Below are 288,358 nucleotides of genomic sequence, written 5' to 3'. Positions count from 1 at the left end.
CCAGAGCTGTGAAAGTGGAAGGTCGGGGTGGGGGCATGGTGGCGCGTGCTGCTGCCAGATCCGTGAGAGCGGAGCGGAAGAAGGGGGGTGGTGGCATGCAGCCAGAGCTGTGAAAGCACGGAAAGAGGAGGAAAGCAGGCACTGCACGTGTGCGAGAGATAAACAGCCAAATTGCGGAAAAACGTGCAATGCAGCCTGGGATGGTGGTCTCAAATATGGGGCAATCGTATAAAATAAGGGATGGTTGGTCACGCTGATTACTGAGCACATAGGTTCATAATTTCTGATTCTCTCTTCCCTACGCTTATATATATATCAATGCCCGCTAAAAAGATCATTTCCGTCATTCTCTTCTTCCAGAAATACAGTGGTTAAAATTCTCATACTGATTTACAGGCATAAGCAGACAATTATTTAGGCATTCCAGGTGTGGGCATGTTTAATCCTTTTGGTGCAAATTTGTGAACCACTGAAGCAAAATATTTGTTTTATACTTAAACTGATTACTTTTCATAATTTGTGCAGTGTTATGACCACAGATGTTAATTGCTGTACAAACCAAATCCCAGAGGGAAACTTGGCTTAAGGGACATACCCTTTTTTTAAATTCTGAAAATGAGAAAAAAATGTGCTGTTCTCAACACAAGAAGTCCAGTAACACTTATGGGATTTTAAAACTTAGAAGTAAAAGTTTTATTATCAAGAATAAAAGAAAACATAATCACACAAGATTACAGCTGCACAGTTAAAATTAGTCTTATAAAACACTCCCCCAAAAGACTCCCTACTTGGTCAGAAAGTAAACACCTTCCAGGCAACACTACCTAATAGATGTTTAACTATAAAAACCCAGTAATATTACCCAAAGCAAACTGCTATAACTTTAATAGAGGCATACCACATGGCCTCTTAAGCTCTCTCCCACTCTTCTGTGGAAATGCAAGACTTCAGAATAAAACTGCTTTTTGCAGACCAAGACTTTTCTGGCTTGACTGGATGGCTGATTCAAACTACACCTTCTCCCAGCCTGGAGCTGTTTCCATGAGATCTTCCTCACATAGCCAATAGGCCACACCCACAGTTAACAGCTCAACTGCTACTAGCCAAAAGCTACTCCTAAGCTTTCCACAGTAACTCTAAAATAACTTTTTTGCCCTTTCATCTCAAGTCCCATTGTTTTCACACCTCTTTGAAACTTAAATCCTTTCAAATATACAATTTTTGATATTTCTATTTTGTCTCTGCTTCTGAGTCAACAAAATGTAATATACAATCTTCTGCTTACCTGTGGAACACCTGCAGGATGCAAACACGGTTCCTGTCACCTCTGACTTCCCTTTGATATTCAAATGAACTCTCAACTTGTTCAAAAATGCAAATGTCAAATCCAACCTATTCACTTATACCTCAACCCTAATGCCTCTATCTTTCATGTTTTAAACCTCCCAGACAACACGTCTTCTAGTAACCTTCCCCAGCTGAATTAAATCATTTACACACACACACACACACACACACACACACAGAGACACACAGCCTTCTTTACAGAATAACACAATATTCCCCAAAAATATTTTTTAAAATAAATTCCATTCTCACAGCTTGCAACACATTGAGCCTGAAAGCCCCCGAGCTCTCTGGGTACATGCGAAATGAATTCAAGCATTAAAGGCTTGATGAACATAGAAAACCAGACAGAGACCTCAAAATACCGGATCTCTGCTCCAAACATGGCCTCTGATGTCTGAGGAACATGCCCAAGGGGAAAGGCTTCTTGAGATTTCCTTGATCCCTGCGTTCCTTCTGCCACAAAGTTTTAATTTGTCTCCTGAGAAAGAGGGCTGGCCAGGGGAGGAGAGGATGGAGATCAGAGGGAATTGTTAGTGGTCCCTCTCTATGTGAGCACCTGACACCACATGTTGAATTTTACCAGGTCAGGTATCTTCCCACCCCCCTGACCCTTCCTTTTGTCATTCCAAGGAATGGGTTGAAGGTGAAGTCAGAAAAGCCTGTGGCTAAGGCAGGAAGCCAACTGAAGGACTTAAGAAGGTAATTAAGAATAATTTTGCACATTTATTTTGTATTCATTCACGGGATGTGGGCTTCGCTGGCTGGGCCAGCATTTATTGCCCATCCCTGGTTGCCCTTGAGAAGGTCGTGATGAGCTACCTTCTTGAACCTCTGCAGTCCATGTGGTGTAGGTACACCCATGGTGCAATTAGGGAGGAAGTTCCAGGAATTTGACCCAGCAACAGTGAAGGAACAGTGATATATTTCCAAGTCAGGTTGATGAGTGACTAGGAGAGAAACTTCCAGGTGGTGGTGTTCCCGTGTATCTTCAGCCCTTGTCCTTCTAGATGGTAGTGGCCGTGGGTTTGGAAGGTGCAGTTTAAGGAGCCTTAGTGAATTCCACGGTGTACACTGCTGCTACTGTGCATCGGTGGTGGAGGGAGTGAATGTTTGAGTATGTGGTGCCAATCAAACGGGTTGCTTTGTCCTGGATGGTGTCAAGTTTCTTGAGCGTTGTGGGAGTTGCACTCATCCAGGAAAGTCGGAAGTATTTCATCACACTCCTGACTTGTGCCTTGTAGATGGTGGACAGGCTTTGCGGAGTCAGGAGGTGAGTTACTCATTGCACGATTCCTAGTCTTTGACCTGCTCTTGTAGCCACAGGGCTGAGTTTGCCGTTGTTGTTTTTGGTGCCTAGGTCAATGTTGGGTGGTCAGGCCAGTTTCATTCCTTTTTTGAAACTTTGTAGCTGTTTGATACAACTGGGTTTCAGAGGGCATTTAAGAGTCAACCACATTACTGTGGATCTGGAATCACATGTAGGTTAGTTAAGGATATCAGATTTCCTTCCCTCAAGAGCATTAATGAACCAGATGGGTTTTTACACAATCAACAATGGTTTCATGGTCATCGTTAGGCTTTTAATTCTTTATGTTTATTGAATTCAAATTCCGTGGCAGGATTTAAACCAAGGGCCAGGAATTCCCAGTCGTCGGGCGGGCTCGGCAGGGGAGAACGGGAGGAGCCGTGAAATGTACCGCCGCCGACATTTGGGCCTTGAACGCTGCAGCGCTCAGCACTGCCAGGGGTGGGGGGGGCCAGAGGAGCGCGAGCATGGAAGGGCGTGCATGCGCACGGGTGTGCGCAGTAAGAGGTTCCTGTGGCAAAGAGCTGCCTCAGGGAGCTGAAGATTTTTAAAATAAAAAATAAAGAAATTAAAAACGTGTGACTCTGTTAGAGATGAGTTTGAAAAGTTTTAAATTTCTTTTTTAAACACTGGTCGAAACCTCATCCTGTCAGTGGATGAGGCTTCACCAAAAATGTAAAGGCCGCTTGGACCTATCGCCCGCCAGCTGAATGGTTGGACAGGCAGAAATATTTCAATTAATTAGCTCATTAAGGGCCTTAATCGGCCACTTCATTTTTGGTGGGCGCGCTGCCCACTCCTACGTGTGCCCGCCAACCAAAATATTGCATGAGTGCATGATGATGTCAGGACGCTCGCCCGATATCATCGCGCGTCATTTTATGCTCGTTAAGGTTGGGTACACGCCCGCCCAGTGAGTGCAATACTCTGCCCCAGGTCCCCAGAGCATTACCCTGGGTCTTTGGAATACTAGCCCAGCGACAATACCACTACACCATCACTTCCCCATGGATTATAGCACACACGCCTATGAATCACAAGGTTCTAGGTTAAATCCCATTCCAGGATTTGCGCACAATAAAGCACGGCTGACCCTCCAGTGCAGTACCAAGAGAGCACTGCACTGTCAAAGGTGCTGTCTTTTGGGTGAGACATTAACCCAAGCCCCAGCTTCCTGCCCAGATGGATATAAAAGATCCCATGGCACTATTTTGAAGCAGGGCAAGGGAGTTATCCCCGGTGTCCTGGCCAATATTGATCCATCAATCAACATAAAAAAAACAGATTTACTGGTTATTATCACGTTGCTGTTCATGGGACTTTGCTGAGTGTAAATTAGCTGCTGCATTTCTTAACTTACAACACTGACTACGCTTCAAAAAGTACGTCATTGGCTGTAAAGCACTTTGAGACATTTGGTGGTCATGAAAAGTGTCAAATAAATGCAAGTCTTTCTTATACCCTCTTTCCAGACAGGGGAGAAATCCCTCACTGAGTCTGCAACCCAGTAGATTGGAGAAGGCCAATGCAAAGTGGGAAGAATTTCCTCATTGAACTAGGAAGTTTTTAATCAGTTACACCAGGAAGCTCCAGCCTTGGCCAGGCTGCTGGTCAAAGCACTCCTTCTGTCAAATAGTGTTATCACTGCTTAACAGATGATTGTTAAATACTTGGAAGGCACTTCTCCTGACAACAATTCACTCACCTACTTCTGTGCTTCTCTGCTTCCAGCCTTCAGAGCAGCATGTAGCAGTGTATGCAGCTCCACCTTCAACTCTGCTGTGGGTCAAGGGCAGGGGGCTCATCATTGCTGACTGTTCCAGCAGCATCAACACCAGCAGCAGTGCCTTCTTCTCAGCCGCATGTCCCTTCCATAAGGCAGGTGGGATGGATGCCACCATCCAGCTGGAAAGGCGTGAGTTTCCCAACACAGGGTCTACAGGCAGGGGATCAGTTCCCTCCACATGTCTGAGCACCGGTGCCTCAGGAGACTCTGAGTCTCATGGCAGATCACTGCTGACATCTGCACTCTCATGGTGAAAGACCTCCTTCCTGATGAACAAGGTGGACAAGCATTGCCCATGCCCAACAAGGCGTCTGTCACTGGAGGCCCACTCCCACCTGTTCCCATGCTGCACCTCTGCCTCTTGCCACGATGTGTGCTTTCTCCTCCTGCAAGGTGTGGTTGCTGATAATAATGTGTGCAGAAGAGGGGATGACACCATTTGTGGAGGGTCACTGTGAGTCATGGGTGGGAAAGGGTAATAGGATATGGGCGACTGTGAGTGTTGACTGCTGAGGTGGGGATGTGAGGAGTCTGGAAAGCAAAGGATGAGTGGAGTTTCAAGATGTGTTGACCAGGGGACTGCTGTGCAGTGGAATACTAGGAAAGTCAGAGGCTTGCCACTTGTAAGTGTTACAGCACTTACCTTAATGCCTTCTTGAGGTCCTGAACCTTCTATGTGCATTGTCTCCAGGCACACTGCTGCTGCTCACTTCCTCGGCCACTTCCACCCATGACGACATGACTTAAGAGGCTGTCCTCCTCCTCCTCTTGTCCTTAGGAGAGTGCAGCTCAGTGCAGACCCTCAGCTCCACCTCCAGATAAGAGTGAGAAGTCTGGGAAGCAGCCTTCCCTGGTTTCCTTTCCATTCCAGTGGATACTGAAAAATGTTGTTGAGCTTTTCTGAAAAATCTTGTAGCCATTTAAACAGAAATCCCTCCCCTGACAAAATGGCCACATCAGCTGCCTGTCCTCTCCAAATGGTTGGGGAGCCTGGAGGCAGATTTTTAAATGGCTCGCTGCAATAAAAAACAAACGGGAGACCCGCTAATCCAGGGATAAGGTTTTGGACCCAAAAATGGTCCCAGCATTGTGCCAGGGGCTAAATCTGTAAGATGCTGCCCCACATTTCCTATTGCTGTCCTTTCATAAGAATCTAAGATGCCCTCATACATGTGTGGGTTCCTGGCAAAGAAGTGACATCCTGACCCAGCCCTGATTCTGCATACTCTGGCCGGCCAAGACTGGAGGTCTGGGGTGCATGAGGGTTGTTTCTCAGGCCATGCCAGACAGCTGACGCAATAGATCAGCTGGTAGCACCTGTTAAAATGGAGAAAGGGGTTTTAGAGTTCTACATGTCAGTAATTGCTGTTAGAGGAGATGGCAACATATATAGTGTAAGATTGTTGAGTTAATAAACCTGTAAACATAGTACAGCATGAACAGGCTGGGGTGGGGGAAGTACACTGCAGACACTGTAAATCTGAAATAAAAACCTGAAAACAGCAGGCCAGGCAGCATCTCCCCACAGATGCTACTTGACATGCTGAGCATCTTCAGCATTTTCTGTTTCTGTTACAAATATGGGTCTTCCTTACACACCTTCTTGAGTTTAGTGTTGTTAGTCACTCCTGGAAGTAGTCTGAGGGTCTTACTTCTATGGACATTGACTCACACTGCCCTACTTTGTGAGAGATATGGACCTACAATAATGAGACTTTTTTGCTGAGGACACAAAAGTAGGAGGTTTGGCAAACAATGAGGAGTGTGTTAAAAGGCTTTAGGAGGACAAATTTGGTTAACAGAGAAGTCCACAGAAGCCAATTGAATGCTTGCTGGAGAGGGATGGAAGAAAGCAATCGGTGGGGCAAGGTCATTTTTCTTTTCATTCAATTTTTAGACTTTTTTTGTTCAAGACTAATCTACATCATCAACGATCTCACAATCCCAGCAAAACTTTAAAAGAGTACATATCTCAGAATTGGCAATGCTGTCAAAAGCACAGCTCTTGATGTAGAGTGTGGGGTGCTGAATTCACATTTAAATAAAAATCGTTTTGATCTGAAAGGAATTTAGCAACACTTTTTTTTTGCAGAATTTTACTAATGCCAAACATGCACAATACTACAAGTGATTTAACATCAGCTCTCAGAGAAATTAGCTGAAATTAAATTAAGATATCTATCAGATTAAAAATAATGATCTTCTGACTAAATACAACTGCAGGCTGGTTTGTCTGGGAAGTCCATGCATTGCAGGTGGCGAATAACTCTGTATATGAAAGAAAAAGTGGAAAAAAAACCTGTTAGAAAATTCACTTGGATGTGATTCCAGGATCAGATATTTACTGATGAGATGTGGCATTTGCAGGGACACAGGTTGGGAAAATTTGGGCCTGCAAACCTTGATCTTCCATCCATTAAACAACTGGAAAACTCGGACTGCAGGGTCACACCAGCACTTTGCCAAATAGCACTGCTTCAAGTGTCACTGGAGTGTCTGATCTGGGAATCTGCTCAATGGTGCCTTCCTCTCCATTCTAGTGACTACATTGTGGAAATAACTACAATGAGCATGGCGAAATAGAATTTCTTAATCTTATAATGTAGTTTTTCATTTTGTAGAAAAACGTTAAAAAGTGGATGTGTTACTAAAATTCAAACTAGTTGTGTTCCAGGTAGGCCTGGATTATCCTACATTGGTGTTGGTTACACCAGAAAGGCTATTGTTAGATTTAAGACAGATTCCAATGGAAGGTCCAGCCAGAAGGATAAGTCAGTGCTCACCCTTCACAGGAGCAAACATCCCTCATCACATTTACCCACTCTGTTTCCATGCTCCATCAATAGCTTTTTCCAATATCATCTTGAATGTTTGTATAGTTTCTGTCTCAAACCCTACTTCTGCAAGTTAATTCCACAGCCTTGCAGCTTTGTCCTTTCTTCTGCTTTAAAACCCTTCCAGTAGAATATAAGCCAGGGAGGTAGTGATAAACTGTACGATTCTCTGATCAGGCCACACCTCGAATATTGAGTCCAGTTCTGGCACAAAGAAACAAGAGAGGCAATTGCACATTGGAGGCAGTGAAGACAGAGCCTCGGGACTGATCCTCAGATTCAGGGTTCGGAGTTATGAGCAAGACTGGATATACTTGGGCATTTGAACCTGGAAAGGAAGCAATCTAATGGAGGGATATAAGATTGCTAAGGCTATAGAAAAGATGAACACTGAATATTACTTTAATAAGGCGGAGGGCTCAGTGCCACTGGCAAAATGCCAGTGGTGACGGGAAGAGGCCCTTAAATGGCCATGTAAGTGGCTCAATTGGCCTCTGCGTGCTAAAGTCCACCCTCAACCCCTCAACCTGACCCTGGCAAAGGCCGTAATGGTGGCAAAGCGATAGGCACTCCACTTTCTGCCTTCCCTTGCCATTCTACGGTCCCCACCCCACCCCTCTCAGTCCATGCCAAGAAGGCTGGTAAAATCCAGGCCAGTGTGTGAGGTACCTCACCACTCAAACAATCTACCCTCAGATAAACGTATTTACCTTTGCTCTGGAGGTTGCCGACTAAAAGGGAATTGTTTAGCATAAGAGGGAATGCAGCAGCTACTGAAGCTTCAGTTAATTCCCTATTCATTCTAATGTTTGATTAAAGTGAACACCGAGATAAAGGGAATGTTTTGTCATCATTTAAAATACATTTACTATATTATCTCAGATTCTTTGTTGAGAAATCATCAAATCCATCAAAACTCAAGGATACATTGTTCTTCCATTTCTGCTAAACAGAGAACTGTCACTACATCAAATGTTAGCTGGCACCAATGACAGACACAGCTCCAGTTCTCAAACATGGGTTGCTATTTTATGTACAGATCAATTTCTTTCATTTTGGGCAGCAGTGGCAGCATTAAGTACTCCCAGATGAGATATAATCCCACTGGTTTAAAACAAAAACTGTCCCTCTGTCCTCAATAAACTTACTGTCTCCCACTGTAATTGTTTTCTGAATTCCACATGGACATTTGTGAATGAGAGAATTAGTTAGTACTGAATTGAGGGAAGTTTTGTGCTAATGCTCACAAGGATCAGGCTAAAGCCAGGAAATTGATTCCACGTAAAACCATTGGAGCCAACTCAGAAAGGAGCCTTCCATTCCATGAGTTTGGTTATATCTATGACTTGACCATTCTTTCCTGGCCTCATCCTCCACACTTCAGGTTGACATGCATGATGGAGTGGTGAGTGACCAGATGAACAAGTTAAAACCAAAGATGACTCCAGAATCTCTGACACTGATGCCAGTGTAACTCAAACCAGTATTAGTCAAATTAGGAGGACATTCTCCTCCCGATGTTATAACATGCCTTTATGGGATAGCAGCATGACCTCACTAAAAGGGAAGTGTGTCATGCTATCCAGTTTTAGTTTCACTTTTGCCTGTGAGCAGAATACAGCACAGCTCTGATGTCTTCAAGCTTTACACCCATGTATATCTGTTCTCATGAGCCTAGTCTTCATAAGTGAGCCCACGGTGTGTTTGCTTAATCCCTTACAAGTGATTGCTGTCTTTTTATCATTATAACTACACAACATGCCCGGACCTTCAAGGAAGGCATCAGGGTTCACCAGGCAGCCTACAGTTTTCTGCAAATAGACTCTGATAGGCTGAATAGTAAATAGCATTCAAAGTACTCAAGTTTAGCATCATTGCAATGCCAAAATCACATCACATTAATGCTAAACTTAGGATTTAATTTAGGGTCAAAGACCTTCACAGACCCCAAAGTAAAGTGTAGTGAAATTCCCTCCACCAGGAAGACTGACTCTGTTTAATTCTAATGTCAGGTTAGATTCTGAAACAGATTCAGGCTCCAGTTGCACTACGGCGATTGGCAGTAGTAGCCTGGATGAGGAATTCATAGAATGCTTTCGAGATAGTTTCTTAGAGCACCATGTTCTGGAACCAACCAGAGGGAAGATTATACTAGACTTAGTATTGTGTAATGTGACAGGATTATTTAATGACCTCAGGGTAAAGTGACCACAATATGATTGAATTTTACATCCAGTTTGAAAGGAAGAAGAGTGGGTCTAAGATTAGTTTTTTAAACTTAAATAAGGGCAACTATGTGGGCGTGAAAGCTGAGCTAGCTGAAGTGAACTGTGATACTAGGCTAGAGGATAGATCAAGAGAGAAGCAATGGCAAACATTTAGGGGATATTTCAGAACATTCAGAGTAAGTATATCCTTACTATAAAGAAAAATTTTAAGAGGAGGACCCCATATCCGTGGTTAGCTAAAGATTTTAAGAAAAGCATCAAAAGTAGGGAAAACGCATATAACTGCACAAAGATGAATGGCAGGACAGATGATTGGTCAGATTATTAAGAATAGCAGGGAATGACTAAAAGGTTAATCAGGAGAAATAAATTAGAGTATGAGAGGAAGCTAGCTAGAAATGTAAAATGGATAGCAAGAGATTCTATAGATATTTAAAAAGGGCACCATGGCACAGGAGGCCATTCAAGAGGGGGGAGCAAAAAGACAAGCGGTAGTTGTAGGGGATTCTATAATTAAGGGAATTGATAGCTTCCTTTGTAAGCAGGATCGAGAGTCCCGCATGGTATGTTGCCTGCCCGGTGCCAGGGTGAGAGACATCTCTGACCAGCTTGAAAGGATATTGGAGAGGGAGGGGGAGAATCCAGTTGTCGTGGTCCACGTCGGGACAAATAACATAGGTAAGACTAGGAAAGAGGACCTGTTTGGGGATTATCAGGAACTAGGAACTAAATTAAAGAACAGGTCCTCAAGGGTTATAATCTCCGGATTATTACCCAAACCACGTGCAAATTGGTATAGGGACACGAGAGTAAGGGAAGTAAACACATGGCTAAAGGAGTGGTGCAGGAAAGAGGGGTTCCATTTCGTGGGGCACTAGCATCAGTATTGGAACAGGAGGGATCTGTACCGTTGGGACGGTCTCCACCTGAACCGATCTGGGACCAATGTTCTAGCGAAAAGGGTAAATAGGGTGGTCAACAGGAGTTTAACTAGAAAGTGGGTGGGGGAGGGAAGGGTAGAACTCCAAGAAGTATGAGTAATGGGAAACAAAGCAGCAGGTTAGCATGTGGGGGGGGGTGGATTCAACTTCATGGAAAATTATGAAAAAACTGAAAAAAAGAGAGCCCAGGAGAGGCTATTAAAGTCCCCAGAACACAAAATAGGACAGTGTGTTTGGAAAGGGCTAGGAATCTAACTTCAAGCACATCAGGTAAAGGGACGACAATGAGAAAGGGGACGGGAAATACAAGACTGAAGGTGTATCTGAATGCACGCAGTATACGAAATAAGGTAAATGAGCTTGTGGCACAGATTGAAATTGGCAGGTATGATGTGGTGGGCATCACGGAGACATGGCTGCAAGGGGATCAGGACTGGGAGCTAAATATCCAAGGATATATATCCTATTGAAAAGATAGGCAGGTTGGCAGAGGGGGTGGGGTTGCTTTGTTAGTAAGAAATGAAATTAAATTGATAGCAAGAAATGATGTAGGGTCAGATGATGTAGAATCTGTGTGGGTAGAGTTGAGGAACCGCAAAGGGTAAAAAAACCATAATGGGAGTTATGTACAGGCCTCCGAACAGTAGTCAGGATGTGGGGCACAAGATACACCAGGAGATAGAAAAGGCGTCTAAGAAAGGCAAGGTTACAGTGATCATGGGGGATTTCAATATGCAGGTAGACTGGGAAAATCAGGTTGGTAGTGGATCCCAAGAAAAGGAATTTGTAGAATGTCTACGAGATGGCTTTTTGGAGCAGCTTGTGGTGGAGCCCACTAGGGAACAGGCAATTCTAGATTTCGTGATGTGTAATGAGGCAGATATGATAAGGGAGCTTAAGGTGAAGGAACCCTTAGGAGGAAGTGACCATAATATGATAGAATTTACCCTGCAATTTGAGAGGAAAAAGCTGGAATCAGATGTAGCGGTATTACAGTTGAATAAAGGCAACTACAGAGGCATGAGGGAGGAGCGGGCCAGAATTGCCTGGGAGAGGAGCCTAGCAGGAAAGACAGTGGAACAGCAATGGCAGGAGTTTCTGGGAGTAATTTGGGAGACACAGCAAAAATTCATCCCTAGGAAGAAGAAGCATACTAAAGGAAGGACGAGGCAACCATGGCTGACAAGGGAAGTCAGGGACAGCATAAAAGCTAAAGAGAAAACATACAATGCGGCGAAGAGCAGTGGGAAAGCAGGGGATTGGGAAGCCTACAAAGACCAACAGAGGACAACTAAAAAAGAAATAAGGAGGGAGAAGATTAAATATGAGGGTAAACTAGCCAGTAATATAAAAGAAGATTGCAAGAGTTTTTTTTAGATATATAAAGGGTAAGAGAGAGGCAAAAGTGGACATTGGGCCGCTGGAAAATGACGCTGGAGAAGTAGTAGTGGGGAACAAAGAAATGGCGGAGGAACTGAATAGTTACTTTGCTTCAGTCTTCACGGTGGTAAGACACGATTAACATCCCTCAGAGAGTCGGGGGGCAGAGGTGAATATGGTGGCCATTACCAAGGAGAAGGTGCTAGGAAAACTGAAAGGTCTGAAGGTGGACAAATCACCTGGACCAGATGGATTACACCTCAGAGTTCTGAAGGAGATAGCTGAAGAAATAGTGGAGGCGTTAGTGGTGATCTTTCAGGAATCACTGGAGTCAGGGAGGGTCCCAGAGGACTGGAAAATCACTAATGTAACCCCCCTGTTTAAGAAGGGAGTGAGGCAAAAGATGGGAAATTACAGGCCGATTAGCCTGACCACAGTCGTTGGTAAGATTTTAGAGTCCATTATTAAGGATGAGATTTCAGAATACTTGGAAGTGCATGATAAAATAGGGCAAAGTCAGCATGGTTTCATCAAGGGGAGGTCATGCCTGACAAATCTGTTAGAATTCTTTGAGGAGGTAACGAGTAGGTTAGACAAAGGAGAGCCAATGGATGTTATCTACTTGGACTTCCAGAAGGCCTTTGACAAGGTGCCGCACAGGAGGGTGCTCAGTAAGATAAGAGCCCATGGTGTTAGAGGCAAGGTACTAGCATGGATAGAAGATTGGCTGTCTGGCAGGAGGCAAAGAGTGGGGATAAGGGGGTCCTTCTCAGGATGGCGGCCGGTGGCTAGTGGAGTTCCGCAGTAGTCAGTGTTGGGACCACAACTTTTCACTTTATACATTAATGATCTAGATGAAGGAACTGAGGGCATCCTGGCTAAGTTTGCAGATGATATAAAGATAGGTGGAGGGACAGGTAGTATTGAGGAGGCAGGGAGGCTGCAGAAGGATTTGGACAGGTTAGGAGAATGGGCAAAGAAGTGGCAGATGGAATATAACGTGGGGAAGTGTGAGGTCATGCACTTTGGTAGGAAGAATAGAGGCATAGACTATTTTCTAAATGGGGAGAGAATTCAGAAATCTGGAGTGCAAAGGGACTTGGGAGTCTGAGTCCAGGATTCTCTTAAGGTTAACTTGCAGGTTGAGTCGGTAGTTAGGAAGGCAAGTGCAATGTTGGCATTTATTTCGAGAGGACTAGAATATAAAAGCAGGGATGTGCTGCTGAGGCTTTATAAGGCTCTGGTCAGACCACATTTAGAATACTGTGAGCAATTTTGGGCCCCGTATCTCAGGAAGGATGTTCTGGCCCTGGAGAGGGTCCAGAGGAGGTTCACGAGAACGATCCCAGGAATGAAAGGCTTAACATATGAAGAACGTTTGAGGACTCTAGGTCTATACTTGATGGAGTTTAGAAGGATGAGGGGGGATCTGATTGAAACTTACAGAATACTGAAAGGCCTGGATAGAGTGGATGTGGGGAAGATGTTTCCATTAGTAGGAGAGACTAGGACCCAAGGGCACAGCCTCAGAGTAAAGGGAAGACCTTTTAGAACAGAGATGAGGAGAAACTTCTTTAGCCAGAGAGTGGTGAATCTATGGAATTCATTGCCACAGAAGGCTGTGGAGGCCAGGTCATTGAGTGTATTCAAGACCGAGATAGATAGGTTCTTGATTGGTAAGGGGGAATCAAAGGTTACGGGGAGAAGGTGGGAGAATGGGGTTGAGAAAATTATCCGCCATTCAATCATGGCGGAGCAGACTTGATGGGCCGAATGGCCTAATTTCCGCTCCATGTCTTATGCCTCTTCCTAGTTGCTGGAGTGCAGACACAGTGGGAGGCCTGTGTGATGCCAGAAAAATTGCCCTGTGCTCTGAAAATGCCTGTCAATTGATGCTTAAATACCTTAATTCTCTTCCCGCTGTTCCCGCCCGAGGAGAAAGCGGGAGAATGGGGTTGAAAAACTTATCAGCCATGACTGAATGGCGGAGCAGGCTCGATGGGCTGAATGGCCTAATTTCTGCTCCTATGTCTTATGGTCTAAAGTAAGTGTTGGTCCTCTAGAGAGTGACAGTGGGGAGTTAATAGCAGATAATAAAGAAATGGCAGAAGAAATTAACAAATATTTTGATTCTATGTTCACTATAGAGGATACAAAAAACATTCCAGTAATAGTTGTAAATCAGGAGGTGAAAGGGAGAGAGGAACTTGGTGAACTTACAATTATTAGGGAAGTGGTACAGAGCAAACTGATGGAGCTGCGGGCTGGCAAGTCTCTGGGTTCTGACGGATTTCATCCTAGGGTTTTAAAAGAGGTGGCTAATGATGTAGTAGATGCGCTGGTGTTAATTTTCCAAAATTTGCTAGATTCTGGAAAGGTTCCATCAGACCGGAAAGTAGCAAGTATGGCCCGTCTATTCAAGAAGGGAGGGAGGCAGAAAACAAGAAACTATAGGCCAGTTAGCTTGGCCTCTGTTGTGGAGACGTTGTTAGAATCGATCATTAAGGGAGTTATGGCTGGGCACTTAGAGAAACTCAAGGTAATCGGGAAGTGTCAGCATGGTTTTGTGAAAGAGAAATCATGTTTAACCAATTTATTGGAGTTCTTTGAAGGAATAACTTGTGCTGTGGATAAAGAGGAGCCTGTAGACATACTGTGTTGGATTTCCAGAAGGCATTTGATAAGGTGCCACATCAAAGGTTTTTGCAGAAAATAAAAGCTCAGGGTGTAGGGGTAACATATTAGCATGAATAGAATATTGGATAACTGGCAGAAAACAGAGAGTATGCATAAACGGGTCTTTTTCGGATTGGCAGGATGTGATGAGTGGAGTCCCACAGGGGTCTGTACTGGGGCCTCAGCTTTTTACAATTTACATCAATGACTTAGATGAGGGGAGCGAAGACGTGGTAACTAAATTTGCAGATGACACAAAGATAGGCAGGAAAGTATGTTGTGAAGAGGGCATGAGGAGTTTGCAGGTGGATATAGATAGGTTAAGTGAGTGGGCAAAGATCAGGGAAATGGAGTTTAATGTGGGAAAATGTGAAGTTGTTCACTTTGGCAGGGAGAACAAAAGTGCAGAGTATTGCTTAAATGGAGAACTACTGCAGAATTCTAAGGAACAAAGGGATCTAGGTGTTCTAGTGCATGAGTCACAAAAATTAGTAAGTAATGAAGAAAGCTAATGGAATGCTGTCCTTAATTACGAGGGGAATTGAACATAAAAGTAAGGGTTTATGCTTCAGTTATACAGGGCATTGGTGAGACCACATCTTGAATATGGTGTGCAGTTTTGGTCCCTTTATTTAAGGAAGGATGTAAATGCGTTGGAGGCAGTTCAGAAGAGGTTTAATAGATTGATACCTGGACTGAGCGGGTGTCTTATGAAGAAAGGTTGGACAGAATGGGCTTGTTTCCACCAGAGTTTAGAAGAGTGAGGGATGATTTGATTGCAGTATACAAGATCCTGAATGGTCTTAACAAGGTGGACGTGGAAAGGATGTTTCCTCTTGTGGGTGAATCCAGAACTGGGGGGCACTGTTTTAAAATTAGGGGCCGTCCATTTAGGAGAGAGATGAGGTGAATTTTTTTCTCTCAGAGGGTTATGCAGCTTTGGAACTCTCTGCCTCAGAAGGCGGTGGAGGTGGGGTCATTGAATATTTTTAAAGCAGAAGTGGATAGATTCTTGTTCAGCAAGGGAATCAAACGCTATCGGGGGTAAATGGGAATGTGGAATTTGAAACACAAGCAGATCATGCATTATATGATTGAATGGTGGAGCAGGCTCGAGGAACCAAATAGCCTACACCCTATTTCTTACGCTCTTATGTTCTTATAAAAGACTGCAACTCTCCATAAGTTTTGCAAATGTAGCTGGTGCAGTGAGAGTCCAAAGGGGTTAAATTAATATGTGAATGCCCCCATGCACAGAACTTTCCTTGATTTGCTACCATCAACAATAACTGCTTGTGCAAAGGTTCCTGCATTTGAACCTAAAATAGCAATTGAATATAATTCCTATCTATAAATCAAAACAAAGTATATCAGCAGAACAAATAAGAAAATCCCTGCATGTTGACCAGTTATTGGCATTGAGAAAACTTGATCACAAGTCTCTGCCTGATCGCTAGTGAAATCTCACTTAATGTGAACTTCCAGGTAAAAATATCAAGCATAGAAATTAGCGTCTGTCACTATCTAATACCACCATGAAAAGCCCGATAATAATCCACTAATGAACTTTCCAAACTGTGAAGCTGGGAGCAAGAGCAAGTCTTCACACAGCAAAAGAAAAGCAGCAGTCATGAGCTAGTTTCACTGACAAGGAACTCAGTCCTGGTAACTTCCCGTCCCCATACACTGAGGAAAGCTGATCAGGAACCCTCCACCTGTTGAGCATGTACATGGGAATCCCCTCCACTGAGAACCAAAATAGAACTGGACCAGCCTCTCTTTAACAAGGATGATAATTCTCTCCGCCCCACACCGCCATTCCACACTTTCTCCCCTTGAATCCTTCCTATTCCGCATTCCTTCCCTCCAAAATCAGGCCAAATCCAATTCTCTATCTCCCTCAAATCTCCCTTTCTTCTTTTTCCTTCCTCTCCACTCCCTTTCCTATCAGGGATTGAACATTGAGCCCAGTGCCAAGAACTCCAATGAAGAGAAATGCCCTATCCTGGATGGCATCAATTACGCTCCAAGCTTGAACCTTGTAAATGTGCAGAGGTCTTGAGGGGGTCAGGAAGTGGGTCGTAGTGCACCTGGCCTTTGCTCTGCAGGTGCAGCCACATTGTTGTTATGCCTAGTCCAATCAGATTTTTGTCAATGAAAACTCCCATTATGCTAATAGTGAGAGATTTGGTGATAGTGGTGCATTGAAGATGGGGTTGGTGATGAGGTCTTTTCCTCCTGGAGCTGGCAATTAGCCATCACTTATGTGATGCACATGTTATCTTGCAACTGTCAACCCAAGGCTGGAAATTGTCCAAGTTCTGCTGTAGGTTGTCATGTGCTCCTTCATTATTGGAGGAGCTATGAATAGAGCTGAACTGTGTAGAATAGTTAGTTAACAGTATCAATCCTGATCCCATGAAAATGGAACTGTCATTGTTGAAGTAGCTGAAGATGGTTGTGCCAAGGATTTAATCCTGAAGAAATCAGTAGACATTGTCCTAAGTTGCAATACTTGGTCTCCAACATCTCCAGTCAGATTCTTGTGTGTCATCGGAGAGGCTTTCCATTGATGCCCATTGACCCCTGAGTATCTGGTGTTATACTCATCCCAATCCTGCCTTGAGGGAAGATACTCACATCTCTACTAGCATTCAATTCTTGTACCCAGATCTGGATCAAAGTTTTAAGGAGAGAAAGAGTTGAGTCGCTCTCGTAGAATCAGAACTGGCATTAGTGAGCAGTTATTGGAAAGTGTCAACTGATAATACTATTGATTGCTTCTTTCATCACTGTGCAAATGATTGAGAGGAATCTAATAGGGTGGTAGCTGGCTGGGTTATGTTGATCCTGTTCTATGATGATAGGGCCTACTGCATTGTTTGGTACATGTCATAGTTAACATACCCCCAGTTGATTGTTTGAAGTACATGGGCAAGTTGTTCAGCTGCTCAGCCCCTTGAAACTTTTTTTGTGCGACCATCCACATGCAGTAACTTAAAGGAACCGACTTGTGTGCAGCCTATGTGGCAAGTTATGGGCTGCCACGTGGCCCTGCAGCTTAGAGAGACCATTTGTACTAGTTGTACTGGAATAATTAGGCAGGTGGCAACTAGTTCAAGCACAGGTCTTCAACATATATAAAGAATGTTATTGGGACCCATAGCTTTTGCTGTGTCCACTGTACTTAAATCCAATTATACATCAAAAAATGAAGCACTTTGGGATGTCCTGAAGATGGACAATTATAAATACATTTGCTTAGATTGGGATACATACATACAGGGCAGTCAGCACAAACAATCTGTGTTGGCATTTACCTCCCAAGCCATTCTAATCACATTGACCTATTTCCATATACTTTCGACATCTTTTCCTTCATCCGTTTATCCAATATAATCAGGAATGCTGAGTTAATTTCTGTCTCATGAACACTGAAAATGAATTCTCCAATCTTACAATTCTTTGCATGAAAAAATTACTTTCCATTCTAAATCTCTTACATTTAACCTTTTATTTGATGTCCCCTCGTTCTTGAACTTTCAGCCCCTGAAAACCCAACTGTATCCACCCACCTCATCTGATTCTTTCACAATTTTAAACATTTCTATTATATCATGTTATTATCTGCACTGTTGTAAGGCAAAATGATCCAATTTTTCAAGCCTTTCTTTGTGCTTGTATTTCCTCATACCAGGTAGCATTCTGGTCAATCTGCATTGTACTCTCTCTAAAGATCAATATACTTGCCATAGTATGGGGAACAATACTGCACACAGCATTCTAACTAAGATCATATTCCAGTTTTATATAGGTTTATCATTACCACTTTGCTTTTATGTTCTAAACCCCTTCGGTTAAAATTCTGTCAGCTTTTTCAGAACCTTAGCAACTTGGGTTGCTGCTTTTAATGTTTTCTGAGCCTGTACTCTGAAATTCCTTTCCCTTGTGGAGTAATAAGCCTATTCTGTCATTTATTTTACCAAACTGCATCAGCTTACAGTTGCTGATGCTGAATTCCAGAAGTCACTTTTCAGTCCAATCTCCCAACATTGCAATATTCCTTAACAGTTACTTTTGGTCTTCTAAGGTGTGATGGTCTTTGACCCAAAAGCAGTAACAGTAAGGACATTAAAATATTTTGGGAATCTGCAATTATTTTTAAAAATGTTTGAAAAGGACTTTAAAGAGTTTGCATCATTTATAAAGGGAACAATTATAATTACTGGATAATAAGAAATACTGATCCATGTTATCTGGTGACCCTTGACCTGGAAGCAGTCTCAACAGGAAGGCAGTTCAAATGCAGAGGCTGCATGGTACAGAGACAAAGAGGTAAGGGAGGAGCTGGTCAGGAAGCTGGATTCCTGAACAGTTGGAAAGGACATTTAGGACAGTTGTTACTGTTTATTTCACTTCTAAATGATTGAATGTTCAGAATTGGTCATACCATGCAAAGGTAAAAATTGTTCTGGTAGATCCATGTTACCATGACTGATGGGAACTGAAAAGGTTCTGGAAAGAAGTACACAATTGTATGGAAGATTGCATGAGCAGAACCCTGTTTATGTGGAAGCTGCTTCCTGTGAACAGTCGGCTAAGTCTTTGAAGGAAAGGGACTGGAATTCTACCTGAGGAAGTTCCAAGCTTGGAAGAACTGTGTGGCTGAAATTGGTGCCATAGAGGCAGAGTAGATGGCCTACAATATAAGGCTTGTGAGATCTCTCATTGTTGAATCTGCTATTCCAAGTGCAATTTATCATTTGTACCAACTGTGATTTACTTGTTATTGTATATCTAATTTATGTTGATTCTGATTCATGTTAAAGTATAAGTCACAAAAAGTGAAATCTTGGTTGGTAATTTCTTCATTTGGGCATTGTTCAGTAAATTTGATTCATTTGGTTTATGGATTCCCATGGGGATCGTAACAAAAGAGTTAACTATACCTCCCATTTCTAAGTATTAACAATGCCATTTAAAGAAAAATGTAATCATTGTGAAACATACTTGTCATAATTATCTATTCTGCAGCAGGTAATTTTTAATAAATTGTTCAATTTTAAAGTGCATTGGCTAGATATTCCATTCCAAACAGAATGGTGGCACAATCTGGCTACACTGGATTTTCATTGTAAGTAATCTACCCCACAAATTCCAGAGGCAGACATAAATTACACCCACTACATTTGTGTACTAACGGCATTTTGAGTGGGTGTCTAGGTAACGCCTGTTTCCCCTGAAAATTCCAACCATTGCACACCTTTTAATCCAATGGATCACACACCTAATTAGAGTGGACATAAATTCCACTGTGAGCCAGGAAAGGCTAGGAAATGACCTTTTGCAATGGTAACAATTCTAGAAGGAACCAGAAAAATCTGCCAGAGGGAACAATTACCTTCACAATGTTGCCCAAAGTTCCTTGAAGGGACATAAGGTTATTTTACTTATCTTTTCCTTCAGCTTATTAAGATCCTAGCTTCCCTCCTTCAAAGCAGCTCTGTGCTACCTCAGGGATCTGAGGCCATAGCACTATGGGTGCTTCTGCTGTGACTCACAGGCATAGATCGCCCACCACAATTATCCAAATAAGCCTCACCCCAGGATTTGGGCAGCGGACCTGGTGAGATCTAAGAAACAGAATCTTCCAAACCTGTGACCTCTACCACTTAGAAGGAACAAGAGCAGCAGATGCATGGGAACACCACCACCTGCAAGTTCCCCTCCAAACCACACACCATCCTGACTTAGAAATCTATCATTGTTCCTTCAATGTCGCTGGGTCAAAATCCTGGAACTTCCTCCCTAACAGCACTGTGGGTGATCCTACACCACATGGACTGCAGCAGTTCACCACCAACTTCTCCAGGGTAATTAGGGGTAGGCAATAAAAGCTGGCTTAGCCAGTGATGCCCACATCCCATGAACGAATATTTTTTTTGCCTGTTATGCTTCTACCTCCTCTTCTGCCCTCTCTTAAGGAGCATTTCTGTAAATAGGAATTGATCCAATTAAGTCAACTGGATCATAATACGGTCTTCTAATATGACATTTATCACTAAATAGTTCATTAAAAGTGAATAAATTTACTGATAGTACAAAACTGCCACTGTTGACAGTACTGTAATAATTCATGTACCTGTGATTGTCTATGCAAGAGTAGCTGAAATCTTGCTTCTGCAGGATATTTTCAAGCTGTTTAACAGTGCCATTCCCACATGATTCTCTATCAGAAAGAATATTAACACAAGTTTAACAATGAATAACAGAAATTACTTGAATTGTTACTTGTCTAAGAAAGGATGTCACCATTGCACACCAAACATAGAGACTACTTTCAGTCCTTACCTCTACTGAGGTACTTTGCCCTGAGGGTGCACTGAAAAACAGGCTGCGTGTGCTCATTTCCTGATACACACTTGGGCAAGATATATCACCATGAAATTCTACCCCCTTATCACAAACTTATCACAAAAGTGAAATGGGCAGACAGTATGGGCAAGGCTTTGGTACTGATATGGGGCAAGAACTGAGGCAGGCCGGGGCATAATTGAATGCCACCAGCCGGCGTGTTGGTTTCCTGGCACCAATCTGTCCCTGAGCAACTTCCATGAGGCTGGATCAGGCCAGCAAGCAGTGGGTAAGTTGTTAAGATAATTCAGAGTCCAATTAAGGCCAATTATTGTATTATCTCTTTCTACGCCACAAATGAAGCTGAAGGTAGGCATAGGGGTTGAACACAGGTCTTTAATGCAGGTTTCTTTACACTCCTGCTCCATGCGTTGCTCACTGTGCAGACTAACCAACTAAGATGGCTGCTGCATCATGGGACATTGCATCACTTCCTGTGATGACATAAATATTTACATAATCATATATTTAAATGAATATACCATACATCTTAGCAAACACACTTCACATCATCAATGACACAAGGCCAACTGGAATTTTCCCCGTGGTGTCAGGAACAGGTCAGCTGCCTAGAGGTAGCACCCTGGTGTCAGATTGGGGTGTTCAGTGCTCTAGGAACACTTTCAGGCACCCCTTCATCTAGCTGGCCATTGGCATCCACAATGCTGGTATGGCCATTTTCTGCAGTCATTTTGTGGTCTTTTTTTATTTCAAGTATTTTAAAGTGCTGAGAGGGTGCCTCCTTTGGCTCTCAAGCTTCAAGAGCCTACGCACCATACTTAATTGGTTCACTTTCCTCAAATCTATTTACTCTTTATACTAATCTTTATCTCTCTCAACCATTAACTTAAACCTTCTTATATTATGATCACTGCTCCCTCCACGCCCTTTCACACTTACTGTTCATATCTATTCTAATTTATTTCCCATTAGGTCAAGCAATCCTTCATCTCTTGTTGGGCTTCTTACAGAGAGGAGGATCAGAAAGGAGTGGTGGACGGACTGTAAATACTCCACCTCCTTCTCCCCTTTTATGCCTCCTCCTGTCAGTTCACTCTTGGATAGTTGAAATCTCACGTTATTATAGTTCTGTGTTACATGCTCCCTTCATACATTTGCCTGCCTACGATTCCCTTCATCTCCTTTCCACTCTTTGGTATCTGTAGTATAATTGTAATAGTATGATTGATCCCTTCATACCCATTGTCTCAATCATGTGGATTCTGTGTCTGTCTTATTGTTAGTTATGCCCTTTCTTACTATCGTCTGAATGATGTTTCTGATTAACACAGCTAACCTAACCCCACGTTTTCCTTCCCTATCATTTCTAAATACAATATTTAAATAGGGAAAGCAGGAATTTGTTAAATTTGATACAATCCACTGTAAGAAATGTAGCTTTAAAAATATTATAGAATTAGCAGGCATAATATTGTGATCGCCTGACAGGAGATAATTTCTTTTCGTTTTCTCTCTCTCCGAAAAAAAGTTCTTAACAGCCACTGACAGAGATAAACAAAGACAATAAAGAAGGGAATCATGCTCTCATGATCACATGTCGAGGTCTCCTGGTACAGGCTTCCATGCTGAGAGTCGATGGGATACAGTCTTGTACCCTCTTATAGAGAATAGTTTCTGACAGGAGTTAACAAATGGCACCCAGCACAAGATAAACTGAAAGATCTCCTCGAGGCAAAGTGCTGGACAGAGGGAGGGCTTACCTTGGGTGCATGTCCTCGGTAATTGGTCAGATGGGATCAAACATGGGTTTGACGTGGGTGAACCACCAGCCCCTAGAAATAAAGTATATAAACAGGTGCTCGGAAGGGAAGCCTGCTTCCTTCTTCAGATGGAGGAAGACCAGGAAAAGAGCTTCCTAACACTTAAGCTAGAAGGCAGAAGGCTACATCACCAGTTAGAGATCAATACTCTGTACCATCTGTCTGTTCAGGACTAGTAAACCATTCTCACCTGTCACCAGTCATATGCTTTTCCTTTTTTTTAACTTATGCATCATTAAATTGATACTTCTTAATAAACTACTTAAAAATCACTAATGAGCTCAACCCCCTTTTTGGGTCATCTGTGACTCCTGAACTGAAATCCTACAACGCTCATACCAAACCAGCACCAGTTAGAAAATATATCAAAGCTATTTCTTACCAATTAAATGCAAATTGTTTAGACTGTGGATGAAGAATTAATATGATGTTGGTTTTTCACTTTGGTTGTAAAAAAATTTCTATTGATAAGTATAAGAGACAATCCATTTTCTTTACCTGACAGGTCCATCAATATTGTGCATGACCCAGATCTGTATTTCAGAGATATTGTCTTTTCTTAAATTCGGAAGCTCATACTTAGCAAAGAACCTGCAAAGGAAGACATTACAAAATATAGATCTCAGTACAGTCTGTGTATCCTGATCTATTTTGTTTTACCTGGTGCTTTCTGCATCAACACTGTACTAATGAGACTGATACCCAGTCCAACAAAGTGGCCTTTATAACTACATAATCTATATAGGTCAGGAGATGTGGAGGTCAGGGAATTGGTGGGTGTTTCTACAGTTATTTAACTTCCAAATGTGGTATGTGCCTTATCAAAGGAACCACATTTTACTGGTTGCAATCATGTTATAAATGTTACTGTAGGAAAAGATTGGTGGGTGCTGTTAAATGGTAATCAATAGTTTGCAGCAATTTGGGAACTAACCTTTCTACAGGTTTGCGTACTCTCTGTTCTGAAGAGAGCCAGAGACAAGTGGATGATCATCGGCATTCCTATCAGAAATGAAGTGAAACAGTGAAAGATTGATTCCACTGGTGGGCAAATGGGGAAGTAGGAGATTGAAACCAAAAATGCTCACTGGAAGAGCCAAGGGGGGAGGGAGGAGGAATGTTCTCAACTTTGGGTTATTTGACTATGAGGTCCTTCACCACAAGAGAATGGGTTAATATTTGAAACGGAACAATAGGGTTACAGAAGAGAGCGTCAACACCTGCACTAGCACAGCAGGCTGAGTGACCTGCACCGGCACGGGGGGCTGAGTGACCTGCACCGGCACGGGGGGCTGAGTGACCTGCACCGGCACGGGGGGCTGAGTGACCTGCACCGGCACGGGGGGCTGAGTGACCTGCACCGGCACGGGGGGCTGAGTGACCTGCACCGGCACGGGGGGGCTGAGTGACCTGCACCGGCACGGGGGGGCTGAGTGACCTGCACCGGCACGGGGGGGCTGAGTGACCTGCACCGGCACGGGGGGGCTGAGTGACCTGCACCGGCACGGGGGGGCTGAGTGACCTGCACCGGCACGGGGGGGCTGAGTGACCTGCACCGGCACGGGGAGGCTGAGTGACCTGCACCGGCACGGGGGTGCTGAGTGACCTGCACCGGCACGGGGGGGCTGAGTGACCTGCACCGGCACGGAGGGCTGAGTGACCTGCACCGGCACGGGGGGGCTGAGTGACCTGCACCGGCACGGAGGGCTGAGTGACCTGCACCGGCACGGAGGGCTGAGTGCCTCCTCCTCCTGCTGTACTTTCATTCAATTAAAATTCTCCTTGTTGAGTCAGGCTCCAGGGAATGGTTTATAAATGCTCCTGCTGAGCTGGATTTAGGATGCTATTCTCTGGGTTTTTTGAATCTCTTGGTTAGGTTCAGGTCGGTCTGTACCACTGGGCACAAATGGGTGACATCTAAGTGCAGATCACCTCTGACAGAGATTCCCAGTTCAAAGTTATCACCTTCACACAGAACTTGGATCCAAACCTGAGATAGGGAGAGATACATCCTGTTAAAAATTGCATCAACTGCGGAGCCTGAAATTACTTTGTGCAACACATGGGGTATCTGGTGTAATTTCAGCATGTGTATCAGCGGGTTCTGGGCTTCCTCATCATTACAGATAGGAGATCAGAATGTTACACCAATGAATGCTTCCAACCAGTTTGCAAACCTAATAGGAGACTGGGATTGACAGTTGGGGCAAAAATGGGATAGGGAGAGGGGGTCTTGGTGAATGGGGTAAGTATGGAGAGCAGCATTTCCTGATGAGATGTCATTTTTCAATGTATCATGCTCCTATGAAGCACATTGGGACATGTCATTACGTCAAAGGTGCTATATAACTGTAAGCTATTGTTATTGTTGATGAGCTGGGAACAGCAGTAGTGGAAGTCCATCTGTGGGATATGGATGAATTTCGGGGAAGGGCCCTTTGGGAGGACAACACAAGCTGATCCAGAGATGAAGTTGAGAAACTCATTATCTGCTCCCTGGAGTGTAGGTCCCAGATTTAAAAAGCACTCAATCCCCGTCGATTGACTAATATTTGAATTCTGCATACTGGAACACACGCAGAGCCCAGTATTGCACATGTGCCTGCTCCTTGCAGGTACATCTACAACTGACCACATCTGGTAGGATTTCTGGGTGAGCCTATGAAACCCCCAGCACACAATTAAACCTGGCCTTAAAATGTAGGAAATACTCAGAATCATGTCCACCTGAAATTATGTGTAGCAATCTAAATAGCTGTGTTCTGCTCTAATTTTGGGCTCCTCATATACTGGAATTCCTGACATATGCCCCCCACGCTAAAGGAACAACATTTCTAAGCTAATACATTTAACCTGTTCAATGGACAAGTGAAAAGAAGATAAACTTTCACAGAACGTTTCTGAATAATTTATAACACCTCTTACCCTTTTTTTGGAAAAGTTTCATCAGAACCTGAGCCGTTCAGCATCACTCTCACTACTCCCATTGCCTTCTTTGCATACTGAAAGGAAATTGCAAAGTTTAAATTGCATTTAATGAAGTGGAAGTGAACCTGTGTTTGTAGCCATTATTCAATATTTTACCATTTGTAATTGTATTAACTTAGAAATGAGGCTCATAATCGGCACTCCTACAAAAATATTGATTAATCCCTTCACCTTTGTTATTCAACAAACTGTACAATAGAGACATCTGGAAAGAACATTTTCAACATCTCCTCAGTCATGAATCCATTGTGGCAGCTAATACACCCCAGTTTATTCCCCAGTACTCTGTGGTAGAATTCATGGACGAAACACCATCGATGGGAGAACCGCAGCAAGCAATCAAACAGATGAAAAATAACAGAGAGTAATGAATTCCTGGGTTCCCAGCAAAGCTTCTTTACTCTTGTTAAAACAGCTGCACTCCAGAGAAAACATGACTTGATTGACAACTCTGGTTCTCTGACATCTGCTGTCAATTTCACAATGTTTATTTGTACAAAGTTGAATGGTTTCCGTTACCGATACTTTAAAAAGTCTGGATGATTGACACTTTTATTGCCCTGTTGTGCATGATTTTTTTTTACAAAGTCATACATTCATTACTTTCCACTGTTTTCTTAAAGTCTTTTTTCAGATATACTACTGTCACTGTAGGGTTCATTGGTTCCATACAATGTATAGTGGTCAATGGGCATAGAAATGCCTTACCTTGACATGGGGGACATGAGGAGGAACTTTTGTACTCACCTTTTAAAAAGGTCCCCTTATGCAGACTAGGGCTCACAACTTGTCTGAGGGGCAACCACAACTCTTTAAACACTGGCCCCAATTTATAAAAATTGTGGAAGAGTAGGACATGCCTATCCCTGCAATGGAGCCGGCCAGGTTGGGAGGGCTGCGCGTGGGCTTTTGACCTGAGCCAGCCCATACCATTTAAAGGCACTCCCAAAAATTAGACAGCCCGGCAATGGGGTCAGGAATCTCAGATTCGGGTCCCTGCACACTATCCTTAAATTTTAAAATAAAAGCAAAATACTGCAGACACTGGAAATCTGAAATAAAAACAGAAAATGCTGGAACAACTTCACAGGTCTGGCAGCATCTGCGGAGAGAGAAACAGAGTTAACATTTTGAGTCGAATTTTGGATTCCTGAAAAAGAGTCATACAAACTCAAAACGTTAACTCCGTTTCTCTCCCCACAGATGCTGCCAGACCCGTTGAGTTTTTTTCGGCACTTCCTGCTTTTATCCTTATATTCTGCTCCCTCCCTCCCTTCATCAACCTCTATTGACTTCCCAGTACTTATTATTCTTACCCTGGTTTATAAATCTCCACAGGGTCTTCTTCATGCTTCCTCTGTAACTTTCCAGGTCCCGGTCTAAGATTTTTTTTATTTTTGCCTGCATTAGTGGTTCTCTTTTCTCTACTCTAGTTGTAGGTACAATCTATGTGGACAAGTGTAAGGAAATAATTTTCATAGAAAAAATCCAATAATGAGAATTTACACACAGAGGAAAAATGCTGAAGGATGTAAATGAACAAAGGCTTCGAAATTCAAAGGCCTAGAAACTGATCTTGGAACATTTTAGGGCCTGAATTAGATGGTGTGTACAGGGTGCACATTTGAAGAGTTGGCTCAAGGATCTGCCAAAATCAGTCCTCAAGCATCCTCTCAATAATTGTGGTGAACTGCCATGTGAGTCATGTCTCCAGAGGCAGCTCAATGATAACTACATATCCAATTTAGGCCAGTGGCCTTTATGTAAATCCTAGGAGTGGAGGTGAGGAAAATGTTGGCGGGGGTGCGGTCGAACGCAGGCTGGTAACGTCCCATAGAAACTCATGCTTTGCTCAGCTCCACACAAAGGTAAGTCTAAAAACATTGAGTTTTTTGTGGTGGCCTCAGAACTGCTGGTTGGGCGACGTTATAATGCAAATAACAAAGTGGAGTAGGTCAGCTCCACTAATTGCCAACAACGTCCAGGAAAAAATTGATAAACAGGTGTTTCTCCCCTTATTAAAATGCTCAGGGGCTCAAATGCCTGGTTTAGGTTGCTATCAAGGGAGGCCTGGGTGTCACACAAAGCAATATGACAATGTAGGCAAAAATTGGGAATGTTTTTCCCAAAATTCAGATGCAACAGGAATCAACCAATTTGTTCTCCATATTTTCCAGAAAGTCTGAACGCTGAAAGAAAAAGCCACAGAGGCCCCATTGAGATTTGGATTTTATAAATGGAACATACAGGAGGAGAAATTTACACAAAACATTGCTTAGGCCACAGTTAAAATACTGTTTGTAAGCTTGGGTGCCATATTATAAGAGACATGGAGCTGAATTTTACGTCCCGCAGGCGGGAGTGCGCCTGACCCAATCGGGCATAAAATTGCGCGAGAAGGCATCGGGCAAGCGTCCCAATGTCACCACGCACTCGCGCGCTATTTTGCTCGGTGGGAGCACGCAAAAGTTGGAAGCGTGCCCGCCGACAATTAAGAGGGCAACTAAGTCCATTAATGGTGCAATTGTCTCTGATTTTTCATGGCCCGTCCAACCTTATGGTTAGCGGTCGGGCGAATCGGCCAGGCGGCCTTTGCATTTTTCATCAAACCTCATCCAAGGGCAGGATGACGTTTCCGTTATGGGATAAAATAAAAATAAAAATCTGTGGACAGCATTTTTATTAGTTATATTTTCAGGTGTCTGAATGTGGTGCATGGACATTGTTTTTTTGGCAGATTTTTAAATCTTTATTTGATCATTTTCAGGTCTGCAGCTCCCTGAGGCAGCTGTCTTCCTCGGGGGAGCTTTCCCACAGCGCTTACACTCGCCGGCGGAAACGTCATTGCCCACCTTCTTCCCACCCCCATCCCAGCAGCGCTGAGCCTTTCAGCGTGCATTTCATGCTGGCTGGCCGTTAATTGGCCAGCCAGAGAGAAATCACTGTTGGGGCCATTGTTGTGGTCAGGGGCCCGTTTCCCAACCAATCCCAGGTCGCGTGCACCCAGGTAAAGTTCAGGCCATGAAGTTATAGTGCGTAGATTCAGAGGGATATTTTCCTCCGTTTGTCAAAATTCAGATAGCCTGGTGTTGAAGGATGGAATACTGGAGTCTATATTTTATTCACTTACAAGCTTTTATTTATACTTTGCATACCGTGCATAACAAAAACCTCTCTTTCAGCCTGCTCTGAGATCCAAAAGCACAGACGAGTCCTCAATATATAACTAACCACCTGAATACAATTAACACCCAACTGATATACATTAATACATTTGAGGAGCAAATATGTGCACAATTTGTGGAGGTGTGTAAAAACAATAACAATAGGGTAATTATATTAGGTGATTTCAACTTCCCCAACATTAATTGGGATAGACATAGTGTTAAGGGCTTGGATGGAGTGGATTTCTTGAAATGTGTACAGGAGAACTTTTTAGGTCAGTGTGTAGAGGGTCCAACAAGGGACGGCACAGTGCTGGACCTAATTCTGGGGAATGAAGCCGGACAGGTGGCTGAGGTGGTGGTGGGTGAGCATTTTAGCGACAACGAACACAACATGCCACAGTTTAAGTTTGTTATGGACAAAGAGATAGACAAGTTGCAAAAAAATGTTTTGGATTGGGGGGGAGAGTGGATTTTTGTAAAATAAGACAGGATCTGGCCAAGGTAGACTGGGAACAGTTACTTGTGGGGAAATCTACAGAGGAACAGTGGGGGATGTTCAAAAAGGAAATGGGGAGGGTATAGGCTCAACATGTTCCCTCTAGGGTGATAGGAAGTAGTAACAAGCCCAGAGAACCACGGATGACCAGAGATATTCAGGTTACGATGAGAAGGAAAAGAGAGGCTTTTAGCAGGTACAAGGGAAGCAAATCAGCAGTGGCATTAGTGGAGTACAGGCAGTGCATGGTGGAGCTTAAGAAAGCAATTAGGAGCACAAAGAGGGGATATGAGAGAGCTTTGGCTGTTAAAAGTAGGGAAAATCCCAAGATATTCTATAAGTATATTAATGGGAAGAGGATAACCAGGGAAAAGAGTAGGGCCCATAAGGGACCAAGGGGGCAATCTATGGGTGGAGCCAGAGGACATCGCTAGAGTGTTGAATGAATACTTCAGGTCCGTCTTCACCCAAGAGAATGAGGATGAAGGTATCGAACTTGGGGAGAGAGACTGCGAGGTTCTTCAGCAAATTGATATAGGGAGTGACAAGGTATTGGAGGTGTTGACAGGCTTAAAAGTGGACAAATCTCCAGGTCCGGATGATCTGTGTCCCAGAATGCTGAGGGAAGCAAGGGAGGAGATCGCAGGGGCTCTGACCCGAATTTTTAATTCCTCTCTGGCCAGAGGACTGGGGGGAGGTGCCAGAGGACTGGAGAACAGCTAATGTGGTTCCACTATTTAAGAAGGGTTGTAGAGATAAGCCAGGGAACTACAGGCTAGTGAGTCTCGCGTCAGTGGTAGGGAAACTATTGGAGAAAGTCCTGAAGGAGAGTATCTATCTCCACTTGGAGAGGCAACGTTTGATCAGGGATAGTCAGCATGGCTTTGTCAGAGGGAGGCCATGCCTAATAAATTTGATTGAATTTTTTGAGGAGGTGACCAGGTCTGTAGATGAGGGTAGTGCAGTTGATGTAGTTTATATGGATTTCAGCAATGCCTTTGACAAGGTCCCACATGGGAGACTTATAAAGGCAAATGCACATGGGATACAGGGTAATTTGATAAGGTGGATTCAAAATTGGCTTAGTTGTAGGAGGCAGAGGGTGATGACAGAAGGATGCTTTAGTGACTGGAAGCCAGTGTCCAGTGGTGTACCGCAGGGATCTGTGCTCAGTCCCCTATTATTTGTCGTTTATATAAACGACATAGATGACTATGTAGGGGGTAGGATTAGTAAGTTTGCAGATGACACAAAGATTGGCCGGGTGGTTAACCGTAAGGTTGAGTGTCTTGGGCTACAGGGAGATATGGACGGGATGGTCAAATGGGCAGATAAGTGGCAGATGGAATTTAACCCTGAAAAGTGTGAGGTGATACACTTTGGAAGGAGTAATTTGACAAGGAAGTATTCAGTGAACGGCATGACACTAGGAAGCTCTGAGGAACAAAGGGATCTTGGCACGTGTGTCCATAGATCTCTGAAGGCAGAGGGTCACGTTAGTGGGGTGGTGAAAAAGGCATATGGAACACTTGCCTTTATCAATCGAGGCATAGACTACAAAAGTAGGGAGGTCATGTTGCAGTTGTATAGAACCTTGGTGAGGCCACAGCTGGAGTACTGTGTGCAATTCTGGTCGCCACGTTATAGGAAGGATGTGATTGCACTGGAGGGGGTGCAGAGGAGATTCACCAGGATGTTGCCTGGGATGAAACATTTAAGTTATGAAGAGAGGTTGGATAGACTTGGAAACAAAAAAAAACCTGGAAAAGCTCAGCAGGTCTGACAGCATCTGCGGAGAGGAACACAGTTAACGTTTCAAGTCCGTATGACTCTTCAACAGAACTAAGGAAAAATAGAAAAGAGGTAAAATATTTTCAGTTTTGGATTTCCAGCATCCGCAGTTTTTTGCTTTTATCTTATAGATAAGTTTGGGTTGTTTTCGTTGGAGCAGAGAAGACTGAGGGGCGACCTGATTGAGGTGTACAAGGTTATGAAGGGCATGGACAGGGTGGATAGGGAGCAGCTGTTCCCCTTAGTTGAAGGGTCAGTCACAAGGGGGCATAAGTTCAAGGTGAGGGGCAGGAGGTTTAGGGGGGATGTGAGGAAAACCTTTTTACCCAGAGGGTGGTGACGGTCTGGAATGCACTACCTGGGAGGGTCGTGGAAGCGGGTTGCCTCACATCCTTTAAAAAGTACCTAGATGAGCACTTGGCACGTCATAATATTCAAGGCTATGGGCCAAGTGCTGGTAAATGGGATTAGGTAGGTAGGTCAGGTGCTTCTCACGTGTTGGTGCAGACTCGATGGTCCGAAAGGCCTCTTCTGCACTGTGATTCTGTGATCTGTGATTTGTTTTTCTTTCCCCACTACTCCTGTGCTTTTTGTGCCATCTTTTACTCTGTTTTCTTATTCCACAAAACTGAGATAATGAACAGAGGTTTCAGAGGCTGATAGGGTGAGAACTGAGGTGGATGCATGTGTAATCTCATTGGCTAGCATGTCAGTTTTCCAGCGCCATCCTACCCTCAAGCCATTTTCAAGAAGCCCAGGCCAGGGGCGGAATGGCTACTCACTTGCAAGCAGTAGAGAGTCAATTGAAGTAGTTAAGGGGCTTATTAAGGATCCTCTCCCACAGCGACTGGAATTTTCCAGTGGACACAGAGGCCAAAATATGTCCAGTTAAACATGGGGACCCCCCAGTGGGAGGGGAAGTCCGCATTTCATCTCACTAGGACCTCCTCCCTCACCCACCATGGCTGCTGGGTCACACAGGTAGCCTCTGGCAGTCGAGTGGAGGAGCGGCCCCTCGACAGTCACTGCCAGGCAGCTGTGGCCTTTTATTCAATTCAAATATTTTATAAGTGCTGTGGATGCCTCAAGATGGAGGTGCTCTCTTTCTCTCTTACCTGCCTTCTATTGGCCCGTCAGCTTTAAGAGCCACCTGTCATTCTTAATTGGGTGCTAAGCATGCCTTCTGGTCACTAATCGGCCAATCCAGCAAAATATCGCTGTCATTTTGCTGCTCCTGACAAGGTGCGGGGCCGGGATGGGACCCTGGTGTTGTGGTCCTGACTCAAAATGGGAAATCCTGCCCAATGAGTAAGATTAAGGTTTGGAAGAAAAGTCACAAGCTGAGAAGTTGCTCAGGAAATCTTAGAATTTTATCATTGGCACAGACTGCTGAAATTCAGTCAGAAGTAACAGAATCACAGAATCATGTTGCAGAAGAGGCCCTTCGGCCCATCAAGTCTGCACCAACACGTGAGAAACACCTGACTTACCTACCTAATCCCATTTACCAGCACATGGCCCATAGCCTTGAATGTTATGATGTGCCAAGTGCTCATCCAGGTACTTTTTAAAGGATATGAGGCAACCTGCCTCCACCACCCTCCCAGGCAATGCATTCCAGACTGTCACCACCCTCTGGGTAATAAAGTTTTTCCTCACATCCCCCCTAAACCTCCTGCCCCTCACCTTGAACTTATGCCCCCTTGTGACTGACCCTTCAACTAAGGGGAACAGCTGCTCCCTATTCACCCTGCCCATGCCCCTCATAATCTTGTACACCTCGATCAGGTCGCCCCTCAGTCTTCTCTGCTCCAACAAAAACAACAAAGTCAGCTCAGTTTAACTTGAAACAGTAAAAAGAAAATTGCTGAGGTATCAGAGATGGAAACCAATGAATTGATAAGCAATCATGTAAATGAAATATTGGTATTCAAGTATAACAACTATATTACAACTTGTATAGGAATATGGGAATAGTTATTAAAATACATGTTTTCAATCATTTTCTGTGACTTACTCTTGGTTGGAAGTATTTTTATAAGAGGGAATGGGTTAAGAATTGATTTTCCAGGCAACCTTTTTTTGGTGGAAAATTGAACTTTATTTACAAAACAGCAGCAGCAACTACATGTGTGCATCTAACTCTGTAACTAAAGGAGAACTCTCCCCTAGAAGTTCCTTGCGCTGCTAACCCATTGGTTTACACAGATCATGTGATCTTGCAACATGGCTTTTCTTAAAGCTACAGTCCTACCTTTATCAGAACTATAATTACTACATTCCTCCCCTTTTAACTTTTCTGTACATTTTGTATTTCCAAGAATATTTATCTCATTACATTACAATATTTACACAGGTCATGAAATTACAAGTTCGTCCTTCAGATGGTTTCATGACCCGTGTGGAATGTCGTAGCTTCACAACTTCCGCTTCTTTTGTTGGAAACACATTCCTTGGACTCATTATCAGGTACCTCATTAGGCACTTACAGTTTAGTGTGTTCCACTCCAACAGAGACATCGGGCAGGTCTGTCCTAGGTTGAGCAACTTCAACAGAAACCATGGGTTCAGAAATGGTTAAGTGTGTAACATCATTTTGTTGAAGTATCTCCCTTCTTCTTAAATGATCCTCCACCGAAATTCTTTACAAATACTGCTTCTCCAACAGTAAATTGTCATTCGTGACTATGCAAATCATGAGTCGTTTTTTGGTTCCTTTGACTTATCTCCACCTTCCCCTCCAAATTGGGAAGTATCAGGTTTGGTCTTGTTCAAAGACGGCGCAACTTCAGTAATTCCGCATCTTCTTCTTTTTACCACAGAGTTTAGTCCCGGCCTTCATTTTGACTTCACTGTCAGCCAGACTTCTCTCAGGTGCAATCTCAATTTGTCTTAGTTCAGTAGGTGAACTACCCATGACTTCATCACCCATTCACATCTTGGAAAGTTCTACGACTTTTCCTTCTAATGCCTCTTTTGTTTCATTCAGCTCTTCTGACTCCTTCTTGTATCTGTTGGCTTCCTCCTGGAACTTTGAACATGCTGTGTCTTCTCTGCCAACTGGTTCTTCAGTTTGTTCAGAGTGACATTAAATTCTTTCTGTTTCTTTTTCAGAGGCACAAACTTTGACCTGAAGGAACTTGAAGTTTGTGAATGTCTTTCAATAGGTTTTCCTTTTCTTTGCAAAGCTCACCCACTTCATCTTGAATCCTGTCATTCACAGAGTCTCCTTGAGCTTCTTCTGCTGTTTTTCCATGTTGTTGTTTAAGACAGTCTCCATTTCTTCAGATTGTTGAATCCTTACACATTCCTTTTGCATCCTTCTGCGGTTCTTGGACTCTCCAGGCTCTTTCTGAAGTACGTTGCCTTGTTCCTTCTTCAACTCAAGAACTCTTTCTGCTTTCTTTTGAAACCTCACTGGCCAATCAAGTTTAATTTCCCTCAACCAATTTCGACCTAGAAGGCTTGGTCCTCTACCTTCTAATACCATCACTGGTAGTTGTGCTGTTTGATGTCTATAATGAACTGTTACAATGCTGAGACCTTTTACCTGGATTTCTTTGCCTGTGTATGTTTTTAACTTGGCAGATGTTTGTTCCAAAATTAATTGTTGAGTACCTTTATTTAAATATCTGAAAGTGTGTTCTCCTACTACAGTGGTAGAAGCACCAGTATCTACTTCCATTTTTAAGAGTTTACCATTCACTTGCAATGTGACAGTAATCGGCTCTGTCTTCCTAACTTTCATGTTGAATAATGAATAAATTTCAGAATTGGTTGTTTCTGGCTCCTCCACACTATAGATTTCAATGGACTTGGTTTGTTGCCTGGAAACCTGTTTTAATCTCGCTTTGCAATGTTTCAATATGTGGCCACTTCTGTGACAAAAATAACACTCCACCTTTTTATATTGCCAGTCGTTAGGAGAATGTTTGTTTCCACATCGATAAAAATTCATTTTCGATTTTTCTGCTAAGCTGTTTCTTCTAAACTTTCAGTTAGCAGGGGCTGTTTTCCACTTCACGCCAGAGTCCCGGCTTTTTGTGCCACTTCAGGCTGACTGTTCCCATCCAACTAGTAAGATGGCACCATTTTGTGCCTCTTGAATCACTTGTGAATCACTTACAGCACTTTCCATCGCAAACGCTATTTCTTATGCTTTCTTAAAATCAAGATCCACTTCAGTCAGTAATCTTCCCTGAATAGCATCCTCCTGCATGCCACATACCAAATGATCCCTGAGCATATCATTCAGGGTTTCACCAAAATCACAATATTCTGTTAGTTGTTGTCATTTCGCCACATAGATAGCAATGGTCTCTCCCAGGGCTCTATTCTATGAATTGAACCTGAACCTCTGCATTGTGACTGAGGGCTTGGGTTGGAAATATTCCTTAATGAGGTCTACTAATTCACTGAAAGCCTTAAAATCTGGGGTGCTGGAGGGCATCAAGCTTTGAATTAAACTGTAGGTTTTGCTCCCACAAATACTCAGGAGAATCGCTCTTATCTTTTCCTCCCCCGTGATTTTGTTGGCTTGAAAATAGAACATAAGACATTCTATCTACTGAGACCATCACCTGTGGCTGGTTCAAAGGGATCAATTCTGCCAAACTGTGGCATCTCAGATGAGTATATCTTCTTTTCTTTTTAATTATCTTAGATACTCACAATCGCTGGGTGAGGGACAGTGCCAGATCGGATTTATCCTCATCGCCAGTTTGTTATAGAGTTGATTTTCTGGACAACTTTTCTTGGTGGAAACATTGAACTTTATTTACAAGACAACAGCAGCAACTACATGTGTGCATTAAACTCTATAATGAAAGAAGAACTCTCCCCTAGAGGTTCCCAGTGCTGCTGACCCTTTGCTTTACACAGATCATGTGATCTTACAACACAGGCTTATTCTTAAAGCTACAGTCCCACGTTTATCAGAACTATGATTACTCCACAACTATATTGGAAGTGCTAATTTTTTTAAAAAATGATTGAAACATTTAGAGGATAAGGGTATAAATATGCGAGAAAGTTTAGCATCCTTTTTGTCTGAAGGGGAAGAGGAAAATCATGTGTGCAATTGGAGGTAAGGCTTCTCTGAAAGCTACTTACATATTCAGATGCTGTTTTCCAAAAGGAGTTCACTGGGTTATTTTCACATTCAGTTGTTGTGGGGCAGGATTCAAAATTCATGCCTGCAAACAATAAGAATATCAGCTATAAAGGTAGGGTATGAACAATATAATAGCTGACAATAATGCCATAGTCTAAAATTGGTACCTCAATGACAAATACATGCTAGTTTGGTAGGAGGCAACTATACAATGTTTCTTTGGAATATTTCTGGTGTTTATTGCATTTTTTCTCCCCCTAACCCTACAACCCACTTTCAGCATAGAAGTTCCAACATGTATTTTGTAGCCTGCACTGCTCTTTTCATTTGGTGTCAATGAACCCCTGAGACCGTGGCAACCTGTGGTGCCAAGATAGAAGTCAATTAGGCCCATGGTGCGGGGAGGGGTGGGGTGGGTGTGGGGGAGGGGTGGAAATTCTGGCGATTGTGTTTGTCAGTCATTTAGATAATGAGCAGTCATCTAGGTAACAAATATGGTTCAGCGGTAGTGCAGCACTCCCACCCTGAGTCCGCAGGTTGTGGTTTAAATTCCCAATCCAGAGACTGAGCAGATAATGGAGGCTGACACAACACTACCATTGAGGGACCTAGAAAGATAAACCTGTCACTTGGCCCTGTTATTCTTTCTACTTGCCTAGCCAGCAAGCCATCAGGAAGTGTAGCCTTAACTGGAAAAACAGCAGGTGTGCTGATACCCTGTACAATTTTATCCAGATAAACTCCAACCTTTGCATTTATGCTCTGAAAGCTTAGCTAAATGCACTGTGTCCCAATGGAGGGAGCATATACTCTCCATATCAAGCAAAGAGGAACTCTATTTATGAGAATTCCTTAGTACTTTGGTTTGGAAATGCTAAAACATAGGCCAGAATTTTATGTCCCGCGGGTTGGCGCTTGCTCGACCTGAACAGACGTGAAATAGCGCGAGGTGATGTCAGGCGAGTGCCCCGATGTCATCGCGCACACGCGTGATATTTCACTCGATGTGCGTATATGGCAGTCAGAAGGCGCACCTGCTGACAAGTAAGCAGGCAATTAAGACCATTAACAATGCAATTAACAGCAATTTTACGTTGGCCGTCCACATTTACAGTTGGCGAACGGGCCATTCTCCCAGGCGGCATTCACATTTTTGCTCAAACCTCGACCCAGGGCGGGATGAAATCTCCGTGGGAAATAAAATAAGAGATATCTGGATACTGGTTTTTATGAGATAAGCTTTCAGGTGCTTGATTGTGTTGCATGGTAATATTTTGCAGCATTTTGGTCATTTCCTTTATTCTTTGGGGGTCTGCATGGCCCTGCGGTAGCTGTCTGCCTTCAGGGAGCTCACTAGAAGCGCTCACCTACACCCTCAGTTAGGTCGGTGCCCGCCCTCTGCCACCCCCACCCCAGTTGCACGTTTCATTGGCCAGCCAGCATGAAAACGCGGTCGGGAGCAGATCACGCCGGAAGTCCGCTTCCAGGCCTGCCGATCGCGCGTGCCCAACAAAAAACTCAGACCATAATCATGGGTTTCTATGCACTGCAGATATCTGGCTGAACAAAGATAAAAGTATCATGAGGCATGATTAATATAAATATACACTCACATTCACAACACAATTTAGCTCCCAATTATTTATAACATGCCTTTGTGATGCACTATAAACTTTCCTTAACATTGTGGTTAAGAATATTAAACATCTGCAACAATCATGCATCTCACCTGGAAATTCAGGTTGTCCGCACCAGTCCAAGTCATCTGCCAAAATGCCAATCAACGTGTCACCAAGAGAAATCATTCGCCTGGTTCTATCTGAATATCTCTGAACCAGAAGCTTGGTATTTTCCCAGAATAATGCCTGTAATTACATTTAAAAACTGAAGTAAGTTGTATCAGTTAGTTCACATAAATGAGAGCTTTTTCTGGTCTTAATATATTCAGAGATGTCTTTTGATCGCTACTTCTTGTGAAATTTCAAACATTCTAAAGTACTTCCATTATTTTACTGGAAATAGCAAAATAAAAGATCGTCTCACTAGGTCACTCATACTTAGTGCCCAAAGGAAATATTTTCCTGGATCTCTATAGGAATCAATTAGCTCAGACAACAACTACCTGTGGAACAACTAAATAGATCTCTTAAAGTGCTTTGAATGACAAATCTTTACACTTCATCATATCAGATTTTCCAGGCATAAACAAAATATGAAATTGTATTTTTTTTAATGTTTCAAAAGAACAAAAATAAAGGGAGGAATTGTCCCAGATTTGCACTAAGTGCCATAATGGGCACAATGGCGGCTTTTCACGCCGTATCACCCCAAACCTGCCGCATTAATTGTGCATTCCTGGGAAACACACCGTTTCCATGGTGGGCGGACTCTCATTTGCCTGCCGTGCCATCACCTCGCCGCTTCATCACGCCACATCTAAAGTGCAGCCGTGCACACATCTCACTCGTTCCAGACCATGACTGCTGCACAGAAGACAAAAAGACCGCAGCCCCCCGCTTCAGTGATGCATCCCTCAAGCACCTTTTGAACACCGTGGAGGCCCACCGTGGTGTCCTCTACCTCCACTCTGGCTGCAGGAGGGGCAGCAACCTCACTAATCCGGCTTGGGAGGCAGTGGCAGCGGCGGTCAGCACCGATGCTCTGCAAAAGACAACAGCTAGTCAGTGCCCCTACAGGATGAATAGTCTCATCCATTCCACTAGGGTAATTCATTCCTCTTCTCCTCACCCTCAACTCACACAATCTCAAACTCTTCACACATCCACAGGGATCTCACACCTCAAGGGACAACACCACTAACTCTCATGTCCATCAGGCTCATACCTTTTTGAGCTCGCATCCTCATCCCGTCCATGTCTCCGCTCTTCACACAAACATTCCACGCTGTGCCATGTATCCTTCTCAAACTCTCTCCACCTGTTTCCATGCAGGAGACGTCTGCTCACATCAGCAGGGAGAGGTCCCAGGCCGGGGGGTGGAGTGTCCCACGTTAGGCCCCCCACTCACTTTGAGGAGCATGCCATTGCGCTGACGAGTGAGGACATGGACCGTGCCTGTGGTGATGGTGAGGTCGGTGGGGAACACCCTGATGAAGATCCTGCACCACATCATCCCTCTCTTAACGCAAACGTGAGTGCTCCCTCTCCTGCTTTTGACTCTGTTGCCATGCACTAATTATCTCTACTTTGGTTCACAGGGAGCTCTGCCAAGAGAGTGACCGACACCCTCTGCCAGCCAGTTGCTCAGCTCCATCCACGTCCTCACCTCCAGCCAATAGGACACCTTCTCCATTGACGAGCTGGAAATAAGCAGCCTGGGAGACCCATCGCAGTGCTTACCCACACACCCTGCACCAGCGCAGAGACACATACCTCGGTGGGACCTAGATTTTGAGCAGGCTCAGGTTCACAATCTGGTGGTCACCACACGTACACAAGTCTGCCACAGGAGGAGGCGGGTACGGCCAAGCTTCCTGGCACTTAGAGGATTGCTGGGGAAGAGGTTTGAATCAGATGACGAGCCTCTGGATTCGGCCTTCCAACTCATCCTGGAGAGTCAGCAGAAGGTGTCGGAACATTGTGCAGAGCTTTGGAAGCCCTCACAGAGTGGCATGTGAGTCGGAGGAGTGAGTCCACCTGCTCTGTCTGATGAAGTGGTGTCCACATGTGTGCTTATGAAGTTCTCCATGGAAGGATGGTAAACACCTTGGAGACCCTGGTCTAGCAGAATACAGAGATGTGTGCAGACCTGCATTTCATCGCAGGAACCATGGATGAGTTCCTGCAGTGGCAATGGGAGAGGGAAATGGGGCACTTGGGTGTCCCTCCAGGTGCTCAAGGAGCCAGGCCGGAGTCCCCGGGCACTCGAAAGGAAGAGGAGCGGAGGTGTGTGTGTGTGTGTGTCTGTCTGTCTGTCTTTTGGAGCCTCGTGCAAGCACGCACCAAAGCAGTCGGATCCTTCACGTGTCACACTCATCTCACTGTCCTGAGCATTTTCAATGCTGCCTGTTCAGGTTCTCTTTCAATTGTCCATCTGAGCTGACCTGCATCTCTGCCCACCCAATGGTCACACTCCCATGCAGCACCTAATCTCGCCCATCATCACTCTCATTTCACTGTTGACTTAGGCAGCATGGTCATGATTCAGTTTTTCGAGCACTCCCCCATCTTTGTCCCTCCCCCATCCTTTCCTCCATCACAGTTGAACCACCCTGGCATCACCTTCCACCTCCCATCCAAGGCCTACCACTCACAACCCTTTTCCTTCAGGGATGTCCAGGTGAACATGCACGTTCCCTTCCTTCACGAAAATTCCATCCCCTTCCTGTCCCACCTATCACTACCATCAAGCCCTCACCCTCCCACCCTACCACTTCACTAAGCCCTCAGTCATTTACATCATTCCCTTCTACCATGCCTCAGTTCACTCCTCAGGAGGCAGTCATGGACTCATCATAGTCCTCCCTTGCTCGTTCACCTGGATCCCTGCTCCCCCCGAACCCCTTCCCCTATCTGGGCCCCTTCCTCCCTTTAAACCCCTCCCTCCACTCTTAGTCCACCCCGCCCCTTAGTCCTTCACCCTCCCTGACTCCTTCAGATACCCTTACTTCTTCCGCCACCCTTAATCATTCCCCCCTCCCAAATCTTCCTCCAGTCTTACTTCTTCCTCCAGCCTTAGTCCCTCTCATCTCCGCAATCCTTCCTCCCCGCCCCACGGGCTCTCTCCCATCTCTGCATTCCTTCTTCCCCCTGAACTCCCTCCCCACTGTGCACTTATTCCTCCCCCTGGATTCCCTCCTCTCGCTGCACTCCTTCCCCTACACCTTCCACCCCCACCTTACACATACCTCCCCAGGTGCCATCTTCTCCCCCATTACTCCCTCCCACCCCCCCCCAACCTCGCCCCCGAAACCTTCATTCCCCCCTCCCAACCTCACCCTCCCGACATCTCTTCCTCTCCCAGTCAATCCTAGACCTTCTTCTCCCACCCCCCAGTACATATTCCTCTCCCAAACGCAACTGGATATTCCTCTCCACCCCCTCGACCATTATCCGTGGTGAGCAGCCCCTCAACGGTGACATTCCAACTTCCGTGAGCTGCTTCACAGCAGAGCCATGTGCGTGAGAATCCATCCAGCATGCCATGGACATTCCTCCAGTGTGTCTTGGCTGTTGGGCTCGAGCATCTTCTGCTCCTCGGATGTCCGTGATGTGAGCAAGGCCCTGGCGGTAAGTCCCGACTTCTTCACATCACACTTGTCAAGACGTGTTCTACACTGGTGTGCAATCACTCCAACTTGGGCGGACGACCAAGCAGGGGGGTGGGGGGAGGAATGATTCCCATGGGCTGACCTTATAATGAAATGCAGAATATTATGATGAGGTTCCCGACATCCACCATCAACAGGGTTAACAGACGATTGCAAACTGGTTTCACAATGTCGTGAAAGCAATTTCTGGTCTTCTTGCCATATTGTCGGGTCATACCGCCGAGCATGTCCGACACCAGTGGGCATGGAAAATTCCACCCAAACATTTTTTACACCATGTCAATGCCCAAATTTCAGCACAAAGTTCTAGAACTGCGTACCTTTTTACATTACACAAAGTAACAAATTTCCATTCAACTCAAACCGTACATTAAATAAGTGAATCCATGTTATCGAGTAAGCTTACCTTATCCGGAGGGATATTGTGCCATGCCAGACTGATAAAATCCATATAGTCAGCTGGAATGACATTGCAGGGCTGTTTATAAATGAAGGCACTTTGAAAGGCTTCCCAAATTGCTGAGCAGTTCTTTTCTCTGAAATAAAATAATCACTTTCAAATATACTTCTGATATCAACATTTGATATTATTGCTGCTTAATGACATGAACAAAACCAGCTATTGTACATTATGTTCAATCGCAGTAGGTGTAACTGATTGGTTAGGTGAATAGCAATAAAGTGGAAGACAAATCAAATACCACTAAAGCATGTTAATTTTGGTCCAAGGTATTGAAATATAAATGATAAACAAAGATTGTTTTGTCCTGGATGGTGTCAAGCTTCTTGAGGATTGTAGGAGCTGCACTCATCCAGGTAAGTGGGGAGTATTTCATCAGACTCCTGACTTGTGCCTTGTAGATGCTGGACTGGCTTTGTGGAGTCAGTAGGTGAGTTACTCGCCACAGGATTCCTGGCCTCTGACCTGCTCTTGTAGCCACAGTATTTATGTGGTTAGTCTAGTTTCTGAACAATGATAACCCCAGGATGCTGATAGTAGGGGACTCAGCAGTGGTAATGCCATTGAACGTCAAGGGGTGATGGTTAGATTTTCTCTTGTTGGAGATGGTCATTGCCTGGCACTTGTGTGGCATGAATGTTCCTTGCCATTTGTCAGCCCAAGCCTACATATTGTCCACGTCTTGCTGCATTTGGACATGGACTGCTTCAGTATCTGAGGAGTCGTGAATGGTGCTGAACATTGTGCAATCATCAGCGAACATCCCCACTTCTGACCTTATGATAGAAGGAAGGTCATTGATGAAGCAGCTGAAAATGGTTGGACCAAAGGATGGTCTTAAAGGAGGAGAGATAGAGAGGCAGAGAGGTATACGGAGGGAAGACCAGAGTTTAGGATTAAGCCAGTAGAAGGCATGTCTGCCAATCTTGGATCAAAGAAACAAAAAAAGAAATACCTGGAAAAACTCAGCAAGTTTGGCAGCATCGGCGGAGAAGAGCAAAGTTGACGTTTTGAGTTCCTCTACATTGGAGAGACCAAACACAGACTGGGTGACCGCTTTGCAGAACACCTTCGGTCTGTCCGCAAGCATTACCCAGACCTCCCTGTCGCTTGCCATTTTAACACTCCATCCTGCCCTCTTGCCCACATGTCTGTCCTTGGCTTGCTGCATTGTTCCAGTGAAGCTCAACGCAAACTGGAGGAACAGCACCTGATCTTCCGACTAGGCACTTTACAGCCTTCCGGACTGAATATTGAGTTCAACAACTTTAGATCTTGAACTCCCTCCTCCATCCCCACCCCCTTTCCGTTTCTTCCCCCTCCCTTTTGTTTCTTCCAATAATTTATATAGATTTTTCTTTTCCTACCTATTTCCATTATTTTTAAATGTATCCCATCCATCGCTTATTTCACCCCACCCCCACTAGAGCTACCTTGCTTGTCCTGCTCTCCACTCTTAATTAGCACATTATTTTTGATAATATCACCACCTTCAACACCTCTTTGTTCTTTTGTCTGTGACATCTTTTGGTTATCTCCTCCTATCACTGCTTGCTTGTCCCAACGACACACCCCCCTCCTTCTTCCCCCCTGCCTCCCCCCCAACTAAAACCAGCTTATATTTCACCCCTTTCCTATTTCTACTTAGTTTTGTGGAAGGGTCATGAGGACTCGAAACGTCAACTTTGCTCTTCTCCGCCAATGCTGCCAGACCTGCTGAGTTTTTCCAGGTATTTCTTTTTTTGTTTTGGATTTCCAGCATCCGCAGTTTTTTGTTTTTATCTTTTGGATCAAAGAAAATTGGGGATGCACAAAAGACCAGAACAGGAGGGCCTCAGAGATCTAAGGGTTTGTAGTACTGATGAATAGGGATATGAAGGGGCAAGACCATGGAGGAATTTGAAAACAAGGATGAAAATTTGCAAAATGAAGCAAAGAGAAAAAAATATCAAGACCTAGACTATAGTTTCCGAACAAAGTGATATGGGGCAGAATTTAGCCCTTGTCGGGCGGGCTAGGTGGGGGCGGTCGGGAAGCCCGCCCAGTGTGAAATGTGAGCGGCAGCACTTTGTTCTGCCTGTGAGAGCGGGGGGAGGGCCAGGGAAGGAGTGAGACCATGAACTTCGCGCACAGAACTGCCTCAGGGAGATAAACATTTTTCCAAATGTAAAATAAAGATTTCACAAGTGTAATGAAACATGTTCCCTCATGTGACTCTGTCACATGAGCAGGGACATGTTATAAATAAAATGTGAAATTTTTAATTTAATTTTTATTGGTTTTGGAAACCTCATCCCGCCCGTGGATGAGGTTTCCTAACAAGTGCAAAGGCCGCTTGGCCTTTTCGCCTGCCTGCCAACCGTAAGGTTGGGTGGGCAGTGAAAAATTTCCCTTCAGTACCTTTTTAATGGCCATATTAGGCCTTTTAGTTGTCAGCAGGCGCACTGCGACTCCAGCATGCACCCACCGACTCAAATATCGCGCGACTGCACATTGACGTTGGGATGCTCGCCCCATGTCAATGTGTCATTTTATGCTCGAGTAGGTCGGGCACACGCGCACCTGCCGAGATAAAAATTCTGCCCATAAAGTAAGTTAAAGACTGAAGAGAGTCGTTCTAAAAGTTACAAAACTGCAAGACATTGGGCAGGATTTTCCACACCCACCCGCTGCCGGGATCTTCTGGTCCTGCCGCAAGTCAATGGACTTCTGGCTGGGGCATCGCCTCACCCACGGCGGGACCGGAAAATCCCACCCACAGTATAGAAATGGTACTTGCTCACAAAAGACACTAACATAAGAATATAAGAAATATGAGCACGAGTAGGCCATTTAATCCCTCGAGCCTGCTCCACCATTCACAGAATCACAGAATCACAGTGCAGAAGAGGCCCTTCGGTCCATCGAGTCTGCACCGACACGTGAGAAACACCTGACCTACCTACCTAATCCCATTTACCAGCACTTGGCCCATTCAATGAGACCATGGCTGATCTTCAATTTCAACACCAGCTTCCTGCACTATCCCCGTATCCTTTGATGTTTTTGATTTGTAGGAATATATTGATCTCAGTCTTGAGCATACTCAATGACTGAGCCTCCACAGCCTTCTGGGGCAGAGAATTCCGAAGATTCACCATCCTCTGACTGAAGAAATTCCTCCTCATCTCAGTTCTAAATGGCCTGCCCCTTATTCTGAGACTGTGTCCCCTGGTTCTAGAGCCCCTAGCCAAGGGAAACGTCCTTCCTGCATCTACCCTATTGAGCCCTGTAAGAATTTTGTATGTTTGAATAAAATCACCTCTCATTCTTCTAAACTCCAGAGCATAAATGCTCAGCCTATTTAATCTCTCCTCATTGAACAATCCCTCCACCCCAGCAATTAGTTTGGTGAACCTTTGGTGCCCCCCCTCTATGGAAAGTATATCTTTCCTTAGGTATGTGTAGAAACGGTGTTTTTTCAGGAACTATGACTCAACTAGAGTTACTTCTAAAACCAAACCAAGCTTGAATTTATTTTAGATTTAGCAAAGCTTTTGTCATTCAGATCTCTTCTTGCCAAACTTTCAGACAAGATCAGAAACACATGACCATGTTTGACAGTCTCGAAACAAAATTATTGAGAAATCCACTCCTGTAGAGTGTTTGCCAAATACAGATAGTCTGCTCTGTTCCAACAGGGTCATGTCCACATGCCCATTTCCACAGAATTTAGGTGCAGTTTGGCCACATACCCCCATTGCAGCCAACAACTTTATGAGGGCTACACAAGGCAACAAGTTAATCTTTAAAAATTGACAACAGCAATGTAAATTGCTTCCATGAGCTTGACTACATTCTAAAATCTATCAAATAAAATCATTGATATATTCCTCGAGAGAAAAATGTCACCTGTTCCCTACTCTGCATGTTTTCAGACCATCAGGTATAATATACTGGAATAATCTGAAAAACCACTTTAAGGGCCAACGATCACTGAAAGTCTCCAGTCTTACTGTGGTCCTGGCCCTCTTCTGGGTAGACACCAAAGCTGTGCATTAGAACACTAAGGGTATTTGTGCATGAAATACAGTTCAATGCAAGACTTTGTTTCAATACATTAGGCTTAAGAGAACAAGTTCCATTTTTTGTGGTTCCTGATATTCTGTCCCTAATGAATCCTGTTACGATCTCTGTAGAGACTGATAACTTATAAAAGGAAATTCAAACTTACAGTTAACAGCTGAAGGAATGACACATCAAGATTTCACATTTTAAGACATTTACTATAACAAATTACTAAAAACACAATTGAATAAACAATATATTTGTAGGGCAACTTGTATGTTAAACCACAGAATGGCATATCCCCCTTATTATTCTTAGCCCAACTGAAAAAACACACTTCACAAGTATACGTTATACTGTCCTTTATGTAGACATCCAATTTTCCTAGAAAAAATGCAAAGTGATTCCTAGCTCCTAGGGTTCATTCCTGTTCTTACCTTTCTCTTAGCCTAGTAACTTGTAATCTTAGAACTGTCTTACAGAGTGAGGTTTCTTTTCATGAATCATGGAAAGTTAGTATGCAGATACAGCAAGTGATTAGGAAGGCAAATGGGGAATAGAATAAAAAGGTAGTAAGTTTTGTTACAGTTGTACAGGGTGTTGGTGAGACCACATCTGGAGTACTGTGTGCAGTTTTTGTCTTCTTATTTAAGAAAGGATATAATTGCATTGGAAGCAGTGCAGAAAAGGTTCACTCGACTGATACCTAGGATGAACGGGATTGTCTTATAAGGTAAGGTTGGACAGTTTGGGCCTAAATCGAATGGAGTTTAGAAGAATGAGAGGTAATCTTATTGAAACATATAAAATCCTAAGGAGATTGACAGGGTGGATGCTGATAGGATGTTTCCCCTTGTGGGAGAGACGAGAACTAAGACACACAGTTAAAAAATAAAGGGTCTCCCATTTAAGGTGGAGATCAAGGGAAATTTTTCTCTCAGGGGGTCGCTAGCCTGTGGAATTCCCTTCCCAAGAGAGTGGTGGAGGCAGGATCAATGACTATATTTAAGGCTGAGATGGATAAATTCTTGACTAACAGGGGAGTCAAAGGGTATCTGGGTTAGATAGGAAAGTAGAGGCCACAATCAGATCAGCCACGGTCTCATCAAATGGCAGAACAGGCTCGACGCCTACTCCTACTCCTAATTCATATATTTGCATGTTCCCAGAGACTGTCCCTCTAGCCCATGCTAGGTGACTCTCCCGGCCTCATTTTAGCTCCCCATGAATTTGATCTTTTCAATTGGAGCATGAGTGTCCATTCCTGCGCTGTGAACCGCAGAAACTTTTTGGCCTCTAGATGCTCCCTCTCTCCCAGATCCAGGCAAACTCAAAACACTGTCTGTGCTATTCATTGTTTTTACCTATCCATTTAGTTCTAAAATGAAAGAGAGTTGGGCTCACAAGGATAGCTAATTAGCATTTCTACTGAGATACAAGACCCATGTGATTCACATTGCCATGGGGAATGGCAAAATGGAACATGTTTTTGCTTGAAATCCTTCCTCTGCATCCTTCCCCATGGCAATATGAAAGAGAGTTGGGCTCACAAGGGTAGCCAATTATCACATTGCCACAGGGAAAGATGCAGAGGAAGGATTTCAAGCAGAAACATGCTCCATTTTGCCATTCCCCATGGCAATGTGAATCACATGGGTCTTGTATCTCAGTAGAAATGCTAATTAGCTATCCTTGTGAGCCCAACTCTCTTTCATCTTAGAACTAAATGGATAGGTAAAAACACAACTGTTTACTGCCTGACATTCTCAACATTTCTCTGGGACTCTGGAGACTAATGGTCTATCCACTGTTGGCACACAGGCTGCTGTCACTGTCTCCAAGTGTAAATACCTTACATCATCTTCTAAATAAAACAATCTAGCCTCCCTTTTATCTCTAACAATCAAACCGCCCAGGCTTACTGTCAGGCAGACTTCAGAATAGGTCACATGACACTCTTCATTTTATCTTTAACTTAAAGACAGTCTCAAAACATGACAATCTTATAAACCTTATAATTGCAACAATTGATCATTAAGAATTAAAGTGATTGAGCACTTGTACGAATATGAACTGATTAGAGAGCGCCAGCATAGATTTGTAAAGGGCAAGTCATTTCTAACTAATCCAATTAGATTATCTGAGGAGGTCACAAAAGCAGTATGCTAGGGAATGTGTATGGATGTTCTTTATATGGACTTCCTGAAGTCATTTGATAAGGCTACACATAAGGGATGGTTAACAAAAACGAAAACATGTGGAATGAAGGTAGTCTTTAGTCATAGGAGGTAGAAGACAGAGTAGGGATAATGGTTGCATGTCCAAATTAGCATGGTGTCCCTTAGTGATCTCTACTGGGGACTCAGCTTTTCATTGTATTTATCAATGACTTCACGATTGGCAATATTTTTCTTCTGCTGTGTCTCTTTGACCAAACCACTTCCAGCCCCGGGGCTATTAGCGACAGTGCTGGCAATCAACCCTTGTCATCATACTTCTTGGCCATGAGAGTTAAAAACTGCATATTGATGAAGAAAATAAGTGGACAGTGGTTCCGAAAGCCATGTCAATCTTATTTCCACGCATATATTATAAAGGAACCCCATTGTCTTACCCTATTGTAGGATTCACTACTCTGATGTAGTTGTAACATCTGCCAATTATGATCTCCTCCAAGTTGTGAACTGTACCAGTTCCGTGCCACAGCTTCACTGCTGTACCTTCTGAAGTTATGCAATCCATCAGTAGGACTACAAGCAGAAACATGCTCCATTTCGACATTTTGGAAACTCAAAGAGTCTCAATTTCGAAAAAGCTCTTGCAGCGAAAGTTCCATGTCTTCGCTAGTCCTTGAGCATATCAGAAATATAATATGGGAAAAAATGGCAAGATATATGTAATAATTAACTAGTTGAAGGACAATTAAAACGGCACATGGTTAATATTTAACACAAACAGAAAATGCTGGAAACCATCAGCAGTTCAATCAGTATTTGTGAAAAGAGAGGATTTAATACTGGGGTGGATGAGACGGTGCAGGTGGAATTGAACATAATGGCACCCATCATCAAATAGGCCTCAATTCTATCTCCATTAAACTGCTGACCACCCAACTTCCCTTCCAGATCCTCATGTTAGCCAGGGCTCCATATTTGAATATCTCCAATCTACTTTTTGTCCCTGTCACAATATTGAAATGGGTTGGACTGAAATCACAAATGACGTACCAAATTTCTGTGACAAAGGTAATCCTCTTCCTCCTTCATGACCAGTCTGCAGCCTTTGTTATGGTTAATCACACCATCCTCCTCTAATATCTCCCCACTGTCATCCAGCTGGCTGGGACTGCACTCACCTGTTTCCATTCTTATCTATCACATCATAGCCAGAGTATAACTTGAAATGGCTTCTCTTCCTGCTCCCACACCATTACCTCTGGTGTCCCAAAGAATCTCTCTTTGGCTCCTTCCCATTTCTCATCTAAATGCTGTCCTTGATCTCATCATTTGAAAACATTGCATTAATTTTCACATGTAGGCTGATGGCACCCAGCTCTACTTCACCACCATCTCTCATGACTCTTCCACTGTTGGTAAATTATTAGATGTCTTGTCCAATACCCAGAACTGGATGAGCAGAAATTTCCTCCAATTAAACATTGGGAAGACCAAATCTGTTGTCTTCAGTCTCTGCTACAAACTCCATTCTCTAGCTACCAAGTCCATTCTTCTCAGATAGCAACAATCTGAGGCCAAACCAGATTTCCGCAAGCTCAGTGAGGAATTTGACCCTCATGATTATATATTCTTGCCATCCTGAAGATTACTTATTTCCATATCTGTAACATTGTCTGACTACCCCTGCCTCAGTTCATCTGCTATTGAAACCCTCACTCATGCCTTTGTTACCTCTAGGCTTGAGGTCAATCAAAACTCTGATGCCTGTGTCCTCATTTCCACTAATCCCGTTCACTGATCACCCATTCACTTTTTTGACCTACATTGCAACACCATGGTTTTAAAATTCTCATTCTTATTTTCATAACCCTTAATGACCTCATCCCTCCTTATCTTTGTAATCTCCTCCAGCCCCACAACCCTGAAAGATATTTACACTCATCTAATTGAGCATCTTTAATTTTAATTCACCCACCATGGTAGCTATGCCTTCAACTGCCAAGATCCTAAACTCTGGAATTCAGTTCCCAAACTTTTCTGACTCTCTTTATTCCTTTAAAATGCTTCTTAAAACTTACCTCTTTGACCATGCTTTTGACCATCTGCCCTAATATTTCCTTACGTGGTTCAGTGCCAAATTTTGCTTTATAATATTCCTGTGAAGCTTCTTGGTATGCTTATAGGTTAAAAGCATTCTATAAATACAAGTTGATCTTGTTGTTACAGCATTTGAAGTTCATTAATTTAATTCAAATGGGGCCCAATTCAGAATTTTGTGGATCTGAACGGCATTTTCTGTGCTGGAATCTGACACAAATTGAATTTTCTTCCCTTTGTCAGAAGTGGAAGAAATTACATATGAACAGCATCTGAAACGTGAAGGGGCAGGGAAACCGCGCGCACACACGCAGCAACCTGTGCTGAATTCCCGGTTGTGATCCACAAACTTGATGAAAGAGTTGCTGGTCCTGAAAGGTGACGTCTATCAGAGTCATGTGAGCACTAACTTTAATAGTTGTCCAACTGGTTGCCTACGCTGAAAGAGATGGCCTGTCATGGGCCAACCAGAGGAAAATGTGAAGCTTACTGCTGCCTATTCACCTTGTAATGAAGGAGCACGCCCTATAAATTTGAGGCTGGCAAGCTTAACCAAGACTCAACCATGGAGATGGCAGCATCTTGGCTGTTTTAGCTGCTCATGACACTCTGCATTGACTCAGATTAGCATAAAGCCTCAGGGATGATTGCTAGATAGCGCATGCAGAACCTTTGTCCTTCCACATATACTCTTTTCACCCATCTCTCAGGATGTAGCTATGCCCAAGCCCCTCACAGCTGCACACTGCCATGGCAGAACAGTGTGACTCAGAGGGAGATGGCCAGTATGGTAGTTTATGCTCAGGAGCACAACATGCCATCTGAATGAGTGACAGGAACAGATGCCAGGCCACCCTGCATTCATGCAGCCTCATTTCCCCTCCCCTGCAACCCCTCCCCCCCCCAAAAGAAATCAGGCATTGCTGAGCTAGAAAACATTCCTGCATGTAAACAAACATAGGTTATGCGTGAGACCAATTGAAGTTGCAAGCCTTACATGCCCATGTTTTTTATTCATTGTGATGCTAGAATGTCACAGAGGAGGCCAGTTGGTGATGGAGCAGGAGAGCCGGCAACTCACTTCAGTGAACAGGACCTCCAAAGAAAGCCCAGAGATGCCAGCACATAACTTACCTGAGTGGTTGGCAGAATCCGCCACAGTGACCAAGTGGGTAAGGCAGGAGATAGCCTCCACTGTGAGCACAGCAGGGGACCATGTCAAGTTGTGGATACAATGCCGGAAGAGGTTCCACGACCCGCTGAGCTTTGGCAAGGTAGGTTGTCTGGCAGTAGCACACAGAGATCTTTGTAATGGTTGACATCTGAATGCTGCACCTATGGTGACACACTTGGCATAACCTCTCCTATAGCATGGACACTTGTGTGTCCAAGCTTGTAGGTTGACACAGTTATAGGTTGAATGTGAATGTCTACTGTGATGCAAGGCCATATTCAAGATCTTTGTCCCTGGCAAAATTATATAAGAGGCTAACATTACTCTATATGTTACATTTGTAGGACAAGAGGGCCCACAATGCCAGGGAGATGTACCAGACTGAGAATGGGTCCCTGAGGCTATGGGTGATTTGAAACATTGAGGAGAAACAATGGAGGTTGCGATGCCCTTCCAGCTCATTGTCAGGGATGGAGAATTGCTCATAGCAGATGCCAAAGGCTGTGTTGGAGGCACTTTGGAACATGGTGCTAATGGTGGAGGTGATCCTGTTAGTTCACTAAACAGAAGGAGACATTGGTATGAGAGGGAGTGCGAAGGTTGGGTTGCCTGAAAATGACACTGCAATAATGCTTAAAGGCAGGATTTTCCAGTCCCAAAGTGATGGAAATCGTGGTGGGTGGGGGCAAAAAATTTGGAGTGATGGCAAAAGTCAGTTTGCCACTGGAGGGAAAATAAGTTGGAATCTTCTCCTCCCTATTTTCATGGCGGGTTGAGGTTCCCACTGCTCCATGTCAGGAATCACGTTTGCACGTCTTTGCATCTCATGAATGCTCATTAAAAAACCCAGTTTGCCGGAATCACATTCTCACTCCAAATCTAATTGCCCCTCCAGCAAATTATTAGATTGGTCTGATTCATGACCAGGTATGAGTGGCGTGCACCTGGCGAACTGCAATTCACATGTGACTTCGAGGATTGTACACGGAGCGTTCGCGCAGCTTTCACTGTGCTGCTCTTGTGGCTGCTCTGACTCCAACCAGTGGGAAGGGAAGATAGGGCTGGGGTGCTGGGGGTGGGGACTGGACAGAGGCAAGGGAAGGGGTGGACAGTGACACATGACTACAGAGGGTGGTTTTAAAGGAACAGGGGAGATAAGTGTGAGGCAACCCTAGGGCAGCGCAGAGCAATGTCGGGGCCAGAAATTAAAAGCAGTCCTGGGGCAGTGCTCAGCACAGTGTCAGGGGCAGAAATTAAAGGCAGTTCTGGAGCAGTGCGGTCCCTGCTACAAAGCAATGCTTGGCATGCATGTCCTGGTCCCAGTCCAGGGAGGGGGAGGGCCTGTCTGTCCCGTGTTGGTCGTGCATAGCATCATGTGCAGGGTGAGGTCTGTCCCTCATACAATTGGGTCCTGGGAATTGGTGGGTTGTTACTGGGCCACAGCTGGCACAGTCACAGTCAGGGGAGGCATCTGTAGCCTGTAATTGGTGATCTGGCAACTAGGTGGGAGGCAATCGATGGTTTCATGGGGTTGGTCTTGGTAGGTCACTGTGCATGGGGCCTCAAGATGGGGAGGGTGAGGTCAACATGGGGCATCGGCACATCAGTGTGGAGGACAGGGAGATCTACAAGAATTATGACAGGCTCCAGGGTTAAAGCAGGAGGCAGGAGAGTGATCGAAGGGAGGAAAATTTGCCCATGACGCTCTTCCAGGACAACAGGAGGGACTTGGATGGTCACGGTGATGGCGGTGGAGGTTGGAAGCTGGACTTGAAACAGAAGCGGAGCAGCACCATTTTGACTGCTGATGGGGGTGACACAGTTGAAAAATAACCTTGGAAACAAATCACCACGGGAAGGGAGGTTGGGAGGAGTTGATTACTGCACTACTAGGATGATTGAAGGGGCTCCCTAATAACTTCTGCTTCAGGTGTCAGCTGTGGCTCAGTTCATAGCACCCTCGCCTTTGTGGGTTCATGTCCCACTCCCGGAAACCAAGAACTGTGATTGTACTCGAAAGAGTTGCAATCTGTGACTGTTGATAACTCGAAAGAGTTTCAGGACATGGAGGGCAAGGCTCAGCTGAGACATGTTAGCAAGACTCAAGTGCCAATTGAAGGATTTGGGCAATTTAACTCAAGATGCATGTTCTTGAGAGAATCCATTACGGCATGGGGCCAAATCTAGATTTTCTATGATTGATCAATTGTCCCTCACAGAGAAATGTGTAAGGTCAAAAGGATAAAAGTATTAAGGGGCGATGGCTACTGTAAATATGCAACATGCTCCAGACGACCAGTGCAGTTGGAAGGTTCAGGGTTTACACGGCTCAACAATTGCAGTCATTACATTAGTGCAAGGCTGGGTTCTAGTCTCCTCCAAAGGAGGCGGCCTGACTGTACCCTGACTGAGGCTCATAGCGCCTGGCTGTACTAATCCAGATCCAACCCCCTTTGTGAATGCGCTGTGATGCCTAAGGTGTAGGGGCAGTGGGGGTGGGGAAACTCAGCCTCCAGTGATCCTTAAGGCTGTGCTACAGTTGTAAGGGAGGGATCTGGGGATGGAATGCCTGCAATGAGGGCAGCCCAAGGGCTTCACAATGACCCCCAACTTGACGATGGAATGTGATTTTGCAGGTAATTTTCAAAACTGTCTCTGTTCAATTTTTCCACAGGCACAAGGAGTGTACAATGGAGGCAGCAGGCAAAGCTGCCATCTTCATGGCTTTGATGCAACTGAGGAAGAGAAGAAGGACCCATCGCTGTAAGGCAGGACAAAGGGAAGAGCCTTGCCCGGAAGAACATGGGCCAGCGGGACCTCATGAAGACCCAGAAGCTGAGGAGGAGAGACCAATTCCATGGAAGCATTTGGCGTGACCCAGGGCTTATTGAAGACACCTTTCATACTTGGAGATGACTAAGAGGCAGTTCCACAGAAACCTTCGCTTGTCAAGACATGCGGTGGCTCACATCTGCCACATTCTTTGGGAGGATCTGATGCCACAGGGACCGGGAGACCAGACGTGGCTAATGACACCCATTCAGCGGCCACAGAGTGCTTCAGGGGAGAGGTACAATACAACTCATTCCGTGACACACTCCTCGATTGAACAGATCGTTGACGTGTTGAAGATACGTTTCAGATGTCTGGCTCAGTCAGGCGGTACTCTCCAGTACTCTCCATAGAGGGTGTCCCACATCATTGTGGTCTGTTGTGCTCTACACAACCTGGCGTTCCAAAGGGGGGATGAGTTGGACATATGGAAGAGCTGTGCACCTCCACCAATGAGGAGGACTCCAAAAGGAATGACATCAAAAGACAGTGAGGATGTTGATGTCCCACAGGAAGAGGCCATTGCATGGGCCAGATGTGACAGACATATCCGTGACACCCTTATAGTGACAAGGTCATGAAGAAGACTAGTTCATACAAATTCATTTCACGCGTCCTCGATGTAGGATAGACATTAACATCTTCTTTGCTATCCTTAACATCTCAATGAAGGACACCAATCTCAGAATGAGTAGTCACAGTCTTGCATTATGATGGCCTCATCCTTGGAAGGCTAGGCAGTTTCTGGAGCATGTGGCCATTCTGTAATGGGATAAGAATTCCACCAGCACTCAATCTGAAGCAAGTAGATATGCTGCCACCCTTTCAAGTGTTGCACCAACATTTCACTGCCTATGGCAGCCATCAAGAGGCAGGAACAGCACTGCAAACATCAGTATACTCATGGCAATATGCCTGGAGCATTGCAAGGTGCCTCATGGAGGATAATTATCAATCACTGGTTCTCGCTTGACTGTTTTGAGGACGGGTCTAAATGCAGACATCGGCATCTCTCCAAAGGCCATCTCTCATGCATAAACAATGTTCTGGCCTCATCCTGACACTGAGTCACCAGGATGACATCGCCCTTCAGGATGCTGTGATCTGTCACTCTCAATCATGGATGTGAGCACAGAGAGAGATTCAGCAGCACCATCGTCTGATCAGTGACGAGCACTCAGGACCCTGCCTCCATTGGGAGCTTTCCAGTTTATGTCTGGCATTGTCATGGCATCTGGGAGTGATGTGGCCCTGTCAGTCTCGACACTGAATTTAAGGACTACATAGTAACTTTGTTGATAATAAATACCACACAGCAGATATACTGGAGCTTCACCCTCATCCTAGGACACTGGTGGCACTGTCACGATCAGAGAAACATGCCAATTGCCCTTCTGAGAACTAGCTTAGGGATTATGTCAAGCCAGTCCTTCAGGTGCATACCAGAATCCTCACATGTAATAGGCCAGCATCATGGTGCTAGGCACACACCTAGCATATTGCATAGTCGTGGCCATAGAGCAGATCTTTCAAGTGTCACCAAGTGCTAATTATGTCCATTGCTCTGCATCATGCAGGTGGAGACTGAGAACTATTTTAGGGGTAATGTTTAGCTGTAAATGCAGCCACAACTTAACGCTGTAGGCCAGCATGAAAGGCTAAGGTCCTTGACAATTACTTAAACTGTAACCCACACCCAAACCTGATAGCAATTACAAAGAAGCCATAGAAAAGTTCACTTGGAAGAAATGACTCCAAGATGGGTCGCATTTAAAACCTATAACATCACAGAGAACAGACTTCAGTGCAGCAGCACCAGGATAATAAAAAACTTTCCAAAATCTATACTCATGAGGCCACATTATCTGATCCTCAGGTGCAAGGCTTACATATAAATTGTGCAACCGCTATGTTCATAGAGCAACTGGCTTTGTTCATGTCATTTCTGTAGACGTAAAGGCGACTTAATGAACTGAGATTGAGTGAGACACCGTAGACCTGAGGGACACAATGGGAGATACTTGAGGAGGGGAGCATTGTTACACTTGGATGACCTTGGAACATTGCATCACATAGAAGGGCCGTTCACTAGCTGAGACAGAAAAGCAAACTATATTTACAGATGTGCAAAGTATACAGAGTGAGTGAGCACCTGTGTCACCATTGTGCTCTCAGTTCTTTTTAATTTTTCTAATCCTGCCGATACATCCAGGTGCATTCCCGACAACCATAGCAGACGTGGAGGCAGCCTGCTGACTGCTACGCCCTGATGTCTGAGATGACCTTAGCGGGCATCCTCTGGTGACCCGAGGCCTGGAGGGCCACAGCCTGATAAGGGTCTCCTGCTCATGGACAGGTGCTCTCTCTGCTGCCTGACTAGCTGGAGTTGATAGGGTCACAGGCAGAGTGGATTTGGAGCAGTTAGAAACCTTGGACTGTCCTGAGTGGAGGCCCCAGGGATGTCCAGCTGACCCCCTCCCTATGGGTGCCCGAGGGCCCCTCCCTGAGTCCTTAAGGATAAGGGGCACCTGGAGGGAGGTCAAGGTGCCCCATCTCCCTCTTGCCTAGCCACTCCTGGCTACAGCAATGATGTGCAGGTCCAAGTGCGTATCCAGCAGAAACTGTGAGACCAGGGTCTCCATGGCTGACACCACCCTTCCAATGGTGACCTCGAAGCACTCGCATGTTGGAGCCACAACATCAGACAGAAGGTGGATGGACTCCTCCATCCTCCGTTCTAATCTGATAATGGCCTCTGACAGCCCTGCCTGATGTTCCCCTGCCTGTCTTTGGAGCTCCAACGTCTCTCTGAGGGCCAATTCCAGAGGCTGGTCATCTGACTCAGATCCAACAGGTGCCTGGCCTCCAGCAGTCCTCCGAGTGTCGGAGGCCTTGCCTGTCACTGCCGTCTGTAGAGCTGTTTCTGAGCAGTGCTCACCAGGTAGTGACCCCGAGCCTGCTATAGAACTAGGTCTCACCGAGGTGTGTTTTTCTGTGCTGGTGCAGGTGACCCCAGTGACAGGTCTTCCTCAGATGATTCCTTAGCCTCCTCCTCTGAGGTCCTCTGGGGGCTGGGGCTGATGGGCTGACTGGCAGTTTCCCATTACCTTTTCTTGCTGATGGCTGCAGTGGAGAGAAGAGATAATTAGTGATTGGCTAGACAGTCACCTACATTAAACAGCACCCACAGTTTTGGCGGGTGGGGGAAAACTATTGGATGGACCCTCACTGGCTTGTTGGGAGAAACCAATCTCACCTTCAGCGCAGTAACAGTCTCCACCCTCACCGGCCAGCTCTGCCACCTGCTCCCCGAAGAGGGTGAGTGGCCTCAAGTCCAACATCCCCTCCCTCTGGTGTGGGATCACTCTCTGGTGTTGTGGGCGATCTTGTCCTGCATAAAGACAGATGGATAGACTGTGAGCAGCACAGATGCAAGAGCAGATCATAAGGATGCTGTGTGTGCTGAGTGGTCCCCAGTAGGAGCTGAAGACACAACTTGTGCAGGTTGTCACAGGAGATGAAGATGATGTTAAAGTGTGTGTGAAAGAATCAGTGGAGATGTCTCTTTTGCTGGTAGTGTGTGAGATCTCTGTGGGCTGCAACCCTGCAAATGCTTGATGGCCTTGTGACAGTGAGAGTTGGGAGTGAGGAGAGCGTTGACTTACCCTAGCAGAGTGGATGAAACCATTCATCCTCTTCATAGGCTGCATGGCATTCCTCTTTTGTAGCCCACAGGTTCTGAGCTCCTTGGCAGCTTCCTCCCAAGCTGGCATGGTGAGGTTGGTGGATCTCCGGCTCCCATCACAAGGGTAGAGGACCTCCCGCCGGCTCTGGACTGCCTGGAGTAGTCTCTCCAGGGAATTGTCACTGAACTTAGGGGCAGAGAGCTTGTTTCTTTTTGGGGCCATTGCTGAGGTAAAGGCAGAGTGGATGAATCCCAGCCTGTCCCGCCATGAGATTCAATAAGGTACTCGTTATGCATTAATAATGAGCTGAAAATCAGACGATATGGCCTGGCAACCTGCCCTGCTGCCCAGTGGGAATCAAGCTGACTTTCTGACTTGCCACCGCACTTAGTCTGCAGAATGAAATATTCCGCCCAATAGCCGGCATGTGCTTTCAGACTGTCAAGGACTAACTACAATTAATTCCTTTTGCGTTTCACACAGGTCACACCGGTACTTGCCCAACTCCTCAGGCCACCTCATCCCTCAGGCATCAGGAGGAAGAAGAGCTGGCCAAGGAGGCAGTGTCACATCTGACTAGCCCACACTCTGCCAAAACAGATACTCGCACATTGAAGGGATGTAGTGAGTGTTTACAGTCACTGGCGCGTGCTGAAGCTCACCGCACCAGAGTGCAGGAGGAGGTGTTAGAGTCAGAAACACCTGTGCACAACCCCGTTTGGAGGATAGAAAGCAGTTATGATGATGCTCCACTAGGGTCTCAGGACTCACTTTATGGGGCACAATGCTTGGAGCATCAGCAGCAGATGTGTGAACATCTGGCAGAGTTTGCTGAGGCAATGTGAGCTCAGGAACTTCGAGTGGAGGAGTCCATCACGGTGATGAGCTCACCCTTGTCCTGGGGGCTCAAACGCATGAACTCCAACCGTGAGAGAATAGCGATTCTTGTGGGGAGGCACATGTAGCATCACTCGGAGTGCATGTAAGAGCAGTGTAACTCCCTGCAAATGGTTCAATGCTCACTCAGTAGCCTGGAGAAGCCTGCTCAGAGTGTGAGCGCTGATTTCCAAGGAATGCATGAAGCGGTGCCTTCCCATAACAGGCCGCTTGCACTGTTGGGACAACGGTTGCTGGAATTGATGATTGCTCTGTTCCAGCAGCCAGCCCCAGCTAACCCACCTGAAGACTAACCTAGAGCTGTGGAGGCTAGCGGGGAGGATGAAGTTTCTGAGAATATCTCAGCACCCTCATCTTCTACCTCCCTAGCCCCTCCGCCAGTGCCCTCATCTGTTGAATATGTCCCAGTGACAATGATTGTCCCTGCAAAAATACAGAGGCTGCAGTCTGAGGTAGGTCCCCAACTGGTTCATGCACTGTGAGGCCGGCCACCATGCTTCTCAATGCTCTGTCACATGAGAGGTGAGTATCCTGCCTCCACCTCCTCCCAGGCAACACAGAGAACTCTACATAGGAGTGTTTGCGAGTGCAGGCACTGCTGTGACTCGATCACTGATGGCTTCACCATTCTTTTATTCAATAGCACTTGGTTAAATTCACAATTAATCACTTTGTAAATACACATATCCAGTGCAATGAGTGCTTTGGTCTGTTTTTGTAAATTAAAGCCTTTGGTTAGGATGTTAACAGAAAGCATGAAGTTCTTACCTTTAGCACGAGAGATTGCATCCTGAAGTCCATCTCTCATTGATATCATCGGGAACAAAAGTGTGCCCAGGCATGTCAGCGGTGGAAAGCTAGTTCCTTCTCCAGACTTTCAGATAAGAATAATATGCCAAGGGTTGCGGATTGAAAGGCTCCTTACAGCATTTGTTGTCCATCAATGATTGTTTTTCAGAGAAGGTAAATGATTCAACTCAATGACCAAATTCAGTTTATTGGTTCATTTCAAGCATGAGTGTTGTGTTGAAGGCAGTCATCCACATGTGATTGTTACACAGTGACTAAAGTGGATGCCCCACATGTCAAGATGCCATGTATGCTCCAGGGCAGAATGCTTGTGTGATATCTCCCCTACAGCTGAAGGGGACTTCTAAGTGGTACAAGCTGTGGGTTCGTAGGGAACTTAGGTGTTTGGCAGCAAGCATGTTGCAGATGTCACACACTCTTGACACTGTGCACCTGTGGATAGATAATGTAGAAGATAGTTGAAGGTGTCGGGGTTTGTCTAGGCACAAGGTGACATTTTTTCCAGTACTTTGACAGCATCTAACATACATGTACATGGTCCAGGTTGTGAATGACTTCTCAAGATGCATTCATGCACTTTGTTGAGGTCAGAGGTTATGATGGTCATGATTTCAGTCATGTTAATGACACTGACTTTCAGTATGTGCTGTTTGTTTCTCTCTCTTGTTGGGAATGGGCTCTAAAGTTATGTGGCTTCCATGTAACAGATCAGTTATATGGGTGCTGCTCCCTGGGGAGTGGCTAATGAACTTGGTACCTATCCTATTGCAACCTAGGAGAACTTGCTATGTAATAAGAGGCTTCTGGTGATTACCCCCTCCTGTAAGGAATCGGCCATGGAAACATGGGCCTCAGGTGGTCTCCCATTGCTGCCATCCCCCTCCTCCTCCATGGCATCTCCATTGCTTTGGGTGGAGGCCTCCTCCTCATCTTCCTCATTGTCCTCCTCCTCCTCAGATAAGCAGACTGTTGTGCCAGCTTCTGGCTTTTATGCACCTGTGGGCAGCAGATTGTGAAATATCGGAGAGGTCTGCAGTAGATTCCTGGAGTGATCCAGCCGCATAAAAATGGAGAACTACTGTCACCTTGAATGTGATTTGCAGCACATGGGGATCTGTTAACTGTGGTGCCAGACCTTGCTGCACATAGCTCTGTAATCATTTCTCGGGATACTCTCAACCTTTGTCTACACTGGTTCTCAGTCATGTCAAGATATGACCTTTGGATTCAATATACCCTTACCTTTGGGTAATACCTACTGGCCTTCTTCCTCCTCCTGCTTGCTGCATTGCCTCTGCCAAGTCCCCGGCTTGTCCCCTGGCTCTGGCCTCCCGCTGACATGCCCCTATGGCTCGTATATGAAATAGTGCCATCCCAATTTCCGCAGATTGTTTGGCCCTCTGCCCACTCATCCCCTCAGCATGCCTGGCACTCTATCCTGCATCCTACCTGGATGCCCGAGTCAGGGCATTATCCTAAAGGAATGAAGAGATGTGCCCTTTCAAGACCAGAGACTCCACCCTCCAACTTCCTTCGGAGACAGCCACAAACCTGCAATTGAGCTGGTCGATCTTCTGTGGCACTTCTTTCAATTTTGTGCCCTCTCCAAAAACATCAGACACCTTTCCGGTGACATTCCAATAGGTTTACAACTTTGCCGCTAGTCATAACTCACACAAGACAATTTCTGGCATTGCCACTGACGAAAATTACTTCCGATTCTGCTCAGCTGTACATTTAAATGTCCTGCAGGATTTGGAAAACACACATGAGCAGCATCATGCCCTGTTCCCCCCTCACTCAGGCAAAAATGATTTCTGCTGGATGTGGGTCGGGACTTCCAGATCCAGTTTCTGTGCGCCATTTTGGATATGCCGTGGAGTCTTCATGACTCTATGCAAATCTAAGCCAAAGTTTCTGGTTGATTATCTTTCATCAGTGGAAACAAAGTTCCACTTTCACACTGAGGGCACACTGAGCTCCATCAAGTTGTGTCACACTGGCATTGTGCTAAAAGGTATAGATTCAGAATTGGCTTAGAAGCTCAAAATTGTGCATCCATGAGGTGCTGTGGGCTGTCACCAGCAGCAAAATTGCATTCCACCAGAATCTGTAACATCATGGCTCAGTACACATCTCACTCCACCATTACCATCAAGGCAAGAGACCAACCGTAGCTCAAGGAGGAATGCAGAAGATCCTGTTAGCAGCAGTACTAGGCAAACCTAAAAACAGAATGTCAAGCTGGTGAAGTTACAAGACTACAAGCATGCTAAACAGTGGAAGCAGCATGCTACAGACAGAGGTAAGGGATCTCATAACCAATGGATCAGTTCAAAGCTCTGCAGCCCTGCCAAGTTGTAAATGGTGGTGGACAATAAACAACTAATGGGAGGAGGAGGCTCCATAAACATCCCCATCCTCATTGATGGGGGAGCCCAGCACATCAGCGCAAAAGACAAGGCTGAAGCATTTGCAATCGCCTTCAGACAGAAGTCCCAACTGGGTGGTCTATCTTGGCTTCCTCCTGAGGTCCCCAGCATCACAGATGTCAGTCTTCAGTCAGTTCGATTTTCTCCATGTGATATCAAAAAATGGCTGAGCGCACTGGATACTCCAAAGGCTATATAGGCGCTGGCAACATCCTGGCTTTGGTCGGAAGACTTGTGCTCCAAACGTAGCTGCGCCCCTAGCTGAGCAGTTCCAGTATAGTTACAACACTAGCATCTACCCAGCAATGTGCAAAATTGCCCAGGTATGTCCACAAAAGCAGGGCATATCCAACTGGGTCAGTCAGCCTACTCTGAAGCTTCAGCAAAGTGATGGGAAGTGTTACCAATAAACTAATCACTGATGCTCAGTTTGGGTTCTATCAGGTCAACTCAGCTCCAGACCGCACTACAGCCTTGATCCAAAGATAAAAGAGCTAAATGCCAGAGGTGGGGGTGTTTGCCCTTGATATCAAAATAGCAATTCCAAAGGGGGTGCAGGAGCAAAGGGACCTGGGTGTATATATGCATAAATTGTTAAAGGTGTCAGGACAGGTTGAGAAAATGGTTACTAAAGCATACAGCATCCTAGGCTTCATTAATAGGGGTAAAGAGTATAAAAGCAAGGAAGTTATGTTAAACTTGAATAGGACAATGCTTTGGCCTCAACTGCAGTATTGCATTCACACTTTCAGAAAGATGTGAAGGCATAGAGACAATGCAGAAAAGGTTCATGACAATGGTCCCCGGGATGAGGAACTTCAGTTACTGATAGATTTGAGAAGCTGAAACCATTTTCCTTGGAGAAGAGAAGGTTGTGAGGAGATTTGATAGAGACATTCAAAATCATGTGTGGTCTGGACAAAATAGCTAGGGAAAATATGTTTCCATCAGTGGAAGGATCGAGAACAAGAGGACAAAGATTTAAGATAACTGGCAAAAAAAGCAATGGTGAGATGAGGAAAAACTTTGTCACGAAGCAAGTGATTAGGATCTGGAATGCACTGCCTGACACTGTAGTGGAAGCTGGCTCAATCGAGGAATTCAAGCGGGGATTGGATTATCTAAAAAGGAAGGGTGTGCGGGGCTACAGGAAGAAGTGGGGGAGTGGCACCGGGTGAATTAATCCTGTGGAAAGTTGGCACACACATGACAGGCCAAATGGCCTTCTTCTGTGCTGTAACATTTCTGTGATTCTGTAATGTGACTGTGTGTGACATTTGTCAGGGAACTATCATATTTTTCATAATATTATTGTTGGCTTATGGGTGTGAGTGTGGATGGTTCTCTCCGTGTGACTGAGTTAATTAGACTAGGGATACTTAGACTACAAGATTGAAATTATCAACACGGTAGGTGAAAGACAGACTTTTGAAATGGAGATGGATAAGCCAGGATAAGGGTTCCATGGATAGGGTGTGAAGGCAATTTGCATTTTTAGATAAGTGAAGGGGTTGTTTAATTTTCAAAGGGATGGTGTAATGTTTACAAATAACAAGGTAAGTGAGGCAAAGCAATGTGTTTAGATTTCCAAAAAGGAAAAGGCCATATTGACAACAAGAAAGGCTTTGATATTATGGGAAAAGTAAATATCTAAAGGCATGTAGAACAATGGAAATTTACACATTAAAAAGAGAAAAACATATAAAGGAGAATGGAAGGCTTTGTGGGAAGTGGCCATGTAAAATCATGAAAGGAACACCATGTGAAACAACCTTAGGAAAGAGAGTCTCTAGCCAACCTGAAGAAGAAGTGCTGCTCCAGTAACTAAAGTTGTGTTAAAAGCCTTTGGGATTCCACTGTCAAGTGGGTGTGTATAGTAACCTTGATGGTTGATTATTTCAATTTAAAATGTATTTTTGACTGTTGCCTTAAAGGAGGTGTGTAGTTGGGAGTCAGGTTAATTAGGAATTTGGGGATTTGTTATAATATTTAATAACTGCAATCTTATGTATGTGTTTGAATTATTTTCTTTTGTTAATACATTTTTTAATTTAATTTTTAAAATCTCTAAAGGTGTTAGTGGACTCATTACCTTTGACTTCAGTACACAAATCTTCTTGTAATAAATACAAATATCAAAACCATTGCTAAGTTTCCTTTGTGGGGTTGGCCCACCTGGCACATGCCATCTGCCACATCGTGACAAAATTGGGGGCTTTTTGTGGGATTTTTGAGATTCTTTGATTGGCTTGGAATTGGTCAATCTTAAGGCTGCAAGTGCAAGAAGAACATTAAACTCAGGAATTGGTGTTGAGGGATTTTAAAGTGGTGAGACTGCACCATAGCTAAGACTTTTCTGGGATTAGTTTACATAAAGCAAATAAGGTTAAATTAACAAAATTGTTGAATAAGTTGCAGTTGAGGTTAACCGTAGGGGCAAAGAAAGCAGATATAATTGAAGTAATAGCGCAGCATTTGAAATTGGAAGGGATACCTGAGCTCATGAGTGTGTTGAATTGGCTAAGATTCAGTTACAAATGAAAAAACTTGAGTTGGAGATGAAAGAAAAGGAGCAGGAAAAAGAGAGAGCATTTTAAAGAGAAATGGAAATGAGAAAGCTTGACCTTCAGAGGGAGAAATTAGCAATGGAGGAAAGAGAAAAGGAAAGGGAGAGGGAATATCAACTTAAAAAGCTGGAATTTTAAAAAAATCTCAGATGCTCACAAAGGTTATGATGTGAAAGGAACCACTTTCAATTTAAAACCCAGTGGGAGATGTTTAAATTTGTGCAGGCTCTTCCAAAGTTTAAGGAAAGGGATGTAGAGGAGATAACTAAGCAGATGAAATGGCCACAAGAAATCTGGACATTGCATTTACAGTCTAGGTTGGTAGGTAGAGCTCATGGGGTATATGCATCACTGTCAGAAGTGATATTGGTGAATTATGATGTGGTGAAAAAGGCTATTTTGAGTGCATATGAGCTGGTTCCTGAGGCTTACAGGCAGAAATTTAGGAATATAAAGAAACAGCCTGGGCAAACTTATATTGAGTTTGAGAGAGTAAAACAAAGTAATTTTGACCAGTGGATATGGGCATTAAAGGTAGAGACAACATATGGGGCTCTTAGTGAGGTAATTCTTTTGAAAGGATTTAATGATTGAATTAGTTTGGTAGTGATAACTCATGTGGAGGAACAGAAGGTTGAAACGGCAAAGCAAGCAGCAGAGATAGCTGATGGTTATGAGCTAGTTCATAGATCTAAACCTTTTTATTTCACCTTTTTAGATCAGAGAAGGATAGGAAGTGGGAAGGTGACAGGAAGGTAGTTAGTCAAGGAAGAGAAGGAGCAGTTGGAAATTTTCAGTAAGTTTATTTTCAGACCAAAAAGGTAGACGCTGAGGGTGGAAGTGAAACGTGAAAGCTGAGGTGCTTTCATTGTAATAAGGTGGGGCACACAAAGTCAATGTGTTGGAGGCTACAGGGAAAACCCATTGCAGTAATTGGAATGCAGGAAAGTTCTGGAAATAAGAGTACTATGGGTTCTGAGATTCAGAATCAGGAAAAGCCAGTGGTTTGTGTACAGTTGAAGCACGAAGAATCAGTGATAGGTAAATAAGTGGGGATGTGTTCACAATTTACCCAACGGAATGCTGAAGGGCAGGTTACAGAAACGTTTGAATATTTTGTATGTGAAGGGAAAGTCTTTCCATGTGTACAGAGTGGAGCAGGCAAAGATATTAAAATTTTAGAGACACATGGGCTAGTCAAACCTTAATATTATGGGGTAGTACTATTTGTTGTCCATAGGGAATATTGCAGGAAAGAGTGGTAATAAGTGGAATTCATGGAGATGCTAAAACTATTCCATTGTGGAAGGTAAATTTAAAAGGTAAGTTGAAAACAGGTGAGGTGATTGTTGGAGTATTGGAGAAATTGCAGGGTTCAATTTATTTAAGGTAATGATATAGCTGAGTCACAGATGTTGGTGATGCCTATGGTAGTTGAGCAGCTGTGGAGGTGCATTCAATAGAGGTGTTGCAGGAAGATGATCCTGGATTGTTTCCAGATTGTGTAGTATGAGATCATAAACTCATAGGTTGAAATAGGAAGAGGAGATGTTTAATAGGCAGGAAAAATATGCTGATATTCAATTAGCTGGACCTGTTTTTGAAAAGATTGTACAGGAGGAAGAAGCTGAAAGGAATGAAGGGGGCCACTTAAGTTGATGCAGGAGAAACCAATGGATCAGAATTCAGGGACTACTGTCCTGGATTATGTGACAAACTTCAGAGAAAGATCGAACGAGGCTTGTGGGTTAGCTAAGGAACATTTAAAGCTATCACAGCAGATGATAAAGGCCAAGGCAGATAAGAACGTCACAGCTCATAATTTTGGTGCTGGGGAAAAAGTGTTAGGTGAACCATTAAAGGCAAGGTTTAGTGAATCTTACAGGATTGAAAAGAAACTGAGTGAAGTAAATTATTTAATAAATACTGCAGGTAGAAGAAAGAAGCAGAGAGTGTGTCATGTAAATATGGATTTATAAACACTTGATTAAACCTCACCCCGCCTGTGGATGAGGTTTCATGATAAATGCAAAGGCCACCTGGGCTCTTCGTCTGACCACCAACTTTAAGGTTGGACGGTCAGTCCAGTCAACTACTTCAATTAGTTCAATAATGGCCTTAATAGGCCTTTGACAGTTTGGTGGGTGCGCAACCGACTCCAGTGCACGCCCTCCAAACTGAAGATTGGAATGACGTGCGGTGATGCTGGGACGCGCAACCGACATTACCGCACCTCATTTTAAGCATTGGCGAGCGGGGCCCATCCTCGCATGCCGACTGGAAGATTCAGGCCCTGGACACTGGATGGAAATGGTCTCTGTTGATACAAAGGATTTGGATATATTGTTATGTTAATGCATGCACCTGGTAATGTAGTAGCTTGTGTATATAGATAAGTACAGTAAGTAATGTGAGATGGGTTGAGAAAATGAAGCAGTCTTTTAAAATTATGACAGTTCATTTTCCATAAGGAAGGTGTCATGAAACTATCATATTTTTCATATTATTGTAGGCTTATGGGTGTGAATGTGGATGGTTCTCTCCGTGTGACTGAGTTAATTAGACTAGGAATATTTAGACTACAAGATTGAAATTATCGAAAGAGGTGAAAAACAGACTTTTGAAATGGAGATGGATAAGCTAGGATGAGGGTTCCACAAATACAGTGTGAAGGAAGTTTGCATTTTTACACAAGTGAAGGGGTCGTTTGATTTTCAAAGGGACGTGTAATGTTTACAACAAACAAGATTACTGAGGCAAAGCAATATGTTTATTTTTCCCAATAGGAAAAGGCCGTGTTGACAACATAAAAGATTTTTATATTATGGGAAAAGTGAATTTCCAAAGAGTTGTAGAACATTGGGAATTTACACATTAAAGAGAAAAAACATATATAAAGAAGAATCGAAGGCAACGTGGGGAGTGGCTGTGTAAAATCTTGAAAGGTACACCATGTGAAACAGCCTTTGAAAAAAGCCCTTGGCCAATCTGAAGAAGTGCTGCTCCAGTAGTTAAAGTTGTGTTAAAAGCCTTTGGAATTCCACTGTCGAGTGCGTGCTTGTGGCAACATTGCTGAATTGGTTATTTCAATTTAAAATCTATTTTGGACTGTTGCTTTAAACGAAGTGTGTAGTTGGGAGTGAGGTTAATTAGGAATTTGGGGATTTGTTATCATATTAAGCAACTGTATTCTTATATATGTGTTTGAATTCCTTTCTTTTATTAATAATTGTCTTAATTTAGTTTTAAAAATCTCTAAAGGTGTTAGTGGACTTATTACTTCTGAATTCAGTGCATAAATCTTCTTGTAATAAATATAAATTGCAAAACCGTTGTGATGGCGTGGCCAAGTTTCCCTTGTGGATTTGGTCAGCCTGGCACATGCCACCTGCCACATCATAACATATCAAGGAGCTCTTGTAAAATTGAAGTAATTGGGAACAGGAGTAAAGCTCTTCACTGGTTCTAATCAGACCTAGCACAAAGGAAGAAGGTTGCGCTTACTGGAGGCCATTTATCTCAGTCCCCAGATATCGCAGCAGGGATTCCGCAGGCTAGTGCCCTAGGCTCAACCAAATTGGCACTTTCATCAATGACCTTCCCTCCATCATAAGGTCAGAAATGGGGATGCTTGTTGATAGCACCGTGTTCAGGACCATTCACAACTGCTCAACTTATGAAGCTGTGTGTCCATATGCAACAAAACCTGGAGAACATTCAGATTTGGGCTGATAAGTGACAAGTAACATTTGTGCCACACAAATGCCATTTAATTACCATCTCTAACTAGGAATTCTAACCATCTCCCCATGACATTCAATAGCATAACCATCACTGAATCCCCCACCATCAACATGTTGGGGGTTACCATTGACCAAAAACTGAACTGGGCCAGCCACATAAACACTATGGCTACCAGAGCAGGCCAGAGGTGGAAATTCTGTAGCAAGTAACTTATTTTCTGACTTCCCAAAGCCTTTCCACCATCAACAAAGCACAAGTCAGGTTCGTGATGGAATACTTTCCACAGATGAGTGCAGTTCCAACAATACTCAGGAAACTTGATATCTTTCAGGACAAATCAGCCCACTTGAATGGCACATAATCTATCACCTTAAACGTTCAATCCTCCAGCATGAACACACCGTGGCTGCAGTGTGTACCATCTACAAGTTGTACTGCAGCAAATCACCAAGTCTCCTTTGACAATACCTTCCAAAGCAGGTGCATGGGAACACTACTATCACCAAGACCTGTAAGTTTCCCACAAAGTCACGCACCATACTAACTTGCAAATATAACGTTGTTCCTTTACTGTTGTTTTGTCAAAATCCTGGAACACCCTCCCTAACAGCACTGTGATGTACATACACAGCACGGGACTGCAGTGGGACAGGAAGGCAGCTCACCGTCACCTTCTCAAGGGCAATTAGGGATGGGCAATAAATGCTGGCCTAGCCAGCAACGCCCATACCTTAAAAATAAAATTTAAAAAACAGCAACTCCTCATCCATTTTAGTATTCAGTTGTTTCCTTCCACTATGGGTATTAATTGGTTTGTTTGAAGTATGCATCCTGATATCAGTCCTTAACTTGTCTTTTTATGAATTTTTATCTACATTCCCTTGTCATGGTTTCACTTGAACCTTTGCTATTCCACTTAGCACCTTGTATGTCTTTATAAAATTCTCTCTCATACATCTACTTTCAAGGTTCAAGTGTTTTTTTTTCAATCCTTCACCATAATCCAATAAATTGACACTTGTGAACACTTTTGTCATCCTTTATTATATGAAGCTTGAATGTCCCTTTGTGTCTCAGTGATGCAAACTGGATGCAGCATTCTAGTTGTGGGTACTATGCAGATTTAGCATGGTGGGGTTAAACTCTACTCTTCAGCAAATGCTCTGCAATGGGTAGTATAGAATATCTTCCAGATCTCTTTCAGCCTTTCTCCTAGTTTTTTTTTCTTTCAATGTGTAAGACCTTGCACTTAGGTATATCTAATTCCACATGCAAATATGGACTAAATCAGTGCTTCCCAAACATTTTTCTTTGCTGTCACCTTTTAATGCTTCACTATTGGTGCCACACCATAGTGAAAATTTGAGGGGGGCGGGGAGGGGTGCAGTGGGAGTTGTTGAGGGTGGCATTCAAACAGCAGGGATATAGGCACAAAAATCAACTAAGACATCTAGCATTTTACCGGCTCTATTGGTGTCAGCCATCAGGCCTCAAAGCTCATTGGATTAGGCCATGACCACAAGCAAAAAGAAATCACGCACATTTGAAGGGGCCTTGCAGCTGATCCCAGGACTGTCAAATCTGAGTCTCAGGTCTACAGCTGCCATTGCTGCCTTGGAGCTTGTGACCCCAATTGCTCATCCCATGACCTCACAGAGTCGTGACCCACAGTTTGGGAACCTCTGGTCTAAATCCTACTGTAATTTCTTGGCTGCCCTGACAGTTCTTTTTCCTCATAGTTTTGTATGATTTGTGAAACTGGCCATATTACATAGCAATGCTAATAGTGGACAACTTCAGGGTACTCCTTAATCTATATAGATCTTAGCTAATTCTCACCTTTGGCTTGGCCAATTCTACTATCTACTACTTAATAGAAACTGAGAATTCAACATTCACCAGCCCTGTATGACACAATTACATTATTAGTAAGCTATTGTGGAAATTTCTTCAAGTTTTAAATAGAGGCAGTGGCGTAGTGGTATTGTCACTGGACTGGTAATCCAGAGGCACAGGTTAATGCTCTGGGGACCAGGGTACGAATCCCACCATGGCAGATGGTGGAGTTTTAATTCAATAAATATCTAAATGAAACTATTGTTGATTGTCATAAAAACCCATCTGGTTCACTAATGTCCTTTAGGGAAGGAAATCTGCCATCTTTACCTGGTTTGGCCTACATGTGACTCCAGCCCCTTAAAAATGCCCTTTGAACACGGGCATTTAGGGATGGGCAATAAATGCTAGCCAGTGACGCCCACATCCCACGAACGAATATAAAGAAAAATGGCAAAATTTCATGTCCTAATACAGGTAGTTTATCCTAAGGAAACACTTGCAGAAAACAGTTCACCTATATTTAAAACCTTTTAGTATAATGGGGCTATTATGATGCAACATCAAATGAAGGTGTGATGCAAGCTGCAATTGGATTCTGTTCAAAAATAAGAACAATTTACATATTTATTAGCAAGTTTAACAATGTATAAATTAACATTTCAACATCCAGCAATTAGATTCTGTTTCCAATGAGACATTTCCATATAAAAATACAAATGTGCATAAACTATAACTATAAAGTCAAAAACATTCACAAGACATTAGAACGGAATTGCAAATGGATAAGGGCTTATAAAAAGATAATGGAATACTGTGATTTATACAAGAGGTGTAGAAAGCAAAAGCTAACTCCATATAAAACCTTTGTTATAATGCTGTGAGTGTACCATGTGCAGTCTTTGGCTCCATACTATAGGAAGAATATAGTGCAAATAGGAAGTTATCGGCTATGAGGAGAAATAAATGTTAAGACCTGAAAAATTCAGGTTGTCTTCATTAGAGCAGAGGAGATTATGGGATGATTTGTTAGAGGTGCTTAAAATTAGAGAATGGATGGCAAAGAGTAGATAGAAACACTAATTCCAGCAATTAACAAGTTAATTAAGCGAGGCAACATAAATATATTGCAAGAGACTTAGGACAGATAGCAGGAGATATAGGCCTGAATTTTCCCATCGGCGATTTGGGGGCAGGGCCTGCTCGCTGACGGGAAAATGACGTGGGATGATGTTGGGAGGAACCCCCGACGTCATCCCGGCCCATTTAAATATTGAGGAAGGCGGGCAGATGGTGAAATCAGCTGTCCGCCCGTCAACCTGTCAATGGCCAATTAAGGCCATTGACAGGATAATTAAGGTAGTTAAATGCCCTGCCCGTCCAACCTTAAGGCTGGCGAGCAGGCCAGGAGCCCCAGGGGGAATAGAAAAAACATGAAACCTCATCCACTGGCGGGATGAGGTTTCATGTCCGTTTTTAAAAACTTTAATAAAGTTTATGTGCTTCTTATTAACATGTCCCATTTCATGTGACATTGTCACATGAGGGGGACATGTTAATAATTTTTATATTTTTAAAGTTTTTTAGAATGTCAGTAATCTCCCTGAGACAGCACTTATTCTCAGGGAATGGTGTGCTTTTTCACGCACATGCGTGAAAGAGCGCACTTTGACAGTTGGGGAATCCCGCCCCCCCCACCGCACAGCTGGGCGGGCCTTAATTGGCCCGCCCACTCAAAATGGCGACGGGCCCCATTTCGGCGGCGGAGTTCGGCTGCCCACCCTACCGCCGAGCTGGTGGGGCCCACCCACCAACCGAGGGCAAAGTTATGAGGCTGTGGAATGTACTACCAGAGTTAATGAGGGAAGCAGAGACAATCTCAATATTTAAGAACCTGGTAGATATTTGGTCGAAGGGAAGAGAATAAAAAAGAAATGGAAACAGAGTAGGCAAATGGTATTACGACCACTGTTCATATAGAGGATAAACATGTGCTCTGTTTCTGAGGGGTAATTTCTATATCAGTGCCTTGTGATGTTTCACTTTATTAAAGGTGCCATATACGTTGTTGTTGTAATTCAATGTATATAATACTCAAAATTCACATCATTAAATTAATTTCCTCTAGAAAACAGTTGAGTTCTGTATGTCATTCAGTTGATCCTAGGAAGAATGGATTGCAATCAGTTCCATCATTCTTATAGTGCAAGTTATTTGAACATCAAATGTATTGATACAATTGTATGCTTTTAAAAATGTAATCTCACATGTACAATGCCATTTCTGTAATATTCAACATACAACTAGAATCATTTTACAATTATTGTTCTTGAGTGAAACGTCAAACCTTAAAAAACTGCCATGTACATTAAAACAGTATTTACTGTGATAAACCATTTAAACAGTGCACTTGGAGTTTCCACATGATTTCCACCAAGATAATACCAGAATCTGGATGGAATGAAATAGCACAAAACATCATGGAATTTTAAATATAGATGAGTTTCCACAATCTCTTACTCTGGTTCAAAAGTCCATCCATCCAAATCACCCCACCCACAAAACTGACCATTCCCCCAGAATGGAATGGCGACTCTGTCAATTGTGCCTGTTTAGGGGTGATCATCACAGTTTCTTAGCTGTGATGACACTGGTCTATCATTAATGACCTGTAGCTGCAAGGACTAGCAAACAACTTAAGCCTCACTCAGGTCTCATTCGCATAAAGTTGCAATTACTTTCAATCCAGTTTAAATGAGTTCAAATTCAGTCAATTGATCTGCCCTTGATGCGGAAAACTTGTCAGCAGCAGTCAATTGAAACCACTGAAGAGCATGTTTCTTCAGCTGCAGCAATTGCTTGAATAAATTTTCAGTTAAAATTAGTTTTAATTCAGTCATCTTGCGGCCCCAAAGATCAAGTTCCAATTGATTGACAACACTGAATGTCCTGATTCATGGGAAATTTTATGCTTAGGCTTACATTAATGAGCATGAGTGGCATTCAAGGTGTAACTCCGCCTTGGCAAGGGCGCAGTCTATCAGATATCACTGAATGTACTCCTACTGGAAACTCCAGGCCTGTGCTTTGGTCAGTAAATTAGAAGATCAATTTTAAAACCAGCAAGTACTAGAAACATTCAGGTCAGTCAGCAGTTTCCAGAATTTTCCATTTTTGTTTTGGCCTTAGAACATTTATAGATCTTTGCTATTTATGAGAGATCTGTTTTGTCAGATATGAATAAAAATAAAAATCATATTTCTAATTGAGGAAGTAGGATGAAGGGTCTCCAGTGCAGGACATCACTATAAGACTAGAAAAATGACAGAAATCAGGAAATAGTGATTAAAGTAATATAAAGTTTGAGGTTTAAACATTTTAAAATGGAGAAAGGAAAGATAGAACAAAAGTGCCAGTTTTGAGCATTAGGGTCACAATTTTAACTGTGATTGTAAAAATAGCCTGTCTTATAAAACTATAAAGTAAAAGAAACTGAATTGCAAACTGAATCGCTGACAGTGCTATACCAGGAATATGGCTTTCAACAGAGCTGCAGCAACGAGCTCCAAACAAGTTGAAAAATACAGTTCACTGGGCAGTGGAGTACTGATGTAAAGTGTACACTGCCATGTCTGTCATATGTGACTTGTCAGATCCGTGAGACTGCAAATGGCATATCATCAACAGTCACATGTGACAGATTCAGACACTGGGAGAAAGGAATTATGGCATTGGAAGGAATAATTCCCCAGTTAATAAATACAATTTTTTTTTAAAATTGCGCATGGAGGGGAAAGAAATGTGTATTTAAAAGATGAAGGTATAGAATGTCTTTTGAAATAAAATTTTTAAAAATCTGAAAATACAGGTAGTATTAAATTATTTTCCACTTGACATTAGATTTAATCTGCTTTAGGTTGAAAGCAAATACAACCACTCAAATGCACAGGATCAGATAAACAACTTTCTACTGAAATCAAAAATGTTGAGGATCACAACTCTTTGCTTTTGCTATCTGTTACGAACCAAGGATGCCACATAAATCCAAACAGATAACACGTTGTTGGGATACGGGTGGACATACACAGCCAAAGCAAACTCTACATGAGGAATCACCGTGTTATGGACACCAGTGCTATGTACAGCTTCAACGATGGGCCTCAATTCAGAGAAAGATAAGTTAATAGGAAATCCAGAAATCTGCAGAGAAAAATTTGATATACGGTTAATCATGATCAACTTTTTCTTATCCAACAACAGCCTGCACCTAAAAGAGTATTCAATAATCAGTACTGAAGGTAAATGAAGCAAGAGGTGTCTAATGCTTCACCTGTTTTAGAACAATTTAAAATACAGTATCACAGTGATTAAAAAATTGCAATATTAAGTTAAATACAAAGAATATTGAAATTTTAAATCCATTCATGGTTATGCTTTACCAAATGGTGAATTCTTAATATTGTCTGGGTATTTGTGGAAGAGGAGAAAAAAGCAGGGGGATTTTCTTTGAACTAAGGTTTGGAATTATTTCACGTCAAGACCAGAGCAGAGGTTGTTTAACTAACATAGGTCAATTAATAAAAACAGAATTACCTGGAAAAACTCAGCAAGTCTGGCAGCATCGGCGGAGAAGAAATCAGTCAATGTTTCGAGCCCTCATGGCCCTTCAGCAGAACTGCTGAAGGGCCATGAGGGCTCGAAACGTTGACTGATTTCTTCTCCGCCGATGCTGCCAGACTTGCTGAGTTTTTCCAGGTAATTCTGTTTTTATTTTGTTTTGGATTTCCAGCATCCGCAGTAGCTTTTAGCTTTTTGTTTTTATATAGGTCAATTAATGGCCAGCCAGCGTGAATCACACGCTGAAACGCTCAGCGCTGCCTGGGTGGGGAGGGGAGGTGTGGGGGGGAGGAGGGTGAGTGCAAAAGTCAGCGCATGTGCCCGGGTGCGCTCACAGAAAGCTCCCTGAAGGCACCTAGCTGCCTCAGTAAGCTGAAGATTTCGAACATTAAAAATAAAGATTTTAAAATTAAGGTAAACAAGTGACAGAGTCACATGAGCAGGGACGTTAGAAATTAGATTTAAAAATTTTTATTTTATTTTTAACTAACATCAGAAATCTCATCCCGCCCGTGGATGAGGTTTCCTCAAAAATCTAAGGGCTGCTTGGCCTTTTCGCCTGCCCGTCAACCTTATTCACTTTAATTAATTTATTAATGAGCTTAACAACCCTCTTAATTGTTGATGGGCGCGCTGACTCATGTATGCGCACGATGACCGAAATATCACATGCGTGCACGATGACGTCGGGACGCTCGCCTGACGTGGTGTTTGTCGGGCACGCACCCGCACACCAAGCTGATAATCTAGCCTCTGGTGTAAGAGGGAGGGATTTAGATTCCTGAAGCACTGGGACTGATTCTGAGGATGGGGCCTGTACAGGCTGGACGGGTTGCACCCCAACAGGACCAGGACCAATATCCTTGCAGGTGTATTCGCTAGTACTGTGGGGGAAGCTTTAAGCTAGAGTGGCAGGGGGATGGGAACCTGAGCGGGGGGACACAAGCGAGGGAAACAAAGATAGAAATGAAAGACAGAAAAGTAGAAAGCAAAAGTGGAAGGCAGAGAAACCCACCGAGCTAAAAATTTTGCTCCAAGATATTGATTAAGAGGGGAAAAATAGAGTGTGACAGTAAACTTACAAGGAACATAAAAGCGGACTGTAAATGCTTCTGTATGTAAAAAGTAAAAAGATTGGTGAAGACAAATGTAGGTCCCTTACAGTCGGAAACAGGATAATTTAACAAGGAAATGGCAGAGCAATTAAACAACTATTTTAGTTCTGTCTTTACTGATGAAGGCACAAATCCAGGAATGCAAGGGAGCCAAGGGTCTAGTGAGAAGGAGGAATTGAAGGAAATTAGTATTACTAAAAAAATAGTGCTGGAGAAATTAATGGGACTGAAAGCCAATAAATGCCCAGGGCCTAATCTACATCCCAGGGTACTAAAGGAGTTGGCCATGGAAATAATGGATGTGCTGGTTGTCATCTTCCAAAGTTCTGTAGATTCTGGAACAGTCCCGGCAGATTGGAGGGTGGCAATGTAACCCCACTATTTAAAAAAGGAGGGAGGGAAAAAAGCAACAAATTATAGACCAGTTAGCCTAACATCAGTAGTAGGGAAAACGCTAGAGTCTATTATAAAAGATGTGATAACAGGACACTTAGAAAATATCAATAGGATTAGACAAATTCAACATGGATGTATGAAAGAGAAATCATGTTTGACAAACCTCTAGAGTTTTTGAGGACGTAACCAGCATCATAGATAAGGGAAAACCAGTGGATGTGATATATCTGGATTTTTAGAAAGCTTTTGATAAAGTCCCACATAAGAGGTTAATATGTAAAAGTAAAGCACATGGGATTTGGGATAACATATTGACATGGATTGAGAATTGGTTAACAGACAGGAAACATAGGGAAGAATTTACCCCCCGTCGGGGGGGTGGGAAGTGCAGGAGTGGGCGCGAGCAGACGCACCTCTGATCGGCGACCCCGATCAGGGGCGCACCGCCATTTTACATGGGCGGGCCAATTAAGGCCCACCCAGAGTGATGTCCATCAGGAAGCGCTGTGCACTCCCTGTGCGGGAGGCGGGGATTCCCTCAGTTGAGAGTGCTGCCTCAGGGAGATTGGCACCAAATTTAAAAATGGTAAATGTACAAAAATAAAATTTCCCTGACATATCCCCTCATGTGACACTGTCATGAGTTGGGACATGTCCATCACTTTTAATCAAACTTTTATTAAATTTTTAAAAACCTACATGAAACCTCATCGCGCCCGTGGATGAAGTTTGATGCTTTCTCTGAAGCCCGCCAGGGCTCCCGGCCTGCTCGCCAACCTTAAGGTTGGACGGGCAGGTCCATTAATTACTTGAATTAGTTTTTAAATGGCCTCAATTGGCCTTTGACAGGTCGGCGGGCACACAGCTGATTCGGCTGCGCCCCCGCCAACCTGAAAATTGAAATGACGCAGGAGTGATGTCAGGAGTTCCACCCGACGTCCTCCCGCATCATTTAATGTGTTGGCAAGCGGGCCCCGACCCCCCGTTCACCAACCTAAATATCCCGGCCAGAGAGCTTTTGTCATAGTGGCAGACAGTGACTAGCGGAGTGCTGCAAGGATCAGTGCTTGGGCCCCAGCTATTCACAGTGTATATCAATAATTTGGATAAGGGAACCAAATGTAATATTTCCAAAACAAAAACAGAATTACCTGGAAAAACCCAGCAGGTCTGGCAGCATCGGTGAAGAAGAAATCAGTTAACATTTCGAGTCTTCATGACCCTTCGGCAGAACTGAGTGTAGTTAGGAGAGGGGTGAAATATAAGCTGGTCTAAGGTGGGGGGGCGGGGGGAGAGAGAAGTTGAGGGTGTGGTGATTGTGGAGATAAGCAAGCAGTGATAGGAGCAGATAATCAAAAGATGTCACAGACAAAAGGATCAAAGAGGTGTTGAAGGTGGTGATATTGCCTAAGAAAAGTGCTAATTAAGAATGGAAGACAGGATACTCAAGGTACAGCTCTAGTGGTGGTGGGGTGGAAAGACTAACAAAGTTTTAGTTTTAGATTTAAAAATAATGGAAATAGGTGGGAAAAGAAGAATCTATATAAATTATTGAAAAAAAAGGGAGGGGGGAGAAACGGGGTGGGGATGGGGGGAGGGGGAGTTTAAGATCTAAAGTTGTTGAATTCAATATGAATTCAACAACTTTAGATCTTAAACTCCCCCTCCCCCCATCCCCACACAACTTTAGATCTTAAACTCCCCCTCCCTCCATCCCCGCCCTGTTTCTCCCCCTCCCTTTTTTCTCAATAATTTATATAGATTCTTCTATTCCCACCTATTTCCATTATTTTTAAATCTAAAACTAAAACTTTGTTAGTCTTTCCACCCCACCCCCACTAGAGCTGTACCTTGAGTATCCTGTCTTCCATTCTTAATTAGCACTTTTCTTAGACAATATCACCACCTTCAACACCTCTTTGATCCTTTTGTCTGTGACATCTTTTGATTATCTGCTCCTATCACTGCTTGCTTATCTCCACAATCACCACACCCTCAACTTCTCTCTCCCCCCGCCCCTGCACCTTAGACCAGCTTATATTTCACCCCTCTCCTAACTACACTCAGTTCTGCCGAAGAGTCATGAAGACTCGAAACGTTAACTGATTTCTTCTCCACTGATGCTGCCAGACCTGCTGGGTTTTTCCAGGTAATTCTGTTTTTGTTTTGGATTTCCAGCATCCGCAGTAGCTTTTAGCTTTTTGTTTTTATCGTAATATTTCCAAGTTTGCTAACAGCACAAAACTTAGTGGGAGTGTGAATGGTGAAGATGATGTAAAGAGGCTTCAAGACAATTTACACAGGTTGAGTGCATGGGCAAATACATGGCAGAAGCAGTATAACGTGGATAAGTGTGAAGTTATCCACTTTGGTAGGAAAAACAGAATGGCAGAGTATTATTTAAATGATGATAAGATTGGGAAATGTTAATGTACAAAGGGACCTGGGTGCGCTTCTGCACAAGTGACTGAAAGCAAGCATGCAGGTACAGAAAGCAGTTGAGAAGGCAAATGGTATGTTGGCCTTTATTGCGAGGGGACTGGAGTACAGGAGCGAGGATGTCTCACTGCAGCTGTACAGGGCCCTGGTGAGGCCACACCTGGGGCAACATTTTGCCCCCATCAGGTGGGATGTGCGGGAGCAGGCGCGGACGGACGGGTTCCCAATTGGCGGCCCCGGTTGGGGGTGTGCCGCCATTTTATGTGGGTGGGCAATTAAGGCCTGCCTAGCGTGACGTCTGCTCAAAAGCACTGGGTGCTCCCTGTGTGGGCGGAGGGATTTCCTGAGCCAGGAGTGCACGTGAAAGAGCGCACAGGTCTCCCTGCGGCTAAGTGCTGCCTCAGGGAGATCGGCTTAGGTTTGAAACATTAAATAAAGATGAGAAAAAAAATTCCTGACATGTCCTCTCATGTGCCACAGTCACAAGTGGGACATGTGAATTTCTTTTATTTAGAGGTTTTATAAAAATTTTAATAACCTCATGAAACCTCATCCCACCCGTGGATGAGGTTTCATGCTTTTTTCAGAAGCCCGCCTAGGCTCCCGGCCTGCCTAACAACCTTAAGGTTGGACGCGCAGGTCCATTAATCACTTTAATTACTTTTTTAATGACCTTAATAGGCCTTTGACAGTTCGGCGAGCGCACAGCTGACTCAGCTGCACGCCTGCCGAACTGAAAAGCTAAATGACCTGGGGTGACGTCGGGATTCACGCCTGACTTCATCCCGCATCATTTCACGTGTCAGCGAGTGGGCCCCGCCCCCCCGCTGGAAGATGCAGCCCCTGGAGTAGTGTGTGCAGTTTTGGTTTCCTTACCCAAGAAAGGATATAATTGCCATAGAGGGAGTGCAATAAAGGTTCACCAGACTGATTCCTGGGGTGGCAAGATTGTCGTATGAGGAGAGATTGGGTTGATTAGGCCTGTATTCACTGGCGTTTAGAAGAATAAAAGGGGATCTCATTGAAACGTATAAAATTCTGACCGGGCGGGACACCTGGAACAGAATTTTTGGCTCGGTGAGCGGGGGCAGGGCCCGTTCACCGAGGCATAAAATGACGCAGGGTGACGTCGAGCATGCGTCCCAATGTCATCACACGTCATTTAGATTTTCAGTTTGGCAGGCACGCACCCGACTCGGCTGTGCACCCATCAAACTGTCAAAGGCCTATCAAGGCCATTTAAATATCAATTAAAGTAATAAACTGAGCCGCCCTTAAGGTTGGCAGGCAGACGAAGAACCCAGGTGGCCTTCACATTCTTCATGGAACCTCATCCACGGGCAGTATGAGGTTTCATTAAGGGCTTATAAATCAAATAAATTTTTTCAATAATGTTCCTTGACATGTCCCAGCTCATGGGGCACTGTCACATGAGGGGCATGTCTTAAAATATTTCCTTTTCTTTATTTAAATTTTTAAACCTTAAATTAATCTCCCTGAGGTGCCTCATTCTAGCAAAAGCAAACTTTGATCCCTATTCTAGTCTTCTGCTCCGTTTGAGATCAGAAGTGGGTCATTACCCTGTAATCTCCAAGCAGACTCTGCAGTTCTGCACAATGGTCAATCCCAACCTCTACCCCATAGCTGAGCTCCAGTTTAGGCAGGAATTGGCGAAGAGTAGAGGTACAGTATCTATTCCAGCGAGTTGGATGTCTTGGTCTCCATTCCATAATCTTCTCTTTCAAGATCTTTTCAATCCTGCATGAGTTGACACAAAAGATGAAGTAGTTAAAAAATCCAGAGCAAATACCTCAATCCCTGTAGATGACTGACTACGCACAATGGAAAACAATATAACAGGAATTCTTCATCGGTTGAGTTGAGGGCTGCAAAATTTGGTTCTGTAACACTGACAGTTCCAGTGCCGATTGCTATGTTGTGGAGGATGACAGTGCAGGTGTCTTGTGTGCGCGCTGGAAGTATGCAGAGTGAGCACATTGTGGACTCAGTTAGTGTGCAACACTGAGTTGATGCCTATATGCTATTTTGGAAATTGCCATACTCTCTTAAACACATGCAGCAGCAGGGATTCCTACTAATGTTATTCAAAGTCATCAACATTCACTTCTGAATGAGGTGCCTTTACTATCTGCTTGCTGCTGCTGAATTAGTGGAAGTACTTTTTTGTTGGAGGATTTGACAGAAGTTGTTTAAGTCAGAAGGAATTGTTGCCAGAGGTTTGAAAGGAGTTATGTGCTTTTGAAAGGCCTCTGAGTACATTAGTTGCTCCCAGTCATATGGGCCATATTTGCAGTCCCCTAATGGCTGCATCAGAGGGATGGAGCAGATGGAGGAGGAGGACTCTCAGCGAGAGGCCTTACCCATGTAGGATCTTCAGGGATCTCTTCTCCTACCTCCACCATCCCCAAGAGCTGTGTGTTTGGCAGCTGTGCTTCACCAAGGAAGTGGTTACATAACAGTGGCACCTCTTCAAACTGACCTACAGCCTCAAAGTAGGGCAAGGATGCCAGTGGTTGCCAAGGTGCCCATCGACTTCAGGTTCTACATCAGTTGCTCCTTCCAGGTTGGAACAGGTAACACCGCAACATATCACAGCCTCCCATCCATCACAGCATCAGGGAGGACAGAGAGTACCAAAAGAGGGGACTTAATTGTCTTCTCTTTAACAGAAAGGAGGAAAAATTGGCACGTGGAACCGCGACATGCAGTTCATGTTCAACCACAGCCAGACCATCATTTTGGTAAATGGCCACTATTTTGGCAGTAGTTGTGATGCTTTCATTTCAGCCATCTCCAAACCAACAAATCAGAGGGGGGGCTTCTTGGTGACAAGAGACACTCTATACGTGGCTAATGACTTCCCTCCACAACCCATCACATGTAGGACAGCACTCCTACAATAAGAACCATGCTACAATTAGGAATACTGTAGAGCAAATCATCAGCGCCCTGAAGCAACTGTTCCACTCAAGGGCAATTCCCTGTATTCACCAGAGTGTCTCTCCCAACCCTTGTTGGTTTGTTACATCCTCCACAGCCTGGCTATCATGAGGGCACAGCCATTGCCAATAAGGCTTTGGCACTTCAGGTGGAGGAAGAGGTGGCGTTGACAGGCAGTACACTGCAGTGCAGACAGGCTGTTCTTGAGCATCTTATCAGGCTCTAGTTCCCCTGAATAAATCCCTATACCCCATTACTCACCAGTTCCTCCATCTTACCATCACTCTGGCCAGGATGTTTCCTATGGCGGGTAGGCTGGGCAGGGGCGGGTGCGGAGCTGATCGCCACCTGTGATTGGCTCCACACCGCCATTTTACACGGCGGGCCAACTAAGGCCTGTTCAGCGTAATACACGGCCGGTGGTGCTCAGTGTTACTTGTGTGGACGGGGGTGGGGGGGCGTGCGAAAGAGTACAGCAATCTCCCTGAGGCATGGAGCTGCCTCAGGGAGTTTGAATATTAAAATAATGAAACAAATGATTTAAAAATTTATTTAAACATGTCCCCTCATGTGACTGTGTCACATGAGTGGGGATATGTTTTTCTATTTGTGGAAATTAATTAATTTATTTAGTAAAAGCTTCAGGGAACCTCATCCCGCTCATGGATGAGGTTTCCTGAAAAATGCGAAGGCTGCTTGTGTTTTTCACCTGCCCGCCAACCCGAAGGTTGGACAGGCAGCGTTCACAAGTGGCTCAATTGATTTCTTAATGGCCTTAATAGGCTGTTTACATTTCGGCAGGCGCACAGCCGACTCTGGCATGGGCTCGCCGAATGAAATATCGCGATGGCGCACGATGACCTCGGGACGCACACCTGATGTCATTGCGTGTCATTTTACGTATCGGCGTGTTGGACCCGCCCCCGCACACCGACCGGAAAATTCTGCCCTCAGTTATGGACCATCGCTATGTCCTCTTGGCTACAATTCTGAAATAAAGTTCACTACAAAGCAACCATTTGATATCAACTTTATCCAACAACACTCCCAATAATCCATTCAACTATTCATCCACCTGCTTCCCTTCAGTAACTATCTTGAGGGTGCCTTTGCCTCACCTATTGCTCCAACACAGTCCTACTCAGCCCAACACTGACTGCAGCATGGCTGGTGGAAGGCTACTGACTTTCACTGGGGGAGCATTTAGATGACCTTGCAGGATGCTTCGAGTCGTTCTGGGGCTTGAAGGCCTGGTTTCAGACTGCTCCACCTTGGCCTGGGTGACAGCAGTCTGGGCTGGCGGACAGGTAGCAGCAAGGGCAGTGATGGAATGGCTGTGGTGGGGGCACAATTGCTGCCATCCTGAGATAGAACAGGTTTGTATACGACAAAAATCATTGCCAATCTCATGGGGCGATACCTCAGCAATCCTAGTAATCTGCTAGAACAATGGGGTGTCTGTAGCCATAAGAGCAGCAGATTGAACCTGTCTGGACTTGAATGGCAATGAGCAGAGATCTCATGACCTTGGTCTGAGCTTGGACTGCAGTACTCAAGTGTTGTATGTCTTCTGTCCAACGCGGTGATGAGAGCTGAGACATCGGCTATTAGGTGTTTCATCGTGGCTGGATCTGCAAGTGTTCTCATGGGGCTGGATTTTACGGGGTGCCATATTCAATCCCCACCTCGACCTAAAAGTTGGTCGTCAATGCACCCACCCGAAACCCAGTTGCCTTGTAGCAATATTACACTGAGAGCAGCCTTAATTGTTTCAGAGTGGGACTTCCGCCCCTGTTCTGGGACAGTCTGTAGTCCAGCAGAGTCAGGATTGAGCAGTGGCCATTGCTGGGGCTACAGCCAGTCCCAAAGAAGACGACTGATGGAGCCCAGACTTAAAGGCAAGTCTGGGTTTTGGATGAGTTTGGCTGGCAGGCCCCAGCGAGGGGTTGGCATGTTTGAGAGGCTGGGGAAGGAGGTGTATGATCTTCGCTGAGAGGGGTGCCTTCAATGGGCACGGGGGATCTCCACCCCTCCACCCCACCCTGCCCAACAGCAGCCCATGCAGTGAAAGGCTTCAAATATGCTGGCAGGGGCCCGTAAAATCCAGCTCATGGAGTCGCCTGCCACTTCCATGCTGGAAAGGATGGACTCCCAGCTGTCATGCTGAACTCCCCCATACTCCTTAACAACAGGCTTTCTGACAGGCCTGCCAAAGAACCAATTATCTCCGCGTGCATGCTTTTACTTAACATCAGTCCTATCAAAGTCTTCATCTGAGTACTCATCAGCAGAACTCGTCTGCAACTTCTCACTGTGGGGAGCTGGCACCCACGCTGTCCTTTTCCCCTGGCCTTACTACAGAAACCCTGCGCCTGGTGGCTCACCACGTGCAGATCCTGCCTCTGCACTAGACTCTAAAGTTTGGTCTGTACCAATATCTGAGCTGCCTGCTACATGTGTCAAATCAAGTGACATCGCTTCTTCCTCAGGGCCTTCATCTTCAGGCAGCACTGGCTGGTCAGTTGGCAGGTCTTGGGTATCTGAAAAGCATAAATGAAAAGGGGAGGGTTGGGATGAGGGAAGTTGCGGGGGTAATGTGGGAGAAACCATGAGATATATGGTTGAACCATCTGCAGCTTTTACTTTATACCAGATTGTGGGATGAGGGTGAAGTAGGATTTCTAAAGGTGCATAAAACAGGAACATATTGTCATTCTGTTTGGCTCCAGCAAAGCTTTTTGCCACAGCCTCAGCGATGGCAATGCCAATAATGCCCAGCACTGTCTCCTCCAAAAGGGTGAGAAGATGCAGCTGTGCTGGTTCCCTGTTGGTTCGTTGCTACATCCTCCTGTATGGGCCACCTTGTCCTGCAAGGAGGAGGGAAGAATGTTAGTGAATGTATTGCAATGTGTTGGGGTGATGTGTCTGTCATTGCTGAATAGCAGAAGCTATATAGAAGCTGTGAGGGATTGGTGCACATGGTAAGTTTGTGAGGGTGAGGTGGTGAATTTGAATGTTAGGCCTAAGACCTGATTGCTGATGGGTGCGTCATGGGCAACGCTCCCGTTGCGGCTGTACTGCAACCTGCAAGACGCTGTGCAGGCCTTGTTCCGTGATAAATAGTGTGTGTGGGTGCAGAAAAAAAATTAAAAGGAATGTGCATCAAAAAAACCGGCCACCCACAGCAACAAATCTTTAAGGGAAACATTGGTGTTTCATATGTGGTGAATTTGGTGCTGAAATGGGTAGAATATGGCTTCTGAAGTGATATTAACTGGCCTTGACCATTCATATGAGATTACTGAAAATTGTCCATCCCAGTAACCAGGTTCTCAGGGTCATACTCCTGGCCATGACCTCCATTGCTATCTATTGTCACTGCCTTTGCAGTATCTGTATAGAGGAGCACCAAGTTCCCTGCTGACAGATCACCTTCTTCCCCCTTTTGGTCTCCTTCCCAAGTCCGCCAGTGCTGCATCAGAGAAACTAGGAGTCCTCTCCTTGGTCAGCGGCACCATTACTCAGCTTTCTTCATGCTCCTCATATGTTTCCAACTAGCTGATGAGCTGCTGCAGCCAGAATGCACCTCCCTTCTAAGAAGGGCAGACTAGCTTTAACCGGTACTAGCCTTACATGAACACCCTCTGAGGAACGTCAGCCACTCAGCAGCCTGTTTAGAGCCGGCCTGCACGCCACAATCATGGAAACGAGCAGGCAGTGGGAAGTTTGTGTGTTGCCTATCCTACTTTCAGTGGGTGCAGGTTAATTGTGCTTCATGATCCTCATGCCCATTATTGGGCCTTATCGAATTTTAACCCAAGATCTCTTAATTCATAATGATATTCTTCTGCATGTGTTACACACTCAAGTGACCAACAGGACAGTATAAAGGAACGTATTAAAAGCACCGAAGTCTCTTTCTCATTTACACAAAAAAGGATAAATTAATTTAGACATTTCATAGAAAGTTTAAGGGAGCCTACAAAACTCTCAAATAAAGCACCCACAATAAAAATAATAAAAGCATAATTTCAATTGAGAATAAATCAGCATTACTTGTCCTGAAGTTCTACTGCAGCAGCCTTGTCAGTATGGCGATAAACCAGCTCTTCTGGCTGAAAAAAACAGTAAAGATGCATGAACATGTGGTACATAGAGCCATAGAATTTTACACTAAACAAAGAATACAGGTGAGTTAGCAAAGGCACAAGAAACCAATTTATAATACTGGTTACAGGCTACTTTACCTCATAGCTGTTTGACAGTATTAGAACCATATCTCTCAAGACTGAATTTTTCTTTTACAAAATGGAAGGACCTGGCATGATCTGGATGTTAACCTGGGATTTCTTTTTAAAGAAGGTCATAAGTTCACTTTGGAACTGTCAACAACAGGCCTCGTCCAAGAAATCACCTGACTTATATGGTACTTGAGAAGGAGTTGTGTTTGTGTTGAGCTGCAAAGAATTTTAATTAATGAAAAGCTAGGAGACAAAAAGGCACTCACGTGGGAGAGAGAAAATAAGCTTAAGTTGTGAACCTGCTTTTCTGGAGGCAGTCTTGTTGGAGAACGAGCTGAGGAAAGAAGGCTCCCTCTCTATCTTGCCTAAAATTGTATGTAGCTAACAACCTGTAGCCAGAGAACTCTAATCTGAGTCTAACCAGTCTGCATTTGGACCTGCAAAGCTGAGATCAGCTGGTGAGAACGTCCAGGCATCCACCAGGACCAGCGGCCCATCTTCACCTGAGGGAACTCCAGGTTGACAGCATTGAGACCCTGCGGGGGACTTGATCCTTTATTTTATAGTGCCCACCCTCCAAAGCCCATCTCTGCAGAGAGACTCGACCTATTTGTCCTTTGTTTGTCTGTGTGTCTGTCTGTGTGTGTGCTGGGGGAATTCTTTAGGAAGTGACAGATAGTTACACTTTCCGATTACAACTGTGTACTTGCAATGTGTTAAAAAGAAGTTTTGCTTTAAAAATAAATTAATCATCCTGAGTTTTTGAAAGAAACCTGGTCAGAATCTCTTTTCTTCTTCTGTATAGATACACAATTGGCCATTTCAGTGAGAAAGTTAAACATTTAAATTAATGGTTCGGCCTGAGGTGTAGTGGAGCTTGATAATTCACCTCAGAATGATTAATTTATTTTTAAAACAAAACTTCTTTTAACACGTTGCAAGTACTGGTTAACACACAGTTGTAATCGGAAAGTGTAACTATCTGTCACTTCCTAAAGAATTCCCCCAGCACACACACAGACAGACACACAGACAAACAAAGGACAAATGGATCGAGTCTCTCTGCAGAGATGGGCTTTGGAGGGTGGGCACTATAAAATAAAGGATCAAGTCCGCAGGGTCTCACCGCTGTCAACCTGGAGTTCCCTCAGGTGAAGATGGGCCGCTGGTCCTGGTGGATGCCTGGATGTTCTCACTTACACTCCTCCCATCCCAGTTGTAACAACAGACATAATACAAGGAAACCATCGAGCCACTGACATTTATAGCCCAGAAACGGGCCATTCGACCCACCGCGTTTGTGCTAGCTCTTTGCTACTACAATCCAAACTAATCACACTGTTGCACTCTCTTCTGATACCTGTGTAAAAGTTGACCTCATTACTTTTGACCTAAAATATTGGTTTCAAAAATTTGACTTTTACATGAATATGAACAGTATTCATTTGAAGTCTTGACCTCTCTATTCATTCACACTTTTCAGTGTCCCCATTAAATACTTCCCACTTCCTAAAATTTGTTACCTCACCCTTATCTAAATTAACTTGCATCTGTTTGCTCTATAGGAGTATATTTATTCCACATTGTGTTCAAATTATTTGAAAAATTTCCACTGTTGATGCATCAATCTGCATGCTAACTTTGCAGTCCAATGAGTTTCTTCTTACCTCACTGGACTCTATCTGTTCTAGTTATTTACTTTTTAATGCGTGGCAATAGAATCGTATCCTAATAGCTTTTATCATGGTTGGTCAATAACAGCTGGGCTAACCGGTTTGCATTCCAACCCTGCAGTCAATACTGGTGTGCCGTTGGTGATTGTCTATATCTATCTACGCACCGTAGTACATTATTACAGTATACACATGCATCTGTCCAAACGCACACACTATGCATACTACACTAACCACTCATCATTTATTCACAGTGCAATAAAATAATGCCAAATATGTACAGTATTGCTACCAATTTTTGTAAATATTCTATTCCTATCATGGCAGACTTAAAAATGGAATCTTCATTTGGCCCACTGTACCTGAACACTTGACAAGCCAGGGAAAGGAAAGCTTCGTGAAAAAAATGGCTTCCAGAAGTTGGATTTGCTGGTGTCAAAATGTAGGCGCATAACAGTATCATATTTCTGCATGTTGAACCAGACCTAGAAAATAAATCCTACACAGTTTAGCACAAGGAAAAAAAATGTATCAGAACATTTCTTATATATCACTTTTATGTGGGAAAGCAGCAACAATATAAAGCGCTAATTGATTAACCATACATCCCAAAAACAAATTAAGAATATAACTTTTGTGCAGCTGAAGTTCAGCAGGTCTTTGTTTAGAAGCTTTGTTTAGAAGTTTCTAAGTAGCAAAGAAATGATCAGTTAAACAAAATTAGAACACAAGAGTTCCATTATTAGATACTGCTTTTAATCTAATTAACTTTCAGGATTTAGATAAGGTAGGCCTAATAACTCAATTGTTTTGCTGGATTTCATTATCATTTCCAGGAGAATGTTTAAACAAGACTTACATTGTCAGCACTAACCAAGCAGCTGACACACTGCAATGGACAGAATGCATCAAACTGCCCATAGCACTGTCCAGTGGTGGAGTTCCAGATCACATACTGGTTCTGTTCATAGGTCAGCACGTATGCCGTTGGACCCTGAAATAAATTTATGCGTTGTTTTATAGTGAAAAAAATTTATATTGACTGATGGAAGAATTACAAGACAACAACTGAGGATTTCATAACAACAAGATGATAAATAGAAGACCATTACTGTTTCAGTTGCAGAGCAAGTGGTAACATGTGTGCTTCATACTTATGATGTGCAATTGTTTCTCAAGCCCCTGCTCACATGCATGTTGTACTAAGTGTCACTGGATAATACAAGCAGGAGTCTTGGTCAGTTACTGCACCCCCTCTGGCTCTCCACCTGAGATTAACTAATGACGTAGGTGGGAAATCAAACCTTGAATTTTTTCTGGTAAGTCAGACTCAATTTTACTCCATCTGGTGTATTTACCAGTTGGATCACATGGTGAAACACAGGGATAGAAGTACAAGAACAAGAGTAGACCATTCAGGCCCTCAAGCTTGTTCTGCCATTTAATTAGCTCATGGTTGGTTTCCATCTACCCACTTCCATAGCTCTTCATACCCTTACCCAGTCAAAAAAAACAATATTAGTTCTGAAACTTTCGATTGACTGAACCTCAACTGCTTCTTAAGGGACAGGGTTCCAGATTTTTTATGTGAAGATGAGCCTCCTGATGTCACACCTGAACGGTCTAGCTCTAATTGTACGGATGTGTCCCCTTGTTCTGGACCCCCTCACCAGAGGAAGTAGTTTCCCTCCACCTATCGCATCAAACCCTTTAATCATTTTCAACACTTCAATTCGGTCATCTTTTACTCCTCTATAGTCAATTTACCTTACAGTATAAAATGAAAGCAATCATCACTTCATGAACAGGGTCAATGTGACTGAAGAATTAACCTCTCTATTGAAACTCTGCAAACATGGTAATAGGAACATGCAGCCTCTCACCTCAGGAATGGCAGTTCCTATTACTAGCCAAGCTTTCTTCCCCATTGCTAGGAAATAGTTACAGAGCAGAACTGCATGTTCCTCTTCATCCCCTGCTAGCAAGTTCAGGAATTGCTGTATTGGATGTAAGATATAAAGAAAAACGCTGATTTAAAAAAAACTATATAATCATTAAAGTAACGGCAATCACAATTGTATCCCCAATCACGATTGTATCCCCAAGCATCAAAGACTAGACAGCTGCAGCTGCAGACTGTTGTCTTAAGTAGGCTAAATTTCTTCACAGACACTGGTGACAGCTGTATTGTATTTGAACATAGCATTGAGAATTTTAAAAACAAAAACATGATAATGTTTGGGAAAGGCAAAAAAGCAAACAAAAATTTTAAACTGCACGCAACAGCCTTTAATGGAGCCATCACTGTTGCAGATGTTAAGGTTTTACTGGTTGGAGGATATGCGTAGAAAATTAATATTCACAGATACTTGGGAAAACATACAAAACTATCACAAAGTAGAATATTGTAATATCGATAAAAGTGCACTGAAGTGCTACAGTATTTCTATGAATATTCATGACACACACAAAGGCCTGAATTTTTCAGGTGGCAGGTGGGCTTGGCGGGAGCAGGCACCCATGATCGGCTCCGCGCTGCCATTTTATGCAGGCGGGCCAATTAAGGCCTGCCCAGCGTAATACGCGATCGGTAGCGCTCAGCGCTACCCATGTGGGGGAGGACGAGGGGGAGACGGGGCCAGTGCACTTTTGCGCATGCACACAAAAGAGTGCTTCAATCTCTGAGGCATTGAGCTGCCTCAGGGAGATTGAATGGATATTGAAATAATTAAATAAATGTGTCAAAAATTTATTTAAACATGTCCCCTTGTGCCTGCGTTACATGTGATGGGACATGTTTTTATTTTTAGGGAAAAGTTTTCAATTATTTAATAAAAGCTTCAGGAAACATCATCCCGCTCGTAGATGAGGTTTTCTAAAAAATGCAAAGGCCACTTGGCCTTGTTGCTTGCCTGCCAACCTTAAGGTTGGATGGGCAGTGTTTAAAATAACCTTAAAGAGATCCTTATTAGCCTTAATAGGTCTTTTACATATTGGCAGGTGTGCAGCCGACTCTGGCGTCGAACGAAACATCGCGCGTCATTTTATGTGTCAGTGTGTCGGGCCTGCCCTCGCACGCCGACTGAAAAATTCTGCCCATAATCACAGATCTTACAGCATCTACTTGGTGTCCACAGCTATGTCAGAACTTGAAAAAGTCCTTGTGTAGGACTTTACTTTTTTGTGAAATTTGTGCACATCAAAGTGAGGGAATTTGGTGCCGAGGGATGGAAGGTTTCCTTTTGTGGCACTTAGTGTTAGAATCAAGTACTCACAGGTCAAAATAGATGCAGGTGTAGAGTAAATGTCCTCCTTCTCCCTTTCGGTCATGGCTCTCATCCTCAAAAGAACATCCTCAACCACACCAGTGTGACATTTTTGTATCTGTCACTTCAGTCATCTGTTTGGCCTTTTAATCAGATTTCTATTTAGTGCTGAATTAAGATGCAGTATTTTGCTGCTGTGCCATGGCGAATAAAGTAGAATTTAACATTACATTGTCAGAAACTTGAATGGAAGTTTCACCCTCCCAGGATGATACAACTCATGGCCAGGCAGTGAAGGATAGATTTGGAACCTAGTCTTTATATATTCACAACTTTTAATTTAGAGAGATGCACATTGCAAACCATGCACCTCCAAACAACAACCACACTTTCAGCGTGCTCCTATATATTAGCACAGGTGAGTCCCAAATTAATGCTGAAAGCAAAATACTGCGGATGCTGGAAATACAAAAAAAAAATGCTGGAAAAACTCAGCAGGTCTGGCAGCTCTGTGAAGAGAGAAACAGAGTTAACGTTTCAAATGCGTATGACTCTTCTTCAGAGCCCTGAAGAAGTCAGACAGACTCGAAACATTACCTCCGTTTCCCTCTCCACAAATTCTGCTGGACTTGCTGAGTTTTTTCAGCATTTTTTGTTTTTATCCCAAATTAATGCTCGTCACTTGAATACAATTGGTACACAATTAACAATGAACACTTATAGTGCAATTATAACGTCACCTTCACAGTTACGAAAAGCGGTTTTGTGTGTGCATCAATAATTTAGGAGACGAGTGAATAGGCTAAAGGGGTAAAGTGTGAAACTCCTTCACAAGGCCATCTGACAGCAGCTGCACCAAGACCAGTAGAATTCCAGCCTTAAACCCAGGGTAGTCTATTATTTTCTCCAACAACACAATGGGCAGAAATTTCTGCCCACCGGGCGGGCAGGCCCGACCCAGTCTCTGACGGGCAGGGAGCCGATCCCTGCCGGAGAAGCGGGCCCCACCGCCATTTTAAGTGGGCGGGCCAATTAAAGCTCACCCAGAATGACGCCCGGGGGAGGGGGGTTTCTCCAAATGCGAGAGTGCGCTCTTTCGCGCATGCGCATAAAAGAGTGTACATCTCCCTGAGGCTAAGTGCTGCCTCAGGGAGATCGCTGACAGTTGTTCAAACATTAAAAATAGAAAAATAAAAAAATCCTTAACATGTCCCCCTCATGTGACAATGTCACACGAGATGGGACATGTTAATAAATTTCACTAAAACTTTATTAAAGTTTTTTAAACCCTACATGAAACCTCATCCCACCCGTGGATGAGGTTTCATGTTTTTTCTAATTCCTGCTGGAGCTCCTGGCCTGCCCGCCAACCTTAAGGTTGGACGGGCAGGTCCTTTAATTGTTTTAATTATCCTGTCAATGGCCGCAATTGGCCATTGACAAGTCGGTGGGCGCACAGCTGATCTCACTGTACCCCGCCTTCCTGAATATTTAAATGGGGCGGGATGACATCGGGGGTTCCACCCAATCTCATCCCGTGTCGGGAAGCGGGCCCCGCCCCCTGCTCGCCGCCGGCAAAATTCAGCCCAATGTAACTGCTCATTATAATCCAAAAAGGAAGGTTGAGAACTCAAAATACCAGAAGTAGGGCAACAAAGATATGAAATTACTTACATCTGAAGTGCACCATAAGTCACAGATTCCAGCAAAAGAAACACTGTCTGGAAGGAAGGGCATCAGAGAAACATAGCGGGCCACCAGCTCCTAAAACACACGCACAGATAAATTCAAGAAATGTTTATTTACAAGTTGTCTGTTATGAAATAATCTAAATATGCTTACATCGACACAAATATTTCAATTAGAATAAACTAGCTTCAATATTGCATCATTAGCGGACATGAAACAAGATATGACTGATGAGAATTTTCATGTACATTTAATTAAACAGGTTTTTTTTTGAAAACATCTCAAAATTCCTCACCGTAACCTATTCTTTTAAATTAAGCTATTTCAGTGAAACCAAAGACATTTTTTATAATCTTCCAAATGTTATGTTAGCAGAAGAGGGACACATCATAATGCAGTAAAACAATCAAATCAGAGGGAGTACAGCTGCATTAAGTTTCAAGGGAGTAAGGCAAGGCTGGATGGCCTCTACTTTAATGCCAGGAGTATTACAGATAAAATGGATGAGTTAAGGGTGAGGATTGACACATGGAATTGTGATATAGTAGCCATCACTGAGACGTGGTTGAGGGAGGGGCAGGATTGGCAGCTCAACATTCTGGGATATAGAATCTTCAGGCGAGCCAGGGGAGGGGATAAAAGAGGAGGAGGCATTGCATTATTAGTTAAGGAGTCAGTTACTGCAGTAAGGTGAGATGGTATCTGGGAGGGGGCATCGAATGAAGCTTTCTGGGTAGAGCTTAGGAATAAAAAAGGGGCAGCCACATTGTTAGGTGTTTATTATAGACCCCCAGATAGTCAGTGGGAAATTGAGGAGCAAATATGTGCACAATTTTTGCAGCTGTGTAAAAACAATAACAATATTAGGTGATTTCAACTTTCTCAACATTAATTGGGAAAGACAGTGTTAAGGGCTTGGATGGAGTGGATTTCTTGAAATGTGTACAGGAGACCTTTTTAGGTCAATATGTAGAGGGTCCAACAAGGGACGGCGCAGTGCTGGACCTTATTCTGGCGAATGAAGCTGGACAGGTGGCTGAGGTGGCGGTGGGGGAGCATTTTAGTGATAGTCACCACAACATGGTACAATTTAAGTTTGTTATGAACAAGGAAATCGACAAGTTGCAAAAAAATATTTTGGATTGGAGTAGAGTGGATTTTAGTAAAATAAGGCAGGATCTGGCCAAGGTAGACTGGGAACAACTACTTGTGGGGAAATCTACAGAGGAGCAGTGGGGGGCGTTCAAAAAGGAAATGGGGAGGGTACAGGCTCAACATGTTCCCTCTAGGGTGATAGGAAGGAGTAACAAGCCCAGAGAACCATGGATGACCAGGGATATTCAGGATATGATGAGAAAGAAAAGAGAAGCTTTTAGCAGGTACAAGGGAAGCAAATCTGCAGAGGCATTACTGGAGTACAGAAAGTGCAGGGTGGAGCTTAAGAAAGCAATTAGGAGAGCAAAGAAGGGATATGAGAAAGCTCTGGCTGGTAAAAGTAGGGAAAATCCCAAGATATTGTATATCAATTGGGAGAGGATAACCAGGGAAAGAGTAGGGCCCATTAGGGGTCAAGGGGGCAATCTATGGGTGAGCCAGAGGACATCGCTAGAGTGTTGAACGAATACTTCACATCCGTCTTCACCCAAGAGAATGAGGGTGAAGGTATCGAACTCGGTGAGAGAGACTGCGAGGTTCTTCAGCAAATTCATATAGGGAGTGACAAGGTATTGGAGGTGTTGGCAGGCTTAAAAAGTGGACAAATCTCCAGGTCCAGATGATTTGTGTCCCAGACTGCTAAGGGAGGCAAGGGAGGAGATCGCAGGGGCTCTGTCCCAAATTTTTAATTCCTCTCTGGCCACGGGGGAGATGCCAGAGGACTGGAGAACAGCTAATGTGGTTCCGTTATTTAAGAAGGGTTGTAGAGATAAGCCAAGGAACTACAGGCCAGTAAGTCTCACGTCAGTGGTAGGGAAACTATTGGAGAAAATTCTGAAGGAGAGAATCTATCTCCACTTGGAGAGGCAAGGTTTGATCAGGGATAGTCAGCATGGCTTTGTCAGAGGGAGGTCATGCCTAACAAATTTGATTGAATTTTTTGAGGAGGTGACCAGATATGTGGATGAGGGTAGTGCAGTTGATGTGGTTTATATGGATTTCAGCAAAGCCTTTAACAAGGTCCCACATGGGAGACTTATAAAGAAGGCAAACGCACATGGGATACAGGATAATTTGATAAGGTGGATTCAAAATTGGCTTAGTTGTAGGAGATAGAGGTTAATGACAGAAGAATACATTAGTGACTGAAAGCCAGTGTCCAGTGGCATACACAGGGATCTGTGCTCGGTCGCTTATTATTTGTCATTTATATAAACGACATAGATGACTATGTGGGGGGTAGGCTTAGTAAGTTTGCGGATGACACAAAGATTGGCCGGGTGGTTAACAGTGTGGTTGAGTGTCTTGGGCTACAGGAAGATATAGACGGGATGGTCAAATGGGCAGATAAGTGGCAGATAGAATTTAACCCTGAAAAGTGTGAGGTGATAAACTTTGGAAGGAGTAATTTGACAAGGAAGTATTCAATGAACGGCATGACACTAGGAAGTTCTGAGGAACAAAGGGACCTTGGCATGTGTGTCCATAGATCTCTGAAGGTGGAAGCGCATTTTAGTGGGGTGGTGAAAAAGGCATATGGGACACTTGCATTTATCAATCGAGGCATAGATTACAAAAGTAGGGAGGTCATGTTGGAGTTGTATAGAACCTTGGTGAGGCCACAGCTGGAGTAGTGTGTGCAGCTCTGGTCGCCACATTATAGGAAGGATGTGATTGCACTGGAGGGGGTACAGAGGAGATTCACCAGGATGTTGCCTGGGATGAAACATTTAAGTTATGAAGAGAGTTTGGATAGACTTGGATTGTTTTCGTTGGAGCAGAGAAGACTGAGGGGCGACCTGATTGAGGTGTACAAGATTATGAGGGGCATGGACAGGGTGGATAGGGGGCAGCTGTTCCCCTTCATTGAAGGGTCAGTCACAAGGGGACATAAGTTCAAGGTGAGAGGCAGGAGGTTTAGGGGCGATGTGAGAAAAAACTTTTTTACCCAGAAGGTGGTGACGGTCTGGAATTCACTGCCTGGGAGGGTGGTGGAGGCAGGTTGCCTCACATCCTTTAAAAAGTACCAGGATGAGCACTTGGCACGTCATAACATTCAAGGCTATGGGCCAAGTGCTGGTAAATGGGATTAGGTAGGTAGGTGAGGTGTTTCTCACGTGTCGGTGTAGACTCGATGGGCCTCTTCTGCACTGCAAGATTCTGTGATTCTGTTATCAAAAATTCCTGTCATTGCAACACACCATTAAAGTAAATAACACTAAGTGTGGAGGAGGAAAGCAAGGGGTAGAAACAAAATGCATTGAGGTTCCCACCATTTACTTATATTGGTGTCATTTTTTTGGGATAAGCACATGGTTTATGCAATTAGGGACATATTAAGGAGAAAGACTATGCCAGTTCCTCATTAAGTATACACTCTCATTAAATCGGTGCTGGTAGGTTGGTCAGAATCACACTAAAAAATACAAACTTACAAACGTTTTAGCTAATTTGCAAAACCAAATTTGAACAAGCGCCTATGTTATAAGGATAAAATAAATGCTGAAGGCTGGTAGGTGCCCAATTATAGAAAGAAGCCAAAGCCATAGGCAGCAGACAGCAGATTCAGTATGGTGCCAGGAATGAGAAACTTTATTTATCATGAGAACTTGAACTCATTAAGCTGACACTATTGCCCATAGAACAGAGAAAGCTAAGAGGTGAATTAAAGAGATTCTTAACATTTTGAAAAGTGTTGATAGCCATTCAAAATCTTTGTTCTCTACCTCCGTCCCAATTATGATAAAAACTTTTTCAACAAGATATCTTTGCTGCTTTCCCCCTTGAGCCTCCTTCAGCCTCTGCACCAAATAATTTCTCATCTTCAGTGATTTTGACCTCTATCTCAACTGATCATGCTCTCTCTCCTCTGAATTCACTGCCCTCTTAACCTCTCTAAACCTCCACCTTCATGTAAACTCTACAACCCATATTCACAGCCACCCCCTTAATCTGGCCATCTAACGTGGTTTTGCTAGTCCCATTACATCAATCACAGATAAGGCCATCTCAGATCACTTTCTTTTATCACTCTCCACCCATATCTCGCTTCCATGTCCTAACCCTACCCACTTCTGTATTCTCCCCTGGAGAAAACCAACCTCCAATGCATTTACAACAGCATTTTCAAAATCCCCACTGACTAGCCTTTGGCCTTCCATTGCCACAACATTTCTGCAGTCACTGGTTTACTCAACCACACCCCCATCTTCGCCTTTGATGCCTTAACCCTCAATAAGAGCATTAGTTTCTCTCACCCTGGCAGTTCCCCTGGTACAGCCTTCATCGCCGCTCCCTTAAGTCCAATGGGAGCAGCTTTGAAACAATATGGCGGACAACTGTTTTATCCATCCACTATCAAATTTGGCTGGACCCCACAAAGCGCTATCGGGTCCTGCTCTCAACTGTTAAAACTGATATTTATTCCAAGATCATCGGGAATGCAAAGATAACCCCTGGCTTCTTTTTTCCTACTGCAAATCATGTTCTTAAATGCCTCTTCCCTGTTCCTGCCAGGTTCACCTCAAGCAATCAGTGCGAGGAGCTCATGGACTTCTTTATCACTAAGACTGAGATCATCCAATGACCTGCCTCTGACACGTCCCTCCTTTCCACTAGCCCACTGGACCAACCCTCCTCCAAAGTTCCTCTTGCCCTAACACTGAACTTGCATCTTTCTCTAGTTTCTCTCCTATCTCCCTCAGGCTCTCTCCAAACTCATTTTATCCATGAGACCCACCTCCTGCTCCCTCAACCCAATTCTCGTTAAGCTGCTAACCACCCAGCTTGCCCTCTGGTTCCCATGTTAGCCAATATTGTTAATGGTTCTCTCCCTTTTCAGATGTTGCCCCTCTTTCCTTTAAATTTATTGCGTGATGGTCACGTCATGCCTGTAAAGATAATTGGGTGGTTGTCACTGTACTTTTAAAAAGAAAGTAACATGGAATAATGGACACAATACCCTCACAAAATGGATTCCAGAAAGTCAGGTGACTTCTGTTTGTGGTTTCCGGACAGAAATGGGCTGGATTTTTGCCAAGTCACAATGCCTAGGGAGCCCTTTAAAAATGGTGGGTGGGTCCAGATTCTGGGATTCCCAACCCCATTCCCAGCTTTTCCAATTTTCAGGAGTGACTTTTAAGGTTGTCGGCTGATTCAGGTCACAAGGTCAGACCTGCACTCCTGACCTAGCCGGCTCCATTGTGGGGATAGACATGTCCTAGTCCTCAGCAATTTTCATGGAGTTGGGCCAGTTTTCAAAGAGTGGTGGTTCATAGCACCTCAAGCGGTGTTTTAAACCATAGTTTCATGAGGAACCTTTGAAATGTAAGTTCAAAAGGTCCTCCTCATGCCCTATGCCAAGGTATGTACCCCCAAACAACCCCTCATGCCCCCTATGCTTCCATACCATTCACTCCTATACACTGTATAGAAGCAACCCTATAGTGACAGCAGCATGTGTAAAAAAAGCTTTAAAGCAAAATAGTCATTCATTCATTCATTACTTTACACTTTCTTAAAAAAAACACCTTTTTACTACAGGCCAATAAAAGTGTTAAATATCTAGAGCCTTTAAAGTATCAATAGCAGAAACTGCAAATACCCGAAAGCTCTTTATCTTGTGTAAATAAACATTGTGAAATTGACAGCATTAATCAGAAAGCCAGAGCTGTCAATCAGGCAATGTTTCCTCTGGGGCTCAAGTGTTTTAGTATTCTAATGGATGAATGGGCTGCCAGCCAAGAATACATATTGAGGCTTGGCCTCCCTGCCCTACAATTTATCAAGACTGGAAGCAAAGACAAAAACACATAGCTTCCTGATCAGGGAACTCCTCTATGTGGACGATGCTGCGCTAGTTGCCCACATGGAAACTCAGCTACAAACACTCATGGACTGTCTCTCCCATGACTGTAACTTGTTCTTCCCGACTGTAGGCATCAGGACAAGGCGTTGCATTTCCACCTATGATCACACTAAACAATACCCCCCTTTAGCTGACTCACAAAACGTGCATGCGATAACACCAAGCTGATCCTTAGGACCAAGCTGATGGCTTATAATGTCTGTGTTCTCAGCACCTTGTCGTATGGCTGTGAAACATGGATGACTTATAGCTACCAGGAAAAAAAACCTCAATAATTTCTATCTTCACTTCTTCACTGTCAGCGGTGCATCATGGATATATCCTGGTAGGACAAATCACAAACGCGGCAGAGCTCTCAGGTGTGCTGCACTAATCAAACAGTGGTGGCTTTGGTGGATCGGGCACATCCCACGAAGACAGTCACATACCCAAGGATCAGAGCCTTTAAAGTATCAATGGCAGAAACCGCAAATACCTGAAAGCTCTTTATCTTGTGTATCGTGATTTAGCCAGAGCCAGACAATCAGTGAGGCAAAGGAGTTGTGGGGTCAATGGCATAGATTGGTTTGTTTTCTGAAACCCATTGATAATTGGCCTGTATTTTCTGGTTATTCAGCAGATCATTTACAAACTGATTCAAAAGAGCAAATCTGGTCAACTGTTTGGCTGGGGAATATTTGTAAATGATACAGGAAGAAATCCAATCCATTTTCATTGTTAAATGTTGCATAAAAAGAACTCACTGTTGTGGCCTCAGGGTCATTAGGAAAGGCATCAAACAGCTCCTGAGGTGGAAAAAGTGGTTTAATGAACCTTGTAACGAAAACCAGCTTGCCAGTGAGATCTGTGACCAAAGTAACACATCGACGATTTGGGAACTTCTGCTTTAATTCCTTCTGGAACTTTTCTGCTCTTTGAAGCAGTTTCTCATCCTCCTGAGTCTCAAACTGAAAATCAAATGAAAATGTTTCCGAAAATATCAGGAAGACTTACAGTAAAATTGCTACATGACCTTGAACCAGTGGTCCAAATCATCAAAAAAGGTCATAAGAAAATGATGTTGCATACTTAAAGAAAACATCACTCATCTGCAGACTGACAGGTGCTACTCTGAGATATTTAAATTAATTTGTTAATATTTTTTAAGATGTGCAACGTGCTAAGAAACAACAACTTTAAAATAATCCTCATTTGTTGCTAAACTATTGAAACATTTAAAGTTCTTTGCTAGAAATATTTTACTGTTTATATTAGCAGATCATAGAGTTAAACGAGCAAGGTGAAGGATATTTTACCTTTTTCAGCATCTCAATCATCTGTAAAGCAGGAGTCAAAGTGTGAGAGAAAATAGAGACAGATATAAAGAGCAGGAGAAGAACACTTTTATAGGTGTAGATGCAGAATGCAGTTATGAAATCTGAATAAATCAAAGCAAAACTTCAAAATCTACAGAGCAAACAGCAACATTCCACAACATTGATTGCTGCCCACGATGGGCTCCGCGCCGCCATTTTACGCGGGCGGGTCAATTAAGGCCTTCCCAGTGTAATAGGCGGCTGGTAGCACCCAACGCTACCTCTGCGGGTGGGGCGAGGAGGAAGAGTTGGGGCCAGCGCTCTTTCACGCATGCATGCGAAAGAGCGCAACAATCTCCCTGAGGCACAGAGCTGCCTCAGGGAGATTGAATGGATATTAAAATAATTAAAGAATTGATTTTAAAAATTATTTAAACATCTCCCCTCATGTGACTGTATCACGTGAGTGGGGACATGTTTTTATGTTTATGAAAATTTATTTATTTATTTAATAAAAGCTTCAGGAAACCCCATCCCGCTCATGGATGAGCTTTCCTGAAAAACGCGAAGGTCGCTTGGGCTTTCTGCCTGCCCGCCAACCTTGAGGTTGGACAGGCAGCTTTCTCAAGTGGCTCAATTAATTTCTTAATGGGCTGTTTACACTTTGGCGGGCATGCAGCCGACTCTGGCGTGCGCCCGCCGAATGAAACATCGTGATGGCACGCAATGATGCTGGGACTCACGCCCGACGTCATCACACGTCATTTTATGCGTCGGCATGTTGGGCCCGCCCCAGCGCGCCAACTGGAAAATTCTGCCCCATGAGGATCCTATACAGAATAGATAGAGAAAACAGTTTCTGTTAGTGAAGCGTGAAGAACCAGAGGACACCGACTTAAGGTGATTGGCAAAAGTAACAAACGCGGTATGAGGAAAACCAGATGCAGCAAGTGGTTAAGATCTGGAATGAACCACCTGAGAGGGGTGGGAACAGATTCGATTGTGGCTTTCAAAAAAGAATTGGGTAAACATGTGAATAGAAAAAAATTGCTGGTCAACAGGGAAAGGGGGAATGAGACTAGCATGATGGCTTTTGCAGACAAATGGCGTGGACATGACGGTCTGAATGGCTTCCTTATGTGCTGTAACCATTCTATGTTTCTATGAGTACATCAGAAAGACAGCACCTGCAATAGCGAACAACTCCCTCGGTACTTCACTGAAGTGGCAGACTGGTCTACAAGAGGAAGAGGTAGTTTTAAAGCCCTCAACAGCAAAGTCAACTTGCATAAAATATTGAGGCAATTGCCCACCGTCTAGATTGAAATGAATCTAACGCAGCTCCAAACCCACAAATTGTAAGTTTGAAAATAAATTCTGTCAATTAGCAACTACAGCAAAAAAGGATATTTGTGTGAACATAATATTTATATTAAAGGAGAACTGCAGGGAATTACATCAGTTATCAGATGTTGCTATCATTGGAAGCAAATCCACCAATACATTGAGAGTAATTTTGACTTGGTATGATAGGAAAAAATGGGAAAAAGAGAATTAGCAGTCTGTTTTACATCTGTGCAAGTTTTAATTTCCAGAGACTTCACTGGAAATTAAAATCGGGAGAGGTGTAAAATGGGTTGCTGATTCGCTATCGGCCATTTTATACTATGGCATAAAGTCAAAATTATCCCTATTGAGTTCAAACTAGTATAGACACTAGCATCCAGCATTAGGAACATGTCATTGGTTAGCATTTGCTCAGAGTGTACTGTACTGTACTGTACACTGCACGTAGTTTTAAATACAACTTCTACAGTCACCTTCTCCACCTAGAAAAAAATAAATTTCTGCATGTGGTATTATCCTGTATGGGGGTAGAGCTTTGATGAGATGTTCTCTCACTGAAAGCAGAAACCTTTTCAAGATAAATTCATATTTTGATTAGTCAACTTAAATAAATATCTTTTCTTTCTTACATTATGCAACTTAGTAAATTTCATTCTAACATCTAAGTACAAAACCTACTCTGCAGTACTGGAAAATAACTGTTCCACAATGCTAGCTGTGCAGTCAAAAGCTCCTGTGCCAGCTGCTTCTCCTGCTCTGCTCTTCTCTGAGCACTGTATTCCTCAGACTCTGGCTCCACCAAGCACTGCAACTATTCCTAAAATCTGGGGAAAAGTTAATGCAATTAGCCTCTCACTCAATAGAAGCTGAAGAACATCTCAAGTAGATCTCTCAACTTTCCTTTCCAAGACCGTCATTAGAGAATTGAATTCCCTACCAGAAACAACAGTGGCAGCAGAATCCATAATTTATGAAAGGGATGTGGGATGTGAATAATTATTTTTAAAAATAATTTTTAAAAATAATGTGGGGAACAAACGGGAGAAAGGGTACCCTGGGTTTCAACCCCACCAGGCATCTGCATTGCAGTACTGTTTTTATATGCAAAGCCCCAATTGGGTCGGAGGGGAGGTTGGCACCCAATTAGCAGCCCCGGGCACTGCCGGGGGGGCGGAAACTATCTTTGGAGGGTGATTTGAATGGTAGACAGCAGCCATGATTGGAGTTGCTGTTGCCTTGCAGAATGGAGGAGGCAGCACAGCAGAAGGTCAACTGCCTCACAGCCCAAACAAGTACCCAAATGATCATGACGAAGTGCTAAGAACTGTCCCAACTGTGTGCATAAATTAGCTCTAACCTTGAATTAGGTTAACTTCTCTGGAAAACACGTGTGCACAAACACTTACAATATGATTTGGTGAAGCATTTCTTAATGTTACTGAGAGGTAAAAGGGTCGGACATTTGGCACTTTTGGAAAGCTGTCACCCTGGGAGCATTTTTGAAATTAAGAATGTATGTTACCTTTTCATGTACAGATTCTCCAGGTACCAGATGAGGTTCAACAGTAATGAAGAGGGACAAATAAGAGCCTTCACTTAGGCTTCGAACTGCCTCCCATCCCCTTTCACTGGATAGATTGCGCTCTTTGCTGTATCCCAGAAGGACTGGGGGTGTATTAATCCTGAAGGTACCATCAATCTGTAAAACAGACAATTTAAAATACTTTATTTTAAAACCAATTGCCAATTCTGCTAAAATTTCTCCACTGCTGTCAAATCTAAAACATAAAAATGTGACCAGTTTTGGAACTGCACTGGTTCATATAAAGAAATGTTGGGGTTTGAATTTGGAGTGACTCTCAGTCTGTAGGAAAATAGCACCGCAAGATCCAACAAAAAGCAATGTGACAAAGAACTAATTTATCTATTTTTATTGGTGTTATTTCAGGAACATAAGAAATAGGAGCAGGAGTAGGCCATTCGGCCCCGCCATTCAATAAGATCATGGCTGATCTGCCCCAGACCTCAACTCCTCTTTTGTGCTAGCTCCTCATAGCCCTCAAGTCCCTGATATTTCAAAAATCTATCTACCTCCTCTTTAAATCCTTTCAGTGATCTAGCCTCCACAACTCTCTGGGGTAGAGAATTCCAGACATTCACTACCCTCTGAGAGAAGAAATTCCTTCGCATTTCAGTTTTAAATGAGTGGCCCCTTATTCTGTGAATATGTCCCACAGTTTGAGATTCCCCCACTAGTGGTAACATCTTCTCAACATTTAGCCTGTCAAATCCCCTCAGAATTTTCTACGTTTCAATAAGATCACCCCTCATTCTTCTAAAATCTAATGAATAAAGGCCTAACCTGTTTAGCCGTTCTTGATAAGTCAAACCCTTCATCCCAGGAATCAGCCTATGAATCTCTTTTGAACTGCTTTCAATGCCAGCACATCCTTTCTTAAATACAGGGACCAAAACTATTCACATTACTCCAGGTGCGGCCTCACCAACACCCTGTACAGTTGTAACAAGACTTCCCTATTTTTAAGCACCAACCCCCTAGCATTATAGGCCAAAATTCTATTTGCCTACTTAATTACTTGCTGCGCCTGCATGCTAACCTTTTGTGTTTCACGCAGGTGCAGGAAGAAATGTTAACCAAGACACTGGGAAAATAACTGCATTTCTTTGATTTTTTTAAAAAGGAGAGAGAATGTAGAATTCTGTGGTACAGAAGGATTTGGGTATCCTGGTACAGGAATCACAAGAAGTTAGCATACAGGTGCAGCAAGCGATTAGGAAGGTAAATGGATTGTTGGCGTTCATTGCAAGGGGAATGGAATATAAAAGTAGGCAAGTTTTGCTGCAACTGTTGGTGAGACCACATCTAGAATACTGTGTACAATTTTGATCTCCTTATTCCATAAAGGATATAACTGCATTGAAAGCGATGCAGAGAAGGTTCACTTGACTGATTCCTGGGATGAAGGGGTTGTTTATCAAGAAAGATTGAACAGGTTGGGCCTATACCCATTGGAGTTTAGAAGAGTGAGAGGTGATCTTATTGAAACATATAAGATCTTGAGGAGTCTTGACAGGGTGGATGCTGAGAGGATGTCTCTCCTTGTGGGGGTGTCTAGGACTAAGGGATACAGCTTAAAAATTAGGTGTCCCCCATTTAAGATGGTGAGGAGGAGAAAATGTTCTCTCAGAGGGTCATTAGTCTGTGGAATTCTCTTTCCCCAGAGAGCAGTGATGGCAGAGTCGTTGCATATTTTTAAGGATGAGTTGGATAGGTTCTTGACAAGAAAGTCAAAGGTTATAGGGGTAGCGGGGAAATTAAAGGTCATAATCAGATCAGCCATGATCTTATTAAATGGCGGAGCAGAATGCCTAGTCCTGTTCTTAATTTGTATGTATGAATTCTGCCAAAAGATTTTTTTTTTAAAAACTGTACAACTGAGGTAGATGCGACCTTGGGTTTAACATCTCATTTGAAGGCCAACAACCACACTCCTCCCTGAACTGAAGCAATAACCTAATTACATTCCAGGTTAGGATTTTAACCCAATGGAGGGGAATTTTCCTATGGCGAGCGGGCTGGGTCGGGTGCGGAGCCGATCGCCACCCGCGATTGGCTGTGTGCCACCATGTTACGATGGCAGGCCAATTAAGGCCCGCCCAGCGTAACGCGCAGCCAGTAGCACTTAACGCTACCTGTGCAGGCAGGGGGAGGAGGGAGAATAGGGGTCTGCGCTTTTTTGCGCATGTGCATGAAAGAGCGCAGAAATCTCCCTGAGGAACAGAGCTGCCTCGTGGAGATTGAATAGATTATAAAACATTTAAATAAATGAAGTAAAAAATTATTTAAACATGTCCCCTCATGTGACAGTGTCACATGAGCTGGGACACGTTTGTGAAGTTTGGAAAATGTATTTATTTATTTATTTTATAAAAGCTTCAGGAAACCTCATCCCACCTGTGGATGAGGTTTCCTGAAAAACGCCAAGGCCACTTGGGCTCTTTGCCTGCCCGCCCGCCTTAAGGTTGGACAGGCAGTGTTCTTAACTAGTGTAATTACTTTCTTAATCGCCTTAATAGGTCATTGACATTTCGGTGGGCACGCAGCAGCTTCCGGCGTACCTCCGCTAAACGAAATATTGAGATGACGCGCGATGATGTTGGTACGCACGCCCGACGTCATCGCGCATCATTTTACGCATCGGAGTGTTGGGCCCGCCCCTGCACACCGACCAGAAGATTCAGCCCATGAACTTGCAAGTCAAAGGCATAAGTGCTATCCAACTGAGTCAACAGTGAGCTAGATTTTGCTGTCAAAATAACATTGAAATCCTGAATTTGGACAACATATTTACATAAAATATATAGAACTCGCTGTTATTTCTGTGGAACTAGAAGAGCAACTTCAGGCGAGGAACAAATGCACAGTTAAATGACAATATGTAAAAGTTATCCAATTTGCATCAATCTACAGTCTGATTTGTGACATCGCACTGGTGAGGACATGAATCGTGCCTGCGGCGACGGTGAGGTTGGAGGTGAACACCCCCATGAGGATCTTGCATCACATCATACCCCTCTCAACACAACTGAGAATGCTCTCTCTCCTGCTTTTGACTCTGCTGCCATGCTCTAATTATCTCTACTTTGGTTCACAGGGAGCTCTGCCAAGCGACCGACACTCTCAGCCAGCCAGTCCCTCAGCTCCATCCACATCCTCACCTCCAGCCAAGAGGACACCTCCTCCATTGAAGAGCTGGAAATAAGCAACCTGGAAAACCCATCACAGAGCTTACCCACACCCTGCACCACCGCAGAGACACACACCTCGGTGGGACCTAGATCTAGAGCAGGCTCGGGTTCATAATTTGATCTTCACCACATGGACATGTGTCCACAGCAGGAGGAGGCAGGTACAGCTGAGCTCCCGAGCACTCGGAGGACTGCTGGGGAAGAGGCATCTGTGAGGTCTGAGTCAGATAATGAACCTCTGGAATTGGCCTTCCAACTCATCCTGGAGAGTCAGCAGAAGGCAGGGGAACATCATGCAGAGCTGTTGGAAGCCCTTAGCAGAGTGGCACATGGGCCGGAGAACTGCGTCCCATTGCTCTCTGATGAAGTGGTGCCCACACATGCACATGGAGGTCTCCATGGGGAGGATGGCGGACACCATGGAGACTTTGGTCCAGCAGAGCGTGGGGATGGGCACAGACCTGCACTCCATTGTGGTAGATGAGTTCCTGCATTGGCAATGTGAGAGGGAAACAGGGCACCTGGGCATCCATCCTAGTGCTCCTTCCCCTCAAGGAATCAGGCTGGGGCCCTTGGGCACCCAAGGGGAGGAGGAACGACACTGGACACCCCTGGGTGATCCACTGAGGAATCTCAGAGGCTGTCCTCTTCCTCCGAGTCCCCTTTGCCTGTGACACCCTCAATCTCATCCTCTGTCACCGCAGAGGGAGCAGCCGGCCCACGAGTGATCCTGAAGTGAGAAGTGTGTGTTTGTGGCAGGGCCTTTCGATGCCTCTTGCAAGCACTCTCATGTGCACGTGGATCCTTCGCGTTTCACACTTATCTCAATGTACTGAGCATTTTAAATGCTGCCTGCTGGTGTTTGCTTTCAGTTGTCCATCTGAGCTGACCTGCATTTCTGCCCACCCACTGATCATACTCCCATGCAGCACCTGATCCCACCCACCACGACTCTTGTTTCACTTTCGATTTAGACAGCACGGGCTTGATTTGGTTTTTCGTCAGCTCCCCCATCTTTTCCCTTCCCCCAGTCACCCATTTCCTTTCCCCCATCACAGTTGACCCTCCGGCATCACCTTCCACCTCCCACCTCCCCTCCGTAACCTACCAGCCACACAAACCTTTTTCTTCAGGGCTGTCCAGGTGAACGTGCACGTTCCCTTCCTTCCTGAAAATCCCACCCCCATCTACATTCATCACCCTGACCTCCTCCTTCCTAACCCCAGGTCCCGTGTCTGCCTTTGGGTCCCCACCAGCCACCCTCTACCGCTACCGTTGAGCCCTTACCCTCCTGCCATGCTGCCTCGCTCTGCCCTCAGTTATTCTCACCCTTCCTCCATACCACGCCCACCCTCAGTTCACTCCCCAGGAGACAGACATGGACCTATCCAACCCCTCCCTTGCACATTCCCCCACTGCACCTCTTCCGCCATGGAACCTCTTGCCCCCGCTGCAGTCCTCCCACTCCCCCGCTTAGTCCCTCTCCCTTCCTGACTCCTTCCTCTACCCTTGCCCCTCCCGCCACCCTTAGTCTCTCCCCACTCCCAACTCCTTCCTCCAGCCTTACCTCTTCTTCCAGCCTCACTTCTTCCTTCAGCCTTACTCCTTCCCCCTTCCTGACTCCTTCCTCCCCCTGGACTCCCTCACCTCTCCGCACCCCTTCCTCCCACTGGACATCCTCCACTCTCTGCACCTCTTCCTCCCCCCAGACACCTTCCCCCTTTCTCCCCCTGGATTCCCTCCCCTCTCTGCACCTCTTCCGCCCCTCTGGACACCCACCCCTCTCCGCAATCCTTCCCTTCCACCTACCTTCCCAGTTGCCGTCTTCTTCCGTTACCCACTCATCCCCCCCCGTTCTCCACCCCCCTCAAATCTCCCCCCCCGACACCTTCATTCCCCCATCCCAAACTTATGCCCCCACGACACCTTCATTCCCCCTTCCCAGGCTCATCCCCCAACACCTTCATTCCCCCCTCCAAACCTCAACACACACTCACCACCCCCCCGACACCTCTTCCTCTCCCAGCTAATCTGAGACCTTCCTCGCCAACCCCCTCGACCATCATCCGTTGTGAGCATCAACAGTGACTTTCCAACTTCTGTGGGCTGCTTCACAGCAGAGCCATGTCCATGAGAATCCACCAGCATGCCATGGATGTTCCTCCAGTGTGCTCTTGGTGTTGGGCTTCAGCATCTTCTGCTCCTCGGATGTCCGCAATGTGAACAAGGCCCTGGTGGATAAGTCCCTACTCCTGGACGTCACACGTGTCAAGACATGGTTTCCTGCCGATGTACGCAGATGATCCGGGGCGGGAGTGATTCCGGTCGGCAGACCTAATCATAAGCTGATATATTACAATGATGTTCCCGATGTCTAATTGTGGAGAACGCAGCCCGCCATCAGCAGATGATTGCAAACTGGTTTCATGACACCACTGAACGCGCCCGACGCCGGCGGGCATTGAAAATCCGAGCCCTCGACTTATACAAAGGGGGTCTAAGTGAATTAAACAACTGCAAATAAATGGGACTGGAGAAGTGGGAGGCCCTACAAAAGAAAAGACCAAAGATAATCACATCAATCATTGGACTATTCATCAAAGACAATTAACTGGATAAAACCTTATGTAACTCACCTCAAAACTATTGGGGATTAGAATGATTTGTACAGATGTCAGCAATTATTTCTAAAGGTCACAAGCCGTGGGGCTATGTTAAATACAAAAAAAATGCACATATCATCTCCTCAAAGCAACTGAATGGCTGCTTGATGAAACTTGCATACAGTGAAGATAAATGTTACGAAATACAAGTTGCAGAGGCTAGCTTTCAGATACAGCAAATAACAGCACATATTTCTCACACAAAATAACATTCCACCATCTTAAACACACCCTCCACTGCAGGCAAATATGTAGAAGAAAATCCTTACCCTGGACTGGGAGTAGATGGTAGAAAATGGGATCTGTACAGCTCCCAGCCAATGTCGCTCGATACGAGTATGTACACCACTTCCTCTTTCTCTATCATCCTAAAAACGCAGAATTATTTTTCAAAAAGTTTATATATTTATTTTCATGATTGGGTTGATTTTGTTACATAAAAACAATCGTTACGGTTACCTGTAGAACATCGTAAACAACTTCATCGAAGACATTGATGAACACCTCATCTGTAACAGACTGAAGGCTCGCTGTGCTGTAATTGCCATTTGGTGCTCTGGAATCACAAATCAAATAAACCAGGCACTATTACAGCATTCTCACACAACTCTGTAGTTATTAATATTTAATAGCATCTACTTAAGAAGTTGCAAAAAATTCAACTGTAGAGTGCTTTAAAACGTAGAATAAAAATCATACAGCATAAAAGGAGGCCATTCAGCCCATTGTGCTTGTACTTTGAAAGGGCAATCCAATGAGTCCCACTCACTCCTGCTCTTTCACTACAGCACCGCAAATTTTGCCTTTTTAAGTGTGTGCCACTGAATCATAATCACACTCCCTAGATAACTCCTGAAGAAAAGCTTTCATTGAAGGTTAAAATGGTTCCTTTGGGATACAGGAAAAATAACTATGGCAATGAAGAAAGTTAAAATATATCTAACTGAAACATGGTCATCGTTTGATGACCAGCTTTGCCTGACATATTGCTCACAGGCTCTAAAGTGGAAAAAAAAATCTATATAATAAACAATCATTAACAAATGGTGATGTGTTGTCACACACTGTTGAAACATGTGAAATAGCTCTTGTAAAGCATTGTCACAGTGGGCAGAATGTTACGTCCCGCAGGAGGGTGCGCGCCCGACCCCATCGGGCATAAAATTGCGCACGATGACGTCGGTGAGTGTCCTGATGTCATTGCACGCTCGCGCGATATTTCACTCGGCGGGTGCACGCAGGTGTCAGAGCGGCGCCCACCATTAATTAAGCAGCCACTTAAAGTCCTTAAGAGTCAAACTGACTGATTTTACATGGCCTGTGCGATTTTCTGCTCGTCGCACGGCCAAAACGGGCAGGCAGCCAACATTTTCACAAACTTCATCCAAGGGCGGGATAAAAAGGGTCAGCAGCATTCCCAGTGAGTAGTGAGCAGGTTTGGAAATAGTTTGCAGCTGGTTACTTATTTGTACTTGGCATCTTCATCTCTGTTTGGGGCTTCATTTTTAGCATTTCCAGGCTTCATTTCAGGACTCATTGTTGTCTGCAAGGTCCTTGGAGGATTCAGACCATATGGACCCTTCCAGTTAATGACAGCCTTCCCTTACCCTGGTAATGGGGATTGTCATCTTCGCTGGAGGCATCTCCTCTGAGGAAGAAGAGAAGGGCAGAAGGGAGAGGAGGCCAGGTGTCCCTGTGCAGCTTCTAGGGGAGGGACCTGCGGGAGGAGAGGCGCAGGCACAAGGGGCGCAGGACCAGCAGGTAATCCAAAGCAGAAGGGGCCTGGGCTGCTTTTAAAGCAGCCACCGGGTTGCCATTGGACCCAGAGGCTAACAGGACCCTGCCGCTGCTCGGTCCCTCCCAGCCAGTGTGGTACCCGATCGCGGGCTGCGGTCCGGTTTGCTTCCGCTCCCGGGCCTGCCTGCCACGCCCGTCTGACGACCGGAAAATCCTGCCCCAGCGTTCTTTAACAGGTTAAAAGATTGGCAGAGAAGAAAACCAAAATTAAAATTGCTTAAAATAAGTGAAATCACCTTAAATAGCAGCCAGTACACAATAAAAGTCACCTCATACAGTGCCAGAATGTAGATGTAAATGTGGCATTAGAAGGGAAACTGATCAGATTTACAACAAATCAAGCACAAATGATTTATTTTTTGTTTCACTGGTGCAATTTAGAATAAAATTTCCCAACATACTTTTCAATACTAATTAGATATTTTATCTGGTAGACAGTTGCATGGTAAACCTTTTCTGAAACGTTCCCAAACTGGAAGTTGAGTATATTTTTTATTTAAATGAGATCAAAGACAATTGACTGGATAAAACTATATGTGACTCACCTCAGAATTATTGGGAATTATAATAATTTGCACAGATGTACGCAACAATTTCTAAAGGTCACAACCCACGGGACTATTAGCTACTTACAAATAAATTGACACATAATTACCTCAAATTTGGCAAAGCAACTGAATGGCAATGCACTGAAACTTGCATACAACAAAGTTAAATCTTATGAAATACAAGTTGCAGAGGCTAGCTTTCAGATACAGCAAGTAACAGCACACATATCTCACACAAATTAACATTTTGCCAGCTTTAAAACACCCTCCACTGCAGGCAAATGAGTTTAACATTTCTTTGAGTTTTAGATAAGATTGTGTTTAGTATGTTCTGTAATATAGGGTTAATGCTATAATTATTCCTGATGCTTGAGTGACTGACAAATATTTAGTATTGTTCCCAGTATTGCCTTCCATGACTCAAAAATAAATAAAAACAACTGAGACAGTGGGCAGGATTTTCGTTCCCAGGGTAGTACAAAAGCAAAATACCGCAGATGCTGGAAACCTTGAATAAAAACACAAAATGATGGAAATACTCAGCAGGTCTGGCAGCATCTGTGGCGAGAGAAACAGAGTAAACGTTTCAGGTTGATGACCCTTCATAGAACTCTTCACATCCTGATTGTGCCATTGGGAACCCACAAATGCCGGTGGCAGAACCCAGAGGGAGATTTTGCAGGACTGGATGCCCTGTGAAATCAAAGACGGCTGACGGGCTCCCAAAATCAGAGGGCCAATAGGTGGCCGTCCAGAACTGGAAAATAGTAGCCATCAGTAGCCCCACCATCAGAGGTGGGAGCTGCCGATGTAGGTAAGAGATAGAGAGACATTTCCAATATTTAGAAATAAAAAATTGCCACAGCTGTCAGACCGTCATTGTGCAGGGGGAGTCCCACCACAGGATGGCCTGCGGCTGCAGCTTTGGCCCTCTGTCACTGCAGCCTTTGGGCAGGAGATGGGGTGCGGTTATATACAATGAGGCATGGGAGGCCACACCCGTTCATCGGCTGCACTTCGGCCTCAGGCTGTATGTCATCTGCAAAATTCCGGACAACTTCTGATCAGTGTCTTCAATGGGCACTTTAACTGGTCTACTTGGCTACCCCATGTTGGCATTACCCACCCTGACTCCCAATTCAGCTTCCCTCAAAACATCCCAGAGGCGAGACAATGGTGGCAGATCGACAGGCCAACCGGTAGCAGTAAACTCTTGACATGCCCACCTCCAGGTCTCCATGCAAAATCAGCCCAGGGAGTCAAGAATTTCCTTGGACCTACTGGCAGCCCAAAGTTTAAACTATAGAATATGTACAGAATTAAAGACAATCTTATGAGAAAAATAAGTCAGCCTTTGGCCTGAATCTTCCCAACATTGAAGATATTGAGAAGGTGAGATCATTTCCCAACCCTGCTCATTTCAACAGTGAACCTTCAGGTATAATCTTATGGGAGGTAGCCACTTAGAAGCCTCTGCGTTTGTGGTCCAATTAGGAACAGCAGCAGGTTCCAGAGGCAAGAGTTTGGCCATAGTGTGGCCCATTGCCAGGGTGGCCAGCAGCCTTCACTGTATCACTGGTGAGAAAGCTGCTGAGGCCCAGGCAGCAGGGACTGCAAGAACACAATGTACTTTTCATGTAGGTGGGTGAATGCATCAGTCCCAGTTGTCAGTGACCTCAGATTCCAGGAGATCCTGGTGAAATGCCAAGCCTCTGTTCCGGGAACATATCAGTCTTTCCCTTATTTGTAGGTCCACAGTTCAGATCCTTCAAATCGTTTGCAGCTCCGACCTTCCACAATGCAGCTGCTGTCACAGGAAAGCTGTGACCTGATTGGCTGGTAGGAAATCTGCACCAAATTTGAAAAAAAAAACACTGCAAAGCTAATTAATAAATTAATTATCTAAGTAGAGATGGCTGGGCAGGTGATGCGCTGTAGCTGTATGATGTGGGAGCTGGCAGATCCCATTGCGAGCCGCAGTGACCACATCTGCAGCAAGTGTTGGTTGCTGGAGGAACTCCGGCTCAGAATTGATGAGCTGGAGTCCGAGCACATCCGGGAGGGGGAGAGTTACCTGGACGCTTTGTTTCAGGAGGCGGTCACACCCGGTAGATTAAGTACCTCGAGTTCGGTCAGTGGTCAGGGTCAGCAGGGTGTGACTGCAAGGTGAGGCAGGTAGAGGGGATCCTGTGTTCAGGAAGAGAGGAGCCTCAGCTCTTGACCTTGTCCAACAGGTATGAGGTACTTGCTCCCTGTGTGGATGAGGAACAGGGCTGTAGGGAGGATGAACCAGCTGACCACGGTACCGTGGCACAGGAGGCCATTCAAGAGCAGGGAGCAAAAAGACAAGTGGTAGTTGTAGGAGATTCTATAATTAGGGGAATTGATAGCTTCCTTTGTAAGCAGGATCGAGAGTCCCGCATGGTATGTTGCCTGCCCGGTGCCAGGGTGAGGGACATCTCTGACTGGCTTCAAAGGATATCGGAGAGGGAGGGGGAGGATCCAGTTGTTGTGGTCCACGTCGGGACAAATAACATAGGTAAGACTAGGAAAGAGGACCTGTTTGGGGATTATCAGGAACTAGGAACTAAATTAAAGAACAGGTCCTCAAGGGTTATAATCTCCAGATTACTAACCGAGCCACGTGCAAATTGGCATAGGGACGCGAGAATAAGGGAAGTAAACACGTGGCTAAAGGAGTGGTGCAGGAAAGAGGGGTTCCATCTCGTGGGGCACTGGCATCAGTATTGGAACAGGAGGGATCTGTACCGTTGGGATGGTCTCCACCTGAACCGATCTGGGACCAATGTTCTAGCGAAAAGGGTAAATAGGGTGGTCAACAGGGCTTTAAACTAGAAAGTGGGGGGGGAGGGAAGGGTAAACCTCCAAGAAGTATGACTAATGGGAAACAAAGCAGCAGGTTAGCGTGTGGGGGGGTGGATTCAACTTCATGGAAAATTATGAAAAAACTGAAAAGCAAGGAGAGCCCAGGAGAGGCTATCAAAGTCTCCAGAACACAAAATAGGACAGAGTGTTTGGAAAGGGCTAGGAATCTAACTTCAAGCACATCAGATAAAGGGACGAACGACAATGAGAAAGGGGACGGGAAATACAGGGCTGAAGGTGTTGTATCTGAATGCACGCAGAATACGAAATAAGGTAAATGAGCTTGTGGTGCAGATTGAAATTGGCAGGTATGATGTGGTGGGCATCACGGAGACATGGCTGAAAGGGGATCAGGACTGGAAGTTAAATATCCAAGGATATATATTCTATCGAAAAGATAGGCAGGTTGGCAGAGGGGGTGGGGTTGCTTTGTTAGTAAGAAATGAAATTAAATCGATAGCAAGAAACGACGTAGGGTCAGATGATGTTGAATCTGTGTGGGTAGAGTTAAGGAACCGCAAAGTAAAAAAACCATAATGGGAGTTATGTACAGGCCTCCGAACAGTAGTCAGGATGTGGGGCACAAGATACACCAGGAGATAGAAAAGGTGTGTAAGAAAGGCAAGGTTACAGTGATCATGGGGGATTTCAATATGCTGGTAGACTGGGAAAATCAGGTTGGTAGTGGATCCCAAGAAAAGGAATTTGTGGAATGTCTATGAGATGGCTTTTTGGAGCAGCTTGTGGTGGAGCCCACCAGGGAGCAGGTAATTCTAGATTTTGTGATGTGAAATGAGGCAGATTTGATAAGGGAGCTTAAGGTGAAGGAATCCTTAGGAGGAAGTGACCATAATATGATAGAATTTACCCTGCAATTTGAGAGGAAAAAACTGGAATCAGATGTAACGGTATTACAGTTGAATAAAGGCAACTACAGAGGCATGAGGGAGGAGCTGGCAAGAATTGACTGGGAGATGTGCCTAGCAGGAAAGACAGTGGAACAGCAATGGCAGGAGTTTCTGGGAGTAATTTGGGAGACACAGCAAAAATTCATCCCTAGGAAGAAGAAGCATATAAAAGGGAGGACGAGGCAACCATGGCTGACAAGGGAAGTCAGGGACAGCATAAAAACTAAAGAGAAAGCATACAATGCAGCAAAGAGCAGTGGGAAAGCAGGGGATTGGGAAGCCTACAAAGACCAACAGAGGACAACTGAAAAAGAAATAAGGAGGGAGAAGATTAAATATGAGGGTAAACTAGCCAGTAATATAAAAGAAGATTGCAAGAGTTTTTTTGGATATATAAAGGGTAAGAGAGAGGCAAAAGTGGACATTGGGCCGCTGGAAAATGACGCTGGAGAAGTAGTAGTGGGGAACAAAGAAATGGCAGAGGAACTGAATAGGTATTTTGCATCAGTCTTCACGGTGGAATACACGAGTAACATCCCCAAAGTTCAAGAGAGTCGGGGGTCAGAGGTGAGTATGGTGGCCATTACCAAGGAGAAGGTGCTAGGAACACTGAAAGTGTCTGAAGGTGGATAAATCACCTGGACCAGATGGATTACACCCCAGAGTTCTGACGGAGATAGTTGAAGAGATAGTAGAGGCGTTAGTGATGATCTTTCAGGAATCACTGGAGTCAGGGAGGGTCCCAGAGGACTGGAAAATCACTAATGTAACCCCCCTGTTTAAGAAGGGAGTGAGGCAAAAGATGGGAAATTACAGGCCGATTAGCCTGACCTCGGTTGTTGGTAAGATTTTAGAGTCCCTTATTAAGGATGAAATTTCAGAATACTTGGAAGTGCATGGTAAAATAGGGCAAAGTCAGCATGGTTTCATTAAGGGGAGGTCATGCCTGACAAATCTGTTAGAATTCTTTGAGGAGGTAACGAGTAGGTTAGACAAAGGAGAGCCAATGGATGTTATCTACTTGGACTTCCAGAAGGCCTTTGACAAGGTGCCACACAGGAGGCTGCTCAGTAAGATAAGAGCCCATGGTGTTAGAGGCAAGGTACTAGCATGGATAGAAGATTGGCTGTCTGGCAGGAGGCAGAGAGTGGGGTTAAGGGGGTCCTTCTCAGGATGGCGACCGGTGACTAGTGGAGTTCCGCAGGGGTCAGTGTTGGGACCACAACTTTACACTTTATACATTAATGATCTAGATGAAGGAACTGAGCGCATCCTGGCTAAGTTTGCAGATGATACAAAGGTAGGTGGAGGGACAGGTAGTATTGAGGAGGCAGGGAGGCTGCAGAAGGATTTGGACAGGTTAGGAGAATGGGCAAAGAAGTGGCAGATGGAATACAACGTGGGCAAGTGTGAGGTCATGCACTTTGGTAGGAAGAATAGAGGCATAGACTATTTTCTAAATGGGGAGAGAATTCAGAAATCTGGAATGCAAAGGGACTTGGGAGTCCTAGTCCAGGATTCTCTTAAGGTTAACTTGCAGGTTGAGTCGGTAGTTAGGAAGGCAAATGCAATTTTGGCATTTATTTCGAGAGGACTAGAATATAAAAGCAGGGATGTGCTGCTGAGGCTTTATAAGGCTCTGGTCAGACCACATTTAGAATACTGTGAGCAATTTTGGGCCCCGTATCTCAGGAAGGATGTTCTGGCCCTGGAGGGGGTCCAGAGGAGGTTCACGAGAACGATCCCAGGAATGAAAGGCTTAACATATGAGGAACGTTTGAGGACTCTGGGTCTATACTCGATGGAGTTTAGAAGAATGAGGGGGGATCTGATTGAAACTTACAGAATACTGAAAGGCCTGGATAGAGTGGACGTGGGGAAGATGTTTCCATTAGTAGGAGAGACTAGGACCCAAGGGCACAGCCTCAGAGTAAAGGAAATACCTTTTAGAACAGAGATGAGGAGAAACTTCTTTAGCCAGAGAGTGGTGAATCTATGGAATTCATTGCCACAGAAGGCTGTGGAGGCCAGGTCATTGAGTGTATTCAAGACTGAGATAGATAGGTTCTTGATTGGTAAGGGGGAATCAAAGGTTTCGGGGAGAAGGTGGGAGAATGGGGTTGAGAAACTTATCAGCCATGATTGAATGGCGGAGCAGACTTGATGGGCCGAATGGCCTAATTTCTGCTCCATGTCTTATGGTCTTCTGCCTCTTCCAAGTTGCTGGAGTGCGGACACAGTGGGAGGCCTGTGTGATGCCAGAAAAATTGCCCTGTGCTCTGAAAATGCCTGTCAATTGATGCTTAAATACCTTAATTCTCTTCCCGCTGTTGACGCACCGGTCGTGGGCATCATACCCAGCCCATGCCTGGAAAAAAGTATGAGGAGGCAGGAACACACGGGGAGTTAGCCTGATGCATTTTTTTCAAAATTATCTGGCCCTCTGTGCCTTTTGGGCTGAATTTTCCTGGTCGGAGGCTCCATGTCACAATGTTGGCTTTGCAGGCAGGAAAGGCCACAACCACAGCCTAAACAATTCCTCCAGAGATGCTCCCCTCCACTCTGAGGTGCCAAATAGCTACGCCTCTCATAATCTTAGATTTGGTTCCATGTTTCCAAAGTTGATCTTCATGTTGAGGAGCCCTCTCGATCCCTGGCTGGCCTGAGTAGCACCCACCTCCCCTGGTATGGCTGTCAAGAGTGCTGAGCTGCCGGCCCTGTGACTGAGCCAGCAGCATCAGGAGCCCATCCGCCATTCTTGATGAGATGGTGAAGGCAGAATCAGCCATTTCAGAGGGTGTCTCCCAGCAACTGTGGCAAGTGAGAGTTCAGGACAACCCAACTGGTCCTGACGTCGGGGTCCTGAAGACTGGGGGAAAATCCAACCCTAAAAGTTGCGAATATTGGTTGTCTGCAAGGGATGAGATCAAAGGGATTAAAGGGCCTCCTTCATCCAGGTCAATCTATTTTTTTTTAATTACCTGAATGGAAGCTCCAGTTCCTCATTCCAGTTAGGGTTTGGGCCTTCTGCTGTAGTAGTTTGACGGATTGTACGCTGGAATGAAACCTCCACAAAAGGACGCACTAAGGTCTTTGATGAAAAAAAACATTCCCAATGTTATATTGTTTATCCTTGACATGGTCTTTCTCAGTTTGTGCATGGAGCTCACTTTTCGTACAAATGAACAACCACCATCCCAAACAGGGGAGTCAGAAGGCAGTGTCACTTCAAAATATTTCAACTTTGCATTAACTCATCAAGTTAAATGACATCAGCCAGGTCATAAAACCTCATGGTGTTTTCGCGACACAGCTGTTTAATACAAGTAGCAGCAGAGACCAATTTGACCTGACGTGTCAAACACACACCTTAAAACATAGACAGCAACTTGCATTTATATAGTGCTTTTAATGTAGTAAAAATATCCCAAAGTACTTCACTGAAGAATTATTAAACAAAATCTGACACTGAGCTTTTTTAAATTTATTCTTTCATGGGATCTGTGTCATTGGTTGGGCCAGCATTTATTGCCTATCCCCGATAGCTCCCAAGATGGAGGTGGCGGTGAGTCACCTTCTTGAACCACTGCAGTCTATGTGGCATAGGTACGCCCACAGTGCTGTTAGGGAGTTCCAGGGTTTTAACCCAGCGACAGTGGAGGAATGACAATACAGTTCTATGATAGAATGGTGTGTGGCTTGGAGGGGAACTTGCAGGGGGTGTCCTCTGCTGCCCGTGTCCTTCTCGGTGGTAGAGGTCGCGGGTTTGGAAAGTGCTCTTGAAGGGGCTTTGGTGAGTTTCTGCAGTGCATCTTGTAGGTGGTACATACTGCTGACACTGTGCGTTGGTGCTGGAGGGATTGAATATTTAAGGTGCTCGATGGGGTGCCAATCAAGCTGGCTGCTTTGTTCTGGATGGTGTCCAGCTTCTTGAGTGTTGTTGGAGCTGCACTCATCTAGTCAAGTGGAGAGTATTCCATCACACTCCTGACTTGTGCCTTTTAGATGATGGACATTTGGGGAGTCAGGAGGTGAGTCACTGGCCACAGTATTCCTAGCCTCTGACCTGCTCTTGTCATCACAGTATTTATATGGCTAGTCCAGTTCAGTTTCTGGTCAATTATAACCCCAGGATTTCCCTGGAAGAATCCAAACTAAGCATTGGTAAGCTGATTTCAATTAATGGCACTTTACTAATGGTTGGGAGGAGGTTGATGGGGCCGGTTAGATTTATCCTGTTTTTTGTGGATTGGATCTATCTGCGAAATCTTCCACATTGTCAGGTAGTTGCAGGTGTTCCACTGCATTAGAACAGCTTGTCTTGGAGAGCGACTAGCTCTGGTACGCAGTTCATCACTCTACAAACATCACTGCGTCCAGTGCACTCTTAGGGCAGGAATTTTAGGATGGTGGGCAGGCTTGGGAGCACCTGGGAAATGACTTGCTGCCCGCGATCGGCCCCTGACTGCGATTTCACGCTGGCTGGCCAATTAACCATCAGCCAGCGTGAAACGCTCAGCGCTGCCGGGGTGGGGGTGAGGAGGTCGAGTGCTGAATTCAGTGCTGGCGCGGGGGAGGGCGCAATGAAAGCTCCCTGAAGGCATAGAGCTACCTCAGGGAGCTGAAGAATTTAAAACCATCAAATAAAGATTTTAAAATGCAGAAAAAAATGTCCACACATCGGACTTGCTCACCTAAACATATAGGTTACGAATATTCTGCCCAAACATTTAAAAAAAATTAATATCGGAAGCCTCACCCCGCCCTTGGATGAGGTTTCCTCAAAAATCCAAGGGCCATCTGACTGATTCGCCTGCCCACCAACCATAATGTTAGACAGGCAGTGAAAAATCCCCACTAATTGAAACTTTAATGGCCTTAATAAGCCTCTTACTCGTTGGTGCACTCCCGCCAACCGAAATATTGCACGCTAATTTACACGCCTGATTGTGTTGGGCACACACCTGCCTGCGGGACATAAAATTCTGCTCTTAATGTTACATGGAATGTATTGAATTGGATGGATACTTGCGCTTTTTTTTTGGAGAGGATCTTCTGGTTGGCGAGTGGGGGCGGGGCCCGCTTGCCGACACGTAAAGTGACACGGGATGACGTCGGGTGGAACCCCTGACGTCACCCCGCGTCATTTCCATTTTCAGGCTGTTGGGGGCGCAGCCGAATCAGCTGTGCGCCTGCCAACCTGTCAACTGCCTATTGAGGCCATTTAAAAAGTAATTGACATCATTAATGGACCTGCCCGTCCAACCTTAAGTACGAAAGGGTGCACTCCCAGCTCAGGGAATTTCCCCCCCACCTGCACAGGGAGCGCAAAGGGCTTCCGAGCGGATGTCACGCTGGGCAGGCCTTACTTGGCCCGCCCATGTAAAATGGCGGTGCGCCCCCAATTGGTGGTGCCGATCAGAGGCACGCCTGCCCGTGCCCACTCCTGCACTCCCCCCCCACCCCCCCATGGGGGAAACATTTTTCCCTTTATTTATTCATGGGATGTGGGTGTCGCTGGCAAGGTCAGCATTTGTTGCCCATCCCTAATTGCCTTTGAGATGGTGATGGTAATTGTCTTCTTAAAACGCTGCAGTCCATGTGGAGTAGGTACATTCAAAGTGCTGCTGAGTTTTTCCAGGTATTTTTGTTTTTGTTTTGGATTTCCAGCATCCGCAGTTTTTTGCTTTTACGTTCAAAGTGCTGTCTGGAAGAGAGTTCTAAGATTTTGATGTATAAAAAGTAGAAACTTCCTCTAATTAATTATTACAAAAACCAAAGCCATTGCCTTTGACCCTCGCAACAAACTCTGTTCTCTAGCTAACAATTCCATCTCCCTCCCAGGCATCAGTGTCTGAGGCTGAACCAGGCTGTTTACAAACTCGGCATCATATCTGACCTCAAGCTAAGCTACCAACCTAAAATCCTCTCCATCACCAAGTCCATAATTTTGTCCATCTCTGTCCCTGCATCAGGCCACCTGCTGCCAAAACTCTCTTTGTGCTTATGTGCCTCCAGGCCTGAGAATTCTGATGCTCTCCTGGCTGGCTGCCCACCTATTGCCCTCTGTAAACATCAGCTCATCCAAATCTCTGATGCCCGCACCTTAGCTCACACCACAAGTTCTGAAATCCATATCCTGATTCACAACAAGATCTATTTCACCATCATCCATGTGCTCACTGACCTATATTAGCTCCTGGTTCAGCAACGCCTCAAATTCCAAGTTCTCCTCCATCCATGCATTCGAATCTCTCCATGGCCTTGCTGTTCCATTCTCTATAATCTCCTCCAAGGCTTGCAAGAACTTTGAATTCTTCTAATTGTGGCCTTTGTGATTGTGATTTCCTTCACCTCTCCACTGGTGCTCGTGTCTTCAGCTTTTTAGGCTCTAGAATTCCATCCCTAAACCTCTTTGCTTTTCTCTCCTCCTATAAGTTGCGGCAGCAGATGTATGGGAGAGCTGCCACCTGCAAGTTCCCCTCCAAGCCACTCACCAACCTAATTTGTAGCTATACTGCCGTTCCTTCACTGTCCTTGGGTCAAAATCCTGGAACTCCCTTCCTAACAGCACTGTGGGTTTACCTACACCATATGAACTGCAGCGGTTCAAGAAGGCAGCTTACCACCACCTTCACAAGGGCAATTAGGGATGGGCAATAAACGCTGGCCTACCCGGGAACACCCACATCTGTGAAAGAATAAATTTTAAAAAAACAAGCTTTTGGTCACCTGGCATAATATCAAATTTTGTCTGATATGATCTATGAAGTGCCTTGTTACATTTTACTACATCAAATGAAAGCAAATTATATAAATGTAAGGCGTTGATGCTTGGTCATCCAGCACCATTTTCAACTAGATGTGGTAAAGCCACGAGCTTTGCTCAGGTCCATTCGTGTGGGGTTGCTTAGCTCTGCTTTTGGTGCTTAACTAATCCTGTTGTCATATCTCCTTTCTCCACGTCCCTCACACGTTTCACATGCCCGATTCCTTTCATGTCCCCCCCACGGCTCTGGCACAGCCACAAATTAAACAGAATTCTTTTATTCCCTCTTCATTTGTCTTTGAGCTTCCTGATTGTTCCGTACCTGGTTAGTAAACCACTCGTGGCTTTGCGTGGGGCTCTGAGGTATCTGTGAGCTTGAGAATGTTTCATTAATAGATCTAGCTGATCTGGAAGTTAGCGGCAGTTTGCTAGAGAAGAAACAACAAAAACAGTGCGAAAATTTCTTCGATTAGTTTCGATTTACGTCAGCCTGAGAAAAGGAAAGCAGGTTTAGAGTCTGCGGCTGGGAATTTCCCGGCCCCATCGTAGCAGGACCCACCCCGGGAGGTTCGGCGGCCAAGCCAAAAGCCCACCGACTCTCGGAGGGATTGGATGATCCCTTCGGTGGGCAGGACCAGAAAATCCGGCCCAGCGTTACAAAGAACATCAGGTGTATAGATTCAAAGTCAAATTGGTCAAAGTATAAGTAAACTTTACAAAATAAGTCTTTATATCATGAGAAACTTTGTAAGCAAGAATAAAACAGCAGGATATTAATAGTTTCAAAGTAAAGAAAAAAATTCAACTATTTAGCCGGTTACAAGTTATTTTTGAAGAGCAAATTCCCTGGGAATCATTTCACTGAAAGTTATCTGCTCCCGCCAACAGTTACAAAGCAAAATCTATATTCTCATAGACACACAGAAGATCGCGCAATGACCCTGGTATCTCCTACCTTCCTATGGATTTACGTATAGGTATATCATATGCTCGGATAATGTTGACCAAAAGGTTAATGTCACCATCAGAAAGGTTCTGGGCAGTAACTTTTTTTCTTTCTTTCCTTCGTGGTCTAAGTGGCCTCCTTGGTTCAGCCAGTTTGAACAGGCTGATGCCTAACATACTATTGGGCAGAAAATATTAATTATATTTAGCGGATGTTCTCTACTTCTCAACACTTTTTAAAAATTCTGACTGGAATTAACTTTGGCAATCATAAAATGGCAAATAATAAAAGCAACATTAATGGAATTCTATAAGACTTTTAACGTTAAAATGACAAACATCAAAAATAAATCACCTTAGTGATAAACATGGAAGCGAAATGATGAGAATAATGCAACATACCGTGAATCACCGGAACTGCTCAGAAAATGGAAGAATAAAGAGACACCAAGATATATGAAAGGAAACCAATAATATAGCAGGGACAGACACAACATTTCAAATTAAAAATACTTTTGATAATTAAATGCAAGGAGTTTTAATTGATTTTAAGAGAGAAATATTAGAAAGAAAATGGAGAAGAAAATGTTCCCTTGAACTACATTTTTTGATTTTACTTGGACATTTTTCTCAATACAATATTAAGTTACAAAGATCACTCCCAGATGCATTTCCTTAATGTCTGTGTCTCAGATCTATATGCTAAGCATTCAGAATCTGGCAACGTAGTGACTCCTGTGGTCTAAAAGTAATCTTTAATGCTGGATTATTTACCGGATGTTACAGTGAATCACCATCAAACCCCCCACACTTATCCCTCCCACCCAACCCCCGAAACATTGTGAACTTCTACTCCCTAGAAAGTGTAATAAACCTGCTTTTATAGTTTAGGTTATAAATAATCAAAATGTTTATGAATAATAGATAAGCAGTAATGATAGACAATGCAGCAGATTCCAATAGTTCACAGAATTTTAGCTATGCTTTCTCAGTGCAAAGATAACAGTGACAGCCATCACTAATTCCCTCAGTATTATCAGCCCATGGATCACTGTTTGCTGCATATCTGGCATGTGGGATTTCATTAAACTCCTATCTTAATGCCTTCAGAAGAACTACCAAACTGGGAACATACGCCTCAAGATAAATCCCTGGTATACTTTAAAACTCAGACATGCAACATAGGAAACAAATAAGACATTGTAGCTATATCACCTGGTTGTCACTCACTGGAGATTTAAAAGCAATAGGGCTATGCTTCCCAGAAGTTGTTCTTGAGGTGACAGTGCAAATATCACCTGATTCAACAGTTTGATAATTTTGTACATAACTAACAGGAACAACTTCAAAAGCAATTACTCAAAAATTCAAACTGGGCCAAAACAAAATAAAAATCCACTTGTGAAATTTTAAAACCATTTTGGACTTGGTGACCCTTGATCAAACAAAGCAACCATGAAAACAAGGTTGCAATTAAAACATCAGTAAATGAACACCTTCATGACCCAGAAACCTGACAGTTCATCTCTGATACAAAAGAAAAATACCAAGGGTGGGGTTTTCTATTTCCACCTGCTGTGGGAATCATGGTGGGCGGGGCGGAAAATTTGACATGCCAGCAAAAGGTCCTTTGACTTTGGGTGGTATAATGATAATGTCACTGGACTAGTAACCCAGAGGCTCAGGCCTTATGCTCATGGGACACATATTCAAATCCCACCATGGCAGCTGGTGGAATTTAAATTCAAAAAATAAATCTGGAATTGAAAACTAGTCTCAGTAATGGTGACCATGAAACCATCATCGATTGTCGTACCACCCATCTGGTTCACTAATGTCCTTCAGGGGAGGAATTTTGCCATCCTTACCCGGTCTGGCCTACATGTGACTCCATATCCACAACAATATGGTTTACTCTTAACTGTCCTCTGAAATGGACTAGCAAGCCATTTAGATCAAGGGCAATTAGGGACGGAGAACAAATACTGGCTTTGCCAGTAATGTCCGCATCCCATGAATGAATTAAAAAAAAATAAAAACAAAACAGAAAAGAATAAATCAAATTTCTGATCGATCTCCACTTCATCCTTGCTGTAAATGTTTTGACTGATCAGCATTTGCATGTTAGAATGAGACATGCCCGTTTATCTGTGAAGTGGATTTTGAAACTTTGCTGTTGAAAGTGCTGAAAATTGTCTATTATCCTGGAAGTCCTCATGTTCAATTGATGGAGGGAATTCCAGACCAAGTGGGATTGCACATTCATGAAAATAGGCAAAATCATCATGTACTGGTTCAAACAAAAAAATGATAGCTCCATGAGTAAACATAGATCACTGGCTACCAGGAAAGTTTCTCAATAGGAAGAGCAGAATCTGGGTTTGAGCGTAAGCATGTTTGCTGAAGTAAGTCTTACTTTGAAGAAAATTCTAAAGTGCTCCAGCAATTATAACATTTCTTTAAACAGTCAACACAAGAACGACACCATCACCATTGTCCTGAGGCCGAAACAAAAATGCTGGTTAGAGAATGCTTGTTTCTGGAAACGTGATGGCAAGACACTGCCAAAGAAAACTGAGGGCTTGGTCTACTGGGTTGGAAAAGATCATAAAAGAATAGAAAAAGATCATTAACATGATTGTCAATTGTTGGAGAGATTAAAGCTCGTAGCAAGCACAGTCCTGGTTATCTCCTCTGTTCCCGAATGCTCAATGATTGCCATCTTAAGGTATATGAAGAGTAAATGAAAGAAAATTACTGGCTTTTGGATATTCAATTCCAAGAAAAGATTTAAATCCCATCAATAGCAGAGAATAAAATATGTTAAAAAACATCATACATTACTAACCTTATGCTGGGGACCGCTTCCTCAACAACCACATCTGACAAGACGTGATGATGCTTTGCCAGCAGGAACCTACTTACTACAGAATCCCGAACCTAAGAAGTTAAAAAAAAGTGTCAGTTACTGCTCCTCTACTTGGGTCTTTCAGGGAATTTCAGTTCTGTGATTACTCCTTATGCCTAACCTAAACACAAGCCTGTTTCCACAAATTCAAATACAAAATCTTATGGGCCAGAATTTTACGTCCAGTGTGCGGGCGTGCGCTTAAGTGTAATATGACGCGTGATGAGTGGGGCATGCGTCCTGGCGTCATCGCACACTCGTGTGAAATTTCGTTTGGTGGGCGCGCACCGCAGTCGGCTGCGCCCCTGCCAATAATTAAAAGGCCTATTAAGGCCATTAACAAGCCAATTAAAATCAAATTAACGCTGCCCGTCCAACCTTACAGTTAGTGGGCAGGTGAAAAAGCCACGAGCGGGATAAGGTTTCCTAAAGCAAATAAACATTAACTGAAAACTTTATTTTTGAATTAAAAGCAGGGGACATGTTTTAAAATTTTTTTTACTGGCATTAATAGGTGCTCCATTGGAGTGGTATCTAACAGAAAATGACACTGAGCTGGTTCTTTGAACAAAATCAATTCTATCCCCCATGGTGTTTTCAGCCATTTTTGGCATTTTGGGAGATCAGGACAATCCCCTCTCAAATACTAGGCTGTAGTCTCTTCCTCAATAGCCAGAGTGATGAAGAATACCATGTACCATTAACCCTATGTTTGCAAAAAAGTTCTTCCAACTTCCCCCACAATGCTCCTGCTGATAATCTGCAACCTATTCTTGGTGTCACTGGGCAGAACTGTGAGTTCGGCCTGCGAGCATGGTCGGCGGGCCTGGGAGCGGCCAGAAAACGGGCCGCTGCCCATGATTGGTCCCCGACCACAATTTCACACTGGCTGGACAATTAAGGCCTACCGAGCGAGCGTGAACGGCCAGGAAGGGGTGGGCATGGGCAGGGGCCTGTCGGCTGCTGGGTCCAATGGCGACCCGGTAGCAGGTTTAAAACCAGTGCAATCAGGTCCTGGAAGGCTGCCTGTGATGAAGACATCTTCAGTGTTGTCAGCAGGAGATTAAAAATTATAGATTCAAATGCGGCTGCAGAATCCAGGGGGAGGGCAGGTCAGGTGGGCACTCAGCCCCCCATTATCTGATGAGTGCCTCGCAGTCCTCCTGGAGAAGGTGGCTGCCGGGAGGGACACCCATGTCCCCAGGGATGGAAGGAGGAGGCTACCACACCTGACAAAAAAAGCTTGGGAGAAGGTGGCAGTGCTGGTCAGCAGCCATGATGTTGTGCGACGCACATGGGTCCAGTGCTGCAAGAGGTTTAACGACCTACTGTGCTCAGGCGGGGTGAGCACCGTGTTGGCATGGATCAGCGTAGAAAAGTGTTAAGGGCTAGTTGCCCCCCCTGGAGCTCAGGGGTGTTAAGAGTCTGAGTGCCAACTGTCAATGACACTGGAGCTGGTTAATGGGGTGAGCCCTGGCTGCTTGGACTGACTGCCTTGCGGCTCAAGGGCCACAATTTGCATATGCCCTGGTGCTCCTCAGGTGGGGTTGGCCAGGCTGCAATGGCGCTGCAGGTAGAGAGTGGACTAATCAATACTCCTCTGTCCTTTCAGGAGAAGGCATCCCATAACAGCATTGAAAGGTTGTGGACCAGCAGAGGCCCCGCTAACCTCCTAATCCTAACTAGATTTGAGCTGGACGCCTTGGAGCTGGAGAGGCGCCATGCACCTTGGTCAACCGGCCGCGGAGAGGCTGGGGTGTCAGCTGAAGGTAAGAGTGCGGTGCACAGAGGTGAGAGTTTTGGATCATGCAAACATTCTTGTGTAGTCTCATCATTGACGGGAGCCCCAAAACTGGAGTCCCCATTGACCATTGAAAGACGATGGCACCATGATGCAGATCTCTATTGTCTCACCAGTGTACCTGGCATGCACAGTTACAGTGTGATGATTTAAATTAATGATGTTGTTCTCCCTTAGGTTTGCCACCACGCACCCAACCACAGGATCTCGAAGACCCACCTTTGATGCCAGGGGTCTGCCAGGCTCCACATGCACCTGTATCACATCCGCTCTCTAAGCCAGGCACCAGCGCAGGTACCAGCTCCTCAGTGAGCGTTAGACCTTTGGCTAGAATGTCAGCGCACAGCAATGAGGGCACTTCACACTCACTTGAAATGCAGGTGGAGGCAGAGAGTGCCCAGGGCACCAGCAGTTGGAGGACTTCTGGAGACCAGGACAATGCTCAGTCGAAGGCAGATGGTGATGCTCTGGAGTTGTCCATTAGGCGACAGATGCTGGGATGTCCAGCAAGATGCACAGAAGGATCTGGAGGAGATCCATGAGGGTACGCATGCCATGGTCTCTGTTGTGGAGGAGTCCATGCGGGGCATCAGCTCTGTGTTGACCCCAATCACCGAGCACACTGCCTCCTCCATTGAGAGAGCGATGACTCTTATGGGGAGGCAGCTCCAGGAAAATTGGCGCACAAGCTGCCAATAGTCTCTGCGGGCTCCTTTCAGGGCGTTCTGGGTGACGGCAGCAGCTCCTCTGCCCCTCTGTCAGTGTCTGCGGCATCTGATGAGGCTGCGGTGACTAGGGGAGGTGCCAACCATGGCACTGGCCACTCCCTCCCAGGCGGGGCCAGCACAGGCTCCACTGGCCAGAGGACGACCGCCAAGGTCATTAAGGCCAACAAGACAGTAGAGTCAGCAGGCTGTTTCCAATGACGGTGCCAGCGAGGGGGGAGCACCAAGAAGTAGCACTTGGATACGTAAGTTTAAGGCACCACGAGCACAAGAAGGACTGGTCACGTGTGACCTTCTGTTGTGCAATGTTTTGTTTATTTCAACTGGTCTGGGGCTGAAGACCAGAGAAGGTTCTGTTAATTTGTTCTATCAGCATGAGATAAATTTTCTTTTGTCACAATGGCCTGAGTATGCTTCACCTTTTTAAATTCATGTGGTGCAGAGTACGCCAGTATGTAATGCTGGACACAGGTGGCTCGAAACTCTATTACAGGCACTGAGTGGCCTTTGGGGTCAAAGGAAATGGACATTTTAGACATCTGGATGGAGGCGGCAGCCCTGGCATGAGGTGGTAGCGCTTATTTGGCAGCTTAGCTGAAGGAGCGTTGGACCAAGGTGTCCCTGCCTCCCTGGAGGTTACCGAGGTCTGGCTCCATGCCCTCAGCATTCTCCTCACCGTGCTCCTCTTCTGACTCACTACTGGATTCATCATCTGGGGCCTGTACAGCTGTGTCAACATCCTCTTCGTCCAGTGGGTCCCCCCCTTGCCAGTGCCAGATTGTGGAGAGCGCAGCGTGCAACCACTATCAGTGACACCCGCACTGGGGGTATTGCAGTGCGCCTCCTGATCGGTCCAGATATCGGAAGCAAACCTTCAGAAGCCCTATGCTTCTCTCTACCACCATCCTTGTGGAGACATGACTCCTATTATAATGCTGCTCTGCCTCTGTTCTTTGACAACGGAGGGGCATCATAAGACACCTTTTCAATGGATAGCCCTTGTCACCCAGCAACAGAGGATGTAAGCATCATGGGAGCTGCCAGAGTACCTTGCACAAACTTGCAGAATCTGCACCTTGTGATCACACACTATCTGCACGTTCATGGAGTGGAATCCCTTCCTGTTGACAAAGGAACCCAGTTGGCCAGCTGTCACCTTGATGGCTACATGTGTGCAGTCGATTGCACCCTGGGTGCTGGGGAACCCAGCAATCACTGCAAAGCCTCTGGCTCGCTCGACCTGGCTGGCCTTGTCCATATGGAAATGAACGAAAGTCAATATCCGCCTGAATAGAGCTTCTGTCACCAGCTTGATGCAATTGTGGACAGCTGATTGGGAGACTCCACACAGATCACCCACTGACCCCTGGATGCAAAGAAGTTGAGGGCCACTGTGACCTTCAGAGCCACTGGCATGGGGTGTCCACCCACACAGTCGGACCTGATCTCAGGCCCAATCATCTGACAAATGGAGGCCACGGTCTCCCTGGAGAGGCGGTGCCCCCTTCAGCATTGCACCTCTGACATATTGAGGTAGCTGCATCACCGCCTGTAAACCCTGGCAGCAGGGTAATGGCGTCTTCTGCGGCCTCTTCTGCCTTGGACTGCCAGCTGGCCCTGCACCCCTTGTGCCTGCGCCTGTCCTCCCACAGGTCACTCTCCTGGAAGCTGCATTGGGACACCAGGCCTCCTCTCCCTTCTGCCCCTCTCTTCCTCCTCTTCAGAGGAGGTGCCACCAGCAGAGACCACAATCCCCATTACCAGGGTAACAGAAGACTGTCTGATACCTGGAAGGGTCCATACAGTCAGAATTCTCTAGGGTCCTTGAAAACACCAAGGAGTCCTAAAATGGTCCTGGAAATGCTAACAATGAAGCCCTGACCAGAGATAAAGGTGCCATATACCAATAAGTCACCAGCAGCAAACTACCCACCAAACTCCTCACTGCTCACACTGGCAATGCCGCTGACCCTTTTTATCCTGCCCTTTGCTGAGGTTTTTGAAATTGTTGGCTGGCCGCCTGCCCGTTTGGCCTGGGCGTCGAGCTTGAAATCGCACGGGCAATGAAAAATCAGTGTCAATTGACTGTTTAATGGCTTTAACTGGCCTCTTAATTAATGACCGGCGCGGCTCCGGCACCTGCCCGAAATATCGCGCAAACACGCGATGACATCGGGATGCTCACCTGATGTCATCACGTGCTGTTCTACGCTCGAGCATGTTGGGTGCACGCTCCTACACCGAGCAAATAGTTCTGCCCACTGATTCGTTCACTGGTGAAAACAATCTTTGACTATACCTTCATAAAATCTTTTGAAAGTCTCTATTAGATCCCCCTAAGTTATCTCCATTTCAATGAAAAGGCCCCCTTTTTAACTATAACTTCTCATTTCTCATAGTGTTACAGTGAACCTTTGTTGTAAATTTTGCATGGCAGGGATCAGTGCTAGGACCCCAGCTGTTCATGGCGTATATAAATGACTTGGATGAGGGAACCAAATACAATATTTCCAAGTTTGCTGATGACACAAAACTGGGCAAGGTTGTGAGTTGTGAGGAGAATGCAAAGAGGCTTCAGGGCGACTTAGACAAGTTGTGCATGTGGGCAAACACATAGCAGATGTAGTATAACATGGATAAGTGTGAAGTTAATCGCTTTGGTGTGAAGAACAGAAAGGCAGAGTATTATCTAAATGGTGATACATTGGGAAATGTGGATGCACGAAGGCATTTGAGTGCCCTTGTACACCAGTCAATTAAAGTAAATAGGCAGGTGCAGCAAGCAATTAAGAAGGCAAATGGTACATTGGCCTTCATTGCAAGAGGATTTGAGTTCATAAGTAAGGATGCCTTACTGCACTTATACAGGGCCTTGGCGAGACCACACCTGGAGTATTGCATGCAGCTTTGGTCTCCCTACCTAAGAAAGGATATACTTGCCATAGAGGGAGTGCAGCAAAGGTTCACTAGGCTGATACCGGGGTTGGCAGAATTGTCATATGAGGAGAGATTAGTTCGATTATATTCACTAGCGTTTAGAAGGGTGAGAGGGGATCTGATTGAAACATATAAATTTCTAAAAGGGCTAGACAGACTGGATACAGGGAGGATGTTTCCCCTGGTTGGGGAGTCTAGAACCAGGGGCTACAGTTTCAGGATACAGGGCAGGCCATTTAGGACTGAGATAAGAAAAAATTTCTTCACTCAAAGGGTGGTCAACCTATGGAATTCTCTACCATAGAAGACTGTGGAGGCCGGGTCACTGGGTATATTCAAGAAAGAAATTGATATATTTTTGAATATTAGGGGCATCAAGGAGTATGGAGAGAAAGCGAGAATATGATGTTGACGTAAAGGATCAGCTATGATCATATTGAATGGCAGAGCAGGCTCAAAGGGCCAAATGGCCTGCTCCGGCTCCTAGTTTCTATGTTTCTAATATTGTGCACTATTTGGATATGCAGAATTGCATGCAATACTTCCGCATCAGTCTAATCAACGTCTTGTTCAAATTCCATATCACTTCCTTAGTTTTATATATCATGCCCCTAAGTGTAAAATCCAGAGTTTAATTTACTTTTCTATGGTCTATTTTATCTGCATTGAACCTTATGTAAGCACTTGATATCTAGCTTTCCATAAATCATTGCATTCTGTGCCACAATTTGCCATGTCACTTAAACTATTATTCCCAGCAAGCTGCAATATCATTCCTCTCAAGTCCATATCCAAAGCATTAGTATAAATGGAAAACAAAAATGTCTCAACACATTATTCACATCCCACCAATGCAAAAAACATGAATTTACTCCTTAATCTGCTTTCAGTCCCCAAGCCACCAAGCTCCATTTTTCTATCCTTACACTCTGATTTCCTCAAAATATTAAGTTAAATTAATCGGGCCCTTTATTTACGGTTATGACGTGACAGGTGATGTGTGCCAGGTGGACCAAATCCACAAAGGATACTTGGCCAAGCTATCACAATGGTTTTGCAACTTGTATTTATTACGAGAAGATCTGTGCGCTAAATTCAGAAGTAATGAGTCCTCAAACGCCTTTGGAGATTTTAAAAACTAAATTAAAACATTTATTAATGAAAGAAAAGATTTCAAGCACGTACATAAGATTACAGTTACTTAATACTATAACAAATCCCAAAATTCCTAATTAAACTGATTCCCAGCTAGACACCCCCTTTAAGACAACAGTCCAAAAGAAAATTTAAATTTAAGTAGCAAGCCAGCAAGTTTACCACAGCACCCACTCACAGTGGAATTCCAAAGGCTTTAGTTACTGGACACAGCAGACTTCCCCAAGGGTGTTTTACATGGTCCTCTCAGATCTTACATGGCCCCCCAACATAGTCTTCCTTCCTTCTTTATATATGTTTCTCTCTCTTTAATCTGTAAATTCTATAGGTCTTTGTACTTTTCCCATAATATAAAAATCTTTCAGTTCCCAATATGGTCAGTACCTTTTGGAGAAAATAAGCCTAATAACCTTGCTAGTTATAAACATCGTACCATCCCTTTGAAACCCAAACAACTCCTTCACTTATCTAAAATGGCAAATTTCCTTCACACCCTACACGCTAAGACCTCATCCATGTTTACTCATTAGCATCTCAAATGCCTTTGTCCCTCACTTCTACTGATAATTTCAAACTTGTAACCTGTCTGACTCTAATTAAATCACACAGACAGAACCATCTAACTCACAGCCATAAACCTACTTTACAATTACCACATTAATATTATGAAACTTATTATAGTTTCGTGACTTAACTCATGTTGATGGACTATGATTTGGACTATGAGTTAAATAATTTTATTCTGTATGATGGCCCTCAGACATATACCATAACTTAAGCAACACCTACACACATACATTTCTTGGCTGAACTTGTCTGAACATTGGGTAACAATGAGTAATTGGATAACATTTGGCACACCAAAGTCCTTTGGCAGGAGCTCCATTCCCAAAGATTTTTGGAAAATTATTGTTGATGTTACATTGTCCCTAGTCTACTTCAGTATTCTGTGATGCATGCTAACTAGGTCTGCAGAGTTTTTTAGTTTAGTTCCGTTCATTTTTTTTACTGGAGTTTTCTTTTGAGGTTTATCTCCAGTAGTGGCTCTTTCATATCTTGCTCTGATAGTTCTGCAGTTCTTCCTTTAAAACTGAGTCAAAATGTTTGAACATTTCTGCCATTCCCTCTTTGTAAAGTACAAGCTAGCTCCCTAAGTAGTCCCACCCTTTCAATCCCCACTATTTCTTATATGCTATTAAAAGACTACTAGTTGCCTATGGTGAATTGCCAGTCTTCTCCTGTACTCCCTTTGGCCTTCCAAAGTTCCCTTTCCACTTCTTTTTGTTACGTTTATATTTATGATTGCTTTCTCTTGTAACATATCTGTTCTGTTTATTAAATGCCTTTTTACAAAACCCTAGGCCAGGGTTTTCCGCTTCCGCCCGCAGTGGGCGCCATGGCGGGCAGGAGAGCAAGATGTTGCGACAGTGAAAAAGTCCATTTTACGTAGGCAGGGAAACAGGTAGCGATCGTCTGCTCCTGATTTCAATGGTGGCATACGGTTCCAGCCGCGCCATGTCAAGAATGACATTTCAATACATTTTAATGCCATGCACGCTCATTATAATGGTTGCTCGCCGGTATCGACCCACCCCGCCTCCGCTGCCACGTTAGATCAAAAGGGCACACCTGCATCTAATTAGACCGACATGTTTCACAACCGTATATAAGCGACATGTACCTGCCGATCTGCACTTAGCTTGTGACTTTGAGGTTTGTTCGCATACCTTGCACCACGCAGCGCTTGCAGCACCTTGGCCTAGGACTCCGCACCCAGCTTCGCAGGCAGCAGCACGGCACTTTCAGAGGAGTTTCACAGGCAAGGCCCTACCTACCAGACCAGCAGTAAGGTGGGGGTGTCTTGTAAGGGGTGGTAAGGTAAGGCCGCGACTGGGGGGAGGGGGGAAAGAGGGGGGCAGAGGCAAGGGAAGGGGCTGCAGGGCAAGGGCTCCACTGGTGGGGATGGAGACGGGGAAGTGGGGTGAAGGTAGCACTCAGACACAGTCTAGGAGGGGTGCGGGTTGGAAGTGTCCTCTGGGTCAGAATGGGAAAGTGTGTCTTAGGCTCATAAGCGAGTTGGCGCCAGAATGGGAGGATGGCAGAGTGAAGTGCTTCAGTTTACATCGCTGAGCTTGCAAAGACTGTCTTTGTACCAGTCCAAAGATGGGGAGGGCATGTCAGTCCAGCGTCAGTCATGCCCAGCAGTTCTATGCAGAGCGTGGCCGTTGTACAGGCGCCTCAGTCTGGGGGGGTTTCTGGCTGAATAATGGGCCGCAGATTGCACTCTCACAGTCAGGATGGGCTGTAGATGGGGAAAAGGTAGTGGAGGGCCTTTTAAAGGTCTCACGGGGCATAGAAGTGGTGGGACACTCAACAGCTCTCTGTGCAATAGGCCTCAAGATGTGGCGGGGTAATATCCAAATGGGGCATAGTCACATCTACCTCAAACCATTCGGGGGTTACACAAGGATATCCATTGCAATCAAAATGGCACAAAGCATTGGAGGGGGAGGCTTGACAATTATCAGGATGAGGGAAACTCAAACATTATGCTCCGCCAGGACGATGGGAGGGATTACCACAGTCACACAAGGGAGGGCCCAGGTTGGTCTGGTAGTGAGACCTCAACACCACCATCTTGCAACCTGAAGCGATGGAACAGCACAAACTAAACTGAGGAAAAACTCTGCTGATGAATCACAGGGCTGTTTGGAGGAGTGGTGCACTGCACTGCGGGGGTGGGGTGCAGTTAAAGGGTCACCCAAACAAACTTTGTATTCCCAAATGAGGAGAGATGCACAGCTGAGACATGCTTGGAGGCTTTCAATGACAATGCAGGGAATCAGGAGAGTGAAGCAATAAAGCGCATTCATGCAAGACTAACGATAAGTCATGACACTAATCAATCTCCTTGCATTAATTCCTTGTTCCAAGTGTGCCAATTGCTCAGAACGATAATGAGGTCTAGAACATTTGGGTGACTGGACAAGCTACAGATACATCTTTAAAGCAGGAGCTCTTAGCGCTGGCAGGCTCACAGATGAGAAGCCTCAGCTCTCCCCACCTCAAATAATCTCAGTTCCTCAATGAACATTAGCCCTCATGTGTATGACAAACAGTGTAGTATTACAGTGCAGTGAATGAGGATCCCAGCACCTGGTGAAAGCAATCTCAAAGCAGCCAGTCGTGTAAAGCGGAGGGGGGGTGGTGGGGAAGAGGGGTGCGGGGGCAGGGAGGGGAAGAACCTTGAAACGTTCCTTGCACTGGTAAATAGGTGTCGACACTGGAAGCAAGCCCTTGAACTCACAGTCACTCACTAGTAAACTACAGAAATAGGATATGGAGGCTTATGCTGACTCATGTCTTTTTCCTCTGATGCTGCAGAGAGGAGAACTTCAGGAAGATGGAGGCTGGATTTACTGCTGCCTGCATAATCGCATACAGGCAGGAAAGGTGGCGGAGAAGATTGCAATGGTGGTGCCAAGCTGGCCAAATGGAGGACCTCCACCCTCATGAGCAAGGGACAGCAGTGCCCCCTCCAGACGCAGATTAGGCTAGCAGAAATGTTCGTAAATAGCTCTCGTGACCGAGGGTGTAGAACACACATCTTATCTGCAGATGAGTGAGAGACAGTGTCGCCGACGCCTCCACACCCCAGGGATCTGGTAACTCACATCTGCCACACACTCAAAGATTTGATTCCATGGGGACTGAGAGGACATCCATTGCCAGTGGCTCTGAAAGTCACTGCTGCTCTTAACTACTATGTGAGTGACTCTTTCCAGAGCTCCACTGGGGACCTCTGCAGGATCAAGCTTCCACACACAATTGCATACAGGAGGTAACAGAGGCCCTTTTTGCTAAGGCCCACAATTGCGTGCAGAGATCAAGACAGCCAGGACACCAGAGTGGGCTTTGCTGAGATTTCCAGATTCCCACAGGTACAGGGAGCCATTGACTGCACTCGGAGCTTTTAAAGGTCCCTGGCAACAGGCACTCCGATACATCAACAGGAAAGGCTTCCACTCACTCAACGTACAGCTGGCCTGCGACCACAAGAAACAAGTCATGCAGCTTTGCACAAGATACCCAGGAAGTTGTCATGACTCCTACAACTTGAGTAGATTGCAGCTCCCTTACATCTTCGATGGACCACACAGAATCCAGGCCTGGCTCCTCAGTGACGAAGGGTACACCCAAAGAACATGACTGATGACGCCCTGGCGGCAGCCACAAAATCTCGCTGAGAGAAGGTTCATTGTTGCTCATACTGCTACCCAATCATTGGTGGAGCAGAGCATTGGCATCTTGAAGATACGATTCCGATGCCTCAACACATCTGGCGGAGCTTTCCAGTACAGCCCCAGAGGGTCTCATGGATCATCTTGGTTTGCTGCGCCCTGCACAACCTGGCGCTGCAAAGGGGGGAGGTGGGGTCTTGCAAGATGCCAATGTGGAGGAAATGCACATTGAAAGGGATGAGGCAATGAGGTCAAGGAAGCTGAGGCTGCAGGGAAAGAGGCCATAGCACGGGTCAGACGAGACAGGCATGCACGTGAGGCCCTCATAACCACCAGATTCTAAGAGGATGATAACGAGTTGAAGTGAGCATCCTCTTGGACAAGTGCATTCTATCATGGATCCACATGAACTTCATTGCTATTCCTCTCATTGCAACCATTGTCCTGTTCCTTTGAAGGAGGATGAAGCCTCAGGTGCTTGTGTCCTTGCTGAGATGAGGTGCTACCTGGAGGAGGGCATTCCAGCATCAGGCATCAGAAGGCAGTGCCTCTACTCGTGTCTCTGCAACATCCCATTTGCCATGGCAGCTTAGTAGAGGCAGGAGCTGCTCTACAATCCTCAGTGCACTCATAGCTGTATGCCTTCAGTCTGACAAAGTTTCTCAAGGAGATCGAACTCCACCAAGGGGACAATGCATTCTGTGTCACCCCGATGGGGATACTGAAAGGTCATACATGGGCCAAGACAGCCAAAAACATTCCGCAGGTCTTACTCCATTTGGAGATCACCTACACCTCCGTACCACTTTCTCCTCCGTCACATTGACATCTGGCACTCCCAGTTAGGGATGCGCGCATGCATTGATCCTGCCCTTTCCATGGATTTGCAGCACCTAGGATCACAATATTCACACAGTTTATTTTCTTTTAAATTCATTTACAGGATGTGGGCTTCGCTGGTTAAGCTATCATTTATTGCCCATCCCTAATTGCCCTTGAAAAGGTGGTGGTGAGCTGCCATCCTGAACCGCTGCAGTGTGTGTGGTATAAGTACACCCACAGTGAGGTTAGGGAGGAAGTTCCAGGATATTGACCCAGAGGCAGTGGAGGCACGGCGATATATTTCCAAATCAGGATAGTGAGTGACTTGGAGGGGAACTTCCAGGTGGTGGTGTTCCCATCTATCTGCTGCCCTTGTTCTTCTAGATGGTAGTGGTCATGGGTCTGGAAAGTGCTGTCTTAGAAGCCTGGGTGAGTTCCTGCAGTGAATCTTGTAGATGGTACACACTGCTGCCACTGCTCGTCAGTGGTGGGGGGGGGGGGAAGTGAATGTTTGTGGATGTGGAGCCAATCAAGCAGGTTTCTTTGTCCTGGACGGTGTCCAGCTTCTTGAATGTTGGAGCTAAACTCATCCTTGCATATTACATCACACTCCTGGCGTGTGCCTTGAAGATGGTGGACAGGCTTTGGGGGGTCAGCAGGTGAGTTACTCACTGCATGAGTCCTAACCTCTGACCTGCTCTTGTAGCCACAGTGTTTATATGGCTAGTCCAGTTCAATTTTTGGTCAATGGTAACCTCCCAGGATGTTAATAGTGGGGGATTCAGTGATGGTAATGTCATTGAATGTCAAGGGGTGATGGCTAGGTTCTCTCTCGTTGGAGATGGTCATTGCCTGGCGTTGTGAGGTGTCAATGTTACTTGCCATTTGTCAGCCCAAGTCTGGATACTGTCCAGATCTTGCTGCACTTGCATATGGACGGCTTCAGTATCTGAGGAGTCGTGAATGGTGCTGAACATTGCGCAATCATCAGCAAACATCCCCACTTCTGACCTTATGATGGCAGGAAGGTCATTGGTGAAGTAGCTGAAGATGGTTGGGCACAGGACACTACCCTGAGGACCTCCTGCAGTGATGTCCTGGAGCTGAGATGACTGACCTCCAACAACACAACCATCTTCCTTTGTGCTAGGTACAATTCCAACCAGTGGAGAGTTTTCCCCCTGATTCCCATTGCCTCCAGTTTTGCTAGGGCTCCTTGATGGCACACTTGGGTAAATGCCGTCTCGATGTCAAGGGCAGTCACTCTCACCTCACCTTGAGTTCAGCTCTTTTGTCCATGCTTGAACCAAGGCTGTAATGAGGTCAGGCGCTGAGTGATCCTGGCAGAACCCAAACTGAGTGTCAAGTGAGCAGGTTATTGCTAAGCCAGTGCCGCTTGATAGCATTGTTGACGACCCCTTCCAACACTTTACTGATGATCGAGAGTAGACTGATGGGATGGTAATTGGTTGAGTTGGATTTGTCCTGCTTTTTGTGTACAGGACGTACCTGGGCAATTTTCCACACTGCTGGGGAGATGCCAGTGTTATAGCTGTACTGGAACAACTTGGCTAGGGGCGAGGCAAGTTCTGGAGCACAAGTCTTCAGTACTATTGCCTGAATATTGTCAGGGCCCATAGCCTTTGCAGTATCCAGTGTCTTCAGCTGTTTCTTGATATCATGTGGAGTGAATCGAATTGGCTGAAGACTGGCATCTGTGACGCTGGGGACCTCTGGAGGAGGCCGAGATGGGTCTTCGACTCAGCACTTCTGGCTGAAGATTGTCGCAAATGCTTCAGCCTTATCTTTTGCACTGATGTGCTGGGCTCCCCCATCACTGAGGATGGGGATATTTGTGAAGCCTCCTCCTCCAGTGAGTTGTTTAATCGTCCACCACCATTCACGACTGGATTTGAAAGGACTGTATGGCCAGTTCTGGCCCTTGCAAACTCCAAAATGCTAAGATACCGTGAAGCCCTCAAGGTCACCCTTCGTTGATAATACAAAGCACTCTTCAGCTTCACTATATCCTCACTCAAACATTGTCTCAAGCTACCATCTGCGCTTCCAGAGCATGCTCAAAGGCCGCCAGACATCACCATTTGGATTTATCATCACTGACCTTGGCGAGTGTTTAGGTGAGTGGGAGCTATGCAGAATGTATGGCACAGCTTTGCATCCCTACACTGTAATGACATTGACCACAGGCACATGACAGCAACATCTGCAATAAGTGGAGGGAGGGACCATGGTGTCACACCTGATGAACAACAATACAGCTCATGATAAAGAGGCATACACAAGAGGAGATGTGAAATGGGTGCAATTTTATTTACATTGGTGAACATTATATACATGTGGTTAACACCCTTATCACCATCGTGCTCCTAACATTTCTAAATATTCCTAACCCTACCACTACGTCTTGGTGCATCCCCAATACCCATAGCAGAGTTGGAGGCATCCTGCTGACTACATTGACCGGTTATCTGTGATGACCTTGGCAGGTGTCATCTAGTGGGCTGAGACTTGGAGGGCCTTGGCCCGCTTTGAATGTCCTATGGGGCAGGTGCACCCTCCTCAGCCTGTAGAGCTGGAGGTGATGGGGTCACAGGAAGAGGGGGCTGGGATCAGCTGATCACTCCTGGAATCACCTGGGTGGATGGTCGTGGGGTGTCCGGCTGCAGATCCTCCTCCCTATGGCGCCTGGGGACCCTGGCTGACTCCTTCAGAAGGGGCAGCTGGAATGAGATTGAATTACCCCACTTCTCTCTCGCGTAGCTAGTGATGGATGCCACCAATGCCTACATCGATGAAGTGCAGTTCCTGGTGCAGTGCAGGACCTAGGTCCTGGGCCAAGGTCTTCATGGTGGCCGCCATCCTACCAGTGTTGAACTCGGTGCACGCAGGTGCTATTGCCTCAGGCTGAACCTGGCTTGTTGATGCCCTCGGGCACTTTCCAGTTGTGCCTATGAAAGAAAGTAGAGATAATTAGTGCGTGGTAGGCGATTGAAAGATAGATGGACTCACAGTATGGTTGTCTGAGGGGTGAGCTGGTGCAGGATCCTCATCTGGGTGTGCGCCACCAATCTCACCATCACCACACGCACGGTCCCTGTCCTCTTCGGCCAGCACAATGGCACGCTCCTCATCTTGGTTAGGGACTTGATTTCAGCCACTCTGCCCCTGGTCTGAGACCTCTCCCTCCTATTGTGTGCAAGCTTGACCTGCATAAAGACAAATGGAGAGAGTGTGAGCAGGAGACGTGCCAAGGCAGAGGGTAAGGATGCCTGCCATGTTTGTGCGGTTACTGGAGCTGTGCATGGGATGACAACGCAATCTACACAGGAGAGAGATAGAGATGTGAAGGTGCGTGTAAGAGAGCGATTGGTGATGGGCCTTTAGCTGGCAGTGTGGGAGATCCCTGTGGACTATCATCCTGCTATGTGCTAATGGGCTTGTGAGTGTGTGAGTTGAGAGTGCTGAGATGTTTGACTTACCCTGCCGGAATGGATGAGATCATTCATCCTCTTCCTGCACTGGATTGCAGACGTTTTCTGCGCTGTGTTTGTGTTGACCGCTGCTGACACCACCTCATAAGTCGGAGTGGTGGCATTGGTTGGCCTCCTCTGGCCATTACTGGGGTAGAGGACGTCCTGGCGGACCTTGACGGTGTCCAGCAGGTGGCCCAACGAAGCATCACTAAATTTGGGAGCAGCAGAATTCTTGCATTTCGGAGCCATGTCTTCCCTGGGGATGTCCTGGGCTGCTGACTTTGGAAAGGCTGTGTGTGGGTGCAGTTTAAATATGGCAGCGGGAGCTAAGGACCGCTGAGGCCACAGCTGGGAGAGAAAATCAGGGGGTGCCTGCCTGATATATCAAACATGTTTCCTGTTGATGCATAATTAATGAGACAGGAAAGGGACAATACAGCACGAAAACTGGTCATTGCGCCCAGTGAGGAAAACGCCGCTTTTCCCAGTCACCACTGCACTTAAAAGCGTGAATGGGAAAATCCCAACCTAGTTTTTGCCATATCAAATTATCCACAGAACTTAAGCCTTTCATGAAATTTCTTTATGCCTGGTACGAACACATTTAAACTGTATCCTATTCAACTCATTTTTATGTATATCACACTGTTAAATATATTTCAGTGTTTGATCTGATACTTCTCCCAAACTATTGATAATTCTTTTCTTCCATGAGCTAATATGCGGTTCAGTACTCTAATCTTTGACTCTGCGTTTTCATTTATGACCATTATAAGTTGACCCTGTGCTTAATTTCCTGATCTATATTTCAACTAAGCAAAACACAGTATCCGAGTTTTTGAAACTGTGTGTGAAGAATCAATTAATTTGCTCAGGATAGAAAATTAAGGGGTCTGTAATTGCTTATGTCTACTTTCTCATCCTTACTGAGTACGGGCACCACATCGGCCTAGCCTATTTTCTTTTAAAACGGTTTTGCATCAGTGCCCATTAATTCCTTCACAATGATGGTCAAAATCTTATCAATCTCCTCCCAGCCTTTTCAGCATGCTGGGTCAAATATCAACTAGCCGTGAAGACTTATGTTATTATTTTACTGTTGTGGAACTGAAAGAATTTTCTTTATGTTTAGCTCAGCCGCGTTTCTTATCTGGAATATTCATTCAATGAAAAAATTGAAAAAGTAGGCCCTTTTGTAAATTGTATCTATCACAGTAAATCATTTAGTCAGAGGTTTGATGGCCAGAAACTGTGCAATGTTGAACTGTATGTTTTTCACCGAAACTTTTAAAGTTTGATGGCAATGCTAAGTCCAAAACTAGGCTGCTAGCGTTATTAGATTACCTTCTGCAGGAATTTAGCTAGCAGTGCTCTGTGGGGATCAAGATGGCTTGTCATATCAACTACATCTTTTTCACGATGTTTCTTCTCATATTCCTAAAATAGAATAAAAGAAAGCACGAGGTACAAAGTTAGGTACATTTACGAATAGGTTCCTAAATTAACAAATTTTGCTCCTGAATATTTAGTTGACTTATTTCATCCAATTTTTCCTTCTGTAGAGTGAAACTCCTGCCAGACTGACTGAGCTCATCAACTCACCATTGTGCAAAACCATGACAGAATGTTGGTGCACCAAAGCACTACAGCAACAAGTCACCAGATAAAGTATTCTTCATCCATTGAGGTGACATGTACAGGAATTTTAAGTGCACATGTTACACTGGAAAACCTTGATATGGTTTACCTTTTTTCATTTTACAGACCGTAACCTAGTTTCACAGATTCTCCAGTCTGCTATTTGTATAAATCTCCTAGTTGAGGGGTAGCTACAAATTTGAAGCTTTTAAACTTTAAACATAGCTTGTAGTTACTGTAACAAAATTAGGGACCCTTGGGCCAGTTCCTTTATTTTACGGTTTTTCTTGCTGACCAGCACACACTGTGATAAGGTTATTAACTCCTGCTTTTTCTCCCCCAAGCTGCATGGAACATACTTCACTGGCCGTTCTGCTAAAGACATCATTTTGTGGCGTGGCTTTTAACTTTTGAACAAAAGTTAGGGTTTAATATGCTAATGTCTGTTGAAACACTGATGTCAATCTGAAGTATAATGCACTTGGTAGCTAGTTCAACAAAGCACCAATTATCTAAAAATCACAGATCATATAAAATATTTGGATAAATATCCTATGTGACTGGTGTGTACACATAGTTTAGAGCTGAAAGATGTGCAGGGTGAATATACTTTGTAGTCCCTTTGGTAGAAAGCTCTGCAGCAGGACACTTATGGTTGTTTGCCTGTACTTAGCTCGTCAGTCCATCTTGGGGTTAAAGAGTTAATGAGAGCTCATGATAATGTTTCATCCCATAAAATGTGAGCAACTATATTCATGATCAATTTTATATTGAGGGTAAGAACAAATTTGATATTTTGACTTTGAGGAATTTAGCAAAGTTTCTTATTACTGTAAAGATATTATTTGTATGCAATACTGCTCATTTACAGGTTTAATGTTAATAAATTCATCTGTTGGTTCATAACCTGAGCCACATGTATAAAATGTATATTCACATGCTTATTGAAGATGAGGAGATTATGTTGCAGCACATGTTGTATTCTAGTAAGCAGGTTATGCAGTGACAAAGGCAAGCTGTTCAATCCCTGGGTCTCTTTATGTTTATTTCAATGCTGGACATGTAAAAGCACATTCTAGTTCTTAACGGACTTGAGGTCCAGCAAGTCTATCATGCAGGGTTGACTTGGTTCTCAAAGTCCCATGCCAGCCATGCTAAAGCCTGATAGGTAGGATGATCCTAGCTGGAGATGCCATGTGAAACTTTCCAGTTGCCTGTTAAAGTGTGTGGTTTTAGTTGTTACACTTAATACAATAGGGACCTGTAAACATTTGCTCTGCTAGTTTACATAAAACTTTCTGAATTTAAGGAAATGTGATGTATCCCTATAACTAAGCTTACTGCATCCCTTACTGGGCAAACAGAAAAGATCGGTGCAGACTTTCAAGTGTATCAGGCAGTTAACTATGAAAATTTTAGGAGCTTTTTTAAAAAAGGGGTGGTGAGGGCTGTGTTATTTTCAGAAGAAACATACTAAGCTTGGCCACCTTCATCTGTTGCCTACTTGCTTTGTTTTGCTGGAGGTGAAGGCACAGGCCTTCCTCGACCTGAGTGATCGATGCTACGTCAGTGTATTCCCATTAATTACTTGCAACACTTGATTAGAAGCTGGATTTCATTTCAATTCTATTAACTTTTTAAAAAATATTCGTTCATGGGATGCGAGCATCACTTGCAAGACCAGCATTTGTTGCTCATCCCTATATGCCTTTTAACGGAGTGGCTTGCTAGGCCATTTCAGATGACAGTTAAGAGCCAACCACAGTACTGTGGATCTGGGCTCATTTGTAGGCCAGGTAAGGATGGCAGATTTCCTTCCCAAAAAGACATTAGCGAACCAGATGAGTTTTTACAACAATCGATGGCATTTTCATGGTCACCATTACTGAGACTAGCTTTCAATTCCAGATTTGATTAATTGGATTTAAATTCCACTGGCTGCCTTGGTGGGATTTGAACCAGTGTCCCCCGAGCATTAGCCCGGTCCTCTGGATTACTTAGTCCAGTGACATCACTACCTGACCACACACTCCCCAATTATTGGGATGTGAAATGGACAGAACTCACTTTTATTAGCCATACAAAACTACAAGTTACTAGTTTAATTTAACCTCCACTCCTAGGCAATTTACCAGAGTTTTCCAGCTAAGGTAGGTGGACAACCTGCAGGAAAAGAATACTGGATTAGAAAGTCCTCGCCTTAAAGATATCATTATGATCAGGGATGGTGAAAATATTTGTGACCAGTTCCACCAGCTCTCCACCCCTTCCTTGCAGTTTCCAAAATTCCAGAGGGAAGGGGATGGGAGCCTCTTGAATTCTCCATCCTAACGCTCTGGTCAGAAAAGGAGGCAGTGACATCACCTACCAGAAATTGCAACAGTTCTATCTCCTTTGGCCCCAACAGAATGCATGCCCACTTGCTTGCCAAGATAGTAGGAAAGTGACAAATGACATTTTGAGCAGGCATTTATCGCTCCCTCTATCCTCCGCTGAGTGAACATCTAGGAAATGTTGTCAATGGCACACGTCACCAGCTGTTTAATGCTAATAACTCCACCCCAGGATTTGGTCAATGTTCATTCAGGTTGTTGGGCAGAAATTAGAGTGCATCTCAGTTTCCATGGTGCAGCTGCCAGCGAGGGATTTATAGGCTCCCACTTTTAGGAAGTTTTTTTAATATCTAATCTTGAACATTTGAGTGACAATGACAAGCTCTTTGCCCCAATAGACAACAACATAAGTGCTCTTTACCATAGCAAACTAATTAAGAGCGGATTTCTCGACCAATTAGGGTGGTTGGTCTGGATGACGACGATAGACGATTAGACGAAGCATTTCTAAGTTAGTCCATGACATGCTTCAGAGAAGCTAACCAGGACTTGGACTTATCAGATTATATCACCCACAGGAATGGTTAGGACACTTTGGTAGACTGACCTCCAGGTCTCCCGCTCTTACCTGGAACTGCAGCTGAGGGGTTGCAGTGATGTGAGCTTTCCTCTGGATAGGAAGAAGAGGACAACTTCTTCAACTGAGAAGACATGGATGGAAGTAGCTGAGGATCGAAGAACTCAGGTGAGTGGGGAAACAATGTGAAGCGCCAGCCCCACACTCTGGTTGCACAGCATTCTCCTGCCCAGCACGCATCAGAACAACACACCGTGCAGCTCCACTCATTCCCCTCTTTGTGCAGGGACCTCACATTCCCATCTGAGCTGTCCACAATAACAGCCTTTGACCTCTCACAGTGACTATACACCAAAGTTGTCCTTTAATCCTCTGAACACAAGCCATTCCTAATACTCCCACCTCTCTGCTTTCTTGCTTTGCAAGAGAGGAGATCACAAAACTTGGCAAGAGTTAAGAGATGTGGGATGTGGGAGGTGGGGTGGGGGGAGGAGGGTGGATTGGATCTTCAATGACAGACACCTTGTTCGGCACTAGCAATGTGTGCCCACCTGGTTTACTGGGAAGGAGGAAGAGTGAAGCTGAAGGTAAGTGAAGTACCTTCCAGGCATTTGAAAATCACCTGTCACGCAGGGATAGCACTCTCTGACGCTCTAACAGAAGGAGTGCTTGCAAGGCAGCCTCTCAGCTTATCCATTTCTGTAACTATTCAGTGTAAATGATCAAAGCCTTCAAAGTTTGCCAGTTACACTCTCACCTTCTCCTCACTAGTGGGTAGGAGACACAGCCTGAGACTGCTCTCCTATTGGGAAAGAGGGCTCCTCTCAGATTGTCCCTTTTAACTGCCTCCACAATGAGTTTAATTGCCATCCCTCCACAGCTGTGGGGATTCCTGACTTTTCCATCAATCCGCCTCAGGAAAGATGGAAGGAGGTGGGAACATGTTGAGATAACTGTCCAATGGTGTTATTTCTAGTTTTCTCAGCCCCCAACCCAACTCCAAATCTGCCTTAAAGAGCCTAGGAAAATTTCCCCCATTAACTCTGGGTAGTTACTCCAGTACCAACACTATTAGGAACCATTATTGTATATAGGATGTTTTTCAAGAACAAACCCGTGCAACACCATAGATCATACCTGGAAAATCTTCTCAGAAATCTCGCGATCCAGAATTGGTACTTGCTTATAATTATGGAACTCTGCCACCTCTTCATTTCGGAGTTGCAGAAATCGGAATCTCTTGGACTTATTAAAATCTTCTTCTGAAACAAAGTTAAATTCTTCTTGCAGCTGCTCAAGCCTGAAGAAATCGTTGTCCTGAGCCTCAGCACCTGTCGTACTCTGCAAAAACAGCTTTGTTTGAAAATGCCCACAGAGACTTGATGGGCTGAATAGCCTCCTTCTGTATATGATTTTATAGTTCCTTTAGGATAAAGAAATGCTCTACAATACTTCACCAACAAAGAAAACAGAACCAAAGGCAGGAATTGGAGAAATTTGGAGTAGTAGCTCTCAATTGGCTAAAGAAATAGATTTTGAGGTTTTTAAACAGGTAAAGAGAGAAGTGGAAATATTAGGAGTCTAAGAATGGAATTCCCAGGGTAAGACTGGCAAAACCAACAGCTTCACTATTAGATGATGTGCAAGCAGGGAGTGCTTTGTAATGAAGGCTGGAATAAGAGAAACAAAGCATTTGAAAGGGCATTTAAGTTTGGAAGAGTTTGCAAAGCTGGAATGATGTAAAATCATGAAGGGGTTTAGGGGACAGAGTTTTGAATTTAATGTATTGCAGCATGAGCAGCCAATGTAGATCATCAAGGCAAGGATGGGGTTTACGTTTACTACAGGTCATGGAAGGTAAAGTATGGAGACCAAAGAGTAGCCAGGGCTGGAGAACACAGAAGCATATTTAAATGTTTCTAGGCTGGAGCTGAGTTAGGGGCAAAGGCAGGCAATGCTACATAGTTGGAAGAAAATGGTTTTGGTAATGGGTAGAATGTTGGGTTTACAGCTCAGTTCAAGGTCACAACAATGCCAAGACCGCAAATTTGTTCAGCCAATGAGAATGGTCAGGTCAGAGATGGTGTCTGTGGAAAGGAAGGAGTACCTTCAGTGTTGCTGATGTTGAGTTGGAGAAAGTTGTGACTCATCCAAGACTTGATATCAGGCAAGTACTATGACAAGGTAGTTGGGTGTGGAGAGGTAGACCTGGGCATCATTAGTGTATATTTTAAAACTGTTCTCGTACCTGCCAATGATGTTCCTGAGAGACGCATGTAAATACGGAAGAAGAGGCCAAGGGCAGATTCTTTGGGAACTCTTCAGGGAGTAGTGTAGGGGAAGGAAGAGAAGCCATTGCTGAAAGTGCACATTTGATAGTTAGGAACAGAACAATGCAAAAGCAGTCTCATGCTGATGAATGGGAGAGGTGTTGGAGGGTGCTGATGTAATTATTTGCATGGAATGTTGCTGAGAAGTCAAGAAGGGAGAATGCACCATGGCCAAAATTATAAAGTAATTTGCAAATTTTGGTGCTGTTAAGAAAGATCGAAAATGAATTGGAAGGATTTGAATAGAGTGTTCCAAAACATCGGTATAGAGCTGGGAGATGGTGACATGTTCAAGGATGTCGAAGAAGAAAAGCAAGTTGGAGATTGTGTGATGGTTCTTTGGACAGATGGGTTGAGGCTGGATATTTGGAGGAGATAGGGTGATAATGTTGGCTTTGGAGCGAGAGGGATAGAGTCTGAATAAAGGGAACCATTAAAATGTGGACTAGCATGAATGCCAGCAAGTGGATATGAGTGATCAGAAGTTAAGTGAGGAATGGGTCAAGGGATTAGGAGGTGAGCTTCATGGATAAGATGAATCCTGATAGGATTGGGGGAATACTGGTGAGAAATTTCAAAAAGGTGGAGGCTCTTGGTTGAAGTGGTGGGTTACTGGGGGAAAATTGGGGGGGAAAGAAGCTGAAAGGGAGCTGCATGAATTGTGTTAGCCTTGGAAACAAGGAAATCCCTGAAATCCTGACATTTAATGTTTGGAATAAGCATGGAGAAGAAGTGGAAGGAAATTGAAGTTTAAGGAGGTAGTTGGTTATAGAATGATGAAACCTGAAGTTGTCCTCACCACCATGGTCATCTTGAAGTAATAGGCAGTATTGACAGAGGATGACCAGACTGACTGTGTGCCCAATATGCTTGAATTTATGCTGTTTTGAATTCAGAAAGGTAAGAGGAGGTCTTTACCAAGGGAGTGGCATGGATGGGATAGAGTGATTTGCTGGGATCAAGAGTATTAAAGACAGTAGACATGGGGGCCACAGGTAAGAGAGCTGGGAATTTGTGAGTGAGTTTATGAGGAAGTTAGGAGAGAAAGTAAATACAAAAGGAATACGTGATTTACATTTCAACAAACCAGTATTGAATAAAGAAAAACACTGCAAACACTAGAAATATGAAATAGTCATTTGGTAGTTCAAATCTTGAGAATTGCTGAAAAAAGAGGCATTTTGTCGAAGCTTCTCATCTTCCACTCATCAGGACAGTTTGCAAGAATAAAATTTAAGGGAAAATAAATTTATTCTGTATGAAAACACAGTGCTAATTGGTTGGCAAGCGGACTCTGATTGGTAGAGGTGTTGTCATGGAGAATGTGCCAGTTGACGGTGACTGACAGTTAACTGCCAGGCATTGTTTGAAATTTAAACTGGGCAGCTTGCCCCTGATTGGCCAAGGCATTTCCATGAGTAATGAACCAGTGAATGGCTGTCACTTATGTTATTTTTAGCTGAAACAGGTGCAATAGAGTCATAGAGGTCACTGGTTCAATAATGGTTACAAGTGGAACATCATTTTATTGGGGTATCTCTCTTCTTCTAGAATCATAGAGGTCTACAGCACAGAAAAAGGCCCTTTGGCCCATCGGGTCTGCGCCGGTCAAACAAGTACCTAACTATTCTAATCCCATTTTCCAGCACTAGGCCCATAGCCTTGTATGCCATGGCAATGCAAGTGCACATCCAAATACTTCTTAAATGTTATGAGGGTTTCTGGCTCTACCACTCTTTCAGGCAGTGAGTTTCAGATTCCCACCACCCTCTGGGTGAAAAAATTCTTCCTCACATCCCCTCTAAACCTCCTGCCCCTTACCTTAAATCTATGCCCCCTGGTTATTGATCCCTTCAACAAGGACAAAAGTTCCTTCCTGTCTACCCTATCTATGACCCTCATAATTTTATACAACTGTGTGTACATGTTCTTCCTGTCTGCAAAGAACAGGGTTCTTTGTATTAATATGTGTAGCTTCCAGAACATGCAAATGCGTCACACTACTAACCCGACTGACAATCTTAAATTGGTTGTCAGTGTAATTCTTAGCACGCTGATCACACCAATCGCGGAATCACATCTAATGTTGGAGTCTGTGTTTTGTGTTTTACAAGCATGGGCTAGTTGGTTACGGACTGTACCTTGCCAGTTGCAAACAACAGAATGGACATGCTGTTTAATATGATCTGCCAGTCGTATTAAACAGCATCTTCAGGTGCTAAGAATTACGCTGACAACCAATTTAAGATTGCTAGTCAGGCTCACAGTGTGGCGCATTTGCATGTACTGGAAGCTACATATATTAATACAGAGGGCCCTGTTCTTTGCAGACAGAAAGAACATGTACATACTGTTTCAGCTAAATTAAAGAAGTGACAGCCATTCTCTGGTTCATTCCTCAGGGCAATGCATTGACTAATTAGAGTCGAGCTGCCTGGGTTTAAATTTCAAACAATGTTTGGCAGTTAACTGTCAATCACCATCAACTGGTGCATTATCCATGGCAACGCTTCTACCAATCAGAGTCCACTTGCCAACCGATCAGCACTCTCTCCTCATATAGTACAAATATGTTCTTTTCCCTTATGCTGTATTCTTGCGAATTGTCCTGATGAGTGTAAGATGAAAAGCTTCGATAAAATGTCTCTTTTTTTTAGCAATACTCAAATATGAAATAAAAGGAGCAAAGCTAAAAATATGCAGGAAGTCAGTCAACATCTCTAACGAGTTAACATGTTGGGTGTGTAACATTCATCAAAACCGACAAATTTCAATTGGCTGTGTCTGTCACCTGGGGATCTGTACTCCACAGTGTTTGAAATTAAGTTGAGTGTTTTTCTTCCAGCAGCAGCCTTACTTCAACATTGTGGATGATTAAAAAATATAGAAAAACAAACTTCAAATCAGTGTGCCATTAAATGGTAGGACAAGGATTCACACTTGAGATCCCCCACATGTTTAGTTCCTGCTGTCAGCCTCCTGTCAACCAAGAGCTTGAGGGAGGTATTTGATACTGTTACCAATTTAGAACTTTTTAGATTGTCAAACAAAGTTTGTCGTTAGCAAATTCATACTGTCTGTCCTTCATTAACTCTGACATTTCTTGTTCAATCTTGTTCAATTCTGAATTGCCGATTCACCTAGATTTTACCCACAATGGAGAGCCTCTCCGTCATGGCGAAAATGGTGGAAGAGGCCTGAATCCAGAAGTCTAGTCCCTGAACACAGTAACTACCATTTTCACGGAAGGCAGGAATGGGCCTAGGTTAAGATTTGTGCTTGCATGTTTTGCGGAGGCAGCTGCCCATAGAAATCAGCAACTGCCTCCAGTCACATGTGATTTTGGGGTGAGAGCTGACTGAAACCCGATGTGCACAGATTAGACCTGGTAGGAGCAAGTCTGAACTTTGTGGGTTTGTTTAGATAGCCAGGGTACCCTTTTGGAGAGGTAATTTAAAACTCCTGCCCTTTAACTCTTTGAAAAAACTGTCTGGAGTATTAAAAAAATGATCGCTTGCTATTTAACTCTGTCTGTTGACATACGCCTTAAGGTTACCATTACCAGATTAGTGCTGCGTGACTGATTTCACAATCATCCATTATCACAGTAAGGTACCTGCATGTCACAGCTTGAGTAACAACTCCAAGTGGTTATGGACTCTTAGAAGTGGAACTTCAAAGCTTGGGTAACTAGCGAGAATTTAATCCCGTTAAAACTATTTGCACTTGATTGTTAAAATAATAGGTCAGTTGTAATGTTGCACATATTGAACCAGCTTGAAAACTGGTTGCAACCTCGTCGCAGCATTTTCAGAAGTCCCAATGGGATTGTATGGCAATCAGACAGTTAGCTCCCTGCCATTGGGACTTCTGGGCCTTTAAACCTGCCCGCTCTCCAACTAGCTAGCATCTTTTCAGTCCCGGCAGCGCTAATGGGAGATCACCAGGGCCACTCTCAGTAGCCCTGGTGGGGAGAAGGCAGAGGGGTTCCGTTGTGAGCGCAGGGTGAGATTTGTCAGTGGGGGTGGCCCTTGCCTCTGTGGCACACAGGGTACCCGATGGGTCTTTTGGTGACTATCTTATATTGATGGGCACTAGTTATGCTCTTCCCCACAAGAGGAAATAATCTCTCTTTATCCACTATATCAAAATCTTTCAGGATTTTAAAGACCTTTATTAGGTTACCACTTAGCCTATTTTTTTTCCAAGAGAAAAGAGACCCAGCCTGTCAATCCTTTTCTGATGAGTATACCCATGCATTTTTGGTATCATCCTTGTGAATCTTCTCTGCCCCCTCTCCACTGCCTCTATATCCTTTTTATAATATGGTGAGCAGAACTGCACACAGTTCTTCTAAGTGTGGTCTTACCAAAGTTTGTTCAAGATTAACATAACTTTGCTGCTTTTCAATTCTATAATCATAGACAGAAAGATATCCCACTCCATGAATGTGCAGTTAGTTTTTGATTACAGGTAAAACATCCCGCAAGTTGCTACCAGTTAAGCTGGCATGATTCCGTCATCTTATGCCAATACATAGTGCCACTATTATTTCAAGGACTCAGAAGGTTGAATGGATGGCTGCTGGGGTGGCGGGGGGTGGGGGGGACAAAACTATTCACTATAATCATGGCTGTTTATCTCACTGACCAAGACACAGGTATCAAGGCTTAAATACAGCACACCAAGAGCATCCTTAGCAGGCTCAGGTAATTGGACCAGAAGAGGAGTGTTACAGTACAACTCAATAAAAATGTCCAAAATTATTGCTGCCTGATGAATCAAACATAACTGCTTTCAAATAGGCAGGAAATGATTCAGAGGTGCTGCCAGGCCTGCATCTGAGTTGAACTTGACCCATGTTCAGAAGTCAGTTCCTTTACATACTTTAATGGTGCTCCAGCACATCAATTCCTTGGAATGCCACAAGGTTCTGAGTATCAGGCACCAGCCACAATGAAAGGGCTGCTGAAGCACCGTTCCCAATGAGTGCCCAGTGATTGGAATGCTACTTAAATACTACAGACAAGCTTTGGGAAGGCCTCTCATTTAAAATGATTTCTGGGACCTCAATGAGTTCTGTGCATATCCTAAGAAGATGCTTCTACTGTACTGAAGTGCTGCATTGAGGTGGATGAAGCACATCAGGCATGGAGAAGCCTCAGGATTCTGTGCCCAATAATGTAGAGAGGTGCCACCTGATCTTCTCCAACATCTCAGGCACAAGTCATTGTATTAACAATCCCAAAATGTAGACCACCTAGAGCCCAGACCATAAATTACCCTTTGTATGTATTCTTGGTCTGTTTGGCTTGGAGCAACATAGGATGTTGCTTTTAACCAGTAAGCTGTTTGAAAAATTAAGCCCTTCGAACAAGCAAAGACTATTCCTATCATTTATTCATTAAAATGTTATATGTTGGGCAGCTACAATTTGGAGAGATGAGGCCATGGTAAATATTTGTACCAGTCACCGAGGTTCATAATGCATTTGAGATACAATATTTTCCTTGATTTACCCAACATAACTTACCATTATTAATTGCATCAGAGCTGCATTGCTGGGGTCATTTGGATCAAGCCTGGACTCTGCTACCCACTTAGCCAGTTTCTTCATATCTGTTAATCCAGATGCTCCAATAGATGATATGGCATCCATGTGTTTTAAGGTGCTAAAATAAAAAGAAATGCACAAAAGTGCTAAGATCTTATTAGCAAGCAGTTCTTCAAAACAGCAGCTAGTGAACAAAAGCCACGCAGACACAATGTATATTTCTTGGAATTGAGATGTTCGTGTAAATGTGGCAAGAATTCAAAGAAAACATGAAAACTGCCCGGGGAAATCATATTTGACTGTATTTTGTTTAAATCAACACTGCATTTTTTGTTTCCTAGGATTACTTTTGCTTCCTAACAAAGGGATCATGTATCGAACAGTATGACTACCAATCACCTGATCCATCCACTGCAATCAATTGTCACTCTATCTGCATCTCAAGATTGCAAGTTTAAAGCGCAGTACACCATCTAATCAGTGTTAGGAAAACAGTGATATAACCAGATGAAAGAAAGATAAAGTACATTTCAATTTGTCTAGTTTCAAATGACAAAAGCAGGGGCAATAAATACAGATCTAAAACTAATCTTTTAAAACCAATAAGCCGGTGGACTGGAATATCGAGGATCAATATCTAACTTCATGCAACATTTCCATATCATACATTATTGTGTTAATACGGTTGTAAGACATTTTGATATTTTGTGTACTTCCATTTGCTGTAAAGCATTTTAAATATGTCTTGTATTTCTGTTTGTGAGTAAAATGTAACTAGCTGTGGCGTGGACCAGCCTGCAGAGCTCAACACCGGCTGGTAGGAACGTGGGGTGTGGACGACACCAGGACGAAGGGAGAAGAATTCTGACTGAAGACATCATTGCTGAAGTTCCTACTGAACTTTTTTAAAAATAAAGACACTTTCAACTAAACAGGGACACACCCTCACAGACATGTCACCTGAGATCCTTACTCAGTAAGTGGCCGATTTTGGCACATTTTACATTGGAAAGATTCATTTATTCCCCATGAGACAGTATTAGCCTTAACTGACTTTAGATGCAGTAAAAATATATTTTAGAAAAAAGCAATTAGCTGGATAAGCTTCCAGTGTTTTAAATTCTATCACCTGATCAATGTTTCGAGAATCTTAACTAACCATTAACAAACCACTTCAAATAGCATAACTGAAGGGTTGATTCGGCTACTGGAGTGAAAAATCACACAACGGCCTAGATTTTGCAGGTGTACTGACTGTGAAACTCTCAGTGCTCTCCATTATTACTCCTCTGAAACCAACAGCAATTTCTGGACTCCACATTTGTGTGGTTAAATACGGAAATGCAGAGGCTGCTGTCAGTGATTCTACGCTTCTCCACAGGGTGCGCCGTTGAATTCCTTGCAAACTGCAATTAATTAGAAATCACTGAACTGCAAGAACTTGCCCTTTTAGCTATTAGTCTTTCCGCATAAATCCTTAGAAAGGTTACAATTTGAATGCAGACGTAATTGGGTTTTCAAGAAAGTACTAAGTTCATAATTACAGCTGAAAAGCTTCTCTGGCTCTGAAAAAATATTTTTATATTTGTGGATATGATCATCAAATGATAAAAATGCCACATATTTTTAGTTTTTTTTTTAAGTGTTTGTTTAATCCCATGTGTATGTCCCAATTGTTTATTTTGCTCGCTGTAAAATTTACTTAAATGTGAAGGATAATCAGTATATTTTACTTCCTAGTTTGCTGTAGTGAGAATGTTTCAATTTGATTGGCTGCTTACCCTGCTTGATGACATCACTGCTCCTGGACCCCTGGAGATTCCTTTGATTTGGTGCTCGATTCAAAATAATATTGGGAAAGGGAAAATCCACGCCACAGATATCACTAGGTCTTTGTGAGCAGTTTTCTTTAAGGTCAGTAGCAAGTACTGTCATTTTGCAAAATTCTGGCAACATTTCAAAGCAAGTTGAATGATTTACCTTTGAATCCCAATGTTTTGCTGAAACATTGGAGGTACCAATGGCACACCGTCCTCTCTGACAGCCCAGGAGACACTACAAGCTAACTTGCCGGAGGTCAACAAGGTCAACTGATTACTTCCATCAGCTTCAAAAGAAAACGGCACACCTAGCAGTAAAATACATCACAGAATTACTTCTCCTAAAACTGACTGACAATGCTACAACACTTACTGGATTAAGATTACTGAGTAACTTTACAACAGAAACAACAAGTGCAACAATCACTGTTATTTTAGCTGCTAGCTATTAAAGTATCAATCACAAGCAATCAAAAGCTTATAAAGAATAGGGATGGGGATAACATTGGATGGAATATACTAAACGCTAAAGTAGATATCAAGGGGGCAAAGAAGACACCAGGGGCAAATATAGCAAAGGATGCTAAGAATAATCATTAAATATTTCTTATTATTTCTTTCAGTATACCAGTTGGGACATATAAATTAGAAAGCAAAAGTACTTGAAGGATTATTTTCTATAAGTATCCACCAAGTTAGAAAATACTGACTCAACAATGAATTATTATGCTGACGAATATCCCACAGGATTTTGAATTCAACGTAAAGGATGGATTTGATAAAATAAAGGGACTGATGGCCAAAAAATCTTCTGGAACTAACTGTTCTGGAACTGGAACTACATCCTAATTGCTAAAGGAGACAAGAAACAAAATTTGTATGGTCCCAGCTAAAGTCAATATAAAAAGAACCATCAGACATTAGGAAGGTCAAAACAGGAAACAAGTAAACATAGTACTTGGATTTAACAGAAGGTGCAACAAATATTACCCTTGCAACTATAGATGCATTAGCATATCAAAAACTAATGTAAATCACTTGAGGAAGCAGAGAGGAACAAGTGTACGATAATAGCTTCATAAGATACAGCCACCGTGGATCCTGGTGGGCAAACCTCCTTGATCTCTGAGGATTTAACAAATAAGGCAGATACAGCTACCCTTTATGATAGAAAAGTTCAACCTCATGATAATGATACAACGTGCTTCTACCCTGAATAAAGCAATTGAGGGTTTACCCTCAGTGAATGGCAGGAAATAGCAGAGAGCCTTTAAAGTCTGCAGCTACAATCTGAAAGGGGAAATTTTACTGTTGCTGGGTAGACAATTTGAAAGGCATGGCCAGCAATGCAGAACACTTCTCTTATTTACATGCTACTTTGGAGGATCTTCTGCAAAAAACCCTACCCTATTTCGACCCTAGTGTCTCTAAGATCTCTTTTTACAATATCTATTAGCATAAGGAAGGTAATAAACAAGGAACAATTTTCAGAAAGATTTTCAGCATCAAATACCCAAAAACGATGATAAATAGCCCATTTTATAATTCAGCATTAGATTCAGGAAATGTCACTGTTTTGGATGTTTTTGTTCATCAATCACATTGTAAAAGACAACTGATTCAGATAAATTAATTAAAACATTCTGCTTTTCCATAGCTGATAATCTGATCATTTTCAATCTAATTGTGGGAAAAAAATACCCACATGATCAGCGATTTTGTTATGTAAGCTTTGTGCTTGAAACCTACCACTTCCAACTCCCTCATGGTCAAACATTACACGCTGATCACTACTAAATTCTATTTCATCAATTGGGGCACTCCCTGTGAGGATGCTGGTTTCTGGGATGGGAACAAAGACTTCTATCTTTGTGCTGCTAATTCCCACGGTTTCAAATATCTAAAGACGAGAGAAGAAAAAACACATGAGCGCAATAACTTTCATACAAACAAGTTGATTCTTGGCACAGCTGTTGTTTTGTTATAGGTGGGGATTTTTTGCCCCAAGGTGTTCCAACACATTGGTTGAGCTTTTAGATGTTTCTCTTTCATCTACTGGGCCACAATACGTTTGTCCGGCCATATAATTTCATAAGCAATTTACAATCTAAAATTGACCAGTGAACATCTGCTTATGAAAGAAACCAATCAGGTAGCTTTAGCTAGGTGATAACTCTCTTATTTATGCAGGCCATTCTTTCCAAACAAATTACACACATTCTACCAATTCTTTATGGATAGTACCAATTATTTTAGTTAACACATAGGCATGGAAGAAAGCTCTTTTAAAACAATGATTTGATGCATTATAATCAGGTAATTATTTTTCTAGTGAAAAGTACATTTATATAATGGGGAATGGGAGACTCGGAGGGACATCATAATTCTTTCAAACAACAATGTGGAAGACTGCATTTACAGCATTTATTTGTAGCATATTAGTAGGAGTCGATTTTGACAGCATGTTGCTACATGTTGAGAATCACAATAGGTAGTAATTAACTACACAGTGCACACCAAAATAATAAAACTGCAATACTTCTGTCAATACAAAGAATTCCTTGATTTAAGAAACCCACAAAGGTTCTGTAATGTCCAAATTTTATTAAAAGTTAGCAACTTACAGAAAAATATTTCTCCAGATATAATGGCATGACACATACTTAAATTCAGCATATACTGCAGGGATGTAACAGCATGCTTCAGTAGTACAGAGCCTTTTTAGACCTCATCTGGAGTACTGCATTCAGTTTTGGGCATGTGCCTCAGGATTGATATAATGGCCTGGAATTTGAGGGATTTTGACGGCGAACTTGAAGCATGTGCCATCATTACCTCTCTGAATCTGAGCACAACATCAGGATATAGGGCAAGTGGAGATTAAGGCAGAAATTCTGAAGTTGCATTCTGTCATTCACTATCCACAACACACTGCTTTGTGGACCTCCTGCCTATCCTGACAATCAGCAAAATCAGCTTATCTCTAGTGCGAACTTCCCCTTTTCCACTCTCACATCCCTGTTAGAAAGTCCATCAAAAGTTAAGCCTTGTTTAATGAGTTGCAACTGGGTTTTTAAACAGCAATCTGAATAATAACTACTGCTGAACAAATGATCTGGTCTTGAAAAAATAAACCTACTTTTGTGGAATGTTGTTAAATCTCTCCTTTATGAATAGTTATCAGATATGTTTTCAACTAGATTTTTTAGATAATTAATATTTTAAATTTTTTTCATAATATTTCAGCTTCTACCTTCTTTCCATGTGTATGTCCTCATCTTAATTTTGCTCTCTGTAAAACTTTTTAAAACGTGATTTGATTTTAGTGCTTTTCATTCCCTAGTTGGCAGTCTGTGGTAATACTTTAATGTTTCTGGCTGTTTGGACAACTTGATGACATCACTGCAGCTCTACACTGGGACTCCCCATCATGGTGACAGAGTTAAGATACTCACCATAAATAGTGCTTGACCTCTTAGTGAGGCTTTCTTTGAGATCAGTGGTGAGCATCATTGCTTCACTGCTGACTGCAAAATCCAAGCCATCGTGGCCTTGGAGAGGGTAGAGCACGGGCTTGGCAGGATGATGCGGGGCTTTAGAGCTTCATTATTAGGACCAATTGCACATACTTGGCTACCATTTGAGTATAGGGTTTGAGAGGTGATGGTTAAAATGTTAAAATGATGTGATAGAATAGATACAGAGAAACTATTAACTCTCTAAGAGAACCAAGAACAAGGGGGCACAAGGTGAAAATTAGAACTAGGCCACCACAAAAGAGCAAAATCAGGATGAACTTTGCTGAAGGACAGTGGAAAACCGGAACTCTCTTCCCCAGAAGACTGTGGATGCTGGGTCAATTGCAGCTTTCAAGGCTGTTGTAGATGTAATTTTATGAGGTAAGGTTATGAAATGTGAAACAGGAAAACTGTAAGAAACAGGAGGAGTAGGCTAAACAGCGCCTTGAGCCTGCTCCACCATTCAATATAATCATGGTTGATCTTCAGACTATTCCCTACATTCTTTGATTCTCTGAGACACCAAAAACCTGCCCATCTGAGTGTTAAAAATGTTCAATGGTGGAGCATCCACAACCTTCTGGGGTAGAGAGGGTTGTGAAGATCAGCCATGATCTAACAGAATGGTGGAGCAAGCCTTCGGAGTTTAGTAACTCCTGTTACTAATATTCCTATGAAACTATTGCTCAATAAAAAAGTTCCTGGATGTATTTAGATTTATGCCAAATTATTACCCATTTGTACAGAATTTACACCCTATAAACATTGAGCATTTTCTCTGCTACCATTCCAGACTAACCCCTTTGGGTTACTGAGCCATTCTTACCATAAAGACCCTAGGTTTTATTTTTGGTCTGTGCCAGGGAGGCAATAGTGGTATACGCATTTGTCACAGTGCTGTAGGCTAAAAATCAACTCCTGTTTGCCTCCCAGTAACTCTTGTTGGAAAATGTATATCTGTGATCATCAGGTGAGAACAGAACAGGATTGAGATGTGTTGCCAAATAACATTGTGACACTCATGGTTAAGACGGGCACAGGAAGAATGGCCAGTGGGACAAAATAGTGAAAGAGTACATCAGCAAAAGGTGAAATAAAAGAAAATCACACTAAGCATTCAACTAAATATTTAAAAAGCAGCAGTATAAATACCTGAATCTTTATACTTTCTGGCCAGTTGATTATTTGCACATTGAAGATTTGCCCAAAATGAATCCTGAAGTCGGCAGTCAATGTTCGGCTGCTGGTTCTGGAGACCTCTTTGTTGTTAAAAATAATTTTGGTATATATAGTGGATCTCTGAACATCTTGTCTTCGCAGCTGTTCTCCTCTGAGGGAAATAAAAATATTTTCATAAATTTTCATTCTACTCTCTAAATCTATCACAGTAATCAAAAATTTTCTGGAAACATATTGGAGATATAGGGCGGAATTTTCCGTTTGACGTGCGGGGGGCGGGACCCACACGCCGACGCGTCAAATGATACGTGGCGACGTCGGGTGAGCGTCCCAACGTCACCACGCGCCAACCGCGATATTTCAGTGGGCAGGCACGCGACGATCTCCGTTGTGCGCCCGCCATTAATTAACAGGCCACTTAAGGCCCTTGAGGCTCCAATTGATGGGGATTTTGCGGCTCGTTGCACGGGCGCAACGGGCAGGCGGGTAGCAGAAATTTGAATGAACCTCATCCACGAGCGGGAGAAGAGGGCTCAGTGGGGTCACGATTCTACAGATTTAAAAGTTATTGTATAAAAGTTACTGAAACTTGCCTGTGTGAGCTGGAAAACTTTAAAACGCATACCAGCTGCTTGGACTGGACTCATAACCTTCAGGTCATCACTTTGCAGTGAGGATTTGTTTTGGGACTTGTAGGTTTCAGGAAGCCTTCCCTGAGCCTGGAAATGGGAGGTGATCCCACCACTGGAGGCACCTCCTCTGAGGAGAAAGTGAGGGCTAGAAGGGGGATGAAGCCAGGAGTGCACATTTAGCCTCCAGGAGAGCCACCTTTGGGAGGACAGGCGCAGGCACAAGGGGTACAGGGCCAAGAAGTAGTCCAAGGCAGAAGGGGCCACAGAAGATGCTACTGGTATACAGGCAGTGAAGCAGCTACCTCAATATGTCTGAGGTGCAGTGCAGAAGGAGGCTCCGTCTCTCAAGGGAGACAGTCAACTATATCTGTCAGATGATTGGACCTGAGATCTCCGCGAACTGTGCGGGTGGATACCCCATGCCAGTGGCTCTAAAGGTCACAGCTGCCCTCAACTTCTATGCCTCTGGCTCCTTCCAGGGCTCGGTGGGTGACCTTTGCGGTGTCTCCCAATCAGCTGTCCACACTTGGTTACAGACGCTCTGTTCAGGCATGCATTGACTTCATCCACTTCCACTGGGACCAGGCCAGCCAGACACAGCGAGCCAGAGGCTTCGCAGCCATTGCTGGTTTCCCCCGTATCCAGGGTGCAAAAGACTGTACACATGTGGCCATCAAGGCGCCAGAAAGTGAGCCCGGTGCCTTCGTCAACAGGAAGGGCTTCCACTCCATGAAAGTGCAGATAGTGTGTGATCGCAGGATGCTGATTCTGCAAGTCTGTGCAAGGTACCCAGGCAGCTCTCACGATGTCTACATCTTCAGACACTCGCAGGTTCCAGGGCTCTTCAGTGCTCCAGCCCGGCTGGATGGATGGCTGCTGGGTGACAAAGGCCATCCCCTCAGAAGGTGGCTCATGACGTCTCTCCACCATCCAAGAACAAAAGCTGAGCAGCGGTACAATAGGAGCCACACCTCCTCAAGGGTTGTGGTGGAGAGAGTCATCGGTCTTCTCAAAATGCGCTTCCGATGCCTGGACCGTTCAGGGGGCGCACTCCTATTAAGTGTTGCTGATAGTGGTTGCATGCTGCGTGCTCCACAATCTTGTGCTGCAAAGGGGGGACGCTGTGGATGAAGAAAATGTAGACGGAGTGGCTGCAGCTGAACATGATGCGTCCAGCAGTGACTCCGAGGATGAGCACACACAGGGAAATGCTGAGGGGATAGATGCTGACCCGGGCATACTCCAGGGAGGCAGGGACACCTGGGACACTCTAATCCAAGGAACCTTTGGCTAGCACAGCACAGATGGACCTCCAACACAAAGCTGGGCTGCAGCTTCCAACCTGGAGACTTTAGTTCCAAATCTGTCAGGATAGGAGCATTGACGATGGGCCCAGTCAATAAATGTCAATGACACACAAATCACTCATAACATCTCAGGAATCCATCCACCTGCCCAAGAAAAGAGGCACCTCCAGCCATGTTAGATGATCTTAATTTAATGCTTTCACAAAAGTCTCTTAACATAACACAAATAAAATGGTGTCACACTACAAACACAATCAGAAGGAACTCATAGGGAGGCCAAAAAACCACCAGTGATGAACTCGGGATGTGCCTCAGCTGCCTTCATTTTACGTTTGCGGGTGCTTCGTCTTTGTGGTGCCCCCTCGTTGGCACTGGCATCTGAGACAGCCTGCTGTTTCTGCTGTCCTGTTGGCCTCGATGACCTTGGAGGTCGTCCTCTGGCCTGTGGAGCCTGTGCTGGCCCCGCCTGGGAGGGAGCGGCCAGTTCCACAGCTGGCATCTCCCCAGTCGTCACAGCCTCATTGGGTGCTGCGGTCACTGGCAGAGGGGCGGAGGAGTTGCTGTCCTCATCTGCAGCACCCTGAGAGGAGCCTGCAGAGACGACAGGCAGCTGCTCCACCGACGTGAGGTCCATTCGGCCCTTCCTGCTCACCGTACATGGATGGGTACTGAGGTGGGATACTTGATGCCCAAACCACTACCCACACAGGCACTACCCACACAGGTCAATGCCGCTGTGAGGGATTGCAGGTCCGAGCACAACCCCAGGAACCCCTGATCCTGTCCCTGGAGCTGCCTCTCCATGAGAGACACTACTTTCTCCATGGAGGAAGCTTGGCGCTCATCCATGAGGCTCAGTGCATCGGCCACGGTCCACGTGGACTCCTCTGCCACTGACACCAAGCAAAGCACAGCCTCATGTAACTACACCTATGGTCCCGCACACCCGGCCGCTTCTCATGAGTTGGCTGCATCGCGGACGGCTCCAGAGGCTCATCATCAGCCACTGACTGAGCATGTGCTTGGGCCCCTACATTCCACTGACTGCTGGCACCTTCAGCACTCTCTGTCTCCGCCAGCTTCTCCAGCGACTGTGAAGTGCCCTCACCACTGTGCCCCGGGACACTAGCTGAAGATCTGATGCCCACCTAGATGCCAGTATCTGCGCTGGTGCCTGCCTGGCAGTGATGGTGAGGCGCTGGTGTTGTTGGAGCTTCACGGCCCTCAGGAGTCAGGGGGGGCCTTTGCTGCTCTGGGTCCCGGCCATGCGCCGCTGATGCTGAAAGGAAGAGTAAGGAAATTTGATCAGTTAGCCTGCGGGCAATGTCAGTGTACATGCCTGTCCCCCGGATCATCACACGCTCATCGTGCCACACACAATGGGCAAGCCATGTTGCTTACGTCGCTCACTCAACAATCGGCACTGTCATGGCTGTTGGGAGACTACTGGTGATATGAGTGCTGGCCACACGTGCCCGTGGAACCCCAGCCTCTCTGGCTCCGGTAGACCTGGCACATGGCGCCTCTCCAGGTCAAGGGCCCCCTGCTCGAAGTGGCTAAGCAGTAAAACGTGGGCTGGCTCACCGCCAGTCCTCAGCCGCTTGGCAGTGTTGAGAATTCTCCTCCTGGAAATGAGAAAAGTGCATTGATAAGTGATACTAGCACCGTCAATCTCCTCGCGGCCGGCCCACCCTAAGCCCAGTTGGCCATTGCAGAGGTCCAATGCATCCTTACCCCGCTGCTGCCGAACACTCACACAAATATGCCAGATGTGTTGTCCTCCCCCACCCCTTTGGCTACATGCTGCCTTCGTCACACTTGGGAGCACACAGTTTAACCTGCCATTGCAAGTAGGCACAATGACGTGGAGCGCAGAGGGCAGCAGATCCAGCTGTGCCACGCCACCTTGAAGATCCCCTCCCACCATGTCATCACCCTGACTTCCACATGTCCTGGAATTTGAGCACAGTGCCTGGGTGCAAATCCTCCAGATTGCCCCCACCACAGTCATGTGAGTCTCAGTCCACCACATGCTGCAGGTGCAGAACCCATCTCATCATAATCCTCTCATGCTGTCAATGACTCATTGCATTCAGGCCAGTCAAACATGGGTGGGGCGCTGAGGGGGAGAAGCTTACATGAAGGATGAAGTGAAGGATGCCAACATGCTACTCACCCTTCCCCTGCGCAGCAGGTCATTGAAGCGCTTGCGGCACTGGATCCATGAGCGCCGCACCACGTCGTGGGAGCTCACGACCTCTGCTACCTCCTCTCAGGCAAGTTTGGTCAAGTCGGGTGTCCTCCTCCTCCTGTCCTGGGGGACGAGCACCTCCGTCGTCCTGCCGTGGCAGCCGCGAAATACGCTGGGCGGGCCTTAAATGGCCCACCCGCGTAAATTAGTGGCATAGACCCGATCGCCGACGGCGCTCGGGTCTGCGCCCGCACCTGCTCTACCCCCCCCCCACCCACCCCCCCGCCAGATGGAAAATTCTGCCCACGGTGCATTAGAGAACGCACAATTTTGATGATTCGCATACTTGAAGCAAAGTTGCACAATTTTTGATTCAAAATTCTGCATCAGGTTAAAAATCAAATTGATCTTTTCAAATACCTTTCAATTTTCTACAAAAGTCCAAAACAGAAATATTTTAAAAGTACAAGTATTAGAATGCTGATCAACTGCTGTGCATTTGCAGAAAATTTCAATTCTACTTCTGATTTCAGCTATTATATATTTTCTTTCAGTGGTCCAAGTTACAAAAAACTACTGAAGTTTAAAGCACGGATGGAGGCCATTCAGCCCACCATGTCTGTCAAGGTTCTTTCATATAGTAATTTAGAACTAACCCAACTGGCCTGCTCTCCTCCCCAAAACCGTACATAGCATGTAACAGGCAATAAATCTGCTGCTGTCCGCATTGCACCCCCACTCAATTAAGTTTCACATCCCCTTTTCAAACCTAGTGCTCATCTCACGCTGCTGCTCCTTAGACATAAACAAGATGAAAGTAAGGTTCTATGGAATGGAAGGACACTAATTTAGTGGCTGCAATTTTTCATAAAACAGGTCTTGATAATTCCATCTGGATGCAGGTTGTTCCCAACTGAAGGAAGGGTTTATGAATTTAAAAAGAGCAAAGAACCTCAGCTGACCCACCCGTCTTCTCAGACTAGGAACAAAAGAAAGGAAAAAATAATACAGTGCATCAAAATGGAGATAGGATTTCCTGAAAGTTATCTATAGTCTTTATCCCTGGCCTGTTTAGAACACTTACTTTGGACACTGGAAATGACAGTTGCTCAGAAATACCTGGCAGACAAAATTATTTTTGAACAATTTGTGGATCAGGTCATGCAATCACTGATGTGTTTATAAAAAGCATAATTCATTATAAATGCCAACATTAGAATTTATGATAGGGAAAAATGTGACCAAAAGCGTGACAAATCATGAAAAATGGGATCCAAGTTCTATGGAGGGAAAGTGTACACAGACAAAGTTTTTAATATGCAAAAATTTACCGCTGAAGTGAATCATCTCAACATGTTTGTTGTGCATTCTGGGAATTCTATAGTTCAAAGGGCACTGCATTCTAGCATATTCCTTTCACCTATCTGCTTCTAATTCTATTAGATGTGCCATACAAAACTAGGAACATGGCATTACCTTGGACATTGGCTGGTGGGTGTTACTGTGGCTGTCATACTAAGTTCAGGGGTCAGGACAGGTTCTCCTGGTTTACGACGAATTCTGGCTGCTGCTGTTCGGACTTGCTGCTCTATAAGCAAAACATCCACTTGCTCTGGAGGATCAGGCTTTGGAAATTCTTCAAACATCGAACTCTCTTCTATATCATCAGCCTGCTGCTCATCAGCACTTCTCTTCTTTTTCTTCTTCGCTTTCTATCAAATGAAAGAAGCCTAGGTAATTTCTTAACTACAATCTTTTGATAGCAAAGCCAAATAAGCATGATTTTAAGCATGGCATGCTGAGAAAGCAAAATAAAATGAACATTACTATTTTAATTATACTCTACTTTTTTTCCTAAATGCACATTTGGATTTCTGCCTAAAGTTCCTAAAATGGACAGTGAAAACAAACCTGGGAGGCTTTCGTGGAATTTGGATATAGGGCAATTTACAGGCGGTAATGCTTCTGGGTATTTGTAGCATCTCGATGGGCTGATTATCATCAATTGACAAACGTAGTGCCTGTGCTACAAGTGGGGGGTGTGGGGGGAAAGTGGAAGGAGGAATGAATGCCCTTGTGAGCTGGAAAATGTATTCTTTCTTGCACTTTGGCAGTAGGCATTTTGACCATAGACAAGTGCATGCTGTTCAAGGAGAATGCCTTAAACATGCAGCACCTAAAAAACTGAGCAAATTAATTTGGCAAAACACTAACATGGAATTAAATGTACCTTTCAATCAGGCATGTATTTAACTGTAGTTTACAAATTATGGTTATTGTAGATAAAGTTGAAAAGACGAAGCAAAAAATACTCACTTTTGCCTTTTTCCAGGCTTTCCATTCTTCATATTTCATTTTATATTCTTCCATTTTATTCTCATATTGTTCTTGATTGTCTTCCAAAAGTTCCGCTACCTCAGTTTGGATTTCACATTCATAACTTATTTGATCAGCTTTCCAGTTAATCTCTTGCCTGTAACATTGATACACATTTCCATCTTGATTAAATACATCGGGGTAAAAATTGTTAACAGCATTAAGCTGACAGAGGAAATAATCCCGGCGTTTGAACAGGTAAACCCAAAACCTGGTCGATATTAGTCCTCGGTCCTCATGTTAATAAGTAGCGAGCTTCTGACACCTACCGTACCACTTCAGGCAGCTCGCTGGCAAAGCAGATGTTAATTTCGGCAACGCTTAGAGAAGTCAGAGGACTGGGTGTGGGATAAGCACAGGTTGGCAGTGGTCTTCAGGAAAGGCCTGCAATGGCCCTTTAAGGAACACTGGATAGGCCGCTCATAGAACTAAAAAAAATGATCGAGGCAGGTCTGAAGTCAACGACAAATTATTTCCCAAAAGGGAAAAGACAAGCACTAGGCTTCTCACTAACATGTGCAAGGTGCTTAACGACTGTTCCAGGTGGCCATTTGAGACACTTGCAAAGCCCCCTCTACCAATGTGGCAAACTCCATGTAGCAGACCTGGATAGAGTGCAGGATAGCGTGCCTCAAAATTCATCCTTCTTGCCCTCTCTTTTTCACCTTGAAAACTGACACAACCAGGCCAAAATTCTACACCTAGGATCATGATTAAAAAAATCAAAAACTTAACTAGGCTCGCTGCAACTTTCCTCCAAAACATGGGGAGGCCGGGAGCAGGTGCGCAGCCGATCGCCATCTGCAAATGGCCGAGTGCCGCCATTCTACGTGGGCTGGCCAATTAAGGCCCACCCAGTGTGACGCGCACCCGGAAGCACTGTGCACTCCCTGTGTGGGCGGGGGGAGGAGGGGGAGGAGGGAGAGTCGGGGCCTGCACGCGAAAGAGTGCAGAAATCTCCCTGAGCCAAAGAACTGCCTTGGGGAGATTAGTTTGATTTTCAAAAATTTTAATGAAGAAAAAAAACAAATTTTAAGACATGTCCCCTCATATAATAAAAACTTTCATTCAACTTACAAACATTTCATGAAACCTCATTCCAGCCGTGAATGAGATTTCTTGAAAAATGCGAAGGCCGCCTGGGCTCTTCGCCTGCCCAACAACCTTAAGGTTGGACGGGCAGCTCCGCTAATTCCTTTAATTAATATTTAAATGGCCCTAATAGGCTTTTGACAGTTCAGCAAGCACACAGCTGACTCCAGTGCGCGCCTGCCGAACTGAAGATCTGAATGACGGGCACTGACGTCTGTATGCACGCCTGACGTCACTGCGCATCATTTTAAGCGTCGGCAAGTGGGCCCCGCCCCCGCACGCCAACCCGAAAATTCTGTTCATAAACTCCAAATTAAAGAAGAGTATCAAAAGATCCTCAGGTCTGCAGTGATTTATTCCATCTCAGTGAAAGTGCAATTCTGGGACAGTGCGGGGAAAGCCTTGCAGGTTTTCACTCCTGATTCATACTCAGTGATCCCAGCAGGAAGCTGAATGTACAAGCATGTTGGGAGAAAGCAGGATTGGACTCGAATGTGATGTTCTACATGGTCTAGTAGGCTGTGTATACTCCATGTCTAGACCTACTCAAGAATAACGGCAAATGTAACAAACTGCTGCATGCCTTTCTGAGCCTGTAAATCCTAGTGTGTGCCACTGACTTTACATATGTAAAATACTTTACATCTTACAGGGATATAGGAACATTCTATCGAAGAACAATATATCCTATTCAGCCAATCTATCTGCAGTCTGGTTATACTCAGATTGAGACACTGGCTTGCTTTGCTGAATTTTTCCAGCTGCCAGGGGTCAGGCTTCAGAGGAGACATGCATTACTGATACTGTGCTCCAATACTGGGAAGAGAAAACAGGGTGTCCTCTGAAAGCTGTCGTGCGCTGGCAGCAATTGCTACGCTATCGAACACAATAATGAGTTGTAAGCTAAAAAAAATCCTAGCAGATGTGGCAAGTTTTTTGATTTGTTTTCCAGAGCTTGATTCATAGTACAAATCTGCAAATGAATAGAACACAATATTCTAGTTCCGTAATTTCCAACCCCCCACACACATCCCACTCTCCAAAACGTTTGAGTAATTTATTACTGATAATATCTGGAAATGATTGCAACATTATAATCTCATTAAGGAGGTCAGCCAGGCGCATGTACAGATTTCATTATCGGAATCATTCTATGTATCTAATGTTCACATACAATTCTCGCCACATTTTTGGCAGTTTTTTTGTATAAAGCTTTTCCATTATAAATCCAAATGTCCACATTCATTTTGGGTTTTGTCGATCGCCAACCTGCATCATCTGGTCCCTGAGTTATCATTTTATTCCATTTGCCATTTTTTTTATCCTCAATAATTTAAGATTAATCAAAGTAGAAATTTAACTGATGCAATATTTTGCTACAGTTTCCTCAACTTTCTGCTCGCTAGCCTTCCTTCAAATAGGTTTTGATGGGAGGGGGAAGGGTGGAGGGCGAGAGAGAGAAGTTGGGGTGGGGCATGGTTTTTGCACCTTAGGGCTTCAGCTTATTTTACACAGGCTCTCAATGAAGCAGATTAGAAACAGTGCACAAAAACTGTAAAATAAAGTCAGAACTTTACCGTCTAAGGTGCAGTTTTATTGGTGTGTTGGTAAATTTCTGGAACTCTCTAAGCGACTTGATGTCTTTCCATACTTTGACAAGGCTTTTCAGCAGGGTCCAATCTTTCTCCTGTTCCATGTGACACATTCTTCGGGTAGTTCTGTGAAAGGATGTTTGGATTGACTTTTGGTTTACGTCCACAACTAATTTAAACTTAATGAGAAGATTTCTCCTATTGCTAGCTTATAGCTGCATTTTAGTTTGCTATCGTACGGTTCACATCTAGGTTTTGGTCAGGCTTTTTAAAAAAAAAAATCACTCTGCATTGTTGTTTAAAACTGAAAATGCTGGAAAAACTCAGCAGGTCTATCAGCATCTGTGGAGAGAGAAACAGAGTTAATGTTTCGAGTCCGTATAACCCTTCTTCAGACCCTTCTTCATTGCTGATTGGCTCTTTTCAAAGTAACACTATCTCATTGGTAAGGAACCAGAATTAATGCCCTGAAGAACAAAAATGAGAGAACCTAGGCCAGGAGTTCTTCTCGGAGCCTAAATGCAGCCAAGAGGTTTCCTTAGGTTCAACTGAAAACATTTGTTTGTTGATTGCAATCATTATTAAATATTTTAAAATCAAAGGCACATTAAGTTATATGCAATTTCTACCACTTTGTGCCTCAATTTAGCTAGTAAAAGATCGGAATGAGTTCAAGTAACACTAACTAGAGAAGCCGAGCAACAGTCGTGCCCATTACCCTAGATTTATACATTTATAAAGCGCTATTTACACTTGAAGCAACATTGAAACCTCTACATTTTCAATACCTCAAACATCCTGTTTGATGCAATATGAGTTCTCCTTGGTTCTGGGTAATACTGTTGCATCAAGAAACATCTGTACAGTAAATTTAGGCTCCCTAGTGGCCTTATGACAAAAGAAATGATCAGGCATATCATGAAACCATACAGATCAGGTGCTCGATTGCTGCTTTGCTTAAAATAGGCTTATTTCAACTCGTTCAGCTAGGTGAGCAGCACAATTGGTTGTGGCGCTGCTAGAGGACAAAAAGAAAAAGAGAAATCAGCTGTGGCTCCCATTCCAGACTACCATCCGACAATTCTTGCTGACAAAAGGAGATGAGGACAGGATGAGGCACATCTATGATGACTCTATGGTTTTTTTTGTTCACTGGAGGTGGAATCATCCCACGTTTGCCCTAAGTAGGGTAGCAGGTGGGAATAACAATGTTTTACCCACTGGCCGCAATGGCGGCTTCTCACACTGAATCGTCCCAATCCCGCCGCATTAATTATGCATTCCCAGGAAACACACTATTTCCATGTGAGGCAGGCTCTCATTCGCCCACCATGCTGTTACCTCGCCGCTTCATCACACCGGGCGCCATATTTAAAGTGCATCTGCGCGCACACCTCTCAGTGCTTCCAGCCCATGACTGCTGCATGGAAGACATGGCCCCGAAAGGCAAAAAGACTGCAGCCTCAGGTTCAATGGTGTGTCCATCCAGCACCTTTCGGACACAGTAGAGGCCTGCCGTGAGGTCCTCTACACTCACTCTGGCTGCAGGATGGGCATCAACATCACCAATCCAGCATGGGAGGCAGTGGCAACGATAGTCAGCGCTAATGCCCTGCTAAAGAGAACAGCCACCCACTGCCACAAGAGGATGGATGATCTCTTTCATTCTGCCAGGAGAAGTCACTCTTCTCATCACATTCAACTCTCAGACTCACAAGCCCATCACACATCCACAGGGCCCTCACTCACTGCCAGTTCAAGGACATCACCATTCACTCTCTCACACACACCTTCATTGTCCTCATCCATAGGACCACTCACCACCCACATAGGCCAGGCATACTTATCATCTGGCCTGGAAGGTGTCCTGTTTACACTCTCTCCATCTCTCTTCATGCAGGACAAGCTGGCACACAAGAAAGAGAGGTCTGCTGGAGGAATGCATGAAATCAAGGTTCTCAGGGACTTTGAAAATAGAGCCATCCAGCTAGGCCAGCGAGGAGCTGGACCATTCCTGTGCTGACGGTGAGGTCGACCGTGCTCTACCAAGTGAGGGTCCAGCAGTCCAACGTCCAACAGACAACCATGCTTTGAGTGATGTGTCCAGTTCCGCAGACCCCTGCATGCACTAATTATCTCTCCTTGCTTTCGCAGGCACATCTGGGAAACAGCTGATGGAGTCCATGACCCAGGGCCTCCAATCAAACTCTGAAGAAACCTCTGAAAAGGAATCTGGAGGCATCCTCCTTGAAGTCCCATCACACCGCTCACCCACACCCTCCACCAGCACAGAGACACACACCTCGGTGAGACCTAGATATAGAGTAGCCTCGGGATCACAATCTGGTGAGCACATGGCACTTTCTGATCCACAGCAGGCGGCAGCAGGGACTTCCCAAGTCCCTAGCACTTGGGGAACTGCTGGAGGCCCGAAATGTTTGAGTCCGTGTCAGATGACAAGCCTCTGCAGCTCCACAACTGTGTCATAACCAAGTCCAAAGGCAAGCTCGGGAACATCAGGAAGGGATGTCCGCTGCACTCCTCAGATTACAAGGCATGATGGAGGAGTCGGTCTGTCTTCACTCTAAAGTGATAAATGCTGGCATGCCAACGCACTGAGGTTAACACTGGTAGGATGTTGGCTGCCATGGAGACCTTGGTCCAGGACATCACTACTGCACTGCTGCGGGGACTGAACTCCACCGCTGACGCCATAGTTGGCCTCTAACACTGTGTATGCGAGTGTGGTATGGGGCAGCTTGATCTCAATCCAGCTTCCCCTTCTCCTCAAGGATTCAGCCTGGGGCCGTGAGGCACCCATAGGGAGGAGGATCAGCAGGTGCACACTCCTGGGCCATCCACCCAGGTGACTCTGAGTGTCCGGCCCATCCAAATCCCCTCTTCCTGTGACCCCAGCAGTCCCAGCTCCACAGGCCGAGGAGGGGGCCACTGCCACACTTGCACTCTGTGATCAGGGTCATATCATAGAGACGCAGCTGTGAAACTTTAAAAGCACTTGATTCTTTGTCTGCCTTCAGCACCTGTCCCCTTCAGAAGCACAGCATCATCGGTCACAGATGTTGAAGAGATGGGGGCCAGCCTCACCTTAAAGGTGCTGAGAGCAAGCAGAGAGAATGATGGGACTCTGTGCAGGCTGCCCACTACATTCTGGCAGCAATGACAAACACCATTGAGGTTTAGGCATCTGTAATGTGTCCAGGGAGTGAGAGGCTGGACCATCACTTTGGTCTGAAGGTTGCACAAAGCACAGGGAAGAGGCCCTGGACTGAGACACCTGCCTTTATCTTGTGCAGAAAGGTTTCACATCTGAGTGACACAAATACTGCTCATCAGAACAAGGAGCCATAGGCAGGGAGATATTCTTGGGGGTTTATTTAAAATAGTGAACATTATGCACAAGTGATTAACACCCGTGCCCAGGCTGTGAAACTACATTTTCTTAACCTTCCTAACCCTGCCGCTACGTCTTGGTGTTCTTCGGACATCCACAGCGGAGGTGGAGACAGCCTGCTGAATGTTACGCCCTGTCTGTGATGATCTTGACTGGGTTAATGCTAGTGTTGTAGCTGTCCTGGAACAGCTTGGCTAAGGGCGCAGCAAGTTCCGGAGCGCAAGTCTTCAGTACTATTGCCAGAATATTGTCAGGGCCCATAGCCTTTGCAATATCCAGGCCTTCAGCAATTTCTTGATATCTCATGGAGTGAATCGAATTGGCTGAAGACTAGCATCTGTGATGCTGGGGACCTCAGAAGGAGGCTGAGATGGATCATCCACTCGGCACTTCTGGTTGAAGATTGCAGCAAATGTTTCAGCCTCGTCTTTTGCAATGATGTGCTGGGCTCCTCCAATATTGAGGATGGGGATATCTGTGGACCCTCCTCCTCCTCTAGTGAGTTGTTTAATTGTCCACGACCATTCATGGCTGGATGTGGCAGGACTGCAGAGCTTAGATCTGATCCGTTGGTTGTGGGATCACTTAGCTCTGTCTATCACTTTCTGCTTATGCTATTTGGCATGCAAGTGGCCCTGTATTGTAGCTTCACCAGCTTGACATCTCAATTTTAGGTGTGCTTGGTGCTGCTCCTGGCTTGCCCTCCCATTTAGCATGGTGGTAGTGCCACACAACACAATGGAGGATATCCTCAATGTGAAGGCGGGACTTTGTCTCTACAAGGACTATGCGGTGGTCATGGACAGATGGATCTGTGACAGGTAGACTGGTGAGAACATGGTCAAGTAGGATTTTTCCTCTTGTTGGTTTCCTCACCACCTGCCGCAGACCCAGTCTAGCAGCTATGCCCTTTAGGACTCGGTCAGCTCGCTCCGAGGTGGTGCTACCGAGCCACTCATGGTAATGGTTATTGAAGTCCTGACACAGAGTACATTCTGTGCACTTGCCACTCTCAGTGCTTCCTCTAAGTGGTATTCAACTTGGAGGAGCACTGATTCATCAGTCGAGGGGAGGAGCAGTAAGTGGTCATAAGCAGGAGGTTTCCTTCCCAATGTTTGACCTGATGTCATGAGGCTTCATCGGGTCCAGAATCAATGTTGCACCCAGAGCAACTCCCTCCTGACTGTATACCATTGTGCCGCCATCTCTGGTGGGACAGGACATACCCAGGATTGGCGATGGTGGTGTCTCGGACATTGTCTATAAGGTATGATTCCGTGCATATGACCACATCAGGCTGTTGCTTGACTAGTCTGTCAGACAGCTCTCCCAATTTTGGCACAAGCTCCAGATGTTAGTAAGGGGGGTTTTGTAGGGTCGACAGGGCTGGTTTTGCCGTTTCCGGTTTCATTCCTTTTCGTCGGCTTTGTAGCGGTTTTATTAAAACAGAGCAGCTTGGGAGGGCATTTAAGAGTCAACCAGATTACTGTGGGTCTGCAGTCACACGCAGGCCAGGCTAGGTAAGGACGACAGGCTTTCTTCCCTAAAGGGGCATTAGATGGGTTTTCATGACAATTGACAATGGTTTCATGGTCACTATTACCAACTTCAATTCCAGATGTATTAATTGAACTTAAATTCCACCAGCTGCCATGGTGGGATTTGAGCCCATGTCCCCACAGCTTTAGCCTGGGCCTCTGGATAACTAGTATGGCGACATTACCACTACACCACCGCCAACCACTTTGAAGTATTCTCACAGACAATGAACCAGAAATAAAATAACAAAGACGGAAAATGCTGGAAATACTCCGCAGGTCTGGCACCATCTGTGAAGAGAGAATCAGAGTTAACATTTCAAGTCTGTGATCTTTTATCCTACTTACAGACATGAAATGTCAAAAAGCACATTGACACTATTTGGGTTTCCACATGAAAAGCTGCTACATGGATGAGATACTGGAGGGCTGCTGACACTCATGGAGCCATATCTGGTCAAAGCAACATAGCCAAAGGAAAAGGGAAATAAATTGGGGAAAATAAAATGATGACACTAGCTGAAGGCCTCACAGAAATTGGTTAACGAGGGTTTGGCGATCTCTGTGGTGTGGATTTTTTCTTTCCCAATGTTAGTTTGAATGTAGCACCAAGTGAAGGGGATCTCCAGGTATCTAGCAGTAGTGATAGCATCAAGCAAGGTAAATAGCCAATCACACTGAAGTATTCTCACAGACAATAAGCCAGAAGTAAAACACCAAAGACTCAGCAGGTCTGGCACCATCTGTGGAGAGAGAATCAGAGTTAATGTTTCAGGTCTGTGATCTTTTACTAAAACTTACAGACCTGAAACATTAACACTGTTTCTCTTTCCACAGATGCTGCCAGCAGGGCCTGCGGGTGGGGGTGGAGGGGTGTGATTGCGGGGTGGTGTACGTTACTGTGTACACAAGAAAGCTGTCTGTCAGCTGGCGTTATTACCATCTTGATGTCGACCTTAGCGAACTTATTCCCTGGATCTCCAGAGCCTGTGTACTATCGGGTGAACTAGACAGACGGAATCTGGTTCTGTCCTGCTTTATTTGGATAGATAGACCTCTGAAGCTGTTTTTGATGGAGGGTGGAAGGAATGGAGAGTTACGCATTTTACCAAGAGGAGTATGTTGTGTTTCCCAGTGTGTTCTTATCTCAGTGGTTAGCACATTCTAATGCCAATTAACTTTAATTCAAACTTCATCCTCATTAGCAAACAATTCCAATATGGCGAATTATATAAATATCATTATGTTTCCAAATCAACATTTCAGACTTTAAATTAGAAAATGTTATGTTGCCTAACTTCTCCAATCCATCTACGCAACTGAAGTTCCTCATCCCTATAACCATTCTTGTGAACCTTTTCTGCACTCCTTCGTGCCTTCACATCCTTCCTAAAGTGTGGTGTCCAGAGCTGGATGCAATACTCCAGTTGAGGCCAAACCAGTGTTTTATACAAGTTTAACATCATTTCCTTGCTTTTGTACTCTAGCCTCTATTGATAAAGCCCAGAATGCCACATGTTTTATTAACTGTGCTCTCAGCCTGTCCTGCCACCTTCAACGATTTATGCACATGTACATTCAGGTCCCTCTTCTCCTCCACTCTCTTTAGAATTATACCCTTCGTTTTATATTTTCTCTCTGTGTTCTTCCTATCAAAATAAATCTCTTCACACTTCTCTACGTTAAATTTCATCCGCCACTTATCCCCCCATTCTACCAACCTATGTTTTTTGAAGTTCCATGCTATCCCCCTCACAGTTCATAATAATTCCAAGTTTAGTATTGTCCACAAATTTCAAAATTGTGCCTTGTACACCAATCGTTAATGTGTGCCAGGAAGAGGAGAGATCCTAAAACTAATCACTGGAGGACTCCACTATGCACCTTCCTCCAGTCTGAAAAACAACTATTAACCATGACTCTGTTTCCTGTCACTCAGCCAATTTCATATCCATGTTGCTATTGTCCCTTTTATTCCATGATCTCTAACTTTGCTCACAAATCTGTTGTGCAGCACTTTATCAAATGCCTTTTGGAAGGCCATTTACACCACATCAACAGCATTACCCTCATCAACCCTCTCCATTACTTCTTCAAAAAACTCAAGCAAGTTAAATAAACACAATTTGCCTTTAACAAATCCATGCTGGCTTTCCTTAACTAACTCACATTTTCTCAAGTGACTGTTAATTTTGCCCCAAATTATTGTTTCCAAAAGCTTCCCCACCACCGAGATTAAACTGAGGGGTCTGTAGCTGCTGGGTTTGTCTTTAAATCCTTTTTGAACAACGATGTAACATTTGCAATTCTCCATAATAAATTTGGTTGTTGTTGTTGTGATGGACTTCAGTGACATGTGTGTACTGTTCAGAAGCAGAACTAAACACTCTTATGTTTATGTCATGGCACCATCAAGTGGCTGATATCAAACGCTACTAGTAACATCATTCAATGTAGGAAGTTGTTACACTCTGCAACAAAAAATATCAAATATTAAAGCACACCACGTATTTCCACTGTTAACTATACATCTTTTGGAAACCTGAAGAAAATGTTATGCTGTAAAACAATAGGCCACTAAACCCTGAACCTGGGAATTTTGGATATCGCTGCTTTACCTGATCCATTATCATAGGGTGGGGAAAACTGAGCCACAGCACAAGTTCTGTTGCCCTGGTGCTGTGTTTCACTGTCCCATTTCACAATAATTCCCACTTCTAAATCCATACAACACTGGCTTCATGCTCCTCTTAGTAACAGTCTAGAATGAACGGTAGGCCAACAGCTTGCACTCAGAAAAGTCATGGGGAAAAGAGAGAAGATAGTAGCTCCCACCCACACCCTGCTCTTCCAGTTAAAAAGCAAATCACATTATGGTACAAGTTATGAACAGCTGGAACAAAATGTAATGCTATGATATGAGTGCTTCAAAAGTTAATGGAAATAATAATACATGTTGCAACAAGTGAAAGTTGGGACAAAAACAAAAATTGCTGGAAAAACTCAGCAGGTCTGACAGCATCTGAGGAGAGAAAGGCAGAGTTAACGTTTCAAATTTGTATGACTCTTCTTCAGGACTAAAGGGAAGTAAAAATGTGGTGAAATATATAATGTTTAATGGGGATGGGACAGGTGAAGCTGGGTAGAAGGCCAGTGATAGGCGGAGGCAGGGTGGTGTGTTGAAATGGCAAGTGACAGGAAGGTCTGGGTCATGCTTGCTGACAGACCAAAGGTGTTCCGCAAAGCGGTCACCCAGTCTGCGTTTGTTCTCTCCAACGTAGAGGAGACCACATTGGGAGCAGTGAATGCAGTAGACCAAATTGAGGGAAGTGCAAGTGAAGTGCTGCTTCACTTGAAAGGAGTGCTTGGGCCGTTGGATGGTGAGGAGGGGGGAAGTAAAGGGGCAAGTGTTGCACCTTCTGCAATTGCATGGGGAGGTGCCGTGGGATGGGGTTGAGGTGTTGGGTGTGATGGAGGATTGGACCAGGGTGTCCTGGAGGGAACGGTCCCAATGGAATGCCAAAAGGAGGGGTGAAGAGAAGATGTGTTTGGTGGTGGCATCATTCTGGAGTTGGCGAAAATGGCAGAGGATGGTCTTTGAATGCGGAGGCTGGTGAGGTGAAAAGTGAGGACAAGGGGGGCCCTAACATGGTTCTGGGAGGGGAAGGAAGGTGCGAGGGCAGAGGCACAGGAGATGGGTCAGACACAGTTGAGGGCCCTGTCAATCACCGTGGGTGGGAAACCTCGGTTAAGGAAGAAGGAAGACATGTCAGAAGCACTGTTTTGGAAAGTGGCATCATCAGAACAGGTGCGACAGAGGCGAAGGAACTGAGAGAATGGGATGGAGTCCTTACAGGAAGAAGGGTGTGAGAAGTTGTAGTCAAGGTAGCTGTGGGAGTCGGTGGGCTTGTAATGAATATTGGTGGACAGTCTATACCAGAAATTGAGACAGAGAGGTCAAGGAAGGGAAGGGAAGTGCCAGTGATGGACCATGTGAAAGTGACGAAGGGATGGAAATTGGAAGCAAAATTAATAAATTTTTCCAGGTCCAGACGAGAGCATGAAGCGGTACTGAAACAGTCATCAATGTACAGAAAAAAAGAGTTATGGGAGGGGACCTAAGTAGGACTGGAACAAAGAATGTTCCACATACCCCATAGAGACAGGCATAACTGGGGCCCATGCAGGTACCCAGAGCCACACCTTTTGTTTGGAGGAAGTGAGACAAGTTTAAGGAGAAATTGTTCAGTGAGAGAACAAGTTCAGCCAGACGGGGGAGAGTAGTGGTGGATGAGGATTGTTCAGGCCTCTGTTCGAGGAAGGAGCGGAGAGCCCTCAGACCATCCTAGTGGGGGATGGAGGTGTAGAGGGATTGGACGTCCATGGTGAGGAGACGGCAGTTGGGGCCAGGGAACTGGAAATTGTTGATATGATGTAGGGCATCAGGGGAATCGCGGGTGTAGGTGGGAAGAGACTGGACAAGGGGAGAGTGAACGGAATCAAGATAGGAAGAAATGAGTTCTGTGGGGCAGGAACAGGCTGACACGATCGGTCTACCGGGACAGCCCTGTTTGTGGATTTTGGGGAGGAGGTAGAAGCGAGCTGTCCGAGGTTGGAAGGCCATGAGATTGGAAGCTGTGGAGGGAAGATCTCCAGAGGAAATGAGGTCAGTGACAATCCTGTCAACTACCATGGGTGGGAAACCTTGGTTAAGGAAGAAGGAAGACATGTCAGAAGCACTACTTTGGAAAGTGGCATCATCAGAACCAAAGTGAAAGTTGGGTATCAATGAGTACCAGCACTCTAAAGAGGAAGGGTTACATCAGGATACCAAGGTATAGTTTCCTTCATTTAGCATTATTCTAAAATCTGCTTTACACTCATTCTGACTTTTTTTTGTTAAGACTAGTGGATAAGAAAGAATATCCTTCAGGTCAGCAAGTGTCACTGAAATCTATAGCATATGAGAATGATGAGTTATTAGTGAGTAAAAGCTCAATTAGAATTTGGTTAACTTTGAACACAATCATATCTGCCTTACCTGATCTCAGATTTATATTCCATAAGTCTTCGCTGTGCCACTGAACTTGTCACATTATGATCATCAATAATGTTCTTCACTGCATTCCTTAGAGCACACAACTGGAAACAAACCATACCAGTCACTTTAAAGGGGCATTTAACGCCAATTTAATTCTAAGTAGAGTTGGTCAGTTCTGTATTCCAAGAACATGGGAATAATAAAATGGTTCAACAGTATTATAAAGCATGTTTAAACAGAAACATTCATCATTCAACCAAAAATAAATTTTAAAAATAAAAATCAATCAACTCCAAACTTAGTTATATTGTATCAAAATCTAACACATAAGCATGATGGCAATTCTTAATCGGACATGAGTGCCGTCAATTTCTCAGTTTTAGGCTTCTAAATATATAAAATTAATGAAGCTATAGCCTCTACCTTCAATGGATCACCCTGAGCCATTTCCATGATGTCACCGCCGATCACATTTTCCCTTCTTCCCCTTGCCTCCTCAGCATTCCGAAGGAACTGTTCCCTCCACAGCACCCTGGTCCACACCTTAATCACCCACCACACCTACCATCCCTTCTTCCCCCTGCATCTTCTCATAAGGGCAGAAGATACAACATCTGCCCTTTTACCTCCTCCCTTCCCACTGTCCAAGACCCCAAACATTCCTTCCAGGAGAAACAGCGATTTACTTGTACTTCCTTCAGTTCAGTATACCGAATTCGCTGCTCATGATGTGGTCTCCATTAAACTGTAGAGATGAAATACAGATTGGGTGATTGCTTAGCAGAACGCTTCCATTAAGTTTGCAAGTATGACTCCAAACTTCCTTTTACCTGCCATTTTAACTTTCTGTTCTGTCCTTGGCCTCCTACACTGTTCCAATGAAACTCAATGTAAGCGCAAGGAACAGTAACTCAATCTTTCGATGAGGCACCTTACAGCCTCTGGACTTGACATTGAGTTCAACAATTTCAGATCATAACCTCTTCTGCTTTTCTTCAGATGGCAGCTGTTGGTGATGATTCTGCTTTTCTCATTTACACCTCTGCTAGACTCATTTTTGTTTCTTTACTTGCCTCATTACCATTTCCTCTTGCCTTACACCATCATCCCTTTCATCATATAATTTCTCCTGCCTTCCACCCTATCTCAAATCTTCCCTTCTGTTCTTTCCCGCTTTCCCTGCACCAGTACTTGCTTAAAATCTACTGTTAGGTTCTTCACTCCTGACTCTTATTACTGTTATGACTTTGGGGTTATACGATCACTTGTCCTCAGCTTAGGTCTCATGGGTTAATGTTCATACCTTGTCAGAGTAAAGGCTGGCAAGATTTTTCTGTTTTCGAAATAGATACTGGTCATACAGCTGGGCCAATTTGGTTGCCAACACATGCTCACGACTAAACATGGGGTGGTGTGTGAACACTATGCCAGCAACATCAATATCCAGTTGAAAATGTCCGTGTAGCTCTGATGAACCAGCAATGTATCGATTATCGTACATGGACTTCTCAGCCTGCAATTACAACATAAACAGAATATGAAAAGATTAGGGAGTCTTCCACAGATTCTTTGCTTACTTACTCACAGTTCCAGAAATTATACCCGTTCTTTTTTTCCACTTCCACTCTTAAATATGTTTCAACTATATCAACATCAATTGTCTCAATGCCACTTAGTTAGTACAGTCAGGAAAAACATCATCCAAAAGCAGCTTACTTTATCAATCTCACTTCCAAAGAAGTTATAAGGCTCTGACCGAGGGATTATCAAAAATGAGTGTGCAAGGAACTCAGGGTGACTTTATGGCATGGGTCACTGGTTGGATGGGAGACAGAAAATCAGGATAAAGGGTTTGTTCTCTGGTTCCAGGAATGTAATAATTGGTGCTCCACAGGGATTTACACTGAGGCCTCATAATGCAAAATGCTATGGCAAATAGCAATTTTTCAGAGGTAAAGTGCACTGCAATAAAATTTTAATAGGACATGGTTTTTATCAATTTCCCCGATGGCTCTATGGATAAATCTACTGCCTAATGTGGCATTAAGTCACATAGCCTAACTGAGACAAATGAGCTCATTGCATCTAGAGGAACAGGACGGTGGGACTACAACTAACACCAGTATCCCTGTGCTTTGGGAACGTGTGAAGAGGGTGTGGCAAAATACCAGTCCATCAATCCTTGGTTTAAATTGTGATCAATCGGCTCCTGATTCGAAAATATGCTTGAATAAATGGTCACAGGATCAGGTTATGATACATCCCACTTCTAAATTGCATCATAACACTCAATGTCCACACTCAAAAGTGAAATATAATAATTTGCTGAGGTCGTGGAGGGCTTCTGGCACTTGTGTACTGTATCTCATCAAGATTCAGTACACTAAAAAGGGCGGGAGGAGGGCAAGGGAACTTGTCTGTACCTCAGATGCATGCATATCCTTTCCTGGTAATTGCACAACATTCACAGTGTAAAATGTAAATACTTGGAGAATCAAAACGGGAGGGCACAGATTTAAAGTTTAAGGCAAAAGAAGCAATGGAGACATGAGGAAAATCTTTTTCACGCAGTGACTGGTTAAGATCTGGAATATGCTGCCTGATGGTGTGGTGGAGGCAGGTTCAATTGAGACAATCAAAAGGGAATTGGATTAATGTCTGAAAAGGAAGAATGTGCAGGGTTATGGGGAAAAGTAGGAAAATGGTACTAGGTCAATTGCTAATTCAGAGAACTGGCGCAGACATAACAGGCAAAATGGCCCCTTCTGTGCTGTAACAATTCTGTGATTTTGTGATTTCACTGGAACTTGAAAGAAGTGTTTGGGCCCTTGGACAGTGAGGAGAGTGGAAGTAAAGGAGCAGGTGTTGCACCTTCTGCGGTTGCCCCTTTACTTCCCCTCCTTTCAAGTGAAGCAGCACTTCACTTGCACTTCCCTCAATTTAGTCTACTGCATTCGCTGCTCCTAATGTGGTTTCCTCTACATTGGAGAGACCGAATGCAGACTGGGTGACCGCTTTGCAGAACACCTGCGGTCTGTCCGCAAGCATGACCCAGACCTCCCTGTCGCTTGCCATTTCAACACTCCACCTTGCTCTCATGCCCACATGTCCATCCTTGGCCTGCTGCAATGTTCCAGTGAAGCTCAACGCAAACTGTGGAACAGCACCTCATCTTCCGACTAGGCACTTTACAGCCTTCCGGACTGAATATTGAGTTCAACAATTTTAGATCATGAACTCTCTCCTCCATCCCCACCCCCTTCCCCTTTCCAATCCCCCTTTTTTCCAATAATTTATATAGATTTTTCTTTTCTCACCTATTTCCATTATTTTTAAATGTATTTCCATCCTTTGTTTTATCTCTACCTTTTAGCCTATTTCGATCCCTTCCCTTCACCCCACCCCACCCCCACTAGGGCTATCTCGTGCTGCTTTCTACCCTTAATGTCACCTATTAGCACATTCCTTAGATAATATCACCACCTTCAAAACGTCTGTCCTTTTGTCTATGACATCTTTTGTCTATCTCCACCTATCACTGGCCCTCTATCCAGCTCTACTTGTCCCACCCCCCCTTAAACCAGCTTATATTTCACCTCTTTTCTATTTTTCCTTAGTTCTGTTGAAGAGTCATACGGACTCAAAACTTTAACTGTGTTCCTCTCCGCAGATGCTGTCAGACCTGCTGAGTTTTTCCAGCTATTTTTATTTTTGTTTTGGATTTCCAGCATCCACAGTTTTTTGCTTTTATCCCTTGGTACAGGACTCCTTTCTAGCACCGTCTTGTCTTTCATGGCACACTCTGTTCCAGGACTGCAACATTGTATATCTCTCTCATCTTATTCCAGTGGACATGTCTTTCATATTTGCGACCACTGTAATTTTAATCCACAATCCAACAGAAAATAAAAAGATAGGTTCCTTACAGTAGTCAAACAGAAATAAAAAGATATGTTCCTTATAGTTGACTCATACATTGGTCTTAGATTTTCAAGAGTATATCTTACTGGAAAGTGGGGACGTTTCATTTTCTACACAGGCTGTCTTATATGAGCATAGATACCGCAACCAGCAAAACAGAAGGTCAGTTATTGCTGAACTGCAGTTGACCTAAAGTCATATTTCAGAATCTTTTGTCAGAAGTAATGAACAGTGGCCAATGAGCCACTTTAATCACCCTATTATAAATACTTTGGTAATAAATAATGAAAATGGCATATACAACATAATAGTCTTTTAAATAAAAGATCTTCAGGATAGCCTCATCGAGATTTTATAACACTAGTAAATCTTTTTGAAATTATTAAAATAACACTCTTTTCCCTCCCACATAAATGAACAATTCTGTCAATCTCCATTTCATGTAAAGTGGCCTCTACAGAACAACATATACTACAGCGTTGTATCTTCTTCATTGTCAATGCACATTTACCATTCCTTTTTGTAAGATGAAAACCAGAACTGGGCACAGTACTGCAAGTGTGGTCTAACCATGGATTGAAATAAATTTTACCTAACCTCCCTGCATCTGAATTGTATTCCTCTATAAATGAGCCCAAGAGTTTCATTTACATATTTAAAAACTTTATTAATCTCCGCTGCTACTTCTAAAGATTTGTGAATGCGTATCCCAAGATTCTTGGGCACTTCTAACCCATTTGCATTCTTATTCCCCAAGGATTATGCAGCCCCTTTATTCCTCCTAACAAAAGGTTCCACTTCGTTCTCACCTCTATTGAAATTTATACCCACATTCTGCATCTTAATTCAAGTCTTCTGTATTTCATCAGTCTTCCTCAGTGTTAATTATAACCCCTGCCTCCCACCCCCCCGCCTCCCCCCACCCCCGCTGGCCCCTGTAATCAATTTGGTGCAAAAAGTACTTTTGAGCCCAAATCATTTATGTAAATAGTGAACAATGGTGGTCCAGTACCTGTTCCTATGGATCACCACACCCTACTTTCTGCCACTCTGAGCAATTACCATTAAGTCCCTTCTCGCTGTTTTATCTTTTGTAGTCAGCTTGCTATCCACTCAGCTACTTGTCCCCTAATGCAGCATGCTCTTTCCTTAGTTATTAGTTTATTGTGGTAATTTATCAAGGCCTTTTTGGAAACACAAATATATTCTATCTACTACACTACCTTTATCTACCCTGTTACTGCAAACAATTCAATAAGGCTGTTCAAGCATGACCGCCCCCCTCTAAAATCTATGCTGTCTATTCTGTATTTATTTTCATTTTCTGATCTTCTTCTACTAAATCTTTGAGTAAAGATTCCAATATCCTTCCTATCTCAGACATTATTCCCTAGTTAATTATTCCCTAGTTCCCTGGATTTGTTCTATCTCCACTTTTAACATATAGAATAACTTTAGCCATCCATCAGTCCTTTGACACTGTTCTCTTTTCTATTTGCATTTTTATAAATATATAACAGAAATCACCCAGCCCATGGCCCTAAGAATAGACTCATGCTCAACACATGAACCGGCAGTTAAGGCTGAATTAATGATCTCCCTATCAATTTAACAGCCAACTCCAACTCCAACCAGCCACTTAATCACAATTCATATTTGGTAACAAATCCTGCCAGCTTAGACAGTGGCATGGTGGTATTGTCACTGGACTAATAACCCAGGGATCCAAGGTAATGATCCAAGGTAACGGACCTGGGTTTGAATCCCACCCTGGCAGGTGGTGAAATTTGTATTCAGTAAAAAAACAATCTGGAATTAAAAGTCTGATGATGAATTGTTGTAAAAAACCCATCTGCTTCACTAATGTCCTTTAGGGAAGGAAATCTATTTTTACCTGGTCTGGCTTACATGCGACTCTTAAAATGTCCTCTGAACAAGGGCATTTATGGATGGGCAATAAATGCTGGTCTAGCCAGCAACACCCACAATCCATGAACAAATGAAAAAAAAATCCTCCACGAAAGGATCCAACCATTGCAGTACCATCAAGGGAGCTGGGTGGTGGCAGTGGAAGATTCGTATTTCTGTACATATTGTTGGCTGGGAAAAGCTAAATGGTAAAAAGGGAGAAAAGAAAAAAAGTTTCCTAATTGCTATAATATTTTCCCTCCAGTTTAGTCAAGCTTTTTGCACTCGTGCTCTGCAATGTCTACTTTTGATGAAGCATCTGATGCAATATTCTATGCGGAGCAGAACTAAACTGTACTTTTGGTTGAAGAAATATGCCAAAATTACTTCAGGGGAAGATTTTTTATAAAAAGACAGCTTTATGCTGCAGATTTCATAAATCACTTGGAGAAAAATGTTCTTGTATCCATAATCAGCTTATCAGGCTTGATAACACACAAATACCAAAATACACTGGAAGCTGTACGTAAAGCTTTTAAATGTGACACATTTATCTGATCTATATTTATAAGTATTAATAGATTCCAAAAGATTACACAACTATATAAAAACACAACTATATAAATAAGTGCAGTTGGATTGGTACTCAAACTACTACACATGCTGAATAAAACATAAAAGTTAAAAAGCTAATTTTAAATTTATATAGGAACAACATAACTCGATTGCATTTTTTGAAATCATAACACACAGACTTCTTTGCTTTTGAAGTACGCACCTAGACAAATACTGTCAGCAGCTTTTTATTGTTAGAGGGGCTTTTTTAGCGTAGTGGTTCTTAAAGTGGGGTCCATGGACCTCCAGGAGTCTGTAGAGACTTTCTCGGGATTCTGCAACAGAGGGACAGTCTTAAGGGTGGGCAACTGCCCAGGGGACCATGCCAAGAGTAATCAAATGAAAGGCAGCAGGAGGGATGCTCTGCTCCCCCTGTGCTCTTCCATTTCCCCTGCTTTCCGAGGGCTCTCTCCGTGCTCTATTCTCCCCATGATCCTGCTGTCTCCATGATCTGCTTCCTCCGGCTCCTGTCAAGGATAGACAGAATCTGCTGTGGGAAGCAGGATGCAGTAATTATAGTTTTGGGAAATGTAGGACTGTAGCTTTAAGAATAATCTTGTGTTGTAGGATCGCATGATCTGTGTAAACCAATGTGTTAACAGCGCGGGACCTCTACAGTGGAGTTCTTCTTTAGTTATGGAGTTTGATGCACACGTGCAGTGGCTGCTGCTTTCTTGTAAATAAAGGTAAACTCTATAAAAGCTGGGACTCTGGAACAAAGCCGGAAACACCCCCGCTAACTGAAAACTGAGAGGAAACAGCTCAGCAACTAAAGCGAAAAATAACTTTCATTAATGTGGAAATAATCAGTCTTCTAGCAATTGGCAATTTAAAAAAATTAGAATGTTATTTTTGTCACAGAAGAGGACACATAATGAGACAGTGAAAAGCAAGATTTAAACAGGCCTCCAAACAACAAATGAAGTCCAATGAAGTCTATAGTGTAGAAGAGGCAGAAACAACGAATTCTGACGTTTATTCATTATTCAACATGAAAGTTGGGAAGACAGCCAATATTTGTTACAGTGCAAGTGAATGGTAAACCATTAAAAATGGAAGTAGACACGGGTGCTTCTACCACTGTAATAGGAGAACACACTTTCAGATATTTAAATAAAGGTGATCAACAATTAAGTTTGGAACAACATCTGCCAAGTTGAAAACAGACACAGGCAAAGAAATCCAGGTAAAAGGTATCAGCAGAGTAACTGATCATTATAGAAACCAAATGACACAGTAACCAGTGATGGTATTAGAAGGCAGAGGATCAAGCCTTCTAGGTCGAAATTGGTTGAGGGAAGTTAACCTTGATTGGTCAGTGACATTTCAAAAGGAAGCTGGAAGAGTTCCTGTCTTGAAAAAGGAACAAGACAAAGTACTTCAGAAAGAGCCTGGAGAGTCCAAGGACCGCAGCAGAATGAAGAAGAGCGTGTAAACATTCAGCAATCTGAAGAAGTGAAGACTGTCTTAAACAATGACATGGAAGAACAGCAGAAGAAACTCAAGGAGACTCTGCTGAATGACAGAATTCAAGATGAAGCAAGTGACCTTCACAAAGAAAAGGAAAACCTGTTGAAAGGTCTACACTACAAAGGTCCCTCAGGTCAAAGTTTGTACCTCTAAAAAATTACAGAAACAGGAAGAGTTTAACACCTCTCTGAACAAACTGAAGAACCAATTGGCAAAAAGACGCAGCAATGTTCAAGTTTCCAGGAGGAAGCCAACAGATATAAGAAGGAGACAGGAGAGCTGAACAATCAACTGAAGCTAAAGAGGCTTTGAAAGCAAAAGTCGATGAAGTCAAGGGTAGCTCAACTACTGAACTAAGAGAAGTTGAGATTTCATCTGAGAGAAATCTGGCCGACAGTGAAGTCTAAAAGAGGGCCGAGATTAAATTCTGTGGTAAAAAGAAGACGACATATAGGAAGAGGAGGCAGAATTACTGATGATGCGCCATCTTCGGACAAGACTAAGCCTGATACTTCCCAATTTGGAGGGGAAGGTGGAGAAAACTCAAGGGAACTAAAAAAGCGACTCATGATTTGCAAAGTTACGAGTGACAATTTACTGCAGAAGCAGTATATGTAAAGAATTTCGGTGGAGGACCGAAGTGGTTACCTGGTAAAGTGAGCTCTGTGGCTGGACCATTATTGTACCATGTGGAAGTGGAGGGCCGGATCACCCGTAAGCATGTAGATTCTTGTGGGGAGGTTTGCTAGTGCTGTTGGGGAGGGTTTAAACTAACTTGGCAGGGGGGTGGGATCCTGAGAGGAGGTTTGATGCACAGCCTAAATTAGAAGAGGGAGCAAGTAAGTCTGGAAGGCACAGAAATTATAGGCCAGTTAAGGCACAAGGGAGTTTTGGCAAGGATGGGTGGTATTTATTTTAATGCAAGGAGTCTGACAAATAAGGCAGATGAGTTGAAGGCACAAATTAACACATGGAAGTATGATGTCATTGCTGTCACAGAGACATGGTTGAGAGGGGGGGCAGGATTGGCAGCTCAATATTCCAGGAAATTGGGTCTTCAGGCGAGACATGAAAGGAGGTAAAAGAGGAGGGGGTATTGCAATATTGATCAAGGAATCAATTACATCAGTAAGGAGGGGAGACATCTTAGAAGGCTCCTCAAATGAAGCCATATGGGTAGAACTGAAAAACAAAAAAGGAGCAATCACATTGCTGGGAGTGTACTATAGGCTCCCAAACAGTCAGAGGGAAATAGAACAGGAGATATGTAGGCAAATTTCAGAAAAGTGTAAAAATAATAGGGGAGTAATAGTGAGGGATTTCAATTTCCCCAACATTAACTGAGTTAGTCATAGTGTGATAGGTTTAGAGGGAGCAGAATTCTTAAAATGCATCCAGGAGAGCTTTTTAAGCCAGTACGTAAAAGGTCCGACAAGAGAGGGGGCAGTCCTGGATTTAATTTTATGGAATGAAGCCGGGCAAGTGGTAGAGGTATCATTGGGGGAGCATTTTGCTGACAGTGATCATAACTCCGTTAGATTCAAGATGGTTATGGAAAAGGACAAGGATGGGCCAGAAATCAGAGTTCTAAATTGGGGGAAGACCGATGTTAATAATATCAGATATGATTTGGCCAGAGTGGACAAGGAGCAGCTACTTTTAGGTAAATGTCCATCAGAGCAGTGGGACTATTCAAGAAGGAAATAGGGAGAGTACAGAGCCAACATATTCCAGTAAAGACAAAGGGCGGGACCAACAAATCCAGGGAACTCTGGATGTCGAGGGATATACAGGATTGGATAAAGAGAAAAAAGGAGGTTTATGGCAGATACCGACGGCTTAAAACAGCGGAGGCCCTAGAGGAGTATAGAATGTGTAGGGGGGGGACTTACGAAGGAAATTAAGAGAGCAAAAAGGGGGCATGAAAAATCATGCAGGTGAAAAAAAGGAAAATCCAAAGTTATTTTACAAATACGCTAAGAGTAAGAGAACAACTAGGGAAAGAGTAGGGCCCATGAAGGACCATTGTGGCAATTTGTGTGTGGAGCCAGAAGATGTAGGTAGGGTTCTACATGAATACTTTGTATCGGTGTTCACAAGTGAGAGGGACGATGTGGGTATGGAAATCAGTCAGAAGGGCTGTGATATAATTAAAGAAATTAGCATAGAAAGAGAGGAGGTTCTAAGTGGTCTGGCAGGCTTAAAAGTAGATAAATCTCCAGGCCCGGATGAAATGTATCCCAGGCTGCTGAGTGAGGCAAGGGAGGCGATAGCAGGGACGCTGGCAATAATTTTCAATACCTCTCTGGCCACAGGAGAGGTGCCAGAGGACTGGAGGACAGCCAATGTGGTACTGTTTTTCTAGAAGGGAGGAAGGGATAAACCAGGGAACTACAGGCCAGTCAATCTAACCTCAGTGGTGGGGAAACTATTGGAAGCAATTTTGAGGGACAGAATTAATCTACTCTTGAAGAGGCAGGGATTAATCAAGGACAGTAAGCATGGTTTTGTCAAGGGGAGGTCATGTCTGACCAATTTGATTGAGTTTTTTGAAGAGGTGACCAGGTGTGTAGATGAGGGCAATGAATTTGACGTAGTCTACTTGGATTTCCGCAAAGCTTGTCATAAGGTCCCGCATGGGAGACTGATAACGAAGGTAAGAGCCCATGGGATCCAAGGCAATCTGGCAAATTGGATCCAAAATTGGCTGAGTGGCAGGAAGCAGAGGGTGATGGTCAAGGGGTATAAACGATTTAGACTTGAATGATCAATAAGTTCGCGGATGACATGAAAATTGGTAGGGTGGTAGAACCTTAGATTACAGAAGGATACAGACGGACTGGTCAGATGGGCTGATCTGTGGCAAATGGAATTTAATCTGGATAAGTGAGAGGTGGTGCCCTTGGGCAGAGCAAACAAGACATGGGAATACACAATGAATGGTAGGATCCGGGGCGGTACCGAGGTTCAGAGGGGCCTTGGTGTGCATGTCCACCGGTCCCTTAAGGTGGCAGGGCAGGTAGAAAAGGTGGCTAAGGACGCATATGGGATACTTGCCTTTATTAGCTGAGGCATAGAATATAAGAGCAGAGAGGTTGTGCTGGAACTGTATAAAGCGCTGGTTCGGCCACAGCTCGAGTATTGCATGCAGTTCTGGAATCCGCATTATTGGAAGGATGTGATTGCTCTAGAGAGAGTGCAGAGGAGATTTACCAGGGTGTTGCCTGGGCTGGAGAGTTTTAGTTATGAGGAGAGATTGGATAGACTGGGGTTATTTTCCCTGGAGCAGAGGAGATTGAGGAGGAACATGATTGAGGTGTATGAAATTATGAGGGGCATAGATAGGGCAGACGGGAAGGAACTTTTGCCCTTGGTGCAGGGATCAATAACCAGGGGGCATAGATTTAGGGTAAGCTTTAGAGGGGATGTGAAGAAGAATTCTTTCACCCAGAGGGTGGTGGGAATCTGGAACTCACTGCCTGAAAGGGTGGTAGAGGCAGAAACCCTCATAACATTTAAGAAATATTTGGATGTGCACTTGCAATGCCATGGCATTCAAGGCTATGGGCCTAGTGCTGGAAAATTGGTTTAGAATAGTTAGGTACTTGTTTGACCAGTGCAGACCCGATGGGCCGAAGGGCCTTTTTCTGTGCTGTAGACCACTATGACTCTATGATTTAAGAAGAAGAGAGATACCCCAACAAAATGGTGTTCCACCTGTAACCATTATTGAACCAGTGGTTCCTGTTGAAGTTGCTCAACCAAGGACAGACATGCCTGATGTCTTTGTCAGAGTCAAAGACACTGAACTGCAAGTGCTTAATGAAGTATCTGATGTTAATGCAGTTCCAGAGAATGTGATTCCTACAAAACAAGCCAAAGTTGTGGAGCTACAATGTTCCACATGGACCAGGAAACCACCTGAAATCTGAACTTGTAATTTCATGACCTGTGTAAATATTGTCACGTAATGAGATAAATATCCTTGTAAATACAAAATATACAGAAAAGTTAAAGGGGGAGGAATGTAGACATTATAGTTTTGGGAAATGTAGGACTGTAACTTTAAGAATAATCCAGCATTGTACGATCACATGATCTGTGTAAACCAATGTGTTAACAGCATGGGGAACCTCTACAGTGGAGTTCTTCTTTAGTTATGGAGTTTAATGCACATGTGTAGTTGCTGCTGCTTTCTTGTAAATAAAGTTACATGTTTCCACTAAGAAAAAAAGTTGTCTGAAGACCAACGCTATAACACATGCACACCCATTTATGCATATCAGTACCTGTACCAAATTCCCTAGATTTGGGTAAGATTCCATTAGATTGGAAAATAGCAAATTTAACTCCTTTATTCACAAAGGGAGGGAGACAAGAGGCGGCAAACTACAGGCCAGTTAGCTTAACATCTATCCTGGGGAAATGTTAAAAGCTATGATTAAAGATGTTAAAGCAGGGCACTTGGAAAATTCAAGATAATCAGGCAGTGTCAACATGGTTTTGTGAAAGGGAAATCATGTTTAACCAATTTACTGCAGTTCTTTGAAGAAGTAATATGTGCTGTGGATAATGGGGAACTGGTGAACGTACTGTGCTAGATTTCCAGAAGGCATTTGATAAAGTGCTACATCAAAGGTTATTGCAGAAAATAAAAGCTCATGGTATAGAGGGTAACATATGGACATGGATAGAAGATTGACTAGCTAACAGGAAACAGAGAGTTGGCATTAATGGGTGATTTTCTGGTTGGAAAGTTGTAACGAGTGCTGTGCCACAGGGATCAGTGCTGGGGCCTCAACTTTTAACAGTTTATATAAATGACTTGGGTGAAGGGACAGAAGGTATGGTTGCTAAATTTACTGATGACAAAGATAGGCAGGAAAGTAAATTGTGAAGAGGACATAAGGAGGCTACAAAGGGATATAGATAGGTTACGTGAGTGGGCAAAGATCTGGCAAGTGGAGTATAATGTGGGAAAATGTGAAATTGTTCATTTTGGCAGGAAGAATAAAAAAGAAGCATATTACCTAAATGGTGAGAGATTGCAGAGCCCTGAGGTTCAGAGGGATCTAGGTGTCCTAATGCATGCATCACAAAAGGGTAGTGTGCAGGTAGAGGAAGTAATTAGGAAAGCAAATAGAATGGGGTGTAACTTCCGATGGAGTAGCAATTGAGTCGAATTGCTACTCCCCTCGAAGGTTCTCACCTTAAAATCCTGGCGATCCTATCTTACCCGACTTTCCGACACGGGATGGGCAAGGTTTGGGTAATGCAGTGCACCCCCGGGGCCTAATGTTGAAGTGCTGTACAGTCGAAGAAAAGTAAACCCCACTCCCTTTTTATGAAACTAGCTGCCATAAATCAGGTAAGTTTAAAGGTCCAGCTAGGTTTAAAGGTCTTTGACAAGGTAAGTGCATAAAGTGTATAAGGTAAGTGGGTAGGTTCGGGGGAGGGGGGGTGGGTCGGGTTGGACCTCTGGTGGGGGGGGTGGGGGGCAGTCGAGTTGGGTTGGATCGAGTCGGATTGGCCGGGCCTCAGATCGGGTCTTGGTGGAAGGTGGTGGGGCGTGGGGCCTCGGGGGCCTGACAGGTGAGCCAGGAGTTTCACGGTTTAAAACAGCGAGAAGAGAGCCGGGAGCACACGGTGAGTGGATCTGCAAGGGAAGGGCAGCAGCGGCAGAGAGCCCCTTCAATCTGTTTCTACCTGTCTGGGCCAAAGTGTGACGTCAAAGGAAAACAGGTAGGTGATTGGTGGGTATCTTTTCCCTGTCTCTTTTGATTGGCCAAGTGGTTTAAATCAGGAGACATTATTACAGCTGTAGAGCACAGTTAAGAAATTCACTTTTAAAATATTTAACATCCAAATTAATTAACTAAATAGAATAGAGATGGCTGAGCAGGCGATGTGCTACAGCTGTAGCATGTGGGAGCTGGTGGATGCCAGTACGATCCACAGTGACCACATCTGCAGCAAGTGTTGGCTGCTCAAGGAACTTCAGCTCAGAGTTGAAGTCCGAGCTGCAGACACTGCGACACATCAGAGAGGGGGAGAGTTACCTGGACACTGTTTCAGGGGACAGTCACACCCTTTAGACTAATTACATCAAATTTGCTCTGCGGTCAGGGACAGGAGGGTATTACGGCTGCGAGTGAGGCAGGTATGGGGAATCCAAAATTTAGCTTTGAAAGAGCCTCAGCTAGTGCCCTTTTCCAATAGGTACGAGGTTCTTGCTCTGGGTGTGGATGAGGGCACAGACTGCGGGGAGGATGAGAGAACTGACCACAGCACCGCGGTACAGAGCGTCATTCAAGTGGGGGGAGAAAAGAGAAATGTAGTAGTAACAGGGGGTAGCATAGATAGGGGAAGAGATACTGTTCTCTGTAGCAAAAACAGAGTCCCGGAGGCTGTGTTGCCTACCTGGTGCCAAGGTTAAGGACATCTTTTCTGGGTTGGAGAGGAACTCTGATTGGGAGGGGAAGGATTCAGTTGTCGTGGTCCAGGTAGGTACCAATGACATAGATAGGACTGGGAAAGAGGTTCTGCTGAGGTACTATGAGCAGCTCGGGGGCTAAATTAAAAAGCAGAACCACAAAGGTAATAATCTCCGGATTACTACCTGAGCCTGTGCAAATTAGCATAGGGTAAATAAGATTAGAGAAGTAAATGTGTGGCTCAAAGATTGGTGTGGGAGAAATGGGTTCTGATTCATGGGGCACTGGCACCAGTACTGGGGAAGGAGATAGCTGTTCCGTTGGGACAAGCCTCATTTGAATCATGCTGGGACCAGTGTCCTGGCAAATCGTATAACTAGGGTTGTAGATAGGACTTTAAACTAATTAGTGGGGGGAGGGTTCAATTGAAGGGAAGTTTAAAAAATCAAAAAGAAACAAGAGAACAAAAAAATCAAAAAGAAACGAGAGAATAGAGGTGCAGGGTAGTGAAGAGGTGAACGATAATCAAAGTGTGACAGGAAGGGGCAGACAACATAAGCAGAAGAGTGCAGCAGAAATTAGAACCAGAATGAGTAATAATGGTAAAATGTCAAAGCTTAAGGCTCTTCATCTGAATGAACGCAGCATTTGTAACAAGATAGATGAGTTGATGGCACAAATAGAAATAAACGGATATGACTTGATAGCTGTTACAAAGATTGGGAAGTCAATATTCAAGGGTATTCGACGTTCTGGAAAAATAGGCAAAAAGGAAAAGGAGGTGGGGTAGTTTTGTTAATAAAAGAAGGTATCAGTGCGGTGGTGAGTAGTAATATAGGTGCAATAGATCGTGATGTGGAATCACTTTGGGTGGAAATAAGGAATAGCAAGGGGAAGAAGTCACAGGTGGGAGTCATCGAAAGGCCCCCAAAGAGTTGCCTCACCGTAGGACAAAATACAAATCGGGAAATAATGGAGGCGTGTAAGAAGGGCACTACAATTGTCATGGGTGATTTTAATCTGCATATTGACTGGACAAATCAGGTTGGCAGGGGTAACATGGAAGACGAATTTGTAGAGTGCATCAAGGATTGTTTCTTAGAGCAATACATTGCAGAATCTATCCAGGAACAGGCTATTTTAGATCTAGTAATGTGTAATAAGGTAGGATTAATAAGAGATCTTGTAGTTAAGGACCCTCAAGGGGGTAGCAATCACAACATGGTAGAATTTCAAATTCGGTTTGAAGGCGAGCAACTTGGGTCACAAACCAGTGTCCTCAACTTAAATAAGGGCAATTACGGAGGTATGAAGAAAGAGTTGTCTAAAGAGGGTTGGGAAAATAGACTAAGGGAAAGGTCAGTGGATGAGCAGTGGCAGACATTTAAGCAGATATTTCATAACGCTCAGCAAAACTTTATCCCGGTCAAAAAGGACTCGATGAGGAGGACAAACCACCTGTGGTTAACAAAGGCAGTCAAGGAGTGTATCCAATTAAAAACTAAGGCATACAAAGCGACGAAAACTAGTGGTAGGCCAGAGGATTGAGAATTTTTCTTTAGGATCCAGCAGCAGATAACTAAAAAGCTAATAAAGAAGGAGAAAATTGATTACAAAAGTAAATTGGCAAGAAATAAAAAAAACAAACAGCAAGAGCTTCTACAGGTATATAAAAAAAAGAGTAGCTAAAGTGAGCATGGGACCCTTGGAGGGTGTGACTGGAGAATTGATAACGGGGAACAGGGAAATAGCAGATAATTAAAACCAATATTTTACATCGGTCTTCACGGTGGTGGGCACTATAAACATCCCAAAGATATCAGATAAGCAAGGAGCTAATCGGAGGAAAGATCTTGTAACAGCCTCTATCGTGAGGGACAAGATATTTGAGAAACTAATGGGACTAAAAGCAGACAAGTCGCCAGGACCTGATGGCCTGCATCCAAGGGCTTTAAAGGAAGTGGCTGCAGAGATAGTGGAGGCATTGCTCAAAATATTCCAGAACTCACTGGATTCTGGGAGGGTCCCAGCAGATTGGAAAATCGTTAATGTAACGCCTCTGTTCAAAAAGGGAGGAAGACAAAAAGCAGGAAACTATAGGCCAGTCAGCCTAACATCTGTCATTGGGAAAATGCTAGAGTCCATTATTAAGGAAGAAACAGCAGGACATTTAGAAAAGCTTGATGCAATCAGAGTCAACATGGTTTTGTGAAAGGGAAATCATGTTTGACAAATTTGCTAGAGTTCTTTGAGGATATAACAAGCAGGGTTGATAACGGGGAACCGGTAGATGTAGTGCATTTGGATTTCCAGAAGACATTCGATAAAGCGTCACATAAAAGGTTACTGCACAAGCTAAGAGCTCACAGTATTGGGGGTAATGAGGATTGGTTAATACACAGAAGACAGAGTGTCGGGATTTGTGGGTCTTTTTCAGGTTGAAAAGGCATAACTAGTGGAGCGCCACAAGGGTCAGTTCTCGGGCCTCAATTATTTACTATCTATATTAATGACTTGGAGGAGGGGGGCAGAGTGTAATGTATCCAAATTTGCTGACGATACAAAATTGGTGGGAGGGCATGTTGTGATGAGGACATAAGGAAGCTGCAAGGGGACATGGACAGGTTGAGTGAATGGGCAAAAAACTTGGTAGATGGAGTTTCAAGTCGGGAAGTGTGAGGTCATGCACTTTGGTAGGAAAAATCAAAAGGCAGACTATTACTTAAATGGAGAGAAACCATAAAAAAGTGCAGCACAGAGGGATCTGGGTGTTCTTGTGCATGAAACACAAAAAGTTAGCATGCAGGTGTAGCAAGTAATTAAGGCGGCAAAGAGAATTTTGGCCTGTATTGCTAGGGGGTTGGAGTTTAAAAATCAGGAAGTCTTGTTACAACTGTACAGGGTGCTGGTGAGGCCGCACCTGGAGTACTGTGTACAGTTTTGGTCCCCGTATTTAATAAAGGATATACTGGCATTGGAGGCAGTTCAAAAGAGATTCACTCGGCTGATTCCTGGGATGAAGGGGTTGACTTATCAAGAACGATTAAACAGGCTAGGCCTTTATTCATTAGAGTTTAGAAGAATGAGAGGTGATCTTATTGAAACGTACACGATTCTGAGGGGGCTTGACAGGGTAGATGTTGAGAAGATATTTCCACTCGTGGGGGGATCTTGAACTAGGGGACATAGTTATGAATAAGGGGACATGTATTTAAAACTGAGATGCGAAGGAATTTCTTCTCTCAGAGGGTAGTGAATGTCTGGAATTTTCTACCCCAGAGAGTTGTGGAGGCTAGATCACTGAAAGTATTTAAAGAGGAGGGAGATAGATATTTGAAATATCGGGGAGTTGAGGGCTATGTGGAACTGGCACGAAAGATGGAGTTGAGGCCTGTGGCAGATCAGCCATGATCTTATTGAATGGCGGGGCAAGCTTGAGGAACCGAATGGCCTACTCCCACTTCTATTTCTTATGTGTCAGGCCTTCGGGGAGGGGTCGGATCGGGTCGTGTCAGGCCTTTTTGGGGAGGGAGGGGTTGTTGCGTGGAGCCCCATGGGGGTGGGGAGAGGGGAGAGTTGGCTTGGAGGGAGAGGGTGGGGGGAGTCTCCTGGGAGGCTCAGGGGTATGGGGGTTGTCCTGTGGGGATTCGGTATGGGTCTGTGCAATATTTGCCCAGAAGTTAGAAGAGGTGCTAATTCTTCTAAGTTTTTCTGGGTAACTATTGATGTAACACAACCAGAACCATCTGACGTTTGCGGTTTAAATAGCATTTTCCAATGGCTCCAGTGCAGGGCAATTGCCCAGAGGAAGTTTGCACTTCCGGGCAATTGCTGTGTAAACCTTACCCGTGAACCTCCAGGGTGGTACCCCCAAATATGATGCCTTGGAGCTCGGAAGTTACAGCCCAATGTTATCATTTATTGTGAGGGGAATTGAATAGTAGAATTAAAACTAGAGAGGTTATGCTTCAGTTATGCAGGGCATTGGTGAGACAGATCTGGAGTACTGTGTACAGTATTGGTCTCCTTACTTATGGAAGGACATAAATGTGTTGAAAGCAATTCAGAGAAGATTTATTAGGCTAATACCTGGAATGGGAAGGTTGGCTTATGAGGAAAGCTTGGACAGGCTTGGCTTGTATCCACGGAAGTTTAGAAGAGTAAGAGGCAACTTGGTTGGAACACATAAGGTCCTGAGAAGTCTCGACAGTGTGGGTGTGAAAAGGATGTTTCCTCTCGTGGGAGAATCTAGAATTAGGGGGGGGGTCACTGTTTAAAAATAAGTGATGAGCAGAATTTCTTTCTCTGCAGATCATTAAGACTTTGGAACTCTCTTACTCAAAAGGCAGTGGATGCAGAATCTTTGAATATTTTTAAAGCAGAGATAGATAGATTCTTGATAAGCAAAGAGGTGAAAAGTTATCAGGATAGGCAGGAATGTGGAGCTGAGGTTAAAATCAGATCAACCATGATCTCACTGAATGGTGGAGCAGGCTTGAGGGGCCTCGTGGACTACTCCTGCTCCTAAATCTAATATGTTTTCTTAAAAATGTTATTAAAATATTCTTTTCACGCAGCACTTTCATATTATGTGTAGTATATAGTATTATCGTTTGAATGTAATTATCAATACATTTGAAAAGGGATCCTTCAACCACAAAGTTTGAGATCCACTGTCTTGGTCGACTCCATTCAGTATCCGCAGCTTAATCACTTAAATCACAATGTCCTCGTATCAACCCATAATAACTTTGTCAGGAGACTAGTGAAACCTCCAGAGAGACAGTGTGAGCATTCACCCTGAGCTGTTTATGCCGATTGTCTGGGAGTTCTGCCAATTTCCGGTCAAAGTTATGGCAGGAGACCAGGCAAACTTTCATGGAAATTCAGGGCCAAGAAAGCTAGTGTATAACTTTGCCTGTAATTTCACTCTTAACGTAGATGGGCCTCTTAAACAAATCACAGGAGATATCCAAGAGTGACCGACACCATCTCCGCTTTTCCCTACTTCCTAGGGTAGGAGCACTTGGTTTCCTGAAAATAAATCTGATATCACTCAGCATTCTAAACTGAAGGAGCCAGGGAAAAAGAAAACATCAGATGCAAGCTCATGTTCTTTCAATTATCCATCACTTTGCAGTAACAGATATCTCAGCACTAAAGCGGACTGATTAATCATGAAGATTCGTTGATCCAAAGTGAAGGAGCTAACAGTACTGTGCTTTTACTTGGTTCTATAAAAACACTGTGTTTAAGTATTTTGTTAGAGTGGAAGTTTTGTATTGCAGTCTTAAGATTGCTCCATACCTTAAGTTATCATTACTGTGCCATTCTCACCAACATACACAATTATTGTAGACAATGCTATTAGATCACCCTACTTATAATTGTCAGCAGTTTCTGCAACAGAACAATAATAAGAGAATTAACTTCAAGGCTATAATCTAAGCTCCAAGTTCAGAACATGGGCAAAATGCTCAAGGTTTGCTTTTGTGATTTGTACACTAATTTGAATGTCTTTTAATTAGGCAATATGACCTGAGGAAGCCATAAACAACTGTAACAAGAATACTTGATGACGAAACTGAACGTATGAGTATTCTGCCTAAATATGCCTCAAAGTAGTCCAAATCTATTGGGGCACAATATTTTATATCTAGGCTGTACTATACCTAACCTCATAATTCTTGGCATTGACAGTCAACACCAAAAATACAAATTATTTCTTTCCACCGTTACAAATTTGATTCAGTTTAGTTGTCTTATAATTCAGCACTAGAGGGTCATTGTGCAATTCTATTATGGTCTGTTGGTTGGAGTTATCTCAGGGTTTCCTATCCAGCTAGTACTGGCTATGTATTGCTATTCATTGGGTAATAAATGACCAAACCAATTATGCTAAAAGTTGAAGGCTTGTGCAGAACAAAAATTCATGTTTGCAGATCGTCAGTGGTGCTTTTGAATGTCTCCAATCAGCACTTTCCAACAGCACCAAACCTAACTTTGACTGAAGTTATGAATAAAATGTTCTGTAACTGTAACCATGGTGCATTATTCTCCCTTTTCACCTCTGCAACCTCTGTCACAATTGATTACACCTCTCCAAAGCCTATCCTCTGTTGTTCATTTCTATAGAATAGCCCTTGGTCCCACTGTTACCCATCTGTTCGTAACCATAGTATCTCTAACAGTGGCTTCTCTTCCCAACCCCACACCATAAATTCTGGAGTTATCCAACAGTCCATCCTCGGTGCCCCTCCGTAACCGACATGTTGTCCCTTGGTAACATCATCCATAGATATGGGTTAACTGCCTCATACCAACACCACCCAGCTCTACCCCAACCATGTCTTATGATTCCTACTGTCTCCATGATGTCCAACATTCAGTCTTGAATGAGCTGTAACTTTATGCGTCTAAATGCTGGGAAGACAAAGTCATTAGCGTGGAATTGTTGATATTGGCAACAAACGGTACAAGTTAGACTGGTGTGTTCCATATTCTCCAGTGATAAATGCAGGCATAATTTGCTGGAAAGATAATTAAAATATGCCACAGAGAATATTGTTGCAGATAGGGAGGGATGAGGTCAATGGATATCTCTGGAGCAATGGGAAACAGCAAAGGAATTCTTGCCCAGAACAGTTATACTCAAAAATACCAAGGAAATTTTGAAATACTATGTATTAACAGCTGTGCTAATATATATTAACAGTATTCATTTAGATTTTAATAAAACAAATTACTATCTGAATTCAATAGACATTTCATTTATTTACAGGTCCCTGTTTGATTTAAAACAAGTGAAGTGTAGCAATATAAATCAATTAAACTGCAAAAAAAAATGTAAATAATAGGTTAATAAAGTGATAATAGCAAACTTTCCCAGTGGTGAGACACGCAAGAAATTGCCAGAGGTACTTTTTATTCTCATTGGTGTGACACCATAACTAAGTCTCCATCTGCCTTTTCAGATGGACTCTAAACATTCCATGGAATGTTCTAGGAAGAGCAGAGTGACCCTTTGTCAGCTATCTCTCAACACCAGCAAAAATAAATTAACTATCCATCGTTTCATTTGCTGTTTATGAGGCTTTTCAGTGCACTAACTGGCTGCCACACTTGCTTAGATAAGCAAATTGACTCACTGTGAAGCTATGCGCCTTATTTACTTTAATTTAGATATTGCTCTCTGCTCGCTCATTTTTTTATTATTTAAGTTTAAGTAACGTCTTGTGCATTTTCACTATTGCAGTGAAGGGAGGTCTGCCATCAGGGAGGGCACACTTCAATTAAATTGAAATATTCTCAGAGACAGCAAACTAGGAAGTAAAGTGCACTGATTATCCCTCACTTTTAATTAAATTTTACAGAGATCAAATTAAATGATTGGGACATGGGATTAAGGTAGAAACTGAAATATCATAAACAAACTTTAAGATAAAAACGTGGAATAATACCATAATTGAGAAATTTGGTATTCCACAAAAATAAAATTAGCTTTTCAAAGGTAGAGAGGCTTTTCAGCAATAATTATGAACATAGTTGCCACTAAAAATGTCACAGCTCGTTGAACAAGGTGTATATTGTTCAAGGGTTTTTACAATGAACCTAATAGCATAAAAGAGCACGTTCTCATCAGTTCAGTGATTTCTAATTGATATAAAAGCAAAATACTGCCGGTGGAAATCTGATTTAGAAACAGAAAGTGCTGGAAATACTCAGCAGATCTGGCAGCACCTGGGGAGAAAGAAACAGTGTTAATATTTTGAGTTGAGTCGACTCTATGTTCGGAAGAAGAGTCACATTTGACGCAAAGCATTAACTCTGTTTCTCTCTCCACAGATACTGCAAGACCAGCTGAGTATTTCCAGCACTTTCAATTTCTCATTGATTGCAGTTTGTGGCACATCACCTGAAGCATAAAACCATTGCTAATAATGTCTGGATTTCTGCATTTAATTTCATAGATGCAGACTCCAGAAGTTGCTGTCAGTTTCACAGAGTAATGACAGCGAATGCTGACAGTTTCACTGCCGTTTTGACTGTAAAATTCCAGCCCTCGAAATAGAAATAGTAGATAGAAATAGGACATTGCAAACGACAATTTATAATTACTTCGTACCATTGGCATAGAAACAATGTTACGAATTGTTTGACAGAGGCATAATGAAAACATGGACATCAAGCCAAAGTAGAATGTGTTGGCAGTAGTAAACAAAATCTTTTTATTAAGGAAGGTCTTTAAGAGAGGGAGGTAGATGGTTTGAGTGGATCAGGGAGGGAATTGCAGAGTATGGAGCCTAGGCAGCTAAAGGCACAGCCCCTAATGGTGCAGTGATGGAAGAAAGAGATGCATGAAAGGCAAATAGCAAACAAAAAAGTTATTGAAGTCCAAAATGCAAGTTAAAATGAGAAAAGGGGCTGAGTTTTAGGGGGGCTGTGTATTACTTGCCCCCACCACCCGTCTCCCACACCCCCGTTAGCAAAGGCAGTCGCAAACTGACCAACTTTAAAGAAGGCTGACCTGAAGCACTATTACACTGTGGGTGGCCTCAACAAGCAGAGAGTGGGACGTCCCCATCCACCCTCACCCATTCAGTGAAAGCAAGTCCTGCCCTCGAGAGCTGCCGGCCAATCAAATACACAGAAACATACACAGACAGTAGGAGGAGAAGCCATTCAGCCCTTCGAGCCTGCACCGCCATTCATCATGATCATGGCTGATCATCCAACTGAATAGCCTGCTCCTACTTTCTCCCCATATCTGTTGATCCCTTTCACCCCAAGAGCTTTATCCAACTCCTTCTTGAAAACATACAACGTTTTGGCCTCAACTACTTTCTGTGGTAGTGAATTCTACAGGCTCAGCACTCTCTGGGTGTAGAAATTTCTCCTCATCTAAGTCCTAAATGGTCTAGCACGTATCCTCAGACTGTGACCTCTGGTTCTGGACATCCCCCACCATCAGGAACATCCTTCCTGCATCTACTCTGTCTAGTCCTGTTAGAATTTTATAGGTTTCTATGATTGAGGAGAAACGTCTTTAGCCAGAGAGTGGTGAATCTATGGAATTCATTGCCACAGAAGGCTGTGGAAGCCAGGTCATTGAGTGTATTTAAGATCGAGATAGATAGGTTCTTGATTGGTAAGGGGATCAAAGGTTACGGGGAGAAGGCGGGAGAATGGGGTTGAGAAACTTATCAGCCATGATTGAATGGCGGAGCAGACTCGATGGGCCGAATGGCCTAATTTCTGCTCCTATGTCTTATGGTCTTATCCCCCCCCTCATTCTTCAGAACTCCAATGAATATAATCCTAACCGACTCAATCTCTCATATGTCAGTCCCGCCATCCCAGGAATCAGTCTGTTAAACCTTTGCTGCACTCCCTCTATAGCAAGAACATCCTTCCTCAGATACGGGGACCAAAACTGCACACAATAGTCCAGATGTGGTCTCACAAAGGCCCTGTACAATTGCAACAAGGCATCCCTGTTCCTGTACTTGAATCCTCTGGCTATGAAGGCCAACATACCATTTGCCTTCTTTACCGCCTGCTGCACCTGCACGCTTACCTTTAGTGACTGGTGTACGAGGACACCCAGGTCTCGTTGCACATTCCTCTCTCTCAATTTATAGTCATTCAGATAATAATCTGTCTTCCTGTTTTTGCTACCAAAGTGGATAACCTCACATTTATCCAGATTGTACTGCATCTGCCATGCATTTGCTCTCTCACTCAGCTTGTCCAAATCACAATGAAGCATCTCTGCACCCTCCTCACAGCTCACCCTCCCACCCCACTTTGCCTCATCTGCAAATTTGGAGATATTACATTTAGTTCCCTTATCTAAATCATTAATATATATTGTGAATAGCTGGGGTCCCAGCACCGATCCCTGCGGTACCCCACTAGTCACTGCCTGCCATTGGGAAAAAGACCTGTTTATTCCTACTCTTTGTTTCCTGTCTACCAACCAGTTTTCTATCCCTCTCAATACATTACCCCCAATCCCATGCGCTTTAATTTTACATGCCAATTCCTTATGTGGGACTTTGTCGAAAGCCTTCTGAAAGTCCAAATAAACCACATCCACTGGTTCCCCCTCATCAACTCTACTAGTTACATCCTCGAAAAATTCCAGTCGATTTGTCAAGCATGATTTCCCTTTCGTAAATCCATGCTGACTCTGTCCAATTCTGCCACTGTTTTCCACGTGCTCAGCTATTGAATCTTTTATAATGGACTCTAGAATTTTCCCCACTACCGACGTCAGGCTGACTGGTCTATAATTCCCTGTTTTCTCTCTACCTCCCTTTTTAAATAGTGGGGTTACATTAGCTACCCTCCAATCTGTAGGAAGTGTTCCAGAGTCTATAGAATCTCGGAAGATGACCACCAATGCATCCACTATTTCTTGGGCCACTTCCTTAAGTACTCTGGGATGTAGATTATCAGGCCCTGGGGATTTATCGGCCTTCAATCCCATCAATTTCCCCAACACCATTTCCCTACTAATACTGATTTCTTTCAGTTCCTCCCTCTCACTAAACCCTGTGTTCCCCAACATTTTTGGTATGTTATTTGTGTCCTCCTTTGTGAAGACAGAGCCAAAGTATGTATTTAGTTGGTCAGCCATTTCTTTGTTCCCCATTATAAATTCCCCTGTTTCTGACTATAAGGGACCTATAATTTGTCTTCACCAATCTTTTTCTCTTCACATACCGATAGAAACTTTTACAGTCAGTTTTTATGTTCCCCACAAGCTTACTCTCATACTCTATTTTCCCCTTCTTAATCAATCCCTTGGTCCTCCTTTGCTGAATTTTCAACTGCTCCCAAACCTCAGGTCTGTTGTTTTTCCTGGCCAATTTGTATGCCTCTTCTTTGCATCTAATACTATCTCTAATTCCCCTTGTAAGCCTTGGTTTGGCCACCTTTCCTACTTTACTTTTGCGCCCGACAGGAATAAACAATTGTTGCAGTTCACCCAGATTAGCCAGCAGCTCTTGCAGTCCGAGCAGGGCCAGGACTCAGTAGTGGATGCTGCTGGGACTGCAAGCAGCCGGTCCTACGAAGAAGATCAAAGGCAACCTGACCCAGATAAGTCCCAGGAATTTTGGGCGGGGAGGGATCAACACCCTAGGTAGGTGGTTTGGAGGCTAGGCAGGAAGGCACAAAGGGGGGGGGGGGGGTGCCCCAATGCGCACAGGGCACCCCTCCCCCAAAGGATGTAAACCCACTTCCTTCCTGCTCTTTCATCAACTTTGGTGAAAAAACAGCCTTCCTACTCTCACCCGCCTTCCAATGGCGTTTTATGGCAGTGGAGGCAGACTGAGGTTCTTAAGTGGCCATTAATTGGACACTTAAGGGCCTCAATAGGCCTAAGCGTGGGTGCCTTACCCAATCCCCCCCGTATTATGGGGACTGGGTCGGGGTTGGGCGAGGTGGTGGTGTGCTACCCACCCATCATATTTTCTCTGCCCCCCCCCCCAACCAAAAACATGCCTGGCAGGATCCGTTAAATCCAGCTCAAAGAAACAATGCAAATAGGAAGAGATAGCAGTTCATTTTTTAAATTTGTCAAATCGTACTTTAGGGTTTCTTTGATAGCTTATGGTCGACATTGCAATAAAAACTGTTTATCATGAATACCATTATATTAATGTTGATTCAGTTTCCCAGATAACCTAGTGTTCAGAGAACCTGTTTGCAGTTCTAAGCAACAAATTTTAATTCAAAGTTGAGCCAAAAATAATTAAACAATTGTGACCTTGCTCTCAGGTAAAATGAGCATTGGGCTTTAATAAGCTTAGATGATGTCAGCAAATATCAACACAATATTCTTAATCATACCATAGATAACATTAACTTCTGCAGATCGTGAATTTTAAATCTCTATGCAAAGAGTGATTTAGCATAAACTGGCTGACACATTTACAGTAAGTTGAATAACTAATTCCAAGATTAAAGGCTAGATTTTATGATCTTACATTCTTGGTGTGGAAATTTGCAGGCTGGGTGTGTTAAAAATATCAGTTGGCCCCACAGGATATAAAATTGATATTAAACTCATCGGTGACTGCTGACCTGAACACCCAAATTGTCAATACACATCCCCAGTGGTTGAAGTTGTGCACCAGGAATCCAGATGATTTGGATGCAAGGGCCTGGATTTTCTGCATGGCCTGAATTGTACCTTTGGAGGGCGGGCCCGCGAGCGGTTGGGAAATGGACCACCGGCCGCGATCGGCCCCCGACCGTGATTTCACGCTGGCTGGATGTTAATTGGCCAGCCAGTGTGAAATGCGAGCTGAAAAGCTCAGTGTTACAGGGGCGGGAGCAGGAAGAGGGCGAGCGGTGACATTTCCATGGGCGCGGGTGAGCGCCAAGAGAAAGCTTCCTGGAGGCAGGCAACTGCTTCAGGGAGCTGGAGACCTGAAAAAGCTAAAATAAAGGTTTTAAAAGCTGAAGAAGCGTCCATGCATCATAATCAATCACATGAAAATATATCTGATAGAAATGCTGTCCACAGAAATTTATTTTTATTTCATTTCATCACTGAAATTTCACTGGCCCTTGGATGAAAAAATTGATGAAAAATGCAAAGGCCACCTGGCCGACTCATCCGTCCGCCAACTGTAAGGTTGGACGGGAAACGGAAAATTGGAGTCAATTGCGCTGTTAATGGGCTTAATTGCCCTCCTAATTGTCTGCGGGCAGCTTCTGACTTTTGCGCGCACCCGCTGAGCAGAATATCGCACGAGTGTACAATGACATCGGGACGCTCACCCGACATCTTCTCGCGGAATTTTACACTCGATCAGGTCGGGCATGTGCCCGCCACTTCTTCCCCATGTTTTTGCCCAGATATTAGCACAATCTGGGAGGAACTAAAATAGTTCAAAATATTGTAGGATTTAAAACTGAAGTGAGTACTGCCCAAAATTACCTTTGCTTGTGTTTCCTCGTTCTTTTACAATGGTTCAGAAGTCAATGCACCAGAAACAGTCCCCACTCAGATCAGCAAGCCAAGTTCCTCCCCCCACCCACCCGCCCCCCTCCACCCCCGATTGCGGATGTTCGATGGTGCTCACAGTGCGCTGAGAATTTTGGGTGCCCAGGAACCTATAATCCATCGCTAAAGAGCAGGAATGAGTAGCAGTCAATTGAAATTTCACTCGAGCCTGATTCTCATAATGATGCTACAATTACTTTAAATTGTTCTAAATTCAGTTTAAATACGTTGAAATTTAGTGAACTGATTTGCTCTTGGTGTAGAAGACCAGTGACCAACAGTCCATTGAAAAAATTGACTGGCCTGTTTCTCCAGCTGCAGCAACTGTTTGAACACATCTTCAGTTTTAATTGATTCAAATCAGTAATTGGAGGCTGCATAGATGAAGTTGCAGTCAATAATCAATTACATTTGATAAGGCTGTTCAATTTGCTGATTCATGGAATTCAGAATTATGCAACTGACTATGTGCAGAGTAACTTCATCTCCGCAAAACCATGCGGGGTCCAGCCCACCCGGGAGCATTTTCCCTACTGTGCCCTATAGTCTGCATATTTAGCAAGCATTTAGTCACGGTCACATTGTAAGCATGGAAGATTACACATTGTTGACTCAAAATGTTTATTTTAATTCAGTACGTATTAAGTTACATTCCTTTCAAATCTAGATTTGGTTAAATAGATGTGCTGATTTACCATAGGTACTTCATTATTGATACAGTTTGGGAATTCGGATCCTCAACATAGAGAATTACTCTCTTTGCAGATGTATTGTTTCTTGGCGAGATCATAGTTCAAATCCAATTATTTCCATTGGGAACTTGCATCAAGAAACTCGAGGCACTGCTCTTAATGCTTTCCCTAAATACTCAAACATATCCCTGTCGGTTCCCTTGGACAGGTTATCAAATTAATTTTGTAGAACTATTTTTGACTCAGAAATTGAGAGAGATTTGAAATACATAAAAGTATGCCAAATAATATAGAATGAATTATTATCTATAGATTAACGGCCTGCTTGGGATATTAACTATATAGTAGCTTGTACTGTAACATTATTGATGAGCTGCTCTGAAGTCCTATTAAGTATGGCATAAAATGTTGGCACACCAATAAATCTTTGTCTGGGCAGAGGGAAAGGAAATCAAGATTCTAAGTGCAGATTTAGAATCAGATTCACCACTTGGACATGTACGAACTGAAGAAACAAACTATAACCTGAAAGTCTTCCCTTCTATCAACAATCTTGCATCAGGTCTACATATGATTGGATTTACTTAAAACCTGTAAACGTTCCAATTTTTTTCTTGTCAATACATTGCTCGACTGATATTTGAATAAAAATTTAGTTATGAAAATGGATAAACTTTCAGTTACAGAAACTATGTAATAGGCTGTAAAATAATTTGTCGGAAAAAAAAACACATTCATTGTATTATCATAATGGTTTTACTTACCTTTTTATACAGAGTTTCGAGTGCAGGATCCACTTTTTCATGGAGTGAGAACACAGGCGGTCTGGTTTGGGTCCTTTTAATAGGGTCAGCTAAGGCTATTATTCTGCCATCACTTCCAAACCATTTTTTGCCCTAGGATGATGGATGAGAGCATTTTTGCTGAAGCTGTTAAACAAAGGTTTTTCTAAAATGTAATTAATAATTTTATAAAAACAGGGGAAGGAACCATATCCCTTGTTTGTTTGACTTACCTCTTCATTTTTAAGCAGACGATTCTCCAGGATGTTCTGGTTAGATTTGGAAACTTTTGGTCTTTCTCCAACATAAATGCCTTCATCTTCAAGAAACCGCGGCTGCATGTTTTCAGGAACCTTCTCCGATGTGGACACTGAACATCAAGGATACAAACTTTGATGAAGATAAGCTGTTCATGGGAAGACACTAAGAGCCAAAGCTCCCAATTTTGTTGAATAGGGCACAATGATCCTACATAACTCCGAGATTCGCGTGGATTAATTCCATACTAACATCAGACAACCTCAACAAGTACTCAAAACGTTACTCATTTGAGCAAACGGTTCATCAACATTATCAGTTCCACAAATAGTCGTTTAGTAGTATAGAACTTGAGTATTGCTGAAAAAAAAGAGACATGGCGAAGCTTTTCGTCTTGCATTCATCAGCGGTAAGGGGAAAGCAACAATTTATACTGTAGAAGAGAGTGATGATTGGTTGGCAAGTGGACTCTGATCGGTAGAGGCATTGCCATGGATGATAACAGACAGTTAACTGCCAAGCATAGTTTGAAATTTAAACCAGGCATCTTGACCCTGACTGGTCAAGGGATTGCCCTGAGGAATGAGTCAGTGAATAGCTGTCACTGATTTTGTTTAGCTGAAACAGGCGCAATGTGTGTACATGTTCTTTCTGTCTGCAAAGAACAGGGCCCTGTGTATTAATATATGTAGCTTCCAGTACACACAAAAAAGCCACACTGTGAGCCTGACAGATAATCTTAAATTTGTTGTTAGCGTAATCACAGAACCTTTACAGTGCAGGAGGCCATTCGGCCCGTTGAGTCCACACTGGCTCTCTGAAACAGCATTCTATCTAGTTCCACTCCCCTGTCTTATCCCGATAACCTTGCACATTCTCTCTTTTCAGGTAGCAGTCCAATTCCTTTTTGAATACCTCGATCGAAACTGCCTTCACCACCCTCTTAGGAAGTTTGGTACAGACTCCAACCACCCTCTGGGTGAAAAAAACCTTTCCCCAAGTCACTTTTACTCATTTTGCCAATTATTTTGGGCAAAATTTTACGTCCCACATGCACCCGACCCAATCAAGCATAAAATCACGCAAGAAGAATGTTGGGCTAGCGTCCCAATATCATTGCGTATCCCACGATATTTTGCTTGGCAGGTGCGTGCGAAAGTCAGAATTGCGCCCGCCAACAATTAAGAGGGCAATTGAGCCCATTAACAGCACAATTGACTCCAATTATTCGTTGCCCGTCCAACCTTACGGTTGGTGGAACGACGAATCGGCCAGGCGGCCTTTATATTTTTCATCAAACCTCATACAAGGGCAGGATGAAATTTCCATGATGAAATAAAAAATAAATTTTGGTGGACAGTATTTTTATCAGCTATATCTTCATGTGACTGATTATGATGTGTAGACACTTTTTCTTCAGGGAGCTTTCTCACAGCGCTCATCCACGCCGACGGAAACATCATCGCCGGCCCCCACCCCGGCAGTGCTGAGAATTTCAGCGCACGTTTCACATTGGCTGACCATTAATTGGCCAGCCAGCGTGAAATCACGGTCGGGGACTGATGCAGTTGGTGGTCTTTTTCCCGACCATTCCCGGACCCGACAATCGGGCGCGCCCCAAAGGTAAAATTCAGGCCTTTGAATCTATGCCCTCTAATTCTTGATGCTCCCATGAGCCAGAACAGTTTCTCACTATTTACCCTGTCCATAACCCTCAGGATATTGAATACCTCTATCAAGTCTCCTTCTCAGCCTTCTTTTCTCCAAGGAAAACAGTGCTAATTCTTAGCACACTGAGAATTATTCAGCAAATATTACCCAATCGTTGAATCGCATCTAATGTTGGACACTGCGCTTTGAGTTTTGCAAACGTGGGCTGGTTGGGTACAGTCTGTACCTTGCCTGTTGCAAACAGCAGCTGGGACATGCTGTTTAATACGATCCGCCAGTCTTTGGGATGTACAGCCTACATACCTAGCATTACACTGGCACTGAAATTCATATACCACATTACTTATTTATGTGATAAGCAGGATTTTTGGCTTGATGGCAGCATCCTGTTAGTGGCGAAAACCACTCGTGTTGCTACCGCATAGTAGAAGCATGAAATGGCTAGCTTCACCTGTTGCTCAAATTTTGAGACATCTTATCCTTCCAGGGTAATCTGAGGTAGACTGGACAATTTTAAGGACCAAAAATGGCAGCCTGAGGCCCATTCATGAGTTTGCACCATATACAGCGAGCAATGATCTGATCAGGGTAGCCTTGCCCTTCCAGGGTAATCGGAAGTAGACTTGGCAATTTTCTGATCACATCATTTTGCGCTGTACATCACACAAACTCATGAACGGGCTCAAGGCCGTCATTTCTGGCCCTAAAAAGTGCTCAGTCTACCTCAGGTAACTTTGGGAGAGCAAGGTTTCGTGCTGCTACTATGCTACTTGCCAACCAATCAGCACTCTCTTCTCATTCAATATAAATTGTTGTTTTCCCCCTTATATTGGTCTTCTTGAAGTGTCTTGATGAGTGCAAGATGAAAAGCTTGTCTCTTTTTTCAGCAATTGTCAGTTCTAGCCAATGTTCAGCAAACAACAAAATATTGAAATAATTTTCAGTGTTATTATGTTAACTTGAATATAACCAAAAGCGCCATAAGAAAAGGCTCTTCTCAAAATTATTTTATTTTGAATTATATTGCATTACAAACACTACCATTAATATTAAAAATTAATATTGAAAACTTATGTCTACACAGACTTCCTGTTGTCATATTTTTGTCATATCTTTTCCAACAATTTTTTCCATTAATTAAAATTTCTAGGAACACATTAATTAATGGAAAATGTCTATATAAACATCTAAACTCCATGATGACTCCAATTATTCAGTTTACAGCTCAGGTATTCACCTGTACTAGCTGGACCACACTGTACAATATTATTGATGAACTTGTTGGGATATACATTAAATGCATCTGTCTGATATTTTAAAAAAGGCATCAATATTTCTTTTTATTTCAATTTAGTTAATTACTTAATTAAAATAATGAACAGAGGAATTGCAAACAACTGTTCACACATTACTAATCCCGTAAAGTGACATTTCAATCTCAAGTATTTTTTAAAATTCATATTAAATTTAGGATTTAATCAGCCGCGCTTTCCACAGAATGCCTATCAATGCATGTCAGAAGCTACACTTCAAAATAGGTTACCTGTCAGAATGCTGGGAGTAAAAAGGAATTTTTTATCTTTCTGTCGTTGACTATGGTAGCTTTCATAATCGGGAGCCTTTACTACAAGAAAATCACGAGCTGTCTGATCAATTATGAAGAGATAGTCATCCTCATCATCCTCATTATCTTTTACAAGTGGTCGATCCTCTTCCTACAGTGACCAAGGGACAACACAGTTTTATTTTCTATTCCAGGAATGTTTGTGAAATAAAATCACGTGTACAAATTCCGAAATACGGATGTTCAAATATACTTCCAATTTTCTTTCCAGTTAGTACAAGGTGGTATGTTATTTTTCACTGCTTCAAATTCAATATTCCCTTCAGCATTTGGTGCATTTCTCAAGCCAAATACACCCATGGTCTCTTAATTTATACACAAAATTGAATATAATGAATACTTCTCAATTACAGGAAAAAAGACATTTCCTTTAAAACAACATGTTAGGACCTTTTCTGTAATAAATGTTGACAAGGCAGCTTTCTCCCTTCAAAAAAAACGCACTGAAATGAGGCTCTGAGAACAGTTGACAACAGTCCAAAAAAAACTCAATGATGCTATCTAACCTTGAGCTAAATAGTGTAAAATGTTATTCTTTAAAAAAAAATTCTATCTCCAGGTTCCTTGATTGTTTTCTCTCTCTTTAGGTCCTCCTGTGCCACACTTGCAGCTGAAGAATGTTGGCAGGTGACATTAGCATATTATCTGCCAGCTGCAGTCTGGAACTGGCCAACTGGAGAAATGCCTTTCCTTTGGGTATGCATTCCTTCATTACAATAGCATTGGCTTTCAAATAATTGAGATCATGTTGGAGGGAATGCAGGGGAGGGTGTGCAAATCAATGCCTTAACACCCATAATTAATCATAATTAATTGCACCACATAATGCAACATTGAGCAAGTCATTCCGAAGAGTCCCAAGATGTCAGAAAGAAACTGTCAGACAGATCTTCAGCATCTTATTATCACCCAGTGACTCTTACAGGAAATGCATACGAGGACATTGCGCTTTGGCACATCATTTACAACAGTCGCTGTCTGTGCTCACATAAAGAGTGACCATATGGATGTGGCACCAAAAGGCTGTCATTAAAATTGTACTCCAGTTGTACTCACCTTCAGCGAGAAGGGATAAAGGCAGAAAATAGCAAGTGGGATAGGGGAGAAAGTAACAAAGAAGCAAACGCAACTCCAAAGGCTAAGTATGAAAAAAATCTCTCTTCTTGCTGAATAATTTACGAAACTGATCAGTAAAAGTTTCAAAGTCTTTTGTAACCTATTAAATGTTGAGATCACACACTTTAAGCATTTAGGAACGTAGGACTTAGGAACAGGAGTAGGCCATTCAGCCCTTTGAGCCTGCTCCACCATTCAATAAGATCATGGCGGATCTGGTTGTGGTCTCAACTCCACTTTGCCGTTTACCCCCTCCATAACCCTTGACTCTCTTGTCTATCAAAACTCTGGCTAACTCAGCCCTGAATAAATTCAATGATGCAGCATTCACTGCTTTCTGGGGAAGAGAATTTCACATACTAATGGCCCTTTGAGAGAAAAGTTTTCTCCTCATCTCTGGGCATAATTTTGCCCTTGGCATGTGGGATCGGCAGGGGCGGTCGGGAAGCCAACTGCCGCCTGTGATCAACAGCGCACCGTGATTTCGTACTGGCAGGCAAATTAAGGCCCACCCAGCATGATACGTGAGCAGCAGCGCTGAGCAATGCCTGTACAGGCAGGGGGAGGAGGGCGAGCAGGCCTAGCGCGAACTTCGTGCACGCGCAAAAGAGAGCGCTGAATAATCTCCCTGAGGCACGGAGCTGCCTCAGAGAGAGGAAGAATATATTGAAAAAATTAACAACAGAAAAATTTAATAAAACATGTCCCCTCATATGGCTCTGTCATGAGCACGGACATATTTTGAATTAAAAATTAAAATCTTTATTTGCTTTCGGAAACCTCACCCCGCCTGATAAGGTTTCCAAAAAATTGCAAAGGCTGCTTGGCCTTTTCGCCTGCCCGCCAGCCATTAGGTTGAAAGGGCAGTGAAAAATTCATGACAATTGGTAACTTAATGGCCTTAACAGGCCTTTTAATTGTCGGCGGGCATGCTACCAGGTCCAGCGTGCGCCCACCGGCTGAACTATCGCACGACTGCGCGTTGACGTCGGCACCCTCGGCCAATATCATCGCGCATCATTTCACGCTCAGTCGGGTTGGGCACACGCCCACCAGCCGAGCTAAAAATTCTGGCCTGACTTAATGGTAGACCTCTTATTCGTAAACCGTGTCCCCTGGTTCTAGTCTCTCCAACAAGTGGAAATATCCTCCCAGTATCTACACTATCAAATTCTCTCAGGATCTTATATGCTTCAATATGATTACCTCTCATTTATTCTCCTGTTTACATAACATGGGATAAAAAAATGTTTTGAGCAGACATTCATCAGAAATATAAATAATATCTTAAAATATATATCTAATTCCTGATTATTAAATTATTTACATATAGAGCCAGTAATGTGGTTTACTTGATAATGGCCTCAATGTGGGAGAAGCTAAACACAAACTAGCTTAAAAATATATTTAATCAAAACAAAAAAAAAAATTGGTTTGCCCTGAGATACATTTTCTTCTCCGGGTGGATAGACATGAGGTAATTTTTTTCCTTAATGCTATTAACAAGGATCCCGGTTTGTTAACAGCACGTAGTGGAAATTTAGATACAGTTTTCTGATCAGTCATTTAAGTGGTCAGAAAATCATGCACAGAGTACATCTAAATTTCTGACAGTTATCCCTTTCAAGACAGGACTTGCCATCATATTCCTTCAGAGTAAAATTAAAAAGTGAAACATCAAGAACAAATGGAAAACAATTTATGAGTTGAACAACGTCTACACTTACACATTACCATCTGCATCACATTAACTGCTTTGGTTCAGGTTTCAGGGCTAAAGTTATTAAAATAACCTGGTTATGCAGTAATATCAGTCGAACATTTGGATCAAGCTGCATTCTGTAGTTATTGCACTTAATCTAATCTAATCTAATATACTGCTTCCTAAAATTCAATTTGAGAATTTTGTATCCAACTTACATCTCGGCCTGGGTTTTCACCAAGTCAGGGTGACTTGGGAGCCCTTATAAAACGGTGAGCGGGTCCCAATTCCAGGAATCCCAACCCCAATCCAGGGTTTCCCAGTTTCAGGAGTGTCTTTTAAGGATGTGGGCTGTTTCAGGTCACGAACCCGCACACTGCACACCTGACCTGGCCAGCAGGGATAGGCATGCCCTGGTCCTCCATAGTTTTCATGGGCTCAGGCCAACTTTTCAAAGAGTTGTGGCTCATGGCACCTCGGAGGTTTCGTGAGTCATAGTCTAGATGAGGGAACCACTTTCAAGGCAAGTTTGAAAGGTCTTCCTCATGTCCCCCATGCCAAGCTACGTCCACCACTCACCCCCCCTCTCCCCCCCCCCCCGGCCAAAGTGGCCCCTCATATCCTCATGCCAAGCTATGGTACTTGCATGCTCAAGAAGGCGTAATGAGGCTTGGCTAAAAGCCCAGACGTCCATTAGACTGTTGAAACAGCTGAGCCCCAAGGAAAACATTGCTTGATTGACAGCTCTAGTTCGCCAATCTGTTCTGTCAATTGCATAATGCTTATTTACATAAGATAAAGAGGTTTCAAGTGCTTGCAGTTACTGCTATTGATGCTTTAAAAGGGTTTGGGTGATTGACACTTTTCTTGGCCTGTAGTAAAAGGATTTTGTTTTCAGAAAGTGGGAAGTACTGAATGAATGAATTTAAAGCTTTTTTTTGACACATCCTATTGTCACTATAAATTTCATTGGTCCTATCCAGTGTAAAGTGGGTGAATGGGCATGGAAATGCCATAGCTTAGCATAAAAGTTATGAGGGGCCTTTGGGGTAGGTGGACGGGGGGGACATAGCTTGGTGAGGGGGTATGAAGGGCCATGGGGAGTGGGTGGAGGGGCATGAGCTGGCATGGATGGGGCATGGAGAATGTGTGGGGTTGAGAGGTTGTGAGGGGTGAGGGGTGAGGGCTATACTTTCTTCATTATAAGTCAGGAGAGGCAGGCCTTTCAAACATCCTACCTTGGTACCTGGCAGTCCCTATGGCTGCCTCCAAACTCTTTCCAGGGTTGGCTGGCCTGACCACAGCCTTGCAATGAAAATCCTGTCTTTGCGGGCACTTTCTCCCGAGGTGGGCAGGCCATGCCAGGAATTTTCCTGACTCCTGCTACCTTCCGCAAAGATGAAAACCCAGGCCTTTATCTCTGCGTCCATGAAAAGCCAAAAACATTTTGTACTGATACAAAAGTGGTGCATTACTGACATATGTATACATGACTATCTTTGTTTTCTGTGCTATCCTGATTCAGATGTTGTCTCTAGTTCTGCCATTATATCCATTGTCTTCAACATTCAGTTGGAAAAGGAGTTTTCTATTGAAAACAACAATGTTATGGTGATTTGATAGATGGCACTCATTATTAGCTTTTTCTCCTCTTCCATTTTATCCCCTCTCCTTTCCTGGGAACACTAACTCTCTTGCTGGGGTATGGTTTCACTGGCAATGCTGTGCTCGTGCCTCACCTGAGTGATCACTATGCATCTGTAGGCTTCAAAACTGATCACTATTCAGCTGTTGAGTACATCATAGCTGAGCCAATTCCTGCCCTCACTCGGCATCCACAAACGTCCACACTTCCAGTAAGACTTATCTAGGTAGTAATCAGGAGAAGCGGCCCAAACAGATTTGGTGTCACCCGAATATCCCGATTGAGGACAGCTAACAAGGCACAGACAGTAGCCTTTCTTATTTGTATTTTAAAACTCCTTCCGCTCCTTTCAAGTTGTCTTGTAAAAGAAGTGGAAAAAGTAGATCTAAGTGAAGTGCATAATGTACAGGCTTATTTCATTTTCTGGCATGTTTAGTTGATTGATAATTTACTTGAAGAAAAGGAAATTTGGCAGCAAATGTTGGAAACAAAATAAAAGACAAAGCATGCCCATAGAGACACAGTAGGAGAAGATTTATCCTGCTACAATCATAGATGTGGACAACTGAAAACAATGGACAAATTATATTTCTCTTGAGATACTACTGTGCTATATCTTTACCTCTTCCTCTTCTTCCACTTGTTTGATGACAGCAGATTCTTCTCCGTCCCCATCATCCTCCGCCTCCTCTTCTTCCTGGTCAATCTTTTGAAGTGTTTCAGGTCGTTTCTCCTTTTTTGACTCTTCTTCTGTCTCCTCAGGTTCAGGGTCAAAATTGAAGGTGAAGAAGTTATATGCATCTTCAGCAGAAGGAAGCTCCTGTAAATGCAAATACTGGTTAAAAAAAATCATCAATGAGTCTGCTTGCTATCCGGCATGAAAAGCAACTCGTGGTGCTGTTGACAGGTTCGCAATAACTAGAGCATAAGAACTCAAACCTTTGCAAAATTTGGATAGGTTGTTTCTTCTGCAAAGAGGAGATTAAATGTGAAATTATACACATCGGGTATAACTGGCACATGTATTTATCCTTCAATCTCTAAAACTATAAATCCTATCATGATTTGTATTGCATCATCATTTCCAGTACCAATACCAAACTATAGTGTATCTGCAATGGAAACTTGCCTACAAACTCAGTTCCACTTTATTAAACAGCAACTGGATTATGATCTCAATGCAGCAGCACAGCACTGTCAGTAACACAAATGTTAGTCATCTGAAAATAGGTCAAATCTTGCTATCAGTTATTAGGGCCACAGTAAAAATATGTACATTATGCTGATGTACTGAGTTAATTCCAGTATTTAATAGAATGATTTCTTGGGGAATTGTACAATTCAAGCAGAGCTATTTTCCTTATTTTCAAGGTGGGTCAATAATTTTCAGGGTATAATACTGGTCCCAGCAAATGAATTCCAGATAATGATGGCATGAGGTCTCAGCCCATATGGTGTTTATTCAGGTCTCTTTCTGTACTGAACACATTAAAATAAGCAGTTCCAGTTACTTGGAGACTGTGTCCCTAATGATTTGTGCCCAAACAAAGGATTTAGCTGGCAGCACAAATGATGAATTATACACTTAGTAGGGTGACAGAGCCATCTATGAAAATATAGCTGAAATGATACAAGGGTAAGCAAAAACCTGATATTACGCAAAATCCCTCTGAAGAGAATGTGCCAATAGAATTTATACAATTCAGGAAAAATAATCATCTCCTAAAAAGAGCACTACAAAATAGAACGTATTGACTAGAAATGATAATTTATCTATTTGCATATAGATCGAATAATATTTTAAAGTAGCTTCTTGGATAAGTCATACCACAAATACTTGTTCAAAGGGAAGTACAATTATATTGCTCTGATTTAATCACAGGCGCTAGCCTCTGCTTTGCCTGAGTGGAATTTAAAGATTTATTTCAAAATGTTGCACAGTCTAACCAACAATATGAAATAATAGTTAGAAAGCAATGTTGCAAATCAGTTGTGAATACTTGGGAAAAATTAAATGCTAATGAGTAGTATTAATTATAATTACATTACATCACTCCTAGAAAACTTGGTTACAAGCACACATCCTGGTTTCATTATTAAAGTCAAAGCAGTGTTTGGCAACTAAGCACTTGTATTAGTGTATCACCATCTGGAATCTCTTAATAATATATAAAAAAAGAAAAATTCTCTCTTCAACACTATGGTGTGCTAGAGAAAGGGTAAGCTTTCTTAAGAAAATAGAGAGAGAAGCAGATGACAAAAGTTTACCTAAAGAGGCAGAATGGAGCATTTCAACCATTGGCAAAATTGAAGGTTGACGAATTGGTGAAAAACAGACTTGTTTCATCTTCAAAAGTATGTATTTATTTACAACTCTCTTAAAAAAGTCTTCCACCTTTCCCTTTTTAGATGCACACAATAAAATTCAAAAGAAGCATTTTATGTAAGAAGTATAATAACAGTAACAAATATAAATGCTGAAAATGTGAAATAAATGGAAAATTTTGGTACCGCACAGGAAATCATTCAACGTCTGTCACAGAAAATAGGCTCACATTTTAGGTAAAACCCTTTATCAGAACTGACCAACTTTGACACAGAATTATATCTTTATACCAGAAATGTGAACTCATCTTTTAAATGCTCACAGATCTGCTGGACATTTTCTATTTTCATTTCATAAGATAATCACATGTGAGAAAGGTCATTTGGCCCTCTCTAGTTCATCTATCTGCTGATGCATCTAAGTGAATCTTACGCATTTCTAGGGCTTTCACCTCCACTACTTCACCTGGAAGACTATTCCACACACAAGAACACAAGAGTTAGGAGCAGGAGTAGGCCATTTGGCCCCTCGAGCCTGCTCCGCCATTCTATAACATCATGGCTGATCAGATTGTGGCCTCAACTCCATGTTCCTGTTTGGCTCCCCATAGCCCTAGATTCCCTTGCCGATCAAAAAACTATCCAACTCAGCTTTGAACACATTCAATGACCCAGCATCCACTGCTCTCTGGGGAAGAGAACTTCGTAGACTAACGACCCTCTGAGAGAAAAAAATCTCATCTCTACCAATGGGAAACCCATAATTTTTAAACTGTGTGTCCTATTTCTAGACACCACCACAAAGGGAAACATCCATGCAGCATCTACCCTGTCAAGTCCCCTCAGGATCTTCCATGTTTCAATAAGATCACCTCTCATTCTTCTAAACGCTAATATATACAGGCCCAACCTGCTCAACCTTACCTCATTAAGATAACTCTTTCATTCCAGGAATCAGTCAAGTGAATCTTCTTTGAGCTGTTTCTAATGAAATTATATCCTTATTAAATAAGGAGACTAAAACTGTACAGAGTTCTCCAGGTCCAGTCTAACTGAGGCCCTGTACAGCTTTAGCAACACTCCTCTACTGTTATACTTGATTCCCCTTGCAATAAACATCAGAAAAGCCTGTCAAAAGTGAGCATTGTTCCACAACTGACGCCGTTCAGCAGCAGCTCCATTGACATGCTTGGAGTCACGTCTCTGAAGCATTGCTGTCCACCCAAGCAACGCAAAAGCATGAAAGTGTCACCAAATGCTCCAGAACTTTTCACCCCTTGGGCGCAGACTGCAAACTAATGTGTGTTTTAGGGGGCAGCAGAACAATTGGATGACTAGGCAAAAGCAAAAAACTGCGGATGCTGGAAATCCGAAACAAAAACAAAAATACCTGGAAAAACTCAGCAGGTCTGACAGCATCAGAAGGATGACTACGCAAGTTGTACAACCCCCTTGTTAAATCTGGCCATGAAGTAGTCACTGGTCGAGGTGGTCACAGCCCCTTACAATGTCATTATTCAGGTTTGGACCAGTATCCCTCATTGTTCAAGCTAACAGCGCAGCCTTGCACTGTGGGTTAGGAGTATGCCTGAGCCTGAGCTGAGAGCACAGCATGCAGGCCAGTGGGCGAAGCTGCCGCCAAATTGGTCAAGTGGAGTGGGACGGAGGTGGGTGGATTTTCGGACAGCCATGAGGCACACTACACAGTGGCCATCCAAGTGGAGGCCAGCACTCTCCAGCATGCATGAGGGGGCCTTGAGACACAGCTGGAGCCAGAAACTTAACCAAGAGACGTCCTTATGCTAACCCATGCGTCTCTCTCTTTTTGATCCTATGGGGGAGAACATGGAGATCATGGAGCCTGGTGATTTAGTAGTATGCCTCATGGCTTACATAGACCAGAGAAGGAGGAGAAGAGTATGACGGCGGCACCTGGCTCAGCAAGAGGAGCACCTCCCTCAAGAACAAGGTGCAGCAGAGTCTCTTGTGCACGCAGTTGAAGATCCACAGCAAGGTGTCGCTTGAAGGCGCCTCACTAGAACCAGGCTCTATAAACGTCGCTAATCATTCCTGCAGATGACCGAGAACCAGTGTCACTGAAGACTGTGCATATCCAGGGAACTGGTCGGTCACATACACCACCTGCTGTAGGATTTGGTGCCACGGGGACTTGGAAAGCATCCACTGCCATTGGCTGTGAAAGTGACCGCAGTGCTCAATTTTTACGCCCGTGGCTCTTTCCAGGGCTCCACAGATGACCTCTGTGGGATCTCACAAGCCTCCACCCACAAGTGCATCCAGGAGGTCATGGACACCACCTTCACAAGGGCACAGAACTTTGTGCATTTCGCCCAGGATCAGGAAAATCAGGAAGCAAGAACACTGGGATTTGCACAGATCTCAGCTTTCCCACAGGTGCAGGGTGCCATTGACTGCATTCACATGGCATTTAGACCTCTGTGGCAACAAGCAGTCCAGTATGTGAACCACAAGGGCTTCCACTTGCTGAATGTTCAGCTGGTCTACAACCACCACAAATGCATCCTGCAGGTCTGTGCACAATTCCCAGGAAGCATCCACGACTCCTATATCCTCAGCAGGTCTCAGGTCCCTGACATCTTCCAGGGTCCACAGAGGCTGCAGGGTTGGCTCCTTGGGGACAAGGGCTACCCGCAGAGGCGGTGGCTGATGATGCCCGTGCAGTGGCCTCAAACTGCAGCTGAGAGACAGTATAACGAGGCTCATGCCACAACCCGGACTTTGATGAAGCAAATGATTGGCGTATTGAAAATTAGGTTTCGGTGCCTCAACAGGTCTGGAGGAGCACTGCAATGAAGTCTCCAGAGGGTGCCGCGCACCATTGTCGCTTGCTGCGCACTCTACAACCTGTCACTGCAATGGGGAAGGACCTGGCTGAGGAGAAGACGGAAGAGCGGCACATCTCCTCCGCAGAGGACGACGCCAGAGGGGATGATGGTGATGAGTTTCTCGAAGGTGAGGGTGCCGGCGATGAGGCCATCGCACTGGCCAGACGAGCTCAGGAGGTCCTCGTAGCTGCAAGGTTTGTGGAGGATGATGATGAGATGCAGTGAGGACAGTCTTAACACCCTCATCGTACATCTGTGAAAGTTTGACTCCCGTGTGGCTGATGGCAGTGCACATACCCTCGGTGCTCAGGCTCATGTCACGGAGATGCAGCAGAGGCCTTAATAGTCGCAAGATTTCAGAAGGATGATGATGGCATTCAGTGAGAACACTCCATAGATCTTCACATTGCCTCTATGAGCCTCTGACTTCTCTGTGGCTGAAGGCAGCTCGCTTGTGCTCTGTGATCAGGGTCATATCATGGAGACGCAGCCATGAAACTTTAAATGTACCTGATCCCTTGGCAGCTTTCATCACCTGTCCTCTTCAGGACCACACCGGACAGAGATGCTGAAGCAATGGAGGTGACAAACCCCACCTTAAAGGTCCTGAGAACACAGAAAGAGAATGATGGAACTCTGTGACACCTGCCCACGATATTCTGGCAGCAATGGCAAGCGCTACCGAGATGCAGGTGTCAGTAATGTGTCCAGTGAGTGTGAAGCTGGGCCATCGTTTTGCTCTGAAGGTTACACACTGCACAGGAAGAGGCCCTGGACTGAGACACCTGCCTTTATCTTGTGCAGGAACCAAGGTTTCACATATGAATGATATGAACACTGCTCATCAGAACAAGGAGACATGCTTAGGAGTTTATTTACAATAGTGAACATTATGTACAAGTGATTAACACCCATGCCCAGGCTGTGCAGCTGCAACTTCTTAACCTTCCTAACCCTCCACTACGACTTGGTGCTTCCCCAACATCCACAGTGGAGGTGGAGGCAGCCTGCTGATTGCTACGCCCTGTCTGTAATGACAGTGACAGGCATCCTCTGCAGGGCCAAGACCTGGAGGGCCTCGGTCTGCTTTGAGTGCCCTGCTGTGGGCCAGGTGCACCTTTCTTGGCCTGTGGAGCTGGAGATAATGGGGTTAACGGAAGAAGGGATTTGGATCGGCTGGGCATTCCCTGAGTTACCTGGGTGGATGGCCCTGAGGTGTCAAGCTGCTGGTCCTCCTCCTTATGGGTACCCAACGGTGCCTGGCTGACTCCTTGAGGAGAAGGGTAAGCTGAAGTAAGGTCACATGCCCCGCACCCCTCTCACGTTGACAGTATTGGAAGACAACTATGGCGTCAGAAATGGAGTTGAGCCTGCGCGGCAGTGCAGGACCAATGTCCTGGACCAAGGTATCCATGGCGGCCACCAACCTGCCAACGCTGACCTCAGTGCGTCAGCAAGCTGGTGTTATCACCTCGGACTCCTCCATCATCCTTCCCAATCTGAGCAGTGCACCAGACGTCCCTTCCTGATGCTCCATGTTTGTCTTTGCAGCTCCACCAACTGATTGAGGACCAAATCCAGAGCCCCATCATCTGACTCGGACTCAGCAGATTCCTTGCCTCCAGCAGTCCTCTGAGTGGCGGTGACCTCTGATGTCCCTGCCTCCGCCTGGTGTGGAACAGATTGTGTTCTGTGCTCACCAGGTTGCTCTACATCCAAGCCCCACCGAAGTGTATGTTGCTGCCCTGGTAGAGGGTGTGGCTAAGCACTGTGATGGGTCTTCAACGGTGCTGCCCTCAGGGTCCTCATCCAAGGTGGTCTCGGCACTGGGGTTTGGATCAAAGCTGCCAGAGGGAGACGTGGCAGATATGCCTAGGAGAGAAGTGGAGTTTATTCATGCTTGGCAGCCACGTTACACACAGAGCAGTGGACTCAGAGTAGCTTTAACATAAGAATGATGTGCTGCAGGGTCCTCACATGGATTCTTGCCACCGATCTCATCGTCGCCACAGTAATGGTCCACATCCTCTCCAGCCAGTCCCAACATTCAACTCTCGAACAGAGTAAGGGCCTTGATGTCCGGCACTCCACCCCCCCACACTGGTCTGGGACCTCTCTTGTTGGTTGTGCACGATCTTGTCCTGCATAAAGACAGATGGTGAGAGGGTGAGCAAGGCCCATGCCAGGTCAAATGAGAAGAATACCAGGTGTGTGTGTGAGTTGAGAGGAGCCATGGACAGGATGAGGTGGTGATTGCCAGAGGAGATGAGGCCAGATGGAGATTTAAGGGTGTGTATGAGAGAGAGTGAGTGGTGATGTTCCTTGAGCTGGCAGTGAGTGAGATGCCAGTGAATGTATGATGGGCTTATGAGTAGGCGAGTTCAGAGTGATGAGATGGTTGGCTTACGCTGGCGACACAGATGCAATCATTCATCCTTTTTCTGCACTGGATGGCCGACCTCTTGTGTGCAGCGTTGGCACTGACAACCACTGCCACTGCCTCCCAAACCAGAGCGGCGAGACTGATGGGCCTCCTGTAGCCAGAGATGGTGTAGACGACATTGCGGCGGTCCTCCACGGCGTCCAAAAGATGTTCCAGGAATGCATCACTGAATCCACACTCCTCTTATCTTTCAGGGCAATGTCTTCATTGGATCAGTCCTGGGCTGCAAGCATTGAGAACTGTGCACGTGGCTTTAGTTTAAATATGGCGCCCAGAATGAGGAAGCAGCGAGGAAATGGCGTGGTGGGCAAATCCGAGGCCTCCAGCCAGCGAGACGGTGTATTTACCTACGAAGATACGAGCTAGAAGCAGGAGTAGGCCACTCGGCCCCTCGAACCTGCTCCACCATTCAGTGAGATCATGGCTGATCTGAACGTAACCTTAGCCCCACATTCCTGCCTACCCCGATAACCCTTCACCCCCTTGTTAATCAAGGATCAATCTATCTCTGCTTTAAAAATATTCAAAGACTCTGCTTCCACCACCTTTTGAGGAAGAGAGTTCAAGACACTCACAACCCTCAGAGAAAAAAATTCTCCTCATCTCTGTCTTAAATGAATGACCCCTTATTTTTAAACAGTGACCCCTAGAACTAGATTCTCCCACAAGAGGAAGCATTCTCTCCACATCCACCCTGTCAAGACCCCTCAGTATCTTAAAGGTTTCAATTAAGTCAACTCTTACTCTTCTAAATTCCAGGGGATAAAAGCCTTAACCCGTCTAGCCTTTCCTCATAAGGCAACCCGCCCGTTCCTGGTATTAGTCTAGTACACCCTCACTGAACTGCTTCCAATGCATTTACATCTTTCTTTAAATAAGGAGACTTGTACTCTCCACAATACTCCAAATGTGGTCTCACTAGTGCCCTGTACAACTGAAGCATAACCTTCCTATTTTTGTGTTCAATTCCCCTCACAATAAATGATAACATTCTATTAGCTTTCCTAATTTGCTGGACCTGCATACTAACCTTTTGTGATTCATGCACTAAAACACCAAGGTCCCTCTGTATCTCAGAGCTCTGTAATCTCTCACCATTTAGATAGTGAGCTTCTTTTTTATTCTTCCTGCCAAAATGAACAATTTCACATCTGCCCACATTATACTCCATTTGCCAGATCTTTGCCCACTCATTTAACCTATCTGTGTCCCTTTGTAGCCTCCTTACGTCCTCTTCATAATTTACTTTCCTACCTATCTTTGTGTCATCAGGAAGTTTAGCAACCATTTGGTCCCCTCATCCAAGTCATTTATATAAATTGTAAAAAGTTGAGGTCCCAGCACTGATCCCTGTGGCACACCACCCATCACATCCTACCAACCAGAAAAAGACCCATTTATGCTTACTCTGTGCTTCCTGTAGCTAGCCAATCTTCTATTCATGCCACTATGTTACCCCCTATACCACGAGCTTTCAATTTCCCGTGACTGCATAATTTATGAGGCGGGAAGGGGGTGATACGGCACGAAAATCCGCCATTGCAGCTGGCAGGTAAAACATCATTTTTCACGCCCGCTCCCATACTTAGTGCAATTCTGGGACAATTTTGCCCGAAGTGTAGCTATTCATGCACCGAAACCCGCCTCTACACCCAGACGAAAACTTAGCCCCATTTTCTTTTTATGTGCAATTACTGTTACAAAGAGCACCCAGGTGATCTTTCAGGCGTTTCCATTTTAAAGATATTACATTGACCTAAGGCAAAAATTCTACTTCACACCACTGAGAATTGAAAAATGTTGTGTTACTAAACAGTTTTTCATCTTCCCTGCTGTGAATTTGTCAAAGCATTAACAATAAGTGATAAAACCATAGAAAAGTTACAGCACAGAAGGAGGCCTTTCGGCCCATCTTGTCCACGCCAGCCCAAGGACACCCAGGTGCCCTTTCTAATCCCACCTTCCTGCACCCGGCCTATAGCCCTGCAGCTTACAGCACTTTAGGTGCAGATCCAGGTACTTTTTAAAAGAGTTTAAAGTTTCTGCCTCTACCACCAACTTGGTCAGTGAATTCCAGACACCCACTACCCTCTGCGTAAAAAAGTTCTTCCTCATGTCCCCCCTACACCTTCTGCCACTTATCTTGAATCTATGTCCCCTGGTTCTAGAATTCTCCATCAATGTAAACAATTTTATCATGTCCACTCTATCTATTCCCCTCACAATTTTGTACACCTCAATCAAGTCACCCCTCAGCCTTCATTGTTCTAAGGAAAATAACCCCAACCTATCCAATCTCTCCTCGTCACTACACTTTTCTAACCCTGGCAACATTCTTGTAAACCTCCTCTGCACTCTCACGTCCTTCCTGTAATGTGGTGACCAGAACTGCACACAGTACTCCAGTTGAGGCCTCACCAGTGTTTTATACAATTCCAACATTATATCCTTACTTTTATATTCCATACCTTTGCCAATGAAGGAGAGCATTCCATATGCCTTCTTTACAACCTTGTCTACTTGAACTGCTGCCTTCAGCGACCTGTGTACTTGTATGCCAAGATCTTTCACTTCATCTACCCCTCTTAGTATATTCCCATTTATTTTGTAATCCCTGTAACTGTTTGACCTCCCTAAATGTATGACCTCACACTTCTCTATGTTAAAATCCATCTGCCACTTTACCGCCCACTCCACCAACCCATCTATATGGTTTTGGAGATTATGGCTATCCTCTACACTATCCACTACTTGGCCAATCTTTGTGTCATCTGCAAATTTCCCAATCGTGCCCCCCACGTTCACGTCCAAATTGTTAATATATAACACAAACAGCAAGGGTCCCAACACTGAGCCCTGTGGAACACCACTTGAGACAACTTTCCATTCGCAAGGGTATCCATCGACCATTACCCTTTGTTTCCTGTTACAAAGCCAACCTTTTATCCAGTTTGATCTATGTTTTCGGAGCTCGCATGTTCAGCTTTGTAATGTTTTCCATTTATAAGTAAAGGATTTGTGGAAAATTAAAACATTAAACTCTAAACAAGCAAAACTGATATGAATAGCCTACTCAGTATGCATTACAAGAAAGAAATGCATATTGGGGGGTACCGGGGAGAATAATAAATGAATTAGATATTTCAGAATCTCAAGAACATATGATTGCTCAAATGCCCTCACGTAGCATGAATCAATCCCCTGTCCTTGTCATGCTCGGTGAGAGTGTGATGTTATTGCTGAGAAAATGGAACATTTTCTCATTTCCGGCCTGTAATGTCAGCATCAACCATTATATTGGTAGATGCAGAGAAAAGCTATCTAAATAGTCTGTTGCAAGAATATGTCTGATTCTCAGACAATGTGACATTACTGTTTCACAGAACAGCCATACAGTACCTCCAAGGGGGCTGCCAATGTGAATTAGGGGTTGCTTCGTTCCAAGAAATTGAAATTTATGGTTTCTGGCTCTGATTGGTTGAAGGGAGAGCTTTTTTTGATGGTCCAATCGGATTGGTGGAAAGAAACAAACTTCAAGGCACCACATGCACACATACATGCTCGCAAATTTTCTGGGTTCTGGGACAGCAGAAAGGGAAGATTTCTGACCTTTAGTTATAGGGTGTACAGGAATTCGGAACGGAACCCAAACTACCAAAATTCTGCTCCAACCAAGTGTCACTCTAAAGTCATGCTGCAATCTTACGCCTTCCCTCCTGTCCTGCTGCCACCAACCCAGAAAGTTCAACCCTTTTAGTCCCAATAAAGCCTCAGAAATCTCATGTGGAGAGCTGGTGTGAGTTCCTAAGAGAATTGAAAAAGACCCCATAGTCTTACTTTAGAAATACATCACAGTTACAACACAGAAACAGGTCACTTGACCCCAATACTCCATAGCGGCATTTACCCTCCATACGACCAAACAGCCTTAATCTATTTACCTGCCCTGGCCCCATATTCCTTCATCCCTCTATCCAATCTAATTTTGAAAGTTGGCAGTTTCTATTTCAACCACTGAGCCTGGAAGCAAATTACACACCCTCATCTTTCCATGTGTAAACATGTTTCTGTTGCTCTCTGTTCTAAACTTCTTATATTAATCTTGCAGTTAAGTCTATCTTTCTAGACCAGAACCACTAGAAAAAAACTACTTCTAACTATTCTACTCCAAGCTTTCAGAAATTTGAATACTTAAATCATACTGCCCTGAATCGATGACCTTCCCTAAGAGGCTTTCTTGTTCCATTGCCAGATGTTAAAAGGGCGGATTTGGTTTGGTCCTTCAAGTACCTGCTGTCTGTTATTTCAGTGGCCTGGCACCTATGCTACATTCTGATTGGCCATTGGAGCACCTTTCAGGAGAAACGCACCTACTCTAACTGTGCAGGTAACACTCACCTTCACAAGTTAGTACGCAGACCATGTTTCTGGATTTGGGCATACAGGGTTAGACTTTGCCCTATTGGTGCTGACAGAAGAATGCCCCAAGAATTTCAGGATCAAGCTATTAGTGTATGGGTAGATAAGTGGTTCACACAAGAATATCAGGTCCTTCTGGACTTAACACTGAGTTTGCCACATTCAGACCATGAACTCTGTCCTCCATTTTGATTTTTTCCACCCCCCCCACCGCCCCCCCCACCCCCCCCCCCCCCACCGCCCCCCCCACCGCCCCCCCCCCACCACCACTCCCTTCCAACCCCTCCTCCCCAAGTGCCAGTCAGTCTGTTATCTTGTTCTCATGTTTTGCTTTCAGAAAGCAGACTCTTGTTCTGCTATTAATACATTCTATCTAACCTTTATGCCACTATTAACACCTGCTTCAGTCTTTAACACCATCATTACCACTCCCTTTGTCTTGTGTCCATGACATCGTTGTCATTTTATCTCTCCTGACCTCCAACCTATCCCTGACCTTCTATTTGCTCCACCCCTCTTTTGTCAACAGCATAAAACCCATCACAGTTCTACCTCTCTGCAGCTCTGAAGAAGTCACGTGGACTCAAAACGTTAAGTCTGTTTCTCTCTTCACAGATGCTGCCAGACCTGCTGAGTTTTTCCAGCATTTTCTGTTATTTCAGATTTCCAGCATCTGCAGTATTCTGCTTTTATATTAGTAGACAGTGATTATCTCACCAATCTCCACTGGCATCCCAAATTATACTGAATACGCAAATTTTAATTTTAGAGCTAAATTAACTTTTATAACATGCACAAAGATATGATTTAAAACATGAGAAAAACATATAGCATTGGATCTTGGAGACTTGCCTGTGCTTTCTGCTTTACTTTATTCGCTATTTCACGAAACCTCACTCTTGAAGGAGGAAAGGGCGATCCATCACCTCTTGGTCTCTTCATGTCCTCTTCATCTACCTGAACATGTCACAATATTAAATTGACTACATTATTGTTGAAGAAAAGAGCACACCAGTGTTCTTTGATTCCTGGCGGCTAGATTGGAATTTTGGTCACAGGAGAATTCTGATATGATATACATTAAAATAATATCAAGTCAAACTCAGCTCTCAAGGGGTTAAATCTACGACACACCTGGGCTGGATTTTACAGTGCCAAACAGACAGGCCACTCCCCCACCCCCCCCGACCTTGTGTCAATATAAAATAGGTGATGATGATGTTGGGTCAGTAAGTCCCACAAACCTCAAAGTTCAGAAGGCAAGTAGACACAGAAATCAGCAGCCCACCTGCCATTTTAAAATTACTAATTAACAAGCTATTGTTAATGACCCAAACATCTGCAATTTTTCATTGCCTGCTGCATTTTCCATGTGTCAGACACGGAAATGTTTGGGAGTTTTTCTTTTAAACGGCAGCTACGACAAGGTGGCACAAGGGCAGAAGAAAAGACCAGCCACTGGGACCATGGCTGAATGCAGCAGCAGATCCTGCTGGTGAAGCTGACAGTGTCTGCATGTTTGTTAAACTCATTTCTTAGCTTTTTTGAGCCTTCCATAAAAAAAGAGATTCAGAGAGCATGGGGCCTTTAAACTTGTAGCCGTGACCAACTTCTTGTTTGCGGTATTACCCTGCTGCTGCATGACGCCCCAGCCTACAGTCCCAATTAGGCACGGAGCCCTCCTTTATGCCCTTGATCGGCCTCCTTCCCGCTGGATTGCCACTAATTGGCCATCTGACGATTGATTGGACAAGCTGAGATGGCGGGGGTGGGAGCAATCAGATCATTCAACTTCCAATCCACCTCACTCACCCTCAGGGAACCTGAGCAGGGAGACACACAGGAGGGAAACAAAGATAGGAACGAAAGTCAGAAAAGTAGGAAGCAGGAGTGGAAGGCAGAGGAAACAATGGCCAACAGCAAAGAGGGCCTTAGCACAAAAAATGATGTGTAAAGATGTTAAAAAGACAAATCTAAAGGCACTGTATCTGAATGAATGGAGCATTTGCAATAAGGTAGATGAAATAACAGCGCAAAAAGATGTAAACAGGTACGATATGATTGCGATTATGGAGACATGGCTGCAGGGTGACCAAGGCTGGGAACTGAATATCCAAGAGTGCTCGATATTTAGGAAGGAAAGGCAAAAAGGAAAAGGAGGTGGGGTGGCATTGTTAGTGAAGGATGAAATCAGTGCAATAGTGAAAGAGGGTAGAATCAGACTGGGTGGAGCTAAGAAGCAACAAGGATGGAAAACTGTAGTCGGAGTTGTCTATAAACCTCGGAACAGTTGTGGTAAGGTAGAGGATGGCATTAAGCAGGAAATTAGAGATGCACGTAACAAGGGTGCTACAATAATTATGGGTGACTTTAATCTACATATAGACTGGGCAAACCAAATTAGCAGTAATACGGTGATGGATGAATTCCCAGAGTGTGTTCAAGGTGTTTTTTAGACCAGTACGTCGAGGAACCAAGCAGGGAACAGGCTATCCTAGATTTGGTATTGTGCAATGAGAAGGGGTTAATTAATAATTTTGTTCTGCAGGTTTCTTCAGGGAACAGTGACCATAACATAATAGAATTCTTCATTAGAATGGAAAGTGAAGTAGTCCGATCCAAAACTAGGGTCCTAAATCTAAACAAAGGAAACTAAGATAAGAGGTGTGAGTTGGCTAAGATAGATTTATTCTTTCATGGGATGTGGGAGTCGCTGGCAAGGCCAGCATTTGTTGCCCATCCTTAACTGCCCTTGAACTCAGTGGCTGACCAGGCCATTTCAGAGGGCAGTTAACAGTCAACCACATTTGGGGAACTTCATTAACAAGTATGACAGTGGATAGGCGATGCCAATATTTAAGGAACGAATGTATGCATTGCAACAGTTATACATACCTTTCTGTTGCAAAAACACAACAGGAAAAGAGGTCCAAACATGGCTAACAAAATAAATTAAGGATAGTATTAGATCCAAAGTGGAGCCAAACAATGTTGCTAGAAAAAGTAGTAAGCCTGAGGACTGGGAACAGTTTATAATTCAGCAAAGGAGGGCCAAGAGATTGATTAAGAGAAGAAAACTAGATTATGAGAGTAAACTTGCAAGGAACATAAAAGTGAACTGTAAAAGCTTCGAAGCATGTAAAAAGAAAAAGATTAATGAAGACAAATGTAAGTCCCTTACTGTCCGAAACAGGATAATTTATAATGGAGAACAAGGAAATGGCAGAGCAATTAAACGACTACTTTAGTTTTGTCTTCATGGAGGATGACACAAATAACTTCCCAGGAATACTAGGGAACCAAGGATCTAATGAGATGGAGGAATTGAAGGAAATTAGAATTACTAAAAAAATAGTGCTGGAGAAATTAATGGGACTGAAAACCAATAAATCCCCAGGACCTGATAATCCACATCCCAGGGTACTAAAGGAGGTGGCCATGGAAATAATGGATGTGCTGGTTGTCATCTTCCAAAATTCTGTAGATTCTGGAACAGACCCGGCAGATTGGAGGGTGGCAAATGTAACCCCACTATTTAAAAGAGGGAGGGAGAGAACAGGGAATTACAGACCGGTTAGCCTAGCATCAGAAGTAGGAAAAATGCTCGAGTCCTTCATAAAGGGTGTGATTACAGGACACTTAGAAAATATCAGTGGGTTAGACAAAGTCAACATGGATTCATGAAAGATAAATCATGTTTGACAAACCATTGGAATTTTCTGAGGATGTAACTAGCAGAATAGATAAGGGAGAACCAGTGGATGTGACGTATTTGGATTTTCAGAAAGCTTTTGATAAAGTCCCACATAAGAGGTTAGTGTGTAAAGTTAAAGCACATGGGATTGGGGGTAATATACTGACATGGATTGAGAATTGTTTAGCAGACAAAAAACAAAGTTGGAATAAATGGGTCTTTTTTGGAGTGGCAGGCAACGGGTACTAGTGGGGTATTGCAGGGATCAGTGCTTAGGCCCCAGCTATTCACAATATATGTCAATGGTTTGGATGAGGGAACCAAATGTAATATTTTCAAGTTTGCTGATAACACAAAACTTGGTGGGAATGTGGGCAATGATGAGGGTGTTAAGAGGCTTCAAGGCGATTTAGACAGGTTGAGTCAGTGGGCAAATGCTGGCAGATGCAGCATAACGTGGATAAGTGTGAAGTTATCCAATTCGGTAGGAAAAACAGAATGGCAAAGTATTATTTAAATTGTGACAGGTTGGGAAATGTTGATGTATAAAGGGACCTGAGTGTCCTGGTACACCAATCAATGAAAGCAAGCATGCAGGTGCAGCAAGTAGTTAAGAAGGCAAATGGTATGTTGGCCTTCATTGCGAGAGGATTTGAGCACAGACGCAAGGATGTCTTACTTCTGCTGGACAGGGCCTTGGTGAGACCACACCTGGAGTATTGTGTGCAGTTTTAGTCTCCTTACCTAGAAATTATACACTTGTCATAGAATGCAGCAAAGGTTCACCAGACTGATTCCTGGGATGGCAGGATTGTTCATATGTGGAAAGATTGGGTCTACTAGGCCTGTGTTCACTGAAGTTTAGAAGAATGAGAGGGGGTCTCATTGAAACATATAAAATTCTGACAGGGATGGACAAACTGGATGCAGGGATGCTGTTTCCTCTGGCTAGAGGGTCCAGAATAAGGGGTCACAGTCTCAGGATATGGGGTAGGCCATTTAGGACTGAGACAAGGAGAAACTTCTTCACTCATAGGGTGGTGAACCTGTGAAATTCTCTACCACAGAAGGTTGTGGAGGCCAAGTCACTAAATATATTTAAGAAGGATAGATAGCTTTTTAGACCATAATGGTGTTAAAAGATATGGGGAGAGCGCGGGAGTATGGTGTTGTGAGAGGGAATCAGCCATGATCATACTGAATGGCGGAGCAGCTCGAAGAACCAAATGACCAACTCCTCCTCCTCTCTATGTTTCTATGCTTCTATGAATTCAATGAGAGAGGGAGATAACGAGACAGAAAAGAAAGCAAAAATAAATTTTAGTTATCATCTAAAGAAATTACATCCCACACTTGTAAAAAGTAAACTTTCAGTGCTGGAGAGGTTGTTTGGTAGTAACTGAGACTTATCATGTTGTTAAAAAGTCACTTGCACTTGAATGGACAAGCTCTACATTTTCTCCTGTGTTGATTGGCTTACGTGCCACAACGTAACATTAAAACACATGAATGATGTAGAATATCTCAGTGGGATATCGATGTGACGAAGCCTATGGAGTATTCGGACAGTAACCTCCTGATTTCCATGTTGTACACTGCATGCACAGATGTCAGAAATTATCGTCTGATTTACTCCTTAATAAAGATGAGTGCTCATAGCCTCAGTATTATTTTTATGGTAAAATTCAGGCTTTGGTCTAATGCAGTACAGAAGATTTAGTAAGAAAGACATATAGAGAGTTAGCATGCTCCCCTTAGGATAGTGTTGATCAGGTTCAAGGGTTTTACTGGTAAGAGAAGGTATATTTAGTTTGCTAAAAGGGAGAATGCGGAGTGTTTTCTTTTTTTCCAAGCTACAAGGAGAGCTATGAAATATTTATTAATGCATTAAAATCATTACTTCCTTTGCTTACAAAAATAAATCCACCAGATGTTTTATAACTTTATCTCACTAAAGTACTCATCAGACTACCAGTCACAAAATTGCAGCACATTTGCCAGCTTGAGATTACAGTGTCCAACTCATATTACAATGGTTTTTATTGTTACAACCTCTGGGTCATGTAATCAGATGACCAAATATTGGGCAGTAGAGGTAAAGTGCTGACCACATGGCATTTGGAGAAGACTGCTCACGTGGACACTAAGTTTAAAACACTGCCTAATAAGGCATCTATTTTGTGCTTTGTACAAATGTTCCCTTTCTTTACAGAATACAAAATAAGCTTCTTTATGTTTACATCAATAGGAAATTAATGAGGCATTAAATAAATTACAGAGTAAGTTCATAATCAGCTTAAAAAGCTCTGTATTTTAAAATAAATGCCTATTGCACTTTAACAATTACAGCAGAATGCAGAAAGTCCAATTTATAATGCTGTTTATTTTCTTTGTTCTATACCCAGCTGACAATTATCCCAATGAAATATCTTCCACATCTTCTACAAACAATTCTGACCTGGCAGTCAGAACATCATTTAGTACTACAGTGCAGCTGTTGTCTTACACTTTCCATTGTACGATTCCAAAGGAAAACAAATATACGTATACGAGTACCCTGCTGGACTACCAAGTCACATTCATCCACTTCCAGGACAGCCTGGTTCGTTGCTATGTTATGCACACTGCAATAACTTTGCTCCAGCTGCTATAAGAAGCAGACATCGAAATAAGTGGGTAATAATATTCAAAATAATGTTCACACAACAGGGGCTAGGTTATTATGGCACAAATCAGGCCAGGACAGAGGCAGGAGGCCAGGAAAAGTGGCAGTGATGTTGTGCATCCAGATGTTCCGCTTTCATTCCCAAGGATGCGGGGAGTTCAGTCCTGCTAACTCGCCCGCGCTCCTAAACAAGCCAATTAAGCCAATTGAGGGCTTGTTCAAATTCCGTCTCTATGAATTTCCTGTGGGCGGCCGATGCTTTGAAGCTGTGTGTCTCAGGACAGCTGCAGGCTGGCATGAGCCATGCCACGGTTGAGTCAGGGAGCCCAGGAAAGTTTCTAAAGGTAAATGTAATGGCTTATCATAGGTGAAAGGGCTTACCCCTTTAAAGTTAAAGTTGCAACATCCCATCACAGGTCAGAATCAAGAACTTTGTCCATTCAGGAGGTTATCACCCTCCTGGCATTGCGTAGGCATCGGAGCAGTTGGCAAGGCTGAGCACCAAGAAGGGTGCAGCAGAAAATTGGTGGTGCACCCTGAGAAATCGAGGCCATTGGAGATAAGGAGCAGCAGCCTGCACAGAAAGGACATAGCGCCGAGCAGCAAAGGCCAGAGGAGAGAGACGAGAGGCACGAATGAGAAGGAGATACTACCTTGGCACAGGACCAACAGGATGAGGTGAAGATACCTGTAGGTGACTGAATACCAGTGCTAAAGGAGACTGTGACTCTCCAGACAGTCACAGATATCTGTGCCCTCATTAGGGATGACCTCAGCAGCATCTCACAGGTGGATGTACAGCAATGCATCACCCAGGTGACGGATGGTCTCTTCACCAAGGCTGGACAACACATTAGATTCACAACTGATGGGACATCGCAGGCTCAGGGGGCACTGGGTTTAATGTCTGGATCAATCTGCTGGCACCCCCTGCAATATCCTCCTGCAAGGGTCTCCGTCATTGCTTGGTCTGTTGTCTCTCCATTACAGCCCTCCACAGAGGTATGATTGTTGAGCACAGCAAAGCCTGGATGGGGGCAGCTTATCGAGGGAGGAGCACGAGCAGGAGGTGACAGAGGAAGAACTGAAGATGGAGAGCAATGATGCTGAAAATATAGATGCCCCTGTTGCATGACAAGGTGGCTTCTTTTTGCCACCCTCTGAGAAGAGGACCTCCCTCATGGTTGCCCGGCCTTGAGCTCCCTTGTGACATCTCACTTCCCTGTGGTGCAGTAGAAGGCTTTGGCACAAACTCTTTCTCAGGATAATCAGTAGGCTCAGTGATGGCTGCTGTGGGTGCCTGACTGAGTTCCCTAACTTCATCTGACCCAACTCCATTCCTGCCTCCATGAGCTTTAATTTGTCAGAAAACATATTAATATCCATGTCAGTTAAAAGCTCATCCTCATGAAAACCTGAACTTCAGTCTGTTTCCCACTGGAGGAGGATTTCTGACACAGGAACAGACCCAATTCCTGTTCTGTCTCCACGGTGAAAATCTAGCCCCAGGTGTCAAAGTGTCTCTCCATACAGTTTAACCAAGTTACCACATTATTATTTTCATTGCTTAATTCAATCAATTTAACAACTAGAATTTTTGGCCCAAAAAAAACTGATAGATTAGGGGCAGGATTTTAAATTTCGCGAAGCTTCCCACTGGCGAAAAACTCAAGGGCAAGCCCACCACTGCTCCAGCAGGTTGCCCCACTGCAACCTCCCACCACACCCCACCCATGTGGGGAGGAAGTCCCGTCTCCAAGAGCTGTCAGCCAATCAACTGCCCGGCAGCTCTCTGGAGGGGTGATGGGTGGGGATAGGAAATCTGGGGTGGGGGTGAGATTTTGGGGAGCTTCCAATGGGGCCCTAAAGGACAAATACCCTCCTTTCCTGCCAATAGCTCAAGGAGTGAAACCTGCCAGGCTTCAAATTTAGCTCTTGCCCTTCACCTACTACAGCAAAATTGCAGCGGGACGAGAAGGGTGCCTCAAGCGACCATTAATTGGCCACTGAAGGGCCTCAATTGGCCCAAATGCGGGAGGGCCTCCTAGAACATAAAAAAGTGAACAGAAATCTGAGAATGAAGCTATAAAATAAATATGATGCTTATATTAATATCAATTATTAATACTTTTAAAAGGTTTTTCTCACCTCAGTGTCAAATCGAGTAACTGACTCTTGGTCTTTGAAATGTGTTAGACGTCGAGACGGTACACTTGGTTCCTCCTTCTGGATGGCACTCTGTGCTTTAGACTAAACAATATGTTTGAAGATATATATATTAATTTGACAAGGTTTAATATGCATGACACACTCACGCTTTTTATTCAACTTCAATAAAATTAGGGCCTAATAAAACCAAGTCACCTGCCTTCACCTCTCAGATCAGTGGCTAAACCAGTGGCTGTTGTACCATTCAGGCACTCCATGTTCCATCAACTCCACATTGGGAACAGAAACAGTCCTCCCACTGCCAGTTTAAACTAAATGCAGTTCAATTGATTTATAAAGGCTATAGGTCTAGTCAGATCTTCACAAGAATTCATCACTGCACCCTCTCAATCAATGGAACCAGCTAACGTCGATTTGCTTCATTGATATGCTATAAAACATCAGTTGATCCATACGCTTGACATTACTTTGTCAGGACTGGGACAAAATATTCAAATATTTAGTTAATAGAAAAAAGTACAAAACGAAAGATATTTAAGCAAAGAGAAAAACCTAGAGTTGTTGACAAGTGTTGTTGTGGGGCACAGACAAATGGACTGTCACTCGTACAAGACTGTCCACAGAATGTTGACTGCAAAGTTAAACGCTTTCTGTTCCAAAAAGTTTGCTACAAATTATCCGAGCTCTCACCATCCTGACTTGGAAATACATCGCCATTCCTTCACTTTTGCTGGGTCAAAATCCTGGAGCTCCCTCCCTAACAGGACTGTGGGTGTACCTACAACAAAGGGACTGTAGCGGTTCAAGAAGGCAGCTCACCACCACCTTCTCAAGGGCAATTAGGATGGGCAATAAATGCTGGCCCAGCTAGCGAAGCCCACTTCCCATGAACAAATTAAAAAAAACTAAATGTCAAAACCATTGGTATCAAACAAACACTACACACCCCATTCCTCTCCTGCATAAATATACATTTGGAGGTAAATAAAATATCTGGAAATTTATTTTAATTAAGTTTCCAATTTGCAGTTCTGCACATTTCACCAAGTGCATTCACAATGTGGTGAAACTATCATACTTTTCATAATATTATTGTGGTTTATTGCGAAGTAGATTTATGGGTGTGAGTATGTATGGTTCTGTCTGTGTGATTTAATTGCATTAGAGTCAGTTAGACTGCAAGGTTGAAATTATCAAAAGAAGTTAGGGTGGCATTTGAAATGCTAATGAGTAAACATGGATGAGGGCTTAGCATATAGGGTGTGAAGGAAATTTGCAATTTTAGATACGTGAAGGGGTTGATTAGGTTTCAAAGGGATGATAGGATGTTTACAGCTAACAAAATAAGCAAGGCCAAGCAGTATGTTTATTTTTCCCCAAAGGTACTCATCATATTGGCAACATGAAAGATTTTTATATTATGGGAAAAGTAAATCTCCAAAGACACATAGAACATTGGGAATTCACATATTAAAGAGAGAAAAACATATATAAAGAACAGAAGGCTATGTTGGGGGTAAGGCGGGGGCCATGTAAGATCTAAAAGGGCCGTATAAAACAGCCTTGGGAAAAAAGCCTCCAGCCACTTTTGCAGAAGTCTGCTGTGTCCAGTAACCAAAGCTGGAGAAAAACCTTTGGAATTCCACTGTCATGTGGGTGCTGTGGTAAACTTGCTGGATTACCTACCTAAATTTAAAATCTATTTTGGACTATTGTCTTAAAGAGGGATTTTAGTTGGAAGTCAGGTTAATTAGGAATTTGGGGATTTGTTATTGTATTAAGTAACTGACGTTAAACATTTTAATTTAATTTTTAAAATGTCTGAAGGTGTTAGTGTGCTCATTACTTCTGAATTCAGTGCACAAACCTCATAATAAATACAAATTGCAAAACCATTGTGATAGCGTGGCCAAGTTTCCCTTGTGGATTTGGTCTGCCTGGCACACATCATCTGCCACACCATAACAACTACAATGGAGCAAAAAACACCTCTTTAATGCCTCTTTTTAAGTAAACCTTAAAATTAACTACTACAATGTAGAACATCTACAATAGTAATAGTTTTTGGCCATGTGGACTGTTTTGATTGATCACTTTAAAGGGTGCATCAAACTCTATTGTTCTTCATCATCATAACATCTGGGTACTGAGTGTACCAAGCATAACAATTTTTTGATACAAGACACCTGGAGTAAGATGTAAAGGTTCTCAATTTACAACCAGGTCTAACCTCTGCCATACAAGTAGTTTTAGGGAAGTGGTTGCTAACTGCAATTTGCACAAAACAGTTGCCACTTTGATTTGGTGTGCCAAGGCTGGCACACATGGAGGCACCCGAGGTGCATGTTGCACATGTGGCTGCCAATGGTTGGTGTGTCACTGCCCCCACAAAAAGATAGCTCACATGCATGCGAAGCAATGTGGATTCTCCCTGACAATTATGAAGAGCAGTTGTCGGAAATCAGTGAGAAGCGCCAGGATTCATCCTTGCCTTTCACCTCCCTCTGGTGATGTTAACGTATGCTAGCTGGAAGAAGGGTGTGTGTGAGCATTACCTACAATCACCTCAGTAACAACTGCCAGCTCAGCCAGCAGTCAGGATAGCAGTGGGACTGAGCCAGGAAGGTTCCACCCATCTGTCCCCACTTAGGAGGAAAGGTGAGATTCTGTTCCAACTTGTGTTTAGTTCAGGCACACTAAGTTTTAATTAAATGATTTTCAAGCTGTCAGTCGATGAATTGCTGCTTATGGGTGAGGGTCAGGGTCAATATGGAAGAGTCGTGGGATGGGGCTGGCATAAGAGGGATGGCATGGAGGGATGCAATGGTATGAGATGGAAATGGTATGGGAGGTGTAGCATAGGAAATATGGATGGGGTGGCATGGGATGGGCACGGGAAAAATGTGGAGGGGTTGACATTGAAGGGGTGGCACGGGAACGTTGGAATGGTATGCGACTGGGATGGCACGGGAGGGAAGGCATGGGCTGATGGAATTGGTTAAGCATACTAACTTGACTGAAAGTATCTTGCGGGTCTCTGTTGGTATGTAGATAATGAAAAAAAGACTAATGGACAGCATGTAGCAAGTGTCATGCAGGAATTCAACTGAGTGGTTATGATGGCAAGGCCCAAGAGTGAACCTTGTGTGTTTCATGATCAGCAGAAACCAAATACTGCGCTGTTGACTTCCAAACAGTCACTCTTCTTTTTTCAGGCAAGCATTTTGATTTTTACTGATATGTGGTGGGTTCTCTGAGTGAAGTGGAAAAAGCATCTTCCATGCAAAACATTACAAAAGTTGATTGCAGTTTAGAAATTACATTATTATTATTATTTTTTTAAAGTAGTAGATTATCCGGATGCAAATTATTCATAAGGATCTAACCAATGCAAAAATGTGAGAGTTGTACAACAGGGTCATATGCATTAACCAATAATGATTGCATTCCTCATTTTATTAAATAGGAATTAAAAAGGATTAAGATTTTAATAACAAACCTGCCACACTTAAAAGTAATATTTTACCAACAAGAAAAGTATTAGCCTAACAGGCTATCTTGGTGAAACTTAAAAGGGACTGTGGCTTGTAAAGGTTACATACCCTGGCCGCTTTCAGTTTCTCCCTCATTTTCTCTCGCATGGAGTATTCAGCAAAGCTTGTTCTTGGGGAGGACACGGGAAGAGGTGGAAGAGCTGAAAGGGGGTAATTAACAATATTTATGAAAAGAAAACAAACATCAATGCATTTTACTGAAAGGATAGTTCAGAGTCATCCCTCTTCAGCACAAAACTATTGCACAAGCCACACCAGCAGCCCGCCCCACAAAAACAATGAAACCAGCAGAACCTGTTGGATCTTATTCAAATCAATTACTAAAAATGAATTCTGCAGATAGAAATTACTCAAAATATAATAGTGACTTTTTGTTTCATAGATTCTTTTAAGGCAAAACACTTGAGAAAATTAAAAAATCTATCAGAAAGACAGCTTTAAAAGTTGTTTTGGTTGCAGTGCCTCTTTTGGTGACCAGGGTGCACTCCGATGCAGCAAGGAAACATTAAAGAAGGTTGTGTACACCACTGATTACTGGAACAACATCTGGTCTGGGAAAAAATTACCGTCACCTCAGTTGGCCAGTTTTTCAGGGGTGGGGGTGGGGGAGGGGCACCATAATTTATGACTATTACTTCATCTTATCCAGGAATATTTTGTTAAAATGTTGTTGACAGGTTCTTTTGTTTTTCTGGCTTGCGACTTTTCCTTGCAAACAGCCAAACCAATTTTAACATTTTCCTGGATAAGCATTGGTTTGTTCCTTCAAAAGTTGCTTCAAGAAATAGGCATTTAGCCATTTCTTTGCCATAAATCTGAATTAGATTTATAATGTTGCCACAATTCTATTAGTTCAATCCATAATAAATAAAGGCTTGCATTGATTTGGCACTTCACTTGACCTCAGGATACCTCAAAGCACTTTACAGCCAATGAAGTGCTTTTTGAAACATGGGGCAGAATTTTACATTCGACATGTGGGCCCGCGCCCGACACACCTGAACGTAAAATTACACACAATGACAACCGGCGTGCGTCCCGACGTCATTGCGAAGTCGCGTGATATTTTGTTCAGCAGGCGCGCGCCGGAGTTGGCTGTATGCCACCGATAATTGATAGGCCTATTAAGGCCATTAAACAGGTAATTAACGTGAATTTTACCCTGCCCGTCCAACCCAACAGTTGGTGGGCAGGTGAAAAGGCTAAGCGGCCTTTACCTTTTTTAGGAAACCTCATCCACAAGCGGGATGAGGTTTCCGAAAGCTATAACAAATGAAATAAAAACTTTATTTGAAGAATAAAAACATGTCCCATCTCATGTGACACAGTCACATGAAGGGACATGTTTCATTATATTTTTCATGTCTTTATTTATGTTGTTATAAAGCGCTTCAATCTCCCTGAGGCAGCTCCATGCCTGAGGGAGATTGGCCGACTCTCCCACCTCCCCCCGCTCGCACAGGTAGCGCTCAGCGCTACCGCTCGCAATCCACGTAGCCAATGCCCTGTATAACTGAAGCATGACATCCTTCCTTTTATGTTCATCCCTCTCGTAATAAAGGATAGCATTTCATTAGCCTTCTTAATTATTTGCTATACCTACATACTAACTTCCAAAGACCCTCACAGCTGACTCTGTCAAAGAGCTGCGTCAACAAATGTGAACAAACATATTCAGTTCTGGGCATTTCTCCTGGAGCTGTCTAACAGAAAACACCATATCAGTGGTTTTTCATGAAATCGCGGTGCAGGGTTGCAGAGCCAATCGGGGACTGCGGTCGGCTCCACGACCACCCCCGCCCGCTCCCGCCGAGCCCGCCCAACGAATGGAAAAGCCTGGCCATGGTAGCCAACTTGTGCCAGCATGGTCTCACAAAGGATTGGGTGAGGGATAAAAATTGGCAGGACACTGGGGAAAACTCCCATTCTTCTTCAAATACCACAGGATCACCAATCTTGCGACAATCATAGAGGAATCTCACCCCTATCCACCGCTGGCAAAATCTTCGTCAGAATTCTTCTGAACAACTTTATGCAACATTTTGATCAGGATTGACTGCCAGAGTAGGTGCGCTTTCAGAAAAGGTCAAGGAACCACCGATATGGTGTTTTGTGTTAGCTCCAGGAGAAATGCCAAGAACTGAACATGTTTGTTCACATTTGTTGATGCAGTTCTTTGACAGAGTCAGCTGTGAGGGTCTTTGGAAGTTAGTATGTAGGTACAGCAAGTAATTAAGAAGGCTAATGGAATGTCATCCTTTATTATGAGAGGGATTGAACATAAAAGTAAGAATGTTGTGCTTCAGTTACAGGGCATTGGTGAGACTGTACCTCGAATACTGTGTGCAGATTTGGTCTCCTTATTTAAGGAAGGATGTAAATGCATTGGAGGTGGTTCAAAGGAGGTTTACTAGATTGATACCTGGAATGACTGGGTTGTCTTATGAGGAAAGGTTGGACAGACTGTACTTGTTTCCACTGGAGTTTAGAAAGGTGATTAGATTGAAGTATACAAGGTCCTGAATGGCCTTGACAAGGTGGACACCGAAAGGGTGTTTCCTCTTGTGCATGAGTCCAGAATAAGGGGGCACTGTTTTAAAATTTGGGGTTGCCCTTTTAGGACAGAGATGAGGGGAAATTTTTTTCTCTCAGGGGCTTGTGCAACTCTAGAACTCTCTGCCTCAGAAGGTGGTGAAGGCAGGTCATTGAATATTTTTAAGGCAGAGGTAGATAGATTCTTGTTAGGCAAAGGAATCAAAGATTATCGGGTTGGATGGGAATTCGGAAATCGAAACACATGAAGATCAGCCATGGTTTAATTGAATGGCGGAGCAAGGCTCGAGGGGCCGAATGGTCTACTCCTGTTCCTATTTCTTATTTTCTTAAGATGAAGGGGAAATTCGGCTGTCCTGAGAAATTCATCGCAATGGTTTGACAGTTCCATGATGGCATGCTCGTGTGTGTCCTGGACAATGGTGAATCTTCTGACCCATTCCCGGTCACTAACAGAGTTAAACAGGACTACATGCTTGCGCCAACCCTGTTCAACATGTTTTTCACCACCTTTCTCTCCAATGCCTTCCATGATGGTGATCTGGATATCGAAATCAGATATCACACGGTCAGGAGACTGCTCAATCTGAGATAAAAAACCAAGGTCTCCAAGGACATGCTTCACAATTTCCTTTTTGCTGATGACTGCGCATTAACTACTAGTTAAAGCTGGACATGCAATGTAGCATGAACTTGTTCTCTAATGCATGCGACTTCGCCCTCACAATCAGCATGAATAAAAATGAAGTAATTTACCAGACCGCTCCAGAAAAGATTTATCTCAAGCCCAAGGTTTTAGTCCATGACCAGAACCTGTCAGCAGGGGATAAGTTCACATATCTCAGCAGCACACTCTCTCGAACTCTTTCTATATTGGTGATGAGAAACATGCAAGAATCGCCAAAACAAGTGTAGCCTTCGGCCGACTTTGAGCATCAATATGGGAATGAAGCAGAGTAAATCTGCCTACCAAACTGAAAGCTTATAGAGCGATAGTGCTGCCCACTCTACTCAATGCCCGCGAGACCTGGGCTGTGAGCTAGTGTCGTGCCAAGAAGCTCAACCACTTTCACTGGAACTGCACTCGGAAGTTTCTGAAGATCAGATACCAGGACAAAATACCAGACACTGAGGTGCTCACCCGAGTGGGCGTGCCAAGCATCCACACCATATTGAGATAGTCACACCTGAGTTGGGCTGATCATGTAGACAGATTGCCTGACACTCGCTTACCAAATTGAATCTTCTATGAGGAGTTTGAGTCTGGGGTGTGCTCTCATGGTGGTGAAAGTTGACTGAGTCCTGGGAGAAGCTCATCCAAGATGGCTGCACCTGCAGCCTCCTTCAAAAGCAAATGCCTATGATGCAGAGAGAAAACCCATGGAGAGGAAATCCTGCACCAGCAACTTTCCAAAACCCAGTTGGCTGCAGATTCCTGTTCTATTTGCAGGAGAACCATGAGAGCGCAGATCGGTCTTAACATCACCTACATACCCAGCAAACGCAACCAAACACCCCGGGTGATGACACATGATCATCTTCACCTCGAAGGACAAACATGCCAGACCATGGGATCTTGTCTGTTGCAGAATATGGCACAGTTCAATGTCAGATCTGAAATACGCCATCTCAGACAATGCGCACTTCTTCTCTCTCGCACACACTCCCACTTCACCCTTTCGTAAATGATCCCAGCCACTCCCTCTCACACACACTCCCGCCCTCTCCCCCTCTCATACGCTCCCACTTCCCATCGCCCACACTCACCTCCCCCCAACGCCTGCACTTGCCATCTCCCTCTCACTGCATTCGACCCCTCCCTCGTGCCTGCACTCCATCTCTCCCTTTTTCCAGATTCCGACCTCTCCCTCTCGCCCCACACTCACTGTGTATTTAAGACGGAGATAGATAGGTTCTTAATTGGTAAGGGGATCAAAGGTTAGGGGGAGAAGGCAGGAGAATGGGGTTGAGAAACTTATCAGCCATGATTGAACGGCAGAGCAGACTCGATGGGCCGAATGGCCTAATTTCTGCTCCTATGTCTTATGGTCTTATGTCTTATCTTATGGTCTCACTCCGCTCCCTCTTGCACCCACTCCCACCACTCCCTCGCCCCACACTTGCCCCTCTCCCACTCTCCCCCACTCCTACCGCTCCCTCCGCCAACACTCCCCCTTCTCCCTCGTGCATAATTCTCTTCTCTCTCTTTTGCACACTCTACCCTCACTCATACACTCCCTCTTTCAAATACAATCCCCCTCTCTCACGCGCACTCCAATCTCTTTCTCCCTTTCTCACGCATACAATCTCTTGTGCAATTCCCCCTTTTCCTCTCGTGCACTACCGCCTCTTGCTCACTTCCTCACGCGCTCCCGCCACTCTACACCCGCACACTCCTGCCTCTCCATCTCTCCCTTGTGTGTGCACTTCCATCTCTCCTGTGCGCGTGCACTCCCACCTACCTCTCTCTCGCCCGCATGCCTGGCTTCCCTCTCTCTTGCTCATTCTCCTCACCCACTCTCTCACGTACTCCCCTCTATCTCACAAAGCTCCTTCTCTTCAAGCCACCCGCACACTCGCCTGCCCTCTCTCAAACATTCTCCCATCCATCTCTCTCTCTCCCATACTCACACCATATGTTACCCATCTGAGGGTGGCTAGAAAGCACAACAGATTGAAATGTTTAAATGAAACTCTTTTCCCTTTATATGTATGTACAGCATAGCAAACCAGAGTGTTAACCTTTTAAGCTGTAACATACATATAGATACACATGTAAATCTAGCCAGAATATTTAGCCATTTTCTACCGGAATAGGTTATTACAGTAAAACATTGAAGATTACTTTCAACTGTCATTGTTTTATTACAACATTTTAGTTAAACTAGTTACTTGTGAATTTGAGAAGAAAAAGGATTGATGCAATTACAGCTGGGAAACATATGGGTGTTTACTCTGGACAGAAAAAAGCATGCAGCTTTAGTTATATTTAATTAAGAACAACTTACTTCTTTGTCGATGAGCAATTACATTCATTTCTTGTATGGACTCTTCAGCATGTAAATCAACAATGTCATCAATAAGCTATGAAGAAGAATGTGAGTCAGTGCCAGCAATGATCACAATACCTCTCAACTTGAAACAAAAACTATTAAAATATGAAATAACTTGAAGCAGAATTAGAAACAGGAATACATGGAAATGCACAAAAATAAGTATTCAAACTGAATTGGCCCCGTTTGAAAACCTCAAAATTTCCCAACTTATCAGCATTCTTTACTCTTGCAGCACAAATTGTTGTTTCCTTTACAATTGGTGTTACTGAATCTGCCCTGACGAGTGCAAGATGAAAAGCATTGACAGCATGTCTCTTTTTTCAGCAATATTCAAATTCTTAACTACCAAATGACTATCTCAAAGTTAATTTCATAATTGTGTTACTTTAATGCATTTGATGAAGTTTACTACTAAATGCTTAAGAAATAAAACAAATTTCTTTTGTGAGGAAAAAAATTATGAAATTTCCCATGCAACTTGTTGAAACTTTGGCCTTTTCTACATTGGAATAAAGACACATTCCACCAAGGCATAGGGGAAAAATAAAAAAAAAATCACCAGTCATCACTAAACTGCTCTTGGCGCTTTTATTGCACATTGCAAGCAAAGATTTGGAAGCAAGTCTCCCTCTGACCTCTGCTGCAAACAGTGCTCAACCTGGGGAGAACAGGGGTAAAAGAGAAGATTAACTTCTGACTATTTTGAATGGTGGATTAATAAATTACTGAGTTCCCTTTTTGGGAAAGTTTTTGTAGTGCAAGAAATAATACTAAGGCAAGGAAGGGTGCTTTTCTATATCCATAAATGGTCACAATGGTTTTGTCTCAAGTTTAAGACTTTATATTCATCTTCTTCAGCACCATCACGCTCTAGTCGCTTTATGTATTGAGTAAAGAATGCACTGCGGCAACCCACCAAGCTTCCTCTGATAGCATCTTGCCCCCTTCGCAACCTCCAATACCAAGGACAAGAGCAGCAATATTTTGGGAACTTTGTTACATCCAAATCACTTAACATCTTGGTTTGGACATTTTTAACCATTGATTCATCGTCAGATAGATTGATAACTGATACATTTCTGGATACTAATGACATCAAGTGATATGGGGATAACGGGGAAAAATGACAGAGGTAGATGACCAGCCATGATCTGTTTGGATGGGGGATCAGGCTTGATGGGCTGAATGGCCTACTCCTGTTCCTATTTCACTGGGTTAATATCGCAGAAATCTCTACCCAACACCAGCAGTTCAGATAAAAACTCAGCACCAACTTCTGAGGGCAGCTAAGATTGGGCAATAATTGTCTCTTGTGAATGCCAACCATATCCACAGAAAAAAATACGAGAAGCAGTTACATCAAAATGGATGAAAATGTTGATAAGTAATTAAATAAATATGGATATTTCTGTGGGATTCTCCAAATCTCATGTCAGAACTTCAGCAGAAATTCCAGGTGATTTATTTAACATCTTTGCTTAAAATCAAGAAAAGCAACAGGTAGGCATTAATTGATTGATAAATCTCTAAGGCAGAAATATCAGAAGTAAAAGATAAAATATCAACAGTACACTGATACATGGATAAACATACCATTTTTTTCCTTCTTTGTCTTTGGGCTTTCATGGTCCGTTTCAGGTTCTCAACCTGTTCATCCTCATTCTGAATTTCCTGCATTAACCATAATGCAAATATAGTTCTTGTCAGCAAGTGGAGAAAGTCAAGTAGCCAAGATTTAGTAGCAATAAAAACATTTGGAATGAGTTCAAGGAGAACATATGGGGAAAAATGCTCATCTTCGCTGCATGGATGGTAATTTGGCAGAGTGGGTCACCCATTTGCAATAGAAGCTGCCCTGTTTTCATTCCAAGCTAGTACGAGAACAAGGGCACCAAATTAGAATAGAGCAGATTTTAGAATGATGAGGACAAGCTAGCTTTTTTTTTAAATTGCTGGCTGGGTCAGCACTTGTTGCCCATCCCTAACTGCCCTTGAGAAACTACCATTTCAGAGGGCATTTAACAGTTAATCACATTGCTGTGGATCTGGAGTCACCTGTAGGCCAGACCAGGTAAGTACGGCAGGTTTCCTTCCCCAAAGGACATTTGTGAACCAGATGAGCTTTTATGACAATCAACAATGGTTTCATGGTCATCATTAGACTTTTAATTCCAGATTTTTCATTGAATTCAAATTTCACCATCTGCCATGGTGGGATTTGAACCCTTTTCCCCAGAGCATCACCCTGGGTTTCTGGATTACTAGTCCAGTGACAAAACCGCTACACCACCACCTCCCCCCTCAGCTGAGTGAAGTGAAAGAAACACAGAACTGTAGACCAATAACTTTTTTTTTAAAAAGTACATTGGAAAGATAGAGAATATGCCCATTACAAAAGGAGATTACTTCAAGCTTCAGGATGCATTTGATAAATGGAAGGTTTGGAAGCAAACTAAAATTGGAGAAGGGGGCAGATGGGGCTTACAAGTATAATTAACTGGAGAGGAGGCAAGAAAATAAGGAAAGCGGTTAAAAGAGTACGAGGAAAAATGAAATTAGAATTAAAAAAAATAGAAAAACATCAAGTATTCTACGCATATATCAGTAGAAAGATTATATTTAAATTGAAGTAGAAGCCTGAAAAGGATAATGAGTTAATTGAAGAAAATAAAAATTGACTGGGATATTTAAAGAGTACTTTGCATCTACATTTACTAAAGAGAAGGCTATACAGAAAGGGCTCAATCTTGAATTGGTTAAAACAAGGTGAAAGATATAATAAGTTAAAGGAAGGTATTAAGATTGTGAAGTTATAAAGGACTAAACTGCCAGCACCTGACTGGTTACATCCAATAATCCTGAAGGAAATAGGATAAGATATCAGAAGGAGTCATACAGATTATACTGAAGAAGTCTATTGAGAGTGGCTAATGCAGTGCCAAAAGATGAAACAGAACTTGAGTTAATTTCACATCTAAAACTGCAGTCTTTAATTAAAGATGAAATTACCAAATATTTAGATAAACAGAAAATAATGAGAAGCAGCCAGCAGAATTTCAGAGAGGAAGACTGGTTGACAAACCTGGCAGAGTTCTTTGAGGCATCAGTAGGGATGGTTTAAACATGAGCCCATACCTGAGGCCCAAATCAAATGTGGGGTCCCTGGTTAAACTCACCAAAATGTAGAAAAACTACATACAACGGCCCATAGCCTAAAGAGCTCTGGGCAACGGATATGGTGGATGTGGGCATATAGTGCATGGCATTAGAGGAGATTATCGGAGAGGATAAAGAGATAAGGAATTAGGGGAAAAATAGGGACAAGATAATAAATGGGATTAATTACTGGCTGGAGGGGATGTAAGAATGGTTGAATTTTTAAGTTCAAGTCATGCTCGGATGGGCGGGTGGGGAGATCCAGTAGCATGTAGGAAATCTGGAAATCACTGCAGCACACCTGTCAATGGTACATTATCATGTCGTATCATACCATTGTTGGGTTTCCTGACCAATTAGTATCAGTGGACGTGATGGTGATCCACACAACACGATTTCAACTGCAGTGTTTAAAGGGAACACTCCGAACATGCAAGTTGAAGGAGTCTGGAGTTGGAAGTCAAAGCATGAATTGGGAGAATAGTCAAGAATGTCAAACCTTACACCTCAGTTCAATGACACATCACTGATTGTCCTGCTGGGGGAGCTGTGAGGTCACGGAGGGATGTACTGTTCCCTAGAAATGACAGGAAGATGCTGGCTAGAGACACAAAGTAGGTGTGGTTAGAGGTAGCGGAGGAGGGCAGCAGCAGGAGCCATGCTCCTGGATACAATGTAGGAAGCGGCTCAATGATCTAAGCAGGACAGGAAAGGTGACAGGTTTGTACATTCATCTACATCCTGATACGCATTACAGCGTGTCTCTCTATTCACTGTGTTTTTTTAATTTCCTCCTTCACAACCAAAATAAGTCTGAAATGATACACCTGACTAGCATTCACATATTTCCTGACATGATAGTTATGAGGTGTTTATCGATTACTGAGATAAGCTACTTAAATGCTATTGTTGTAGTCTCTGGGGAGAACAATTATATTACATATTAACCGCCTATCGTCTCAGAGTCTTTTCAAAAAAGCTTGCACAAATGCAATTCGCTTGAAAAAATAATTTTAAAAAAGCAACTTTTTATTAAAAAACAAATCTTGTAAAGAAGTCAAAATCTCCAAAATGTGACTATTGTGACATGTAACATGCTGGCACACAGTAACATTTAATTTTTGTGTTTACTATTTACTTTTTTAAACTTGGAAAACTGAAAGCAGGTCACGCTATAAATGGAGTAGGGTTATGTGATGGATTCAAAACCAGTTCAGTTCATGTACAGTACAAATGAGACTACAGCTTTAACATAGGGTAATGAACTTCAACAAACCTTCCAACAAAAACAAGCAAAGAAGAGTTTGCTTGGTTTATCCAGCAGCCATTCCCAAGAGGCAGGAGTTATTAAAACAGAATTGACTGTGTACAACAATTTCACTTAATACTGCCAAGCCAAAAAGTTTCAAAAAATTCCTCCTGGCAAATTCTTTTACATGCTGGGCATTAGGCCACACTAGGTTAATGACATATCCGCAAATGAAAAACAAAAATGGTTTACCAGCAAGACAAAGGGGGGTTCCATTTAGCGTTACAAAACATGAACAGTTTAAGGAATCATCCACTTAATGAAGAATTAATCACCAATAGATATGCAGCCTCAAAAGGAAAAGCCACAAGCATTGCTCCAACAGATCAAAATTTACCATTTTAGAAGTTAGTGAGGTTCAAGCTATTGTCCCTGGAGGAACAGCAGAAAACAGACAAAGCTTACATTTTTCGCGAAAAAGCAGCTAAAAAATAGAGAATCTTTTGTTCAATTTCCTGTGTATTTTTGTGGCTTGGCACACTTTGAAGCACAATGGTCTGTTTCAGTCCAGGTGCTGAATTTATAGGATGAGGAGTCCTGGAATCTTTTTGATTAATGTAGTGGAAATAACTTGGGTAGTGAGTTCTGTATAGCTACCCCTTTCCTACCCCTGCCACCCCTCCCAACACTGTCTTTCCACAATGGTGTGTTCTCTTATTAGTACAATTCTATTTCTAGTATATCTCCTTTGTTGCCTCTTTCACACAAATGTTATTTTGATTTCAATCAGAAGCTTCAGTATCTCTGTCAGAAGTAAAATATTCTGTCTAAATATGATGAAGATATTAAAACAGGTGGAAACTGGAAGAATATGAAGAAAAAAGAACATAAATGTAGAAATTGTGCATGATTGTGATTGACTCAAAACGTAGGATAGCCATTATAAAGTAAGCATATGGTGAACGACTGGGACCAAAGGCATTTGGCAAAGCAGTAGCATAATTATGATCTATGATCCAGATACTTTATTTCCTTGCATCAAATACAAAAGTCAAAGGATATAACCAGTCCCAATATATCAAAACATAGCTTACATATAAAGTAATAAAGACAGATCGTGCTGGAAAAACTCAGCAAGTCTGGCAGCATCTGTGGAGAGAAACAGTTAATGTTTTGAGTCATATAAAACTCTTTTTCAGATTCTTCAGAAGAAGAGTCATATTGGACTCGAAACATTAACTCTGTTTATCTCTCCACGTTTTCTGCCAGACCTGCTGAGTTTTTCCAGAACTTTCTATTTTTATTTCAGATCTCCAGCATCTGCAGTGTTTTGATTTTATTTTCATTTAAAGTAATCTAGGATAGCCCTTTTACTGATGAGGTACGCACAAACCAAATAGTATAGCAAATCGCCGTGCCCTCCTGATCTCTCCAATGGAGAATCTCATACTGATAGACCAGAAAATGAGGGCTGAGAACTGAACTATAAATCAAGTTTTATTCAGTAGTAAGATTAAGAGAAATAAAATTAAATAAATTTAGCCTAATTACAATACTTCAATTAACTCACAACCTTCCAGTACAATAAAAGGCAAGAAAACTTCAACAGTTCTTGCCAGTAGTTTCCTTTTCACACCATCTGTAGATTCTTCGCTTTAGGGAAGGTCAAGTTCCTTCTCCTACTTCGTTTAGGAAAGAGAAAAAAATCATGCAGGCTCTCTATAGGCCTCAATCTCTTAAGAGATAGCCATAGTGTTCTTTTTTAAATCTCCACGTATTTCTAAAAACAGTCTATTCACAGCTCAGCATTTTGTAGCCTTTATAGCAGTGGAGCAAGGCAAGAATGGAGGAATGTACACAGCAAATCCAATTACAATTATCTGCTCTTTGATTCAAGCTGAGGCAAAAGGAAGGCAAATGGACATTATTCGCAATTAATGCTAACCAACTGTGAATCACCACTTACACAATGCCATGGGGAGAATTATTGCTTCTCAACAGTAGCACAAAATGGACAATGCCTAACCAGCAAACCATTTCACATCTTGCTCTTTTTCATGGAATTTTCAAAAAAATTGGGTAGGATGTAAAACAAACTGCTGATTCATCATTGCTATTTTGTGCTCCCATTGAAGATGAATTGCACCCCCATGCAATGTCCAGATTCAGAAAATATCATTTGCCTATTAATCCAACATATCCAGAGTCCAAACAGAAATTCTATTATGGATTTCCTTTTCACACCACCTGTTGTACCCCTTTTTTAAGAAATACCAAATTGCCCCTTCTTCTACGATAAACACTAAGATAAAAGTACTGCAGATGCTGGAAATCCGGAAATCCTCCGGGACACCCTGGTCCACTCCTCCATCAACCTCAACACCTCATCCACTTCCCAACACACCTTCCCATACAATCGCAGAAGGTGCAACACTTGCCCCTTTACCTCCTCCCTCCTCACCGTCCAAGGGCCCAAACACTCCTTTCAGGCGAAGCAGCGCTTCATTTGCACCTCCTTCAATTTGGTCGACTACATCCACCGCTCCCAATGTGATCTCCTCTGCTCGGGGAGACCATACGCAGACTGGGTGATCGCTTTGTGGAACACCTCCGGTCTGTCCACAAGCATGACCCAGACCTTCCTGTCGCTTGCCATTTCATCACGCCATCCTGCTCTCATGACCACATGTCTGTCCTTGGCCTGCTGCAATGTTCCAGTGAAACCCAACACAAACTGGAGGAACAGCCCCTCATCTTGTGATTAGGTACTTTATAGCCTTCTGGACTTAACATTGAGTTCAACAACTTCAGACCATGAACTCTCTCCTCCATCCTCACCCCCTTTTTGTAATCCTTTTTCTACATTCATTTTTATTTTTTATCCATTTCTATTTTATTTTCATTCATTTAAACATGGTTTTATCCCCCCTTCTATCCCTTTTTCCCCCATCACTGCCCCCTCCCCCACCCCATCCCCTACAGGGCCATCTGTTACTTGTTACATGTTGTTCTTTCACACAATGCTGCCCTTGTTTTGCTATTATCACATTCTGCTTTCTTACCTTTATGCCACTATCAGCACCTGCTTTAGTGCTAACCACTACCATTAACACTCCCTTTACCCTTTAGTTCATGCCATCTTTGTCAATCCCTCCTTTGTTCCCACCTATCACTGGCCTTCTACCCAGCTCCACCTGCTCCACCTTCCCCCCACCCCCCCTTTAACAGTATGAATTTCATCACATTTCCACTTCTCTTCAGCTCTGAAGAATGGTCTTACGGACTCAAGCTGTTAATTCTGTTTCTCTCTCCACAGATGCTGCTAGGCCTGCTGAGTTTATCCAACATTTTTTGTTTTTGTGCCCCTTCTTCTACCTCCTCTGGAGAGGAAAATAAATCAAGCAGCATTTTTTTTTTATTCATGGGATGTGGGCTTCGCTGGCTGAGCCCACCCCTAGTTGCCCTTGAGAAGGTGGTGGTGAGCTGCCTTCTTGAACCACTGCAATCCATGTGGTATAGGTACACCCACAGTGCTGTTAGGAAGGGAGTTCCAGGGTTTTGATCCAGCAACAGTGAAGGAACGGCGATATATTTCCAAGTCAGGATGGTGAGTGACTTGGAGGGGAACTTCCAGGTGGTGCTGTTCCCATGTATCTACTTGCCCTTGTCATTCTAGATGGTAGTGGTTGTGGGTTTGGAAGCTGCTGTCAAAGGAGCCTTGATGAATTCCTGCAGTGCATCTTGTAGATGGTACACACTGCTGCTATTGTACATCAGTGGTGGAGGGAGTGAATGTTTGTGGATGTGGTGCCAATCAAGCGGGCTGCTTGTCAAGCTTCTTGAGTGTTGTGGGAGCTGCACTCATCCAGGCAAGTGGAGAGTATTCCATCACACTCCTGACTTGTGTCTTGTAGATGATGGACAGGCTTTGTGGAGTCAGGAGGTGAGTTGCTCGTTGCACGATTCCTAGCCTCTGACCTGCTCTTGTAGCCAGAGTAGTTCTGTTGAAGGGTCATTGGACTCGAAACGTCAACTCTTTTCTTCTCCACCGATGCTGCCAGACCTGCTGAGTTTTTCCAGGTAATTCTGTTTTTATATATACGGCTAGTCAAGTTCAGTTTCTGGTCAATGGTAAGTACTGGAAGTTATGCTCTCTATAAGCCTCAATCTTTTAAAGAATACCAACTGACTTCCTTTTTAAAGATGCAAATTTACTCCAAATCTAATAAATTATTTTGCCGTTTCTTCCATAGATCAATATAGAACACATCTACACACTTGTTCCAAGTCTCTCTAAAGATAATCAATCTCATTTCGACTGCCCCATGGCAGCAATCTGGCTTCAGAGTCAGAAGATTGTGGTGTGTGAATCAAGGTATTGGCACTGGTAGGGTTCAAACCCTACTCTATATGAGCATATAACTTAGTTTGACACTTCAGTGCAGCACTGAAGAAGTGCTTCACTACTGGAGATGATGTTTTTCAGATTTTCTTCTTAGCAGTGGAAACAATGATGATTCAAAATTACCTAGAAAGATTAAAAACTGACTTGGCAACATAAGGCAGAAAGTGATGATAAATGGAAAAACACTCTGCCTGGGTAAAATTAGTGATGTTCTAAAGGAATCTCTTTAAACAATCTTATTATTTAAAATAATTATGAATGATATGGAGTAGAATACCTGTAGTATGACTAAATTTACTGATGGCACAAGATTCTAGGCAGGTACCAAATAGAGAAAAGAAAAATAATGAAATTGTACTTATATATTTGCATTAAAGTACTTTTTATAACCTCATGATAGTTCCAGCAGACCTAATTAATTACTAACGTTACTGTTGTAATGTGCAGAAACAGAGCAGCTAATTTGTGCACAGCAAACTCCCATAATAAGAGCAAGATAGATGGGCTAATTTCATTTTTTAATGGTGTTGGTTGAAAGGTAAATGCTAGCCAGGACACCAGAAAAACTCATTTGCTCTTCTTTAAATCTTGGGATGTTGGGACCATGGAATCTACCAGAGAAAATAGATGAGGTCTCAAATTAACCTTTCATCTGAAAGGCACCCTCCAATCATGCAGCACCCAGTCTCACTCGAGTGGGGCTTGAACTCGACCAGTGCCAAAAGCCTAATCCACACGTGTGTCACCTCCACATCTTATTTTGCCAATGCTTTCCATGTTGTCTCATGGTCTTCATACCTTCTATTTTGTTCAGAACTTGGCCACCCACATTCTAACCTGCATTAAGTTCCTGCTTGTTTAGCATGCCTGACTTTGTTAACTTTGTCCCCCAAATTGCTGAATTTAAAATTCTCAAACTCATCACAAACCCCTCCAAAGTCTCATCCCATCCTCTCTCTGCAATCTCCACCAAGTCTTACTTCCTACCCATGCTTCTGATTCTGGCCTTCAGTGCATCTCCCCTTCCCTTTACTCTATCAATGGGACACAGTGCACTTAGCCATACCCCCTGGAATTATCTTCCTAATTCCATACTATACTGACTACCTTAAAAAAATCTTCTGAAAACCAATTTCTCTTGTCAAGCCCTCCAGCAACTCCCAATGTTCCAAAAAGGCTTGGCATCCATTTCTTCCTTCATCAGTGAAATATCTTGTGAGACTTCTTCATGCTAAAGGGTCTTTATAAATACAAGCTGTTGTTATTTTTCACAACTTCATGTAACCCCTGTCCTTTATTGATGATTCCCTACCCCTGCACTGAAATAAAAACATTTAAGTCTGCGCCTAATTTCCTATTTGATCTTTCTGCTATTATTGTCAGCAATTTCTGAAATTCTGAAAGACATTTCAATCCAGTTAGATTTTCATGGGTAATAGTATGGCATCTCAGGTATCAGGTAAGCAACCTGCATGTCTTCAAGACACAGCTAGGGTCTTGCTCACAGAACACTCAGATGGAAAATAGATGGAGATTGGGAATGGATTTTGTTTAATAATGCACATGAACACAGCCCAGACAACTCCACTAAAGTGAGCTCTTATAAACAGTTTTGTGCACATCGCAGCTTTACAAATAGAAGAACAAGCAGCTATTTCAGTAAATCAAAGACATGTTAAAACTGTTAGAAAACAGGAGAGTTATAAATTCACATGAAAATATATAATGTAGAGATTAAGATGGATCCTCAGGTCGATCACAGATACCAGTTGCGAAGTAAATATGCAGCATGTATTTGAAAATAGCAGCAACAATCCAACATAACTGACTGCAGGAAGAAAATGAAGCAACACACTTCTGTCACTTTCAAAGTTTTAACAAAGTTCAGTGAATTGCAGAGATACAAACCTCCACAATCGTAGCATTTTCAATCCTGGTACCATTTTCAATTTCTTCCTCAACCAAAGCCTAGTAAGTTAAAAATAAAGTTAAGTTTCTCTTATTTGTAAATTTGATCATCTTCCTTTAACCACTCAAGGACTCTCAACTTTGTTGCCTGTAGATATTTCTCCAGCAGTTAGAAAAGCCCAAACTCTACCTATCCTCAAAATCATCCTACTAACAACCGTCAGAAACATTTTGATGGGCAGAATAATTTCGTTTTCTCTTCAAGTTCAAGGTAGAAGGCTAAAATGAGCATTCGAGATCAATGGCTGAAATATACTTGTAATGGACACTGAATGCAGATATTTCAACCTAAGCCTTCTAAAAAGAATTGCTAGACCTATCACAACATATGTTGATAATTTACTATGTTCCTTTCAATGTGCTTCATACTAGGGTCAGTCATTAAGCTCAGAAGAAGACCATTCAGCCCATCAAGTCCATGCAGCTCTCTGTAGAGCAACCAATCAGTCTCATTACCCCGCTCTAACCCCAAAGCCCTGCAAGATTATTTCCCTTAAGAACCCATTCAATTTCCTTCTGAAATCATTCATCATCTGATTCTAGCACTCATAGGCAGTGAGTTTTTACCACTCACTGCATAAAAACTTTCTCCCTCACATCCTCCCTGCATCTCTTGCCCAAAATCTTAAATCTGTATCCCCTAGTCTTTGTAACATCAGTTAATGGAGCAGTTTTTCTTTGTCCACCTTATCTAAGCCTATTATAACCTTGTACACTCATCAAATCTCCCCTCAATTTCCTTTGCTCCAAGGAAAACAACCCCAGGTTCTCCAATCTAGCCTTATAGCTAAAATCTCTCATCCCTGGAATCATTCTGGTAAATCTCCTCTGCATCTTCTCAAGGACCTGCACATCCCTCCTAAAGCGTGGTGATCAGGACTGGACACAATACTCTAGTTGTAGCCTAACCAGAGCTTTATAAAGATTCTGCATAATTTCCTGCTTTTGTACTCAATACCTCCATTTATGAAGCCCAAAATCTCATATGCTTTACTAGCTGCTCTCTCAATATATCCTGCCCCTTCAAGGTTCTATTTGCATGAAGCTTAGATCCCTCTGCCCTATACACTCTTTAGAAGCATGATATCTAGTCTATATTGCCTCTCCTTATCCTTTCTGCCAAAACGCGTCATCTCATACTTCTCTGTATAAAATTCCATTTGCCACTTATCTGCCCATTCTGCTAGCATATCTGTGTCCTGTTACAACTTGGAAGTTCCCCTCCAAATCACTCACCATCCTGACTTGGAAATATATTGCCGTTCCTTCACTGTCGCTAGGTCAAAATCCTGGAACTCCCTCCCTGACAGCATTGTGGGTGTACCTACACCACATGGGCTGCAGTGGTTCAAGGCGGCAGCTCACCACCACCTTCTCATGGGCGTCCAGGGGCGGATAATAAATGCTGGCCCAGCCAGCGAGGCCCACATTCCGTGAATGAATAAAAAAAATTAGCATCATCCTCACTGTCTAAAGAACACTGCTAAAGAACAATATCTAGAATGCAAGAACAAACCAATCTTTGAGGCATCAGTTAGTTAACCGCCTTTCTATCTTTTGATAGGAGTGTTCTGAACTATATTGAAATTGAAAGCTGGTGAGTGCAGAAGTGCAATGATGGTCTATGTGGAGAAAAGGTTACTGAGTTGTGATTATAAATGTGTATTTTTCGCTCCTGCTCAAATTTGAACAAAAAGTATTGCTTCCACCCCCAGCTATGAAACAAAAAGGTTGAACGAGTTATTTTCTTTTTTGAATCATAGCTTTTTACAGCAGAGTGAAGCCATTCTACCCATTGTGTCTATGCTGGCTCTTTGAAAAGAACTATTCATTTAGTTCCATTTCGCTGCTCCTTCCCGACAGCCTTGCAAAATTTTCCTTCAAGCCTATATGCAATTCCCTGCGGAATTTATTATTAAATCTACTTTCAACACCATTTCAGGCAGTGCATTCCAAATCATACAAACTAACTGCTAACATAAAATTCTCATCTCTCCTCTGGTTCTTAGTGAATGTGTCCTCTGTTTACTGATCTTCCTGTCACTGGAAATGGTCTCTCTTTTTACAATATATTTGAACAGTGAAGAATTGCAGGCTTTTCCTCCCAAGCTGGCTTCAGGTTTCCCTCAGTTAACTCTTACCTGACATTTTTTTTTTTAAACTGTCACCTGGTAGAATTGTCTAGGCTGACTCAGCTTGGTTTGCAGAGAATTGCACGCTGAAAGATTTTGAACACTCCTGTATCGACACAAGCTTCCTTGACACCTTGATATTTCTGATGGATGGAATAACACCTCTACAGAAAATGACTGGTGCTTGAAAAATGGAATTACGGTGCCATGTACTCCTCTCTAGATATAAAGATAATAATCTTCTAGTTAAAAAGAATGCTTGTGATGAAATTGTGTTCGACCTGTCAAACATCTCAAAACATTTCACATTCAGTTAATTACTTCAGCAATGGTGCTGGAACCAGGGCAGAAGAATAAAATCCATATTTAAGGTCTCTAAACTTTATTGAATGTACAATCTCTTACACAAGGTTTGCTTGATGTGAACAGACACTACCACCAAACCATAATCTCACCACACACCACCAATCCAGAAACTTGCTGTTATCCTCAAATGTTTTGTCTGGATCAAGGAACAGATAACCTCTTTCACCTTGCAATTGTAACCTTGGACCTTGCAGGCAGTGTTTATGAGAGGTGGGCCTATAGTTAATCTCTAATAAGGGGAATTTTTTCATCCTTGTAGAGAGTACCAAGCTTTTAAGTCATTTTATTTTTCAGAATTATGCTTTCAATTTTCGCGTTTTTCAAAATAGGCAATGATCGAAATCACGGGATGGCAAGCGAGGGCACTCCAATGGTTCAGCCCTAAGTGCACTGACCAGAATAGAACTGAGCCAGGAAGCTTTCACAATTCTCACGCATTTATTGCTGCGGTGGAGTTAAGGCTACTACAATAAGCTACCTGGCTGGGTTTGGGGGCAAGTGGAACAAAAAGTCAACTAGAATTTTCACCCCAATCATTAGTCTATGATTTTTACTGGTCAGCAGGTATGTAGCTTTGGAAGTAAATTAAAAAGACGTAGGTCTGTGCCTGTCAATTAAGTCGTGAACCAAATCTCACGTTGGTGAATAGCACCTTTCAATAAAGGTCACAAACTAACCATTAGTTGCTCTCTTCTCTCAATGGCCTTTATATTCAACTCTCATCAATACCCCACCACATCTACCTTGGACCTTGCAGGCAGTGCCTACGAGAAGTGGGCCTACAGTTAATTTCAAATAAGTGGAATTTTTTCATCTTTGTAGAGAGCACCAAGCTTTTAAGTCATTTTATTTTTCAGAATTATGGTTTCAATTTTCACGTGAAACATCATTTTAGGCAATGATCTATATACATCTTCAAGAAAATACTCTGATCGATGTTTACACACTCACCCGAGTATCGGTGACTTCGCTGCTTACAGCTAGAGACGCTTGCAGTGCCTTGCGCTTACTTTTAATCTTCTCACGAAGATGACTGAAAGGAATGATAGACTGTAAATATAAATATATTTTGAAGTGCTACTATATTTATCACTTTGCATTTGACCCTTTTCATCGGGACTTTGACTTCAACTGTTTTAATAAAACAACATTCAAAACAATAACCTTAATCAAGTTATGTAGTGAATGAGCAGTCACTGGCTCTTGTGTGTTTCATTCATAATGACTGGGTGAAAGGGAGTTAACCTATCTACATCAACATTACTGGGTAACTGGGCATACTTTGATTCCTGGGATAAGACGACTGTCCTGAGGAGAGATTGAGTAGAACAGGCTTGTGTTCTCTGGAGTTTAAAAGGCTTAAAGGTGGTCTCATTGAAACATATAAGATTCTGAGAAGAATTGACTGGGAACATGCTGAGAGGTTGTTTCCTCTGGCTGGAGTGGCTAGAACTAGGAACCAAAGTCTAAAGATAAGTGACTGGTCACTTAGGACTGAGATGAGAAGAAATTTCTTCGCTCAGACAGTTATGGAATCTTTGACATTCTCCAGAGGGTTGTGAATGCTGAGTCATTAAGTATATTCAAGACTGTGAGCAATATGCTCTTGGGTATTAAATAAATCAAGTGACATGGGACTAGGGTAGGAAAGTGGAATTGATGTAGCCATGATCTTATCAAATGGTGGAGCAGGCTCAGGGGCCGTTGACCTACCCCTACCCCTATTTTTCAGGTTCTTATGAGCAAATGCTACTTCCCAGGAAATGCCAACTTTTCTAGTCCAAAGATTGAGCCTGGAACAACCAGAAGCTGGAGGCTGAAGGAGAAGTTCCTGGGAGTGATCCTCCAAACTCATGTTGGCAACACAAAAAATAATTGCGTGTGGTCATGACTCTCCAGGCCCTCTACTGGCTCCACTAATAGTACTGCCAAAGATCTAGCTGCACTATAGTATAACAGAATGGTATAGTAATAGGACCACCCTATGATTTGAACTGGGTGTTGTATCTTTCACACATGACCTCATATGCTTTGATCTTTCTGAAGACAGACTAATATTCTTGTTGAAATGAGGCCTGGAATGAATTGTTAAGCCATGTTAGAGTAACAATCAAAATAAATTGCGTTAGCAGTTCAAAAAAGGTTTACTTACTAATACCAGGAATGGACAGGTTGCCTTATAAGGAAAGGTTGGACAGGCTAGGCTTGTATCTGCTGGAGTTTAGAAGAGTAAGACATGACTTGATTGAAACATAAGATCCTGAGGGGTCTTGACAGGGTGGATGTGGAGAGGATGTTTTTTCTTGTGGGAGAGTCTCAAACTAGGGGGTCACTATTTAAAAATAAGGGGTTGCCCATTTAAGACAAAGATGAGAATTTTTTTCCCAGAAGGTTGTGAGGCTTTGGAACTCTCTTCCTCAAAAGGCGGTGGAGCAGAGTCTTTGAATATTTTTAAGGCAGAGGTACATAGATTCGTAATAAGCAAGGGGGTGAAAGGTTATCAAGGGTAGGTGGGAACGTGGAGTTGAGATTACAGACAGATCAGCCATGAATTGCGGAGCAGGCTCAAGGGGTCAAGTGGTCTACTCTGCTCCAAATTCGTATGTTCATATAAATTCTACTAACTGAACTGAATCTCACTTAGCCCTTTAAGAAATAGGAAAGTAACAATCAGCCACATGCCCTGTACCTTTTATGGGCTTTCTCATTTGTTCTTGGCCTTTTCTTTCTTTCTAGGCAACTTCTGACTATAAAAAACTAACCATCTGTATTCTAACTTCCATCTCCAAACCAAAGACTGCAGCTCACAGTGTTTTGATTAAAAACTTTTCACCTTTCCCTCTGCATTCCCAGGTACGGTGTGCTGCAATGCTGAATTTCTCCTTGGTCACTGATTTGCCAGTAACCCTGTCAAAAGTGGCTACCTCACCTTCCCTCCTTAGAGTGTGGGTTTAAAGAAAATATCTTCTCCTTTCTTAAAATGAACGACTGATAGGCCTAAGATAAGACAATTGACCCTCACTACATCAGTACAAGATCTCAATGGGCAAACACATTCAGTAAAACTGATGTGAAAAAATTTATTGTAACAAAATGTTAAGAGTTACAGTATAAGGATTTAACAAAACCACATAACTACATAACCACTGTCTTTAGATTTTTAAAGCAACATTCCACCTTGGGTCAAATAAAAATAATGCATATAATGTTCTTCGGAATATTTTATAGCTGCTGAATTGCCATTTACGCATTTCGTCGTCTCCTAACACAAAGATCTTAAACACCAGAAAAGCAGCATAAAATATAACCTGGTCTATTTTTTTTATAATAATCAAGATCCAAAGTGCAAATATTTGGTTACAAAATATTCCTGTCTTCCTTCCTCTGAAACTTAGTATCTCATTTCACATGCATCTTGCACATAAGAACAAGAACACAAGAAATAGGAGCAGGAGTTGATCATATAGCCCATTGAGCCTGCTCTGCCATTCAATATGATTTGGTTTGAAAAAAGGACTAAATGAATTTTGTCTTTGTTGGCTAAGCATTGGTAGGTTGGTGCTGAATGGATGAGCTATAAATTCAACTCAAAGGGTTGAATTTACCACTTCTCTTACCATTATATTTTATTTATGTCCACAGACCAAAGTAATTTTAAAGGAAGCAATTTTGATTAGTTTATCTTCTTTGAATTTTGATAGCATAATTTATATTGTCTAATTTTGTATGGAAGGATCGTATGGCAGGTTGCTGTGTGGTTCACAATGTTACTGAAAGCAGTGGCAACAAGAATTCAGCAGGAGTAAATTACATGTTTAAATCAGGTAAATGGTATCTACCATAAGAATATCCATGGTAAATCATTGTTGCTGGGTCACTATCCTGGAACTCCCTAACTAACTACAACATAGGTGTACCTATACCACAGCAAACTGCAGTGGTTCAAGAAGTCAATTCCCCTACCAACTTCTCAAGGGATGGGCAATAATTTTGACCTTGCCAGCAATGTTCACATCACATGAATGAATAAAAGTCCAAACTCTCTGGACATCACTACTTGAAACTCTTGACTGCACTGCAATCAGCCCTCACTGAAGAAATGAGAATGAGGAAAGAAACAAAAAGAGCTATTGCACTTACTCCATGGAAGCCATTTTCTTCAACTAATCCAATGATCAAGTGGCTTTGATTTTCTCAGTCTTCACATAGAGCCACATAAACTGTGTGATTTTAAGCCATCTCCAGTGTTATACATGCATACTTCACTGAATGTGATGTATCCCTTTATACAGCTTCTAATGTCTGCCAAAACAATTATACTATAATAAGTTACACATACAGTATTAGTATAATCAAATAAATCCCTTACAGTAGGGGACTTACTATTGAATGTTTTGAACTAAAAATACATATTCGTTAAGTGGGCTTTAGCATTAATTTTGCTAGACCTCTGCTCTTGAAATTAGGAAACTGTATTTGAAAATCAATATCTTGCTATCCCAAACACAGCATTCTTATTAATACCCAAACAATAGCAGATTTGTGAGAGGAACAGTAAACTGTTATTAAGATTAAACATACTGAAGAATGAGGTTATTAAGGTTTTAAAATCTAATCATTATCATGTAAGTATTAACTAGTTTATTTTTAAAATTTCTCCAAAAATATTATTGCAAATACCACCCCAATTTATGATCTTGCCAAATGATTTCTGTCAGCAAAGAATTATTTTAGAAACCACAAAGCATCAAAACAGATTGCCACGGTCAAAGGTAGCCAAGACGAGAAAAGAGACTAGGTATTTATAAATTAATTCACTATGGGGGAAAAAAGACACATGCTCCTAAACTCAGTGGCTTAAGTCATAATTTTGGGGCAAACCTGAAGGTTAATTATCACATAAAATAACTGGCGCTAGGATATAGGTAGATGATAAATGTGATTGCAAAACAGGCCACAGCTTCTAAAAGTTGTGTATGGTACTATACGTTGTTGGTTTAAATAAAATCACAAGGAAGCCCAACAAGATATGCAAATGACATTATAATCCATAAGGATTCAATTTTCAAATATATGGTTAATGAAAATTTGATATGACGAGAATAAGCACATCTTTTAATTTGGAAGAAATGCTTGCACTTGTGTGAATAAACCCATATTTGCTGGAAGAAAGAAAACTGAGCAGAGACTTGATGCAGATCTTCAAAACAAACTTGCATTTATATGAAGCCTTTAATTTAGTAAAATGTCCCAAGGTGCTTCACAGGAGTGTTAACAAGATCTGACACCAACCACTTGAGATACTAGCACGGGTAACAAAAGGCATAAGTAAGGCTAAAAGTAAATATATTATTTAACTTGGACAATGGGTATAGGAATTGAGGGCACCATTACATCTACAAGCTTCTAGAAACGCTGGAGATTAAACAGAAAAAAATATTCCTGCAACCACGAAATAATGAACATAGGGAACAAGCTCCCGGAGAACAAAACTGATTTAACAGTTGGCACATTGAAAAGAAAACTGCGTTGCTATCTGCCCTGAAGGGAGAAGAGGGGTAGACCAGATTTCAGTTAATGCACTTACATTGTATATATTTCTGATTTAGTTTCCAATCCAATAATCTGACCCTGAATCTCCAGTGACGCCGGCTGCGTCCAGGAAACCACTCACTTAGTAACCATTGATCACCGAACTCGGGCACCTAGGCGGAGCTGGAGCCTCGGGGCGGGGGCACAAAAACGGAGCCGGAAGCCCCACTGCGGAGCTGGAGCCGGAAGCCCCACTGCGGAGCTGGAGCCGGAAGCCCCACTGCGGAGCTGGAGCCGGGAGCCCCACTGCGGAGCTGGAGCCGGGAGCCCCACTGCGGAGCTGGATCCCTCGAGCCCCACTGCGGAGCTGGAGCCGGGAGCCCCACTGCGGAGCTGGAGCCGGGAGCCCCACTGCGGAGCTGGATCCCTCGAGTCCCACTGCGGAGCTGGAGCCGGGAGCCCCACTGCGGAGCTGGAGCCGGGAGCCCCACTGCGGAGCTGGAACCCTCGAGCCCCACTGCGGAGCTGGAGCCGGGAGCCCCACTGCGGAGCTGGAACCGGGAGAGCGCGAGCCAGTTGGAGAGGTTTCCTGTCAATCATCCGCCAATGTTAGGTTGACTGTTTTGGCTACGGTGGCCTGGTTGGGGAAGAAGGAAATCGCAACTTCACTAATGTCTGTTTGCCAAATCGACAATGAGGATTCGTGCATATTGAAGGAGAGATAGGGTTATGTTGCTTTTAAGCTTTTATTGCTGTATGTTACTCCAGAACGATGCCTGTTTATTTGGCAGATCTCCAACAACATCGCTCTCCAGAAAGGCAAATCACAAAATGCTGGAAACATTCGGAAAGTCAGTATCTGAGCAATGCCAACCATTGCTTTTTATTTGGTTAATGAAGTTAACTCTCTCTAAGCTACCATACAGTAAATGTATGATATAGGCTCATATCAAAAGTATTTAATGATGTCCCAATTGGCCTGAAAAGGAGCTGGACCAAATTTCATAATCCACCCTGCAGACTAACCTTACACGACTCCATTTTTGTATCTAGTTATTTCTTAAATGATTCCAGGGTTTTCATCTCCATTACCCAGCTTGAAAGCCCAGTCCAAATGTTGACCATGTTGCATGAAGAATTTCCCGATATGGATCCTAAAGTTACCTTTGACGAATTTGAACCTGTGCCCCTTGTCCTACTTCAATTGTTTATTTTAAAGAATTCCATGCTTTTTAAACTACCTTATATATTTAATTACCTTTCAGAAACCCTATTCTATGCTGATGAGATCAAGTCTCTATTCTTTCCTCACAACTCAGGCCCCTGACGTGAGGGAGCAGCCTACTCCAGGTTCTTCTTTGCACTCCCTTCGATGCTTAAATTTCTCGTTTGTTGCTTAGCGACCAAAGCTTACAGCAGAGTACTGTACAGTTTGATCACAATTTCTTTTGACTTGTATTCTACTGTTTTGGCTCTGCAGCTGAACATCCTATTGACTTATTTCTACTTGAATTAGACATGTTGATCTTAAAATGTACTAAGACCCCTGTGTCTCTTTCAGTTTAATCTTAACTGTTGCAGCATAATTTACAGAGTGTGTTGGCTATTTCTCCTTCCAACATCCAATATTTTGACCCCGCCTGCATTAAATTTCATCCACCGTTGTTTGGCCCACTCGTATATTTCAAATTTAGCTCATTCTAAAAGTATTTCTTCCATTCTACTGCCTCTCTTAAGTTGGTATCGTGTGCAAAATCAGTTTGCATTAGGAATATGATTTGTGTTACAGCGTAAGCACAAATGAATAAATACATTACATGCATATATATTTTTTGCACTGACGCAGATCCAGTGTGCTTCTCCATGTTTATGAATGATGCATTTACCTCTTGTATTCTAAAGGCAACTTCGTGAGTTATCCGAGCTCAATACCAATCCATTTGTATTGTCACCTCATGTGCTGAATGGAATCAATTGTAGTTACATATTTAAAACAATTTTTACAGTTGGGTCCCTGCTTCAGACTACACATAAATAACCTGTTTTTCTCTAGATGCGACAGCTCCTTCTCTCCTGGATACTAAGTATCTCTGACGCCTCATTTCCAAAGTACACTGGTATGTCTCATTGTCATCCACATTTTAAATTATGATAATCCTCATAATGCCTCTGCTTTCACTACCACTGCCAAGTTTGAAAAGCCCAATAAATTTAAAGCCAAGTAAGACCATCTACATTTTGATTCAATTATTAGAAACCACAAGTACAGTTTTCATGGGCCAAAATTTATGTGCTATCACTCCACTGCCAGAAGTGGGACAAGATTTCTGCTCACCAATCTGTCCCAGTCCTGACCCCACACTAAATCCTGTGGTTAGGGTCCTAAAAAAACAACCTCTTGCATATGCATTGCTTACATCATTGTCTCTATCAAGTAATATCTCAGAGGTTGTTTCTTTATATTGTTTCAATGTTTCAGAGTTTTGCAACAATAACTCCATTTTCTGATTCCCATTAAGGAAACTATGAAACGCCATGATAAGTATGTGATTTTCCCATACATTTCTCACATCCACATGTGATATAAATTAGGATTTCTAACTCCAGTTGTACATTCCTGAATGTTTCATTACATGATCTCCTGCCAAAAAAAGCCCCCCTACAATGCCATCATTAGTTCATCTAAGCAGACACACTTCCTTCCCATGCCAATTGAGTAGGGAAGAGACTGTGGTGAATTTTAGCTTGCACAAGCATGTGGTTTTGGGAGATGGCGGAGGGTTAAAAGTGGGGGAATTGACAGCACGTTGAGAAGTTGGCTCCAACCCGCTGGCTTCTACACTTAACTGCAAGCGCGTTAGGCTGTGTGTAAGATCCCACCTTGGAAGAGGCAGATTGTCTATTTCAAGACATTAATTACAGCAATATTATCGTGGCATTTGCAGTTTAACTCTGGGTGCATGGGTTTCCTGGGCTTCTTGGAACTTGCCAGTGCAGGCAATGAGAGAGCACAGTGACAATTTAAAGTGCTGAAGACATGACAATGAAATATGCCAATAGCTACTGACACCTCACAGCTGCTTTCTTGCTCATTTGAAAGACTTTTACTCACAGCACTTGTGCTGAGTGGTTACCTTCATAACTTTAGAGTTTACTTTGATAACTTTAGAGGTTTGTACGTATGATCTCTTTGGAGCTGTGATCTGTCAGATCAACATGGGTGCTGTTTATGCTATTTTATTTTTGACCTCAGGTGAGGATCAAGATGATCAGTAGCACCAGCAGGAGGAGCAGCACCAATAGGTGCAAGAGCAGCAACAACCTGCTCCTGACAGACCCGCTGCTCCACAGGAATAAATGGATGAGCAAAGAGTTGCAGCACTATGAAGGCTATACCAGCAACAAAGGGGCTACAGGCAGATGATCAGTTTCCTGGGCAGGTTGTAACATCAGTGCATCAGGAGGATTCGGGCCTCTCATCAGGTGGTATCAGACATTCACTGCCTGCTGAAAGAAGACCTGCTACCAAGTGGACCTGCTGGCCATGTTTTTACTGGTGGCTGTCAACATCATTGCCATTCATAACTTCCTTGTCTCTGGATTGTGAGGAACTAAGACCTCACACTGTATATTTTTCCAATGTATAGTATGTAGATATACTCATTGCTATTTCTAAAATTTTAAACCTGAGCAAAGATCCTTAAAATGGCCGAAACTATACCTGTTTGTGGCCCCCGATCAAAAGAAGTAACCTGGCAGTTTTAGGAAAACTCATCATTATCTCTGAGGAGCCACTAATGACACCCCACCCCCACCCCCATGGACTGTACAGCCCAACTGCAAAGAGAGCTATACAAAGGCCATCTGCATTTAATCACTCAGTCTGGCCAGAAGGAGATGGATTGTCTGCTAAGCCAAAGCCCCCGCAACCTTCCTTTCAATACCTAATGTCTGAGGCAATTAACAATCTTCATAACCCAGACGATGGATACATGTCCTTTGTCAAAGGATGGGTGGAGAGCTAGGAGGTCATGTGACATGGGCCTTTGACTTGTGGAACAAGTAATATTGCCTTGCTAAACTGCGTAGCTCAGTCTGCTATTCAATCTCTGACTAGCAGGCCACACTGAAGGGGCTCTGGCCTAGGTTGAATACCTGGCCTCATCTACTCTGCTGTTGGAAGCTCTGTACCATCGCCTACAAGACTGATTTATCTCTGCATGCCTATCTCATCATGTGAAGTCAACACCACCAGAAAAGTGAATTATACAGCTTCATTTTTTCCAGCCTGTAGACCTCTATGAAGGAATACCTCGTTGGACCTCGATTTTGGGCTCCGGAATCCACGTAAACCAATATTTATTTTCTCTGTAGTCTCTGTACTGTAAATCCTTTTCTCTATCCCTTTCTTTACTGTCTCAGTGTGGAGGTGCCATTGTGATCCTCCTCCCACATTTTGAGTGGATATAAATAAGATAACCCTTTGAGTTCATCCTATCTTGAGTTTACTGTGAGGCTATTATCAGAAAATTGGATCACACAAAGACTGAGGGGTTGGGGAAATATGCCACCACTTATAAAGAGGGAAATAAATCAAAATACCTTCCTGTTTACGGACAAGTGGTGAGAGGAGAAAGTAGTGCTGTTTAACTTAATCCCCTTCCTGTCCATAACAGGATCTTTGCATGACTTTGCTAGAGACATTTGCAGGATCTCCCAGTCAGCGGTTCAGAATACTTAATGAGTTCTTTCTATCTGTGTTTACTAAAAAAGAGAAAGCTGACAAAATATTGGTAGAAGCGGAGCTGGGAGAGGTAACGGTGTTAAATTGAGTGGCAGATGTACTGGAAAGACTAGCTATGCTTAGAGTGGATAAGTTGCCTGCTCTGATGGCTTGCATCCCAAGTTGCTAAAGGATGTGGGGCTGGAGATAGCAGAAGGGCTTTTGTAATCTTCCAATAGATAATAATCTTCCTAGGTATGGGGGAGCCACCACAGGATTTGAAAGTGGCAAATATGACACTGTTGTTCAGGATAGGGTGTAAGAACATTTCTAGTAACTATAGGCCAGCCAGTTTAACATCAGTGGTTGGTAAGGTTTAAGACAAATAATCAGGAAATAATGAACACACACTTGGTGAGGTTTGAATTAATTCAGGACATCCAGCATGGATTTGTAAAAGACAGATTGTGTTTGATTAATCTAATTGAATTTTTTGGCAATGTATTGGAGAATGTTGATAAAGGGAAAGTGGTGAATGTTGTCTATTTAGATTTTAAGGAAGTGTTTGACAATGTACCACATAAAAGGCTGGTTAACAAAATTGAGGCTCGTGGAATAGGAGAGTCAGTGTCAGCTTGGATAAAAAATCAGCTTAAGGACAGAAAACAGTGAGTGATGGTAAATGGCTGTTTTTCAGACTGGAGGATGGTAGACAATGGTGTTCTCCAAGGGTTAGTGCTAGGACCACTGTATTTTTTTATATTTATATATATAAATGACTTGGACACTGGAATACAGAGTAAAATCTCAAAGAGGAACAGAACTGAAAGTTCTGGAAAAATTAACAGCTACTTTAAAATACAGAGAGAAAGTAATTACTGGGGAACTGTACAGAATTCAGGATCAGAGTTGTTCACTTTTAAGTAGAAAGCATGTATGGAATTGAATCTAATCTGCCGAATAGAAGAAATTAAGAATGGTGATCAGGAGACTTCAGAGCAGAATTTCCAAAGTTATTTACAGGATTGGGAGAGCTAAAAACAGTATATTGTATAACACTAAGCCCAGAAGTAAAACCAATCTACTTTTTTACACCCAGAAAGGTTCCACACCCTTCATTTCCAAAGATAAAGAAAGAGATTGAGTCAATGGTAAGACAAGAAGTCAGTTCACCTGTAAAAGAGCCAATGAGTTGGCGCTTAGGAATTGTACTGGTTCCGAACCCAAATGGTCCTATGAGAATGAGTATTATTCTCACACAACTCAATAAAGCTGTAGAAAAAGAAGTCTGTCCAATGGTACCAGTAATTGAGAGTTTAACTAAATTAGGGATGAGCTCAATATTCTCAAAATTAGATGCTAACAGCAGGTGCTGGCAAATAGCACGAGAAGAGGAGTCCAAGCTTTTCACGATGTTCATAAAACCATTTGGAAGATTCTGTTTTCACAAGTTACTCTTTGAAATAACACCAGCACCAGAGATCTTTCAGCAAACAATGTTTGTTGATAAATCAAAGAGAGTTGTTTGCCACACGGGTACTTGGATGATGTGTTGATGCAAGGGGCCACAGAAGCTGAGCAAGACATAAGAGCAGTGCTGAGAAAAGTAAAGGATACAGGATTGATAGAACAGTAAATATGAGTTTTCACAGCCAACAATCAGGTTTCTTTGTCACATAGTGAGCGCATCAGGAATAAAGGTTGATCTGCTGAAGACCGCATTCATAAAAGAATTTCCAGCTCCAAGGAACATTATGGAGTTACAAAGGTTAATGGGAATGGTGAATCAAGTAGCAATTTTTTTGAAAAAATATTAACACAGCTCAGTGAGCCACTACATAATTTGTTACACCAAGACAATGAATGATGTGGGAAGAAGCACATCAGACATCATTCAAAAAAATCAAGGAGAGGTTGATGTCATCAGAGATATTAGCACATTACAATCGGGAATTACCGGCAATTATAGCAGCGGATTGACCCTCTACATGATTAGGCACAATATTTTTTTAGGTACAATGTGATGAAAAACACAGAGCAGTCTATAACGCACCATGGTCATTAACAGATACAGAGAAGGGATGTGTGGTAATTAGAAAGGATGCAATAGCAGCCATGTGCAAGAAATCTGCTGAATACATCTTAGATCTTCATATTCTGATAGAAACAGACCGCAAATCTTTAGTGACAATATTTAATTCAAAATAGCTTTCAACAATGCCATCAAGCTTTCAAAGGTTTAATTTAAGACTGATGAGGTTTGATTCTCATACGGTATATGTTCAAGGGAAACAACAGAGCAGAGCGGACACACGATCACACATTGAAGCAGAGAATCCAGAATTACATGGTATTAAATTTGTGGAAGAAGTGGAGGGGTTTGCTGTAAAGAGAGCCCATATGTTACTGGCAACTGCACAAAGACAGAGTGAAATCAGAGAGGCTCAAAAATCAGACATGGAATGTAAGTAGATCAGAGAATTTTGAAATAGAGGATGGCCAACATATATATCACATAATATCACCACCTTCAATACCTCTTTGTCCTTTTGTCTATGACATCTTTTGGCAATCTCCACCTATCACTGGCCCTCTATCCAGCTCTACCCGCCCCCACCTCCACCACCCCCCTCCCCGCCCCCCCCCCCCCCCCCCCCCCCCCCCCCCCCCACTCCCCCTTAAACCAGCTTATATTTCACCTTTCTACTTTTACTTAGTTCTGTTGAAGAGTCATACGGACTCAAAACATTAACTGTATTCCTCTCCGCAGATGCTGTCAGACCTGCCGAGTTTTTCAATGGTATTTTTATTTTTGTTTTATATATCACATAATCCTGTTTTGAGCGGAGACCACATCTGACAGTGATTGGTGATTTACTGATACACAATGATAAAATAGCAATCCCAAGAGTAGTAAGACCTGAGATCATGTAATGCCTACATCCAGGTCACTTAGGTATACCAAGTGCAGAGCCAGATCACCGTATTCAGTTTGTGGCCAGGTCTCTTAAACTCATTGGAAGAAATGGTATCCCAATGTTCAATTCACCGACAGGAATCTAAAGAACTAGTAATGTCATTTTCTTTTCTTACAAGGCCATGGGAACACCTAGGAATGGATTTATTTTGAGCAAAAAGGAAAAATGTTCATAATAGTAGTAAATTACTACTCGAGGTGCATAGAAGTGAAACTTACATGCTCACACATCAGAGGCAGTGATAATCTCATTGAAAGAAATTTTCACAGTCGAGGGGATTCTTGATATTGTGATATCACATAATGGTCCACAGTTCGTGAATATAGAGTTTCAAGAATTTGCAAAATCATTTGGATTTATTCACACAACAAGTTCACCAAGTTTTCCACTGGCTAATGGAGAAGCGGAGAGCGGTGTCGAACAATAAAGGCATTTCTTAAAAAGATTGAATATTTTCAACTAGCTCTCATGAGTACTGATCTATTTTCATAAAGGTTTGAGCTCGGAACATAACTGACTTTTCCCATGAGGTACCAAATGATCTGTTGTGCACGTGCAACACTTTCTGTATTTATTTCATTTCTTTGTATTTAATTAAATTAAAATAATGGTCTAGATGGTGCTGCACTTGTGTTTTTGGGTGTTAAATGGTGAAGGAAGATATAGATACAGAAATTATTAGCCAACTATATGGAAAGGGGATGAAACATGGCTGTAGGCATCAGAAGGGGCCGAGACATATTAACTCAAAACTGAGACCGGTTTAAAATCAGAAACAGGACATGACCATTGTAATATATGTAAAGCAAAAACTCGTTTAACTTTACAATGGAATGATCGCTGTAAACAGATAAGAGTTGAAAATTGTTTTAAAACACAGAGACATGACCACTATAAAATGCCTCAACCAGAGACTCCTAGTTTCACAAAGAAATGCAAACTCCTGTAGTAGTTCTGCATTGCTTGTAGTCATATGATAATCAGAATAGCTAAGTAATCAACATGATTGTAAAGTGTATAAATGTGCAAAGCAAAATACGATCGGGGAGGCAGTCTCACCACGAGCTGTGTCCCCTGTGTGCACACAAGCCATTGTCTTGTTTGGACCTCCACTGTCTACGTCTCTAGTGTTGCTTGAACACTACAACAAGTGGGCATCTATGCTTCCAGTATGATGGACAGGAAACGCATAATCATTATAAGCTAGTAGTGTGCAACCTGCTGCAATAGTACAGGCCACTGCTCCCCTCCCTGATCCCAAATGCTGCTCTCCTCCTTGATCCCAGCTATTTCTCCCTTCCTGATCCCAACATTCAATCCCCTCCCTGGTCCCCACCACTGCTACTCTCTGCAGTCCAGGCCACCCCTCCCCTTCCCGATCACTACCCTCTCTGTTCTACATCCTTCCCAATCCCTGCACTCTCTAATCTTGGCTATTTCTACCCTCCCTGATCCCAACACCACTTCCTCCCTGACCTCAACATTGCTAGCCTTCCTCCTGATTACTCCCTCACCTGCAGTTCACCCAGTACCATTCTGGCTCTCTTTAAAGACTAACCAAGGGTCACTGCCAATGACACTGGAGCTTGGACTTCAAAGCCCCTTCTTTGCTGAGCTGCCTGGAGATTGCCCATGTCCAATCATATTGAGGACTGAGGTTTAATATTAGGTATATCTCAGACCTATCCATTTAGGTGCAGGATTGTTCCTGTGCACCACATTTTGGATGTAAAAAGATTCTCCTCAATATATTTATTCGCTACTATCTTCCCAAAAATGGTTGTATATCCATTAAGTTACACATCCATGCCTGTCACAGCATTTCTTAAACATAATGAAAAATAGTCGGAAAAGTCATCGAAACAGGAAATAAAATGCTATGTGCAGATTAATGAATAAACATACAAGCACTTTCCTGAATGTTCTGAGAACAGTGAGGCAGTATTGACATTTAATGTGCACAAAACAATGGAAGCCATATAAGGCACACATCTGGTATGAAATGAAAACAGATCAAAGACCAGAACCAGAATTATGAAGTGAATTCAGCTAAGTTGTGTCTTTATCCTGGTTTAAAGTGCAGGAACAATGCCAAAATCTTTAAACTGACTTCCAATCTAACCACATAGAAACTGTGAATCATTATCAGTGAGAGGATGATAGGGAAAAGGGATTGAGTTTTCATTTAGCAAATGTTACACTTTTTGAGGTAACATTAACTCTGTCATGCAGGCTACCACTGCATTGTGGTATTGAGGTTGTGAAGCTATGTTAAAAACAAATTGAAACAAAATTACTGATGACTGTGATTGGCAATAATTATGTTGATTCATTATTAATATAACTGAAACCCTTCAATACAAAAAACGAATGTTTGGATAGATACCAAGAGTTAACAATTGGATAAGGCCCAGAATGCACAGGTGTGTGTTTCGCGATGCGTGATTATCCCAGGTCGATAAGAGTGCTGCAGCCAGCAAGCAAACTTTGTGCTACCTACTCATGTCAATGATTATGACATGCAAGCCAATGCTAAACATGCTGCTGAGTAGCCCCATGCTCAGCAAGTGCACCCATGTTCAAGTGAGGCTAGCACTATTTAAAGGTCAGTGATCTCATCTTCAAATGCCATATCTAACCAATCATATCACCAACCTCCCACACTGCTCAATGCACCACACTCCCATTACCCGGCTATCTTTAGGTCTCGTGCCTAACACACAAATGCTTCACTTCACCCTCACTCAGTTACCACTGCTGCTAGCCTCACACCCTCATTTCGCAGCTTCCACATACTGCCAGCTATTTGGCTGTGATGGGCACATCACCCTCACTGACACTCTTCCCTCCCTCTTGCTTTACAAGATGACCCACAACAGGAGCAAGCAGCAGAGGACAGGCATGGCTACATGTTCTCATTCCCTCGGTGTGTTGCATTATTGTCATAGATGAGGCTATTGCATGCAGTTGCACCCACCATTCCTGCTGAAATGGGCCTGTCTGGAGCTTTCGCCACTGAACTCAGATGGGTTCAGGGGAGGGATTCTTAATTAATCTGTACATGACACACATCCATGCTTCTAAGCTTGCAGGTTAGGCACCAGGCTGCCCCAGAATGCCAGGAATTCTGGTCAAAGTCAGGCAACATGCCCTCCCAGTCCCTTCCAGGAACAAAACAATAGGCTGCCTATCTCACCCTTTGTAAGTGAGCACAAAAACTCTAAAGTTTTAGCGATCATCCGGGACCCAGGCTGTGTCCTGAACCTGGGCCTTGTGTGGGCCCACATGCTTTGGTGGCTGGAAATGCTGATATCTGATTTAAGGCCCGGACCAGCGTATCTGGGTGCCATCTTAAAATTTACCCTCTCAGCACACTGCCACTGAATTACACACTGAGCACTGTGTCTGGAATTCTCTCTCCCAATGAATTGTGGAGACTGGGTCATTAAACATATTCAAGGCTGAGTTAGATTTTTGATTGACAAGGGGGTCAAGGGGAATGGGGGCAGACAGGAAAGTGGAGTTGACTGGCGGAGCAGGCTCAAGCGGCCAAATGGCTATTCCTACACCTATTTTTTATGGTCTTATGTTAACTTGCCATCAAGGATAACAGTGTGTTCCTGCATTATCCACCTCCTTATCAAATCCCACTTCACCCTCACACAAGCAAGTAGTGTGTGATGATGAAGGATGAGAAGAAGAGCATGCCTCCAAGGAAGAAGTACTGTCACTTGATCTGACACTTGCAGCCACCAGGTCATCTACAGGTACTGCACATACCTTGGAAGGTAGTGCAATGGTCGAATCTGCGTATGGTTAGTCACCGGGCATAAGTGGGCTAGAACAAGGACAAGAGGAAAGGATAGCACATGTGCCAGCTCCTCAGACAACAAGGTTGCAGGTGAGATGGACCTGCACATGGCAATTCCTGGTACATTGGTAGGCCAGACAGAAAGCCTCTACCACTGTCAAGGAGCACTGAAGAATCTGGCTCCAGCTTGGCACAGGGCATTGTGCAGAGCCTGTAGTCCATGCTTTCCTAAGTGAAAGTGGTGACCAACTCAGTGAGGACACTTGTGGACCCAGCCGTAACGCAGCATTCGATGGTCAATGTCTCAGCTTCCATTGCAACTCAGGCAGAAGCCGCACATAAGCCGAATAATACAAGGGTCGGGGAGGGGGGAGGGGGGGGGGCGGGGGTGCGGAGGAAGTGCATGTCAAGGCCCTCCTGCCCTCCCCCACCCGGAAACCACCAGTCGGCTCCACACCTAGCAGCACTGAGCCATAAAATGCTGCGGGGCTCATTAACCGCATCTGGGTGGGATGGCGGAAGTCCCGCCCTCTGGACCTGCCGGCCAAACAGATTAGATTGTGTCAGTGGCAGCTGCCAGGACTGCAGGTGAGGAGTAGAGTCCAAGGCCTAGGATCCCCGGAGAAGGTAAGTCTGGGATCTTGGGCCAGGCGGGCTTGGGAGTGTTCGGGACAGGAGCAGTGGGAGGGGAGGGGGTGGGTTTAGGAGAGAGGGAGTGAGTAGGAAGGGGGTGTTCAGTCTAATGTTGAGGGGGCCACCCCCTGACTGCCAAAGGGTAGCCGCAAAGAGCTACAACCCCCCCCACCCCACCCCACCACAATGTGCTTACTTGCCTCCCACCCTTTAACCACTTCAGGTTAAAAATCAGGCTTCCCGCTCTTGCCCTGCTGCCCACACCAAACATATTATGGCAAGCATATTATTAGGGTCAATAGGCTTGATAACAAGCCTAATTAACCCTTAATTGGTCATTTTAATTTGGTGGGCGAGCTGCCAATTTCAACACCTGTTCGCTCCCCAGTATAATAGGAATGAGCTGCGGGTTGAGCAAGAAGGTGGTGGGATGGGTGCCCGCCCTATTTTATATGCCCCCCCCACCCCTCCCCGGCACAGGAAACACCCCTGCCGGGGGCATGTAAAATTCAGCCCAATATCTGAGTGGTTTGGTGGAAGTCAGATTGTGGTCATGAGATCTGTTTCTTGCCATGCAAGTCCCACTTGGTGCCATTGTGAAAATATGGCTCGTGATTCATATGTTTTAGAATATAAATTTTAGTTTCGGGAATATGAATTTTAGGTTGGAGGTTAAAGTAGTAAATATAAGTATTAAAATTGATTGAGAAGCTGACATCTGATGTAAGTGCAATTCAAACCTGCCTGGGTTTTATTACATTTAAAAGGTAACCTATGTTTATCTTACAAAGTCAGAGCTGATAGTGAAAAAAAAATTGAACAATGATTAACCTATCTCTATTCTTGTAATGGAGCCAGAAGGTCTGGAGACAGGGTAATAAACTACATTAGCAACACAAATTATTCATTTGGGTTACAGAATCAAAGAGTAACATTGAAGGTAAAATCATTTGTTTGTATTTCTGTTTGAACTATCCCAAAGCATGTCATGTTGCCATAGAGATGGTGATTCCGAGTTGAGCCTTGATTAGAAGTTTATTTTGTTTAATTACCTGTACGTATTTGCTGACAGAAGCAAGCAGTTCAATTTGGGAACAGACAGAAGCAGTTGCAGCTTTGCTTTGATGTAAACTGCATATCATCAGGTTGAGGGAACTCACAGGTGATGATACTCAGTCAGGTCTGCATTTCAAGCAGAGAAAATACCAACTTTATTGTTCACCACATGGAATGCGAGTGGGGCTCTATCGCAGTTTGGATTTTGTGAGGGAAAAGCAGCTGGAAAATTTGCTCTAGCTTACAGCTAGTGTAAGAAATCTATGGGATCCTCATAGAGCCTTGTGGCAGAAAGCAGTCAACAGAGTTAGCTTAGAAAGCTTTGGAAAGTACTTGGGTATCTGCTAGCAACTGAACAAGGAGCTGAGGCATCCACGGTCATGAGGTCTACAAAGAAAAGATGGATGGTCTCAAGGCCAAAAAAAACTTAATGGAAGAAACCCCATATAATCGCAACTTGGAGGAATAGCTGGGACATTGAGGAGAGTTAAAGTGAATTCTGGAGGGCTGTGGCATACTCGGGGGACAGCTGGAACTCTGGGGAGAGTAAATTCGGAGGGTGGTAGCATAACTTTGGGTTGATCTCTGGAGAAGTGAATGCACCTTCAAAATTGTTGTGATATATAATAGAATTCTTGGGGGGGGCGGGGGAGGGAAGTAAAAAGTGTTCCTGAGTTCATAGTAATTATAAACTATGGTGTTAAGTTAATAGTGCTTGCTTTATTTAATTTTTCTTATATACAATAGAGCAAGTTTTTTTTGTTTAAAAATGTGAAATCTTATGGCATTATTCTATCAGTTGACTGTTGGGTGTTCAGATTTCTTTCTAAAGGCTAACAGCCCTTAAAAGGATCATAATAATTGGAGGCTCTTGCAGGATCACAAATGTACAGACTGGTATGGGTATACTGGGATATTGGCTAAGAATTAAGCTAACAAGATTTCACAGTGAATTTTACTACGAGACAAACAGCAGAATGGCTTTTTCAGTGACAAAGACTTTTCTGGGGAGGGAAGATTTATCCCTGAGTGATTTGCAGTAATTAACCAAAGTTAGTTTAATAGAATTAGCAGGAAAATTGAAGTTAGAGATAAAAGCAGGTGCTTAAAAAAACAGAGATATTGGATGCAATGGTACAACGTTTGGAATTGGAAGAAGAAAAGATTGACCCAGGTCCAATGCAGTTTGAGTTGGTTAGGATGCTGTTGCAGGTGAAGCAGCTAGAAATAGAAAAAATGAGAAAAGTCAGCAAAGGAGGAAAGAGCACAGCAAATGGAACTTTAAAAACTTGAATTAGAGGCTCAAAGAAAAAGGGAAGAAAAACAGTTTGCAATGGAAAAAAAGGGACAATTTACAGGGTGAAAGAAAAACTGGTTTTGTCTCCAGGTGGCATCTGCAGCACACGCATACGTGACGTCAGACGCTATTTTAGCGGGTGTGTGCAGGGAGCATCCACCAGATGTATACTGAGCTGCACAGAATGCCAGCGCTGCCATTTTGGAGCTCAGTACTCCAGCTAACACCCTTTCTCAACTATGCACCACTAGACATGCATTCAGTAGCAGGAAGACCTACAGTATTTAAATATAATGTCTAGTACTTTTGCTCTTGTTGAACTGTTTTTGTGGTTTCCAGAATTGATTAAAGTTGCTAAAGTCAACAGGGAGGGGTGTGGCATGTGCTGATAGACTTTGCCCTGACTTCAAAGATTCTGCACAAGCAACTTGTTCTCACTGGGGCTGCCAGCCTTATATTGCTATGGGCCCACTGATTGGACCTGCAGGTCAGGACCCTGCCCAGAATTCTTAATAGGGTGGCAAATACCGAAGCAGCCAATTAGGAGGCTGCCTCTTGGAAGGTTGCACTGGGAAGCATGCTGATGGCATGGTTGGGATCAGGACACGGATATGAGCCTGACATTGGGGCCCAGATGCCCTCTGGAAAACCCAGCCCAACATTTCAGGCCTGTGACTGTTCAGTTCAGCTGAAAGGACACAGACCTGAAACGTTACTCTATTCCTTTCTCCACAGATGCTGCTTGACCTGCTGAATATTTCCAGTACTTTCTGTTTTTATTTCAGATTTCCAGCTTCTGGAGTATTTTACTTTTGTGTTGTTGTAGGATGAAGACAACACTGTCAGTGACTGTGAAGATGAACATGGAGCTGATGATATTTGCAATACCTCCCGGTTTGCTATCCACTCTTGTATAAGGGAGGTCACAGAGGCTCTCCATGAAAAGTGGAACAGAGTATATTTCATTCCCTCTTTCTCGAGAGCAACAGGCTGAGTGACCATGCACTTCACAAGGATTACAGGCTTTCCCATGGTGCCATTGGCTGCACACAGGTCACTTTGCCAGTGCCGCATGTCAACGTCATGTCATGTACCATGACCAAAAGGGATTCCACTCCCTCAATATGCAACACATCATGCAGGTCAATGCCCAATATCCTGGCAGCAGTCATGATTTCTTCATTCTGTGGCAGTTGCCGTTCCATCCGCATTTGAGCCACCACGATAAACCAAAAGGTGGCTACTGTACAACATGGGCTATCCACTGATGACATGGTTGATGACTTTGATGTGCAATCCATGCACATGTACATAGCATACGCATAATAAAAGCCATGCTGCCAAAATGAAATGTGATAAAAAGAGACCATTGCGATGCTTAAACAATTAATCTGCTGCCTGGACAGCTCTGGAGGAGCACTGCAGTACTCGGCAGAGTGTGTGTCAAGATTTTTGGTGGTCTGTTGCATGCTGCAATAACTTGATCACCATGAGTTATACAGTGACTAGATGAGGAGGAGCAGGAGGAGAAAGGGAGGAGGCAACCAGCACAGCCCCATTCTAGCTGCGCTATTTTTGATCGATTCATCCGAGTGAGATGCCAGTAAATGCAACCCAATTTCTCATTCAACAACAGTCCCACACCTTACGTTCCCTTTATCATTGACCATCACAGTATCTGTTTGACCACAATGCAAAAATCAAAGCCACTACAAAATAAACATTCCAAACCAAATTTACAAATCACATCATGCCATAATGCATAGAAATGTCAACTATCTACTATTGTCCATTCCCTCAGCAATTGTCTTCTGTGTGCCTCTTCCTGTCCTAGTGCTGCTACACAGTGTTCCCCCAGTATCTCCAGCATGGTTGGTGGAAGATTGTTAAATTTCAGTTGGGGAGACTATAAATGGCCTTGCAAGACGGCCTTGGGCAGCTTTGTGCCTTGAAGTTCAGACTACGGACTGCAGAATATTAACATGAGGAGCAGCAGTCTGGGCTGGCTATCTGAGAGGCAACAGCAAAGACATTGGCAGAGTGGCAGTGGTAGCAGGATGAATGCTGATATCCTGAGAGAGGGCTACAGATTTGTGCTCGAAGGAGCCACTGTCGCTCCCCCAGGGCAAAGCCTCAGCAATTCGATTAATCTGTTGTAGGACAGATTGCTGGACTACAAGCCTCTTTGAGCACTGGAATCCACAGCTATGATGGCAGCAGCCTGAGCTTGCATGACTTCAGTCCATGCAGGCATGAATTGTTTCAGTATCTGAGGAGTTGTGAATTGCACAAAACATTGTGCAAGCGTTAGTAACTATTCCCACTTTTGACCTTATGATGGATGGAAGGTTATTGATAAAACGGTTTCAGATGGTTGGGCTTAGGACACTACCCTGTGGAACTCTTGCAACGATGCCCTGGAGCTGAGAAGATTGGTTTCCAAAAATAATAACCATCTTCTTTTGCGCATGGTATGACTTCAGCCAGTGGAGAGTTTCCCTCTGATGCCCATTGATGACACACTCAGCCAAATGCTATCTTGATTTCAAATGGATTTCCACCTCTATGAAATGTTGGAACAAAGAATATCATCAATTATTGATGTTTTAGGCATGACTTGTACCAATGGAGGAATAACAGCTCCACCTTGCCAGAAAACACAAGAGGCTGGATTTTTGTACATCAAATTGGGTTGACACGGAGGTGGGCAACCAAAATAAATGGTGCTGACAGTTTGCGAGCTGGGGTTTGCCACCTCCATTCCCAACCCTGCCAACTTTCACCAGGATGAAAAAGTGAAGTCACCCACATCGTTAATCGGGTGTATTTCTATAACTAAGGAGCTTGTTAAGCGTTTGCCTTCTAACATCCTGAGATTTTCACAGTGGCAAGTAGTTGCTGGGAGCTGGGAAAAGCTGAACAATTCCGGCTTGCGGGGAACAGGGTTGGCAACATTAAAAAAAGTTTTCTGTGATTTAAAAAAGTGGAAGTTTTGAGGAAAATCTATTGTACAGCAATTAAATTTTGATAACACTGACATTTCCCTACCCTATTCCAGGCTCCAGCTCTCCATCTGCCCTGGCCATTTTGACAATGCAGGTTCTTTCCTTTTTAAAATCATTCACAGACAGCAGCCACAGCGAACGATCTGCTTCCCTGGTGTCCTTCCTCCACTCCTGCCTCCCCGGCCACTAATTGGATACCACTCCCAACCTTCACCAATTAGGCTTCTATCTCGACAAATCAGTTCCTGCTTCATGATTTGGAAATGAAACTGTTTCCTCCACAAAAATTCAGCCCAAGAAGTTTTAAATTCTTTTAATGATCATTAAAGTAGCTCAGTAGGAAACTGTGTCAAAAAGCTATTTATCAGACTATAAATTGTTATCAGAGATAATGGCTCAGATTTTGCTGTACTAATAACAGTGAAGCTATCCATGTTGGATGTTACCATAGGATAAAACTGACAGCACTTCTGGCGTCACCACAATCATAGATAAATGTGGAAATATGACAGTTGCTGTCGGTGAAACCTTGCTCCACCACAGGTTCCCTACACAGCCTTCGCTGATAGACAAGATGATGTGTGACTTGGACGGGAACATGCAGGTGGTGGTGTTCCCATGCATCTGCTGCCCTTGTCCTTCTAGGTGGTAGAGGTCGCAAGTTTTTGTAAGGAGGCTTGGTAAGTTGCTGTAGTGCATCTTGTAGCTGCTGCTGCCACTGAGTATCAGTGGTGGAGGGAGTGAATGTTTGTGGATGGGGAGCTAATCAATCCGGCTGCTTTGTCCTGGATGGTGTCAAGCTTCTTGAGTGTTGTTGGAGCTACACTCATCCAGGCAAGTAGAGAGTATTCCATCACATTCCTGACTTGTGCCTTGTAGATGGTGGACAGGCTTTGGGGGGCCAGGAGGTGAGTTATTCTCTGCAGGATTCCTAGCCTCTGACCTGGTCTCATAACCACAGTATTTATATGGCTAGTCCAACTCAGTTTCTGGTCAATGGTAACCCCCAGGATGTTGATAATGGGGGGATTCAGCGATGGTAATGCCATTGAATGTTAAGGAGAGATGGTTAGATTCTCTCTTGTTGGAGATGGTCATTGCCTAACACTAGTGTGGCATGAATGTCACTTGCCACTTATCAGCCCAAGCCTGAATGTTGCCCAGGTCTTGCTGTGTATGGGCATGGATGGTTTCAGAATCTGAGGAGTCTCAAATGGTGCTGAACATTGTGCAATGTTGTTAGAGATATGCAGAAAACAGTTTTGGGTTCAAGTTTTAAAAGTTCAAGCATGAATTGGCATGTTTGGTTTTAATTTAATACAATATCATCTTAATTAGAAGCTGACGAGCCATCATAATGAAATATCCTCCACTAATCAATCCTTCGTGTACTGTACCCCTCATCTGATTAAATTTTGGGAGGCTGAAACTATTGTTTTCATCCCCCTGTAAAAGCTTTGCTCCCTTGACGCCACTCTATCCTTCTCCCTGGCAACTGCCTAGATAAGCCAGATTGTTCACAACCTTAGTGTTGTATTTAATCCTGAGATGAACTCCTAACCATACATCCATGCCATCACTAAGCCGGCATATGTTCATCTCCATAACATTGTCTGATTGCATCCCTGCCTCAACTCATCTGCTGCTGAAACCTTCATCCAAACCTTTGTTACCTTTAGACTTAACTATTCCAATGCACTCCTGGTAACGCAGTCTCCCACATTCTATCTTCCATAAACTCTACTGCCTGTGTCCTGATTCACAACTGGGGCAGAATTTTCACCTTGGCGGGCGGGCGAGCGCCCGACCTGCTCGAGTATGAAATGATGCGCGATGACGTTGGGCGAGCATCCCGATGTCAATGCACAGACGCACAATGCTTCAGTTGGCAAGCACGCATGGGAATCGGCAGCGCGTCCGCCGACGATTAGAAGGCCTATTAAGGCCATTAAAGTATTAATTAATTCAAATTTTTTGCTGCCAGTCCAACGTTATGATTGGCAGGCATGCAAAAAGGCCAAGCGGCCTTCGCACTATTTAGGAAACCTCATCCATGAGCGGGATGAGGTTTCCAACAGCAAATTAAAATAAAATAAAAAATTTTACATCTCATTGATAACTTGTCCCTGCTCATGTGACAGTGTCACATGAAGGGACATGTTTTTTAACATTTAAAAATTCTTTATTTTTGTTTTTCGTAATTCTTCATCTCCATGAGGCAGCTCTGTGCCTCAGGGAGCTTTTCCAATGCATACCCGTGCGCATGCACAAAGTTTCCCGCCCGCCCTCCTCCCTCCCCCCCTGCACAAGCAGCACTGAGCACTGCAGCGTGCATTTCACACTGGGTGGGCCTCAATTGGCCCGCCAGTGTGAAATGGCGGTCTGACCCCAATTGTGGGTGGCAGTCGCCTTCCCGACCACCCCCGCCGAGCCCGCCCGACAAGGGCAAAATTCTGCCCTTGGTTCCGTTCAGTCATTGCCCCTGTTCTCACTGACCTACATTGGCTCTTGATTAAATCACACATTGATTTTAAAATTAGCATCCTTCTCCTCAAACCCTCCGTGGCCTTGTACCTCCCTATCACCATAATCTCCTCCAGTCCCACAAACCTCCGAAATATCTGCATTCATCTAATTCTGGCTTCTTGAGCTTTGCCGATTTTAATTGCTCCACCATCGGTGGGCATGTCTTCAGCTGCCAAGACTGTAAGTTCTGGAAACCCCTCCCTAAACCTCTTTGTCTCTTTATCTCTCTTTTTTTAACCAAGATTTTGGTCCTCCACCATAATATCTCCTCATGCAGCTTGGTGTCAATTTTTTGCTTTATAACACTCCTGTGAAATGCCTCAGATACTTTATTATGTTAGAAGTGTGATATAAATACAGATTGTTGTTATAGTAATATTTCTGCAAAACACAGAAAAGTCCTAGAAGTTCCTGTTACTGGCAGGGAGCTTTCCCTCCTGACAACACAAATTGAATTCAGTCAGGCATGGTACATGATTTTCTGACTATGTATAACATGTAGCTGACTTTCCAAAATTGCTGCCAGCAGGCGAGGCTTCTGACTGACAGCCCAGAGTCAAAATATCCACCCTTATACCCAACCGGTTCCAAGAATATCAACAAGACAGAAATCTTTTCTTATTTCAAATTTGTTTCTCAAATTCTGCTTCAGAGCAGTTCCGTGGCTCGGTTGACTAAGGCAGCTTCTGGTTGAGATGCACAGATCAGAATGTTTGGAAGCTTTAATTCCTGATCTGTTCTCAGTTAGCTAACATCAGCTGGAAGGACAGTAAGGACACAGCAGTTAGCTTCAGTGCCCTGGGCAAGGCAGGAAAAAATGAGGACAATTGCAAAACACTGTGGATGCTGGAAATCTGAAAAAAACCCAGAAAATGCTGGAAATACTCAGCACATCAGGCAGCATCTGCAGAGAGAGACAGAGAAACTGAGTGAACAGCTGGATTTTATCAGAAGCTGGGAAGTCCCACGGCCAAGACCAAAAGCTGGTCCCGAGCCTCGGCAGACGGACAGTGGACTCCGGGTGGGATTTTAACGACAGATCCCAATTAAGGGCTCACTTCCTGGACCGCCGTCCAATTGAGGACAGTGGTCTGCCTCTCAGATCTGCCAGTTCAGTTGGAGGTGGCTGCTGCTGAAGCTGCAGGGAGAGGGTGAGAGCATTTGCATGTTGAGCACCCCTAAAGGACATGCAAGAATTTTATTTACTACGCTGGGAACAGGCAGGCAGGCCTCAGTGATCAGACGGATGAAACCTCCAGCTGCGGTATTGGAGCCATGGGGGTAGCCGTTGCTGCTGGGGCTTCCTCCATAGACCATGGATCGATCATCAAGGAAGCGTCTCCTCCAGGATCCTGCTGCGAGGCCACCAAGATTTACTGGGCAGTGTCTTCACGGGGTGAGGGCCCATCCTTAGGCCGGTGAAATACCGGAGGGGACGGGATGTGATCGTTAGTTGGTGAATTAATTGATTTGATTGGCAGCCTGCCTTTTGTTGGCAGGCAGCCGCACCACTGACATTCCTGCCATTAAGAATATCCCGTTGCAGTGGGAATATGTCAGAGTCCCCTCGCTAGGCCTTCCCCTGCCATTTTCCAAAGCTTTCTGCCTTCCCACCCATCTCCAGAGGGCTGATAAAATTTAATATAATTTGAATTCAGTAAAAATCTGGAATTAAAAGTCTAATGACAACCATAGAACCATTGTTGATTGTTGTGAAAACCCATTAGGTTCACTAATGTCCTTTAGGGAAGGAAATCTGTCACCCTTACCTGGTCAGACCCACAGCAATGTGGTTGACTCTTAAATGCCCCTCTGAAATGGCCTAGCAAGCCACTCAATTGTAACAAACCGCTACAAAGTCACAAGGAAGGAATGAAACCAGACAGACCACTTGGCATCGAATTAGGCACCAGAAATGACAATGGCAATCTCAGCCTAGTCGACCCTGCAAAGTCCTCCTTAATAACATCTGGGGGCTAGTGCTGAAATTGGGAGAGCTATCTGACAGACTAGTCAAGCAACAGCTTGACATAGTCATCCTCACGGAATCATATCTTACAGATAATGTTCCAGACTCCACCATCACCATCCCTGGGTATGTCCTGTCCCACCGGCAGGACAGACCCAGCAGAGGTGGTGACACAGTGGTATACAGTCAGGAGGGTGTTACCCTGGGAGTCCTCAGCATCAACTCCGGACTCCATGAAGTCTCATGGCATCAGGTCAAACATGGGCAAGGAAACCTCCTGCTGATTACCACGTACCGCCCTCCCTCAGCTGATGAATCAGTGCTCCTCCATGTTGAACACCACTTGGAGAAAGCACGAAGGGCGGCAAGGGCGCAGAATGTACTCTGGGTGGGGACTTCAATGTTCATCACCAAGAGTGGCTCAGTCGCACCACTACTGACCAAGCTGGCGGAGTCCTAAATGACATAGCTGCTAGACTGGGTCTGCGGCAGATGGTGAGGGAACCAACAAGAGGGAAAAACATACTTGTCCTCATCCTCACCAACCTCCCTGCCGCAGATGCATCTGTCCATAGAGTATCGGTAGGAGTGACCACCGCACAGTCATTGTGGAGACGAAGTCCTGCCTCCATATTGAGGATGCCCTCCATTGTGTTGTGTGGCACTACCACCATGCTAAATGGGATAGGTTTTAAACAGATCTAGCAACTCAATACTGGGCACCCTTGAGGCACTGTGGGCCATCAGCAGCAGCAAAGTTGTACGCTAACGCAATCTGTAACTTCATGGCCTGGCATATCCCCAACTACCATTACCATCAAGCCAGGGGATCAACCTTGGTTCAATGAAGAGAGCAGGACTGCATGCCAGGAGCAACATCAGGCATACCTAAAAATGAGGTGTGAAACTGGTGAAACTACAATACAGGACTACTTACATGCCAAACAGCGTAAGCAGCAAGTGATCGACGGTACTAAGCAATCCCACAACGGATCAGATCTAAGCTCTGCAGTCCTGCCACATCCAGTCATGAATGGTGGTGGACAATTAAACAACTCGCTGGAGGAGGAGGCTCCACAAACATCCCCAACCTCAATGATAGGTGAGCCCAGCACACCAGTGCAAAAGATAAGGCGGGAGCATTTGCTACAATCTTCAGCCAGAAATGCCGAGTGGATGATCCATCTTGGCCTCCTCCGGAGGTCCCCAGCAGCACAGATACCAATCTTTAGTCAATTCAATTCATTCCATACGAAACAAGAAATGCTGAAGGCACTGGATACTGCAAAGCTATGAGCCCTGATAATATTCTGGCAGTATTACTGAAGATTTGTGCCCCAGAACTTGCTGCACCCATTGCCAAGTTGTTCCAGTACAGCTACAATGCTGGCATCTACCTGGCACGTGGAAATTGCCCAGATATGTCCTATACTCAAAAAGCAGGACAAATCCAACCCAGCCAATTACCGCCCCATCAGTCTACTATCAATCATCAATAAAGTAATGGATGGGATCATCAACAGTGCCATCAAGTGGCACTTGCTTAGCAATAACCTGCTCACTGATGCCCAGTTTGGGTTCCGCCAGGGCCACTCAGCTACTAACCTCATTACAGCCTTGGTTCAAACATGGACAAGAGAGCTGAACTCCCGAGGTGAGGTTAGAGTGACTGCCCTTGCCATCAAGGCAGCATTTGACAGAGTGTGGTATCAAGGAGCTCTGGCAAAACTGGAGTCAATGGGAATCAGAGTGAAAACACTCCACTGGTTGGAATCATAAAGGAAGATGTTTATGGTTGTTGAAGGTCAGTCATCTCAGTGCCAGGACATCACTTCAGGAGTTCCTCAGGGTAGTGTCCTTGGCCCAACCATCTTCAGCTGCTTCATCAATGACCTTCCTTCCTCATAAAGTCAGAAGTGGGGATGTTCGCTGATGATTGCACAATGTTCAGCACCATTCGCGACTCCTCAAACACTGAAGCAGTCCATGTCCAAATGCAGCAAGACCTGGACAACATCCAGGCTTGGGCTAACAAGTGGCAAGCAACATTCGTGCCACACAAGTGCCAGGCAATGACCGTCTCCAACA

General features: G+C 43.7%; 2 protein-coding genes and 1 long non-coding RNA gene across 6 annotated transcripts; 1 reads left to right on the top strand and 2 right to left on the bottom strand.

Moving 5' to 3' along the window:
• Window positions 1–6,325: 6,325 nt before the first annotated feature.
• On the bottom strand, window positions 6,326–50,324 carry LOC144682576 (ADP-ribosyl cyclase/cyclic ADP-ribose hydrolase 2-like). Of its 2 annotated transcripts, none has more exons than XM_078545038.1 (9): window positions 50,304–50,321; window positions 48,663–48,897; window positions 41,948–42,077; window positions 37,981–38,116; window positions 36,251–36,333; window positions 25,622–25,698; window positions 23,195–23,287; window positions 20,644–20,730; window positions 6,326–6,710 (listed from the first exon to the last, which is right to left on the bottom strand). In XM_078545038.1, exons 2-9 carry the CDS (start codon window positions 48,827–48,829, stop codon window positions 6,650–6,652), a joined length of 834 nt encoding a protein of 277 aa, XP_078401164.1. In that variant the 5' UTR covers window positions 48,830–48,897; window positions 50,304–50,321; the 3' UTR covers window positions 6,326–6,649. The 2 variants fall into 2 exon arrangements, with proteins under 2 accessions (XP_078401164.1, XP_078401173.1); XM_078545047.1 differs by lacking the exon at window positions 6,326–6,710 and adding an exon at window positions 20,446–20,493 and having other exon boundaries at window positions 50,304–50,324.
• A 22,617-nt stretch (window positions 50,325–72,941) lies between these two features.
• Window positions 72,942–264,901, bottom strand: cc2d2a (coiled-coil and C2 domain containing 2A). 2 transcript variants are annotated; one of them, XM_078544962.1, is made up of 39 exons: window positions 264,328–264,901; window positions 262,881–263,042; window positions 259,692–259,773; window positions 256,183–256,242; window positions 247,058–247,135; window positions 245,417–245,492; window positions 239,904–239,995; window positions 236,281–236,382; window positions 228,626–228,730; window positions 216,342–216,539; window positions 211,176–211,347; window positions 207,937–208,073; window positions 207,686–207,817; window positions 180,164–180,373; window positions 178,861–178,961; window positions 168,855–168,995; window positions 166,126–166,282; window positions 165,286–165,521; window positions 159,653–159,830; window positions 156,732–156,882; window positions 155,143–155,290; window positions 153,142–153,280; window positions 146,416–146,619; window positions 142,075–142,167; window positions 125,496–125,587; window positions 122,658–122,825; window positions 122,025–122,130; window positions 117,915–118,024; window positions 109,254–109,350; window positions 109,064–109,162; window positions 102,884–103,060; window positions 99,463–99,666; window positions 92,683–92,772; window positions 89,626–89,739; window positions 88,602–88,736; window positions 88,105–88,227; window positions 85,885–85,943; window positions 80,448–80,625; window positions 72,942–74,500 (listed from the first exon to the last, which is right to left on the bottom strand). In XM_078544962.1, the coding sequence occupies exons 2-39, from the start codon at window positions 262,892–262,894 to the stop codon at window positions 74,312–74,314; spliced, it is 4,947 nt and encodes a 1,648-aa protein (XP_078401088.1). In that variant the 5' UTR covers window positions 262,895–263,042; window positions 264,328–264,901; the 3' UTR covers window positions 72,942–74,311. The 2 variants fall into 2 exon arrangements, with proteins under 2 accessions (XP_078401088.1, XP_078401097.1); XM_078544971.1 differs by having other exon boundaries at window positions 180,164–180,367; window positions 264,328–264,510.
• LOC144682574 (uncharacterized) lies at window positions 264,892–270,281 on the top strand. Of its 2 annotated transcripts, none has more exons than XR_013577077.1 (2): window positions 264,892–265,123; window positions 267,526–270,281. It is a non-coding gene; the product is annotated as an uncharacterized LOC144682574 (long non-coding RNA). The 2 variants fall into 2 exon arrangements; XR_013577078.1 differs by lacking the exon at window positions 264,892–265,123 and adding an exon at window positions 266,326–266,389.
• Window positions 270,282–288,358: the final 18,077 nt, after the last annotated feature.

The sequence above is a fragment of the Cetorhinus maximus genome, chromosome 1 (assembly GCF_964194155.1).
Source record: "Cetorhinus maximus chromosome 1, sCetMax3.hap1.1, whole genome shotgun sequence".
In the NCBI taxonomy this organism is placed as follows: domain Eukaryota; kingdom Metazoa; phylum Chordata; class Chondrichthyes; order Lamniformes; family Cetorhinidae; genus Cetorhinus; species Cetorhinus maximus.
Note: the sequence above shows the minus strand (reverse complement) of the source record. Positions and strands in the feature narration are given on the sequence as shown.

Excerpts from the sequence above, each read along its gene's own strand:
- LOC144682576 (XM_078545038.1), bottom strand. The coding sequence starts at position 48,829 with ATGTCGAAATGGAGCATGTTTCTGCTTGTAGTCCTACTGATGGATTGC. Across the intron at positions 38,117-41,947 it reads ACAATATCCCTCCGGATAAG|GCATTATTCTGGGAAAATAC; the intron begins GTAAGCTTACTC and ends ATGTAATTACAG. Across the intron at positions 6,711-20,643 it reads TCTTGCATAGACAATCACAG|AGTTATTCGCCACCTGCAAT; the intron begins GTACATGAATTA and ends TTTCATATACAG.
- cc2d2a (XM_078544962.1), bottom strand. Across the intron at positions 142,168-146,415 it reads TTTCTGAGAAGATTTTCCAG|GAATATGAGAAGAAACATCG; the intron begins GTATGATCTATG and ends ATTCTATTTTAG. Across the intron at positions 85,944-88,104 it reads CTGGCTTGTCAAGTGTTCAG|CCAGAAGAGCTGGTTTATCG; the intron begins GTACAGTGGGCC and ends TGTTTTTTTCAG.